The 222,672-nt window shown below is 44.4% G+C and overlaps 6 protein-coding genes and 4 pseudogenes across 14 annotated transcripts; 6 read left to right on the top strand and 4 right to left on the bottom strand.

Moving 5' to 3' along the window:
* The first annotated feature begins 5,507 nt into the window (after positions 1-5,507).
* LOC106609727 (target of rapamycin complex subunit lst8) lies at positions 5,508-12,440 on the top strand (annotated as a pseudogene). Its single transcript, XR_001329749.2, has 9 exons — positions 5,508-5,890; positions 6,368-6,517; positions 6,826-6,871; positions 6,962-7,107; positions 7,324-7,399; positions 7,564-7,716; positions 9,210-9,332; positions 9,465-9,626; positions 10,205-12,440. The product of XR_001329749.2 is annotated as a target of rapamycin complex subunit lst8 (transcript).
* Positions 11,816-19,838, bottom strand: LOC106609704 (uncharacterized; annotated as a pseudogene).
* Positions 17,737-18,794, bottom strand: LOC106609721 (glycerol-3-phosphate phosphatase-like). The gene has a single exon (XM_045724144.1). It carries the CDS (start codon positions 18,536-18,538, stop codon positions 18,218-18,220), a length of 321 nt encoding a protein of 106 aa, XP_045580100.1. The 5' UTR covers positions 18,539-18,794; the 3' UTR covers positions 17,737-18,217.
* A 1,530-nt stretch (positions 19,839-21,368) lies between the features above and the next one.
* On the bottom strand, positions 21,369-27,097 carry LOC106610033 (palmitoyltransferase ZDHHC4-like; annotated as a pseudogene).
* A 2,009-nt stretch (positions 27,098-29,106) lies between these two features.
* On the top strand, positions 29,107-78,194 carry LOC106609649 (delphilin). Its single transcript, XM_045724134.1, is given in 27 exon segments — positions 29,107-29,721; positions 30,427-30,563; positions 30,777-30,893; positions 31,194-31,529; positions 31,792-31,946; positions 46,979-47,260; positions 57,548-57,651; positions 63,329-63,398; positions 64,367-64,690; positions 65,549-65,700; positions 66,126-66,272; positions 67,244-67,341; positions 67,684-67,861; positions 68,084-68,213; positions 68,215-68,293; positions 68,295-68,405; positions 69,513-69,740; positions 70,158-70,391; positions 70,500-70,587; positions 71,121-71,198; positions 72,191-72,387; positions 73,107-73,262; positions 73,523-73,609; positions 73,736-73,865; positions 74,526-74,644; positions 74,928-75,092; positions 75,225-78,194. Coding segments are annotated over 27 exon segments (4,065 nt in total). The 5' UTR covers positions 29,107-29,630; the 3' UTR covers positions 75,297-78,194.
* Positions 78,195-78,298: 104 nt separating this feature from the next.
* On the top strand, positions 78,299-133,063 carry LOC106609635 (testis-expressed protein 47). Of its 2 annotated transcripts, none has more exons than XM_045724128.1 (7): positions 78,299-78,410; positions 78,585-78,660; positions 78,773-78,844; positions 78,950-79,011; positions 79,094-79,292; positions 132,383-132,530; positions 132,771-133,063. In XM_045724128.1, the coding sequence occupies exons 3-7, from the start codon at positions 78,839-78,841 to the stop codon at positions 132,806-132,808; spliced, it is 453 nt and encodes a 150-aa protein (XP_045580084.1). In that variant the 5' UTR covers positions 78,299-78,410; positions 78,585-78,660; positions 78,773-78,838; the 3' UTR covers positions 132,809-133,063. The 2 variants fall into 2 exon arrangements, with proteins under 2 accessions (XP_045580084.1, XP_014064081.1); XM_014208606.2 differs by having other exon boundaries at positions 78,741-78,844.
* Positions 132,929-186,561, bottom strand: LOC106609626 (rho GTPase-activating protein 17). 6 transcript variants are annotated; one of them, XM_045724115.1, is made up of 21 exons: positions 185,971-186,561; positions 161,563-161,602; positions 155,950-156,054; positions 155,283-155,359; positions 153,252-153,363; positions 153,009-153,085; positions 152,784-152,901; positions 152,039-152,107; positions 150,402-150,483; positions 147,014-147,141; positions 142,141-142,252; positions 141,926-142,007; positions 141,674-141,754; positions 141,455-141,568; positions 141,057-141,148; positions 140,728-140,878; positions 139,994-140,260; positions 138,968-139,140; positions 137,885-138,439; positions 136,456-136,492; positions 132,929-134,928 (listed from the first exon to the last, which is right to left on the bottom strand). In XM_045724115.1, exons 1-20 carry the CDS (start codon positions 186,021-186,023, stop codon positions 136,461-136,463), a joined length of 2,520 nt encoding a protein of 839 aa, XP_045580071.1. In that variant the 5' UTR covers positions 186,024-186,561; the 3' UTR covers positions 132,929-134,928; positions 136,456-136,460. The 6 variants fall into 6 exon arrangements, with proteins under 6 accessions (XP_045580071.1, XP_045580076.1, XP_045580067.1 ...); XM_045724120.1 differs by having other exon boundaries at positions 136,456-136,478; XM_045724111.1 differs by having other exon boundaries at positions 132,929-136,492.
* An 8,311-nt stretch (positions 186,562-194,872) lies between these two features.
* LOC123726771 (uncharacterized) lies at positions 194,873-201,808 on the top strand. The gene is made up of 6 exons (XM_045694769.1): positions 194,873-195,395; positions 199,429-199,495; positions 199,655-199,756; positions 200,624-200,715; positions 200,823-200,918; positions 201,048-201,808. Exons 1-6 carry the CDS (start codon positions 195,331-195,333, stop codon positions 201,346-201,348), a joined length of 723 nt encoding a protein of 240 aa, XP_045550725.1. The 5' UTR covers positions 194,873-195,330; the 3' UTR covers positions 201,349-201,808.
* A 4,591-nt stretch (positions 201,809-206,399) lies between these two features.
* Positions 206,400-211,541, top strand: LOC106609622 (aquaporin-8). 2 transcript variants are annotated; one of them, XM_014208576.2, is made up of 5 exons: positions 206,400-206,771; positions 207,356-207,482; positions 210,295-210,509; positions 210,803-210,934; positions 211,157-211,541. In XM_014208576.2, the coding sequence occupies exons 1-5, from the start codon at positions 206,494-206,496 to the stop codon at positions 211,197-211,199; spliced, it is 795 nt and encodes a 264-aa protein (XP_014064051.1). In that variant the 5' UTR covers positions 206,400-206,493; the 3' UTR covers positions 211,200-211,541. The 2 variants fall into 2 exon arrangements, with proteins under 2 accessions (XP_014064051.1, XP_014064050.1); XM_014208575.2 differs by having other exon boundaries at positions 206,401-206,771; positions 210,800-210,934.
* Positions 211,542-213,379: 1,838 nt separating this feature from the next.
* On the top strand, positions 213,380-218,718 carry LOC106609282 (aquaporin-8-like; annotated as a pseudogene).
* The last annotated feature ends 3,954 nt before the right edge of the window (positions 218,719-222,672 follow it).

Here is a 222,672-nt window from a genome sequence, read left to right as displayed (position 1 = left end):
GGACCACCATAATACCAAAGAAGAAGAAGGCAGAGGTCAGATGGCGCGTTGAGTAAAGTTTATGGAAATTAGTGTAAAACTGTAGCATTGAAGAATGGCTCAAAACGGGTTAAAGTTGTTAATGAAGATAGGACTCGGTTTGATAATGCCTCGTTCTTGTTGGAGTCATTTTTCATAGATAAATATGTGATTTTGGGAGATCCATTTGCGGTCAAGGAGAGGGTGGAGGGTGTACTGGGAAAGGTGGAGCCAATCAAAGTGACCAGGAGTGGTATGGTGTTGATGTATTGTATATCACAAGAACAAAAATAAACTGTTTCTCTGGGAGTTATCAGAGTATGATGTAGAAAGCTTTGATTTTCTGAACAGGGCACCGGTAAAAGGTGTCATCTCTGACGTCGTGGTGGAAATTATGGCTGGAAATCTAAAGCACCACGTTCCACGTACCAGGAGTAGTGGATGCAAGTCCATTGAACCTTATGGTGAATGGAAGATATAGTGGCGACCTGTAATTTTTTTGCCTGTTTTGCATGTTATTTTTGGCATTAATATGTGTCACATATAATTTTGCAAACAATGTAAAATACATATATTGAGTTAATAAAGCCGCATACAAGCATGGTCTCTTTTTTTGCTTTCTTAAGGCAGCTCCAAAATACAGGTGTTTCAGCCTAGCTTAGTGCTTTCTGTGGTGGAGGGGCAGCCAGCGGAAAATACAGAGTGTAGGGGTTGGTAATCTTCTCTAGTTGCGCCATGATTGGCTTAGTGTTCTGTCACTCATGGGGACACTATGTCACCGCAACATCTACAGGGAGAGCTAGAAAGTTCAAGCCCCCTTGGGTGCTGCCATATAAAATCAGCAAAAAAGAAACGTCCCTTCTTCAGGACCCTGTCTTTCAAAGATAATTTGTAAAAATCCAAATAACTAAACAGATCTTCATTGTAAAGGGTTTAAACACTGTTTCCAATGCTTGTTCAATGAACCATAAACAATTAATGAACATGCACCTGTGGAACAGTTGTTAAGACACTAACAGCTTACAGATGGTAGGCAATTCAGGTCACAGTTATGAACATTTAGGACACTAAAGAGGCCTTTCTACTGACTCTGAAAAACACCAAAAGACAGATGCCCAGGGTTCCTGTTCATCTAACATGTCTTAGGCATGCTGCAAGGAGGCATGAGGACTGCAGATGTGGCCAGGGCAATAAATTGCAATGTCCATACTGTGAGATGCCTAAGACAGTGCTACAGGGAGATAGGATGGACAGCTGATCGTACTCGCAGTGGCAGACCACGCGTAACAACACCTGCACAGGATCGGTACCTCCGAACATCTCACCTGCGGGACAGGTACAGGATGGCAACAACAACAGCCCGAGTTACACCAGGAACGCACAATCCTTTCATCAGTGCTCAGACTGTCCGCAATAGGCTGAGAGAGGCTGGACTGAGGGCTTGTAGACCTGTTGTAAGGCAGGTCCTCACCAGACATCACCGACAACAACGTCGCCTTTCTTACCAACACAATTGATTTATTGCATGCAGGTCTCAATATGTGACTGTTTTTATAAGGTTTAGAGCAAAAAAAGTATTTTCAATTTTTTTCCATGCAGTGTTAATTGCTTAACATCTAATTTATTTTATACATTTCTGAGCACAAACTCACCATCGCTGGACCAGACAGGACTGACAAAAAGTGCTCTTCACTGACGAGTCGCGGCTTTGTCTCACCACAGGTGATAGTCGGATTCACGTTTATCGTCGAAGGAATGAGCGTTACACCGAGGCCTGTACTCTGGAGCGGGATCGATTTGGAGGTGGAGGGTCCGTCATGGTCTGGGGCGGTGTGTTACAGCATCATCGGACTGAGCTTGTTATCATTGCAGGCAATCTCAACGCTGTGCGTTACAGGGAAGACATCCTCCTCCCTCATGTGGTACCCTTCCTGCAGGCTCATCCTGACATGACCCTCCAGCATGACAATGCCACCAGCCATACCGCTCGTTCTGTGCGTGATTTCCTGCAAGACAGGAATGTCAGTGTTCTGCCATGGCCAGCGAAGAGCCCAGATCTCAATCCCATTGAGCACGTCTGGGACCTGTTGGATCGGAGGGTGAGGGCTAGGGCCGGGAACTTGCAGGTGCCTTGGTGGAAGAGTGGGGTAACATCTTACAGCAAGAACTGGCAAATCTAGTGCAGTCCATAAGGAGGAGATGCACTGCAGTACTTAATGCTGCTGGTGGCCACACCAGATACTGACTGTTACTTGTTTATTTACATTAGAAGTGCCCATCCAAGAAGGCTCAAGGTCATTGGCCACAGATAAAATTACTTCAAATCACATTATATCTACCGTAGCTTTGTTTGGACTGATCATGTCAACATTATACTTTCAAAATCTTAGCTAGCAAGCTAGACAAGAGGTCATCATCATTAATCACGTTGACAATCTACTAGCAAATCCTTTTTAATCCATGTCATATGAAGAGAAATGATAGACCAAAAGTATCGGTGCTCATAGGCCATTGGATCTAAACATTACACAAGAAATTGGAAATCGCAAATTCAACAAGGAGTGGTTTGAAAGGAATCAGTAGCTAACGGCAAGCGTTGCAAAGCAATCACTATTTTGCTTCCCCTGTTATTCGGTGGAGAGGGTGTGTGGTCCAAGTCTGGGTTTAAGGGTCTCTTTTCCAAGCTTAAAAGCATAAACATTCACACTCAACACTGTGGGCCAGAAAAGGTTGAATACATCGGCCATGCTATCAATCCAGCATGACATCCGCCGCGTTCAAAACAACTGGAAACTCAGAACTGGGAAATCTCAGACTTCAGTGAGTACAAGACAACTGGGAACTCATAAAAAAAACTAGCTCCGACTGGGAAAATACATTGTGAACGGTCATCCAACTCGGAATTCCAAGTCGGGAACACGGGCCTCTTTCTAGAGCTCCGACCTGAAGATCACTGACGTCATGATTTGACCTTGTTTTTTTCAGAGTTCACAGTTGTCTTGAAAGCACCATTAATCCAGAAAATGCCAAACTTTGATGACAAATTTTCATGACAAATTTTCCCATAAGAAGGAACGCTGCGCCACCTTCCTGTTCAACTGAGCACAGCACAACGGTGAGTCCAAAAAATGTCTTGTATGCTGCTGCATAAATTATGTAATGTGCAAGGGAGATATGTATACTGTAGCTAAGAAAGTAATGCTAAGTGTATGTGTAACAGGGTTGGTTATGTTTCCACTTGCCTCTAAAGAAATGTGTATTTAATGTTCAAGCATTCTTATTGGTTGGTTCAACTCTGATAACAATAAGGCGTGTTGTGATTGGCCCCGCTTGCAGCTAGGGGGAGATCACGAACGTCAGGTCTTCCCAGTATGAAAATGTGATGCAAGGGGTAGGTCACGTTCTGAATACTGTTTTATATTTTATATTTTACAATGTGTACAAGTTTGCTTTACGTTACTAATGTGTTGGTATATGGTACCTGTTAGGGATTGAGGGGCTTTCTGGGATGTGCTTTGGCATATGATTGCTGTAAATAAGTGTGTTAGCTAGCATACACCGATGTAATGGTCACATAAGCCCACTGCTAACACAGTTGTCTTCATGCTACAGATTTTGCCATCGACAGCCATCAATATCGTTAAGCCCTGCACAACTAACGTGCTGTTTCCCATTTAACAACAGGAATTTACACATGTTATATTTTGTATTGTATTTTTGTATTTTGTTCGCGCAGTATGAAAATGTGATGCAAGGGATTTTGCCATCGACAGCCATCAATATCGTTAAGCCCTGCACAACTAACGTGCTGTTTCCAATTTAACAACAGAAATAAATTATGCTCAACTGGGACAACTGGCTGATGTGATTTATTAGGAGAAAACACAACGCAAGGAGAGTACGATACACATCTGTTACATATGTTGTGTAGTAAGCTTTTAGTAGCCCATGTGCCTCACCCTAATAATTCGGTCCCTTTCCCCCTCATAACTTAGCCTACTGTTCTGACTTGGTGGTGCACATGTAGCCTATAGCCTTTTTTAGAGAAACGTCATCATCAAATATTGTAAGAGCTTTCATTGTCTGCTTATCTGCCCCCTTTATTTATCCTATGGTTCTGACTTGGTGTACAGGGAGAATACTGTAAGAACGGCTCATGTTCTGAATTACGTCGCTGTACATTTCAAAAGTGCTGAACAAATAGTTATATTGACTACATCCGTCTTAGCTCGCTCATTAATGTCTTATTCAAAATTACGGATTGCCCCTTATCTGCTCATCGTTCCCTTATGCCATAGTTTGTACATCTCAATTGTCAGTAGAAACCAAATTTGTTTAAGCAAGTCAGCCATATTAGCTATGTTTTTTTGTTTTTTTTTAAAGGCAGTAAATGAGGCTTAATAAACTGTTTCGCTGTCAGACCAGGCACCGCTGATAGCCAGGTGTAGCGGTGGTAAGGATTCACTCCATAGTGCTGAGAAGAAAGCTCTGCTGTTGGGACAGCTTTATGTAGGCACCGTTTGTCACCGTTATAGTGCAATTAATATATTACTTTGTGTTGTGTTGTGTTGTAGCTTTGCTGGCATGCATCCCCAAAAATCTTTTGGGAGTTTGCCCCACCAAGATGTACATGCTAAAATCGCCACTGGGAAGGAAAGATGAAAGCCTATCGGTGCTATTGCTAATTTATGAAGATTCTCTTCCTAAACATGTAAAGCTGGGGTATATGAGATACGTGGTAAGAGCTTATGTGAACAGACCGTTGCAGTCTTTTAAATGTAAAAAGTGGCAACGTGGCAAGTGTGTGCAGATGGAATAAATATGTTGTGGAAAAAGTGGATACACTGTGCTGCAATTGTGGTGGGAACCACATTCCCGAGTTCCAGGAGTGCCCTGTAAGGGTGAAGGTAGTCGAAGTAGCAAGAATCCAGGCTGTCCACCAGGTCTCCTATGCATAGGCAGTGTAAATTGTGGATGCAAGTGCAAACAGTGGTGTAAAGTATTTAAGTAAAAATACTTTAAAATACTGCTTAAGTCGTTTTTTTGGATGTCTGTACTTTACTATTTATATTTTTGACAACTTTTAGTTTTAGTCCACTACATTCCTAAAGAAAATAATGTACTTTTTACTCTATACATTTTCCCTGACACCCAAAAGTACTTTCAAATGCTTAGTTGAACAGGGTAATTGGCCAATTCACACACTCATCCCTACTGCTTCTGATCTGCTGGACTCACTAAATACAAATGTTTCGTTTGTAAATTATGTCTGAGTGTTGGAGTGTGCCCTGGCTATTTGTAAAAGAAAAAAAATCAAGAAGGAATGTGAAATTTTGTATACTTTTGATACTGAAGTATATTTCAAACCAAATACTTTTAGACAGTTACTCAAGTAGTATTTTACTGGGTAATTTTCACTTTTACTTGAGTCATTTTCGATAAAGGTATCTTTTACTTTTACTCAATTATGACAATTGGGTACTTTTCAACCACTGCGTGCAAATGTATTATTATTATTATTATTTTTTCTGCCTTAAAGTTCCTCCGTTTTCACCCCACATGGAAGGTGGCGGCATGCACTTATAACGTATGTTTGCGGACTGCCATAATACCATGAAGAAGAAAAAGAAAAAGAAGAAAAAGAAGAAGAAGAAGAAAAACAGAAAAAAACGCCACCACAGTAGAACATATTTGCCACCACCAGTGGCTGCAGAACCTAGCCGGTACCAAATAAAGATTTGAATCCGGAACATATTGTTCAGTACTTGTTGTAGTGGGGATCTATTTGACGCCCTTAAGTGTTTCCGGAAATAACACATGCAAGGGTAATATTTACATAACGTTTGTCATTAAAATACTACAGATCTTGGAGGTAAGATAATATATTTTTATTGGTGCTATTTGTACACGATTTGTGTGACTCATCTGGACCATGCCACCAAATGGTTTAACAAACTAAATAGACAAGGCGACTGGCTAGCATAGCTAACTTTTCTGTGGTCCATCGCGCGATAGTAATACGAGTTGTCTCTGCGCTCTTGTACGTTAAATTGTAAATGATTTGCTTTAATATACTTTAGAAACTCGTCAAGATAAAGATGTTACTACTGTGCTGGAGAAAAACTAAATGTAGGTCTTGTTGACGCGCAATATCCAACGCGTGCGCATGGACCAGAGCTAAAAAAAAAAAAAAAAGCTAGCTAGGCTAACGTCTGGCGAGTTGTTGACATTGTAAATACCTGTTACCTGTTAGCTAACGTTAAGTAACAGTGATAGAAAGTTATTGTTCGCTAGTATTATTGCTCTTCAATGCCTCTAATATTTTATGCGTTCACCGCTCGTTTTACAGTGACAACATACCTGCACTCAAGCATGAATGTGAGCCAGGGGACAGTGGGAAGCGACCCGTTGATTCTGGCTACCGCTGGATATGACCACACAGTGCGGTTCTGGCAGGCCCACAGCGGCATCTGCACGAGGACTGTCCAGCACCGACTCTGTATCCTTACCTTCACTTGCTTCACACGAATTCATCAAGACCGTTCTTGCAGATTTAGCCTTCATTTCGTTTCTAGACCCACAGTTGTTGTTTGTTGTAACAACTTAGAAAGTGTTCCAAGTCTCCAATTCCTTCATTGGAGATATTTTTGTGAACATCCCAGTGAGCACAATACTTTTAAAATATGTATTTTGCTCATATGGATGTTGTTTCACAATGACTATAGCTAGCTACCTTTTAATATGGATGTTGTTGCACAATGATTATAGCTAGCAACCTTTAATTATATTCTTAACCAGTACTTTCAGCAAGTGAACTCCCTCGAAGTTACTCCCGACAGAAGTATGATTGCAGGTTTGTTCAGAAATAAAATATGCAAAACCATACATATAATTATCATAATTAACGTGGGCTTGACTGTGGGTCTTTTCTTCTGTTCCAAAGGTTATCAACACATCCGTATGTGTGATCTAAACTCCAATAACCCAACCCCGGTCATAAACTATGACGGTGTCAGTGGGCTTCCATGAGGACGGTTGCTGGATGTACACAGGAGGAGAGGACTGCATGGCTCGCATCTGGGACCTGAGGTACTGTTGATAATACTGCCTGCCTTCTTGCCTGCCTTCTTGCCTGCCTGCCTTCTTGCCTGCCTGCCTTCTTGCCTGCCTGCCTTCTTGCCTGCCTTCCTGCCTTCTTGCCTGCCTTCCTGCCTGCCTGCCTGCCTTCCTTCTTGCCTGCCTTCTTGCCTGCCTTCCGGGCATGTAATGGCATTCTCACCAAGCTGAATATTGCTCTGGCCCAAGGTCAAGGAACCTGCAATGCCAGAGGATCTTTCAGGTCAATGCTCCCATCAACTGTGTGTGTCAGACTGCAACCAGTGTCTCAAAAGTGATTTGATATATGCCACCACTAGAGGAGCACTGTTACTGGACTGTCAGCATTGTACTGTTAACTGTTGATAAACACCTAGGCCAATCCTAACTTTCTTTAAACTCTGTCTATTGTATCTAATTGATTCTCAATCGGGCTTGTGCATTTTCCAGGCTGACTTGATCGTGGGGGACCAGAGCGGTGTGATCGACATCTGGGATCTGAAGACCGATCACAATGAGCAGCTTATTCCTGAACCAGAAGTGTCCATCAACTCAGTTCACATCGACCCTGACGCCACCGACATGGCAGCAGTCAATAGCTCGGTCGGTATGCTTAACAAGTGAATTATGTTATACTGGACTGTACACTGTAATACATAATATACACTGAACAAAAATATATATGCATGGTGTTGGTTTCATGAGCTGAAATAAGATCCCAGAAATGTTCCATATGCACAAAAAGCTTATTTCTCTTAAATGTTGTGCCCAATTCTGTTTACATCCCTGTTGTGGCATATCAAGAAGCTGATTAAACAGCATGATCATTACACAGGTGCACCTTGTGCTGGGGACAATAAAAGGCCACTCTAAAATGTGCAGTTTCGTCACACAACACAATGCTACAAATGTCTCAAGTTGAGGGAGCATGCAATTGGCATTCTGACTGCAGGAATATCCACCAGAGCTGTTGCCAGAGAATTTAATATTCATTCCTCTACCATAAGCCGCCTCCAACATCGTTGTTGAGAATTTGGCAGTACATCCAACCAGCCTCACAACCGCAGACCACGTGTAACCACACCAGCCCAGGACCTCCACATCTGGCTTCTTCACCTGCGGGATCATCTGAGACCAGCCACCAGGACAGCTGATGAAACTGTGGGTTTGCACAAACTGTCAGAAACCGTCTCATCTGCATGCTCGTCATCCTTACCAGTGTCTTGACCTGACTGCAGTTTGGCGTCGTAACCAACTTCAGTGGGAAAATCCTCACCTTCGATGGCCACTGGCACGCTGGAGAAGTGTGCTTTTCATGGATGAATCCCGGTTTCAACAGTATCGGGCAGATGGCAGACAGCGTGTATGGCGTTGTGTGGGAAAGCGGTTTGCTGATGTCAACGTTGTGAAAAGTGCCCCATGTTGGCAGTGGGGTTATAGTATGGGCAGGCATAAACTACGGACAAGAACACAATTGCATTTTATCACAGGCAATTTGAATTCAGAGATACCGTGACGAGATCCTGAGGCCCATATTCATGATATTCATCCGCCTCCATCACCTCATGTTTCAGCATGATAATGCATGGCCCCATGTTGCAAGGATCTGTACACAATTCCTGGAAGCTGAAAATATCCCAGTTCTTCCATGGCCTGCATACTCACCAGACATGTCACCCATTGAGCATGTTTGGGATGCTCTGGATAGACATGTACGACAGCGTGTTCCAGTTCCCGCCAATATCCAGCAACTTCACACAGCCATTGAAGAGGAGTGGAACAACATTCCACAGGCCACAATCAACAGCCTGGTCAACTCTGTGAAGATGTGTCACACTGCATGAGGCAAATGGTCACACCAGATACTGACTGGTTTTCTGATCCACGCCCCTACTTTTTTTCTAAAGGTCTATCTGACCAACCGAGTCATGTCTATATTCCCAATCATGTGAAATCCATAGATTATTAGGGCCTAATGAATTTATTTCAATTGACTGATTTCCTTATATGAACTGTAAGTCAGTAAAATCTTTGAAATTGTTGCATGTTTCTATTTTTGTTCAGTGTAGTAATTGTGATCTCCCTCCACCTCACAGGGAAACTGTTACGTGTGGAACCTGGCAGGAGGGATAGGTGACACAGCTCATCCCCAAAAACAAGATCCCCGCTAATAAGCGCTACTCCGTCCGCTGCAAATTCAGCCCTGATTCTACAACACAGTACAACACACATATCTTTTAAGGAATGTGTGCCTAATGCAACCTATACTAATCTGTAGTAGTCAGATTTGATTGCATGTCTTGTATAGTAAGTTTTTTTTAAATGTGACTTAACTGTGTTTTTCCCAACAGGCTGCTGGCGACCTGCTCGGCAGACCAGACGTGTAAGATCTGGAGGATGTCTAACTACTCTCTGATTACAGAGTGGAGCATGGAGTAACAACCCTGGCTAGACGTCTCGAGGCTGGATGTGGGACTGTGCCTTCTCTGGAGACTCACAGTACTTTGTGACAGGTCAGTGCTAAGTTGTATTATGGTAATACTACGATCATTACTAAATTAGTTGTGTATTGACACTTTATCTAGCTCTGTTCCTGGAAAGCTACCATCCTGGAGGTGTTCACTCCAACCCTAATCTGATTCTAATTATTAGCTAGTTGATAAACTTAATCAGATTAGTTACAGTTGGGGTTTGAGTGAACACGTACAGGAGGGTAGCTCTCTGGGGACAGGGTTGGAGTGAAAACGTACGTGGGGGTAGCTCTCTAGGGACAGGGTTGAAGTGAAAATGTACAGGAGGGTAGCTCTCTAGGGACAGGGTTGAAGTGAAAACGTACAGCAGGGTAGCTCTCTAAGGACAGGGTTGGAGTGAAAACATACGTGGGGGTAGCTGTCTAGGGACAGGGTTGGAGTGAAAACATACGTGGGGGTAGCTGTCTAGGGACAGGGTTGGAGAGACCTGATCTAGAGTAAATGATCGTTTTTGCGGTTGGAAAGTGACTGACTTCCATCCTAGTGTGGCTAGATTGACTTAACTGACTTTGGGCAGTTCTGACGTACCGATCAATAAATGTGTGATGTATGTGTTACAGCCTCTTCTGACAACCTGGCACGGCTGTGGTGTGTGGAGACGGGAGATTTAAGAGGGAGTACAGCGGCCATCAGAAGGCTGTGGTGTGTCTGGGCTGATGAGAAGGAGCTACTCTACAGCGACGCTCTGTGGCTGTAGATAAATATCCACACAGCTGTTTGTCTCACAGCGAAGCTCTGTGGCTGTAGATAAATATCCACACAGATGTTTGTCTCACAGCGACGCTCTGTGACTGTAGATAAATATCCACACAGCTGTTTGTCTCACAGCGAAGCTCTGTGGCTGTAGATAAATATCCACACAGCTGTTTGTCTCACAGCGAAGCTCTGTGACTGTAGATAAATATCCGCCTGTCTGTGTCTGTCTCACAGCTTCAGCTTGTAAAAAAGTTTTAGATTATTTAGGAGGGGAGAGGCTGTTTTTATATTTCTCAAAGGGAATACATTCAAACAGCCTGGGGATACAGGGAGAGTGTGTCATGGCCTTGTTTGTCTTATAGCTTGGGAAAGGAGTTTCGTGGTGGGCCACAGCTAGATGAATGCATTTAAATTCACTAAGTTAATCACAGGTGAAAGGTCTCAAAAGTTAAGTCTTTAAAAAAATCTGATGGATATCTGGAAAGAGGACTGCATCCCACCAGTGACTGTTCAGGATATAAGAGGGCTGCATCCCACCAGTGACTGTTCAGGATATAAGAGGGCTGCATCCCACCAGTGACTGTTCAGGATATAAGAGGGCTGCATCCCACCAGTGACTGTTCAGATATAGAGGGCTGCATCCCACCAGTGACTGTTCAGGATATAAGAGGGCTGCATCCCACCAGTGACTGTTCAGGATATAAGAGGGCTGCATCCCACCAGTGACTGTTCAGGATATAAGAGGGCTGCATCCCACCAGTGACTGTTCAGGATATAAGAGGGCTGCATCCCACCAGTGACTGTTCAGGATATAAGAGGGCTGCATCCCACCAGTGACTGTTCAGGATATAAGAGGGCTGCATCCCACCAGTGACTGTTCAGGATATAAGAGGGCTGCATCCCATGTGTAATTGTACAGGATATGATGAATTCCAGTAACAAGACTAACTGGTGTGCAACATTTACTCTGTGGTGCTTTTGTCTTGTTTTTTTAGTGTGAAGTGTTAGTATCTTTCCATTTTCTTTCTTTTTAGTACCCTAAAAAAGAGAATCTATACACCACTGTGGTTTATTGAAGGGATCAAGTCATTTTAAGACATTCCAGCAAACAGGAATGGTTACACACAACTCATCTGTTGTGGGTTACAGTACAGGAAATAACAAGCACAAAAAAAGGACAAGTCTGCCACAAGGGAACGTATTAAGGAAAGGTGATGAGGGTAGTCTGCAGATAAACTTCACAGCTTGTTACCATCGCTTATCTCTCCGAAGGGAAAGGACTGGAGCGGAGGCATAGGAGGGACTAAGGTGGCAGGGGCTGCAGTACTGAGAGTGAAAGCCGGCTCCTGTTCCCAGGTTGTATTCAGTGTTTTTTGGAGCCGGCGACACTCCGGTTTCTTAGCAGGGATGAGAAGTAGCACTTTGTTTCCCTGATCAGCGCTGGTATGGGCTGCCTGAGACTGGATGATGGCAGGTCACTCTGGCAGGTAGTAGAAGCAGACAGACACACAGATGTTACTAGGGAAGCAGATGTCTATGCAGAAGTAGACTAGACGCTGTTTACCTGGACCTTCACAGAGCGAGAGAGAAGGTCTGTTACTGAACAAGCAGTTTGGTAGAAAAGACCAACAAAACCCGAAAGTATGCAAGTCATAACTACTGCCTGCTAATGGAACCCTATCTCCATTGAGTTTTACTCACTTGGTGATTCAGAGTAGCAAATTCATCCTCTCAAATAGTTGTCTCAGTGCTCTCTGCTATAGAGAGTTAAATACTGTATTGGTCATCTACCTGCTGTAGTTAGGTACCAGGGAGTTTAGCCTGAAGGTGGTTGTTCTTATTTACTGCTATGACTTTGTAAAGGTCACACAGTACTGTTTTTCAGGATTATGTTTCTCACGCTGTTCTGGAAACATCTGCCAGCACACAGACAGGGAGCAAGGAGCTGCTCTATTCTGGAAACATCTGCCAGCACACAGACAGGGAGACAGGAACTTGTTTAACAAAAGGGTCTTTGCTTTGTATGACTATTGACTTCTCAGAATTGAAAATAATGTTTGACACGCTTTAAAATAAACTTTTTCACAGTTTCATCTTTAATGCTTATGTCATTGTAAATGCCAAGGCAAGTGAATGTGTATTTAGCATGTAGCTAATGATGTGAAGAAGGGTAGTCCCACTCCTTGGTCTCACCGTTTTGTCTCCTGGTCCAGTGGATGGAGCTGTGTTGACACAGGGCCTGTAGAGGCTCCTCCAGGGTGGACACGTCCACCTGACTGCCCCCCATCACCCCCAGAAACTCTGTCTGTCTCTGGGTCTCATTCCCCAACAACACCAACTGGCTCTCCTGGCAGGAGATGATCACATTTGTAATTGTTGGAGCACATTATTTCAGGATTATTAGGAATGATGAGAATAAGCAACATGTACACCAGAGGAGTTATGATTGCACTCAGTGGTTTTTCAAACAACAAATAAAAATGGTGTAAATGAATATTACATATAACGACAGAATGGTTCAAAATAGCTGTTGCAGACAAACTCAAGTTGTAATTATAGTGCAGTATCTTTATTAGATCACTTCAGTGGTCTGCCAGGTTATTCGCTCAACCCTGCATCATTCTGTCTCAGCTCTGGTCTCCCATTTGGCACAAAGACCATTTAGTAATTGCACCATGTACACTATTGATGAGTCCGATAGGGACCACTTAACATGCCATTATGCCTGAGCAAACCTTCTAACAACCTGTTTCCCTCCACTCTGAAGAGCATTGTGCTGCAGAACGGAGAGATTGACCCCAGAAAAGCCCAGCATTTCTACGAGGATTAAGTCTATCCAGTAAATCAGACACTGAATGACCACAATCAGATGCAGTGGCGGTTCTAGACTATTTCAACTGGGGGGGCCAAGCTGGGGCCAGTTACATTAGACGTTATTGTTGTCATATCGTTTTCTTCACTGTATTAGCAGGCAAAAGACCATGTTCATAATCATTAGTGTTCCGCGTTGCCACTGTTTAATAAAGGATGTAAAAAAAGAATGATAGCAACAATTAGTTATGTAAAAATGATTTCATACTCCACATTTAGGGGGTCCAAAATTGTTGTCACAAGGGCACTGCCCCCCCCCCCAGAACTGCCCCTGGTCTGATGCTAAAGTCTAGTTTTATGAGATACTTAATACCATGCGAGTCACATCTCAGACGACTCAGATAGCATGAGAAAAGGATGAAACACTTAGGATTTTGGCATATTTATCTTTTGGGAGAGCTATTCTATGTAAGTAACTAAAGTCTATACAACCAATGAATGATTGAGTCCAGCTGCACAGTGGCCCTTCACTATGAGGTAATGACATGAGTAGCTTCAGAATAACAAGCTCTTGTGAATAGATGAATTAGCCTAGGCCTAAATTAGATAACCATTATTAAATTTTATATGAGCAAGTAATAATCTCATGAAGTAAAATAACTAATGAATAGGCAGCAAGGACACCGGTGGATGTCATCACGGCCCTGTAGGTTCACAGATCCACAGCAGAAAAGCAACCCATCCATTCTGTAATGACCATTGACATTGACCACGCATAACCAAAAAGCATACCTCATTAAAAGTTGTCCTCTGCCAGACTGGCCCTTCCCTCACTAACCAACCATAGTTTCTCCTCTTTCTCCAGCACAGCGAAGCCTTAACAAACCCAGTAGTCCCCAAACAGAGCGGCCATTGTGCAGGTCTGAGCCTCATTGGGAGAGTGGGGGCTACGAGGATCAGATGCCCTGAGGAATTCAGTCCTGGAGAGACTCACTACACTATAAGCATGTAAGGTCTTGTTCGGTCTATTACACCCCCCCCCAATAGGGTCTGGCTGGGTATGGAGTGGGAGGCAGAAGTGGCACTAAGCTATGAGTCCCTTCCAATGATCCACCCCTACTGCCACTTCACATATTAGCAGCAACAGTGTGACTCACCTCAGCTCCAATAAAACAAAGGTTGTTTTGGAGAGTGGCTGACACGGTAAACTGTTTCTGCATACCCTTTAGTTGTTGCCATGCCAATATAAGTCCCAAAACGGCATAGTTCCTCTGAGACTCATATGATGTGAAATCCAAAGTAGTATGTTTCATACGCTGTTATAAATTGAAAGAGTGACCATCTTTACCTGTTGCGTTGATTGCTGGAGGAGGGAGTGCACATTTTCATAATCAGATCTCTCCATCTTACGCAGGAAGCAAGTATCCCGGTTCTCAGGCTTGTAACATATCGAACCCTGCACAAACATGAGTCAGTTCAGTGAAGAAACAGCCACACCAATAGAAAGGTCGGAGCTTGTCTCAGTTCAAAATACTTTCAACTCAGAAAAGTCTTCCTACATGTTTGACATCAAAGAGCACGGTGGACGTGTGGTTGGCCTGTGAGGTCACAGAATAGGTCACCAGGTTGTTGTGCTTGTCCACCAATGCTGATCGGTTGATCAGGGTTCCAGTCTGATCCGGAACTGTGATTCTAACAACCTGTAAAGACTACAGTAGAGGGATCGGTTTACTCAGTGTAAACTCACTATCAACATTTGTGATTGTACAAGTGTGAGCGAATATTTTGTCCATCAACTACAGTCATGTGTGCTTCTATGCTTGATTGGGCTACAGCAACATAGTTTAAATGTCAGATACAACGCACTGCGTTCCGACAGGTGAATCAGATGTGAGTTGTCTCTCCTACCTCTTCGTCCAGCTGTCTGAGCCATAGATGGCCCGTGACGCTGAGGGCGATGATGACAAGGAGGAGAGTGGCACTGAGGGTCACCCAGAATGCCTTGTGTGGGAACTGGTAGGACACTGCTGGACCGTTGTCCTGAGGATGAGACCATTCACAACGACAGCTTATCACAATCTACATAGTCATTCTTGTCTGGGTGGGTGTCTGTTTATGGATTCAACAATATTGTTGACTTCAACAACACATTTTCTACAGTTGAAATGACCCACCTATACTCTGAGTACAGCACAAATAATATCACAACTTTGTGTTTCTATGAAAATGACCTTTCCAAGAGCAATATGTAATAAAAACAAACTTGAGGCTAATAAAATAAATCCTAATTTTGCCACAGATCATTTAAAGCACCACTGAGGTACAGATTAATCCCACTCCTACCACGCATTGTGAGTCCTCCAACCTGCCAGTTTCTGAGCATTTCCAGCACCTCACCATCCTGCGTCTTGTGACTTCTCTCTCACTAACTTCACCCTTCTCTCAACTATCTGCATGGAGCTGTGGTCATGACCAGCACTGAGACGCTCTGCGATACACCTGGTCAACTTCTCTCTCTCCAGACCTGTCTCCCCCTCTCCTCCCCCTCACACAGAAACACACGGGTGACAGGCCAAACCCTTCAGCCGGCGACCCTCACCCCAGACAATGGACAAAGGGGTGAGACAAACTCACCTCTGTGGACAGGCTGTCAGCCAGGGCAGGGTTATATGAGGAACGGTCCAGTCGATGAAAGGCCGAGGTGACTTTAAGAGCTGTAGTGTTAATAACACCAGGGTCCGGCACAATCCACAGGGAAAAAAGTATGTGTTTATTATTTTGTTTGACTTGGGTCAAGGTGGATACTGTTGTCAAGGACAGAGGATGATAGTTTGATTATTGTATTGGCAGTACAGACAATGTTTTTAATGTATTATAGGCACTAAGTTACTAAGACTTACATTTCAATAAACACACTTAACAAGACAATTGATTATTGTGCAAACCCATAACCTTCAGATTGAATGGGAACAAATAAAATGTAATTATATCTTAACATTACAATACATCAGGATACAATATAAGAGTATAAGCCAGTTTTTAAGTATACACCCTCAGATGAATGGGTAATGTAAACTGGAATAAACAACTCAGCATTGGTACAGGGAACATGACAGTGGACAACATTAGATATATCATTCCCGATTCATTGTCAGTGCACTCCAGAATTCTGTATTTCTGCATAGCTCTCTGCCTTAGATCAAGATTTTGTGACATGTGATTGCAAATGTTAGCACCCAGATGAGGGAGTGCGTCCACATTTCCCATGACTGCTTGAGATCATTGCTGCAAAGGATACAGGCCTTGCCCTTTTTCTTCTTCACACAGCACAGACTTTTCTCTACCATTTCCTGAACAACTCATTTGAAAAAATGTTTTATCAACACTGGAAATCAGGCTAACTTACCCTGGAGAACTAACGGATGTGCAGGGCAGGTTTTTGTTCCAGCCCTGCGATTTGTTTCCTTTTTTTTTGCTACTGATTCTATGCGGTGTAATGCAGCAGAGCTGGAACAAAGGCTTGCACACCCAGTAGCGCTCCAGGAAGAGTCAGCTACATCTGCTGTAAATCTTGAATATCTATTCAGCCATCAACCATAGCATACTGTAGTTAAAATAACTTCAATCTCTACTGAACAAAAATATAAATGTAACATGCAACAATTTCAAACATTTTACTGATTTACAGTTCATATAAGGAAATCAGTCAATTTAAATAAATAAATAAATTAGGCCCTAATCTATGGATTTCACATGACTGGGAATACAGATATGCATTTTTTACTTACCTAGGCAAGTCAGTTAAGAACAAATTCTTATTTACAATGACGGCCTTGGAACAGTGGGTTAACTGCCTTGTTCAGGGGCAGAACGACCGATTTTTACCTTGTCAGCTCATGGATTCAATCTAGCAACCTTTCGGTTACTGGCCCAACGCTCTAACCACTAGGCTACCTGCCGCCCCATCTGTTAGTCACAGATACCTTAAAAACTAACCAGTCAGTATCTGGTGTGACCACGATTTGTCTCATGCAGCAAGACACATCTCCTTCAAATAGAGTTGATGAGGCTGTTGATTGTGGCCTGTGGAATGTTGTCTCACTCCTCTAATGGTTGTGCGAAGTTGCTGGATATTAGTGGGATATGGAACACACTGTTGTACACGTCGATCCAGAGCATCCCAAACATGCTCAATGGGTGACATGTCTGGTGAGTATGTAGACCATTGAAGAACTGGGACATTTTCAGAATATTAAATTCTCTGGCAACAGCTCTGGTGTACATTCCTGAAGTCAGCATGCCTATTGCACGCACCCTCAAAGACATTTGTGGCGTTGTATGACAAATGCACATTTTAGAGTGGCCTTTTATTGTCCCCAGCACAAGGTGCACCTTTTTTTAAATTTTATTTCACCTTTATTTAACCAGGTAGGCAAGTTGAGAACAAGTTCTCATTTACAATTGCAACCTAGCCAAGATAAAGCAAAGCAGTTCGACACATACAACAACACAGAGTTACACATGGAGTAAAGCAAACATACAGTCAATAATACAGTAGAAAAATAAGTCTATATACAATGTGAGAAAATGAGGTGAGATAAGGGAGGTAAAGGCAAAAAGGCCATGGTGGCAAAGTAAATACAATATAGCAAGTAAAACACTGGAATGGTAGATTTGTAGTGGAAGAAAGTGCAAAGTAGAAATCGAAATAATGGGGTGCAAAGGAGCAAAATAAATAAATAAATACAGTAGGGGAAGAGGTAGTTGTTTGGGCTAAATTATAGATGGGCTATGTACAGGTGCAGTGATCTGTGAGCACTTGACATTTCGTTTCGATGGTTGATTAAAGTACACATTTGTATACATTAGTGTAGTTTGTTTCCTGCAGTCTTAGTATTATAGAAGCAGTTGATTGATTCTCTTACCTTCCTGAATTTTCACATTCATAACCCGGAAACACACAGGGATTTTCAGACGCACATATTCCTTAACGGTCTTTTATAATTAATCAGTCATCAATCCAGGCTCAAGTCTCACTGAGATAAAACCTATTAAGACCTGACTGGTTATCCTTGTAGAGCAGGCAGGAGCTCTGCAATACTCTCCACACAGTAGTCAGGCACCATCCCCAGCCGCTCCGGACAGCCACTCTCCTGATGGGCCTCAGCGTCAGCCACAGTGGACACCCCGGTCAGGGTCAGCAGGGTCTTCAGGCCACAGTTGGACCCCAGAAGGATGTCCGCGTCCAGCCGGTCCCCCACCATGAGAGAGCGGGCGCTGCCCAAGCCGAACTGGCTGGCCACACAGTCATACATGAAGTGGTTGGGTTTGCCCACAGTCTTGGCCTGGCGCTGGGCTGCGGTCTCCACAGCCTTCAGGATACACATTCATTGTTGTTGACATTTGAACATAGAGTAACAGAGATGAAAGATCTGACTTGGATCAGTGGAAAAACCCTCATGGCTCGCTGTACGCTGCTACAGATCATTAACACAACAGTCATGTCCCTGTATGTGAGCACTACTGTGGCAGAGATGGTGCACACACCACCAACAGTAACCACAGTCTGATTGGTTCATACTCCAGCTGTTGTCTCTGCACAGACATCCTCCTTACCTGGGACAGCTTTGCCTCCTTCCAGGGGCAGTCTGGTGTCAGTGTTGGTTCCCCCCAGTAGACAGTCAGGATTGTTGAGGTACTGCAAGGCTCTGTTCAGTTTCATGTAACTGAAGTGTTCATCAAACCCAACAACCACAGCCTTCACCTCAGGGTCCAATGGCACGTTGGCCCAATCCATCTGGACACCTGATATAGGATCAGGCCCCACACCTGTCTGCTGGATTCGAACCTTCTCTAGTTCCAGCCTCATTGCATTGCTTCCTATGAGATACACTTTGCCATGCAGTTTGGAGACCTTTTTGAGGTACATTGCTGAGCAGTACGCTGTTCCAAACACATCATCCTCTGTCACGTTGAATCCCATCAATGCCAGTTTGTCTGCATACATCTTTCTAGTTTTAGTGCTGTTGTTGGTGCCGAAAAACACTTTCTTTCCATTCTTCTTTAGCAGACGTCAGGGGCGCCAGGGATGGCCTGATCCCCTCGCCAGATGACACCATCACAGTCGAAGAGGACATTGTCCACAGAATCGAGCATTTTCTTTATCAAGGGACTGCTCAGACGGGTGCATTTTGACACATCCATTGGGAAAACGTGTGAGTGCTGTCAACTACCGGTACCTCTTGTTCCTAACTAGATCAGTCAGTGTCCAAAAATAACTGCCAACTAACGTTACTGTAGGCTACCACTTGCTTGCAGACAACCCACGACGTGTAAAGCAAAATGTACGAGAACAATCTCCCCGACAAAAAAATGACATTCAATTAAAATTAGTACTATTTCATGTGATCATGCATTTGAAAGTTAAGCAAAGCGTTTCCTGAACTTTGAGCATTACATCAAATCCATACTGTATAAAATAAAAAATTAAAAAATTAAAATCCATACTGTAACACACTTCCGCACCGGTTTAAAGTGGCAGGAACGTCCATGGCTCGTCACTAGTTAACCCAGCCACACAATCATAATTCTGGCTAACCCCAGCCCATTTCTACAATTTCACATCTGATTTTAAACCAAACCTTAACCACACTGCTAACATTATGCCTAACCTTAAATTAAGATCAAAACGCTAATTATTTTAGACAAACCTGACTTTGTGGCTGTGTTATCTAGCATCCATGCGCTCTCTTCCGGGTTCCGGTAATCTTGTCCACCAGCCGGCTCTCTTTGTCTTTTTAAAATTTGATTGAACCTTTGTTTAATTAGGCAAGTCAGTTAAGAACAAATTCTTATTTACAATGACGGCCTACCGGTAGCTATTGAGCCTGGGGACGAGGTTAGGTTCCTTGTGGGTCAACTTGTGCAAGCAGCAAGCAAAGCTCCATATGCATTTTTCTGTGTACACACTGCAATCATTGAATTGAATTACTTGTTGGCGTGATAATATGATTATGCATCCTTGCCTCCTCTAATACAATGATAGGCTTAGACCATCTGTAATGCATTCATCCCAAGGGACAGACACCAGCCTGGGAAAAAGTGTAAAGAGAAGCTTTATTGCCAGTTAGAAATTCCCCAAAACCCGTACACCAACAACAATATATTTAGAAATAATAACACTTCCATTCAGTAGTGTAGTAGACCTATATCAGCCTCTGTCAAACTCAATTGTCTTTTTTCTGCACATGACGAAGAAGAAAAAATACACTATATATACACAAAACTATGTGGACACCCCTTCAAAATAGTGGATTGGGTATTTCAGCCACACCCGTTGCTGATAGGTGTATAAAATCAAGCACACAGCCATGCAATAACCATAGACAAACATTGGCAGTAGAAGGGCCTTACTGAAGAGCTCAGTGACTTTCAACATTTAACAAGTCAGTTCGTCAAATTTCTGCCCTGCTAGAGCTGCCCGTCAACTGTAAGTGGTAGACCACACAAGCTCACAGAACGGGACCGCCAAGTGCTGAAGCGAGTATCGCATAAAAATAGTCTGTCCTCAGTTGCAACACTCACTTCCGAGTTCCAAAATGCCTCTGAAAGCTACTTCAGCACAATAACTGTTTGTCGGGAGCTTCATGAAATGGGTTTCCATGGCCGAGCAGCTACACACAAGCCTAAGATCACCATGCTGGAGTGGTGTAACACTCACCGCCATTGGACTCTGGAGCAGTGGAAACGTGTTCTCTGGAGTGATGAATCACGTTTCACCATCTGGCAGTCCGACGGATGAATCTGGGTTTGGCGGATGCCAGGAGAACGTTACTTGCCCCAATGCATAGTGCCAACTGTAAAGTTTGGTGGAGGAATAATGCTTTTCATGGTTCGGGCTAGGCCCCTTAGTTCCATTGAAGGGAAATGTTCATGCTATAGCATACAATGACATTCTAGACGATTCTGTGCTTCCAACTTTGTGGCAACAGTTTGGAGAAGGCCAGTTCCTGTTTCAGCATGACAATGCCCCCGTGTACAAAGTGAGGTCCATACAGAAATGGTTTGTCGAGATTGGTGTGGCAGAACTTGACTGGCCTGCACAGAGCCCTGACCTCAACCCCAATGAACACCTTTGGGATGAACTGGAATGCCGACTGCGAGCCAGACCTAATCGCCCAACATTAGTGACGTCACTAATGCTCTTGTGGCTGAATGGAAGCAAGTCCCGGCAGCAATGCGCCAACATCTAGTGGAAAGCCTTCCCAGAAGAGTGGAGGCTGTTATAGCAGCAAAGGGGGGACCAACTCCATATTAATTCCTATGATTTTTGAATGAGATGTTCGACGAGCATGTGTCCACATACACTACATGACCAAAAGTACCCCAGGTTTCTAAGCACCCCTCTACTATAGAACCACCTTTTGGACTGGTCAGAGGCTGGGGGACCACAGAAGTGGTCAGGTGAGGGGTGGCAGTGCTGGCAGACATTCCCTCGTCCCTTGTACCACTCGTTGGAGGTCTGGTTGACCAGAGCTAGGAAGGTGTAGAACATGGCATAGACGCCAAGAGCATGAACACGATGACCAGGAAACCCAGTATGAAGACCATCCTATGGAAAATCAGGAACAGGTGCTGGGGAGAGACAGAGGAAATATAGTGCATTCGCAAAGTATTCAGACCCCTTGACTTTTTACACATTTTGTTACGTTACAGCCTTATTGTAAAATGTATTAAATACTTTTTTCCATCATCAATCTACACACAATACCCCATAATGACAAAGCAAAAACAGGTTCAGATATTTTTGCAAATGTATAAAAAAAAAAATAATAATAATAATATCCCATTACGTAAGTATTCAGACCCTTTACTCAGTACTTTGTTGAAGCACCATTGGCAGCGATTACAGCCTCGCGTCTTCTTCGGTATGACGCTACAAGCTTGGCACGCCTGTATTTGGGGAGTTCCTCCCATTCTTCTCTGCAGATCCTCTCAAGCTATCTCAGGTTGGATGAGGAGCGAAATAGCTGGAAATAGCTGTGCAGTGAGCACAGCTATTTCCAGGTCTCTCCAGAGACGTTAGATCGGGTTCAAGTCCGAGTTCTAGCTGGGCCACTCAAGGACAGTTAGACTTGTTCCGAAACCACTCCTGCGTTGTCTTGGCTGTGTGCTTAGGGTCATTGTCCTGTTGGAGGTGAACCTTCGCCCCAGTCTGAGGTCCTGAGCGCTCTGGAGCAGGTTTTCATAAAGGATCTCTCTGTACTTTGCTCCGTTCATCTTTCCCTCTATCCTGACTAGTCTCACAGTCGCTGCCGCTGAAAAACATCCCCTGCTGCCACCACCATACTTCACCGTAGGGATGGTGCCAGGTTTCCTCCAGACACTTGACGCTTGGCATTCAGGCCAAATAACCTTGTTTCTCATGGTCTGAGAGTCCTTTAGGTGCCTTTTGGCAAACTCCAAGTGGGCTGTCATGTGCTTTTTACTGAGGAGTGGCTTCCGTCTGGCCACTTTTCCATAAAGGCCTGATTGGTGAAGTGCTGCAGAGATGGTTGTTCTTCTGGAACGTTCTCCCATCTCCACAGAGGAACTCTGGAGCTCTGTCAGAGTGACCGTCGGATTCTTGGTCACCCCCCTGACCAAGGCCCTTCTCCCCCGATTGCCCAGTTTGGCTGGGCGGCCAGCTCTATGAAGACTCTTGGTGGTTCAAAACTTCATTAAGAATGACGGAAGCCACTGTGTTCTTGGGGACCTTCTATTCCACAGACATGTTTTGGTACCCTTCCCCAGATCTGTGCCTTCGACACAATCCTGTCTCAGAGCACTACAGACAATTCCTTCAACCTCATGGCTTGGTTTTTGCTCTTACTTACACTGTCAACTGAGAAACCTTATATAGACAGGTGTGTGCTTTTCCAAATCATGTCCAAATAATTACATTTACCACAGGAGGTCTCCAATCAAGTTGTAGAAACATCAATGGAAACAGGATGCACCTGAGCTCAATTTCAAGTCTCATTGTCACGACACCGACGGATGGTGGCGCCCCTCCTCGGCCGGGCGGAGCTCGGCGGTCGTCGTCGCCGGCCTACTAGCTGCCATTGATCCTTTTTTGTTTCACTTTCTGTTGGTTAGGTCTAGGTAGGCACGCACCTGTTTTGGGTTAGTTATTAGTAGGGGGGGGGTTATTTAGTTTAGCGTAGGATGTCTGTGTTTGTGCGTGATTATGTTTCTTGTCCGTTTTGTGTGCTTGAGGAACGTGTGCTGGTTTTCCTCTGCCTGTGGTTGGTTTCTTTGTGTTCACCAGCGCAGAAGTATTTAAGGGCTGCGTCCCTATTTTTTGGCGACCATATCTACTTTCTGGAATAAAGAAGTGTGGTCAACAATTCTCTGTCTCCTGCGCCTGACTCTACCTCTCCTGCTTTCTTGAGCCAGCCCGTGACACTCATAGCAAAGGGTCTGTATACATATGTAAATAAGGTATTTCTGTTTTTATTTTTAATACATTTGCAAACATTTCTAAAAACCTTTTTTCCCTTCGTCATTAAGGGGTATTGTGTGTAAATTGATGAGGGGGGAAAAACGATTTAATCAATTTTAGAATAAGGCTGTAACGTAACAAAATGTGGAAAAAGTCAAGGGGTTTGAATACTTTCTGAATGCACTGTATATATGTGGGAAGTGCATTTAACTTAGGATATAAAACTGAATAAAAATAAATAGTATTCCATCTGTAAGCTGTGCCAAAGTGTGTGTGGGTTTCTGTGGCACGTTAATGGAACTAGAAAGGTTATCATTCATTACATTTTAAAATCAGACTTGCTGTGGAAAAACTGAGGACAGGAAAGACTAACTCCATGGAAACATCAGGCACCAACATCATTGTCTGCATGTGTATCTGTACAGTGAGGGAAAAAAGTATTTGATCCCCTGCTGACTTTGTACATTTGCCCACTGACAAAGAAATGATCAGTCTATAATTTTAATGGTAGGTTTATTTGAACAGTGAGAGACAGAATAACAACAACAAAAAATCCAGAAAAACACATTTTAATAAGGGAAATAAGTATTTGACCCCCTCTCAATGAGAAAGATTTCTGGCTCCCAGGTGTCTTTTATACAGGTAATGAGCTGAGATTAGGAGCACACTCTTAAAGGGAGTGCTCCTAATCTCAGTTTGTTACCTGTATAAAAGACACCTGTCCACAGAAGCAATCAATCAATCAGATTCCAAACTCTCCACCATGACCAAGACCAAAGAGCTCTCCAAGGATGTCAGGGACAAGATTGTAGACCTACACAAGGCTGGAATGGGCTACAAGACCATCGCCAAAGCTTGGTGAGAAGGTGACAACATTTGGTGCGATTATTCGCAAATGGAAGAAACACAAAAGAACTGTCAATCTCCCTTGGCCTGGGGCTCCATGCAAGATCTCACCTCGTGGAGTTGCAATGATCATGAGAATGGTGAGGAATCAGCCCAGAACTACACGGGAGGATCTTGTCAATGATCTCAAGGCAGCTGGGACCATAGTCACCAAGAAAACAATTGGTAACACACTACGCCATGAAGGACTGAAATCCTGCAGCGCCCGCAAGGCCCCCTGCTCAAGAAAGCACATATACATGCCCGTCTGAAGTTTGCCAATGAACATCTGAATGATTCAGAGGACAACTGGGTGAAAATGTTGTGGTCAGATGAGATCAAAATGGAGCTCTTTGGCATCAACTCAACTCGCCGTGTTTGGAGGAGGAGGAATGCTGCCTATGACCCCAAGAACCCCATCCCCACCGTCAAACATGGAGGTGGAAACATTATGCTTTGGGGGTGTTTTTCTGCTAAGGGGACAGGACAACTTCACCGCATCAAAGGGACAATGGACGGGGCCATGTACTGTCAAATCTTGGGAGAGAACCTCCTTCCCTCAGCCAAGGCATTGAAAATGGGTCGTGGATGGGTATTCCAGCATGACAATGACCCAAAACACACGGCCAAGGCAACAAAGGAGTGGCTCAAGAAGAAGCACATTAAGGTCCTGGAGTGGCCTAGCCAGTCTCCAGACCTTAATCCCATAGAAAATCTGTGGAGGGAGCTGAAGGTTCGAGTTGCCAAATGTCAGCCTCGAAACCTTAATGACTTGGGGAAGATCTGCAAAGAGGAGTGGGACAAAATCCCTCCTGAGATGTGTGCAAACCTGGTGGCCACTACAAGAAACGTCTGACCTCTGTGATTGCCAACAAGGGTTTTGCCATCAAGTACTAAGTCATGTTTTCCAGAGGGGTCAAAAACTTATTTCCCTCATTAAAATGCAAATAATTTTTTAACATTTTTGACATTCGGTTTTCTGGATTCTTTTGTTGTTATTCTGTCTCTCACTGTTCAAATAAACCTACCATTAAAATTATAGACTGATCATTTCTTTGTCAGTGGACAAACGTACAAAATCAGCAAGGGATCAAATACTTTTTTCCCCTCACTGTATATCCAGTCTTTTACCTGTATGACAAAAAGCATCCCTGCCTGCCGTTGCTGCCCATCATCATCTACATAACGGCCTCGTAGGATGCCTGACTGCACCACAGCGTGCAGTAACGTCCCCCGTCAGTAGTACCATGTCTGCTGCCATGACACTCACACTCAGCAGGTAGAGAAGGAAGTACCAGGTGTTCTGAGCTCTGATGCAGTTGTTGACCCAGACACAGTGGTGGTCACACACCTGTTGCAGACTCTTGGACAACACAAAGGGAAAACATTGGATATTCAATACAGTTTGAAGACAATAATAGTGGCAGTTACACATTATCTTGTAACAATCTTAATATGTTTTATGCTGTTCTGAGAAGTGTAGTTTAGACTGTACTATGCCTATAGTAGACATTCCGAGGTACAGTACTCTGCCTTAGATCTAATGCCTGTGACTAAAAGCTGATGGGCCAACCTGTACTACTTACTACAGTGTTTTGAGAAAGTTTGACCAGCTGACAAGGTGGACAGCAGACTCCAGGGTGGAACATCCTCTTGTCACATGGGTATGCCTGGAGCTGGCCTGCTTGTCGCTTCTTTGTTACTGTAGCTACAGAGAAAGAGAGTATTTAATTTAATTCATGGTGGGATTGTATTGCACATTACAATGTGCACATCAGCACGACCACCACATAGAAAGCAAATAGTGTGATGAAATCTATTTGTTAACCTGTCTGAGTAGGAAAATGTCAGGAACATCATGTAGGAAACTTAGCGTAGCTACCTGGCTGTCAAGCACTGACTGACTACAAATAACTAGCTAGCTATGCTAACTTATCATTTAGTCTCCTTACATTACGAGATAATAGCTAAGCTAGATGATGATGATGAATAGTATAACAATAATCATTACAATAAATCTAGGCTAATGTAATTGTAAAAGGTGCAGGTTAGCAACATCAGGATGCTTCCTTCCACATTTCACTGACATAGCTAGCTAGCCTAGCTGTGAGTAAGCTAGCTACTTATCTTAACATTACTTAATTGAGCCATGTTGTTACTTAACCTATTTGTGGGATGTACAATTCATAATTTAAATGTGTGCCTTAACTAGTGTTGCAGTAAACTCCATTCACTTCTGTGGACCATTCTCATGCACGGTGTGGGTGGCTTCACTTCTGTTGCATGTTCATCTTCTTCTTGTTCTTGTTCTTCTTTTTGTTGTTCTTGTTGTTCTTGTTGTTCTTCTTGTTCTTCTTTTTTTGGTTCTTCTTCTTCTGTGGATTTTAGCATGTTCTTGTTCTTTTTGTTGTTCTTGTTCTTGTTCTTGTTCTTCTTTTGTGTTGTTGTTCTTCTTCTGTGTGTTTTATGGCAGACTACAACCTAAAAAGGTGTATTGCCGCCACCAACTGGACGGGGTTGAAACAAACAAGGTAAAAATAAAACCCATAGGTGATAGGGAAAACTAACTTAATCCACCCAAAATAAAACAATTTTAAAAAGCACATTGACAAATCCGTAGCCTGTTGCTAAGTGTTTTTTGTTTGTTTTTGTAACACTGCTGTTGCTGGTGTGATGTCAAAAAAACTACAGCATCACTTCACTGCTCCTTTGGCGACACCATGATGGACTGTTACTGGACAAATTGTAAACATGGATAAATGCATACATTATAAGTAATTGATTATTGATGTTTTATCTCATGCATGACAAGGTTTGTTGTTAATCATTCACAGTCAAGTTAAATTAAATTCAGTCATATAGACTAAATTGCTTTAGATTTGTTTGACTTAACATTAACTTTTTGCAAAGATTGAAAATGAATGGATAAGTTGAAATGTTCACAGTTTTACCCCATTTCAATATTGTGCACCTGCTCCTCAGTTGCACACAACACAAAGGCATCATGACACAGGCTGTTGGATCTGGTTGCTGAGTTTTGCCTGCATTTTCAAACAGGCCCTGCTCTCATGTTACACATACAGTTAGTGAGAGGAGTGTTACTTAGAGGCACTTGCTCTGTATGCTATGTATTTCTTCATCTTCTCAGGGTGTTGAAAGGTAAGGCTGCATCTTATTTCTAAAATCATAATGGGAGCTCAAATGAATGCGTTTTGAAACCGTTCTGGGCAGTTACAATAAGTATCTTCATTCAATAGGATTGCATTGAAGTTTTTCCAGCATCAGCAGACTGAATATTCATGAATTTGTTGGCTGTAGATGTAAACAATTAGTAGAATTACTAGTACTTTTGGGAATCTCCACAATATATTCACTTTCACACTGAGTCCCCTGCTTCAATTCAGGCGGTTGTTACATGATGATGGGTCCTATCAGCTTTAGCAATTCTAGTAATTTGTTTCAGTATCTAAATGACTTGATTGTTTTTGGCTCTGGGAATGAATATTGCTTTCATTTTGTTCTAGTCTGTCTCTGCTTTAAACAGGTTGATGTCTTGCCAAAACAGTCAGGTACCCACCAACCAGGCTCAGTCGTCTTACCTCAGGCTCAATGACCTGTATAATGTCACTCGGTCTCTCTTGCTCTCCCATATTCCCATATACAAGTCAAGTGACCATCTTGGGTTGGGCAAGGTGTAAGATGAGAGTTTGATTGAAGGGAACAGTGTTTGTTTGGAGATACAAGCATGGCTGTTGAATAATTCATCTGGCCCAGTATGTATAACTAGGACTGAGCTGTTACTTTTACTCAACTATGAGGTACTTTTTTCACCTTTGCTGTTTTCTGTGTTGGAAAATAAGTAACTTACATAGCTGTTTTAGCTGTCTTAGCAGTCTTAGCTGTCTTAGCAGTCTTAGCAGTATTTAGGCCATTATAAACCATATGTTATTACTGTTACTATATCCATTTGATATGACTTTGTTATTACAATATTATTAATGATTTCCTTTAGAAGAAAAATGCTAAACTACTGTCACAGTAGTCCTGTTCCATGCTCCATAAAATCAATCATCTCCGATAAAAGTCTCTCTCTACAATAAATCCTTGGCAGTTCTCACTCAACTCACTGGCAGTTCTCAATTACCATTGACTGATGGCCATGTGACTAGTAACTAGCCTGCTGATTGCTTCTGTGTTGCCCAATACTCTATTTTACTGTAAATTGCCTCAGGGACAAGTTGCTGCAGCACTGTTTTAAAGTAACCCAAATCAGAGGCATTCATACGCACCACTGTGGGTGAGTCTGTGTGGATATCTCCACAACCCTAACACTAATAAAGGGGGGCATGTATCCCTGTGCCTTTGTCCCTGCCCTGATGGGGGTGGAGGGAGATTTAAAAATTCAGCCCATAATCCCACTAATCCAGAGCAAAGTCTTAAATTGCCACTGCTCCTTCTCAATGGGGCTGAGCATTGAGGAACACACACACACACACACACACACACACACACACACACACACACACACACACACACACACACACACACACACACACACACACACACACACTTATAGACTACCAGACACATAAGAGCGCCCAGGCACACGCTCCAATTAGTGTTTATCAACCCCTTTCTGAATGACACACACAGTGATTCTGGGCCAGTCTCCGTCCCTTGGAGGACGTCACCTAGCCATGAGAGAGAGCAGAAAAAAAGACAGAGGAGTATTTATAGAAGAAAATGGGGGCCCTTTTTGGAGAGCGGTTTTATTAAGGAGCGGAGTAGAGCGAGGGCGTCCCAGTTTTATCATTAACACTGTGCAAACGGGCTGCAAGACTGCAAGGGCACACTCTGGGAGGAGATTCTGGAGTAACTCTGTGACAAGTCTTCATGTACTGTCACCCTTTTCTTGTGTTGCGGTGGCAGTGTGGATGACTCTGTAGAGGACTCTGTGGATGACTCTGTGGAGGACTCTAAAGATGGAGTATTTTGAATTGACAACCCCTCTTGTTTGAATGGGGGCTGTTGGTGTGGTCCAAGGGGCTTTTTTACTGTACAGCCGGGTTGGATACTAGCTCACAGATAGGCCACCTGCAGTTTGATACAAGATGAAGAAATTTCTACAGAACAAGAAAGGCAGATACTCTTTCAGGAACCAAAACAAGCCTGCTGTTCCTCGCTATCCATCTAAAGATGACTGTAAGTCTGTCTGTTTGAATGTCATTCACTTATTGAGACACGTTACTGTTTCAAGGCTTTGAAGGTTGAACAGCAGACACTGGCTCTGTTTTAAGGTTCATGTTACATTTTCAGACAGATTAGATATTTGTATAATTCTATATTTGGCATGTGTGACCTGTCATGTCAGGGATGTTTTTGGAAGCAAACTCGTGAAGGTCAATACATGCTGATCCTGTTTAGATGCTCTGGATAAGAGCGTCTGCTAAATGACTGAAATGTTTATAGAATGTTATAAAGGTTCACAAATTAAGCATTAGGGATTGGAGTGTATTACCACAAAAAGCACGATAACCTGCACTCCTGGATTTAAATGTGTTTTCTGTGTTTGGTTATGGCAGATATTTTATGCTTGAGTCGCTCTCATGCAGGCAATAGAGTGCCCTCCGTCAGAGCCCTCCGTCAGATAGAGAGTCAGTGAATTTCGATGTACAGTAAGATGGATTAACTTTGGAAGAGAGCACTTCATGCTCCTCAAGGTCAAATACTCTGAGATGCCTTTGGAGTTGTGAACAAGGTCAGCGACCCCAAGGGTTCGACAGGAGATCAGCCCCCCACTGAGAGCACCATTCTGCTTCTCTCATTCTCATCTCAATCCAGAACATCTTTCTGTGTGTTTCTTCATCTTCCTCTCCTCTTCGTCATTCTTCTTCTTCTCTCATGTAGTCATTGCGATGCCGACATCCAATCAGGGCTGGCCAGAGGAGTTTGGCTTCCAGCTGGGAGGAAGTGGTCCTAGCTACATCCTGTCTGTGGAGGAGGGGAGCAGTGCCTACCTGGCAGGGCTGCAGCCAGGTGACCAGGTCAGAGAGATTCTCGGTCCTAAACTAAACCGAAATTATTTTTATCCTTTGTTTAACCATTATTTAACACGGCAAGTCAATTGACAAATATGCAGTTAATAGTATTATGTTAATACTTCGATAATATTATGATGATAGTGTAATAGTATGATCAGGGATTTATACTGGAAAAGCTGTTTCTGGGTGTCTTCATTAAACGGTCTTTCTGACCAGGTGCTGGAGATCGAGGGCCAGAATGTGTCCACTCTGGGAGTCCAGGCTGTCATCTCCATCGCTCAGGCGCAGAGGAACATCCCTCCCAGCATCGGAGTGGTGTCTCGCATCCAGCAGGTCTGAACTCACTCTGACTGGGACTCACCTGGCACCATCATACTGTAGTAGCACAATGTTTGATACTTCTAATTGATTTTTTGTCAATGTTTCGATATTACTGCTTGTGCCTACTGAAGATCTGACTCGCTGTATTTCTGATACCTCATGTAACCCCAGAAACTGTAGTGGCAATGCTGAATTTGCCGTGCTAATTTCATTGGCAAGGCCATACTTTTCAAGTCATTAGTCAAAATGTTTTCTCTCTATCTTGATATAATACAGTGAAAGTGAAATAAGAATTCAATCTCTGCTTCTCAGATGGACATCACCCCGGGTCCTGATGGTCGTTTTGGCTTCACCATCGTAGGAGACTGCCCCCTCCTGGTGGAGGACTGTTCCCCCTGCTCTCCGGCGGGACGGGGTGGCCTGCGGGCCGGTGACTACGTCATGGAGGTCAACGGGATCCCGGTGAGGCAGCACGAGATGGCGGCAGCGCTGATCAAGGCGTCCCTGGGGCGTACGCTGAGGCTGGGGGTGCTGTGTCTGGGGCCCAGACAGAAAGTACGCAGCAGTGGGAGTATGGATGGGCTACAGTCTGGGGGAGACGGGATGAGGAAGGACCGCAAACACAAGGCCCTGGAGTTCAACAGGAAGGTGAGGCTTTCTTTAAACTAACTGTTGTTTGAGTTATACAGGGGAACATTGATGTTATTGATTATACATGGGAACATTGATGTCCAGAGAAAACAACAGTTTGAAAAAGACACCTTGCTGTTCAAAAAGGATTATGCAAGCCTACTGAGCTTACTTCCTCAGTCAGACAATTGGAAGCTTCTTTGTAAATGTATACAATGTTTCTTTAGGGAGGCTGTGTACTATGCGCCCTTCAACAACAATTGTTATTGATATCTTTCAGATTGACCAGATTTTGGGGGAGGAGCCTGAGGTGAAGGAGAGGCTGTTTGCGGTGCTGAAGCAGTATGCTGCGGAGAAGAAGGTTGATTGGCTGGCCTCTGTCCTCCCAGACATCCTCACCACTGACGAGCAGCAGACGCTCATCGGCAACATCAGGTACCGGAGTCTCTGCTCTCTGGGTATCATCCAGACTGTGTTCAGTATATGCTCTACCACCTGTACTCCATTCTGAACATCACTCAGGCCCACGGAGATGTACATGAAATCCTTATTCCCATTTAGACACCCTAGTACAGCCCAGGTGGGATGCAGCCTTCTACAATCCCCATTTCAGAGTCCCAGTGAAAAGTTACTGTGCGATGGGTGATGAGTGTTTAAACAGGCTTTTCCTTTTGCTCATTTTGCTGGTGGAGGGATTACGGGGTCTTAATTAGTGTCAACCATTATCACACTGTGCTTTAGGTGGACGCCATCTGCTGCAGACAGGGCTCAGGGTAAACCCACAGTGACCCTCCTGTTAGGTCAAACTGGTAGGGGTTTGAGTGAAACTGCATAGCCTTAGAGCCAAAATGGAGACTAGTCTTGAGCCAAATCAAATGGGTTAGTGACAGACCTGCCAGATAGGATTTGCCGGTGTTCACAATAATCACTGGTTGAGTGCCATTGATGATCAGAAGTTAAGCTCAACCAAGGCAAAGCCAGTTTTAGTGTGGCCGTTTCAAATTCGACCTGATGTATACAAATTTTGCTAGCACTGTTTTTGTCTGAGATCAGCTCAAGGATCTGCCAATATTATAATCATTACTGTCTCTGCCTTTTTGCATGAGATTTGTTTGTTTGTGACCTCAACTGAACTCAGAGAATGAATGCTAGCAACTATGGCTGAAGACTCATATTGTCAGACATTTCAATGAAGAAATACTTGCATAATAATTTATCTTATGTCAGTGTGTGAAAATGAGCAACAAGACTCTCACTAAACCCTTAATCCAAGTACACTAAACCCTTAATCCAAGTGCACTTTTTCCTTTAGATGTGTGGAGATTACTGTTACTTCCATACCCTATGAAGGGAGTTAGTTAGAGAGGGAGATGGGCATCTGTCATGTGAGATTAAAAGTCTTTAATCTGATTGGTTGGTATGCGGAATCCATCTGAGGGATTGGTTGGTATGAGGAATCCATCTGAGGGATTGGTTGGTATGAGGAATCCATCTGAGGGAATGGTTGGTATGAGGAGTCAATCTGAGGGATTGGTTGGTATCAGGAATCCATCTGAGGGATTGGTTGGTATGAGGAATCCATCTGAGGGATTGGTTGGTATGAGGAATCCATCTGAGGTATTGGTTGGTATGAGGAGTCAATCTGAGGGATTGGTTGGTATGAGGAATCCATCTGAGGTATTGGTTGGTATGAGGAATCCATCTGAGGGATTGGTTGGTATCAGGAATCCATCTAAGGGATTGGTTGATATGAGGAATCCATTTGAGGGATTGGTTGGTATGAGGAATCCATCTGAGGGATTGGTTGGTATGAGGAATCCTTCTGAGGGATTGGTTGGTATCAGGAATCCATTTGAGGGATTGGTTGGTATGAGGAATCCATTTGAGGGATTGGTTGGTATCAGGAATCCATCTAAGGGATTGGTTGGTATGAGGAATCCATCTAAGGGATTGGTTGGTATGAGGAATCCATTTGAGGGAATGGTTGGTATGAGGAATCCATTTGAGGGAATGGTTGGTATGAGGAATCCAATTGAGGGAATGTGGACCATGTGGTCATCCGGCTGGGGTCTTACCACAGTGGGGAAACTTTACCAATGAGCTATAGCCAGACCACAGCTTTGATTATCTGACCATAACCTCTCTTTACTCGAGGGAGTCAACTACACAGAGGTAAATAAGGTGGACGTGATTGATTGTGTGATTGTAGTTCCACGTAACGCAGTTGAATCATCTCAGCGTCACCTATTGGTATATCAGGTAGGTAGTGATACCTTATGACTGGGGCCTTGAGTTTTTCTTGACCACGTGACCAGACCAGAAAAAAACTGTGTCCTAGTGATATGATTAGATACCTAGTTATAGAGATTGTTATACTGTAAGATACGGTACTATTTAAGGTTATGTGTGAATCATTTAATATTTAAACGCAAAGCTATTTTGTCCAATAAGAACATAAGGCAGTGATTCCATATCACCAGAGGACAGCGAGACTTTCCTTTGGCATCTTTCTAAATATAGACTGAGTGGCATTTAACAGACCACGGAGATGTTTCTTTTAGTCCACTGACTCTCTTCCTCTCTCTCGTGTCCCTCGCTCTCCTCCTCCTCCCTCTCTCTTTCCATCTCTCTCTTCCACCTCCATCTCTCTCCCTCTTTCTCTGTTACTCTCTCTCGTGCGCTCTCCCTCCCTCTTTCTCTCACTCTCTCTGAGGGTTTTCTGTGATGGATTTTATCCTCATTATTCTGCTTTAAGCTCTTGCTCATCTGTGGTTGGTGAGAGTTCCCTGCTGGCGATGGTTCCTGGATGCACTATGCTGATTCTACCCCATACCGTAATAATGCATTATTATTTCAAAATTCAGTTTGTGAACCTATGCACTTACGTTTATTGTTTTATAATCCTGATTCTGAATTATGACAGAGTACTAACTCTAATGAGCTGTTTTGGGTGGGTACAGTTTTTTTTATTATTGGTTGTTTTGAACTGTGGTACTTGCAGTTGTCTTGCAGTCCTGTCTTGCTGTTTCAGTACAGGTAGGGGCACCGCAGTCAGTGTAATGTCATACTTGTCATATGTGGGCAGATAATTACCCTGGTACAGTACTGTCCCTGTGCACTTTTTTTCTGAGGGGTATTGTGTGTTGGATGGCAGCTCTTTTTCAGAGACTTGTTTTAATGTTTCAACTATTTATTGTTGTGCAATGTTTTAATGCAGAGTTCTGAATCAGTGTTAACGGTATTATTCTTGCCTGTATATTGACTCTCATCACTTGAATAGATCAACATGAAATATTCTAGGATTTTGTACCAGATTATACGATACTTTTTGTCTTTGGCAATTCCTAGAATAAGCGATAAACTACAACTCCTAATAAGTGATGGGGCTTTTTTATTATCTACTGAAGGGCCCTCTTCCTGGAGAGCTACTGTCCTGTAGGTGTTCACTCTAACCCTGTTCCTGGAGAGCTACCGTCCTGTAGGTGTTCACTCTAACCCTGTTCCTGGAGAGCTACCGTCCTGTAGGTGTTCACTCTAACCCTCTTCCTGGAGAGCTACCATCCTGTAGGTGTTCACTCCAACCCTGTTCCTGGAGAGCTACCGTCCTGTAGGTGTTCACTCTAACCTTCTTCCTGGAGAGCTACCATCCTGTAGGTGTTCACTCCAACCCTGTTCCTGGAGACCTAACGTCCTGTAGGTGTTCACTCCAACCCTGTTCCTGGAGAGCTACCGTCCTGTAGGTGTTCACTCTAACCTTCTTCCTGGAGAGCTACCATCCTGTAGGTGTTCACTCCAACCCTGTTCCTGGAGACCTACCGTCCTGTAGGTGTTCACTCTAACCCTGTTCCTGGAGAGCTACCGTCCTGTAGGTGTTCACTCTAACCCTGTTCCTGGAGAGCTACCGTCCTGTAGGTGTTCACTCTAACCCTGTTCCTGGAGAGCTACCGTCCTGTAGGTGTTCACTCCAACCCTGTTCCTGGAGACCTAACGTCCTGTAGGTGTTCACTCTAACCCTGTTCCTGGAGAGCTACCGTCCTGTAGGTTTTCACTCCAACCTTTATCTAGCACACCTGATTTGAATAATTAGCTGGTTGATAAGCTGAATCAGGTAAGTTACAACTGGGGTTGGAGTGAAAACCTACAGGAGGGTAGCTCTCCAGGGAACGCCTACTCTGTGAATTGTGCAATAACTCAATTCGCCCTCGCACTCCTTCAAACAACACAATTTTGGAAACTTTGTCAAAGGGTAAAGTCTACAAAACTTAGTCCACGCTGTTCATAACAGATTCCAGTTTTGGAAACCGAAAACTGTATTGAGATCAAATGTTTCATTGATGACAAAATTAGCAGAATGGCGGACAAAATCCATCTCGCTCCATCTTCTCCCGCTGACGGCCACTGGGCTTCCTCTCATCACCATATTTGGCAGTAAGTGGAAACACCAACCGGATGCTTCACATTTGTTCATCCGGTGAAATATCTTTCTCATTGGTTTATCTGCGGTTGTAGTCTGTGAAAATGTTACCCTAAAAATGACTGAGCTGAAGGGGCTATTGATCATTTGATTGATTAATAGATTTCTGTTGGATGTTTTGGTACAGTATATGACGAATTGTTGCCATATTGATTGTGTTTTGAGGAAGCAGAGGAAGGGAATCTAAACTGTCTTCTTTAATGTGGTGGTGTAGAAGTACTGTGAGTGCAGGGATCAATCCAACAGCCTCCTCACGCAGTCAATTCTAGCATTACTCTATCTAGCAACAATCCTGGGCCAACAGCCTCCTCATACAGTGAATTCTAGCATTACTCTATCTAGCAACAATCCTGGGTCAACAGCCTCCTCATACAGTGAATTCTAGCATTACTCTATCTAGCAACAATCCTGGGCCAACAGCCTCCTCATACAGTGAATTATAGCATTACTCTATCTAGCAACAATCCTGGGCCAACAGCCTCCACATACAGTGAATTATAGCATTACTCTATCTAGATACAATACTGGGCCAACAGCCTCCTCATACGTTTACAGTAAATTATAAACTGGGTGATACAAGTCCTGGATGCTGATTGTCTGACAGCCATGGTATATTAGACCGTATATCACGGGTATGACAAAACATTTCTTATTACTGCTCTAATTATGTTGGTAACCAGTTATAATAGCAATAAAGCACCTCTGGGGTTTGACCAGCTGACAGGGTTGAATCGAGCCTAAGAACAGCCTTAGCCGTGGTAAATTGGCATACCACACCCCGTCGGGCCTTATTGCTTAATTATCGCATTACTCTATCTAGCAAATCACTTTACAATTTACATCCACTGTAGACCACTGATCTTCCCTCATAGGTCATTGTCATATTGCGCTCTCATTCCAAGGCTCCATTTCCAGTCAGTTTAAGAGTGTATTAGAGAAGACAAGGTTTCAGTTGTCTGATCACATCCATTCCAATCAGTGGTGGAAAAAGTTTCCAATAGTCATACTTGAGTAAAAGGAAATATACCTTAATAGAAAATGACTCAGGTAAAAGTGAACGTCAGCAAGTAAAATACTACTCATGTTGACTCCAATGCTTCCCACAGTTGTGTCAAGTTGGCTGGATGTCCTTTGAGTGGTCGGCCATTCTTGATATATCCGGGAAACTGTTGAGAGTGAAAAACCCAGCAGCGTTGCCATTTTTTACACAAACCGGTGCACCTGGTACCTACTACCATACCCTGTTCAAAGGCACTTAAATATTTTGTGTTGCCCATTCATCCCCCAAATGGCCAACATACACAAAGTCGAAATTGTCTCAAGGCTTAAAAATCCTTCTTTAACCTGTCTCCTCCCATTCATCTACACTGATTGAAGTGGATTTAACAGGTGACATCAATAAGGGATCATAGCTTTCACCTGTATTCACCTGGTCAGTCTATTTCATGGAAAAGTGTTCCTAATCTTTTGTACACTCAGTGTATATCTATCTAGGTAGGAGATACAGGCAGCAATGCAAAGAGTAACAAACATCAGTTTCTAGAGCTCTCCTTTCCTTTGTGATTGTTTGCATGCCGTGGGTAAGAGACTGGTCACAAGTGTTATGACAAACCAAGACTGTCTGAGCTTAGTATTGGTAGCTGACTGGAAAATTGGCAATAGAATACAATATTCTTGTGTACTGTTGGTTGCCTATGATGTTACTGTAGAGGTCTAATATAAAAATATTATACACTCTAAAATGAGGGGTTCAACAAGGGTTCTTCTAAGATCCTCAAAGTTCTTTGAAGAACCTTAGGGTTCTTGGCAATGAAAATTGCCCCCAAAAGGTTCTTCTAAGAACCCCATTGGAGGTGGGGTTCATCGAGGAACCTCTTTAGTTAGTGGTGGTTCTTGCAGGAAACTAACTGTCCAATTGAAACATTTGGATTTGAATTTGAAAGGACAGCAGGTGCAGTCACTTAACTGAAAAATGTAAAGATCTCAATTCAAGGTAAGGTTTGTCCCTTGTATGATCTAAATTGATATTGTTTTATGATGATACCGTCTATCTTTTCATATTTGTACAAATCTTTCTAAAACAGAAAATGGACACCATTCAATGTATATCAATCAATAAAGAGGTAAGAATATGTACTGTAGGCTATAAGAATATGTTGAAGGCTAGCTGTATTGGGTGCAGATGACTGAACTGCTCAATTTTGTGTCTGTGTCTGCAGGTATACAGACAAGAAGGCATACAAAGGTATGTCAATTGGTATGGTATGTTATGCAGATCATATGTACCATCCTCCTCCCTTACCTCTTCAATGAATATACCATATATTGACAAGGTATGTGTATGAAAACCATTATCAAAACAGTTTTTTTTTCATTCAAATTTGTTACAAAAACCAAGGTATGAATACGATGGTGTGCATGTTTTGTTAAACATCTGTATAATGACTATTTTTTGGATTCAAAGACTTCCCCCTCCATACACCTCTGATGAATATAACAGGAAACCTGTTCAATCACCATGCACTGAAAAATCATTCTGACTATGGATACTGTTAGGTGCCTCCTAAGAAGAGGTAGGTGCAGGAGTCAGGAGCAGGACAGCAAGGAATTTCCAGTAGCACAATTGTTTATTGAACGTCCCAAAACATGACAACAACAGGTGGGGAAACACACCCAACGAAGTCGCCACACACAGGGAAATAAACGTAACACACGGAGGAGAAACCTCTACTCCTAAATACACTACAAACGGTACATCACGACCGTGAGGAAAAAAACCCTGTGGCGCAAACACGCACCCCTAGCAGAGCAACAACAGCAAATAATCCCGCACAAAATATAGCAGGCAGCGGAGGTTAATAAACACACCGAAATTAGCTAAGACGTAAACAGGTGTAAACAAAACAGACACAAACGAAAAGGAAAAATGGATCGGTAGCAGCTAGTAGGCCGGCGACGACGACCGCCAAGCACCGCCCGAACAGGGAGAGGAGCCACCTTCGGTGGTAGTCATGACAGTACCCCCCCCCCCCCGACGCGCGCTGAAGCCGGCCTTGAGGACGACCCGGAGGACGAGGCGCAGGGCGATCCGGATGGAGGCGGTGAAACTCACTCAGCAGAGATGGGTCCAAGACGTCCTCCACCGGCACCCAGCATCTCTCCTCCGGACCGTACCCCTCCCAATCCACGAGGTACTGCAGGCCCCTCACCCAACGCCTGGAATCCAGTATGGATCGCACTGCATACGCCGGTGCCCCCTCGATGTCCAGGGGGGGCGGAGGGACCTCCCGTACCTCAGCTTCTTGAAGCAGACCAGCTACCACCGGCCTGAGGAGAGACACATGAAACGAGGGGTTAATACGGTAATAAGGGAGGAGCAGTAACCAATAACACACCTCGTTTATTCTCCGCAGAACATTAAATGGCCCCACAAACCACGGACCCAGCTTCCGGCAGGGCAGGCGGAGGGGCAGGTTTCGGGTCGAGAGCCAGACCCGGTCCCTGGTGCGAACACCGGGGCCTCACTGCGGTGGCGGTCAGCGCTTGCCTTCTTCGGCCCGTTTCAGGTGCCCGTGGACGGCCTCCCAGGTCTCCCTCGAGCACTTCACCCATTCCTCCACCACCGGAGCCTCGGTCTGGCTCTGATGCCATGGTACCAGGACTGGCTGATACCCCAACACGCACTGAAAGGGCAAAAGGTTAGTTGAGGAGTGGCGGAGTGAGTTCTGGGCCATCTCTGCCCATGGAACGTACCTTGCCCACTCCGCTGGCCGGTCCTGGCAATACGACCGCAGAAACCTACCCACATCCTGGTTTACTCTCTCCACCTGCCCATAACTCTCGGGCTGAAAACCCGAGGTCAGGCTGACCGAGGCCCCCAGATGCTCCATAAACACCTTCCAAACCCGGGATGTGAACTGGGGACCCCGATCAGAAACTATGTCCTCAGGCACACCATAGTGCCGGAAGACGTGTGTAAACAGGGCCTCCGCAGTGTGTAGGGCCGTAGGGAGACTGGGCAAAGGGAGGAGACGACAGGACTTAGAAAACCGATCCACAACAACCAAGATCGTGGTGTTGCCCTGGGACGGAGGAAGATCGGTCAGGAAGTCCACTGACAGGTGTGACCAAGGCCGCTGTGGAACGGGGAGGGGTTGTAACTTCCCTCTGGGCAGGTGTCTAGGAGCCTTGCACTGAGCGCACACCGAACAGGAGGAGACATAAACCTTCACTAAAGTGGCCCACCAGTACTTCCCCCTAAGGCATCGCACCGTCCTATCGATACCCGGATGACCAGAGGAGGGTAATGTGTGAGCCCACCGAATCAACCTGTCGCAAACACCAAGCGGGACGTACTTTTGTCCAGCTGGACACTGAGGTGGAGTAGGCTCTGACCGAGATTCCCACTCGGTGTCCGCGTCCACCTCCCACACCACCAGTGCCACCAGACACAAGGCCAGAAGTATGGTGGTGGGATCGATGAACCGCTCCTCTGTATCATACAGACGAGACAGTGCGTCTGCCTTAGCGTTCTGGGAACCTGGTCTATACGAGATCGTAAATCTGAATCGGGTAAAAAACACAGCCCACCTTGCCTGGCGAGGGCTCAGTCTCCTCGCCGCCCGGATGTACTTCAGATTACGGTGGTCAGTCCAGATGAGGAAAAGGTGTTGAGCCCCCTCAAGCCAATGTCTCCACACCTTCAGAGCTTTTACGACAGCCAGCAACTACCGGTCCCCCACGTCATAGTTACGCTCCGCCGAGCTGAGCTTCCTCAAAAAGAAAGCGCAGGGGCGGAGCTTCGGTGGCGCGCCCGAGCGCTGTGAGAGTACGGCTCCAATCCCAGCCTTGGATGCGTCCACCTCCACCATGAATGCTAAAGAGGGATCCGGATGAGCCAACACTGGAGCCTCGGTAAACAGAGTCTTCAAGTGACAAAACGCTCTGCCTGCCTCAGCCGACCACCGCAGACGCACCGGTCCCCCCTTCAGCAGTGAGGTAATGGGAGCAGCCACCTGCCCAAAACCCCGGATAAACCTCCGGTAGTAATTGGCAAACCCTAAAAACCGCTGCACCTCCTTTACCATGGTGTGAGTCGGCCAATTACGCACGGCAGCAATGCGGTCACACTCCATCACCCACCCTGATGTGGAAATGCGATACCCCAGGAAGGAGACGGCCTGTTGGGAGAACACGCATTTCTTAGCCTTGACGTACAGGTCATGCTTCAACAGTCACTCAAGCACCAGAGACACATGCATGGCGCGTGTGGTAGAATATATCAGAATGTCATCGATATAAGCCACCACACCCTGCCCGGGCAGGTCCCTGAGAATCTTGTCTACAAAGGATTGGAAGATGGCTGGAGCATTCTTCAACCCATACGGCATGACGAGGTACTCATAATGGCCGGATGTGGTACTAAACGCTGTCTTCCACTCATCTCCCTCCCGGATACACACCAAGTTATACGCGCTCCTGAGATCCAGTTTTGTGAAGAAGTGTGCTCCGTGAAATGACTCAATCGCTGTGGCGATGAGAGGTAGCGGGTAACTGTACCCGACCGTAATGGAATTTAGATCTCTATAGTCAATGCACGGACGCAGACCTCCCTCCTTCTTCACAAAAAAGAAACTCGAGGAGGCGGGTGACGTGGAGGGCCGAATGTACCCCTGCCTCAGAGATTCAGAGACATATGTTTCCATAGCCACCGTCTCCTCCTGTGACAGGGGATACATGTGACTCCGGGGAAGTGCGGCGTTTACCAGGAGGTTTATCGCACAATCCCCTCGTCTATGGGGTGGTAATTGGGTCGCCCTCTTTTTACAGAAAGCGATAGCCAAATCGGCATATTTGGGGGGAATGCGCACGGTGGAGATTTGGTCTGGATTCTCCACCGTCGTTGCACTGATGGAAACTCCCACACACCTACCTGAGCACTCCTCTGACCACCCCTTTAGAGCCCTCTGTTGCCATGAAATAGTGGGGTTGTGAAAGGCCAACCAGAGAATCCCCAGCATCACCAGAAACGCAGGAGAATCAATGAGGAAGAGACTAATTCTCTCCTCATGACCCCTCTGCGTAACCATGTCCAGCGGAGCCGTGGCCTCCCTGACCAACCCTGACCTTAATGGTCGAAGTGCACGGAGAAGGGTTTGTCCATCTGAACCAGGGGAATCCCTAACCTATGCGCGAAATCGTGGTCCATAAAATTCCCCGCTGCGCCTGAATCTACTAGCGCCTTATGCTGGGAATGGGGGGAAACTCATCTCAATGCACGGACGCAGACCTCCCTCCTTCTTCTTCACAAAAAAGAAACTTGAGGAGGTGGGTGACGTTTCCCCCCATTTCCCCCCACACCTAGTGCAGGAAGGAGCTCCTCCTTCGATCGCCCTTGCTGCAGCGGCCCCTAACTCCATGGGTGTTGTAGTGGAGGCGCTGGGGGGTGGAACCAACAGGACCCGATCTGGACGCCCCCGCGTAGCCAGCAAGTTGTCCAACCTTATGGACATGTCCACTAGCTGGTCCAGGGTGAGGGTGGCGTCTCAGCATGCTAGCTCCCTGCGTACGTCCTCACGTAAACTGCACCGATAGTGGTCAATCAGGGCCCTGTCGTTCCAGCCCGCACCGGCGGCCAAGGTCCTGAACTCCAGAGCGAAGTCCTGTGCGCTCCTCATCTCCTGTGAACTCTGGGTAGTGGTCCCTCGCCGAGTCTGGTCCATCCCAGACAGTGTTGGCCCACTCCAGACCTTTGCCTGACAGGCAGGAGACGAGGGCGTTCACGCTCTCACCTCCTGAAGGAGCCGGGTGAACGGTTGCCAGGTAAAGCTCCAGCTGGAGCAGGAAACCCTTGCACCCGGCATCCGTCCCATCGTACTCCCTCGGGAGCGTGAGCCGAATACCGCTGGGGCCGGATGCTGCCGGAGAAGGTGGTGGTGCTGGTTGGGGTGTGGCTGGTGGAGGGATAGGCAGGCCACCCCTCTCCCATCTCTCCATTGTCGCCATCACTTGATCCATGGCGGTCCCCAGACGGTGGAGAACTGTGGTGTGGTGTTGCACGCACTCCTCCATGGAAGTGGAGAGCGCGTCAGCTCCTGCTGACTCCACGATGTGGTGCGGGATTCTGTTAGGTGCCTCCTAAGAAGAGGTAGGTGCAGGAGTCAGGAGCAGGAGAGCAAGGAATTTCCAGTAGGTGGGGAAACACACCCAACGAAGTCGCCACACACAGGGAAATAAACGTAACACACGGAGGAGAAACCTCTACTCCTAAATACACTACAAACGGTACATCACGACCGTGAGGAAAAAAACCCTGTGGCGCAAACACGCACCCCTAGCAGAGCAACAACAGCAAATAATCCCGCACAAAATATAGCAGGCAGCGGAGGTTAATAAACCCACCGAAATGAACTAATAGGACACAGGTGTAAACAAAACAGACAGACACAAATGAAAAGGAAAAATGGATCGGTAGCAGCTAGTAGGCCGGCGACGACGACCGCCGAGCACCGCCCAAACAGGGAGAGGAGCCACCTTTGGCGGAAGTCGTGACAGATACGGAGAACATCAACACATTAACATCCACATGCTGGGAGTCTAACTCAGATTTTGATTTTTGTATTCTGCTTTGCCACTAAAATCATAATAAACACTGATAACTAAAATATTGTGTTATTGTTATTGTTATGCGTATTATTAAAAATAATAATAACAGGGGAGGGGGGTATTTCAAAAATGTACCCCAAAAGGTTCTTTGAGGATCCAATAAAAGGGGTTCTTCGAAGAACTTATAGGGGTTCCCCCCACAGTTTCAATTTGAAAACTCCCAAAGGATACTCCAGGTACCTTTTCTTTTTAGAGTGGAGATGTTGACGTTCCATAATGTGATATCAGAGAGACTGACCTTGTTTATTGACTTTCTGTCTAACATCTGTGTCACTGGTTTTTAAACCACATAATGATATCCTAAATCTCTCGGCTCAACCTTTCATGTTCACCGGTCGTTTAGTGTCAGGCAGAGTAAGGCAGAGTCAGGCAGGCGTGTGGCAAAGCAAAGCAAGAAATGGCAACAGTCTCTCACATCTGGAATAGAAATAAATTGAGGTCTTCCAGTTAGATTTCTGCTCGTCATTCCTCCCTTTGGAGAGATCCCTCCACCCGTCTTAGATTATTATAGAGCACCACTCTACTCTGCTGCAAATTAGGTCATATTAGTTGAAATCTCAATTAGTTCCAAAGGTAAGACAGTTTCCACAACTTTTATGATGAGGTGGCTGTTTGGAAAGAGAACCTTGCATTTCACAGTGAAATTCAGTTGTAGTGGTGGTGACGGATGAGGTTTTCTCAGAAATATCACTGAATGACACAAGGATGGCAGATGGTATGGCTAGAAACATAGAAAGTTAGCAGAGAGAGAGCAACTGTGTGGTTCGGTGAGAGACCAAGCTAAATGATGCTGCCTAAGTACAGCACAACAATAATGAACCACAGTTCAGATAAGTGTCCACAAATAACTTTCCATAGACCAGCAAGAGTTCTAAATATATCTCCTTGTGTCTGGATAACTCAGTAGCACTGTGGAGTAATCATGGCTAATTAGCAGAGCATTCCCCTGTGGTGGCTAGAATCCTTATTGTCTCTGAAGAACTTCTCTGTGTCCTATTTGCTTGATTTAGCTGCCCAGCTTGTTTTTATCTGCATAATTAGCTAGTCCATATTTTACATGTGTTTCTGCAAGTTCCTTCTCCCTCTCTCTGTGTGTGTGTGTTCTGTTCTGTTTATGTCATATTATAATTACGTGGCCAGTTAGTTTGGTTCCCTTAATTCTCCACTTCATTATAAATTATGTCTGGCCACTCGTCATCTGATTCATCTAATCATGGGAACAAAAGCTAGGAGATACTCAGAGGGGTCAACAATACCAGGGCCAGGGGTGACACACTGAAGGGCCAGGGATGACACATTGAATCACCAGCATGATTCATTTTCTCTGTGTTTATCGGCTCAATCTGATTACAGTCATAATTATTATTATCATTATATTCAATCGTTTGATTATATTAATTAATTATATTTAGATGTACGCACATGATCTGTGTTGGATTATGTTAATTTGTTTGAATTCCCATTAACAATTTAATCTGTATTGATGCAATGTTAATTTGTTTGAATTCTCATGAACAATTTAATCTGTATTGATGCAATGTTAATTTGTTTGAATTCTCATGAACAATTTAATCTGTATTTGTGCGATGTAAAAATGTTTGAATTCCCATTAGCAATCCATCTGTATTGATGCAATGTTTATTTGTTTGAATTTACATTAACAATCCATCTGTATTGATGCAATGTTAATTTGTTTGAATTCTCATGAACAATTGAATCTGTATTAATGTGATGTTCATTTGTTTGAATACCATTAACAATCTATCTGTATTGATGCGATGTTAATTTGTTTGAATTCCCATTAACAATCCGTCTGTATTGATGCGATGTTGTTCACACACGTTCCTGTTTTAACCAGCTGTCAGCTGTCTTCTGTGTGTGCGTGTCAGTGTGTTTTTGTACGTGTGTGTGTGGGTGGTGTGTGTGTGTGTGGTGTGTGCTGTGCTGCCCTCTTGGCTGTTCCTGATCACTGAATGAGTTGTTTTCATCTTCAGCTGTTGCTTTTCCATCTCAGTGTGGCTGTGATGAGCCCTATGTTTTACATCATCAATTAGCACATCATCAGTTCTAGGATGAACATGACACCGCTATTCTCTTGGTTATGTCACTAAAGACAAACAGACCAGACATGATGGCTTTTATCAGTGTTGTTGTCTACACGATGAGAAGATGATAGTCCTTCACCTCGTATCATTCTCCCTCTGAGAATCATTCTGCCCAGACAAGTCACAGCTCAGAGTGATGCTCAGAAAATATATTGTTCCGCTCTTCAGACAGACAGACAGACAGACAGACAGACAGACAGACAGACAGACAGACAGACAGACAGACAGACAGACAGACAGACAGACAGACAGACAGACAGACAGACAGACAGACAGACAGACAGACAGACAGACAGACAGACAGACAGACAGACAGATAGATAGATAGATAGATAGATAGATAGATAGATAGATAGATAGATAGATAGATAGATAGATAGATAGATAGATAGATAGATAGATAGATAGATAGATAGATAGATAGATAGATAGATAGATAGATAGATAGATAGATAGATAGATAGAGAGGGATGATAGAGAGAGTGGGAGAAAGAGAGGGAGAGAGAGGTGGTAGAGTTATATATTGCTTACTCCCACACCTTTGCTGTTGCTGTATTGGTATCTCATGCTGCAGCAGTGAGAATCCACACTGTAGCAAATGACGCCACTGCACAGAGGGCTGCCTCACAGACTGGCTCTATAGAAATCTCTCTCCCTCTCTATCCATCTAACCTCTCCTTCTCTGTATCCATGGACTACAGTGGCTAAATGGAAAGATAAAGACTTTTAAGAAGAAGTGTGTTTGTTTAGTTTTTGTCAATCTATAGATTTCTAAGTATGTTTTTATGATGAATCTACTTCACCAAGTCAACAATGATTTGTATTCAACTGCATGGATTTTCTTCTCCATCCTGGATGCCTGATTCTCAGTTCCAGCTCGGACTTTTTCCTCTGAATCTCAGACCAGGGCTTTGGTGTGAGTGGTGTGGTTTTTGGCACCAGAGTTGATGCAGACTGCTGAGGGTGTTCTCTGAGGTTTCTAGTAACATCTTCTGGTTCCCGAGGATCTCTGTAGATCTACACCATCCTTGTTCTTCTCTGATTCCTCTCTTACCTCTTGTTCCGGGCAGAGGTGACACAGACTATTGAGGGGTGACTGCTAAAGTCTACCTGGTGGTACCCTCCCTTAGATCCAGAGGGACCTCCACCTCTCCACCCCTCCACCTTTCCCCCTACTTTCCCTTCGTCTCACATGCTGGTCCCTCTCTCATCATGTTCACCAGGATCTTCATCCCCAAGAAGCACCGACAGCGGTTCGACGAGGCCGTGTCCCAGAGCCTGATCCAGAAGATCTGTCGCAGTAAGAGCATCAGCGAGCCGGGCCGGCAGGGCCGTCTGAGACGTAGCCGCAGCGAGGACCACCCTGACCGCCACCACGGCTCCAAACGGGCCAGGTCAGTACCTCGGGATCCTGGGGAGGACGGAGGAGGACAGGAGAGAGGAGAGAGGGGGTACAGGAAGTCCACGTCGGGCAAACCTGGACATCAATCAGAAGCCAATCAGAGGTTAGTATACAGTATGGCGTAGTTAGCTATGACTCCCACTCAGCTAAGAGAGAGAAGATTTATGAGATACTGTTTGTGTGGTTGGAGCTGGAGATAAAGGAGATGCATTGGGTTTAAAATACCACTGAATGATATATATATGTATATATACATTTCACATTCTGAAAATAAAGTGGTGATCTAACTGACCTAAGAAAGGGAATTGTTACTAGGATTAAATGTCAGGAACTGTGAAAAACTGAGTTTAATTGTATTTGGCTAAGGTGTATGTAGAATTCCGACTTCAACTGTATATGACTTAAATGTAAATGTAAATGTATATACACAATATACAATATAATAATACAATATATACAACAGTTAGGATCACCACTTTATTTTCAGAATGTAAAATGTCAGAATAATAGTAGAGAGAATGATTTATTTCAGCTTTTATTTCTTTCATCACATTCCCAGTTGGTCAGAGGTTTACATACACTCAATTAGTATTTGGTAACATTGCCTTTAAATTGTTTAACTTGGGTCAAACGTTTCGAGAAGCCTTCCACAAGCTTCCCACAATAAGTTGGGTGAATTTTGCCCCATTCCTCCTGACAGAGCTGGTGTGACTGAGTCAGGTTTGTAAGCCTCCTTGCTCCCACACGCTTTTTCAGTTCTACCCACAAATGTTCTATAGGACTGAGGTCAGGGCTTTGTGATGGCCACTCCAATACCTTGACTTTGTTGTCCTTAAGCCATTTTGCCACAACTTTGGAGGTATGCCCATGTGCAGTTGCAAACCGTAGTCTGGCTTTTTTAGCAGTGGCTCCAGAGTGGTTTTGGAGCAGTGGCTTCTTCATTGCTGAGTAGCCTTTCAGGTTATGTCGATATAGGACTCGTTTTACTGTGGATATAGATACTTTTGTACCTGTTTCCTCCAGCATCTTCACAAGGTCCTTTGCTGTTGTTCTGGGATTGATTTGCACTTTTCGCATCAAAGTACGTTCATCTCTAGGAGACAGAACGTGTCTCCTTCCTGAGCGGTATGACGGCTGCGTGGTCCATGGTGTTTATACTTGCGTACTATTGTTTGTACAGATGAACGTGGTACCCTCAGGCATTTGGAAATTGCTACCAAGGATGAACCAGAGTTGTGGAGGTCTACAATTTTTTTCTGAGGTCTTGGCTGATTTATTTTGATTTTCCCATGATGTCAAGCAAAGAGTCACTGAGTTTGAAGGTAGGCCTTGAAATACATCCACAGGTACACCTCCAATTGACTCAAATGATATCAATTAGCCTATCAGAAGCTTCTAAAGCCATGGCATAATTTTCTGGAATTTTCCAAGCTGTTTAAAGGCACAGTGAACATTTCTGTCCCACTGGAATTGTGATACAGTGAATTATATATGAAATAATCTGTCTGTGAACAATTGTTGGAAAAATTCTTTGTGTCATGCACAAAGTAGATGTCCTAACCGACTTGCCAAAACTATAGTTTGTTAACAAGAAATGTGGGAAGTGGTTGAAAAACAAGTTTTAATGACTCCAACCTAAATGTATGTAAACTTCTGACTTCAACTGTATATAAAGTGTTCCAAACCGCTGGGTAATATCTAGGTAATTTTCCAGACATTTAAACATATCTTGTTTGTTGATCGATAATTTGGAAACACCTGACACCGTTGATTAGGGAACGGTTTCTGTTACTCATCTAATATTATAACACAACCCAACGATTATAGCTATCACTGTCCAACTGATTTTGCGACAGAGGAATTATGATTATTACATTTTACATTTTACATTTTAGTCATTTAGCAGGCACTCTTATCCAGAGCGACTTACAGTAGTGAATGCATACATTTCATACATTTCATACATTTTTTTTTTCATACTTCATTATGACTCAGAAGTTCAGTAAACAGTCACACCAAACAGTATGCTCAGCTCTAATACATACAGTAGCCATGCTGGAAACACTCGGTTTGTTATTTTTGTTAAATATAAATACCAATCTTGTTTTTGCATTAATTCCGCAACGAGGTTAGCTTTTAACAGCTAGGACAGCTATTTCTTGCTTGACAGATCCGCTAACCTAGCTAAGCGGCTAGCCATCAAGCTAACAAAGTTAGTCCCAGATGAGTTTTGCAATGGAGCCCTCTTTGACTGGAGAAGTAAATGAATGGTTCCAGCGCTGTAGGAGCTGTATCTACTACACTTTGTTTCAGGACAAACTGGATCACACAGAGTTCAAATGCGGCTATTGTTTGCTTGCCAAGGATTATAGGCTTGAGGTGGCTTCCTTGATCGCGCAAGTCGTGAAATGTTTACCTTTTCTCCGCCAGTGGCTGGGCGGCGTTCGCACTTATTGGATGCATGTCCGCCTTGTCGTTTGTTGTTATCTGACTGGCTGGGGTTGCACAGAGTTCGTTCGCCAGGGGAGCCATCTCCTACCTCTCCTCCCCCATATGATAGAGGAGTCGAAGGAGCACAGCAAGAGGAGCATGGCAATCAAAGATGGTCGCATGTCACAAGCCGTGGAAGCTAAAGACAGCGGCCTCCCACAAAGCAATCTACAGTCCCAACGAGAGGCCCGGAGCGGATACAAACAACGAATAGTTTCGCCATCCTGGAGCCTGTTCTTCCTGCACCTTGGTCGCTGGGGGTACCTGTGTCTGGAGCCAGTTCTTCCTGCACCTTGGTCGCTGGGGGTACCTGTGTCTGGAGCCAGTTCTTCCTGCACCTTGGTCGCTGGGGGTACCTGTGTCTGGAGCCAGTTCTTCCTGCACCTTGGTCGCTGGGGGTACCTGTGTCTGGAGCCAGTTCTTCCTGCACCTTGGTCGCTGGGGGTACCTGTGTCTGGAGCCAGTTCTTCCTGCACCTTGGTCACTGGGGGTACCTGTGTCTGGAGCCAGTTCTTCCTGCACCTTGGTCGCTGGGGGTACCTGTGTCTGTGGCCGCTGTGCCTACTCCTACTCCTTCCCCTATGATTTTGAATTCGATGTTGGCAACCTTCCGTCTCTGCTCTGGATCTAGCAAGATTCGCCATCTGTCGGAGGCCTGCACCAGGCACCGGGTGTTACGTGCTGAAGTTATCCTGCCTCTCGCCTGTCCTTAAAGGGTTCCCCGAATCTTGTGAAGCGTGGGAGGGGCGGATTTCCTTGTCCTTCTCGCCAGCCGTGATTTTAGGCAGCTCCATGGTAAGAAATGTGACTGTTCCTGTTGCAAAAACAATCCCTGAGCTTGAGTAAATTACATTACTAAGCTGCTCTTGAATGTGGTATGTCAGGACATGGAAATCAATTCTATCGTAGTCCATGTGGGTTTTAATGACATTATGAAGGGCAGCTCTGAACAGTTGAAACTGGATTTTAAAGAGCTGATTGACTCTCTGCTAGACACTAATTAAAGACACATCATATCTGGCCCTGTGCCCTCTCTGAATCGTGGCATTGAACGCTTAAGCAGGATTCTTTCTATTCACAACTGGCTACATGATTATTGCAGCTCAATGGGTGTAACGTTTGTTGCCAGTTTTGATAACTTTTGAAAACAAAACACATTTTATAAGGAGGATGGGATCCACCCAAATCATTTGGGTTCCTGGATCCTCTCACAACATTATGAGGCTGCGTTGAGACAATGACTTATCAATGACCCAAGCCCAGCTCAGTTAATCCCTACCATTGTATCGCTGAGTTGTCATAAGGCTTTAGCAAATGTACATTATACCAGGGGCATTTGTAGACACAACGTAATGACCTAATTTATGTCCCTCTAACTGCCCTGAATGCCTCTGCTGACCCTACAGCTATTGTATGCAGCAATCATGTACCTATGAACCAGATTCACGCTGATAGCACTTAGGCAGTGTGCCCTAGTAGGAAGTCCACTGTGTGCAGCTCACCCTGTACTAACATAAATAACATGAGAATATCTACTTTGGCTAAGCTTCCCAGTAAAGCAATGAAAACAAGCAAGCATCCCAGAAAAGTGTTCAACATAGCCCACGTTAACACATGTTGTTTAAGAAACAAGGTTCATGACATGAATAACTTGCTAGTAAAAGATGACATTCATATTCTGACTATCTCTGAAATTCACTTAGATAATACCTTTGATGATACAGAGATAGCAATACATGGTTATAACATCTACCGAAAAGACAGAAATGTCAATGGGGGTGGTGTTGCGGTCTATATTCAGAACCACATTCCTGTAAAGCTTCTCATGTTAAATACGGTTGAAGTAATATGGCTACAGGTTCATTTGCCTAACCTAAAGCCCATTCTTGTGGGAAGCTGCTATAGACCACCAAGTGCTAACAGTCAGTATCTGGATAACGTGTGAAATGTTTGATGGTGTATGTGATTTCAACAGAGAGGCATATTTTCTGGTGGTTTAAACATTGACTGGCTTTCATCAAGCTGAGGCTTCAAACTGTAACCAGTGCCTGCAGCCTGGTTCAGGTTATCAGTCAAGCTACCACGGTAATTACAAATAGTAACTACCAGGGCAGTTACTAATGCTGCAGAAATGTGCTTGAAAGCAGTATCCAGATCCACTGGATGTAGTGATCACAATATAGTAGCCAATACTAAGAAAACTAAAGTTCCAAAGGCTGGACCTAATATAGAGTATAAGAGGTCATACAATACGTTTTCTAATGATTCCTATGTTGTTGATGTAAAGAATGTTTGTTGGCTAGTGGTGTGTAATGAGGAGCAAACAGACGCTCCACTGAAATTGCTTATCCCAGTTACTAGTAAGCATGCACCCATTAGAAAATGACTGTAAAATCCCCGTAGATTTATGAGGAATTGAAAAATTGTATTGTTGAGAGGGATGAGGCAAAAGGAATGGCAAGTACATCTGGCTGCACAACAGATTGGCAAACGTATTGCAAATTGAGAAATCATGTGACGAAACTGAATAAAAAGAAGAAGAATCTACACTATGAAACAAAGACAAATGACATAAAGAATGATAGTAAAAAGCTTTGGAGCATCTTAAATAAAATGTTGGTAAAATAGGCAAACTCAGCTTAATCATTCATTGAATCAGATAGCTCATTCATCACAAAACCAATTGATATTGCCAACTACTTTAATGATTTTTCATTGGCAAGATTAGCAAACTTAGGCATGACATGCCAGAAACAAACACTGACACTAAACATCCAAGTATACCTGACCAAATTATGAAAGACAAGCATTGTCATTTAGAGTTATGTAAAGTGAGTGTGGAAGAGGTGAAAGAATTGTTGTTGTCTGTCAACAATGCCAAGCAACTGGGGTCTGACAACTTGAATGGAAAATCACAGAGGATAATCGTGGAAGATATTGCCACTCCTATACAGCCCTATTTGGTAAAATACCAAGTCCATATTATGGCATGAAGGTCAGTCAATATAGAACATTTCAAAAACTTTGAAAGTTTCTTCAAGTGTAGTCACAAAACCCATCAAGCGCTATGATGAAACTGCCTCTCATGAGGACCGCCACAGGAAAGGAAGACCCAGAGTTACCTCTGCTGCAGAGGATAAGTTCATTATAGTCACCAGCCTCAGAAATGTAAGCGCAAATAAATGCTTTACAGAGTTCAAGTAGCAGACACATCTCTACATCAACTGTTCAGAGGAGACTGCGTGAATCAGGCCTTCATGGTCAAATTGCTGCAAAGAAACCACTACTAAAGGACACCAATAACAAGAAGAGACTTGCTTAGGCCAAGAAACATGAGCAATGGACATTAGACTGGTGGAAATGTGTCATTTTGTCACGTGTTCTCCCTCTCTGGCCTCTAGGTCACCAGGCTGCTCATTATGGCGTACACCTGTCACCATTGTTACGCACACCTGCGTATCATCAGACTCACCTGGACAGCATCACTTCCCTGATTACCTTCCCTATACATGTCACTCCCTTTGGTTCCTTCCCCAGGCATTATTGTTTCTGTTTCAGTTTCATGTCTGTGCATTGTTCGTGTCTCTTGTTTTGTATTATGTTGCATTTATTTATTAAAACACCCACTCCCTGTACTTGCTTCCCGACTCTCAGCGCACATCGTTACACCTTTGGTCTGGAGTCCAAATTGGAGATTTTTTGTTCCATCGCCGTGTCTTTGTGAGACGCGGTGTGGTTGAACGGATGATCTCTGCAAGTATATTTCCCACCGTAAAGCATGGAGGAGGAGGTGTTATGGTGTGGGGGTGCTTTGCTGGTGACACTGTCAGTGATTTATTTAGAATTCAAGGCACACTTAACTAGCATGGCTACCACAGCATTCTGCAGCGATACGCCATCCCATCTGGTTTGGGCTTAGTGGGAATATCATTTGTTTTTCAACAGGACAATGACCTAACATACCTCCAGGCGGTGTAAGGGCTATTTTACCAAGAAGGAGAGTGATGGAGTGCTGCATCAGATGACCTGGCCTCTACAATCCCCCGACCTCAACCAAATTGAGATGGTTTGGGATGAGTCAGACCGCAGAGTGAAGGAAAAGCAGCCAACAAGTGCTCAGCATATGTGGTAACTCCTTCAAGACTGTTGGGAAAGCATTCCAGGTGAAGCTGGTTGAGAGAATGCCAAGAGTATGCAAAGCTGTCATCAAGGCAAATTTGAAGAATCTCAAATATAAAATAAATGTTGATTTGTTCAACACTCTTTTGGTTACTACATGATTCCATATGTGTTATTTCATAGTTTTGATGTCTTCACTATTATTCTACAATGTAGAAAATAGTAAAAATAAACAAAAACCCTTGAATGGGGCTCCAGAATGGCACAGCAGTCTAAGGCACTGCATCTCAGTGCAAGAGGCATCACTACAGTAACCTGGTTCAAATCAAGGCTGTATCACATCTGGCCATGATTGGAAGTCCCATAGGGCGGCGCACAATTGGCCGGGTTTGGCGTCGTCTGGGTTTGGCCAGGGTAGTCTGTCATTGTAAATAAGAATTTGTTCTTAACTGACTTGCCTAGTTAAATAAAGGTTAAAAAAAAACATTAGTAGGTGTTCTAAAACGTTTGACCAGTAGTGTGTGTGTTATTGCTTTACATCCCCTGCTATATTGTGGATAAAGAGTTACCTGTCTAACAGAACACAGAGGGTGTTCTTTAATGGAAGCCTCTCCAACATAATCCAGGTAGAATCAGGAAATCCCCAGGGCAGCTGTCTAGGCCCTATACTTTTTTATATCTTTACTAACGACATGGCTTTGAGTAAAGCCAGTGTGTCTATGTATGTGGATGACTCAACACTATACACGTCAGCTACTACAGACTGAAATGACTGCAACACTTAACAAAGAGCTCCAGTTCGTTTCAGAATGGGTGGCAAGGAACTAGTTAGTCCTAAATATTTCTAAAACTACAAGCATTGTATTTGGGACAAATCATTCACTAAACCCTAAACCTCAACTAAATCTTGTAATAAATAATGTGGAAATTGAGCAAGTTGAGGTGACTAAACTGCTTGGAGTAACCCTGGATTGTAAACTGTCATGGTCAAAACATATTGCTACAACAGTAGCTAAGATGGGGAGCAGTCTGTCCACAATAAAGCACTATTCTACCTTCTTAACAACACTATCAAAAAGGCAGGTCCTACAGGCTCTTGTTTTGTTGCACCTGGACTACTGTTCAGTCGTGTTGTCAGGTCCCACAAAGAGGGATTTAGGAAAATTGCAATTGGCTCAGAACTGGGCTCTATTTCACATCAGGTGACGCAAGCAGTAAAATTTGATTTAAGAAACAGATAAAAATACACCTTATGGACAGCGGGGACTGTGAAGCAACACAAACATAGGCACAGACACATGCATACACACATGATAACATACATACACGTACACATGGATTTTGTGTTGTAGATATGTGGTAGTGGAGTAGGGACCTGAGGGCACACACTTACTGTGTTGCGAAATCTGTTATGCATGTCTTGTAATGTTTTTAAAATTGTATAACTGCCTTAATTTTGCCGGACCTCAGGAAGAATTGCTAATGGGGATCCATAATAAATACAAATACAAGTACATACAGTATGCTCAGCTCTAAGCCATACCGTAACTCAGTTTATCTGCTGTAGCAGCCTGGTCTCATTGACTAGACATTACATAGTAAATGTAAATCGTTGACACTCAAATTAGTTTGATATGTTACGTTTGGTATTGTAACATAAGACTAGCAAAAAACAAAAGTACGGTGGTTGGTCAGGGTGGATCAGTTGATGTATAACACAAACGTCTAGCGCGAGTTCAAATCTCATCACAGACAACTTTAGTATTTTAGCTAATTAGCAATTGTTCAACTTCTTACAACTTTTTAGGTACTTTGCAACTACTTAGTATGCTAGCTAACCCTTCCCCTATCCCTAACCCTTTTAGCTAACACTTCCCCTAACTCTAACCATAACCATAACCCTTTTAGCTAACCTTAACCATACCCTTTAACCTAACTCCTAAACTTAACCCTAACCCTAACCTTAACCCTAACCCCTAACCCTAACCTCTAGCCTAGCTAACATTAGCCAGCTAGCTAATGTTTTGTTACGTTTTGCAAGTTCGTAACATATAGTATGTTTTGAAAATTCGTAATTTATTGTACATTTTGAAAATTCGTAACATATAACATGAATTGTAATTCGTAACATATCATACGAAATGGGTGATGGACATCCACAAATGAATACATGCCATACGAAACGTAACATATCATACTAAATGGAGTGTCTTGGATTTACATACAGAATAATACAAAATGCTATGACAAGGTAAAAATCTGTCTTTCTGCCCCTGAACAAGGCAGTTAACCCACTGTTCCTAGGCCGTCATTGTAAATAAGAATTTGTTCTTAACTGACTTGCCTAGTTAAATAAAGGTTACTTTAAAAAAAATGTTTTTTAAATGAGACCAGGTTGGATGTAGGGTTAACATCGTCACTCCACTCCATGCCAGTTTTACAGGTAGACTTTATGGTAGACTCCAGTCCATGTTTTACCAACAGCCCTCCCTACTCCTTCCCGCTGCCCATGGCCAGTGTTATTCCAAAATGCTGCTCATTAGGATATGTCCTGTGTAATCACCTTGACAGCTCATATACAGTAACAGTAAGAGACAGCCCATGGTATTAGATAGGAGATTAGCTGTGCCTCTGATTAGCATAGCCTCCATCACATGTAGGACAGACATGAACCTGCTTTGTACAGTCGAGATCTCTCACTGACCTGCTGCCAGGCTCAAACAATTGACACCTTTGGTGTTATGTGGAACTAATTGATACACTATTGTTTATGGTAAACTGCCTTTCGAGGTATAAGGTTTCAAGTCAGTATGGAAAAGTGATATTCATTATTGAATTCTCTAGTGATAGGTTATTTGATTGATTGTTCATTGTATCATCCACATCATGTTTTCAGTATTCAGCTCCTCTTCTGTGCTGTTTCTTGGGTTATGGTATTGATGTATAGAAAGTACTAATGCTAGATGGGGAGAGAGGTTAGATATCTGTTTTCTTCACCTTTTCTAACTGTACAGTCTCTTATATCCAGTGCTTTGCAGTGCTGAGCCTACCCTCTTACTCTGTGCCTCTGTGCGTATAGAACAGTGCAGTGTTATTATTATTACCATTATTATTATTACTCTAAAACCCCATTAGAATTTTTCTCTTCTGTCCCAATATCACATAACAAGCATAAAGATGATCAAATAATGGATTTTACCGGTTTCCCCTCTGCTTCCTGTTCTGCTTTATGGACCTCTGTTTATATCTTACCATGTTGCCTTGAGTAGTTTCCATGGCAACTGTGATATCTCCATCCCAGTCGTTGATGGTTCTTTCTGGGAGCCAGAGAACAGAGACATCTCTGTCTGAGCTAGAAATTGTACCTGTTATGTGGTATTCCAACTGGACATACTAGCTACTTTTCTTTTTTACGCATTCACATTGTTTTATTGTTTTATATTTGGTTGGATTCAAGTTACATAAGACACAGGATGATGTGGGCTTAATAATATGAATTGATTGCTAGTTACTGTTGAAAACGCTATTCAAAACGCCCAGTGGTACTTCATAAATACAGTTGAAAGCTGTTGACAGCACGTTGATAAAACACCCAGTGGTACTTCATAAATCCAGTTGAAGTCTGTTGACAGCCCATTGATTAAACATCATTACACAACAGTGGTAGTAATGTAGTTCCTGAATATTACAACTACAGTGTTACAAGCATATCTTCTACTACTACAACAATTTATACAAATATCTGTCAGAAACTAATAAAGACTTTGTAATGTTTCCTCAGCCTCCGTGCTCCCCCCAGGACAGTGAGGGTTTACAGAGGGAAGAAGAGTTTTGGGTTCACCCTGAGAGGCCATGCCCCTGTCTGCATCGACTCTGTCATCCCAGGTAAGTGATGACGCATTGCTGATTACATTTCTCTATGTACTGTGTTGTATAACACTGTATTGTCCTGGGGGAAATGGGAAGAGAGCCTGTGACGCGACTTCCTCTTTTGGACGTTAACAAGGCGACACTCCATCTTAACTCCTCCTCCACATTTACTGGATTGGTTGAACAGTGCAGAAGAGACCCACCCTTTTTTTCTTCTTGTCAAGACCAGTATGTAGGGAATCTAGTTTCAGACCAGTATGTAGGGAATTGTCTTTTGCATCATTAAAACTGAATACATATTTATCAAATAACTCTCTAATTATTATTACGCGATTTAACTGATTAATCGTGTAACTGTAATTAACTAGGAAGTCGGGGCACCAAGGAAAATATTCACATTACAAAGTTATAATTTTCCTAATATAACTTTCAGATATTTTAATATCTGATCACTTAGTCTTCTGATTAATGACGTATTCTTTACCTCGTCAGTCTCATTCCAAATGTCGTAAATTGTTGGTTATTTGCACGAACCCAGTCTTCACTATGAGTCATCCATACATCAATTGAATTAAAATAATTTATTTACTAACTAAGTAATTCACAGAAATGCATAACAAACAGTAGATATGGTTACAAAGAAATCATAGGGGAATGTGCCCTAGTGGGCTAAACCGGCATGGCGGCTTGTTAGACAAAAGGGGGGTGGAGTCAGCTGAGAAGACACTACAGAGTTGATAATTATAACAATTGAAATGCTAAGCCTTTGCACATGAACACTCACTCATTCGGGAATAACTGTTATCAATATATATATTTACGCTCAGTGTGTCATCGGGATCTCTGTTGAAAAGTTTGTTTCTGTTGGAGAGTTTGTCCGCTCTCTCTCTCTTTGTCATGGTTAGAAGTGACATTCAGAGTGACATTCATTCATGTCGTTATAGAATAGATGTTTTGGCGGTTGTCGGTCTTCGCGTTCAAGGATACCAAATTCCTAGCTGCAGACTAGTAATTAATATCAAAGACTTGTTCTTATTCTGTGGGTATCGATAGTCTAAGAGTTTAACCTCTTGGTATGGTTAAAAGTTCAGCAAGAGGAAAGCTTGGTCTCCTCTCAAACCTTGGCCCTCTCGTTATCGAGGTAAACTGGTCTCCAACCTTTAGCCATCTCGTAATTGAGGTAAGCTCGGTCTGGTGATAGAAAACCCAGGTGGGGGTTTTATTCGGAAGAGCAGAAAAGGGCCTGTCCCATGACGCCAGACCATAACTGTGCTCATGGGCGGTCCTCTGATTTAGTTAAGACTCCAAAGGGAATTGGAGTTTCCTTCATTAAACAGTCCAAAATCACATTACACAATTTCACAAACAGTTCCATCCTTATTCATTCATTTTATACAACCATTTAGATGTAAGTCTCATAGCTGAGGCTATTGTATAAACATGATTATGGTAATGTGGCGGTATTGTCTATCATGAGTTTCACAAAATTGTACCAAACGGACCAGTTCGTAGCTGGAATCTTCACCTATCTTTTATACCTTCTCCAGAACATAAATGTCGTTCGGTTCTTCAGTTCTGTGGGGTGGAAGAACTCCTTTGTTCTCTATGAAACCCTCTCTGTCTCTATACTGTGGCCATGAGGAGAGAATCTCCTCATAGGAATTTACAACCTCTTCTGACCACAGCAGCCTGGGTGTAGGAGACAGAGGGAGATGGTGCAGAGGTAGGGGGATGGTGCTCGCAGTGTCCAAAGAGGGCAACGTCATGACAGAATCTAGTTTCAGACCAGTATGTAGGGGATCTAGTTTCAGATCGGTATGTAGGGGATCTAGTTTCAGACCAGTATGTAGGGGATCTAGTTTCAGACCAGTCTGTAGAGGATATAGTTTCAGGCCAGTATGTAGGGGATCTAGTTTCAGGCCAGTATGTAGGGGATCTAGTTTCAGACCAATATGTAGGGGATCTAGTTTCAGACCGGTATGTTGGGGGATCTAGTTTCAGACCAGTATGTAGGGGATCTAGTTTCAGGACAGTTTGTAGGGGATCTAGTTTCAGACCAGTATGTAGGGGGATCTAGTTTCAGACCAGTATGTAGGGGATCTAGTTTCAGGACAGTTTGTAGGGGATCTAGTTTCAGGACAGTTTGTAGGGGATCTAGTTTCAGACCAGTATGTAGGGGATCTAGTTTCAGACCAGTATGTAGGGGATCTAGTTTCAGACCAGTATGTAGGGGATCTAGTTTCAGACCAGTATGTAGGGGATCTAGTTTCAGACCAGTATGTAGGGGATCTAGTTTCAGGACAGTTTGTAGGGGATCTAGTTTCAGACCAGTATGTAGGGGGATCTAGTTTCAGACCAGTATGTAGGGGATCTAGTTTCAGACCAGTATGTAGGGGGATCTAGTTTCAGACCAGTATGTAGGGGATCTAGTTTCAGGACAGTTTGTAGGGGATCTAGTTTCAGACCAGTATGTAGGGGGATCTAGTTTCAGACCAGTATGTAGGGGATCTAGTTTCAGGACAGTTTGTAGGGGATCTAGTTTCAGACCAGTATGTAGGGGGATCTAGTTTCAGACCAGTATGTAGGGGGATCTAGTTTCAGACCAGTATGTAGGGGATCTAGTTTCAGGACAGTTTGTAGGGGATCTAGTTTCAGACCAGTATGTAGGGGGATCTAGTTTCAGACCAGTATGTAGGGGATCTAGTTTCAGGACAGTTTGTAGGGGATCTAGTTTCAGACCAGTATGTAGGGGGATCTAGTTTCAGACCAGTATGTAGGGGATCTAGTTTCAGGACAGTTTGTAGGGGATCTAGTTTCAGACCAGTATGTAGGGGATCTAGTTTCAGACCAGTATGTAGGGGATCTAGTTTCAGACCAGTATGTAGGGGATCTAGTTTCAGGACAGTTTGTAGGGGATCTAGTTTCAGACCAGTATGTAGGGGGATCTAGTTTCAGACCAGTATGTAGGGGATCTAGTTTCAGGACAGTTTGTAGGGGATCTAGTTTCAGACCAGTATGTAGGGGGATCTAGTTTCAGACCAGTATGTAGGGGATCTAGTTTCAGACCAGTATGTAGGGGATCTAGTTTCAGACCAGTATGTAGGGGATCTAGTTTCAGGACAGTTTGTAGGGGGATCTAGTTTCAGACCAGTATGTAGGGGGATCTAGTTTCAGACCAGTATGTAGGGGATCTAGTTTCAGGACAGTTTGTAGGGGATCTAGTTTCAGACCAGTATGTAGGGGGATCTAGTTTCAGACCAGTATGTAGGGGATCTAGTTTCAGACCAGTATGTAGGGGATCTAGTTTCAGACCAGTATGTAGGGGATCTAGTTTCAGACCAGTATGTAGGGGGATCTAGTTTCAGACCAGTATGTAGGGGATCTAGTTTCAGACCAGTATGTAGGGGGATCTAGTTTCAGACCAGTATGTAGGGGGATCTAGTTTCAGACCAGTATGTAGGGGATCTAGTTTCAGACCAGTATGTAGGGGATCTAGTTTCAGACCAGTATGTAGGGGGATCTAGTTTCAGACCAGTATGTAGGGGATCTAGTTTCAGGCATTTATTTTACACCTGCTACGTTAGGTTAGTCTTTTGTTGTTGTTTTTTGTTTGTTTAAGGGGCTGTCTGAGGCGATAAGGGGAGTGTTCAGGGATTCTAAAAGAGATTGAGATGAGGATGAATACATGGATTGATGTGGATGTTGCTGTGATGGAGAGATGTTCTGCTGTAGTTTTACATGCAGAGGTCAGGTTGTACCAGAGTGTTATAATAGGGGGTTTACCGGATGCTCCTCTTTGTCGGAGCTGAAGAGGGGGGAGGATTGAGTGTGTGTGTGTGGGGATGACACCGTTCTCCCACTCCAGATCTGAGCAGAGGCCAGAAGTAAGTTACTCACTGACTCAGTGGGCTAGGCCTTATGAGGACTGCTGCTGTGGGTGGATGAGATGAGATCGGGATGTACAGGCAGGCATCCACACATCCATAAGAACCCACTGTCTCATGTCAGAGAGCCTGCGTGGCCCTGTGGTACAGTACACCTACCAAACATGGATAATATTATACTTCATTGTATCCCAAAGGGATACCAGCATAACCCAATACATCAGGCAAAACATGGTACATAAAAACAACAGCAGTCAAATACCACATACTGATTTGATTAATGGTGCTAATATAAATGTTATGTTTTGCCAATCATTATGGGTTATGTGTCTTCTCTCTGACTCTCATCCCCCTGTCTCTCTGACTCTCATCCCCCTGTCTCTCTGACTCTCATCCCCCTGTCTCTCTGACTCTCATCCCCCTGTCTCTCTGACTGTCATCCCCCTGTCTCTCTGACTCTCATCCCCTGTCTCTCTGACTCTCATCCCCTGTCTCTCTGACACTCATCGCCCTGTCTCTCTGACTCTCATCCCCTGTCTCTCTGACTCTCATCCCCCTGTCTCTCTGACTCTCATCCCCCTGTCTCTCTGACTCTCATCCCCTGTCTCTCTGACTCTCATTCCCCTGTCTCTCTGACTGTCATCCCCCTGTCTCTCTGACTCTCATCCCCCTGTCTCTCTGACTCTCATCCCCCTGTCTCTCTGACTCTCATCCCCCTGTCTCTCTGACTGTCATCCCCCTGTCTCTCTGACTGTCATCCCCCTGTCTCTCTGACTCTCATCCCCTTGTCTCTCTGACACTCATCGCCCTGTCTCTCTGACTCTCATCCCCCTGTCTCTCTGACTCTCATCCCCCTGTCTCTCTGACTCTCATTCCCCTGTCTCTCTGACTGTCATCCCCCTGTCTCTCTGACTCTCATCCCCCTGTCTCTCTGACTCTCATCCCCCTGTCTCTCTGACTCTCATCCCCCTGTCTCTCTGACTGTCATCCCCCTGTCTCTCTGACTCTCCTCCCCTGTCTCTCTGACTGTCATCCCCTGTCTCTCTGACTCTCCTCCCCCTGTCTTTCTGATTCTCATTCACCTGTCTCTCTGACTCTCATCCCCCTGTCTCTCTGACTCTCATCCTCCTGTCTCTCTGACTGTCATCCCAATGTCTCTCTAACTGTCATCCCCCTGTCTTTCTGACTCTCATCCCCCTGTCTCTCTGACTCTCATCCCCCTGTCTCTCTGACTGTCATCCCCCTGTCTCTCTGACTCTCATCCTCCTGTCTCTCTGACTGTCATCCCCCTGTCTCTCTGACTCTCATCCTCCTGTCTCTCTGACTGTCATCCCCATGTCTCTCTGACTGTCATCCCCCTGTCTCTCTGACACTCATCGCCCTGTCTCTCTGACTCTCATCCCCCTGTTTCTCTGACTCTCATCCCCCTGTCTCTCTGACTCTCATCCCCCTGTCTCTCTGACTCTCATCCCCCTGTCTCTCTGACTGTCATCCCCCTGTCTCTCTGACTCTCATTCCCCTGTCTCTCTGACTCTCATCCCCCTGTCTCTCTGACTCTCATCCCCCTGTCTCTCTGACTCTCATCCCCCTGTCTCTCTGACTCTCATCCCCCTGTCTCTCTGGCTCTCATCCCCCTGTCTCTCTGACTCTCATCCCCCTGTCTCTCTGACTCTCATCCCCTGTCTCTCTGACTCTCATCCCCCTGTCTCTCTGACTCTCATCCCCCTGTCTCTCTGACTCTCATCCCCTTGTCTCTCTGACTCTCATTCCCCTGTCTCTCTGACTCTCATCCCCCTGTCTTTCTTCAGACAGCCCCGCTGAAGACTGTGGTCTCAAACCAGGCGACCGCATCCTTTTCCTCAATGGGCTGGACATGAGGTACATAAACCTGTTATAACTTTACCTTAAGATGCACACAGGACAGTGAGTCAACATGATGAGTTTCAGGTTTTAATGTCACATGCACAAGTACAGTGAAATGCCTTCCTTGCATTAACCCCAACAATGCAGTAATCAATAATAATGTAATTCTAAAAATAACAAGGTAGAACAAAAATAAACAAGATATATAAAAATATGAAATAAGAAGAACACGATAAAGTAAGTAAGTAAGTAAGTATACTATATACAGGGTCAGTTCCAGAACCATATTTACAATGTGCAGGGATACTGCAGTGATAGTGGTAGATATGTATAGGGGTAAGGTGACTAGGAATCAGGATATATGATAAGTGGACTGGTGTGTGTCTGTGCTCACACATATGCATGGATGTGTGTGTAGATGTCAATGGTGTGCGTACTGGGAGCGGCTTGTGTCAAAATTGACACATAACACAAAACAATTTCACACAAAGACATGAGGGGGAACAGAGGAATAAATACATGTAGTGTGATTGGGGAATGAAAACCAGGTGTGCAGGGAACAAGACAAAACAAATGGATACATGAAAAATGGAGCGGCGATGGCTCGAAAGCCGGTGACGTCGACCGCTGAACGCCGCCCGAACAAGGAGAGGAGCCGACTTCGGCGGAAGTCGTGACAGTAGAATGGAATTTGAGAAAATGACTGTAGGAAGTCCTTTCACTCCCTTTAATGTACTTATTATTCCATTTTATTCTGAACATGAAGTGTAGGAGTGAACACAGCAATATCACCCACAGTATCATCCCGCAAATACTTCATTATACCACCCTAGTAACCATGTAAACTAGGGTTTTCATGGTGAGTAGAAGAGCGCACTACTGAATTCTGTAGTTAGTAACTCTCTATACCTTTCTGTAGGAGCTGGTCCTATGACAACATCATTGCCGATTGTAGTAGTGACAGTGACTGTGTGTGTCTTCAGAAACTGTTCCCATGAGAAGGTGGTGTCCATGCTGCAGGGCAGTGGGGCCATGCCCACCCTGGTGGTGGAAGACGGACCCTCTGGTTACTCCCACTCTGACCAGAGTGACCAGGAAGACTCTCCCACAGGCCTTGCCCCTGCCGTGGCCCCCAGGTCCCGCTCCCGCTCCCCGGTCCCCCTCAGCTCCCTGCAGTGGGTGGCTGAGATCCTACCCCCCAGCATCAGGGTCCATGGTCGCACCTTTAGCCAGCAGCTGGATCATCTCCTGACGGTGCAGGAGAGATACACCATCTGCAAGGCCCTGGAGACCTTCTTCCAACAGAGGTGGGGGGGAAAATGTATTGGAGGATGGAAAAGGAGGGAGAGAGAGTGAGAGAGTGAGAGAGAGAGAGAGAGAGAGAGAGAGAGAGAGAGAGAGAGAGAGAGCCTTATATCTCTCCAAATGACAGGAAGGATGATATATTTGTTTGAAATGCGTCAAACATCAAGGGTAAATATTACATTAATTTGGTGTTTACCTACCCTAGAGGGGAATTACAGAAACTTCTTTACATAATCTGACATTTCCCTAACAAATAACACACCTACCCTTCAATAATATGCTTTAATCATAATATGGTTCATTACATCTCGTTACATGCACTACATGTAAATTATATAATTATAAACATTATATAAATGGTAAACTTGTCTAATCTAAAGCAATACATGTTATTTTACAGAGTACAGAATCAAAGAGTCACCAAGACAAATTCCCTATCAACATTACTGAATAGCAATAAACCTTTTCGAAAGTATGATTTTCTTTTGATACTTCTATTTTAGCATGTTTGAGAAAGTAAACTCGCACACCTTAACGTGCTACCAGGTGCATGGAGAGAAAAAGTTTTCTTAATAAGAAAAACAACTCCAGCACACTGGTAGGAGTTGAGTTGTACCTCATAGAATGACTTGTACCTCCCTGTAAAATACCCTTATGAAATGTTAGTTAAAAGATCAATTCAGTTATTGGAAGCATCAAGATTACCAGTGTGCTTCAGTTTTTCTTCTTTTTATTTTAGCATGTTTTAAAATACTTTTATTTTCGCAACAAAAAAGACAGATTTTGAGATGTTCAGAAGATATGAGATGTTCAGAAGTGTCTAAAATGGCAGCTCTGCCCTTGTATATATATATGTTCAGGAACGTGGACACCCTGATTGTTGATGTGTTCCCGGTGTTGGACACTCCAGCCAAGCAGGTGATCTGGCAGTTCATCTACCAGCTGTTGACCTACGAGGAGCAGGAACACTGTCAGAGCAAGATTTCACGCTTCCTTGGCTTTAAGACTGCAGGTGGGTCAGCTAGCCATTAGCCACATCTCTCTGCCTGCTTGGAATGGGTCTGTTGTGGGTGACTGAGAGTTGAGTTAGAGGTGGGGTCTTGGTCTGGTTATGCTCTCAGTGGTTTAGATTTGCATAATTGTTTGTCTTCGCTTTTCATCTCGAGAGACAAGGCTAAGACAGCTAGATATTACCATGACAAGAACTGACGACTAGAGTATATGTTTATTGTTCAGTGGGTGTTTGGGATATTCTGAGATGTTTCCTTTTGTTATTCTAATTGATTCTAATTCTTCTCTCTCTCTCTCTCTTTCTGTGTGTGTGTGTGTGTGTGTGTGTGTGTGTGTGTGTGTGTGTGTGTGTGTGTGTGTGTGTGTGTGTGTGTGTGTGTGTGTGTGTGTGTGTGTGTCTGTGTGTGTGTCTGTGTGTGTGTGCAGCAGCAACAGAGCCAGAGTCAGAGCCAGGTGCAGGACAGGAGCACCACAGGAGGAGCAGCTCAGTGCGTGTGTCAGGCACCTCCTACAGAGGCACCGTACGGGAGAGGAGCTCTGATGACTGCATCATCAGAACACACCTGGGAATGGGTACTAAAGTGATCAGCTCAAAAACTATTTGTCCTTATCCTTGATTGGAAGGGTTTCCTCTCAACCAATCACTCCTGGACTTAGGGTTCACCTGATGCTGTTAACAGAGAGCATACACTGACTATACAGAACATTAGGAACACCTGCTTTTTCTATGACATAGACTGGCCAGGTGAATCTAGGTGAAAGCTATGATCCCTTATTGATGTCGCAATCAGTGTAGATGACAGGGAGGAGACAGGTTAAAGAAGGATTTTTAAGCCTTGAGACATGGATTGTGTATGTGTGCCAGTCAGAGGTGAATGGGCAAGACAAAATATTTAAGTGCTTTTGAATGAGGTATGGTAGTCGGTGCAGGGTGCACCGGTTTGTGTCAAGAACTGCAACACTGCTGGGGTTTTCACGTTCAACAGTTTCCCGTGTGTATCAAGAATGGCCCACCACCCAAAGGACATCCAGTCAACTTGACACGACTGTGGGAAGCATTGGAGTCAACATGGGCCAGCATTCCTGTGGAACGCTTTCAACACTTTGTATAGTCCATACCCAAATGAATTGAGGCTGTTCTGAGGGCAAAAGGGGGGGTGCAACTCAATATTAGGAAGGTGTCCCTAATGTTTGGTATACCCAGTGTATATCCAAGCCTAGTAGTATTGCATTAAGCCCATCTATACTCTCATAAATCTTAACTTGAGAAATGTATACAGTAACTTGGAATTTAGCACAAACCACACATTGACGCCAATGGGAGATTTGTGCAGAAATTCAAGTTACGGGGTGTAGCGTACAATAGATCTCAAGTTAGGATCCAGACCACAGTTATCAGACAGGACTACAGTCTCTGTTGCTTCTCCATGCTGTTAACTACATTCTGATGCTTCCTGCTGTCTCCTGCTGTTTCCCCTCCTCTCTGGGCCTGAGAGGAGGAGGATGCTCATGACTGCTTGTCCCTGTCCTTCATGTGGACGCAGGGATTCATGTGGCTGCACCAGGGAATGGGAGTGGGACACCCGGAGAGAGACAGTGTGGAGATGGCACCTCCTTCCCAGAGTCCCCTGACCTGAATCACGTGGGTATAAAACTGCAACACAATGCTCAGCCATATAGAGCCAGCAGTGCTAATTATGTGTGTACGCCAGAGCCGGCTTTTTATAAAGATGCTTTTACCAGTGCTTTTGGAAACACTTTATCTGGACGTCTGCTCATGAACAGTCTGAAAACATTAGTATGTAGTTATGTTAACGTTTAAACCAAGACAAATATGAGGCATGTTGTTTAGGATTTTAACTCAAGGTAAATAATGATTAACAAACTATCTAGTTATGATTCATAAAGTGTTTATAAGCAGACCTTGTGATAAAGAGTTCCCAGTGCTTTGTGCTAATGGCCTGCTCACACCTACGACCCCTAGATTTCAGGAGTGTACACGGAACTGGAGAGTGTGTACACAGGGAAGAGTGCCGTGAAGGCCATGCAGCAGAATCACAATCGCTGCTCTCCACTGACCCAGCCTGACCGAGATGAGCTGGGACAGACTGACGCCTATGGCCAGTCTCCAGCTCGCTCCTCTCTCAGTCAAGGTAGCACAGGTAACACAGACACACACACACACACACAGCAACCACTTGAAGCCAATGGTCAGTCAATTGTAAAGGTTACAATAACATTGTCATAAATGTTGTCATTCATACTCACTTCAAGGATGACAAATAAGATAATTTAAGATGGAACCCATTTGGTTTAAAGAGACTTATTTAGTCACAAAGTCCTCTGTTAGACATCTTTGAAATAATGGAGCGTTTCTTTTCCAGGGAACCGTAAATCAGGTCTGTCTCTGACATGGAAGGAACCTCTGCCCGACCCTCTGTATGAGTTCTACCACGGGGGAACCATCGCCTCTCCGGGCAGCGCTGACTCCAACCCCTACGTGAGCCTGGAGAGCCCGCCTCCCTCCCCCCCAGAACTCTGACGACCCCACCAGCCCCCTGTCCAGACGCAGGAAGCTTTTCACCTTCTCCAGACCCCCCCCGGAGCAGGGACACTGACAAGTTCCTGGACGCTCTGAGTGAACAGCTGGGACACCGTGTCACTCTGGTGGAAGACTTCCTCCCTGGAGAGAATGACTATGAGGAGGTGAGAGACGGAGACAGTATATGAAGAGATAGTCACTATGAGGAGGTGAGAGATGGAGATAGTAAATTAAGAGATAGTTACTATGAGGAGGAGAGCGACGGAGACAGTACATGAAGAGATAGGCACTATGAGGAGGTGAGAGAGCCACTGTGGGCCCAAAAACTAAAACAATACATATTGGACAGAACTCACGTTAGGTTATTGTGACACAGCCAGTTGGGTCACTTAGTTGGGTTGTTGATGCTGGGTTATTGAGCTATGACCCACCAGGTCAGATCTGAAGACTAGAGGTGTGGCTTCGTTGGGGCAAGGCTTTCAAATAGTTATTTTTGGCCACCCATGAGAGTAAATATCATTCCGGTTCATGTTCTGTTGTACAGTATTGTCATCACATGTTAAGATTGAGCACTGAGACTTTTGTAGCTTTTATGAGGCTTATACAAGAGTATGATATGCCTATAAACATATCCCAATGTAGGGAGAGTTACCACTTTGTTATAATATTTAAATAATAATGTTTTTACATTATATTCAAATATCTAATTAGCAAAGTTATTGAAGGAACATTTTAATTTACAGGGTACAAACTTAACATGATGAACAGGAACAACATTTACTATCACGGGTGGCTAAGAATACCTATCTGCAAGCCACGCCACCAATAGGCCACACCTACTGAAAATAACACGATTACCCAAATATGACCCAAATATGTGTTCTGTCCACTATTTACCCAGCACTGGGTTGTTTTTAACCCAGCATTTTTTTAAAGTGTACCAGATCAAATTCATTGAGTGCAGAAACAGTCATGTCCAACAAGTTATTCAATTATCTACAGTGCAGTATAAGAAATCTGATCTTTACTAACATGATACAGACGGTACAGTAAATGTAGTTGTTATTGCGTGAACAGATATTTATGGGGATGGTTTTCATGGTTTCTGAAGAAAAGCAGTGCATATGAATAGGAAATGATTACATGCATTATCGCTGTACAAGGAAGGTTGATTTTAAGGTGTGTCTGAAGAATGGTTACAAGATGTAAATCAGATGACATGGTGTGTCTGATTAGAAGGTGTGAGACTGATGATTATCTGCTGTGTCCAGATGAGTTTCCAGGATGAGCAGGAGGTGAGCTACCTCCCCCGCCAGCTGAGCAGTGCCAGCAGTGAGGACATCAGCAGCAACGATGATGCCACCTCCCTCACCTACTCCTCTGGGTCAGAACACATCCCCATCCCCCCACCCCCGCAGAGTGCCCCACCACCCCCGCCCTTGCCCACCCCCTTACCCCCACCACCCTTCGGCTTCTCTGACCCCCTCCCCATTACCGCTGTCCTCTCCCACTTCTCCCCTGAACACATCCCCCGGGCGCGCATGTCCTTCCAGCCGCAGCACCCCATCATCCCCCCTCCCCCGCCTCCTCCACGGACCTTCACGTACAACAGGCCGACCCTACACAAAGTGCTGCCGACCAGAGATGAGCTACAGGGCTGTGTCCACCATCAGGCTCCTCAGATGACTCTCCCCCTGGGCCCTCGCTACTCTCCCCAGCCCTCTCGCCCCAGGAACCTGCCCCGCCAGGCCAGCCAGCCTCAGCCCCTGACCCAGCCCATCCTGTGTCCCCAGCCCTCCCCTCAGCCCAACAGGCAAAGCCAGCTCGTCCTCCAGAGGCACCACCAGCTTCACCACCAGCCCTACCAGCCCCAGCTGAGCCACAGCCTGCCCCCTCAAGCCCCTCACCTGTCCCAGCCCCAGAGTCACCCTCCCCAGCCCCCTCACTCACAGACCTATGAGACCCCCATCTCAGTGTCAGAACTCCAGAAACACAAGGTCCCCCCACCACCCCCTCCACCACTGCCGCCCCCCTGCGACCCGCCTCCGCTGCCCAGTTCCAGTCCCTGTGCTGGGGACACCAACCACATGAGTGTGAAGAGACTGCGCTGGGAGCAGGTGGAGAACTCTGAGGGAACCATCTGGGGACAGGCATGTGTCGAGTCTATTGTACTAACCCTGAACCTGGAAATAGTGCTGTTTGTTGTTGTTGTTGTGTTAAGAAATGTATTGACAGGTGAGATACTTTGTTTGCTTTAGCTTGGAGAGGACCCCGACTATGACAAACTGAGTGACATGGTGAAGTATCTGGATCTAGAGTTGCACTTTGGTACCCAACGGAGTTCCAGTAAGTTTTTATTCTGATCTCTTCATCAAACATCTCATCTCATAGTCATATCATGTATTCATATCACTGGTTCTGTTGATAACATTTTTAAATTTTGTCCTTCTACCCTCATAGTCAGATTGTGTATTTATTTGACCTTTATTTAACAGGGAGTCCCATTGAGACCAAGGTCTCTTTTGCCAGGGAACACTGCATATACTGTATAATGCAATATAATGATTTGGTTTCATAGCTGTGGAAGAGTACGTTGCTTTCATTAATTCTACATGACTTGTTTTGTGTTTCATGGTGTCAGTGTATTGCTGATTTCCATGTTGTTCTTATGCCTTCACAGCTCACCAAGTTGTCCCATGGAGTCTACTAAGCGCGTCTATTCACCTGCTCATCAAATGCATTCTCCATAAAGCACCACCTACCATCCCCTCTCTTCTCTCATTACCCGTCCACCTTAAGTGCCTGTTAGTGTTTCCAACCCTGGTGCCTGGAGAGCAGCATCCTTACACTGTGATTAAATGTGTCAGTCTCTCTTCCAGAGCCAGCCTTCCTGCCCGAGAGCTTTAAAAAGAAAGACGTGGTGGAGATTCTGTCTCATAAGAAAGCCTACAACGCCTGTGAGTATGACCCTGGCCTTGGTCCCCAGGGATCTGAACCATGACCCTGGCCTTGGTCCCCAGGGATCTGAACCATGACCCTGGCCTTGGTCCCCAGGGATCTGAACCATGACCCTGGCCTTGGTCCCCAGGGATCTGAACCATGACCCTGGCCTTGGTCCCCAGGGATCTGAACCATGACCCTGGCCTTGGTCCCCAGGGATCTGAACCATGACCCTGACCTTGGTCCTCAGGGATCTGAACCTTGACCCTGGCCTTGGACCCCAGGGATCTGATCCATGACCCTGGCCTTGGTCCCCAGGGATCTGAACCATGACCCTGGTCTTGGTCCCCAGGGATCTGAACCATGACCCTGGCCTTGGTCCCCAGGGATCTGAACCATGACCCTGGCCTTGGTCCCCAGGGATCTGAATCATGACCCAGGCCTTGGTCCCCAGGGATCTGAACCATGACCCTGGCCTTGGTCCTCGGGGATCTGAACCATGACCCTAGCCTTGGCCCCCAGGAACCTTTATCTCAATGATCTGAATAGACCCTCTAGGGCCAGGTGGCTCTGAGATTCAAGCACAGGTTCTCTGATTTCTACAGAAACATGTTGTTGTTTATCAATGAAGGTCTGTTTTTATTGTATATGACTGTTTTGTGTGGACCCCAGAAAGAGTATCAGTTGCTAATGTAACAGCTAATGGGGTCCAAATAAACAATTATAAACTGGGTGGTTCAAGCCCTGAATGCTGATTGTCTGACAGCCGTGGTATATCATACCCGTATACCACGGTATGACAAACATTTATTTTACTGCTCTAATTACGTTGGTAACCAGTTTATAATAGCGATTAGGCACCTCTGGGGTTTGTGGTATATGACCAATAGACCTCCACGTTGCGTTGTGTCTAAGAACAGCCCTTAGCCGTGGTATATTGGCCATATACAACACCCCCTCAGGCCTTATTGCTTAAATAAACCTCATACTCCACGCCTCCTCTCCCCAGCCATCCTGATCGCCCACCTGAAGCTGTCTCCAGGTGAGCTGCGCCAGGTGCTGATGACTATGAGCACAGACAGACTGGAGCCGGCCCACATCAAGCAGCTTCTGCTCTACGCCCCCGATGACCAGGAAGTCAAACAGTACCAATGCTTCGACCAGGACTCCGCCAAACTCAGCGACCCTGACCAGTTTGTCCTGCAGGTAACTGAGACACTATTGTGTCAATGTTTCCCAAATGGTGGGTCGGAACCACATATTGGCCCAGCCAGTCCCTCTAGGCCAGGGATCATCAACTAGATTCAGCCACAGACCGATTTGGTTGGGGGGCAGGAACATAATTACAAATAATTTGTAGACTGCAAATTAACCGCAAGAAGCCCAAACAGATATAATATTTGACTAAAACATAATCATTTCAAACCTTGCTTCCATTTATATATGATCACGCGTCCCTCTATTATGGATGGGAATACTTTGGGAACAGAGTTCCAGAAAACCAAATAAAACCAGTTGGGGATCCTGGTCTAGACCGTGGCTAGAATGTTTAAAAAAATACATTTCAGTATTTTACTGTATACTATACACTCTTAGAAAAAAGGTCTCCAAAAGGGTTCTTCGGCTATCCCCATAGGAGAACCATTTTGGTTCCATGTAGAACCATTTTCCGTTCCAGGTAGAACCCTTTTGGGTTCAATGTAGAACCCTCTGTGGAAATAATTCTACATAGAACCCAAAAGGGTTATACCTGGAACCAAAAATGGTTCTTCAAAGGGTTCTCCTATGGGGACAGCCGAACCCTTTTAGGTTCTAGATAGCACCTTTTTTTTCTAAGAGTGTAGTACTAAGTTTACTACAGTAACATGTTACTTTACTAGCAATAGTAACAGTATTTTTCGAGTTCATAATCTGTGTGTGCCCAGATGCTGATGGTCCCTGAGTATAAGACTCGTCTGCGGAGCCTCCATTTTAAGACGACCCTGCAGGAGAAGACAGAGGAGATGAAGGCTGGATATGAATGGATCTACAGGGCCTCGGTAGAACTCAGGAGCAGCAAGAAACTGGCCAAGATCCTCGAGGTAATACAAGAACTGTAATTCGCACTCCCTGAGAGTGGAATACAGGAGCTTAATGGTTGAGAAATGGCAAACAGCTCTCTTGTTTATTTCATATTATTTATGTGTCTCTGCTGTCATAATCTAAGGTTATTAAAGAAGATGCATTGTGTGTAAAATCATATAGGATAAGGTATTAAGATACAGACTCAGAGGTATGCATAATGTGGTGATTGCGTTGTGTTACCGGTAAACTGTTTCTAAACCTCTGTTTCTGTTTACAGTTTGTGCTGGCAATGGGGAATTACCTGAACAATGGTCAACCCAAGACAAACAAAACCACTGGCTTTAAGATCAACTTTCTCACTGAGGTATGAATGGATGTTCATTCTCTGATTATGCTTTAGCCTCATTTGTCTTTTTAGGATTTGTGTTGTCTTTGCCTTGGAGTTGACCTCTTTCTAATGCCAAATTCTATCTCACATTCCTTCTTACAGCTCAGCACCACTAAAACGGTGGATGGTAAATCCACCTTCCTCCACATTCTTGCCAAATCGCTATGCCAACACTTCCCAGAACTGTTGAACTTTGCCAGGGACCTCACAACCGTGCCCCTCGCAGCCAAAGGTACAGTAAGACAACACAACACAATGCTCTTTACATGGCTCTGTCCGTCAGCAGGACTCTGAGGTTCACTAGCACAATGCATTAGTTCCATTTAGTACATTACAATATGTACTACATGTCATGTCCTTATCAGTTTCCTGATAATCAGCTTCCGGATAGTTACTTTTCGAAATTCAGATATGCCTTACAGCAGCTATCTCATAAGACTGAAACACTACAGCATTTATAATGAATGGCATTGACATTAGACACTATGCATTGAATTTGTCTCATACAAATCAAATCAAACTTTATTTGCCACATGCGCCGAATACAACAAGTGTAGACTTTACCGTGAAATGCTTACTTACAAGCCCTTAACCAACAGTGCAGTTTAAGAAGAAGAAAATGTTTACCAAGTAGGCTAAAATAAAAAGTAACACAATAAGAATAACAATAACGAGGCTATATACAGGGAGCACCAGTACCGTGTCAGTGTGCAGGGGTACAGGCTAGTTGAGGTAATCTGTACATGTCGGTGGGGGCGAAGTGACTATGCATAGGTAACAAACAAACAGCGAGTAGCAGCAGTGTACAAGGGTGGGGTCATTGCAAATTGTTCGGTGTAGCTGTGTACAAATTGTACAAGTCATACTGCATGATTTTCTACTTTCTCTGCAGTGAATCAGCGTATCCTGACAGCTGAGCTGGCTGACCTCCACTCCACCATCCAGGACATCAGGACAGCCTGTCAGAAGATCCCTGCCACGGCCGAGGATCACTTCGCTGCCGTCATGAGTGTATCCTTCCATCAATAACAAAGCCCTTCACAACACAACATTTCACACGATCAGTAACACACTGTAGTAGTAATTACACTGTAATTGTCTGCATTGTTGGGAAAGTGCTCGTAACTAAGCATTTCACAGTAAAGTGTACACCTGTTGTATTCAGTGCAATGGGCAAATAAAATGTGATTTAATTTAATTACACCATTGGTCAGTATGTTACTAGTCAGAATGTGTCACTGTGCTTCGAATGGTCTGACAGTTGACAGTTTGACCCTTGACCCTGAAGATAAAGGGCTTCCTGGAGAACAGTCACCCAGCGGTTCAGTCTCTGGACTCTCTGCAGCTGAGAGCCATGGACGAGTTCACTAAGGTGGCCTCGTACTTCGGAGAGGACAGCAAGGCCACCTCCACTGAGGCCTTTTTCGCCATTTTTGCTGAGTTTACTTCCAAGTTTGAGGTGAGCCAGTAGCCATAGTGATGCCCTTGACAGATCTCTGACCGCACAATTTGACAGCATTCAAATGCGTCTGTGACTCAAGTACGATGATTGGTTCTGTTTTCATGTACGATAATTGGTCCTGTTTTCCAGAGAGCACTGAATGAGACCCAGACTACTGAGAACCCCTGCAGCCCAAGAGTGCCCTCTCCCCTGGCCTGGTAGAATAAGACCCAGGCCACTGAGAACCCCTGCAGCCCCAGAGTGCCCTCTCCCCTGGCCTGGTAGAATAAGACCCAGGCCACTGAGAACCCCTGCAGCCCCAGAGTGCCCTCTCCCCTGGCCTGGTAGAATAAGACCCAGGTCACTGAGAACCCCTGCAGCCCCAGAGTGCCCTCTCCCCTGGCCTGGTAGAATAAGATCCAGGTCACTGAGAACCCCTGCAGCCCCAGAGTGCCCTCTCCCCTGGCCTGGTAGAATAAGACCCAGGCCACTGAGAACCCCTCAGCCCCAGAGTGCCCTCTACCCTGGCCTGGTAGAATAAGACCCAGGCCACTGAGAACCCCTGCAGCCCCAGAGTGCCCTCTCCCCTGGCCTGGTAGAATAAGACCCAGGCCACTGAGAACCCCTGCAGCCCCAGAGTGCCCTCTACCCTGGCCTGGTAGAATAAGACCCAGGCCACTGAGAACCCCTCAGCCCCAGAGTGCCCTCTACCCTGGCCTGGTAGAATAAGACCCAGGCCACTGAGAACCCCTGCAGCCCCAGAGTGCCCTCTCCCCTGGCCTGGTAGAATGAGACCCAGGCCACTGAGAACCCCTCAGCCCCAGAGTGCCCTCTCCCCTGGCCTGGTAGAATAAGACCCAGGCCACTGAGAACCCCTGCAGCCCCAGAGTGCCCTCTCCCCTGGCCTGGTAGAATAAGACCCAGGCCACTGAGAACCCCTCAGCCCCAGAGTGCCCTCTCCCCTGGCCTGGTAGAATAAGACCCAGGCCACTGAGAACCCCTGCAGCCCCAGAGTGCCCTCTACCCTGGCCTGGTAGAATAAGACCCAGGCCACTGAGAACCCCTGCAGCCCCAGAGTGCCCTCTACCCTGGCCTGGTAGAATAAGACCCAGGCTACTGAGAACCCCTGCAGCCCCAGAGTGCCCTCTCCCCTGGCCTGGTAGAATAAGACCCAGGCCACTGAGAACCCCTGCAGCCCCAGAGTGCCCTCTCCCCTGGCCTGGTAGAATGAGACCCAGGCCACTGAGAACCCCTGCAGCCCCAGAGTGCCCTCTCCCCTGGCCTGGTAGAGACTGGATAGCTCCTCTGCTCTCCTCAACCAAAGTGCCAAGACAACACAAACAAACAGTCACAGCTACTGGGACACAAACAACATGATCTTCAACACTGCGGAATGCCGTAGGGCCAGGAGTTCTTCCTGACCATGTGATCTGACCAAAAGAACTCTCAGCCAAAGGGTCCAGAGTTTTTCCTGGGAAGGTCAAGTAGCTCTATATGTTCAGATAACAAGAGTATATATTTTATATTGGATTGTATTAAATACAAAATTATAATGAAATTGTAAAGATAAAGCATAGATGTACAGGTAACTGACAAAATAAAGGAAACACCAACATAAAGTGTTTTAATAGGGCGTTGGGCCACCACGAGCCAGAACAGCTTCAATTCACCTTGGCATAAATTCTACAGGTTGTTATAACTATATTTGATGGATGCTACACCATTCTTCCATGAGACATTCCATCTTTTGGTGTTTTGTTGACGGTGGTGGAAAACGCTGTCTCTGGTGCTGCTCCAGAATCTCCCATAAGTATTCAGTTGGGTTGAGATCTGGTGACTGAGAGTGACACACACGCACACTTTAGCCATGGTAGCCATAATAATGGGCAACTGGGCATTTCTATACATGACCCGAAGCATGATGGGATGTTAATTGCTTAATTAACTCAGGAACCACACCTGCTTTCAGTATACTTTGTATCCCTCATTTACTCAAGTGTTTCCTTTATTTTGGCATTTATTTTCTAAAATGACCATGACATTTTAGATGGCTGATAGTCAGACGTATATGAATTTTATCTAGAGCTGAGCGCTATTTTTACAGATGGACTTGATCTGCAAAGTGTCCTACAACAGAAACACATAATCACTGCCTCGTAGATTGTGATGATAGAATGCAGTATAAACCTACCTAAAAGCATTACATTGGCATGACAAACATACTGTGAATTATTATTACAACATTTAGAAGCTTTCTGGTGCCAATGTAATTGCAGTCATCCTAACATTTGGCATTTCAAAACTTGCTCTGGGCAGGGGAAACAAAAATAATACCACTATCCTAAGTGTTTTAAAAGTGTTTTACAGTATGAAGAGCATACATGAAATACGAGCGTTAACCCAGTGGGGCTAATATATGAATAGCTGCTAACTGAAAGTCATCCATCCATTTTAGCATTGAGTGGTCCAGGCGGCTCTTGCGGTCACTGTGGTTGTTACTGATGAACCGTCCATTCCACTGCCATAACTTTCACCTGTATCAACAGTCTTGTTTTAGAACAAATATTCACTGTTTTCTAGTGTGCATTTAAAGCTGTTTTGAATGTATTTCTTGTGTTTCTACTTTCCCTCCATAATTCATTTTCACATATACATTTAAGTCAGAGCTGCCATCATGAAAATACAAACATATTTATTTACAGACCTGTTGTACCAGGCTTGTAATTTGTCGGCATGTTAAAAAAGACAGTGCTACATGTTTAAATCTTGTCACAAGTGCAGTACAGTTTTATGACAAGCATTTGCATGTTGCTATCTATAGGTGTTGTTTTTGTGTTAAAATTATTGTACATCTGGATTTGTTTACTTTTATTGTATTCTCACAAGTTTGGTCTAAAATGTAGACCTATTATAACTCTAGATCAATTTGAGTTTGTTAATGTATTTAAATGTTCATTTTGTATAGCCTGAGTGTGTTTTTTCTATGTTTTCATTGATATTAATGGAGTACTTTGTATAGTTCAAAAAGTATTGACTTTTTATGTTGGCCATGTGGTTGCTTCTGGATCAGTTGTACTTGTTTTGGATCTGTAAAAAATACATAAATGCTTGACAAATAAACTGCCTGATACCCACGAGCTTCTTTGGAGCCAAAGACGATCATGGACTGGACCAAATTAAGGGAAGTTTGTCGCGTGGTGGTGCAATTGCCATAGTAACGGGAAAATGGCAGTAAATCCTTTGCCATCATCTCTACCTGGCAGCGTCAATCCGTATTTCAACGCCTACAAAAACTCGCTTTTTGCCGATGTCGAAAAACAGAAAACAACCTGCAAAGTAAGGCTGAAATTAAGGAAGAAATGATTATGTGATAGAAGTTTCCAAACAGGACGCGCGATGGCGCGCTAACGTACAAATTTGGGGTCATGATCAGCATTCCTTCAATGAATTAAGGTTTTTTAGCAGTGAGCGCGTCTAAAATCAGCTTGTTTCTGTCTTTTGCGTCTGTAGAAACGTTTTATCCACAGACTGGTGTATGTAGCGACGAGAAAGCTAAACGCTGACGATAAACAGAGTGCAATTGCAGGTAAAACATTTTTTTAAATCATAGCCAGAATGTATTTCGGGAGAATGAGTTACTCACTGTCGTGATTGTCTTCATTCCAGAATACTATGAGCAATTTTTGTCAAAATTCCAGAAAAACACACAGACTGAGAAAGTCACTGGCATACTGCTATTATATCCCAAAAGTATCATTCATTTGATGGAGGTATGTGTGGAGAATTAACAATTTTACCTTGCTTACAAATGTTGGTGTATCATCTATAATAGCCTATTGCTATTTGTATTATTAAAATAATTGATTTGGTTTTAGTCCTCTTCAGAAGTTCTCCACATGATTCTGGAAGATCTGAATGACATGGAGAAAAGCCCAAAGTAAGATTTCCTCTGACTCCTCCCCATCGGGACATATGGTCCTTGCTTTGCTCTGATATCTGACTGGATGTTTTTGGCCCAGCTGCCCACTGAAGGAGGTGCGTATCCTGGTGGTGTCTCATTGTGTGCTGAGACGTATGTTCCCGTTGTGGGGCTACCGCTTCGTGACGCTGCCCCTCAGCCTCCAGGACCCCAACCCACAGACCCAGCCCGTGGAGACCCTAGTCCCAGACAGCCTGGCCATGATATACAAGATGTGTGTGTGTCTACTCAAACGCAGGGTAAAGGAAATGCTTAACACTGTTGGTGGTGAATGTCCACGTCTTTGTTGCATGTCTGTACATGCCAATCTTAAGACAAATCCATCCTTTCCTTTGTAAGGTATTTTGATATGACACAAATCCCTCCACATGAGAGGAGTGTCAGGCCTGTTGGTGTGTGTGTTGTTCTATAGAGTAGCTGTTCAGTGTGTGTGTTGTTCTATAGGGTAGCTGTTCAGTGTTTGTGTTGTTCTATAGGGTAGCTGTTCAGTGTGTGTGTTGTTCTATAGGGTAGCTGTTCAGTGTTTGTGTTGTTCTATAGAGTAGCTGTTCAGTGTGTGTGTTGTTCTATAGAGTAGCTGTTCAGTGTATGTGTTGTTCTATAGAGTAGCTGTTCAGTGTGTGTGTTGTTCTATAGAGTAGCTGTTCAGTGTTTGTGTTGTTCTATAGAGTAGCTGTTCAGTGTGTGTGTTGTTCTATAGAGTAGCTGTTCAGTGTGTGTGTTGTTCTATAGAGTAGCTGTTCAGTGTGTGTGTTGTTCTATAGAGTAGCTGTTCAGTGTGTGTGTGTTGTTCTATAGAGTAGCTGTTCAGTGTGTGTGTGTTGTTCTATAGGGTAGCTGTTCAGTGTGTGTGTGTTGTTCTATAGGGTAGCTGTTCAGTGTGTGTGTTGTTCTATAGAGTAGCTGTTCAGTGTGTGTGTTGTTCTATAGGGTAGCTGTTCAGTGTTTGTGTTGTTCTATAGAGTAGCTGTTCAGTGTGTGTGTTGTTCTATAGAGTAGCTGTTCAGTGTGTGTGTTGTTCTATAGGGTAGCTGTTCAGTGTGTGTGTGTTGTTCTATAGGGTAGCTGTTCAGTGTGTGTGTGTTGTTCTATAGGGTAGCTGTTCAGTGTGTGTGTTGTTCTATAGAGTAGCTGTTCAGTGTGTGTGTTGTTCTATAGAGTAGCTGTTCAGTGTGTGTGTTGTTCTATAGAGTAGCTGTTCAGTGTTTGTGTTGTTCTATAGAGTAGCTGTTCAGTGTGTGTGTTGTTTTATAGAGTAGCTGTTCAGTGTGTGTGTTGTTCTATAGAGTAGCTGTTCAGTGTTTGTGTTGTTCTATAGAGTAGCTGTTCAGTGTGTGTGTTGTTCTATAGAGTAGCTGTTCAGTGTGTGTGTTGTTCTATAGAGTAGCTGTTCAGTGTGTGTGTGTGTTGTTCTATAGAGTAGCTGTTCAGTGTGCGTGTGTGTTGTTCTATAGAGTAGCTGTTCAGTGTGCGTGTTGTTCTATAGAGTAGCTGTTCAGTGTGTGTGTGTGTTGTTCTATAGAGTAGCTGTTCAGTGTGTTTGTGTGTTGTTCTATAGAGTAGCTGTTCAGTGTGCGTGTGTGTTGTTCTATAGAGTAGCAGTTCAGTGTGCGTGTGTGTTCTATAGAGTAGCTGTTCAGTGCGTGTTATGTTGCTCTGTAGCAGGGGTGGGCAACTCCAGTTCTCGAGGGCCTGATTGGTGTCCCACTTTTTCTCCATCCCTAACAAACACAGCTGATTAATCAAGTTGCATTCTAAACTGAAGCTCATGATTAGGTGATTATTGGAGTCAGGCGTGTTGTTGTGACACCAATCAGGCCCTCGAGGACTGGAGTTGCCCACCCCTGCTCTATAGCATAGCTGATCAGTGTGTGTTATGTTGCTCTATAGCAGGGGTATACAACTCTTACCCCATGATTTTTTGTTGTTGTTGTATTTTACCCCCTTTTTCTCCCCGATTTCGATCTTGTCTCATCACTGCAACTCCCCAACGGGGTCGAGAGAGGCGAATGTCGAGTCATGCGTCCTCCGAAACATAACCCGCCAAGCCACATTTCTTAACACCCGCCTGCTTAACCTGGAAGCCAGCTGCACCAATGTGTTGGAGGAAACACCGTTCAACTGACGACCGGAGTCAGCCTGTAGGTGCCCGGCCCGCCACAAGGAGTCGCTAGAGCGCGATGAGCCAAGTAAAGGCCCCCCGGCCAAACCCTCCCCTAACCTGAACGACGCTGGGCCAATTGTGCGCCACCCTATGGGACTCCCGGTCATGGACGGTTGTGACATAGCCTGGGATTGAACCCGGGTCTGTAGTAACGACTTAGAACGCTGCGCCACTTGGGAGGCTGGTGTCCCAGGTCTAAATTAGTCAATCAAACAATGAAAAAATGTAGTGGAACTGACTTCGAGGTCCCAAGTTGTTTAAGGGTTCTAGCTGTTCAGTGTGTGTGTTGTTCTATAGAGTAGCTGTTCAGTGTGTGTGTGCTGTTCTATAGGGTATCTGTTCAGTGTGTGTGTTGTTCTATAGAGTAGCTGTTCAGTGTGTGTGTGTTGTTCTATAGGGTAGCTGTTCAGTGTGTGTGTGTTGTTCTATAGGGTAGCTGTTCAGTGTGTGTGTGCTCTGTTCTATAGGGTAGCTGTTCAGTGTGTGTGTGCTGTTCTATAGGGTAGCTGTTCAGTGTGTGTGTGCTGTTCTATAGGGTAGCTGTTCAGTGTGTGTGTGTTGTTCTATAGGGTAGCTGTTCAGTGTGTGTGTGTTGTTCTATAGGGTAGCTGTTCAGTGTGTGTGTGCTGTTCTATAGGGTAGCTGTTCAGTGTGTGTGTGTTGTTCTATAGGGTATGCTGTTCAGTGTGTGTGTGCTGTTCTATAGGGTAGCTGTTCAGTGTGTGTGTGTTGTTCTATAGGGTATGCTGTTCAGTGTGTGTGTGCTGTTCTATAGGGTAGCTGTTCAGTGTCTGTGTGTTGTTCTATAGGGTAGCTGTTCAGTGTGTGTGTGCTCTGTTCTATAGGGTAGCTGTTCAGTGTGTGTGTGCTGTTCTATAGCGATTCAGTGTGTGTGTGTGTTACAGGGTAGCGTTTCAGTGTGTGTGTGTGTGTGTGTTACAGGGTAGCTGTTCAGTGTGTGTGTGTGTTACAGGGCAGAAGTTCACTGTGTGTGTGTGTGTGTGTGTTACAGGGTAGAGGTTCAGTGTGTGTGTGTGTGTGTGTGTGTGTGTGTGTGTGTGTGTGTGTGTGTGTGTGTGTGTGTGTGTGTGTGTGTGTGTGTGTGTGTGTGTGTGTTACAGGGTAGCTGTTCAGTGTGTGTGTGTGTGTGTTACAGGGTAGCGGTTCAGTGTGTGTGTGTGTGTTACAGGGTAGCGGTTCAGTGTGTGTGTGTGTGTTACAGGGTAGCTGTTCAGTGTGTGTGTGTGTGTGTGTGTGTTACAGGGTAGCGGTTCAGTGTGTGTGTGTGTTGCAGGGTAGCTGTTCAGTGTGTGTGTGTTACAGGGTAGTTGTTCAGTGTGTGTGTGTGTGTGCTACAGGGTAGCTGTTCAGTGTGTGTGTGTTACAGGGTAGTTGTTCAGTGTGTGTATGTGTGTGTGTGTGTTACAGGGTAGCGGTTCAGTGTGTGTGTGTTACAGGGTAGTTGTTCAGTGTGTGTGTGTGTGTGTGTTACAGGGTAGCGGTTCAGTGTGTGTGTGTTACAGGGTAGTTGTTCAGTGTGTGTGTGTGTGTGTTACAGGGTAGTTGTTCAGTGTGTGTGTGTTACAGGGTAGCTGTTCAGTGTGTGTTTTACAGGGTAGTTGTTCAGTGTGTGTGTGTGTGTGTTACAGGGTAGCTGTTCAGTGTGTGTGTGTTACAGGGTAGTTGTTCAGTGTGTGTGTGTTACAGGGTAGCGGTTCAGTGTGTGTGTGTGTGTTACAGGGTAGTTGTTCAGTGTGTGTGTGTGTGTTACAGGGTAGTTGTTCAGTGTGTGTGTGTGTGTGTGTGTGTGTGTGTGGTACAGGGTAGCTGTTCAGTGTGTGTGTGTTTGTTACAGGGTAGAAGATCAGTGTGTGTGTGTGTGTGTTACAGGGTAGCTGTTCAGTGTGTGTGTGTTACAGGGTAGCGGTTCAGTGTGTGTGTGTGTTACAGGGTAGCGGTTCAGTGTGTGTGTGTGTGTGTGTTACAGGGTAGCTGTTCAGTGTGTGTGTGTGTGTGTGTTACAGGGTAGCTGTTCAGTGTGTGTGTGTGTGTGTTACAGGGTAGCGGTTCAGTGTGTGTGTGTGTTACAGGATAGCTGTTCAGTGTGTGTTACAGGATAGCTGTTCAGTGTGTGTTACAGGATAGCTGTTCAGTGTGTGTTACAGGATAGCTGTTCAGTGTGTGTGTGTTTGTTACAGGGTAGAAGTTCAGTGTGTGTGTGTTTTACAGGGTAGCTGTTCAGTGTGTGTGTGTTACAGGGTAGCGGTTCAGTGTGTGTGTGTTACAGGGTAGTTGTTCAGTGTGTGTGTGTGTGTGCTACAGGGTAGCTGTTCAGTGTGTGTGTGTTACAGGGTAGTTGTTCAGTGTGTGTATGTGTGTGTGTGTGTTACAGGGTAGCGGTTCAGTGTGTGTGTGTTACAGGGTAGTTGTTCAGTGTGTGTGTGTGTGTGTTACAGGGTAGCGGTTCAGTGTGTGTGTGTTACAGGGTAGTTGTTCAGTGTGTGTGTGTTACAGGGTAGTTGTTCAGTGTGTGTGTGTTACAGGGTAGCTGTTCAGTGTGTGTTTGTTACAGGGTAGTTGTTCAGTGTGTGTGTGTGTGCTACAGGGTAGCTGTTCAGTGTGTGTGTGTTACAGGGTAGTTGTTCAGTGTGTGTGTGTTACAGGGTAGAGGTTCAGTGTGTGTGTGTGTGTTACAGGGTAGTTGTTCAGTGTGTGTGTGTGTGTTACAGGGTAGTTGTTCAGTGTGTGTGTGTGTGTGTGTGTGTGTTACAGGGTAGCTGTTCAGTGTGTGTGTGTTTGTTACAGGGTAGAAGATCAGTGTGTGTGTGTGTGTGTTACAGGGTAGCTGTTCAGTGTGTGTGTGTTACAGGGTAGCGGTTCAGTGTGTGTGTGTGTGTTACAGGGTAGCGGTTCAGTGTGTGTGTGTGTGTGTGTTACAGGGTAGCTGTTCAGTGTGTGTGTGTGTGTGTGTGTTACAGGGTAGCTGTTCAGTGTGTGTGTGTGTTACAGGGTAGCTGTTCAGTGTGTGTGTGTGTGTGTTACAGTGTAGCGGTTCAGTGTGTGTGTGTGCTACAGGATAGCTGTTCAGTGTGTGTTACAGGATAGCTGTTCAGTGTGTGTTACAGGATAGCTGTTCAGTGTGTGTTACAGGATAGCTGTTCAGTGTGTGTGTGTGTTTGTTACAGGGTAGAAGTTCAGTGTGTGTGTGTTTTACAGGGTAGCTGTTCAGTGTGTGTGTGTTACAGGGTAGCGGTTCAGTGTGTGTGTGTTACAGGGTAGTTGTTCACTGTGTGTGTGTGTGTGCTACAGGGTAGCTGTTCAGTGTGTGTGTGTTACAGGGTAGTTGTTCAGTGTGTGTATGTGTGTGTGTGTGTGTGTTACAGGGTAGCGGTTCAGTGTGTGTGTGTTACAGGGTAGTTGTTCAGTGTGTGTGTGTGTGTGTGTGTTACAGGGTAGCGGTTCAGTGTGTGTGTGTTACAGGGTAGTTGTTCAGTGTGTGTGTGTGTGTGTTACAGGGTAGTTGTTCAGTGTGTGTGTGCTACAGGGTAGCTGTTCAGTGTGTGTGTGTTACAGGGTAGTTGTTCAGTGTGTGTGTGTTACAGGGTAGCGGTTCAGTGTGTGTGTGTGTGTTACAGGGTAGTTGTTCAGTGTGTGTGTGTGTGTTACAGGGTAGTTGTGCAGTGTGTGTGTGTGTGTGTGTTACAGGGTAGCTGTTCAGTGTGTGTGTGTTTGTTACAGGGTAGAAGATCAGTGTGTGTGTGTGTGTGTTACAGGGTAGCTGTTCAGTGTGTGTGTGTTACAGGGTAGCGATTCAGTGTGTGTGTGTGTTACAGGGTAGCGGTTCAGTGTGTGTGTGTGTGTGTGTTACAGGGTAGCTGTTCAGTGTGTGTGTGTGTGTGTGTGTTACAGGGCAGAAGTTCACTGTGTGTGTGTGTGTGTGTGTTACAGGGTAGAGGTTCAGTGTGTGTGTGTGTGTGTGTGTGTGTGTGTGTGTGTGTGTGTGTGTGTGTGTGTGTGTGTGTGTGTGTGTGTGTTTTACAGGGTAGCTGTTCAGTGTGTGTGTGTGTGTGTGTGTGTGTGTGTGTGTGTGTGTGTGTGTGTGTGTGTGTGTGTGTGTGTGTGTTACAGGGTAGCTGTTCAGTGTGTGTGTGTGTGTGTGTGTGTGTGTGTGTGTGTGTGTGTGTGTGTGTGTGTGTGTGTGTGTGTTTTACAGGATAGCTGTTCAGTGTGTGTTACAGGATAGCTGTTCAGTGTGTGTTACAGGATAGCTGTTCAGTGTGTGTTACAGGGTAGCGGTTCAGTGTGTGTGTGTGTGTGTGTTACAGGGTAGCTGTTCAGTGTGTGTGTGTGTGTGTGTGTTACAGGGCAGAAGTTCACTGTGTGTGTGTGTGTGTGTGTTACAGGGTAGAGGTTCAGTGTGTGTGTGTGTGTGTGTGTGTGTGTGTGTGTGTGTGTGTGTGTGTGTGTGTGTGTGTGTGTGTGTGTTGTTACAGGATAGCTGTTCAGTGTGTGTTACAGGATAGCTGTTCAGTGTGTGTTACAGGATAGCTGTTCAGTGTGTGTTACAGGGTAGCTGTTCAGTGTGTGTGTGTGTTTGTTACAGGGTAGAAGTTCAGTGTGTGTGTGTTTTACAGGGTAGCTGTTCAGTGTGTGTGTGTGTTACAGGGTAGCTGTTCAGTGTGTGTGTGTTACAGGGTAGTTGTTCACTGTGTGTGTGTGTGTGCTACAGGGTAGCTGTTCAGTGTGTGTGTGTTACAGGGTAGTTGTTCAGTGTGTGTATGTGTGTGTGTGTGTGTGTTACAGGGTAGCGGTTCAGTGTGTGTGTGTTACAGGGTAGTTGTTCAGTGTGTGTGTGTGTGTGTGTGTTACAGGGTAGCGGTTCAGTGTGTGTGTGTGTTACAGGGTAGCTGTTCAGTGTGTGTGTGTGTGTGTTACAGGGTAGTTGTTCAGTGTGTGTGTGCTCCAGGGTAGCTGTTCAGTGTGTGTGTGTTACAGGGTAGTTGTTCAGTGTGTGTGTGTTACAGGGTAGCGGTTCAGTGTGTGTGTGTGTGTTACAGGGTAGTTGTTCAGTGTGTGTGTGTGTGTTACAGGGTAGTTGTGCAGTGTGTGTGTGTGTGTGTGTTACAGGGTAGCTGTTCAGTGTGTGTGTGTTTGTTACAGGGTAGAAGATCAGTGTGTGTGTGTGTGTGTTACAGGGTAGCTGTTCAGTGTGTGTGTGTTACAGGGTAGCGATTCAGTGTGTGTGTGTGTTACAGGGTAGCGGTTCAGTGTGTGTGTGTGTGTGTGTTACAGGGTAGCTGTTCAGTGTGTGTGTGTGTGTGTGTGTTACAGGGCAGAAGTTCACTGTGTGTGTGTGTGTGTGTTACAGGGTAGAGGTTCAGTGTGTGTGTGTGTGTGTGTGTGTGTGTGTGTGTGTGTGTGTGTGTGTGTGTGTGTGTGTGTGTGTGTGTGTGTGTGTGTTACAGGGTAGCTGTTCAGTGTGTGTGTGTGTGTGTTACAGGGTAGCGGTTCAGTGTGTGTGTGTGTGTTACAGGGTAGCGGTTCAGTGTGTGTGTGTGTGTTACAGGGTAGCTGTTCAGTGTGTGTGTGTGTGTGTGTGTGTTACAGGGTAGCGGTTCAGTGTGTGTGTGTGTTGCAGGGTAGCTGTTCAGTGTGTGTGTGTTACAGGGTAGTTGTTCAGTGTGTGTGTGTGTGTGCTACAGGGTAGCTGTTCAGTGTGTGTGTGTTACAGGGTAGTTGTTCAGTGTGTGTATGTGTGTGTGTGTGTTACAGGGTAGCGGTTCAGTGTGTGTGTGTTACAGGGTAGTTGTTCAGTGTGTGTGTGTGTGTGTGTGTTACAGGGTAGCGGTTCAGTGTGTGTGTGTTACAGGGTAGTTGTTCAGTGTGTGTGTGTGTGTGTTACAGGGTAGTTGTTCAGTGTGTGTGTGTTACAGGGTAGCTGTTCAGTGTGTGTTTTACAGGGTAGTTGTTCAGTGTGTGTGTGTGTGTGCTACAGGGTAGCTGTTCAGTGTGTGTGTGTTACAGGGCAGTTGTTCAGTGTGTGTGTGTTACAGGGTAGCGGTTCAGTGTGTGTGTGTGTGTTACAGGGTAGTTGTTCAGTGTGTGTGTGTGTGTTACAGGGTAGTTGTTCAGTGTGTGTGTGTGTGTGTGTGTGTGTGGTACAGGGTAGCTGTTCAGTGTGTGTGTGTTTGTTACAGGGTAGAAGATCAGTGTGTGTGTGTTACAGGGTAGCTGTTCAGTGTGTGTGTGTTACAGGGTAGCGGTTCAGTGTGTGTGTGTGTTACAGGGTAGCGGTTCAGTGTGTGTGTGTGTGTGTGTGTTACAGGGTAGCTGTTCAGTGTGTGTGTGTGTGTGTGTTACAGGGTAGCTGTTCAGTGTGTGTGTGTGTTACAGGGTAGCTGTTCAGTGTGTGTGTGTGTGTGTTACAGGGTAGCGGTTCAGTGTGTGTGTGTGTTACAGGATAGCTGTTCAGTGTGTGTTACAGGATAGCTGTTCAGTGTGTGTTACAGGATAGCTGTTCAGTGTGTGTGTGTTTGTTACAGGGTAGAAGTTCAGTGTGTGTGTGTTTTACAGGGTAGCTGTTCAGTGTGTGTGTGTTACAGGGTAGCGGTTCAGTGTGTGTGTGTTACAGGGTAGTTGTTCAGTGTGTGTGTGTGTGTGTGCTACAGGGTAGCTGTTCAGTGTGTGTGTGTTACAGGGTAGTTGTTCAGTGTGTGTATGTGTGTGTGTGTGTTACAGGGTAGCGGTTCAGTGTGTGTGTGTTACAGGGTAGTTGTTCAGTGTGTGTGTGTGTGTGTGTGTGTTACAGGGTAGCGGTTCAGTGTGTGTGTGTTACAGGGTAGTTGTTCAGTGTGTGTGTGTTACAGGGTAGTTGTTCAGTGTGTGTGTGTTACAGGGTAGCTGTTCAGTGTGTGTTTGTTACAGGGTAGTTGTTCAGTGTGTGTGTGTGTGCTACAGGGTAGCTGTTCAGTGTGTGTGTGTTACAGGGTAGTTGTTCAGTGTGTGTGTGTTACAGGGTAGAGGTTCAGTGTGTGTGTGTGTGTGTTACAGGGTAGTTGTTCAGTGTGTGTGTGTGTGTTACAGCGTAGTTGTTCAGTGTGTGTGTGTGTGTGTGTGTTACAGGGTAGCTGTTCAGTGTGTGTGTGTTTGTTACAGGGTAGAAGATCAGTGTGTGTGTGTGTGTGTTACAGGGTAGCTGTTCAGTGTGTGTGTGTTACAGGGTAGCGGTTCAGTGTGTGTGTGTGTGTTACAGGGTAGCGGTTCAGTGTGTGTGTGTGTGTGTGTTACAGGGTAGCTGTTCAGTGTGTGTGTGTGTGTGTGTGTGTGTTACAGGGTAGCTGTTCAGTGTGTGTGTGTGTGTGTTACAGGGTAGCGGTTCAGTGTGTGTGTGTGCTACAGGATAGCTGTTCAGTGTGTGTTACAGGATAGCTGTTCAGTGTGTGTTACAGGATAGCTGTTCAGTGTGTGTTACAGGATAGCTGTTCAGTGTGTGTGTGTTTGTTACAGGGTAGAAGTTCAGTGTGTGTGTGTTTTACAGGGTAGCTGTTCAGTGTGTGTGTGTTACAGGGTAGCGGTTCAGTGTGTGTGTGTTACAGGGTAGTTGTTCAGTGTGTGTGTGTGTGTGCTACAGGGTAGCTGTTCAGTGTGTGTGTGTTACAGGGTAGTTGTTCAGTGTGTGTGTGTGTTACAGGGTAGCGGTTCAGTGTGTGTGTGTTACAGGGTAGTTGTTCAGTGTGTGTGTGTGTGTGTGTGTTACAGGGTAGCGGTTCAGTGTGTGTGTGTTACAGGGTAGTTGTTCAGTGTGTGTGTGTGTGTGTTACAGGGTAGTTGTTCAGTGTGTGTGTGCTACAGGGTAGCTGTTCAGTGTGTGTGTGTTACAGGGTAGTTGTTCAGTGTGTGTGTGTTACAGGGTAGCGGTTCAGTGTGTGTGTGTGTGTTACAGGGTAGTTGTTCAGTGTGTGTGTGTGTGTTACAGGGTAGTTGTGCAGTGTGTGTGTGTGTGTGTTACAGGGTAGCTGTTCAGTGTGTGTGTGTTTGTTACAGGGTAGAAGATCAGTGTGTGTGTGTGTGTGTTACAGGGTAGCTGTTCAGTGTGTGTGTGTTACAGGGTAGCGGTTCAGTGTGTGTGTGTGTTACAGGGTAGCGGTTCAGTGTGTGTGTGTGTGTGTGTGTTACAGGGTAGCTGTTCAGTGTGTGTGTGTGTGTGTGTGTTACAGGGCAGAAGTTCACTGTGTGTGTGTGTGTGTGTGTTACAGGGTAGAGGTTCAGTGTGTGTGTGTGTGTGTGTGTGTGTGTGTGTGTGTGTGTGTGTGTGTGTGTGTGTGTGTGTGTGTGTGTGTGTGTGTGTGTGTGTGTGTGTTACAGGGTAGCTGTTCAGTGTGTGTGTGTGTGTGTTACAGGGTAGCGGTTCAGTGTGTGTGTGTGTGTTACAGGGTAGCGGTTCAGTGTGTGTGTGTGTGTTACAGGGTAGCTGTTCAGTGTGTGTGTGTGTGTGTGTGTTACAGGGTAGCGGTTCAGTGTGTGTGTGTGTTGCAGGGTAGCTGTTCAGTGTGTGTGTGTGTTACAGGGTAGTTGTTCAGTGTGTGTGTGTGTGTGTGCTACAGGGTAGCTGTTCAGTGTGTGTGTGTTACAGGGTAGTTGTTCAGTGTGTGTATGTGTGTGTGTGTGTTACAGGGTAGCGGTTCAGTGTGTGTGTGTTACAGGGTAGTTGTTCAGTGTGTGTGTGTGTGTGTGTGTGTGTTACAGGGTAGCGGTTCAGTGTGTGTGTGTTACAGGGTAGTTGTTCAGTGTGTGTGTGTGTGTGTGTTACAGGGTAGTTGTTCAGTGTGTGTGTGTTACAGGGTAGCTGTTCAGTGTGTGTTTTACAGGGTAGTTGTTCAGTGTGTGTGTGTGTGTGCTACAGGGTAGCTGTTCAGTGTGTGTGTGTTACAGGGTAGTTGTTCAGTGTGTGTGTGTTACAGGGTAGCGGTTCAGTGTGTGTGTGTGTGTTACAGGGTAGTTGTTCAGTGTGTGTGTGTGTGTTACAGGGTAGTTGTTCAGTGTGTGTGTGTGTGTGTGTGTGTGTGTGGTACAGGGTAGCTGTTCAGTGTGTGTGTGTTTGTTACAGGGTAGAAGATCAGTGTGTGTGTGTGTGTGTTACAGGGTAGCTGTTCAGTGTGTGTGTGTTACAGGGTAGCGGTTCAGTGTGTGTGTGTGTTACAGGGTAGCGGTTCAGTGTGTGTGTGTGTTACAGGGTAGCTGTTCAGTGTGTGTGTGTGTGTGTGTTACAGGGTAGCTGTTCAGTGTGTGTGTGTGTTACAGGGTAGCTGTTCAGTGTGTGTGTGTGTGTGTTACAGGGTAGCGGTTCAGTGTGTGTGTGTGTTACAGGATAGCTGTTCAGTGTGTGTTACAGGATAGCTGTTCAGTGTGTGTTACAGGATAGCTGTTCAGTGTGTGTTACAGGATAGCTGTTCAGTGTGTGTGTGTTTGTTACAGGGTAGAAGTTCAGTGTGTGTGTGTTTTACAGGGTAGCTGTTCAGTGTGTGTGTGTTACAGGGTAGCGGTTCAGTGTGTGTGTGTTACAGGGTAGTTGTTCAGTGTGTGTGTGTGTGTGCTACAGGGTAGCTGTTCAGTGTGTGTGTGTTACAGGGTAGTTGTTCAGTGTGTGTGTGTGTGTTACAGGGTAGCGGTTCAGTGTGTGTGTGTTACAGGGTAGTTGTTCAGTGTGTGTGTGTGTGTGTGTGTTACAGGGTAGCGGTTCAGTGTGTGTGTGTTACAGGGTAGTTGTTCAGTGTGTGTGTGTGTGTGTTACAGGGTAGTTGTTCAGTGTGTGTGTGCTACAGGGTAGCTGTTCAGTGTGTGTGTGTTACAGGGTAGTTGTTCAGTGTGTGTGTGTTACAGGGTAGCGGTTCAGTGTGTGTGTGTGTGTTACAGGGTAGTTGTTCAGTGTGTGTGTGTGTGTTACAGGGTAGTTGTGCAGTGTGTGTGTGTGTGTGTTACAGGGTAGCTGTTCAGTGTGTGTGTGTTTGTTACAGGGTAGAAGATCAGTGTGTGTGTGTGTGTGTTTACAGGGTAGCTGTTCAGTGTGTGTGTGTTACAGGGTAGCGGTTCAGTGTGTGTGTGTGTTACAGGGTAGCGGTTCAGTGTGTGTGTGTGTGTGTGTGTTACAGGGTAGCTGTTCAGTGTGTGTGTGTGTGTGTGTGTTACAGGGCAGAAGTTCACTGTGTGTGTGTGTGTGTGTGTTACAGGGTAGAGGTTCAGTGTGTGTGTGTGTGTGTGTGTGTGTGTGTGTGTGTGTGTGTGTGTGTGTGTGTGTGTGTGTGTGTGTGTGTGTGTGTGTGTGTGTGTGTGTGTGTTACAGGGTAGCTGTTCAGTGTGTGTGTGTGTGTGTTACAGGGTAGCGGTTCAGTGTGTGTGTGTGTGTTACAGGGTAGCGGTTCAGTGTGTGTGTGTGTGTTACAGGGTAGCTGTTCAGTGTGTGTGTGTGTGTGTGTGTTACAGGGTAGCGGTTCAGTGTGTGTGTGTGTTGCAGGGTAGCTGTTCAGTGTGTGTGTGTGTTACAGGGTAGTTGTTCAGTGTGTGTGTGTGTGTGCTACAGGGTAGCTGTTCAGTGTGTGTGTGTTACAGGGTAGTTGTTCAGTGTGTGTATGTGTGTGTGTGTGTTACAGGGTAGCGGTTCAGTGTGTGTGTGTTACAGGGTAGTTGTTCAGTGTGTGTGTGTGTGTGTGTGTGTGTTACAGGGTAGCGGTTCAGTGTGTGTGTGTTACAGGGTAGTTGTTCAGTGTGTGTGTGTGTGTGTGTTACAGGGTAGTTGTTCAGTGTGTGTGTGTTACAGGGTAGCTGTTCAGTGTGTGTTTTACAGGGTAGTTGTTCAGTGTGTGTGTGTGTGTGCTACAGGGTAGCTGTTCAGTGTGTGTGTGTTACAGGGTAGTTGTTCAGTGTGTGTGTGTTACAGGGTAGCGGTTCAGTGTGTGTGTGTGTGTTACAGGGTAGTTGTTCAGTGTGTGTGTGTGTGTTACAGGGTAGTTGTTCAGTGTGTGTGTGTGTGTGTGTGTGTGTGTGGTACAGGGTAGCTGTTCAGTGTGTGTGTGTTTGTTACAGGGTAGAAGATCAGTGTGTGTGTGTGTGTGTTACAGGGTAGCTGTTCAGTGTGTGTGTGTTACAGGGTAGCGGTTCAGTGTGTGTGTGTGTTACAGGGTAGCGGTTCAGTGTGTGTGTGTGTTACAGGGTAGCTGTTCAGTGTGTGTGTGTGTGTGTGTGTTACAGGGTAGCTGTTCAGTGTGTGTGTGTGTTACAGGGTAGCTGTTCAGTGTGTGTGTGTGTGTGTTACAGGGTAGCGGTTCAGTGTGTGTGTGTGTTACAGGATAGCTGTTCAGTGTGTGTTACAGGATAGCTGTTCAGTGTGTGTTACAGGATAGCTGTTCAGTGTGTGTTACAGGATAGCTGTTCAGTGTGTGTGTGTTTGTTACAGGGTAGAAGTTCAGTGTGTGTGTGTTTTACAGGGTAGCTGTTCAGTGTGTGTGTGTTACAGGGTAGCGGTTCAGTGTGTGTGTGTTACAGGGTAGTTGTTCAGTGTGTGTGTGTGTGTGCTACAGGGTAGCTGTTCAGTGTGTGTGTGTTACAGGGTAGTTGTTCAGTGTGTGTGTGTGTGTTACAGGGTAGCGGTTCAGTGTGTGTGTGTTACAGGGTAGTTGTTCAGTGTGTGTGTGTGTGTGTGTGTTACAGGGTAGCGGTTCAGTGTGTGTGTGTTACAGGGTAGCTGTTCAGTGTGTGTGTGTGTGTTACAGGGTAGCTGTTCAGTGTGTGTGTGCTACAGGGTAGCTGTTCAGTGTGTGTGTGTTACAGGGTAGTAGTTCAGTGTGTGTGTGTTACAGGGTAGCGGTTCAGTGTGTGTGTGTGTGTTACAGGGTAGCTGTTCAGTGTGTGTGTGTGTGTTACAGGGTAGTTGTTCAGTGTGTGTGTGTGTGTGCTACAGGGTAGCTGTTCAGTGTGTGTGTGTTTGTTACAGGGTAGAAGATCAGTGTGTGTGTGTGTGTGTTACAGGGTAGCTGTTCAGTGTGTGTGTGTTACAGGGTAGCGGTTCAGTGTGTGTGTGTGTTACAGGGTAGCGGTTCAGTGTGTGTGTGTGTGTGTGTGTTACAGGGTAGCTGTTCAGTGTGTGTGTGTGTGTGTGTGTTACAGGGCAGAAGTTCACTGTGTGTGTGTGTGTGTGTGTTACAGGGTAGAGGTTCAGTGTGTGTGTGTGTGTGTGTGTGTGTGTGTGTGTGTGTGTGTGTGTGTGTGTGTGTGTGTGTGTGTGTGTGTGTGTGTGTGTGTGTGTTACAGGGTAGCTGTTCAGTGTGTGTGTGTGTTACAGGGTAGCGGTTCAGTGTGTGTGTGTGTGTTACAGGGTAGCTGTTCAGTGTGTGTGTGTGTGTTACAGGGTAGCTGTTCAGTGTGTGTGTGTGTGTGTGCAGGGTAGCTGTTCAGTGTGTGTGTGTGTTACAGGGTAGTTGTTCAGTGTGTGTGTGTGTGTGCTACAGGGTAGCTGTTCAGTGTGTGTGTGTTACAGGGTAGTTGTTCAGTGTGTGTGTGTGTGTGTGTGTTACAGGGTAGCGGTTCAGTGTGTGTGTGTTACAGGGTAGTTGTTCAGTGTGTGTGTGTGTGTGTGTGTGTTACAGGGTAGCGGTTCAGTGTGTGTGTGTTACAGGGTAGTTGTTCAGTGTGTGTGTGTGTGTGTGTTACAGGGTAGTTGTTCAGTGTGTGTGTGTTACAGGGTAGCTGTTCAGTGTGTGTTTTACAGGGTAGTTGTTCAGTGTGTGTGTGTGTGCTACAGGGTAGCTGTTCAGTGTGTGTGTGTTACAGGGTAGTTGTTCAGTGTGTGTGTGTTACAGGGTAGCGGTTCAGTGTGTGTGTGTGTGTTACAGGGTAGTTGTTCAGTGTGTGTGTGTGTGTTACAGGGTAGTTGTTCAGTGTGTGTGTGTGTGTGTGTGTGTGTGGTACAGGGTAGCTGTTCAGTGTGTGTGTGTTTGTTACAGGGTAGAAGATCAGTGTGTGTGTGTGTGTGTTACAGGGTAGCTGTTCTGTGTGTGTGTGTTACAGGGTAGCGGTTCAGTGTGTGTGTGTGTTACAGGGTAGCGGTTCAGTGTGTGTGTGTGTTTACAGGGTAGCTGTTCAGTGTGTGTGTGTGTGTGTGTTACAGGGTAGCTGTTCAGTGTGTGTGTGTTTACAGGGTAGCTGTTCAGTGTGTGTGTGTGTGTGTTACAGGGTAGCGGTTCAGTGTGTGTGTGTGTACAGGATAGCTGTTCAGTGTGTGTTACAGGATAGCTGTTCAGTGTGTGTTTACAGGATAGCTGTTCAGTGTGTGTGTTGTTACAGGGTAGCAGTTCAGTGTGTGTGTGTGTGTTACAGGGTAGCTGTTCAGTGTGTGTGTGTTACAGGGTAGCTGTTCAGTGTGTGTGTGTGTTACAGGGTAGCTGTTCAGTGTGTGTGTGTGTGTGTTTACAGGGTAGCTGTTCAGTGTGTGTGTGTGTGTGTGTTACAGGGTAGATGTTCACTGTGTGTGTGTGTGTGTGTGTGTTACAGGGTAGCGGTTCAGTGTGTGTGTGTTTTGTGTGTGTGTGTGTGTGTGTGTGTGTGTGTGTGTGTGTGTTACAGGGTAGCTGTTCAGTGTGTGTGTGTGTTTACAGGGTAGCTGTTCAGTGTGTGTGTGTGTGTTACAGGGTAGCTGTTCAGTGTGTGTGTGTGTTACAGGGTAGCTGTTCAGTGTGTGTGTGTGTGTGTGTTACAGGGTAGCTGTTCAGTGTGTGTGTGTGCTGCAGGGTAGCTGTTCAGTGTGTGTGTGTTACAGGGTAGTTGTTCAGTGTGTGTGTGTGTGCTACAGGGTAGCTGTTCAGTGTGTGTGTGTTACAGGGTAGTTGTTCAGTGTGTGTGTGTGTGTGTGTTACAGGGTAGCGGTTCAGTGTGTGTGTGTTACAGGGTAGTTGTTCAGTGTGTGTGTGTGTGTGTGTGTTACAGGGTAGCGGTTCAGTGTGTGTGTGTTACAGGGTAGTTGTTCAGTGTGTGTGTGTGTGTGTTACAGGGTAGTTGTTCAGTGTGTGTGTGTGTTTACAGGGTAGTTGTTCAGTGTGTGTGTGTGTGTGCTACAGGGTAGCTGTTCAGTGTGTGTGTGTTACAGGGTAGTTGTTCAGTGTGTGTGTGTTACAGGGTAGCGGTTCAGTGTGTGTGTGTGTGTTACAGGGTAGTTGTTCAGTGTGTGTGTGTGTGTTTACAGGGTAGTTGTTCAGTGTGTGTGTGTGTGTGTGTGTGTGGTACAGGGTAGCTGTTCAGTGTGTGTGTGTTTGTTACAGGGTAGAAGATCAGTGTGTGTGTGTGTGTGTTACAGGGTAGCTGTTCAGTGTGTGTGTGTGTTTACAGGGTAGCGGTTCAGTGTGTGTGTGTGTTACAGGGTAGCGGTTCAGTGTGTGTGTGTGTGTGTGTTACAGGGTAGCTGTTCAGTGTGTGTGTGTGTTACAGGGTAGCTGTTCAGTGTGTGTGTGTGTGTGTTACAGGGTAGCGGTTCAGTGTGTGTGTGTGTTCGTGTGTTCAGTGTGTGTTGTGCTGTTCGTGTGTGTTACAGGATAGCTGTTCAGTGTGTGTTCAGGATAGCTGTTCAGTGTGTGTGTGTTTGTTACAGGGTAGAAGTTCAGTGTGTGTGTGTTTTACAGGGTAGCTGTTCAGTGTGTGTGTGTGGTTACAGGGTAGCGGTTCAGTGTGTGTGTGTTTACAGGGTAGCTGTTCAGTGTGTGTGTGTGTGTGCTACAGGGTAGCTGTTCAGTGTGTGTGTGTGGTACAGGGTAGTTGTTCAGTGTGTGTGTGTGTGTGTGTGTTACAGGGTAGCGGTTCAGTGTGTGTGTGTTACAGGGTAGTTGTTCAGTGTGTGTGTGTGTGTGTGTGTTACAGGGTAGCGGTTCAGTGTGTGTGTGTTACAGGGTAGTTGTTCAGTGTGTGTGTGTGTGTTACAGGGTAGTTGTTCAGTGTGTGTGTGTTTTACAGGGTAGCTGTTCAGTGTGTGTGTGTTACAGGGTAGTTGTTCAGTGTGTGTGTGTGTGCTACAGGGTAGCTGTTCAGTGTGTGTGTGTTACAGGGTAGTTGTTCTGTGTGTGTGTGTTTACAGGGTAGTTGTTCAGTGTGTGTGTGTGTGTGTGTGTTACAGGGTAGCTGTTCAGTGTGTGTGTGTTTACAGGGTAGTTGTTCAGTGTGTGTGTGTGTGTGTGTGTTACAGGGTAGCTGTTCAGTGTGTGTGTGTGTTACAGGGTAGTTGTTCAGTGTGTGTGTGTTACAGGGTAGCGGTTCATGTGTGTGTGTGTGTTACAGGGTAGCTGTTCAGTGTGTGTGTGTGTTACAGGGTAGTTGTTCAGTGTGTGTGTGTGTGTGTGTGTGTGTTACAGGGTAGCTGTTCAGTGTGTGTGTGTTACAGGGTAGCTGTTCAGTGTGTGTGTGTGTGTTACAGGGTAGCGGTTCAGTGTGTGTGTGTGTTACAGGGTAGCTGTTCAGTGTGTGTGTGTGTGTGTTACAGGGTAGCTGTTCAGTGTGTGTGTGTGTTTTACAGGGTAGCTGTTCAGTGTGTGTGTGTTTACAGGGTAGCTGTTCAGTGTGTGTGTGTGTGCTACAGGGTAGCTGTTCAGTGTGTGTGTGTGTGTGTGTGTTACAGGGTAGCGGTTCAGTGTGTGTGTTACAGGGTAGCTGTTCAGTGTGTGTGTGTGTGTGTGTTACAGGGTAGCTGTTCAGTGTGTGTGTGTTACAGGGTAGTTGTTCAGTGTGTGTGTGTTCAGTAGCTGTTCAGTGTGTGTGTGTTACAGGGTAGCTGTTCAGTGTGTGTGTGTGTGTTACAGGGTAGCTGTTCAGTGTGTGTGTGTTACAGGGTAGTTGTTCAGTGTGTGTGTGTTACAGGGTAGCTGTTCAGTGTGTGTGTGTGTGTTACAGGGTAGTTGTTCAGTGTGTGTGTGTGTGTGTACAGGGTAGCTGTTCAGTGTGTGTGTGTGTGTGTGTTCAGGGTAGCTGTTCAGTGTGTGTGTGTGTTGTTACAGGGTAGCAGTTCAGTGTGTGTGTGTGTGTGTTACAGGGTAGCTGTTCAGTGTGTGTGTGTTTTACAGGGTAGCGGTTCAGTGTGTGTGTGTGTGTTACAGGGTAGCGGTTCAGTGTGTGTGTGTGTGTGTGTACGGGTAGCTGTTCAGTGTGTGTGTGTGTGTGTGTTGTTACAGGGTAGCTGTTCAGTGTGTGTGTGTGTTTACAGGGTAGCTGTTCAGTGTGTGTGTGTGTTGTTACAGGGTAGCTGTTCAGTGTGTGTGTGTGTTACAGGGTAGCTGTTCAGTGTGTGTGTGTGTGTGTTACAGGGTAGCTGTTCAGTGTGTGTGTGTTGTTACAGGGTAGCTGTTCAGTGTGTGTGTGTTTTACAGGGTAGTTGTTCAGTGTGTGTGTGTTGTTCTACAGGGTAGCTGTTCAGTGTGTGTGTGTTACAGGGTAGTTGTTCAGTGTGTGTGGTGTGTGTGTTACAGGGTAGCTGTTCAGTGTGTGTGTGTTACAGGGTAGTTGTTCAGTGTGTGTGTGTGTGTGTGTGTTTACAGGGTAGCGGTTCAGTGTGTGTGTGTTACAGGGTAGTTGTTCAGTGTGTGTGTGTGTGTGTTTACAGGGTAGTTGTTCAGTGTGTGTGTGTTACAGGGTAGCTGTTCAGTGTGTGTTTTACAGGGTAGTTGTTCAGTGTGTGTGTGTGTGCTACAGGGTAGCTGTTCAGTGTGTGTGTGTTACAGGGTAGTTGTTCAGTGTGTGTGTGTTACAGGGTAGCGGTTCAGTGTGTGTGTGTGTGTTACAGGGTAGTTGTTCAGTGTGTGTGTGTGTGTTACAGGGTAGTTGTTCAGTGTGTGTGTGTGTGTGTGTGTGTGTTACAGGGTAGCTGTTCAGTGTGTGTGTGTTTGTTACAGGGTAGAAGATCAGTGTGTGTGTGTGTGTGTTACAGGGTAGCTGTTCAGTGTGTGTGTGTTACAGGGTAGCGGTTCAGTGTGTGTGTGTGTTACAGGGTAGCGGTTCAGTGTGTGTGTGTGTGTGTGTTACAGGGTAGCTGTTCAGTGTGTGTGTGTGTGTGTGTTACAGGTAGTGTTCGTGTTTGTGTGTTACAGGGTAGCTGTTCAGTGTGTGTGTGTGTGTGTGTGTGTTACAGGGTAGCTGTTCAGTGTGTGTGTGTTACAGGGTAGCTGTTCAGTGTGTGTGTGTGTGTTACAGGGTAGCGGTTCAGTGTGTGTGTGTGCTACAGGATAGCTGTTCAGTGTGTGTTACAGGATAGCTGTTCAGTGTGTGTTACAGGATAGCTGTTCAGTGTGTGTTACAGGATAGCTGTTCAGTGTGTGTGTGTTTGTTACAGGGTAGAAGTTCAGTGTGTGTGTGTTTTACAGGGTAGCTGTTCAGTGTGTGTGTGTTACAGGGTAGCTGTTCAGTGTGTGTGTGTTACAGGGTAGTTGTTCAGTGTGTGTGTGTGTGTGCTACAGGGTAGCTGTTCAGTGTGTGTGTGTTACAGGGTAGTTGTTCAGTGTGTGTATGTGTGTGTGTGTGTGTGTTACAGGGTAGCGGTTCAGTGTGTGTGTGTTACAGGGTAGTTGTTCAGTGTGTGTGTGTGTGTGTGTGTTACAGGGTAGCGGTTCAGTGTGTGTGTGTTACAGGGTAGTTGTTCAGTGTGTGTGTGTGTGTGTGTTACAGGGTAGTTGTTCAGTGTGTGTGTGCTACAGGGTAGATGTTCAGTGTGTGTGTGTTACAGGGTAGTTGTTCAGTGTGTGTGTGTTACAGGGTAGCGGTTCAGTGTGTGTGTGTGTGTTACAGGGTAGTTGTTCTGTGTGTGTGTGTGTGTTACAGGGTAGTTGTTCAGTGTGTGTGTGTGTGTGTGTGTGTGTGTTACAGGGTAGCTGTTCAGTGTGTGTGTGTTTGTTACAGGGTAGAAGATCAGTGTGTGTGTGTGTGTGTTACAGGGTAGCTGTTCAGTGTGTGTTACAGGGTAGCGGTTCAGTGTGTGTGTGTGTTACAGGGTAGCGGTTCAGTGTGTGTGTGTGTGTGTGTTACAGGGTAGCTGTTCAGTGTGTGTGTGTGTGTGTGTGTGTTACAGGGCAGAAGTTCACTGTGTGTGTGTGTGTGTGTGTTACAGGGTAGAGGTTCAGTGTGTGTGTGTGTGTGTGTGTGTGTGTGTGTGTGTGTGTGTGTGGGTGTGTGTGTGTGTGTGTGTTACAGGGTAGCTGTTCAGTGTGTGTGTGTGTGTTACAGGGTAGCGGTTCAGTGTGTGTGTGTGTGTTACAGGGTAGCGGTTCAGTGTGTGTGTGTGTGTTACAGGGTAGCTGTTCAGTGTGTGTGTGTGTGTGTGTGTTACAGGGTAGCGGTTCAGTGTGTGTGTGTGTTGCAGGGTAGCTGTTCAGTGTGTGTGTGTTACAGGGTAGTTGTTCAGTGTGTGTGTGTGTGTGCTACAGGGTAGCTGTTCAGTGTGTGTATGTGTGTGTGTGTGTTACAGGGTAGCGGTTCAGTGTGTGTGTGTTACAGGGTAGTTGTTCAGTGTGTGTGTGTGTGTGTGTTTACAGGGTAGCGGTTCAGTGTGTGTGTGTTACAGGGTAGTTGTTCAGTGTGTGTGTGTGTGTGTGTTACAGGGTAGTTGTTCAGTGTGTGTGTTTACAGGGTAGTTGTTCAGTGTGTGTACTTGTGTGTGTGGCTACAGGGTAGCTGTTCAGTGTGTGTGTGTTACAGGGTAGTTGTTCAGTGTGTGTGTGTTACAGGGTAGCGGTTCAGTGTGTGTGTGTGTGTTTACAGGGTAGTTGTTCAGTGTGTGTGTGTGTGTTACAGGGTAGTTGTTCAGTGTGTGTGTGTGTGTGTGTGTGGTACAGGGTAGCTGTTCAGTGTGTGTGTGTTTGTTACAGGGTAGAAGATCAGTGTGTGTGTGTGTGTTTACAGGGTAGCTGTTCAGTGTGTGTGTGTTACAGGGTAGCGGTTCAGTGTGTGTGTGTGTTACAGGGTAGCGGTTCAGTGTGTGTGTGTGTGTGTGTTACAGGGTAGCTGTTCAGTGTGTGTGTGTGTGTGTGTGTTACAGGGTAGCTGTTCAGTGTGTGTGTGTTACAGGGTAGCTGTTCAGTGTGTGTGTGTGTGTGTTACAGGGTAGCTGTTCAGTGTGTGTGTGTGTTTACAGGGTAGCTGTTCAGTGTGTGTGTGTGTTCGTGTGTGTTACAGGGTAGCTGTTCAGTGTGTGTGTGTTACAGGGTAGCTGTTCAGTGTGTGTGTGTTTGTACAGGGTAGTTGTTCAGTGTGTGTGTGTGTTGCTACAGGGTAGCTGTTCAGTGTGTGTGTGTTACAGGGTAGTTGTTCAGTGTGTGTGTGTGTGTGCGTGTTACAGGGTAGCTGTTCAGTGTGTGTGTGTTACAGGGTAGTTGTTCAGTGTGTGTGTGTGTGTGTGTGTTACAGGGTAGCGGTTCAGTGTGTGTGTGTTACAGGGTAGTTGTTCAGTGTGTGTGTGTGTGTGTGTACAGGGTGCTGTTCGTGTGTGTGTGTTACAGGGTAGCTGTTCAGTGTGTGTTTTACAGGGTAGTTGTTCAGTGTGTGTGTGTGTGTGCTACAGGGTAGCTGTTCAGTGTGTGTGTGTTACAGGGTAGTTGTTCAGTGTGTGTGTGTTACAGGGTAGCGGTTCAGTGTGTGTGTGTGTGTTACAGGGTAGTTGTTCAGTGTGTGTGTGTGTTTACAGGGTAGTTGTTCAGTGTGTGTGTGTGTGTGTGTGTGTGTTACAGGGTAGCTGTTCAGTGTGTGTGTGTTTGTTACAGGGTAGAAGATCAGTGTGTGTGTGTGTGTGTTACAGGGTAGCTGTTCAGTGTGTGTGTGTTACAGGGTAGCGGTTCAGTGTGTGTGTGTGTTACAGGGTAGCGGTTCAGTGTGTGTGTGTGTGTGTGTTACAGGGTAGCTGTTCAGTGTGTGTGTGTGTGTGTTTCAGGGTGCTGTTCAGTGTGTGTGTGTGTTACAGGGTAGCTGTTCAGTGTGTGTGTGTGTGTGTGTTTACAGGGTAGCTGTTCAGTGTGTGTGTGTGTTACAGGGTAGCGGTTCAGTGTGTGTGTGTCTACAGGATAGCTGTTCAGTGTGTGTTACAGGATAGCTGTTCAGTGTGTGTTACAGGATAGCTGTTCAGTGTGTGTTACAGGATAGCTGTTCAGTGTGTGTGTGTTTGTTACAGGGTAGAAGTTCAGTGTGTGTGTGTTTTACAGGGTAGCTGTTCAGTGTGTGTGTTACAGGGTAGCTGTTCAGTGTGTGTGTGTTACAGGGTAGTTGTTCAGTGTGTGTGTGTGTGTGCTACAGGGTAGCTGTTCAGTGTGTGTGTGTTACAGGGTAGTTGTTCAGTGTGTGTATGTGTGTGTGTGTGTGTGTGTACAGGGTAGCGGTTCAGTGTGTGTGTGTTGCAGGGTAGTTGTTCAGTGTGTGTGTGTGTGTGTGTGTTTACAGGGTAGCGGTTCAGTGTGTGTGTGTTACAGGGTAGTTGTTCAGTGTGTGTGTGTGTGTGTGTTACAGGGTAGTTGTTCAGTGTGTGTGTGCTACAGGGTAGATGTTCAGTGTGTGTGTGTTACAGGGTAGTTGTTCAGTGTGTGTGTGTTACAGGGTAGCGGTTCAGTGTGTGTGTGTGTGTTACAGGGTAGTTGTTCAGTGTGTGTGTGTGTGTTACAGGGTAGTTGTTCAGTGTGTGTGTGTGTGTGTGTGTGTGTTACAGGGTAGCTGTTCAGTGTGTGTGTGTTTGTTACAGGGTAGAAGATCAGTGTGTGTGTGTGTGTGTTACAGGGTAGCTGTTCAGTGTGTGTGTGTTACAGGGTAGCGGTTCAGTGTGTGTGTGTGTTACAGGGTAGCGGTTCAGTGTGTGTGTGTGTGTGTGTTACAGGGTAGCTGTTCAGTGTGTGTGTGTGTGTGTGTGTTTACAGGGCAGCGGTTCACTGTGTGTGTGTGTGTGTTTACAGGGTAGCGGTTCAGTGTGTGTGTGTGTGTGTGTGTTTGGGTGTGTGTGTGTGTGTGTGTGTGTGTGTGTGTGTGTGTGTGTGTGTGTTACAGGGTAGCTGTTCAGTGTGTGTGTGTGTGTTTACAGGGTAGCGGTTCAGTGTGTGTGTGTGTGTTACAGGGTAGCGGTTCAGTGTGTGTGTGTGTGTTACAGGGTAGCTGTTCAGTGTGTGTGTGTGTGTGTGTTACAGGGTAGCGGTTCAGTGTGTGTGTGTGTTACAGGGTAGCTGTTCAGTGTGTGTGTGTTACAGGGTAGTTGTTCAGTGTGTGTGTGTGTGTGCTACAGGGTAGCTGTTCGTGTGTGTGTTACAGGGTAGCTGTTCGTGTGTGTGATGCAGTGTGTGTGTGTGTGTGTGTTACAGGGTAGCGGTTCAGTGTGTGTGTGTTACAGGGTAGTTGTTCAGTGTGTGTGTGTGTGTGTTTACAGGGTAGCTGTTCAGTGTGTGTGTGTTACAGGGTAGTTGTTCAGTGTGTGTGTGTGTGTGTGTGTGTTACAGGGTAGCTGTTCAGTGTGTGTGGTGTTTACGGGTAGTTGTTCAGTGTGTGTGTGTGTGTGCTACAGGGTAGCTGTTCAGTGTGTGTGTGTTACAGGGTAGTTGTTCAGTGTGTGTGTGTTACAGGGTAGCGGTTCAGTGTGTGTGTGTGTGTTACAGGGTAGTTGTTCAGTGTGTGTGTGTGTGTTACAGGGTAGTTGTTCAGTGTGTGTGTGTGTGTGTGTTTACAGGGTAGCTGTTCAGTGTGTGTGTGTTTGTTACAGGGTAGAAGATCAGTGTGTGTGTGTGTGTGTTACAGGGTAGCTGTTCAGTGTGTGTGTGTTACAGGGTGCGGTTCAGTGTGTGTGTGTGTGTTACAGGGTAGCGGTTCCGTGTGTGTGTGTGTGTGTGTTACAGGGTAGCTGTTCAGTGTGTGTGTGTGTGTGTGTTACAGGGTAGCTGTTCAGTGTGTGTGTGTGTTTACAGGGTAGCTGTTCAGTGTGTGTGTGTGTGTGTTACAGGGTAGCTGTTCAGTGTGTGTGTGTGTTACAGGATAGCTGTTCAGTGTGTGTTCGGTCTGTTCGGTGTGTGTTACGGGTAGCTGTTCAGTGTGTGTGTTGTTACGGGTAGCTGTTCGTGTGTGTGTGTGTGTTGTTTGTGTTACAGGGTAGCTGTTCAGTGTGTGTGTGTGTGTGTGTGTTACAGGGTAGCGGTTCCAGTGTGTGTGTGTTACAGGGTAGTTGTTCAGTGTGTGTGTGTGTGCTACAGGGTAGCTGTTCAGTGTGTGTGTGTGTGTGTGTGTTACAGGGTAGATGTTCAGTGTGTGTGTGTTTACAGGGTAGTTGTTCAGTGTGTGTGTGTTTGTTACAGGGTGCTGTTCAGTGTGTGTGTGTTTACAGGGTAGTTGTTCAGTGTGTGTGTGTGTGTTTACAGGGTAGCTGTTCAGTGTGTGTGTGTGTGTTTTACAGGGTAGCTGTTCAGTGTGTGTGTGTGTTTTACAGGGTAGCTGTTCAGTGTGTGTGTGTTTTACAGGGTAGCTGTTCAGTGTGTGTGTTCAGGGTAGCGGTTCAGTGTGTGTGTTACAGGGTAGCTGTTCAGTGTGTGTGTGTGTGTTACAGGGTAGCTGTTCCAGTGTGTGTGTGTGTTACAGGGTAGCTGTTCAGTGTGTGTGTGTGTTACAGGGTAGCTGTTCAGTGTGTGTGTGTGTGTTTTACAGGGTAGCTATTCAGTGTGTGTGTGTGTGTTACAGGGTAGCTGTTCAGTGTGTGTGTGTTTGCGGGTAGCTGTTCAGTGTGTGTGTGTTACAGGGTAGTTGTTCAGTGTGTGTGTGTGTGTGCTCAGGGTAGCTGTTCAGTGTGTGTGTGTTACAGGGTAGTTGTTCAGTGTGTGTAGTGTGTGTGTGTTACAGGGTAGCGGTTCAGTGTGTGTGTGTTACAGGGTAGTTGTTCAGTGTGTGTGTGTGTGTGTGTTTTACAGGGTAGCGGTTCCAGTGTGTGTGTGTTACAGGGTAGTTGTTCAGTGTGTGTGTGTGTGTTACAGGGTAGTTGTTCAGTGTGTGTGTGTTACAGGGTAGCTGTTCAGTGTGTGTTTTACAGGGTAGTTGTTCAGTGTGTGTGTGTGTGTGCTACAGGGTAGCTGTTCAGTGTGTGTGTGTTACAGGGTAGTTGTTCAGTGTGTGTGTGTTACAGGGTAGCGGTTCAGTGTGTGTGTGTGTGTTACAGGGTAGTTGTTCAGTGTGTGTGTGTGTGTTACAGGGTAGTTGTTCAGTGTGTGTGTGTGTGTGTGTGTGTGTGGTACAGGGTAGCTGTTCAGTGTGTGTGTGTTTGTTACAGGGTAGAAGATCAGTGTGTGTGTGTGTGTGTTACAGGGTAGCTGTTCAGTGTGTGTGTGTTACAGGGTAGCGGTTCAGTGTGTGTGTGTGTTACAGGGTAGCGGTTCAGTGTGTGTGTGTGTGTGTTACAGGGTAGCTGTTCAGTGTGTGTGTGTGTGTGTGTTACAGGGTAGCTGTTCAGTGTGTGTGTGTGTTACAGGGTAGCTGTTCAGTGTGTGTGTGTGTGTGTGTGTGTGTTACAGGGTAGCTGTTCAGTGTGTGTGTTACAGGGTAGCTGTTCAGTGTGTGTGTGTGTGTGTTACAGGGTAGCGGTTCAGTGTGTGTGTGTGCTACAGGATAGCTGTTCAGTGTGTGTTACAGGATAGCTGTTCAGTGTGTGTTACAGGATAGCTGTTCAGTGTGTGTTACAGGATAGCTGTTCAGTGTGTGTGTGTTTGTTACAGGGTAGAAGTTCAGTGTGTGTGTGTTTTACAGGGTAGCTGTTCAGTGTGTGTGTGTTACAGGGTAGCTGTTCAGTGTGTGTGTGTTACAGGGTAGTTGTTCAGTGTGTGTGTGTGTGTGCTACAGGGTAGCTGTTCAGTGTGTGTGTGTTACAGGGTAGTTGTTCAGTGTGTGTATGTGTGTGTGTGTGTGTTACAGGGTAGCGGTTCAGTGTGTGTGTGTTACAGGGTAGTTGTTCAGTGTGTGTGTGTGTGTGTGTTACAGGGTAGCGGTTCAGTGTGTGTGTGTTACAGGGTAGTTGTTCAGTGTGTGTGTGTGTGTGTGTTACAGGGTAGTTGTTCAGTGTGTGTGTGCTACAGGGTAGATGTTCAGTGTGTGTGTGTTACAGGGTAGTTGTTCAGTGTGTGTGTGTTACAGGGTAGCGGTTCCAGTGTGTGTGTGTGTGTGTTACAGGGTAGTTGTTCAGTGTGTGTGTGTGTGTTACAGGGTAGTTGTTCAGTGTGTGTGTGTGTGTGTGTGTGTTACAGGGTAGCTGTTCAGTGTGTGTGTGTTTGTTACAGGGTAGAAGATCAGTGTGTGTGTGTGTGTGTTACAGGGTAGCTGTTCAGTGTGTGTGTGTTACAGGGTAGCGGTTCAGTGTGTGTGTGTGTTACAGGGTAGCGGTTCAGTGTGTGTGTGTGTGTGTTACAGGGTAGCTGTTCAGTGTGTGTGTGTGTTGGGTGTTACAGGGCAGAAGTTCATGTGTGTGTGTGTGTGTGTTACAGGGTAGAGGTTCAGTGTGTGTGTGTTGTTGTTGTGTTGTTGTGTGTGTGTGTGTTACAGGGTAGCTGTTCAGTGTGTGTGTGTGTGTTACGGGTAGCTGTTCCAGTGTGTGTGTGTGTTACAGGGTAGCTGTTCAGTGTGTGTGTGTGTGTTACAGGGTAGCTGTTCAGTTGTGTGTGTGTGTGTGTTACAGGGTAGCGGTTCAGTGTGTGTGTGTGTTACGGGTAGCTGTTCAGTGTGTGTGTGTTACGGGTAGTTGTTCAGTGTGTGTGTGTTACAGGGTAGCTGTTCAGTGTGTGTGTGTGTGTGTTTGTTACAGGGTAGCTGTTCAGTGTGTGTGTGTTACAGGGTAGTTGTTCAGTGTGTGTGTGTGTGTGTGTTACAGGGTAGCGGTTCAGTGTGTGTGTGTTACAGGGTAGTTGTTCAGTGTGTGTGTGTGTGTGTGTTACAGGGTAGTTGTTCAGTGTGTGTGTGTTACAGGGTAGCTGTTCGGTGTGTGTGTGTTTACAGGGTAGTTGTTCAGTGTGTGTGTGTTGCAGGGTAGCTGTTCAGTGTGTGTTTTACAGGGTAGTTGTTCAGTGTGTGTGTGTGTGTGCTACAGGGTAGCTGTTCAGTGTGTGTGTGTTTACAGGGTAGTTGTTCAGTGTGTGTGTGTTACAGGGTAGCGGTTCAGTGTGTGTGTGTGTGTTACAGGGTAGTTGTTCAGTGTGTGTGTGTGTGTTACAGGGTAGTTGTTCAGTGTGTGTGTGTGTGTGTGTTACAGGGTAGCTGTTCAGTGTGTGTGTGTTTGTTACGGGTAGAAGATCAGTGTGTGTGTGTGTGTGTTACAGGGTAGCTGTTCAGTGTGTGTGTGTTACAGGGTAGCGGTTCAGTGTGTGTGTGTGTGTTACAGGGTAGCGGTTCAGTGTGTGTGTGTGTCTGTTCAGTGTGTGTGTGTGTGTGTTTTACAGGGTAGCTGTTCAGTGTGTGTGTGTTACAGGGTAGCTGTTCAGTGTGTGTGTGTGTGTTTACGGGTGGCGGTTCAGTGTGTGTGTGTGCTACAGGGTAGCTGTTCAGTGTGTGTTGCAGGGTAGCTGTTCAGTGTGTGTTACAGGATAGCTGTTCAGTGTGTGTTACAGGATAGCTGTTCAGTGTGTGTGTGTTTGTTACGGGTAGATGTTCAGTGTGTGTGTGTTTTACGGGGTAGCTGTTCAGTGTGTGTGTGTTACAGGGTTCGGTTCGTGTGTGTGTGTTACAGGGTAGTTGTTCAGTGTGTGTGTGTGTGTGCTACAGGGTAGCTGTTCAGTGTGTGTGTGTTACAGGGTAGTTGTTCAGTGTGTGTGTGTGTGTTGTTTACAGGGTAGCGGTTCGAGTGTGTGTGTGTTACTGGGTAGTTGTTCAGTGTGTGTGTGTGTGTGTGTGTGTTACAGGGTAGCTGTTCAGTGTGTGTGTGTTACAGGGTAGTTGTTCAGTGTGTGTGTGTGTGTTTGAGCTGTTCAGTGTGTGTGTGCTCGGTAGCTGTTCAGTGTGTGTGTGTTACAGGGTAGTTGTTCAGTGTGTGTGTGTTACGGGTAGCTGTTCAGTGTGTGTGTGTGTGTGTTACAGGTGTTGTTCAGTGTGTGTGTGTGTTACAGGGTAGTTGTTCAGTGTGTGTGTGTGTGTGGTTGTTACAGGGTAGCTGTTCAGTGTGTGTGTGTTTGTTACAGGGTAGCTGTTCAGTGTGTGTGTGTGTGTGTTACAGGGTAGCTGTTCAGTGTGTGTGTGTTACAGGGTAGCTGTTCCAGTGTGTGTGTGTTACAGGTAGCTGTTCAGTGTGTGTGTGTGTGTGTTACAGGGTAGCTGTTCAGTGTGTGTGTGTGTGTTTTGGCAGCGGTTCAGTGTGTGTGTGTTACAGGGTAGCTGTTCAGTGTGTGTGTGTGTTGTGTGTGTTGTTGTGTGTGTTACGGGTAGCTGTTCGTGTGTGTGTGTGTGTGTTCTTTCGTGTTGTGTGTTACAGGTAGCTGTTCCAGTGTGTGTGTGTGTTTACAGGGTAGCTGTTCAGTGTGTGTGTGTTTTCAGGGTAGCTGTTCAGTGTGTGTGTGTGTTGCGGGTAGCTGTTCAGTGTGTGTGTGTTACAGGGTAGTTGTTCAGTGTGTGTGTGTGTGTTACAGGGTAGCTGTTCAGTGTGTGTGTGTTACAGGGTAGTTGTTCAGTGTGTGTGTGTGTGTGTGTGTTACAGGGTGGCGGTTCAGTGTGTGTGTGTTACAGGGTAGTTGTTCAGTGTGTGTGTGTGTGTGTGTTTACAGGGTAGCGGTTCAGTGTGTGTGTGTTACAGGGTAGTTGTTCAGTGTGTGTGTGTGTGTTTACAGGGTAGTTGTTCAGTGTGTGTGTGTTACCGGGTAGCTGTTCAGTGTGTGTGTTTTTACAGGGTAGTTGTTCAGTGTGTGTGTGTGTGTGCTACAGGGTAGCTGTTCAGTGTGTGTGTGTTACAGGGTAGTTGTTCAGTGTGTGTGTGTTTACAGGGTAGCGGTTCAGTGTGTGTGTGTGTGTTACAGGGTAGTTGTTCAGTGTGTGTGTGTGTGTGTTACAGGGTAGTTGTTCAGTGTGTGTGTGTGTGTGTGTGTGTGTGGTACAGGGTAGCTGTTCAGTGTGTGTGTGTTTGTTACAGGGTAGAAGATCCAGTGTGTGTGTGTGTGTGTTACAGGGTAGCTGTTCAGTGTGTGTGTGTTACAGGGTAGCGGTTCAGTGTGTGTGTGTGTTACAGGGTAGCGGTTCAGTGTGTGTGTGTGTGTTGTTACAGGGTAGCTGTTCAGTGTGTGTGTGTGTGTGTGTTACAGGGTAGCTGTTCAGTGTGTGTGTGTGTGTTACAGGGTAGCTGTTCGGTGTGTGTGTGTGTGTTACGGGTAGCTGTTCAGTGTGTGTTCAGGATAGCTGTTCAGTGTGTGTTACAGGATAGCTGTTCAGTGTGTGTTACAGGATAGCTGTTCGTGTGTGTTACAGGATAGCTGTTCAGTGTGTGTGTGTTTGTTACAGGGTAGATGTTCAGTGTGTGTGTGTGTGTTCACCGTGTGTGTGTGTTTACAGGGTAGCTGTTCCGTGTGTGTGTGTGTGTTACAGGAGCTTTGTGTGTTACGGGTAGCTGTTCAGTGTGTGTTTACTCGGGTCTGTGTGTGTGTGTGTTACAGGGTAGCGGTTCAGTGTGTGTGTGTTACAGGGTAGTTGTTCAGTGTGTGTGTGTGTGTGCTACAGGGTAGCTGTTCAGTGTGTGTGTGTTACAGGGTAGTTGTTCAGTGTGTGTGTGTGTGTGCGGTTACAGGGTAGCTGTTCAGTGTGTGTGTGTTACAGGGTAGTTGTTCAGTGTGTGTGTGTGTGTGTGTGTTACAGGGTAGCGGTTCAGTGTGTGTGTGTTACAGGGTAGTTGTTCAGTGTGTGTGTGTGTGTTTACAGGGTAGTTGTTCAGTGTGTGTGTGTTACAGGGTAGCTGTTCAGTGTGTGTTTTACAGGGTAGTTGTTCAGTGTGTGTGTGTGTGTGCTACAGGGTAGCTGTTCAGTGTGTGTGTGTTACAGGGTAGTTGTTCAGTGTGTGTGTGTTACAGGGTAGCGGTTCAGTGTGTGTGTGTGTGTGTTACAGGGTAGTTGTTCAGTGTGTGTGTGTGTGTTACAGGGTAGTTGTTCAGTGTGTGTGTGTGTGTGTGTGTGTGTGGTACGGGTAGCTGTTCAGTGTGTGTGTGTGTTTGTTACAGGGTAGAAGATCAGTGTGTGTGTGTGTGTGTTACAGGGTAGCTGTTCAGTGTGTGTGTGTTACAGGGTAGCGGTTCAGTGTGTGTGTGTGTTTACAGGGTAGCGGTTCAGTGTGTGTGTGTGTGTGTGTTACAGGGTAGCTGTTCAGTGTGTGTGTGTGTGTGTGTGTTACAGGGTAGCTGTTCAGTGTGTGTGTGTGTGTGTTACAGGGTAGCTGTTCAGTGTGTGTGTGTGTTTACAGGATAGCTGTTCAGTGTGTGTGTGTGTTACAGGATAGCTGTTCAGTGTGTGTTACAGGATAGCTGTTCAGTGTGTGTGTGTTGTTACAGGTAGCAGTTCAGTGTGTGTGTGTTTTACAGGGTAGCTGTTTCAGTGTGTGTGTGTTTACAGGGTAGCGGTTCAGTGTGTGTGTGTTACAGGGTAGTTGTTCAGTGTGTGTGTGTGTGTGCTACAGGGTAGCTGTTCAGTGTGTGTGTGTTACAGGGTAGTTGTTCAGTGTGTGTGTGTGTGTGTTGGTGTGTTACAGGGTAGCTGTTCAGTGTGTGTGTGTGTGTGTGTTACAGGGTAGCGGTTCAGTGTGTGTGTGTTACAGGGTAGTTGTTCAGTGTGTGTGTGTGTGTGTTACAGGGTAGCTGTTCAGTGTGTGTGTGTTACAGGGTAGTTGTTCAGTGTGTGTGTGTGTTACAGGGTAGCTGTTCAGTGTGTGTGTGTTACAGGGTAGCTGTTCAGTGTGTGTTTTACAGGGTAGTTGTTCAGTGTGTGTGTGTGCTACAGGGTAGCTGTTCAGTGTGTGTGTGTTACAGGGTAGTTGTTCAGTGTGTGTGTGTTACAGGGTAGCGGTTCAGTGTGTGTGTGTGTGTTACAGGGTAGTTGTTCAGTGTGTGTGTGTGTGTTACAGGGTAGTTGTTCAGTGTGTGTGTGTGTGTTGGTACAGGGTAGCTGTTCAGTGTGTGTGTGTTTGTTACAGGGTAGAAGATCAGTGTGTGTGTGTGTGTGTTACAGGGTAGCTGTTCAGTGTGTGTGTGTTACAGGGTAGCGGTTCAGTGTGTGTGTGTGTTGCAGGGTAGCTGTTCAGTGTGTGTGTGTGTGTGTGTTACAGGGTAGCTGTTCAGTGTGTGTGTGTTGTACAGGGTAGCTGTTCAGTGTGTGTGTGTGTGTGTTACAGGGTAGCTGTTCAGTGTGTGTGTGTGTTACAGGATAGCTGTTCAGTGTGTGTTACAGGATAGCTGTTCAGTGTGTGTTACAGGATAGCTGTTCAGTGTGTGTTACAGGATAGCTGTTCAGTGTGTGTGTGTTTGTTACAGGGTAGCTGTTCAGTGTGTGTGTGTTACGGGTGCGTTCAGTGTGTGTGTGTGTACAGGGTAGCTGTTCAGTGTGTGTGTGTTACAGGGTAGTGTTCAGTGTGTGTGTGTGTTACAGGGTAGCTGTTCAGTGTGTGTGTGTTACAGGGTAGTTGTTCAGTGTGTGTGTGTGTGTGTGTTTACAGGGTAGCTGTTCAGTGTGTGTGTGTTACAGGGTAGTTGTTCAGTGTGTGTGTGTGTTGTGTGTGTGTTCACAGGGTAGCTGTTCAGTGTGTGTGTGTTACAGGGTAGTTGTTCAGTGTGTGTGTGTGGTGTTACAGGGTAGCTGTTCAGTGTGTGTGTGTTACAGGGTAGTTGTTCAGTGTGTGTGTGTGTGTGTGTTACAGGGTAGCTGTTCAGTGTGTGTGTGTTTACAGGGTAGTTGTTCAGTGTGTGTGTGTGTGTGTACAGGGTAGTTGTTCAGTGTGTGTGTGTTACAGGGTAGTTGTTCAGTGTGTGTGTGTGTGTGTTACAGGGTAGTTGTTCAGTGTGTGTGTGTTACGGGGTAGCTGTTCAGTGTGTGTTTTACAGGGTAGTTGTTCGGTGTGTGTGTGTGTGTTGCTACAGGGTAGCTGTTCAGTGTGTGTGTGTTACAGGGTAGTTGTTCAGTGTGTGTGTGTTACGGGTAGCGGTTCAGTGTGTGTGTGTGTTACAGGGTAGTTGTTCAGTGTGTGTGTGTGTGTTACAGGGTAGTTGTTCAGTGTGTGTGTGTGTGTGTTACAGGGTAGCTGTTCAGTGTGTGTGTGTTTTTACAGGGTAGTTGTTCAGTGTGTGTGTGTGTGTGCTACAGGGTAGCTGTTCAGTGTGTGTGTGTTACAGGGTAGCTGTTCAGTGTGTGTGTGTGTTACAGGGTAGCGGTTCAGTGTGTGTGTGTGTGTGTTACAGGGTAGTTGTTCAGTGTGTGTGTGTGTGTTTACAGGGTAGCTGTTCAGTGTGTGTGTGTTACAGGGTAGCTGTTCAGTGTGTGTGTGTGTGTGTTACAGGGTAGCTGTTCAGTGTGTGTGTGTTTTACAGGATAGCTGTTCAGTGTGTGTTGTGTGTGTTACGGATAGCTGTTCAGTGTGTGTGTGTTACGGGTAGCGGTTCAGTGTGTGTGTGTGTTACAGGGTAGCGGTTCAGTGTGTGTGTGTGTGTGTTCAGGGTAGCTGTTCTTGTGTGTACAGGGTAGCTGTTCAGTGTGTGTGTGTGTTACAGGGTAGCTGTTCAGTGTGTGTGTGTGTGTGTTACAGGGTAGCTGTTCAGTGTGTGTGTGTGTTACAGGATAGCTGTTCAGTGTGTGTTGCAGGATAGCTGTTCAGTGTGTGTTACAGGTAGCTGTTCAGTGTGTGTTACAGGGTAGCTGTTCAGTGTGTGTGTGTTTGTTACAGGGTAGAAGTTCAGTGTGTGTGTGTGTGTTACAGGGTAGCTGTTCAGTGTGTGTGTGTTACAGGGTAGTTGTTCAGTGTGTGTGTGTGTGATGTGTGTGTTACAGGGTAGCGTGTTCAGTGTGTGTGTGTTACAGGGTAGCGGTTCAGTGTGTGTGTGTTACAGGGTAGTTGTTCAGTGTGTGTGTGTGTGTGTGTACAGGGTAGCGGTTCAGTGTGTGTGTGTTACAGGGTAGTTGTTCAGTGTGTGTTTGTGTGTGTGTGTTACAGGGTAGCTGTTCAGTGTGTGTGTGTTACAGGGTAGCTGTTCAGTGTGTGTACGCTGTGTTACAGGGTAGCTGTTCAGTGTGTGTGTGTGCGCTACAGGGTAGCTGTTCAGTGTGTGTGTGTTACAGGGTAGTTGTTCAGTGTGTGTGTGTTCGGTAGCGGTTCAGTGTGTGTGTGTGTGGTACAGGGTAGCTGTTCAGTGTGTGTGTGTTTTACAGGGTAGTTGTTCAGTGTGTGTGTGTGTGTTGTGTGTACAGGGTAGCTGTTCAGTGTGTGTGTGTTTGTTACAGGTAGAGTCAGTTGTGTGTGTGTGTGTTACAGGGTAGCTGTTCAGTGTGTGTGTGTTACAGGGTAGCTGTTCGTGTGTGTGTGTGTTACAGGGTAGCGGTTCAGTGTGTGTGTGTGTGTGTACAGGGTAGCTGTTCAGTGTGTGTGTGTGTGTTACAGGGTAGCTGTTCAGTGTGTGTGTGTGTTACAGGGTAGCTGTTCAGTGTGTGTGTGTGTGTGTTACAGGGTAGCGGTTCAGTGTGTGTGTGTGTTACAGGATAGCTGTTCAGTGTGTGTTACAGGATAGCTGTTCAGTGTGTGTTACAGGATAGCTGTTCAGTGTGTGTTACAGGATAGCTGTTCAGTGTGTGTGTGTTTGTTACAGGGTAGAAGTTCAGTGTGTGTGTGTGTTTGTGTGTTACAGGGTAGCTGTTCAGTGTGTGTGTGTGTGTGTGTTACAGGGTAGCTGTTCAGTGTGTGTGTGTTACAGGGTAGTTGTTCAGTGTGTGTATGTGTGTGTGTGTTACAGGGTAGCGGTTCAGTGTGTGTGTGTTACAGGGTAGTTGTTCAGTGTGTGTGTGTGTGTGTTGCAGGGTAGCTGTTCAGTGTGTGTGTGTTACAGGGTAGTTGTTCAGTGTGTGTGTGTGTGTGCTACAGGGTAGCTGTTCAGTGTGTGTGTGTTACAGGGTAGTTGTTCAGTGTGTGTGTGTGTGTGTGTTACAGGGTAGCGGTTCAGTGTGTGTGTGTTACAGGGTAGTTGTTCAGTGTGTGTGTGTGTGTGTTACAGGGTAGTTGTTCAGTGTGTGTGTGTGTGTTACAGGGTAGCTGTTCAGTGTGTGTTTTACAGGGTAGTTGTTCAGTGTGTGTGTGTGTGTGCTACAGGGTAGCTGTTCAGTGTGTGTGTGTTACAGGGTAGTTGTTCAGTGTGTGTGTGTTACAGGGTAGCGGTTCAGTGTGTGTGTGTGTGTGTTACAGGGTAGTTGTTCAGTGTATGTGTGTGTGTTACAGGGTAGTTGTTCAGTGTGTGTGTGTGTGTGTGTGTGTGTGTGTGTGGTACAGGGTAGCTGTTCAGTGTGTGTGTGTTTGTTACAGGGTAGAAGATCAGTGTGTGTGTGTGTGTGTTACAGGGTAGCTGTTCAGTGTGTGTGTGTTACAGGGTAGCTGTTCAGTGTGTGTGTGTGTTACAGGGTAGCGGTTCAGTGTGTGTGTGTGTGTGTGTTACAGGGTAGCTGTTCAGTGTGTGTGTGTGTGTGTGTGTTACAGGGTAGCTGTTCAGTGTGTGTGTGTGTTACAGGGTAGCTGTTCAGTGTGTGTGTGTGTGTGTTACAGGGTAGCTGTTCAGTGTGTGTGTGTGTTACAGGATAGCTGTTCAGTGTGTGTTACAGGATAGCTGTTCAGTGTGTGTTACAGGATAGCTGTTCAGTGTGTGTTACAGGATAGCTGTTCAGTGTGTGTGTGTTTGTTACAGGGTAGAAGTTCAGTGTGTGTGTGTTTTACAGGGTAGCTGTTCAGTGTGTGTGTGTTACAGGGTAGTTGTTCAGTGTGTGTATGTGTGTGTGTGTGTTACAGGGTAGCGGTTCAGTGTGTGTGTGTTACAGGGTAGCGGTTCAGTGTGTGTGTGTTACAGGGTAGTTGTTCAGTGTGTGTGTGTGTGTGCTACAGGGTAGCTGTTCAGTGTGTGTGTGTTACAGGGTAGTTGTTCAGTGTGTGTTGTGTGTGTGTGTGTGTGTTACAGGGTAGCGGTTCAGTGTGTGTGTGTTACAGGGTAGTTGTTCAGTGTGTGTGTGTGTGTGTGTGTGTTACAGGGTAGCGGTTCAGTGTGTGTCTGTTACAGGGTAGTTGTTCAGTGTGTGTGTGTGTGTGTTACAGGGTAGTTGTTCAGTGTGTGTGTGCTACAGGGTAGCTGTTCAGTGTGTGTGTTGTTACAGGGTAGTTGTTCAGTGTGTGTGTGTTACAGGGTAGCGGTTCAGTGTGTGTGTGTGTGTGTTACAGGGTAGTTGTTCAGTGTGTGTGTGTGTGTTACAGGGTAGCTGTTCAGTGTGTGTGTGTGTTACAGGGTAGCTGTTCAGTGTGTGTGTGTGTGTGTTACAGGGTAGCGGTTCAGTGTGTGTGTGTGTTACAGGATAGCTGTTCAGTGTGTGTTACAGGTAGCTGTTCAGTGTGTGTTACAGGATAGCTGTTCAGTGTGTGTTACAGGATAGCTGTTCAGTGTGTGTGTGTTTGTTACAGGGTAGAAGTTCAGTGTGTGTGTGTGTTTTGTGTGTTACAGGGTAGCTGTTCAGTGTGTGTGTGTGTGTGTGTTACAGGGTAGCTGTTCAGTGTGTGTGTGTTACAGGGTAGTTGTTCAGTGTGTGTATGTGTGTGTGTGTACAGGGTAGCGGTTCAGTGTGTGTGTGTTACAGGGTAGTTGTTCGTGTGTGTGTGTGTGTGTGTTGCAGGGTAGCTGTTCAGTGTGTGTGTGTTACAGGGTAGTTGTTCAGTGTGTGTGTGTGTGTGCTACAGGGTAGCTGTTCAGTGTGTGTGTGTTACAGGGTAGTTGTTCAGTGTGTGTGTGTGTGTGTGTTACAGGGTAGCGGTTCAGTGTGTGTGTGTTACAGGGTAGTTGTTCAGTGTGTGTGTGTGTGTGTTACAGGGTAGTTGTTCAGTGTGTGTGTGTTACAGGGTAGCTGTTCAGTGTGTGTTTTACAGGGTAGTTGTTCAGTGTGTGTGTGTGTGTGCTACAGGGTAGCTGTTCAGTGTGTGTGTGTTACAGGGTAGTTGTTCAGTGTGTGTGTGTTACAGGGTAGCGGTTCAGTGTGTGTGTGTGTGTGTTACAGGGTAGTTGTTCAGTGTGTGTGTGTGTGTTACAGGGTAGTTGTTCAGTGTGTGTGTGTGTGTGTGTGTGTGTGGTACAGGGTAGCTGTTCAGTGTGTGTGTGTTTGTTACAGGGTAGAAGATCAGTGTGTGTGTGTGTGTTTACAGGGTAGCTGTTCAGTGTGTGTGTGTTACAGGGTAGCGGTTCAGTGTGTGTGTGTGTTACAGGGTAGCGGTTCAGTGTGTGTGTGTGTGTGTGTTTACAGGGTAGCTGTTCAGTGTGTGTGTGTGTTACAGGGTAGCTGTTCAGTGTGTGTGTGTGTGTGTTACAGGGTAGCTGTTCAGTGTGTGTGTGTGTTACAGGATAGCTGTTCAGTGTGTGTTACGGATAGCTGTTCAGTGTGTGTTACAGGATAGCTGTTCAGTGTGTGTTACAGGATAGCTGTTCAGTGTGTGTGTGTTTGTTACAGGGTAGAAGTTCAGTGTGTGTGTGTTTTACAGGGTAGCTGTTCAGTGTGTGTGTGTTACAGGGTAGTTGTTCAGTGTGTGTATGTGTGTGTGTGTGTTACAGGGTAGCGGTTCAGTGTGTGTGTGTTACAGGGTAGCGGTTCAGTGTGTGTGTGTGTACAGGGTAGTTGTTCAGTGTGTGTGTGTGTGTGCTACAGGGTAGCTGTTCAGTGTGTGTGTGTTACAGGGTAGTTGTTCAGTGTGTGTATGTGTGTGTGTGTGTGTGTTACAGGGTAGCGGTTCAGTGTGTGTGTGTTACAGGGTAGTTGTTCAGTGTGTGTGTGTGTGTGTGTGTGTTACAGGGTAGCGGTTCAGTGTGTGTCTGTTACAGGGTAGTTGTTCAGTGTGTGTGTGTGTGTGTTACAGGGTAGTTGTTCAGTGTGTGTGTGCTACAGGGTAGCTGTTCAGTGTGTGTGTGTTACAGGGTAGTTGTTCAGTGTGTGTGTGTTACAGGGTAGCGGTTCAGTGTGTGTGTGTGTGTTACAGGGTAGTTGTTCAGTGTGTGTGTGTGTGTTACAGGGTAGCTGTTCAGTGTGTGTGTGTGTTACAGGGTAGCTGTTCAGTGTGTGTGTGTGTGTGTTACAGGGTAGCGGTTCAGTGTGTGTGTGTGTTACAGGATAGCTGTTCAGTGTGTGTTACAGGATAGCTGTTCAGTGTGTGTTACAGGATAGCTGTTCAGTGTGTGTTACAGGATAGCTGTTCAGTGTGTGTGTGTTTGTTACAGGGTAGAAGTTCAGTGTGTGTGTGTGTGTTTGTGTGTTACAGGGTAGCTGTTCAGTGTGTGTGTGTGTGTGTGTGTTACAGGGTAGCTGTTCAGTGTGTGTGTGTTACAGGGTAGTTGTTCAGTGTGTGTATGTGTGTGTGTGTTACAGGGTAGCGGTTCAGTGTGTGTGTGTTACAGGGTAGTTGTTCAGTGTGTGTGTGTGTGTGTTGCAGGGTAGCTGTTCAGTGTGTGTGTGTTACAGGGTAGTTGTTCAGTGTGTGTGTGTGTGTGCTACAGGGTAGCTGTTCAGTGTGTGTGTGTTACAGGGTAGTTGTTCAGTGTGTGTGTGTGTGTGTGTTACAGGGTAGCGGTTCAGTGTGTGTGTGTTACAGGGTAGTTGTTCAGTGTGTGTGTGTGTGTGTTACAGGGTAGTTGTTCAGTGTGTGTGTGTTACAGGGTAGCTGTTCAGTGTGTGTTTTACAGGGTAGTTGTTCAGTGTGTGTGTGTGTGTGCTACAGGGTAGCTGTTCAGTGTGTGTGTGTGTACAGGGTAGTTGTTCAGTGTGTGTGTGTTACAGGGTAGCGGTTCAGTGTGTGTGTGTGTGTGTTACAGGGTAGTTGTTCAGTGTGTGTGTGTGTGTTACAGGGTAGTTGTTCAGTGTGTGTGTGTGTGTGTGTGTGTGTGGGTACAGGGTAGCTGTTCAGTGTGTGTGTGTTTGTTACAGGGTAGAAGATCAGTGTGTGTGTGTGTGTGTTACAGGGTAGCTGTTCAGTGTGTGTGTGTTACAGGGTAGTTGTTCAGTGTGTGTATGTGTGTGTGTGTGTTACAGGGTAGCGGTTCAGTGTGTGTGTGTTACAGGGTAGTTGTTCAGTGTGTGTGTGTGTGTGTTGCAGGGTAGCTGTTCAGTGTGTGTGTGTTACAGGGTAGTTGTTCAGTGTGTGTGTGTGTGTGCTACAGGGTAGCTGTTCAGTGTGTGTGTGTTACAGGGTAGTTGTTCAGTGTGTGTGTGTGTGTGTGTTACAGGGTAGCGGTTCAGTGTGTGTGTGTTACAGGGTAGTTGTTCAGTGTGTGTGTGTGTGTTACAGGGTAGTTGTTCAGTGTGTGTGTGTTACAGGGTAGCTGTTCAGTGTGTGTTTTACAGGGTAGTTGTTCAGTGTGTGTGTGTGTGTGCTGCGGGTAGCTGTTCAGTGTGTGTGTGTTACAGGGTAGTTGTTCAGTGTGTGTGTGTTACAGGGTAGCGGTTCAGTGTGTGTGTGTGTGTGTTACAGGGTAGTTGTTCAGTGTGTGTGTGTGTGTTACAGGGTAGTTGTTCAGTGTGTGTGTGTGTGTGTGTGTGTGTGGTACAGGGTAGCTGTTCAGTGTGTGTGTGTTTGTTACAGGGTAGAAGATCAGTGTGTGTGTGTGTGTGTTACAGGGTAGCTGTTCAGTGTGTGTGTGTTACAGGGTAGCGGTTCAGTGTGTGTGTGTGTTACAGGGTAGCGGTTCAGTGTGTGTGTGTGTGTGTGTGTTACAGGGTAGCTGTTCAGTGTGTGTGTGTGTGTGTGTGTGTTACAGGGTAGCTGTTCAGTGTGTGTGTGTGTTACAGGGTAGCTGTTCAGTGTGTGTGTGTGTGTGTTACAGGGTAGCGGTTCAGTGTGTGTGTGTGTTACAGGATAGCTGTTCAGTGTGTGTTACAGGATAGCTGTTCAGTGTGTGTGTGTTTGTTACAGGGTAGAAGTTCAGTGTGTGTGTGTTTTACAGGGTAGCTGTTCAGTGTGTGTGTGTTACAGGGTAGCGGTTCAGTGTGTGTGTGTTACAGGGTAGTTGTTCAGTGTGCGTGTGTGTGTGCTACAGGGTAGCTGTTCAGTGTGTGTGTGTTACAGTGTAGTTGTTCAGTGTGTGTATGTGTGTGTGTGTGTTACAGGGTAGCGGTTCAGTGTGTGTGTGTTACAGGGTAGTTGTTCAGTGTGTGTGTGTGTGTGTGTGTTACAGGGTAGCGGTTCAGTGTGTGTGTGTTACAGGGTAGTTGTTCAGTGTGTGTGTGTTACAGGGTAGTTGTTCAGTGTGTGTGTGCTACAGGGTAGCTGTTCAGTGTGTGTGTGTTACAGGGTAGTTGTTCAGTGTGTGTGTGTTACAGGGTAGCGGTTCAGTGTGTGTGTGTGTGTTACAGGGTAGTTGTTCAGTGTGTGTGTGTGTGTTACAGGGTAGTTGTTCAGTGTGTGTGTGTGTGTGTGTGTTACAGGGTAGCTGTTCAGTGTGTGTGTGTTTGTTACAGGGTAGAAGATCAGTGTGTGTGTGTGTGTGTTACAGGGTAGCTGTTCAGTGTGTGTGTGTTACAGGTTAGCGGTTCAGTGTGTGTGTGTGTGTTACAGGGTAGCGGTTCAGTGTGTGTGTGTGTGTGTGTGTTACAGGGTAGCTGTTCAGTGTGTGTGTGTGTGTGTGTGTGTGTTACAGGGTAGCTGTTCAGTGTGTGTGTGTTACAGGGTAGCTGTTCAGTGTGTGTGTGTGTGTGTGTTACAGGGTAGCGTTTCAGTGTGTGTGTGTGCTACAGGATAGCTGTTCAGTGTGTGTTACAGGATAGCTGTTCAGTGTGTGTTACAGGATAGCTGTTCAGTGTGTGTTACAGGATAGCTGTTCAGTGTGTGTGTGTTTGTTACAGGGTAGAAGTTCAGTGTGTGTGTGTTTTACAGGGTAGCTGTTCAGTGTGTGTGTGTTACAGGGTAGCGGTTCAGTGTGTGTGTGTTACAGGGTAGTTGTTCAGTGTGTGTGTGTGTGCTACAGGGTAGCTGTTCAGTGTGTGTGAGTTACAGGGTAGTTGTTCAGTGTGTGTATGTGTGTGTGTGTGTGTGTGTGTGTGTTACAGGGTAGCGGTTCAGTGTGTGTGTGTTACAGGGTAGTTGTTCAGTGTGTGTATGTGTGTGTGTGTGTGTGTTACAGGGTAGCGGTTCAGTGTGTGTGTGTTACAGGGTAGTTGTTCAGTGTGTGTGTGTGTGTGTGTGTGTGTTACAGGGTAGCGGTTCAGTGTGTGTCTGTTACAGGGTAGTTGTTCAGTGTGTGTGTGTGTGTGTTACAGGGTAGTTGTTCAGTGTGTGTGTGCTACAGGGTAGCTGTTCAGTGTGTGTGTGTTACAGGGTAGTTGTTCAGTGTGTGTGTGTTACAGGGTAGCGGTTCAGTGTGTGTGTGTGTGTGTTACAGGGTAGTTGTTCAGTGTGTGTGTGTGTGTTACAGGGTAGCTGTTCAGTGTGTGTGTGTGTTACAGGGTAGCTGTTCAGTGTGTGTGTGTGTGTTTACAGGGTAGCGGTTCAGTGTGTGTGTGTGTTACAGGATAGCTGTTCAGTGTGTGTTACAGGATAGCTGTTCAGTGTGTGTTACAGGATAGCTGTTCAGTGTGTGTTACAGGATAGCTGTTCAGTGTGTGTGTGTTTGTTACAGGGTAGAAGTTCAGTGTGTGTGTGTGTGTTTGTGTGTTACAGGGTAGCTGTTCAGTGTGTGTGTGTGTGTGTGTGTTACAGGGTAGCTGTTCAGTGTGTGTGTGTTACAGGGTAGTTGTTCAGTGTGTGTATGTGTGTGTGTGTTACAGGGTAGCGGTTCAGTGTGTGTGTGTTACAGGGTAGTTGTTCAGTGTGTGTGTGTGTGTGTTGCAGGGTAGCTGTTCAGTGTGTGTGTGTTACAGGGTAGTTGTTCAGTGTGTGTGTGTGTGTGCTACAGGGTAGCTGTTCAGTGTGTGTGTGTTACAGGGTAGTTGTTCAGTGTGTGTGTGTGTGTGTGTTACAGGGTAGCGGTTCAGTGTGTGTGTGTTACAGGGTAGTTGTTCAGTGTGTGTGTGTGTGTGTTACAGGGTAGTTGTTCAGTGTGTGTGTGTTACAGGGTAGCTGTTCAGTGTGTGTTTTACAGGGTAGTTGTTCAGTGTGTGTGTGTGTGTGCTACAGGGTAGCTGTTCAGTGTGTGTGTGTTACAGGGTAGTTGTTCAGTGTGTGTGTGTTACAGGGTAGCGGTTCAGTGTGTGTGTGTGTGTGTTACAGGGTAGTTGTTCAGTGTGTGTGTGTGTGTTACAGGGTAGTTGTTCAGTGTGTGTGTGTGTGTGTGTGTGTGTGTGGTACAGGGTAGCTGTTCAGTGTGTGTGTGTTTGTTACAGGGTAGAAGATCAGTGTGTGTGTGTGTGTGTTACAGGGTAGCTGTTCAGTGTGTGTGTGTTACAGGGTAGCGGTTCAGTGTGTGTGTGTGTTACAGGGTAGCGGTTCAGTGTGTGTGTGTGTGTGTGTTACAGGGTAGCTGTTCAGTGTGTGTGTGTGTTACAGGGTAGCTGTTCAGTGTGTGTGTGTGTGTGTTACAGGGTAGCTGTTCAGTGTGTGTGTGTGTTACAGGATAGCTGTTCAGTGTGTGTTACAGGATAGCTGTTCAGTGTGTGTTACAGGATAGCTGTTCAGTGTGTGTTACAGGATAGCTGTTCAGTGTGTGTGTGTTTGTTACAGGGTAGAAGTTCAGTGTGTGTGTGTTTTACAGGGTAGCTGTTCAGTGTGTGTGTGTTACAGGGTAGTTGTTCAGTGTGTGTATGTGTGTGTGTGTGTTACAGGGTAGCGGTTCAGTGTGTGTGTGTTACAGGGTAGCGGTTCAGTGTGTGTGTGTTACAGGGTAGTTGTTCAGTGTGTGTGTGTGTGTGCTACAGGGTAGCTGTTCAGTGTGTGTGTGTTACAGGGTAGTTGTTCAGTGTGTGTATGTGTGTGTGTGTGTGTGTTACAGGGTAGCGGTTCAGTGTGTGTGTGTTACAGGGTAGTTGTTCAGTGTGTGTGTGTGTGTGTGTGTGTGTTACAGGGTAGCGGTTCAGTGTGTGTCTGTTACAGGGTAGTTGTTCAGTGTGTGTGTGTGTGTGTTACAGGGTAGTTGTTCAGTGTGTGTGTGCTACAGGGTAGCTGTTCAGTGTGTGTGTGTTACAGGGTAGTTGTTCAGTGTGTGTGTGTTACAGGGTAGCGGTTCAGTGTGTGTGTGTGTGTTACAGGGTAGTTGTTCAGTGTGTGTGTGTGTGTTACAGGGTAGCTGTTCAGTGTGTGTGTGTGTTACAGGGTAGCTGTTCAGTGTGTGTGTGTGTGTGTTACAGGGTAGCGGTTCAGTGTGTGTGTGTGTTACAGGATAGCTGTTCAGTGTGTGTTACAGGATAGCTGTTCAGTGTGTGTTACAGGATAGCTGTTCAGTGTGTGTTACAGGATAGCTGTTCAGTGTGTGTGTGTTTGTTACAGGGTAGAAGTTCAGTGTGTGTGTGTGTGTTTGTGTGTTACAGGGTAGCTGTTCAGTGTGTGTGTGTGTGTGTGTGTTACAGGGTAGCTGTTCAGTGTGTGTGTGTTACAGGGTAGTTGTTCAGTGTGTGTATGTGTGTGTGTGTTACAGGGTAGCGGTTCAGTGTGTGTGTGTTACAGGGTAGTTGTTCAGTGTGTGTGTGTGTGTGTTGCAGGGTAGCTGTTCAGTGTGTGTGTGTTACAGGGTAGTTGTTCAGTGTGTGTGTGTGTGTGCTACAGGGTAGCTGTTCAGTGTGTGTGTGTTACAGGGTAGTTGTTCAGTGTGTGTGTGTGTGTGTGTTACAGGGTAGCGGTTCAGTGTGTGTGTGTTACAGGGTAGTTGTTCAGTGTGTGTGTGTGTGTGTTACAGGGTAGTTGTTCAGTGTGTGTGTGTTACAGGGTAGCTGTTCAGTGTGTGTTTTACAGGGTAGTTGTTCAGTGTGTGTGTGTGTGTGCTACAGGGTAGCTGTTCAGTGTGTGTGTGTTACAGGGTAGTTGTTCAGTGTGTGTGTGTTACAGGGTAGCGGTTCAGTGTGTGTGTGTGTGTGTTACAGGGTAGTTGTTCAGTGTGTGTGTGTGTGTTACAGGGTAGTTGTTCAGTGTGTGTGTGTGTGTGTGTGTGTGTGTGGTACAGGGTAGCTGTTCAGTGTGTGTGTGTTTGTTACAGGGTAGAAGATCAGTGTGTGTGTGTGTGTGTTACAGGGTAGCTGTTCAGTGTGTGTGTGTTACAGGGTAGTTGTTCAGTGTGTGTATGTGTGTGTGTGTGTTACAGGGTAGCGGTTCAGTGTGTGTGTGTTACAGGGTAGTTGTTCAGTGTGTGTGTGTGTGTGTTGCAGGGTAGCTGTTCAGTGTGTGTGTGTTACAGGGTAGTTGTTCAGTGTGTGTGTGTGTGTGCTACAGGGTAGCTGTTCAGTGTGTGTGTGTTACAGGGTAGTTGTTCAGTGTGTGTGTGTGTGTGTGTGTTTACAGGGTAGCGGTTCAGTGTGTGTGTGTTACAGGGTAGTTGTTCAGTGTGTGTGTGTGTGTGTTACAGGGTAGTTGTTCAGTGTGTGTGTGTTACAGGGTAGCTGTTCAGTGTGTGTTTTACAGGGTAGTTGTTCAGTGTGTGTGTGTGTGTGCTACAGGGTAGCTGTTCAGTGTGTGTGTGTTACAGGGTAGTTGTTCAGTGTGTGTGTGTTACAGGGTAGCGGTTCAGTGTGTGTGTGTGTGTGTTTACAGGGTAGTTGTTCAGTGTGTGTGTGTGTGTTACAGGGTAGTTGTTCAGTGTGTGTGTGTGTGTGTGTGTGTGTGGTACAGGGTAGCTGTTCAGTGTGTGTGTGTTTGTTACAGGGTAGAAGATCAGTGTGTGTGTGTGTGTGTTACAGGGTAGCTGTTCAGTGTGTGTGTGTTACAGGGTAGCGGTTCAGTGTGTGTGTGTGTTACAGGGTAGCGGTTCAGTGTGTGTGTGTGTGTGTGTGTTACAGGGTAGCTGTTCAGTGTGTGTGTGTGTGTGTGTGTGTTACAGGGTAGCTGTTCAGTGTGTGTGTGTGTTACAGGGTAGCTGTTCAGTGTGTGTGTGTGTGTGTTACAGGGTAGCGGTTCAGTGTGTGTGTGTGTTACAGGATAGCTGTTCAGTGTGTGTTACAGGATAGCTGTTCAGTGTGTGTGTGTTTGTTACAGGGTAGAAGTTCAGTGTGTGTGTGTTTTACAGGGTAGCTGTTCAGTGTGTGTGTGTTACAGGGTAGCGGTTCAGTGTGTGTGTGTTACAGGGTAGTTGTTCAGTGTGCGTGTGTGTGTGCTACAGGGTAGCTGTTCAGTGTGTGTGTGTTACAGTGTAGTTGTTCAGTGTGTGTATGTGTGTGTGTGTGTTACAGGGTAGCGGTTCAGTGTGTGTGTGTTACAGGGTAGTTGTTCAGTGTGTGTGTGTGTGTGTGTGTGTTACAGGGTAGCGGTTCAGTGTGTGTGTGTTACAGGGTAGTTGTTCAGTGTGTGTGTGTTACAGGGTAGTTGTTCAGTGTGTGTGTGCTACAGGGTAGCTGTTCAGTGTGTGTGTGTTACAGGGTAGTTGTTCAGTGTGTGTGTGTTACAGGGTAGCGGTTCAGTGTGTGTGTGTGTGTTACAGGGTAGTTGTTCAGTGTGTGTGTGTGTGTTACAGGGTAGTTGTTCAGTGTGTGTGTGTGTGTGTGTGTTACAGGGTAGCTGTTCAGTGTGTGTGTGTTTGTTACAGGGTAGAAGATCAGTGTGTGTGTGTGTGTGTTACAGGGTAGCTGTTCAGTGTGTGTGTGTTACAGGTTAGCGGTTCAGTGTGTGTGTGTGTGTTACAGGGTAGCGGTTCAGTGTGTGTGTGTGTGTGTGTGTTACAGGGTAGCTGTTCAGTGTGTGTGTGTGTGTGTGTGTGTGTTACAGGGTAGCTGTTCAGTGTGTGTGTGTTACAGGGTAGCTGTTCAGTGTGTGTGTGTGTGTGTGTTACAGGGTAGCGTTTCAGTGTGTGTGTGTGCTACAGGATAGCTGTTCAGTGTGTGTTACAGGATAGCTGTTCAGTGTGTGTTACAGGATAGCTGTTCAGTGTGTGTTACAGGATAGCTGTTCAGTGTGTGTGTGTTTGTTACAGGGTAGAAGTTCAGTGTGTGTGTGTTTTACAGGGTAGCTGTTCAGTGTGTGTGTGTTACAGGGTAGCGGTTCAGTGTGTGTGTGTTACAGGGTAGTTGTTCAGTGTGTGTGTGTGTGCTACAGGGTAGCTGTTCAGTGTGTGTGAGTTACAGGGTAGTTGTTCAGTGTGTGTATGTGTGTGTGTGTGTGTGTGTGTGTTACAGGGTAGCGGTTCAGTGTGTGTGTGTTACAGGGTAGTTGTTCAGTGTGTGTGTGTGTGTGTGTGTGTGTTACAGGGTAGCGGTTCAGTGTGTGTGTGTTACAGGGTAGTTGTTCAGTGTGTGTGTGTGTGTGTTACAGGGTAGTTGTTCAGTGTGTGTGTGCTACAGGGTAGCTGTTCAGTGTGTGTGTGTTACAGGGTAGTTGTTCAGTGTGTGTGTGTTACAGGGTAGCGGTTCAGTGTGTGTGTGTGTGTTACAGGGTAGTTGTTCAGTGTGTGTGTGTGTGTTACAGGGTAGTTGTTCAGTGTGTGTGTGTGTGTTACAGGTAGTTGTTCAGTGTGTGTGTGTGTGTGTGTGTGTGTGTGGTACAGGGTAGCTGTTCAGTGTGTGTGTGTTTGTTACCGGGTAGATGTTCAGTGTGTGTGTGTGTGTGTTACAGGCGTAGCTGTTCAGTGTGTGTGTGTTACAGGGTAGCTGTTCAGTGTGTGTATGTGTGTGTGTGTGTTACAGGGTAGCGGTTCAGTGTGTGTGTGTTACAGGGTAGTTGTTCAGTGTGTGTGTGTGTGTGTTGCAGGGTAGCTGTTCAGTGTGTGTGTGTTACAGGGTAGTTGTTCCAGTGTGTGTGTGTGTGTGCTACAGGGTAGCTGTTCAGTGTGTGTGTGTTACGGGTAGTTGTTCAGTGTGTGTGTGTGTGTGTGTGTGTTACAGGGTAGCGGTTCAGTGTGTGTGTGTTACAGGGTAGTTGTTCAGTGTGTGTGTGTGTGTGTTTCACAGGGTAGCTGTTCAGTGTGTGTGTGTTACAGGGTAGTTGTTCAGTGTGTGTGTGTGTGTTACAGGGTAGTTGTTCAGTGTGTGTGTGTGTCTACAGGGTAGCTGTTCAGTGTGTGTGTGTTACAGGGTAGTTGTTCAGTGTGTGTGTGTTACAGGGTAGCGGTTCAGTGTGTGTGTGTGTGTTACAGGGTAGTTGTTCAGTGTGTGTGTGTGTGTTACAGGGTAGTTGTTTAGTGTGTGTGTGTGTGTGTTACAGGGTAGCTGTTCAGTGTGTGTGTGTTTGTTACAGGGTAGAAGATCAGTGTGTGTTTGTGTGTGTGTGTGTTACAGGGTAGCTGTTCAGTGTGTGTGTGTTACAGGGTAGCGGTTCAGTGTGTGTGTGTTTTACAGGGTAGCGGTTCAGTGTGTGTGTGTGTGTGTGTGTTACAGGGTAGCTGTTCAGTGTATGTGTGTGTGTGTGTTACAGGGTAGCTGTTCAGTGTGTGTGTGTGTTACAGGGTAGCTGTTCAGTGTGTGTGTGTGTGTGTTACAGGGTAGCGGTTCAGTGTGTGTGTGTGTTACAGGATAGCTGTTCAGTGTGTGTTACAGGATAGCTGTTCAGTGTGTGTTACAGGATAGCTGTTCAGTGTGTGTTACAGGATAGCTGTTCAGTGTGTGTGTGTTTGTTACAGGGTAGAAGTTCAGTGTGTGTGTGTGTGTGTGTGTGTGTTACAGGGTAGCTGTTCAGTGTGTGTGTGTGTGTGTTACAGGGTAGCTGTTCAGTGTGTGTGTGTTACATGGTAGCGGTTCAGTGTGTGTGTGTGCTACAGGATAGCTGTTCAGTGTGTTACAGGATAGCTGTTCAGTGTGTGTTACAGGATAGCTGTTCAGTGTGTGTTACAGGATAGCTGTTCAGTGTGTGTGTGTTTGTTACAGGGTAGAAGTTCAGTGTGTGTGTGTTTTACAGGGTAGCTGTTCAGTGTGTGTGTGTTACAGGGTAGCGGTTCAGTGTGTGTGTGTTACAGGGTAGTTGTTCAGTGTGTGTGTGTGTGTGCTACAGGGTAGCTGTTCAGTGTGTGTGTGTTACAGGGTAGTTGTTCAGTGTGTGTGTGTGTGTGTGTGTGTGTGTTACAGGGTAGTGGTTCAGTGTGTGTGTGTTACAGGGTAGTTGTTCAGTGTGTGTGTGTGTGTGTGTGTGTGTTACAGGGTAGCGGTTCAGTGTGTGTGTGTTACAGGGTAGTTGTTCAGTGTGTGTGTGTGTGTGTTACAGGGTAGTTATTCAGTGTGTGTGTGCTACAGGGTAGCTGTTCAGTGTGTGTGTGTTACAGGGTAGTTGTTCAGTGTGTGTGTGTTACAGGGTAGCGGTTCAGTGTGTGTGTGTGTGTTACAGGGTAGTTGTTCAGTGTGTGTGTGTGTGTTACAGGGTAGTTGTTCAGTGTGTGTGTGTGTGTGTGTGTTACAGGGTAGCTGTTCAGTGTGTGTGTGTTACAGGGTAGCGGTTCAGTGTGTGTGTGTTACAGGGTAGCGGTTCAGTGTGTGTGTGTGTGTTACAGGGTAGCTGTTCAGTGTCTGTGTGTGTGTGTTACAGGGTAGCTGTTCAGTGGGTGTGTGTGTTACAGGGTAGCTGTTCAGTGTGTGTGTGTGTGTGTTACAGGGTAGCGGTTCAGTGTGTGTGTGTGTTACAGGATAGCTGTTCAGTGTGTGTTACAGGATAGCTGTTCAGTGTGTGTTACAGGATAGCTGTTCAGTGTGTGTGTGTTTGTTACAGGGTAGAAGTTCAGTGTGTGTGTGTTTGTTACAGGGTAGCTGTTCAGTGTGTGTGTGTTACAGGGTAGCTGTTCAGTGTGTGTGTGTTACAGGGTAGCGGTTCAGTGTGTGTGTGTGTGTTACAGGATAGCTGTTCAGTGTGTGTGTGTGTGTGTGTTACAGGGTAGCTGTTCAGTGTCTGTGTGTGTGTGTGTTACAGGGTAGCTGTTCAGTGTGTGTGTGTGTTACAGGGTAGCTGTTCAGTGTGTGTGTGTGTGTGTTACAGGGTAGCGGTTCAGTGTGTGTGTGTGTTACAGGATAGCTGTTCAGTGTGTGTTACAGGATAGCTGTTCAGTGTGTGTTACAGGATAGCTGTTCAGTGTGTGTGTGTTTGTTACAGGGTAGAAGTTCAGTGTGTGTGTGTTTGTTACAGGGTAGCTGTTCAGTGTGTGTGTGTTACAGGGTAGCTGTTCAGTGTGTGTGTGTTACAGGGTAGCGGTTCAGTGTGTGTGTGTGTGTTACAGGATAGCTGTTCAGTGTGTGTGTGTGTGTGTGTTACAGGGTAGCTGTTCAGTGTCTGTGTGTGTGTGTGTTACAGGGTAGCTGTTCAGTGTGTGTGTGTGTTACAGGGTAGCTGTTCAGTGTGTGTGTGTGTGTGTGTTACAGGGTAGCGGTTCAGTGTGTGTGTGTGTTACAGGATAGCTGTTCAGTGTGTGTTACAGGATAGCTGTTCAGTGTGTGTTACAGGATAGCTGTTCAGTGTGTGTTACAGGATAGCTGTTCAGTGTGTGTGTGTTTGTTACAGGGTAGAAGTTCAGTGTGTGTGTGTGTGTGTGTGTTACAGGGTAGCTGTTCAGTGTGTGTGTGTGTGTGTTACAGGGTAGCTGTTCAGTGTGTGTGTGTTACAGGGTAGCTGTTCAGTGTGTGTGTGTGTGTTACATGGTAGCGGTTCAGTGTGTGTGTGTGCTACAGGATAGCTGTTCAGTGTGTGTTACAGGATAGCTGTTCAGTGTGTGTTACAGGATAGCTGTTCAGTGTGTGTGTGTTTGTTACAGGGTAGAAGTTCAGTGTGTGTGTGTTTTACAGGGTAGCTGTTCAGTGTGTGTGTGTTACAGGGTAGCGGTTCAGTGTGTGTGTGTTACAGGGTAGTTGTTCAGTGTGTGTGTGTGTGTGCTACAGGGTAGCTGTTCAGTGTGTGTGTGTTACAGGGTAGTTGTTCAGTGTGTGTATGTGTGTGTGTGTGTGTGTGTTACAGGGTAGTGGTTCAGTGTGTGTGTGTTACAGGGTAGTTGTTCAGTGTGTGTGTGTGTGTGTGTGTGTTACAGGGTAGCGGTTCAGTGTGTGTGTGTTACAGGGTAGTTGTTCAGTGTGTGTGTGTGTGTGTTACAGGGTAGTTATTCAGTGTGTGTGTGCTACAGGGTAGCTGTTCAGTGTGTGTGTGTTACAGGGTAGTTGTTCAGTGTGTGTGTGTGTTACAGGGTAGCGGTTCAGTGTGTGTGTGTGTGTTACAGGGTAGTTGTTCAGTGTGTGTGTGTGTGTTACAGGGTAGTTGTTCAGTGTGTGTGTGTGTGTGTGATACAGGGTAGCTGTTCAGTGTGTGTGTGTTTGTTGAAGGGTAGGAGATCAGTGTGTGTGTGTGTGTGTTACAGGGTAGCTGTTCAGTGTGTGTGTGTTACAGGGTAGCTGTTCAGTGTGTGTGTGTTACAGGGTAGCGGTTCAGTGTGTGTGTGTGTGTTACAGGGTAGCTGTTCAGTGTCTGTGTGTGTGTGTTACAGGGTAGCTGTTCAGTGGGTGTGTGTGTTACAGGGTAGCTGTTCAGTGTGTGTGTGTGTGTGTGTTACAGGGTAGCGGTTCAGTGTGTGTGTGTGTGTTACAGGATAGCTGTTCAGTGTGTGTTACAGGATAGCTGTTCAGTGTGTGTTACAGGATAGCTGTTCAGTGTGTGTTACAGGATAGCTGTTCAGTGTGTGTGTGTTTGTTACAGGGTAGAAGTTCAGTGTGTGTGTGTTTTACAGGGTAGCTGTTCAGTGTGTGTGTGTTACAGGGTAGCGGTTCAGTGTGTGTGTGTTACAGGGTAGCGGTTCAGTGTGTGTGTGTGTTACAGGATAGCTGTTCAGTGTGTGTGTGTGGGTTACAGGATAGCTGTTCAGTGTGTGTGTGTGTGTGTGTTACAGGGTAGCGGTTCAGTGTGTGTGTGTTACAGGGTAGCGATTCAGTGTGTGTGTTACAGGGTAGCGGTTCAGTGTGTGTGTGTGTGTTACAGGGTAGCGGTTCAGTGTGTGTGTGTGTGTGTGTGTGTGTGTGTGTGTTACACGGTAGCGGTTCAGTGTGTGTGTGTTACAGGGTAGCGGTTCAGTGTGTGTGTGTGTGTGTTACAGGGTAGCTGTTCAGTGTGTGTGTGTGTGTTACAGGGTAGCGGTTCAGTGTGTGTGTGTTACAGGGTAGCGGTTCAGTGTGTGTGTGTGTGTTACAGGGTAGCGGTTCAGTGTGTGTGTGTGTGTGTGTTACAGGGTAGCGGTTCAGTGTGTGTGTGTGTGTTACAGGGTAGCGGTTCAGTGTGTGTGTGTGTGTTACAGGGTAGCGGTGTTGTGTGTGTGTGTTACAGGGTAGCGGTTCAGTGTGTGTGTGTTACAGGGTAGCGGTTCAGTGTGTGTGTGTTACAGGGTAGCGGTTCAGTGTGTGTGTTTGTGTGTGTGTTACAGGGTAGCGGTTCAGTGTGTGTGTGTGTGTGTGTTACAGGGTAGCGGTTCAGTGTGTGTGTGTTACAGGGTAGCGGTTCAGTGTGTGTGTGTGTGTTACAGGATAGCTGTTCAGTGTGTGTGTGTGTGTGTGTTACAGGGTAGCTGTTCAGTGTCTGTGTGTGTGTTACAGGGTAGCTGTTCAGTGTGTGTGTGTGTTACAGGGTAGCTGTTCAGTGTGTGTGTGTGTGTGTGTTACAGGGTAGCGGTTCAGTGTGTGTGTGTGTTACAGGATAGCTGTTCAGTGTGTGTTACAGGATAGCTGTTCAGTGTGTGTTACAGGATAGCTGTTCAGTGTGTGTTACAGGATAGCTGTTCAGTGTGTGTGTGTTTGTTACAGGGTAGAAGTTCAGTGTGTGTGTGTGTGTGTGTGTGTTACAGGGTAGCTGTTCAGTGTGTGTGTGTGTGTGTTACAGGGTAGCTGTTCAGTGTGTGTGTGTTACAGGGTAGCTGTTCAGTGTGTGTGTGTGTGTGTGTGTTACATGGTAGCGGTTCAGTGTGTGTGTGTGCTACAGGATAGCTGTTCAGTGTGTGTTACAGGATAGCTGTTCAGTGTGTGTTACAGGATAGCTGTTCAGTGTGTGTTACAGGATAGCTGTTCAGTGTGTGTGTGTTTGTTACAGGGTAGAAGTTCAGTGTGTGTGTGTTTTACAGGGTAGCTGTTCAGTGTGTGTGTGTTACAGGGTAGCGGTTCAGTGTGTGTGTGTTACAGGGTAGTTGTTCAGTGTGTGTGTGTGTGTGCTACAGGGTAGCTGTTCAGTGTGTGTGTGTTACAGGGTAGTTGTTCAGTGTGTGTATGTGTGTGTGTGTGTGTGTGTTACAGGGTAGTGGTTCAGTGTGTGTGTGTTACAGGGTAGTTGTTCAGTGTGTGTGTGTGTGTGTGTGTGTTACAGGGTAGCGGTTCAGTGTGTGTGTGTTACAGGGTAGTTGTTCAGTGTGTGTGTGTGTGTGTTACAGGGTAGTTATTCAGTGTGTGTGTGCTACAGGGTAGCTGTTCAGTGTGTGTGTGTTACAGGGTAGTTGTTCAGTGTGTGTGTGTTACAGGGTAGCGGTTCAGTGTGTGTGTGTGTGTTACAGGGTAGTTGTTCAGTGTGTGTGTGTGTGTTACAGGGTAGTTGTTCAGTGTGTGTGTGTGTGTGTGTTACAGGGTAGCTGTTCAGTGTGTGTGTGTTTGTTGAAGGGTAGGAGATCAGTGTGTGTGTGTGTGTGTTACAGGGTAGCTGTTCAGTGTGTGTGTGTTACAGGGTAGCTGTTCAGTGTGTGTGTGTTACAGGGTAGTGGTTCAGTGTGTGTGTGTGTGTTACAGGGTAGCTGTTCAGTGTCTGTGTGTGTGTGTTACAGGGTAGCTGTTCAGTGGGTGTGTGTGTTACAGGGTAGCTGTTCAGTGTGTGTGTGTGTGTGTTACAGGGTAGCGGTTCAGTGTGTGTGTGTGTTACAGGATAGCTGTTCAGTGTGTGTTACAGGATAGCTGTTCAGTGTGTGTTACAGGATAGCTGTTCAGTGTGTGTTACAGGATAGCTGTTCAGTGTGTGTGTGTTTGTTACAGGGTAGAAGTTCAGTGTGTGTGTGTTTTACAGGGTAGCTGTTCAGTGTGTGTGTGTTACAGGGTAGCGGTTCAGTGTGTGTGTGTTACAGGGTAGCGGTTCAGTGTGTGTGTGTGTGTTACAGGATAGCTGTTCAGTGTGTGTGTGTGGGTTACAGGATAGCTGTTCAGTGTGTGTGTGTGTGTGTGTTACAGGGTAGCGGTTCAGTGTGTGTGTGTTACAGGGTAGCGATTCAGTGTGTGTGTTACAGGGTAGCGGTTCAGTGTGTGTGTGTGTGTTACAGGGTAGCGGTTCAGTGTGTGTGTGTGTGTGTGTGTGTGTGTTACACGGTAGCGGTTCAGTGTGTGTGTGTTACAGGGTAGCGGTTCAGTGTGTGTGTGTGTGTGTTACAGGGTAGCTGTTCAGTGTGTGTGTGTGTGTTACAGGGTAGCGGTTCAGTGTGTGTGTGTTACAGGGTAGCGGTTCAGTGTGTGTGTGTGTGTTACAGGGTAGCGGTTCAGTGTGTGTGTGTGTGTGTGTTACAGGGTAGCGGTTCAGTGTGTGTGTGTGTGTTACAGGGTAGCGGTTCAGTGTGTGTGTGTGTGTTACAGGGTAGCGGTTCAGTGTGTGTGTGTGTGTTACAGGGTAGCGGTGTTGTGTGTGTGTGTTACAGGGTAGCGGTTCAGTGTGTGTGTGTTACAGGGTAGCGGTTCAGTGTGTGTGTGTTACAGGGTAGCGGTTCAGTGTGTGTGTTTGTGTGTGTGTTACAGGGTAGCGGTTCAGTGTGTGTGTGTGTGTGTGTTACAGGGTAGCGGTTCAGTGTGTGTGTGTTACAGGGTAGCGGTTCAGTGTGTGTGTTTGTGTGTGTGTTACAGGGTAGCGGTTCAGTGTGTGTGTGTGTGTGTGTTACAGGGTAGCGGTTCAGTGTGTGTGTGTTACAGGGTAGCGGTTCAGGCCAGGATGATCAGGAGCAGGCTCTTCGGTTAGAGGAGGATACAGTCATCTACCTCTGTCAGAGTGCAGTGCTGCACTCCCCATCCACCTTCCTACAAACCTACACCAAGGCTACCAACATCCTCATGGATTCCGGTAATTGCTTTGTGTGCGTTTTACTAGGGCTAGATCCGCATTATAGCGCGATTGAAATTTAAAGGTAATTGCCGATTGAGCTGACATATGCAGTATTTACCGTAAATGCAGTCTCCTCGAATGCAGGAACATTGCCTTTAAATGTAAATCACACTATAGCACAGATCTTCTGCGATCCAGATTGAATGTAGACCTCAGTCTGGAATCAAAATCATCAAAATAAATGTTATATTATTTTAGAAATCGTGTGGCCGACACACCGCAGACTTTACTGGTAGCAGGAGAATGAAGAAATGACTACTAGACAATCGTCCTCCCATCAGTAACACTAAATAAAGCATTTTCTTACTGTGTATCTGCATGTGTGAGTATGTGATCAAGCAGTGACTTAACAACCATTTCAACTTTTTCTTCATATACTTTATTTTATTCAGACAGGGAGTATAACCAAGCATTCATTTCATTTATTTTACTCAGACAGGGAGTATAACCAAGCATTCATTTCATTTATTTTACTCAGACAGGGAGTATAACCAAGCATTCATTTCATTTATTTTACTCAGACAGGGAGTATAACCAAGCATTCATTTCATTTATTTTACTCAGACAGGGAGTATAACCAAGCATTCATTTCATTTATTTGATACAGACAGGGAGTATAACCAAGCATTCATTTGCCATTTGATGCATTTCTTGTTTAAGCTCAACAGTCTGCATACAAAACTGAGCTTAAAATGCAGCTTTAACATTTTTAGTTTAATGGCTTGTTAGTCTTTCAGAGCCTCCAAACAAGGTGCTTTTTCTGCTGAAGGATAAGGCAGCAAGTTAAAGGAGCAAGAGAGAAGGGGGGGAATCTCAGTAAGACTATATGGATGATGATCGTCTCTCAGTAAGACTATATGGATGATGATCGTCTCTCAGTAAGACTATATGGATGATGATCGTCTCTCAGTAAGACTATATGGATGATGATCGTCTCTCAGTAAGACTATATGGATGATGATCGTCTCTGAAAAGCAGTACAATTACTGAACATGTGTTCAGGGAAACTGAAGCATCCAGAAATGTGCCCTTTAGTTGGTACCATTCAGGTTCTCTAGGAGCACAACCCTGCATTATATTAAAGGAAAAGCAACAGAAAAAAGTCTAGTGAATCTACCACCACCTCACTACTAGGTTGTTACATCAGTTTGTGTGTAAAACCCAGCTCCGTGGGAAAGATAGCAGAATGACCTTCCATATAGAAACCTGTTCACTGGAAAGCAAGCGCCTGTGGGGTTTAGACTTGGTTCAATATCAACTGTTGAAGTGATTCACTAGACAGATGACAAAGTAGCTATAGTAGAAGCGCTTAAAACCGTCCTTTCCAACATTCACTTATACTGGAACTGTCACTTTAATGCCCCAACAACTTCAGAGTAAACACAGAAGGTTAGGAAAGCCCCTACAATCCAAGAGGCTCAGCATATACACAGTCTATTGACCTAACACTGCTACAACAAGTTATGGAACCAGTAAGGCATGATTCAGAAAACTACATGATTTTTAACTTAAGCCACAGGGAATGCGTTTTAAATAAATACAGAGCAAAGGATAGGTTTCATACAAAACAGGGATAAAAAGGTCAAAGTGTTTGAGACGACTGGAAACCTGCAGTCACGAGCTACACTTTCAGCAACAATTCTTTTTTGGGGGGGGATTCTACTTTTACCCACATTTCCTGTGCTTTACATTTACAAATAGTATTCTTTAGTTCTAAGGCCATCATCATAATCAACAACAAAACACCTCACACCAATATCAAAGTCTGTCAGTCCACTGTTAACAACCCACTTACCAGTCCCTTCAGGTGCAACATCCCATGCAAAAACATACCGTTTTCATTGCAAAAATGTTATTTATTCAGCTTTATTCTGTAGTCCCCCTAAGGTGGTTGAGTTGATTGTATATAGTAGTAGTTGTAACAAGGCTGAGGTGGAGCGGACCAAGGTGGTAATGATGGTGGGTAAGTTAGTGTGTGGTGGACATGGAGGTGGAGTTGGCAGAGAGCAGCAGAGGTGTGGTGATCTGAGGGGAGCCTGCGGTAGAAGTTACCACTAACCACAGATCTAGAACCAAATCTCCCTATACCTAGTCGTGTAGTTATCCATTAGGGGATGAAACTACTATCTGACCCTGGACCTGTGGTTAGGTTCAACTTCTACCCACACCTGGAGGGGAGAGAGAGCCAAGCCCAGTCCTCTTCATTATAGGATGGTACTCTCTGTGTCCAGGTCTGAGTCTTTGGGCTGGGGCACGGATGTCATGGGGGCCATGGAGGGGGCGGTCACTGGCTGCTGGTCCACAGCAAACTCGGGGACGAAGGCTCGGGTCAACCCTTTGAGAGACAGCGCTGGGTCTGGACAGGACAGAGAGAGTGAAATGTTACTGCTCCAGCTGACTGAGGAGTTAAGTCTGTTAAGCTGTAGTAGTTGAGTGATTGTAGAAAATCAGACACTGAATCTGACTTCAGCTAAATATTGTGTATTAACAAAGTCAAAGTACTAAGAAGTCAATGAATAGAAATTCCTGAAGGGGAAAACTAAATAGCTGATATTAAAATCATCAAAAAGTCACTTGAAAATATATGTGTTCAATGTTAGTACGTTTTGGCAAGCATGGTTGACGTGCATAAAGAGAGACAAGCAAAATGCAATTTTACCTCCAGTACAGACTGTCACATCCTCAATCTGAAGGACCTTACATCCAAACAGTGACGTCAACCTTTGAAATCTACTACCATTGTTTACCATTTTCCATTGGCTTCAAGATCAAAAAAGGGAAATAGCAGTGAATCATCAAGTAGCATTAAGTGGCAGCATATCAGAGAGGATGCCGAACCACAGATTTCTTTTGAAACAGTCACGCGAATGCTATCCACATTCCATCAAAGGAATATAAAGCAGACATTTCTCTTTTGAAAACCACATTGCTGCTGTCATCACTATTCTGCTCAGAACTGTTGAGTTGAAGAGAGCCTCATGCTTCAAATGCATCCAAGGCATGCAACTTCTAAAACACAATCCTGTCCCATGCATACCGGAACACTAAAACCTGATGCGGTCGGGTTGCCACATTAAAACACCAAGACAAGACAGGTTATAGTAGAGCTGCGAAGATAAACCGAAAACTAAATCAACACCGACCATACAGATCAGTTTTCACAAGCCTTTGTTTTACTGATATCATTAATTGCGATAAGTGGCCTATAAAAGAGAAATTCAGTTTGAAATGAAATAAGTAGATAATAATACAAAAATGGTGGAGCACAATAGTTATAAAAGTATCGTTCTATTTATCGCATCAATTCAGGCAATTTATGGCGATATGTATTTTTGTCCATATGGCCCAGCTCTCGGCCATAGAACTTTCATCCTAAATGGTCTGATCATGCTAGAATGATATTTTGATGTTTATTTATGTACAATAGTACAGGCCAAAACAAGGAGGGAGTCAACTTCAGAGTCTTCTAATCAAGATGACAATGACTTATATTCATTGAAAAAAAGATATCCAGAGGGAGAACAAATGCAATTGAAGGGTTTGCAAAAGACATACCGACAGAATCAATCAAATAAAAAAAAAGGTAATATTCTGCCAATTCCATGAATCAAAACAGTTTTCCGTTTCTGGTCTCCTCTCATCATTTAGAGACAAACCATTAGAGATGTCCTTTGAAAACCCCACATCAAAATGTTACTGACATTTAAATGATTTAATAATGAAGGTTGAATGTCATGATGGTTCATGGTCAATGGGATCGATGATAAAACATCTATTAGAAAAGCAGGCACAAAAGTGGTAGGTTTCTATAAGTATGTTGTGGTAATGGAATAATCAGAAATGGATGGCGTGCAGCAGCTGCAAAATACAAGTCCTGACAAACCTCTTTCATAAATGCTCCTTAACCTGTGGACACAGGACTTTTAGATAAAACATTGTCAATGTACTGTCAACACGAGTAAAATACACAAGTGAGAAGGAAGTACTGAACCAACACTATAAACTGAAAGAAGGGATTGTTGTGATATGACCAAAAGTACATAGACACCTGCTCGTCGAACATCTCATTCCAAAATCATGGGCATTAATATGGAGTTGGTCCCCCCTGCTATACTCTTCTGGGAAGGCTTTCCACTAGATGTTGGAACATTTCTCCAGGGACTTACTTCCATTCAGCCACAAGAGCATTAATGAGGTCGGGCACCGATGTTGGGAGATTAGGCCTGGCTCGCAGTCTGCCTTCCAATTTATCCCAAAGGTATTCGAAGGGGTTGAGGTCAGGGTTCTGTGCAGGCCAGTCAAGTTCTTCCACAAACCATTTCTGTAAGGACCTCACTTTGTGCACGGGGGCATTGTCATGATGAAACCAGAAAGGGCCTTCCCCAAACTGTTGCCACAAAGTTGGAAGCACAGAATTGTCTAGAATGTCATTGCATGCTGTAGCGTTAACATTTCCCTTCACTGGAACGAAGGAGCCTTCCCCAAACCATGAAAACAGCCCCAGATCATTATTCCTCCTCCACCAAACTTTACAGTTGGCACTATGCATTGGGGCAGGTAGCGTTCTCCTGGCAACCGCCAAACCCAGATATGTCAGTCAGACTACCAGATGGTGAAGCGTGATTCATCACTCTAGAGAACGCGCTTCCACTGCTCCAGAGTCCAAAGGCGGCAAACTTTACATCACTCCAGCCGACATTTAGCACTGCGCATGGTGAACTTAGGCTTGTGTACGGCTGTTCGGCCATGGAAACCTATTTCATGAAACTTCCAACTAACAGTTACTGTGCTGACGTTGCTTCCAGAGGCAGTTTGGAACTTCTTACTGAGTGTTGCAACCGAGGACAGACGATTTTTAAGCGCTATGGTCCCCTCTGTGAGCTTGTGTGGTCTACCACTTCGCGGCTGAGCCGTTGTTGGTCCTAGACGTTTCCACGTCACATTAACACCACTTACAGTTGTTCGGGGAAGCTCTAGCAGGGCAGAACTTTGACTTGTTGGAAAGGTGGCATCCTATGACGGTGCCACGTTGAAAGTCACTGAGCTCTTCAGAGCAGGCAATTCTACTGTCAGTGTTTGTCTATGGAGATTGCATGGCTGTGAGCTCGATTTTACGCACCTGTCAGCAACGGGTGTGGTTGAAATAGCCAAATCCACTAATTTGAAGGGGTGTCCACATACTTTATATATATAGTGTGTCAGTTCTGTGTCGGTTTTTAGAATTTGTTGTTAATGTCCTTCTGTGGCGTGTTACCAACAACCAAATTAATCTCCTTTCATGGGAAAATAAAGCATCACTTGACCGGACTCACCCATGATTTTGTAGGCTGTGCTGCAGATCCCGTTGGTATCATTTCCCTGTGTGGGGGGCTGAGGTGGTGGAGGAATGTTGGGCCTGTTTCTGGGTTTGGGGACAGGGCGTGGTCGGGGGAGGGAGCCTGACTGGAAGGGCAAGGTGGAGGCTGGATGGGCACTGGGTATGTCCTGGGGGACGGTGGAGGGTGGAGGTGTGTCAGGCGGGGTGGGAGTGTCTGTTGGAGAATATTCTGCCCCCGGGTTGTCTCCTGTGGGATGGCTGAGGGCCCTGGGTTGGGACGGGGGGCTGACCTGTGAGGGTGTGGGGGGCTGTGGGGGTGGGTGGCTGGGGGCCTGGATGGAGGGCTGGTTGTTGGAGTGGCGGCGGGGGGTGGTGGAGGGCTGGGATGTGGGCAGGGTGGGGGAGGTAGGGGAGTGGCTTGAGGAAGAGAGGGGTCTGGGGGAGGGGCTGAGGGACTGGCCCGAGGAGGGGTTGTGGTTGGTGAGGTTACTGGGCTGGCCTGAAGGGGGGTTGAGCAGCTTGGGAGGGGCAGGGGCTGGCTTCTTTGTACCTGGATAGTAGAGAGAGGTTGACTTCAGAAAATATCTTGTGTCTACATATATTTGAGGCTACCTGAAATTGCATGTCTATGTCTAACAGGGGAGCTACACTGGGGCGTCACAAAAACTGTGGGTTTCTAGCTGCTACACTGGACCCGTAACGATAGCCGGCCTGAGCAGAGCCCAAGACACTTTTATGTAGTGTTCTCGGGCATGAGGCACGCGTTAAATTCTTAATAAATAGAACCAGAGCGGGCCTCTCCAGGAACCGCGTTGCTTACACCCAGGTTTCATTCAAATGAATAGGTGCATCTCACACTCTGCAAAGGTGACGCATCCAGTGTAGCATGCTTTTAAAGCTGTCAAAATGTAACAATATAACTACTAGTGCAAATTACCTTGTAATAAGACTTACTAATGAAAAAGAACAGAATAGGTTCATTATTCAAATTTCCTCATGATACCATATGCATATAGCTACAAATAAATGTCTAACAACCTAATAAAGGTGAGCTGAATTGCTTTAAGGAGTGAGTAACCTCTGCTCATCATGTGTGGACTGGGCCCCATGGGTCCGGTCCCAGGGCCTCCCACTCCCAGCTGTCCCCCTGCTCCACCTCCTCCTGCTGGGCCGGCTGTGCCCGGGTGGCCCCCTCCTGAACCGTTCCTCTGATGAAGGGTCTGGGTGGAGGTGGGGTCACGCTTTGGGTTGCTTAACAGACAGAGGTCACCATTGTAAGTACAGCACCCAGATATTAGTGTCGAGCTCTGAAGATGTTCACCATGAAATGTAAAAAATGTTGAGTGAGCTTTTTCTCTTTAAGTTCACTGGGCTGTTTCTTTGGTTAACCTTCTATATTCTGACCAATAGAACAGCCTGCAACTGACATTGAATAGAATCCTTTCATAAATGGATTCAAAAACATCCTTCAAAAAGTTACATAAGCTCAATGAGAGGACAGAACTAATGGCCAAACAACATTTCCGAAGACAGAGCTTTGTCCAACAGTTTTCTGCTGATTCATGTGTTCTAGTGTGAGAGCAGAGGCATGAGGGACCTCAGAGGATGGCTGGCTCACAGCAGCCATTGTTGTACAGAGCCAGTGGTCTGAACTGAGATGTACCCACAGTGTTATTATAATGATTATTTGTTAGTAGTTTGAGGAAAATGCAGTTAGACAGTGAGAGGAAAACTTGAGTCAGAAAGGCGTGAGCGAGTGAGATTTTCTAGTATGGGTACCAGTCTGTTTAGCTAGCATTCCACTCCTGTCATGCTAAACTTTGGCATATGACACAGTACAAGAAGTGGAATGTTAGCTAAACAAACTGGTACCCATACCAGTCATTTTCCACTCAAATAAATGTTTGCAATAGATTTTCTGAATTAGAATGAACATAAAATGTATATATTTGTACAAGCGCAGTGACATCACCATAAATAGCGCACACACGCCTTATCAACAAATCATCATCAAAGATTGCAGTCAAAAGTGTGTTTTCTTATCATGCAGTGGAGTGGCATGCGTGTCTGTGCTCCCCAGTGCACTACACACCCATGCCCTTACCTGAGACCCTCCACAGTAGTAGCTAGAAGCTGCTGCGCTGCCACCAGGGCAGCCATACCCAGTGCCAGGCTAGGCTGGCAGCCCTCCATAGCCATGCCCTCCGTCGGGGCCTGGAGCTCAGCCACACACCCTGTGACCTGCCCAGGCCCTGGGGACTCCACCGGGGGTAAGGGGGACAGGAAGGCGGGTGAAACATGCTGCTTTCTACCTAACATGTTGCTGCCTCTACGGGGGGTGGTGTTATGGTCCGACAGTTTGTTAGCAGAACTAGAGAGAGGGGAGAGGACAGAGACAGACGGCAGAGCCATGTTGAGAAAGACACCCACAGGACAGAATCACCAAGTCCCAGAGTAGGTAGAGAGAGAGCGAGCGAAAATAAGAGCGAGAGAGAACAAGAGAGTGAGAGGTAGTCCACACCAAACAGAGAAAAAGGGATGTTAAGTAGATTTGTTGTCTAAAGTTACAAAGACGCCTATAGTACTAAACATCCAGAAATAGGCTTCAAAAAGCCCCCCATGTAAGTAGTGATAATCAGCAGAGCTACCAATCAAACCAAACATTCAAAGTGTAAATTAATTATTATTGAGTTCTAAAAGTGAAAATCCTTTCGATTTAAGTAGCATGATATCCTCAGCTCAGAGCACTGGCAGGTACAGGACCAGTCTTTGACCTTTCACCCCACGGCAGTCCAAAGTAGAGGGAATGAGCTACTAGTGATGGGGTGCTGCGGTTACCTGTCCTTGCGAAGGGTATCGTTCTCTGGCCCCACCATGCTACCAGGCCTCTTCCTCTCGATGGTGGAACAGTCGTACTCCATAGAGTGGTTGATGTGGTTGGAAGGAGGAGTGGGCATGGCGAACATCCCTGATACATTAAACTCCACATCTGTGCACATGGGGACAAAAGGCAAGTAGAATTCCTTTAGGGGCCATTTAAAAAAACAAATCCATTTATTTCAGTAGCCTAGGAATCAGATTTATACCGCTGACAGAGAAAGGAGACCAAGGACCTCCCTTTTGAGGACCCAGTCAAAGTGGAAGGGTTAAAGGTCATATGTACATACCCTCAGGGAAGAACCAGTCAGCGTGTTGTATGATGGGTTCTATGATGGTCACCACGTGAACAGAGGTAGCAGCAGCCATCTCAGCTAGAGTGCTGCAGGCACACAGAGGAGAGCAGACATGGTGTCAACTCATTTCACGGAGGGCCGAGTGTCTGCAGGTTGTCGTTCCTCACTAATTAGTAAGGAACTCCTCACACCTGGTTGTCGAGGTCTTAATCGAAAGGAAAACCCAGTGGACACTAGGCCCACCAGGGAATCAGTTTGACACCCCTATTACAGACAAACACTACATGATTTTGACACCAACTTGTGAACACAAACTTTAGTTTCTCAGTTTGAATAGTGAGTACTCCCCATCTCTCCTCCCCTCTCTCCCCTTTTCTCTCCTTCTTTCTCACCCCTCTGTTTTGGCCCACAGCAGGTTTGGTCCCAGTACAATGGCGATGTTGCTAGGGGTCATCTTGTTGACCTCACTGTCCTGAGCCAGCTTGGACAGGAACTTCACCAGATACCTACAACACAGGACACAGAGACAGACACAGGTAAGGCAAACGTTAGCTGTTAAGAAAAAGGGTAACATCACACAAGTTGTGTGAACCAGTCCATCTGTTACCCACCTTAGGTTGGCTTTGTTGTTCTTTGGTAATTGATCACACACAACCCAGAGGGCCTGCAGACGCTTGTCTGGCTCTGGAACACTGGGGAGAGACAGAGGGACAATCTGTTTCATGGTTGCCATCATTTCACTCCTTTTTGACTTTTCATTTCTACTACTTCTCCTTTACTTTCCTTGGTTCCTTCTACAGCTACAGTATGTCTGCTATTGAATGGATGTCTGCTATTGAATGCAGTGTGTGGTGGTGGCTTACCTAGACGCCTGAATCCACTCGTCGTAAAGCTGGAAGCTCATCAGAGGTTCAGGCAGTTCTCTCAGGTAAGACTTCAGGGCTCCTGGAATGAAAGGACTGTTATGTGAGCAATGGTCTGACAATAATTTCAGTTACATTACTTGAAAACACTTCCTGAAACATGTATGAAACATGTAGAAACATGTATAATATGTGAGTGGGGGTTTGGATCGTACCAGCGACAGCGTGGGGGTCCGAGTAGAACTCCTCCAGCTGTGAGGTGGAACAGTCCAGAGCAGCCTTGAGCTTCTTCAGTTTTGAGGTCCCTGCTGCGATCCTGAAGAGGCCCTGGTACAACACACAGACAGGATGGATGAGACAGACAGTGCTTAATCAGTACAGACACGCTGCACTCACTCTCATACAAACACACTGACCTCTCTCATGCAATCACACACACAAAGCTTCTCCTCACACACAAAACATAAACCTCAATTCACACACAAACAAAACTTCTACTCTCTCCCACCCAAACAGTCCCTCCTCTCACCACAGGCTGTGTTCTGTGTTCACACATAGAATGAATGGGAAGACAATATGGTGAGAACTAAACACAGTTGATTTAGAACTGTGCCAGCAAACAACACGCATAGCATAATTCGGAATTACAGTATAATTGCTGACATTTCTTTTTGTTATAATATATAGCTTTCTTTTTTTACTCCAGATACAGTGCACACAATCCTGTCTCAGAGCTCTACAGACATTTCCTTTGACCTCCAGGCTTGATTTTTGCTCTGAAATGCACTGTCAACTGTGGAACCTTGTATAGACAGGCGTGTGCCTTTCCAAATCATGTCCAATCAATTGAATTTTTACCACAGGTCGACTCCAATCAAGTTGTAGAAAAATCTCAAGGATGATCAATGGAAACATGATGCGCCTGAGCTCAATTTTGAGTCTCATGGCAAAGGGTCTGAATACTTATGTAAATAAGGTATTTTTTATTATTTGGAGAAAAAAAAAATATATATAAAAAAAAATTGTTTCCACTTTGTCATTATGGGGTATTGTGATGTCATTATGGGGTATTGTGATGTCATTATGGGGTATTGTGATGTCATTATGGGGTATTGCGATGTCATTATGGGGTATTGTGATGTCATTATGGGGTATTGTGATGTCATTATGGGGTATTGTGTGTAGATTGATGAGGAACAAAAATTATTTCATCAATTTTAGAATGAGGCTGTAACGTAACAAAATGTGGAAAAAGTCCAGGGGTCTGGAAACTTTCTGAATGCACTGTACAAACTTAGAATAACAACAACTTACAGACAAACAATGACTACATCTCTTCTGCCCAGACCAGCATGCTCACACCCCCATCCCTAGTGCCTGCATTATTGTTGGCCACTTGGCCTTAAATTGTACCAATGTGTTTCTCAGTCGCCCATGCTATTTCAATAATAAATCATTAGATTTTCCCATTGTGTTAATGAGGGCAGATTGATTGAATTCCAAGTTTAGTATACGTTTTTTCAAGATGAGTGATGAGAAGAGAATTATCCAGTCCATTGGTATCTCACTACACCCCCATATGCCATGTCTTGAAATATGCAGACAGGCGGATTAAAAGTACATTTACATTGTAATACTTCTGACAGGGAACTTTCCAGCTCCCCCCACAACTTCTGGACTTTATAGCATTTCTTACAAGTGGAAAGAACTCAGAACGTCGCAGCAGATTTTAATGTTTTCGGCCTGTGTCTCTTCATGTTTGTAAACATTTCAAAACGTATGGGATCAAATATGTTTATGGCCAGTTCTTAAACCTTTTAGATTTAACAATCTAAGTTAGATGCCCTCAATCTTACACAAATGATCAAGGAACCCACCAGGTACAACCCTAAATCCGTAAACATGGGCACCCTCATAGATATTATCCTGACCAACTTGCCCTCTAAATACACCTCTGCTGTCTTCAACCAGGATCTCAGCGATCACTGCCTCATTGCATGCGTGCGTAATGGGTCCGTGGTTAAACGACCACCCCCTCATCACTGTCAAACGCTCCCTAAAAGAGCAGGCCTTTCTAATCGACCTGGCCCGTGTACCCTGGAAGGATATTGACCTCATCCCGTCAGTAGAGGATGCCTGGTCGTTCATTAAAAGTAATTTCCTCACCATCTTAAATAAGCATGCCCCTTTCAAAAAATGTAGAACTAAGAACAGATAAAGTCCTTGGTTCACTCCAGACCTGATTGCCCTCTACCAGCACAAAAACTTCCTGTGGCGGTCTGCAGTAGCATCGAAAAGTCCCCACGATATGCAACTTTTCAGGGAAGTCAGGAACCAATACACGCAGTCAGTTTGAAAAAGCTAGCCTTTGCTTTCCTAACAGAAATCTGCATCCTGTAGCTCTAACTCCAAAAGGTTTTGGGACACTGTAAAGTCCATGGAGAATAAGAGCACCTCCTCCCAGCTGCCCACTGCACTGAGGCTAGGAAACACTGTCACCATCGATAAATCCACAATAATCGAGAATTTCAATAAGCATTTCTCTACGGCTGGCCATGCTTTCCTCCTGACTACCCCAACCCCGGCCAACAGCTCCGCACCCCCCACAGCTACTTGACCAAGCCTCCCCAACTTCTCCTTCACCCAAATCCAGATAGCAGATGTTTTGAAAAAGCTGCTTAACCTGGACCTGTACAAAACAGCTGGGCTAGACAATCTGGACCCTCTTTCTAAAATGTTCTCTGTATATATCAACAATGTTGCTCTTGCTGCGGGTGTTTCCCTGATCCACCTCTACGCAGATGACACCATTCTGTATACATCTGGCCCTTCTTTGGACACTGTGTTATCAAACCTCCAAACGAGCTTCAATGCCATACAACACTCCTTCCGTGGCCTCCAACTGCTCTTAAAACACTAGTAAAACTAAATGCATGCTCTTCAACCGATTGCTGCCCGCACCTGCCCGCCCGACTAGCATCACTACTCTGGATGGGTCTGACTTAGAATATGTGGACAACTACAAATACCTAGGTGTCTGGCTAGACTGTAAATTCTCCTTCCAGACTCATATTAAACATCTCTAATCCAAAATGAAATCTAGAATCGGCTTCCTATTCGCAACGAAGCCTCCTTCACTCATGCTGCCAAACATACTCTCGTAAAACTGACAATCCTACCGATCCTCGACTTCGGCGATGTCATATACAAAATAGCCTCCCAACACTCTACTCAGCAAACTGGATGCAGTCTATCACAGTACCATCCGTTTTGTCACCAAAGCCCCATATACCACCCACCACTGCGACCTGTATGCTCTCGTCGGCTGGCCCTCGCTACAAATTCATCGCCAGACCCACTGGCTCCAGGTCATCTATAAGTCTATGCTAGGTAAAGCTCTGCCTTATCTCAGCTCACTGGTCACGATAACAACACCCACCCGTAGCACGCACTCCAGCAGGTATATCTCACTGGTCATCCCCAAAGCCAACACCTCCTTTGGCCGCCTTTCCTTCCAGTTCTCTGCTGCCAATGACTGGAACGAATTACAAAAATCGCTGAAGTTGGAGACTTATATCTCCCTCACTAACTTTAAATATCAGCTATGTGAGCAGCTAACCGATCACTGCAGCAGTACACAGCCCTTCTGTAAATAGCCCATCCAGTCTACCTACCTCATCCCCCTATATTGTTTTTATTCACTTTTTTGCTCTTTTGCACACCAGTATTTCTACTTGCACATCATCATCTGCACATCTATCACTCCAGTGTTAATTTGCTAAATTGTAATTACTTCGCTACTATGGCCTATTTATTGCCTTACCTCCTCACGCCATTTGCACACACTGTATATATACTTTTTTTTCTCTATTGTGTTATTGACTGTACATTTGTTTATTCCATGTGTAACTCTGTGTTGTTGTTTGTGCCACACTGCTTTGCTTTATCTTGGCCAGCTCGTAGTTGTAAATGAAAACTTTTTCTCAACTGGCTTACCTGGTTAAATAAAGGTGAAATAAAACAATTTAAAAAAAGATGTAGAGTCCCCTGTTTTGGGGCCCTGTGTGGTTCTGGCACTGGTTCAGACTAACATCTTGGCTTACCAATCGATATGTGGACACCATAGATGGAAATGGCTTGCATTGAGCGGTAGCCCTGATTCTTACAGACACAGGACTATGTCTCTTCTGCATGTGTGAAGCAGGATGTGAAATCTGACACCACTTGAAGATGGGATGTCCCTCCTACCATTTAATTCGCTATTCTGACTGTCCAGCTCCTGGCTGAACCCTACGTCACAGCCACTAACAACACATATGCCTGGAATCCTTACATCGTACTGCAGTAGGAGAGAGTGGTTTTGTAGATGTAGCATATTCAGGGATAGATTTATAGCCAGTAGATTTTTTAACAAAAAAACACAAGATTAATATGGCATGAAATGCGAGTTCCTAACGAGCCAAGTTAGACCTCTGTGAGACTTTCAAAGTGATTTTATTTAACTAATGGAGGTAAATGTTGGGGGCAGACGTTTTGATGAAGAGACCCCTTTACAAAATATGCACATTTTCTCTAACACTAAATATATAATGTATTTTACAGTAATAAGGTGACATTTTATACTTAGTCGTTTTATACATTTATTATACTATATTTAGAAAAGCCTTATTCATACATTTTTGTTGAATAGGAAATACAAATATAATGAAAATTAAATATTTGATGATGTACTGTGTACTTGAGCCTGTGACGACACCTCAGCAATTTATACACATTTTTCCAGAAAGGTGATATTTTAAACTTTCTTGGAGTATGCAGCATTACTAGTTATTGTTTATGGCCCTCATGATAAATAATTACTTCTGGGGATTATGTAGATTACATCTAAGAGGTTAAGTGTATTTTACGTTTCATGTTTGGGCCCTTTCCACAAAAAGTTTCTGCATGGGTTCATTCATCCTTGTATTATTTAATTCACACATCCATATTTAAATGTCTTTGTCCTCAACTATGATCCCTCTTCACTTTCTCCCCCTCTACCTCGCTCCCACAATGCTACAATTCATCCATCCATCCCTCTCTCCCTACCTCCTCCTTCATGCCAGTCTCCAGCAGCATCATGATGCAGGCCTCTAAGGGCAGAGCGATCTCTCTGCTGCTTCTCTTCAGATGCTCCTCCAGCCCCGTCCCAAACGCTGGCTTCTCTGTCCACGAGTCTGACGGGGGAGAGAGAGACAGTGTAGCACTGTTGGCATGGTGGTAACAAAACTAAAGTTGTTACAGGTCTGCAGAAAGAGAGGGCGGTAGGATGACTGTGGATGAGGGGTTAGGAGGCCAGGGGATGGTAGATTTCTAGGTCAACAACGTCCCCTCTGGCCAACCATCAGTCACTCACTCCTCCAATAGATATATCTGAAAACAATAACCACACTGTCTCCATCCATGGCATGTGTTGGTGAGTTTCTGTGCACTCAGTGGAAAGGAAAGCCCAGGTAGATCTGATGTGTGGAATGTTTGAGTCATCATAAACCACATGCTGGGAGAGAAGGGTTGATTTAGACCACACTCTGTTTACTGGAGAAAAACCAGCCCGCAGAACACAGAGGGAAAGGGAGAGAAAGAGGGAGAGAGAGCCCACACTAAAAAGAGTGGAAACAGCTAAATTAATTCCTTCCCTGCAATCAGTTCTACAGGAACAATAAGTAATAACCTACATGACACAGCCTGCCAGATGCCTTCAGACATCATTTAGAAAAATAAGCAAATACTTCAACCGAGAGATGGTTGATGTGCCACTTTAATATAGTTTGTTATAAGTGATTGAAGTGGTCTAACAAAAAACAAGATGCAAGCAGCTGTAGCCTATGCAGGCAGGGTGACAATGCATAGCCTAGACCAGTGGTTTCCAAACTTTTTATAGGCCTGTACCCTTTCAAACGTTCAACCTCCAGCTGCGTACCCCCTCTAGCACCAGAGTCAGCGCACTCTCAAATGTTTTTTTTTGCCATCATTGTAAGCCTGACACGCACACACTACATTTATTGGTGGGAATAGCGGCAGCAGCCCCAGCTTAGATATTCAACATACTTCCTCTTATTATTATTATTATTATTATTATTCCGCCGCCTACTCCTCCTACAGCCTTTATGCTAGAACCGCCGTTCCAACTTCAGAACGTGCAGAATGGTCTGGATCGAGTTGCTTGTATACAACTTCTGCCTAGAAGGCCAGCATGGCGGAGTCGCCTCTTCACTGTTGACGTTGAGACAGGTGTTTTGCGGGTACTATTTAATGAAGCTGCCAGTTGAGGACTTGAGGCATCTGTTTCTCAAACTAGACACTCTAATGTACTTGTCCTCTTGCTCAGTTGTGCACTGGGGCCTCCCACTCCTCTTTCTATTCTGGTTAGAGCCAGTTTGCACTGTTCTGTGAAGGGAGTAGTACACAGCGTTGCACGAGATCTTCAGTTTCTTGGCAATTTCTCACATGGAATAGCCTTCATTTCTCAGAACAAGAATAGACTGACGAGTTTCAGAAGAAAGGTCTTTGTTTCTGGCCATTTTGAACCCACAAATGCTGATGCTCCAGATACTCAACTAGTCTAAAGAAGGCCAGCTTTAATTGCTTCTTTAAATCAGAACAACCGTTTTCAGCTGTGCTGACAAAATTGCAATTAGCCTTTTAAAAATGATAAACTTGGATTAGCTAACACAACGTGCCGTTGGAACACAGGAGTGATGGTTGCTGATAATGGGCCTCTGTACGCCTATATAGATATGCCATCAAAAATCTGCCGTTTCCAGCTTCAATAGTCATTTGCAACATTAACAATGTCTACACTGTATTTCTGATCAATTTGATGTTATTTTAAAATGGACAAAAAAAAAAAGTTTTTCTTTCAAAAACAATGACATTTTTAAGTGACCCCAAACTTTTGAACGGTAGTGCAGGTACGTGGTTGCAATGGGCATCAGTGTCTTAACAGCGCGATTTGCCAAGGCAGGATACTCTGAGCGCAGCCCAATCCAGAAATCTGGCAGTGGCTTCTGATTAAATTCAATTTTCACAGAACCGCTTGTTGCAATTTCGATGAGGCTCTCTTGTTCAGATATCGGTAAGTGGACTGGAGGCAGGGCATGAAAGGGTTAACGAATCCAGTTGTTTGTGTCATTTGTTTCGGGAAAGTACCTGCGTAATTGCGCACCCAACTCACTTAGGTGCTTGCTATCACATTTGACATTGTCCGTAAGCTTGAGTTCATTTGCACACAAAAAAATCATACAGTGATGGAAAGACCTGTGTGTTGTCCTTGTTAATGCAGACAGAGAAGAACTCCAACATCTTAATTATTGCCTCAATATGTCCCTCACATTGAATATAGTTGTGGAGAGTCCCTGTAATCCTAGATTCAGATCATTCAGGCGAGAAAAAACATCACCCAGGTAGTCCAGTCGTGTGAGAAACTGAAAATTATGGTCAGTAAAGAAAACATTAAGCTCGTCTCTCAATTAAAAAAAACGTGTCAATACTTTGCCCCTTGATAACCAGAGCACTTATGTATGTTGTAAAAGCGTTACATGGTTGCTGCCCATATCATTGCATAATGCAGAAAATACACGACAGTTCAGGGGTCTTGCTTTAACAAAGTTAACCATTTTCACTGTAGTGTCCAAAACGTCTTTCAAGCTGTCGGGCATTGCCTTGACAGCAAGAGCCTCCCGGTGGATGCTGCACCGGGAGCAACTGCTTGCACCCTCATACCATTCCACTATGTCTCCCTGTCATGGCTTTTACGCCATCAGTACAGATACCAACATCAGCAGCAGCTACGTTTGGCTACATATGGATCATTAGTGGAATTCCCGCGAGAGAGTAACGGTTAATGTGATTGGATGTTAATTATTTGACTAGGCTACCTGTAATTGACATTGTGTTGTTATTACGCAGAACACTTGATGGTTTAACTTTATTTTTGGCAGTGAAACGAGGCTACTTAGGCGAGAAAAAAATCTCACCCAAATGCATTGGGAAATATAAATGGACTGTTTGAAAATGTGAAGAACATTTTTTTTTTATGTGAATCACATTTTTTTGGGGCGTACATCCGACAGCATTGCGCGTACCCCAGTTTGGGAATGCCTGGCCTAGACCTAGATGGTAACTTAAGACTTTAGCCTGACCCAACAATATCATCATGGTACTAATGGACAGAGTTCCTGTGTCACGCTCAGTTAAACCTTTATGGTCTGAAGGAAAAACGAGCCTGTGACGAGAAATAGAAAGAGGGGTTTTTAGAAGGAGGAGGTGAGGACTGGTCTGTATCTCGCTAAGAGGGATTTTAGAGGGGAGTAGGACAGGATTGGAGGAGGATAACTTCTGGGCAACTTCAACCAGCACAGGGAGAGGGGAACTGGGCTGTACTGCACCTGGCTACGAGAGGGGTTTTGGGGGGGGGGAGGGCAGGAGTATAGTGTACCTTGCTGTGCTTGTATGGTTGGTAGGACACTCTCGAGGACAGTCAGAGATTTTCTATGGTAATCAGCTTGGGCCTCTAAAAGCTGGGAACACAACAGAACAGTGTGGAGGAGGGAGAGAGAGAAAAGGAGAGCAAGCAAGCGAAAAGGAGAGTGAGCGAGCGAGCGAGAGAAAAGGAGAGCAAGCAAGCGAAAAGGAGAGCGAGCGAGCGAGAGAAAAGGAGAGCGAGCGAGCGAGCGAGGGAAAAGGAGAGCGAGCGAGCGAAAAGGAGAGCGAGCGAGGGAAAAGGAGAGCGAGCGAGGGAAAAGGAGAGCGAGCGAGCCAGCGAGAGAAAAGGAGAGCGAGCGAGCCAGCGAGAGAAAAGGAGAGCGAGCGAGCCAGCGAGGGAAAAGGAGAGCGAGCGAGCGAGGGAAAAGGAGAGCGAGCGAGCGAGGGAAAAGGAGAGCGAGCGAGCGAGGGAAAAGGAGAGCGAGCGAGCGAGGGAAAAGGAGAGCGAGCGAGCGAGGGAAAAGGAGAGCGAGCGAGCGAGGGAAAAGGAGAGCGAGCGAGCGAGGGAAAAGGAGAGCGAGCGAGCGAAAAGGAGAGCGAGCGAGCGAAAAGGAGAGCGAGCGAGCGAGGAAAAGGAGAGCGAGCGAGCGAGCGAAAAGGAGAAAGCGAGCGAGCGAGGGAAAAGGAGAGCGAGCGGCGAGGGAAAAGGAGAGCGAGCGAGCGAGAAGAAGCGAGCGAAGCGAGCGAGGAAAAGGAGAAGCGAGCGGCGAAAAGGAGAGCGAGCGAGCGAAAAGGAGAGCGAGCGAGCGAAAAGGAGAGCGAGCGAGCGAAAAGGAGAGCGAGCGAGCGAAAAGGAGAGCGAGCGAGCGAGCGAAAAGGAGAGCGAGCGAGCGAAAAGGAGAGCGAGCGAGCGAGGGAAAAGGAGAGCGAGCGAGCGAAAAGGAGAGCGAGCGAGGAAAAGGAGAGCGAGCGAGGGAAAAGGAGAGCGAGCGAGGGAAAAGGAGAGCGAGCGAGGGAAACGGAGAGCGAGCGAGGGAAAAGGAGAGCGAGCGAGGGAAAAGGAGAGCGAGCGAGCGAGGGAAAAGGAGAGCGAGCGAGAAGCGAGGGAAAGAGGAGAGGAGCGAGCGAGGGAAAAGGAGAGCGAGCGAGGGAAAAGGAGAGCGAGCGAGGGAAACGGAGAGCGAGCGAGCGAGGGAAAAGGAGAGCGAGCGAGCGAGGGAAAAGGAGAGCGAGCGAGCGAGGGAAAAGGAGAGCGAGCCAGCGAGGGAAAAGGAGAGCGAGCCAGCGAGAGAAAAGGAGAGCGAGCGAGCCAGCGAGAGAAAAGGAGAGCGAGTGAGCCAGCGAGCGAAAAGGAGAGCGAGCGAGCCAGCGAGAGAAAAGGAGAGCGAGTGAGCGAGCCAGCGAGAGAAAAGGAGAGCGAGCGAGAGAAAAGGAGAGCGAGTGAGCGAGCGAGCGAGAGAAAAGGAGAGCGAGCGAGAGAAAAGGAGAGCGAGCGAGAGAAAAGGAGAGCGAGCGAGCGAGCGAGAGAAAAGGAGAGCGAAAGAGAGGAGAGAAAAAGAGTCAGTCAACAATGAGAGGAACAACAAACCAAACAAACTGTTCACCAGTCACCCAACAGCTATGAACATTCCCACACACACTCTGATTCACCATTACGTAGTAGCGGGCATAGTCCCCTTCCTTTGAGAAGAAATTGTACATGTCTGCAGCCAGTTGATCCTGAGAGAGAGGAGCAGACAAGAGATCATTAGAAGCAGATGACAGAGAAGGACCAACTCTCAGGGCTTAAAACATGTGATCCATCAACAGTAATTTCACTATAAAAGGCAAATTCCTGCCCGTTTTATATCGACCTAAACCCATCCACCTCTCTGGTCTCCTTTATATCAAAACCCAGTCAATGTATTTCAGGTGGCAGCTCTGTTAGTGTTAGCGCTAGGTAGGGTCATTAGGCCTTCCACAGTGACTCATAAATCTGTCTGCTGTTGACAGGGCCAGGGTATAGTAGCAGTGTAGAGCACGGCTGAACAGGCCTGGAGCGCAGAGGAAGGAAAACACTGAATCATGTAGCTTCCTAGACAGAAGACCTGACACACACCACTAACTCAATACACACAATACTCTCAGTCCGCAGCACTTCACAGGGAGAGGCACACACACACAGCTGACTGGGCATTCCTTCTTCCTAAATCAAACAGCCATAACGGTACTGGGCATGGAATATCCATCCGTCCTTACCTTCTTCTGTCAAAACTTTCCATAGTGTCACTTCCTCTTCTCCTCATGTGAGCAACTACCATTCATCTGGGATTGAGGCCTGTGATTTATCCTAATTCATATAGCAGAACGTCAGACAAACTTAACTGTGGGGTGATTTATCCATTTAAGGCCTTACCTTGCACAGTTCCATTTTATTCATAGCTTCATCCACCTCCTCTTTGAGCAGGTCTGCCTTGGCCGTCAGTGCTTGAGTGTTTGTTCCTGAGATTATCGACTTGGTTGCCTGCAACCACCTGGAAGGGGTAGACCGCAGAACAGGTTAGAACGTTGTTATAAACTTTAAAACATGTTATAGCACAATCTAAATGTTAATACAGGTGATACATGTACACAGGCTCACCTCGCTCTGGCAGAATCATAGTCAAGAACTAGCCTGGCTAGCTGCTTCCTCTGTTTCAGGATGTTGGGAATGTCCACCTGAGAATATGGATGTTCGCGTCTGTTAAGAACGTATGGCACTTTTCCAAATACACATTGAATATTGACTCAATTATTTATGATGGAGTTAAATGGTTTTGACTAAATATTGGATACTCTTTATACAGGTTTGGATGGAATAAGGCACTCAATAGCTCCTCCTCACCTCTGCTAGCTGGTTGAGGGGGTCTAGCACGTCTTTCTCTATCTGAACCTCATGCTGCAGCAGCTCTGACGCCAGCCTGTTCTCTGCCTCCCCACACACCTCCATCATTTTCCTGTCAGGAGGAGACACACACATACACACACAGGTCAAAGGTTATTCAGCTGTCACAGGAAGAGCCATCGGGGTCAGAAGTCACCATTACTGTCCTTCAAAATAATGACGAATAACTGCTGAGGGTCATCTACAGTACCAGTCAAAAGTTTGGATACACCTACTTTCTTTATTTCTTTATTTTATACTTTCTTTATTGTTTCTTTATTTTTACTCTTTTTTATATTGTAATAATAAAGACATCAACACATATGGGATCATGTAGTAACCAAAAGAAAAGTTTCGAAACAAATCAAAATATATTTTTGATTCTTCAAAGTAGCCGCCCTTTGCATTAATGACAGCTCTGCACACTCTTGGTATTCTCTCAACCAGCTTCACCAGGAATGCTTTTCCAACAGTCTTGAAGGAATTCCCACGTATGCGGAACACTTGTTGGCTGCTTTTCCTTCACTCTGCTGTCCAATTCATCCCAAACCATCTCAATTGAGTTGACGTCAGGTGATTGGAGGCCATGACATCTGGTGCAGCACTCACTCTCAGTCTTGGTCAAATAGCCTTTACACAGCCTGGAGGTGTGTTGGGTCATTGTTCTATTGAAAAACAAATGATAGTCCCACTAATTGCAAACCAGATGGGAAGGCGTATCACTGCAGAAAGTGTGTCTTGAATTCTAAATAAATCACAGACAGCGTCACCAGAAAAGCACCCCCACACCATCACAACTCCTCCTCCTTGCTTCACAGTGGGAACTACACATGCGGAGATCATCCGTTTACCTACTCTGCATCTCACAAAGACACAGCGGTTGGAAACAAAAATCGTAAATTTTGACTCATCAGACCAAAGGACAGATGTCCACCAGTCTAATGTCCATTGCTCGTGTTTCTTGGCTCAAGCAAGTCACTTCTTATTGGTGTCCTTTGGTAGTGGTTTCTTTGCAGCAATTCGACCATGAAGGCCTGATTCACGCAGTCTCCTCTGAACATTTGATGTTGAGATACATCTGTTACTTGAACTCTGTGAAGCAATTATTTGTGCTGCATTTTCTGAGGCTGGTAACTAATGAACTTATCCTCTGCAGCTCTGGGTCTTCCTTTCCTGTGGCGGTCCTCATGAGACCCAGTTTTATCGTAGCGCTTGTGTATACCACCCCTACCTTGTCACAACACAACTGATTGGCTCAAACGCATTAAGGAAAGAAATTCCACAAATTAACTTTCAAAGAAGGCAAACCAGTTAATTGAAATGCATTCCAGGTGACTGCCTCATGAAGCTGGTTGAGAGAATGCCAAGAGTGTGCAAAGCTGTCATCAAGGTGTGGCTATTTTGAAGAATCTCAAATATAAAATATATTTTGATTTGTTTAACACTTTTTTGGTTACTACCATTATTCGACAATGTAGAAAATAGTAAAAATAGTGTCTGTCCAAACTTTTGACTGGTACTGTACATGTCGCATTCATCACCAGTCGCCTTTGACAATACCTTCCAAATCCATCATTCCACATCCACAAATACATCATATTAATAAACATTGGCAAGTTGTCAAATGAGATAGATTCACTTCCTCCTAAAAGCAGACAGTAACAGTAAATCTCTGGGTAGTTTCTACATCCTCTAGTCTGAGTGCCTGTCTGTTTCTGTCACTGTCTTACTATGCGAACAAGGCAACAATGTAGCTCGTTCTGTTAAATGGAGAATCAGTCTGGCAAACATCCTCATTATGTGGATAGACATCCACACTAGACACTTTCTGATCCTCCACAAAAACAAGAAATGACTGAAAAGACCACTGATAATAATTGGGTCAGTTTGTTAGCCACATGTTCTCCATCTCTCTTGGGTTCATCTGTTCCATATAACCACAGTGTCAGACAGACGATTGGTTGTCTAACCTGTCAATTCACACTCACTCACCCAATCAGAGACTCCTCTCCCAGCTGACTGCCTCCGTCCACCATGGCTTGAGACAGTGCTGTCAGAGGAAGCTTTTTCTGTGAGGTGTGTTTGTAGAGAGAGAAAGGGAAAAGAGATATGTATACATTTATTTGATACCAACGTGAGGCACCAACAAGACGTTTCTAGTGCTTTCCTTTTGAGGGTTTATCAATGGAAAGCCCATTTTCATTAATTTGGACAATATAGAACGGTAGAAGGAATGTGGATGTTACGGTTATTGTGATGTTAAGAGCTAATTTGACATACCGTAACAACTAGACACCGTATGATGTCTCGTTATTCCTTTCTATTCCCATAAAGCTCTAATGAAATACATGGAAGGAGGGTTGAGCAGAGCTAGAGATGTAGCTATGAGAAAGTAAAAATGTGTCTTTTTACCTGACCATTTCCTGTGTATAGGCGTGGTACGGACTGGCATTGACACAATTGTACATGTTGGATCATGAGGTAAAAAATAAATAAAAAATTGCTGATATAGAATATTATTTTCAAGGGGGCAGGGTAATCTAGTGTTAATCAGGTAGGTGAAAAGTTAATGGGAAATAAATAATAAATATATGCTTATCTTTGATCTAGTGATTCAGACAATTTGGTCAGGAATAATGTTAATGATACCTGTACTTACATGTCTCTTCTCTGCGTCGGTGCCAATGTGGCCCTGCAGACACGTGACCATCCTCTTGTGTGTGTTGTGGGAGACCACACGTACCATCTCCATGCGCCGCTCAATCTGTGCACGACAAACGACCACTTACATACAGACAGATCTTTACTGTGATGTAGTATACAACTCGCTGGTAAAGCAGCTACAGGCTATAGACGTGGGAAACGATTTTCATAAAAAAACAGTATGTTGAATGATTAAATGCATCGTCTTGTTTTATAGTGTAACAAGGTTAGCAATCCAATATGTTCCACACTGCTTTGTCACAGTAAGAAAGGGAACTCAACTCTGTTTATAAAAACAAATGTTGGTGGAGGAACTTTGTAGCGCAGAAGATGTAGACAGTTCCTGGAGTTAGGGACACCGAGTTGAAAGGTTATGCCTGTAGTTTAGAACTGCACTGATCCATCTTTCTCAGCCCTTTTGGTCCTCTGACAACTCTGTCCAGTAGAATGAATGGTGTTGACATGTAACTATATTCCTCTAATCTCCCTCGTCCCTGCCTGTTGACGGCCGCTTCATTGAAGTCCAGTCAGCTACATGGAGGTCAAAAGGTCAGGCATGAAAGATACCGGCTGCTCCCAGTTGGAAACGGATGACTCATCGGAAGCGTCTTCATGGAGACTGTTGCTGGGCTGTTACTGTTGTTTGGAGCATTAAAAGGGCAGATGAATGCGCTGAAATTGTAATTTCACAGCACTCTGAAGCCAGGGCAGAAAACTACTTCATACTGCAGAGGAACTTGGCCAACCTTGTCCAGCTGTCAGATGGTGAAACTGTATGGCAACTTCCACAGTGTTGTCTGCAATCTGTCTTACAAACTACATAGAAATGTATTTTTACTCTTCTTTGGAGCATTGTTATGCTATTTGTTGCCAGTCTGGAACATGGAGTGTCTGTTGTACAGAACATGCCCAGTCTGGAACATGGAGTGTCTGTTGTACAGAACATGCCCAGTCTGGAACATGGAGTGTCTGTTGTACAGAACATGCCCAGTCTGGAACATGGAGTGTCTGTTGTACAGAACATGCCCAGTCTGGAACATGGAGTGTCTGTTGTACAGAACATGCCCAGTCTGGAACATGGAGTGTCTGTTGTACAGAATATGCCCAGTCTGGAACATGGAGTGTCTGTTGTACAGAACATGCCCAGTCTGGAACATGGAGTGTCTGTTGTACAGAACATGCCCAGTCTGGAACATGGAGTGTCTGTTGTACAGAACATGCCCAGTCTGGAACATGGAGTGTCTGTTGTACAGAACATGCCCAGTCTGGAACATGGAGTGTCTGTTGTACAGAACATGCCCAGTCTGGAACATGGAGTGTCTTTTTTTTAAATAAGCAAGAATGTAATACTAAATGCACCTGCACAGAAAACTACAGGGGGAGGGAGGGAGGGTGGGGAGGGAGGGAGGGAGGGGAAATTGACAGCTCAGAACAATGCCTTTGGGAATAGAGCAGCCAGGGGACAGACGGACAGACTGTCAGAACAGATCAACAGAAACCATGACAATTGTGTTACAAAAACAGAACTCGAACTCAGGAATTCCAACGGCAGATTCCTCCACACCTCTCTCTCTCTCCACCGCTCTCTCTGGGGTCAGACAGTGTGGAAGAGGTCTCCTGCCTCCTGCACAGGAACGGGGAACGCTGTGTGTTCGGGCTGGGCCCTGTTAGCACATGGCACAGGAACAGGGGATTCCTCTGACTGGAGTTCCACCTCATTCTTCTTTACAGGGGGAGATCCTGGGGATGTGTGTGTTTTTGATTACATGGCGCCAGGGGTGCCACTGTCGTTTTCTCTTTTCCATCACATTCTTACATGCTGACATAACACACTCACCCCAACATCATACACAGAGACTGACCTCCCAGACAGAGGCAGACTTCCAGACAGAGGCAGACTTCCCAGACAGAGGCAGACTTCCCAGACAGAGACATCAACAGACACTGAAGACAAAGGACTAAACAGACAAACAAACAGACCAGAAGGATCTGAAAGAGTACAACAACTTCTGTCTGGCTAACTGATCAGCTCAGAGCCTAGTTTGGTCTATGACACATCCACTGAGCAGGGAATCCCCACTGTAATGTGACTGACCAGTGTGTTTGTGCCAGGACTGATAAGATGTCCAGACAAGCACACGGCACGGCTAGCCAGAGAAAGGGTGTGAGAGCGTGCCTGTGTGTCTAAACACACGCAGCAGTAAACAACATAGAAGAGGGTTGGATTCCTAAACAACACTCAGAGTACCCATAATTCCGCTGTTGTGAATATCATTTGTTTTTTGAAGTCAGTCTAAGCTTGCTTGGTAACCAGGTTGGCTTCTCGTTCCTGACAGAGTAAAAGAGACAGCCATTATTGGCTAAAGCAGAATCCGGACTGTCAAGAGCTCAGGAAGCCTCCCCATTATAGAACACAAAATGCCAGAGCCATCATCACACAGCCATTGAGCAAATTACAGTAAGCTTTCTCTGGAGTGAGTGAGAACTACACTATATATACACCGGGTATGTGGACATCCTTTCAAATTAGTGGATTTGGCTATTTCAGCCACACCCGTTGCTGACAGGTGTATAAAATCGAGCACACAGCCATACAATCTCCATAGACAAACATTGGCATTAGAATGGCCCGTACTGAAGAGCTCAGTGGCTTTCAACGTGACACCGCCATAGGATGCCACCTTTCCAACAAGTCAAATTTCTGCCCTGCTAGATCTGTCCCGGTCAACTGTAAGTGCTGTTACTGTGAAGTGGAAACGTCTAGGAGCATCAACAGCACAGTGGTAGGCCACACAAGCTGACAGAACGGGACCGCCCACTACCGAGTTACAAACTGCCTCTGGAAGCAACGTCAGCACAATAACAGTTCGCCAGGAGCTTCATGAAATGGGTTTCCGTGACCGAGCAGCCGCACACAAGCCTAAGATCACCATGCGCAATGCCAAGCGTTGGCTGGAGGGGTGTAAAGCTCGCTGCCATTGAACCCTGGAGCAGTGGAAACGCGTTCTCTGGAGTGATGAATCGCGCTTCACCATCTGGCAGCCCAACGGATGAATCTGAATCTGGGTTTGGGGGATACCAGGAGAACACTACCTGCCCCAATGCATAGCACCAACTGTAAAGTTTGGTGGAGGAGGAATAATGGTCTGGGGCTGTTTTTCATGGTTTGGGGAAGGCTCCTTAGTTCCAGTGAAGGGAAATGTTAACGCTACAGCATACAATGACATTCTAGAAGATTCTGTGCTTTCAACTTTGTGGCAACAGTTTAAGGAAGGCCCTTTCCTGTTTCATCATGACAATGCCCCTGTGCACAAAGCGAGGTCCATATAGAAATGGTTTGTCGAGATCGGTGTGGAAGAACTTGACTGGCCTGCAGAGCCCTGACCTCTACCCTATAGAACACCTTTGGGATGAATTGGAATGCAGACTGCGAGCCAGGCCTAATTGCCCGTACTCACTAATGCTTGTGGTTGAATGGAGCAAGTCTCTGCAGCAATGCTCCAACATCTAGTGGAAAGCCTTCCCAGAAGAGTGGAGGCTGTTGTAGCAGCAAAGGGGGTACCAACTCCATATTAATGCCCATGATTTTGGAATGAGATGTATGACAAGGTGTCCACATACTTTTGGTCATGTAGTGTATGCAGGGTTTTGTGGCCTCAGGCAGCCTGGGATATAAATGGTGCTCCTGTGGAAGCTGAGCTATGTGGCTATATGGACAGCTGGGCTAGCAGAGGAATTCTGGGATGCCATGGATCCACCATGGAGGACCAGGTGTTGTGATGGCAGGCAGAGGGGACTAAGAATAAGACACTGGCCTGGATGCTTCATCTGTTTGCGCTGTTGACCACTTTAAAAGGCCTCTTATGCATGCCATTCATTCACAGCAGGCACACATGGATGGCATGACAAGCACTACAGAGACAGGAGTTGGCTGAAGCAGAAAACTGATCCGTGGTGATAAAGCACCAGCCTCCAGTGCTTCCATGGACAGGAGAGTGATCCAACAGTGTGTTCTCAGACTGACATGGTAGCATGAGAGATGTGATATTTGGAAGACAGAGGAGTCTAAATCACAGCGGGCCATGGAAGGTTGATAAAGGAAAGTCACCTCTGTAGCAGCTATTCCTAAGCTGTGTTGGACAGACACTCCCTCCTATGACAACGCCTCATAACACGGTCATGCAAAGTGCTGTGTGTGGGTCCCATGACTGTTTCCTTCCAGTATACTTTTCTCTTCAGTCAACCACATGCTATTTATCTAATGTGACTAAGAGAAAAAGGTCTTGAAGCAACAGCAGGAGACCGTCTCTTCAGTAGCGTCGTTTGTGTACACACACGCCCTCTGACTTCAAGTGGGGCGGAGGAAAACAAAATAACATTCCGGAATGACAGAAATGAAGGGTTTTGAGTGTATAGAATGTCTTCCCTGAGCAACCGGATTTCTGAGGAACTCCACCTGCTGTCTCTAAACTCAACGGGTAGCCTATTTCCCTGGGAACCAGACTGAGAATAGCACTGCAGGAACCCAGAGTATCAAACTGAATTGAATATACACTCACAGTCATCATATTTTCACCACTAGTACCAAGGATTATCAGAATTCCTGGCAGAACGTGGTTACAATTTGTTCTGTTACCAATATATGGAAGAAGCTGACAATATCTGTGGCTCTGCTTAGCCTGTTGTATTTACAATGCTGAGTCTGCAGTTCCATTGATTATGGTACGGTATGTAATGAGTTGGTAGAGCAGGGATCAACAACTAGATTTAGCTGATGGACGATTTTTTTACTCGAGCGGATGGTCAGGGGGATGGAACATAATTACAAATCATTTATAGACTGCAAATTGAACGCAAGAAGCCCAAACAGAAACAATATTTGAATAAAACAATTTCAAACTTTGAGTGAACAAAACATTAGGAACACCTGCTCTATGGATGACAGTTTTCATCTGGTCAGTCTATGATCCATTATTGATGTAAATTGTTCAATCCACTTCAATCAGAGTAGATGAAGGGGAGGAAACAGGTTAAAGAAGGATTTTTAAGCCTTGAGACATGGATTGTGTATGTGTGCCATTCAAAGGGTGAATGGGCAAGACAACAGATTGAAGTGCCTTTGAACAGGGTATGGTAGTAGGTGCCAGGCGCACCGGTTTGTGTCAAGAACTGCAACGCTGCTGGGGCTTTCACTCTCAATAGTTTCCTGTGTGTATCAAGAATGGTTTACCACCCAAAAGGACATCCAGCCAACTTGACAACTGAGGGAAGCATTGGAGTCAACATGGGCCAGCATCCCTTTGGAACACATTCGACACTTTGTTGAGTCGATGCCCCGACGAATTGAGGCTGTTCTGAGGGCAAAAGGGGTGCAACTCAATATTAGGAAGGTGTTCCTAATGTTTTGTCCACTCAGTGTATACTGTGTCCCTTTATTATGCGTGGGAATACTTTGGAACAGATTTCCAGAAAATTTAGTGCGCCAAATAAAAGCACCCACAGGCCACCAGTTGGGGAACCCTGTGGTAAAGTAAATGATAAAATGTAGCCTAGGTAATGATTTATTTACCTGTAGAAGGTCATCGCTAAGAACTTCTGTTTTCTCTGCTCTGTGGATGAGAAAACACAACATACGATAGATTAGGTTTGACAGCTCCTGATTAAGCCTATAGTGATGGATAGCATGAATGTAAATACTGTCAATGCAATGAGGCCATTCAGACATACTAGATTCCACAGTGCAGTACAACAGGGCCAGGGTCACCACTGCACTAGCCTGGGTACCAACCACACGGCTTGAACAGCATTCAACACCATCACTAAGGTACATTGTTGCCTTGGTGAGACAACAAGGAGTTGGTTGGAACACAAATAGAATGTCACCCAGTTCAGGAAACTACAAACCACATGAGTGAAAGCCTGAGCACCACCTATTCTGATGTCACTTTACCCTGCATTCATGTACATATCTACCTCAAATACCTCATCTATCCTGATGCCTAGTCACTTTACACTGCCTTCATGTATGCAGTTGAAGTCGGAAGTTTACATACAAATTCAGTTTCACAATTCCTGACATTTAATCCTAGTAAAAATGCTCTGTCTTTGGTCAGTTAGGATCACCACTTTATTTAAGAATGTGAAATGTCAAAATAATAGTAGAGAGAATGATTTATTTCAGCTTTTATTTCTTTCATCACATTCCCAGTGGGTCAGAAGTTTACAAACACTCAACTAGTATTTGGTAGCATTGCCTTTAAATTGTTTAACTTGGGTTAAACATTTTGGGTAGCCTTCCACAAGCTTCCCACAATAAGTTGGGTGAATTTTGGCCCATTCCTCCTGACAGAGCTGGTGTAACTGAGTCAGGTTTGTAGGCCTCCTTGCTCGCACACGCTTTTTCAGTTCTGCCCACAAATGTTTGATGGGATTGAGGTCACAGGCTTTGTGATGGCCACTCCAATACCTTGACTTTGTTGTCCTTAAGCCATTTTGAAACAACTTTGGAAATATGCTTGCAGTCATTGTCCATTTGGAAAACCCATTTGCGACCAAGCTTTAACTTCCTGACTGATGTCTTGAGATGTTGCTTCAATATATCCACATAATTGTCCTTCCTCATGAGGCCATCTATTTTGTGAAGTGCACCAGTCCCTTATGCAGCAAAGCACCTCCACCAGTGCTTCACGGTTGGGATGGTGTTCTTCGGCTTGCAAGCCTCCCCCCTTTTCCTCCAAACATAATGATGGTCAGTACGGCCAAACAGTTCTATTTTTGTTTCATCAGACCAAAGGACATTTCTCCAAAAAGTACAACCTTTGTCCCCATGTGCAGTTGCAAACCGTAGTCTGGCTTTTTTATGGCGATTTTGGAGCAGTGGCTTCTTCCTTGCTGAGCGGCCTTTCAGGTTATGTCGATATAGGGCTTATTTTACTGTGGATATAGATACTTTTGTACCTGTTTCCTCCAGCATCTTCCCAAGGTCCTTTGCTGTTGTTCTGGGATTGATTTTCACTTTTCGCATCAAAGTACGTTCGTCTCTAGGAGACAGAACGCGTCTCCTTCCTGAGCGGTATGACGGCTGCGTGGTCCCATGGTGTTTATACTTGCGTACTATTGTTTGTACAGATGAACGTGGTACCTTCAAGCATTTGGAAATTGCTCCCAAGGATGAATCAGACCTGAGGTATACAATATTCTTCCCAGGTCTTGGCTGATTTCTTTAGATTTTCCCATGATGTCAAGCAAAGAGGCACGGAGTTTGAAGGTAGGCTTTGAAATACATCCACAGGTACACCTCCAATTGACTCAAATTATGTCAATAAGCTTCTGAAGCCATGGCATCATCATCTGGCATTTTCCAAGCTGTTTAAAGGCACAGTCAACTTCGTGTATGTAAACAACTGATCCACTGGAATTGTGATACAGCGAAGTGAAGTGAAGTAATCTGTCTGTAAACAATTGTTGATAAAAGTACTTGTGTCATGCACAAAGTAGATGTCCTAACCGACTTGCCAAAACTATAGTTTGCTAACAAGACATTTGTGGAGTGGTTGAAAAACGAGTTTTAATGACTCTAACCTAAGTGTATGTAAACCTCCGACTTCAACTGTATATACCTCAAATACCTCAACTATACTGATGCCTAGTCACTTTACACTGCCTTCATGTACATATTTACCTCAAATACCTCACATCTCTGCACATTTATCTGGTATTGGTACTCCTTGTATATAGCGCCATTGTGTATTTTATTTGATTCCTCGTGTTACTATTTTATTTTTTAATTTGCATCATTGGGAAGAGCTTGTGAGTAAGCATTTCACGGTAAAGTCTACACCTGTTGTATTCGGCGCATGTGACAAATAACATTTGTTTTGGTGCGGGTGCTATGAGGAAACCACAAAAACAAAATCACATTTTTTTCACCTAACTGATATGACCACCTTGATAAGAGACCCATAGATTGAAATGAGGCAACCGCAGGGCAGAACTATTGATATTTTGCTGATAGCCTTCTCAGCCAGGTATGCTTAAAATCAATATTGATCGTCATTATTCATCTCTGATTTCATCAGTCTTTTACAAGACACATTGTAAAATGTGGATTGCTGCTTTTTGCAGCTTGCATATAATCTCAGCTGGGTAGGCCTAACCTCAGTTCTGAAATTAAAAAGAAAATGTTTAAAATTGTAAAAATACAGCACACTGTACTAAATCACCTTTTATTGGTCGCATACACATATTTAGAAGATGTTATTGAATGTCCCAAGAACACATGGTCTCCATCATTCTTAAATGGAAGAAGTTTGGAACCACCAAGACTCTTCCTAGAGCTGGCCACCTGGCCAAACTGAGCAATTGAGGGAGAAGGGCCTTGGTCAGGGAGGTGACCAAGAACCCAATAGTCACTGACAGAGCTCTAGAGTTCTTTGTGGAGATGGGAAAACCTTCCAGAAGGACAACCATCTATGCAGCACTCCAGCAATCAGGCCTTTATGGTAGAGTGCCCAGACGGAATCCACTCCTCAGTAAAAGGGACATGACAGCCCGCTTGGAGTTTGCCAAAAGGCACCTAAAGACTCTCAGACCATGAGATAAAAATATTCTCTGGTCTGATAAAAGCAATATTCAACTCTTTGGCCTGAATGGCAAGCGTCACGTCTGGAGGAAGCCTTGCACTATCCCTACAGTGAAGCATGGTGGCAGCATCATGCTGTGGGGATGTTTTTCAGCGGGAGAGACTGGGAGACTAGTCAGGATTGAGGAAAAGATAAACATAGCAAAGTACAGAGAGATTCATGATAAAACCCTGCTCCAGAGCGATCAGGACAATGACCCTACGCAGGAGTGGCTTCAGAAAACAAGTCTCAGAATGTCCCTGAGTGGCCCAGCCAGAGCCCAGACTTGAACCCGAACATCTCTGGAGAGACCTGCAAATAGCTGTGCAGCAATGCTCCCCATCCAACCTGACAAAGCTTGAAAGTATCTGTAGATAATGGGAGAAACTCCCAAAATACAGGCGTGCCAAGCTTGTAGCGTCATACCCAAGAAGACTCGAGGTTGTAATCGCTGCCAAAGGTGCTTCAAAGTACTGAGTAAAGAGTCTGAATACTTATGTAAATATGATTGAAGTATTTTTGGGGGAAAAAGTGTGGAAAAAGTCAAGGGGTTTGAATACTTCCCGAATGCACTGTACATATGAAGTGGGTAAAACAGTATGTAAACATTATTAAAGTGACCAGTGTTCCATGATTTATTTATTTATTTATATTTATTTATACATACACACACACACACACACACAGAGAGAGAGAAAAAAAATATAAACCCAACATGTAAAGTGCTGAAATAAAAGATCACAGAAATGTTCCATACACACAAAAAGCTTAATTCTCTCACATTCTGTGCACACATTTGTTTACATCCCTGCTAGTAAGCATTTCTCCTTTGAAAAGATAATCCATCCACCTGACAGGTGTGGCATATCAAGAAGCTGATTAAACAAGCTCATTACACAGGTGCACCTTGTGCTGGGGACAATAAAAGGCCAATCTAAAATGTACAGTTTTGTCACAACGTCAAGATGTCTCAAGTTAAGGGAGCTTGCAATTGAAATGCTGTCTGCAGGAATATCCACCAGAGCTGTTGCCAGAGAATGTAATGTTCATTTCTCTACGCTAGAGGTCCACCGAATATGATTTTTCAACACCGATACTGATTATTGGAGGACCAAAAAAAGCAGATACCGATTAAAATCGGCTGATTTTTATATATTTGTAATAATGACAATTACAACAATACTGAATGAACAATGAACCCTTTTATTTTAACTTAATATAATACATGAATAAAATCCATTTAGTCTCAAATAAATAATGAAGCATGTTCAATTTGGTTTAAATAATGCAAAAACAAAGTGTTGGAGAAGAAAGTAAAAGTGCAATATGTGCCATGTAAAAAAGCTAACGTTAATGTTCCTTGCTCAGAACATGAGAACATATGAAAGCTGGTGGTTCAATATTCCCAGTTCTTCAATATTCCCAGATAAGAAGTTTTAGGTTGTAGTTATTATAGGAATTGTGACGCGTCGACTCTCTCTCTCTATAACATTTGTATTTCATATACCTTTGACTATTGGATGTTCTTAGAGGCACTTTAGTATTGCCAGCCTAATCTCGGGAGTTGATAGGCTTGAAGTCATAAACAGCGCTGTGCCTCAAGCATTGCTAAGAGCTGCTCGCAAACGCAGTAAAGTGCTGTTTGAATGAATGCTTATGAGTCTGCTGCTGCCTACCACCGCTCAGTCAGACTGCTCTATCAAATCATAGACTTAATTATAATAAACACACAGAAATACGAGCCTTTGGTCATTAATAAGGTCAAATTCGGGAAACTAATTTCGAAAACAAAACGTTTATTCTTTCAGTGAAATACGTAACCATTACGTATTTTGGCAAACGGGTGGCATCCCTAAGTCTAAATATTGCTGTTACATTGCACAACCTTCAATGTTATGTCATATATATGTACAATTCTGGCAAATTAATTACGGTCTTTGTTAGGAAGAAACATAGTTCGCAACGAGCCAGGTGGCCAAAACTGTTGCATATGCCCCGACTCTGCTTACACTGAACGCAAGAGAAGTGACCCAATTTCCCTAGTTAATATTGCCTGCTAACATGCATTTATTTAAACTAAATATGCAGGTTTAAAACAATATACTTCTGTGAATTGATTTTAAGAAAGGCATTGATGTTTATGGTTAGGTACATTTGTGCAACAAATGTGCTTTTTTCGCAAATGCGCTTTTGTTAAATTACCACCTATTTGGCAAAGTTGAAGTAGGCTGTGATTCGATGACAAATTAACAGGCATCGCATTGATTATATTCAACGCAGGACAAGCTAGTTAACCTAGTAATATCATCAACCATGTGTAGTTAACTTGTGATTATGTGAAGATTGATTGTTTTTATAAGGTAAGTTTAATGCTAGCTAGCAACTTACCATGGCTCCTTGCCGCCACAAGGTCCTTTTGACGCTGCACTCGCGTAACAGGTCGTCAGCCTGTCACGCAGTTTCCTTATGGATTGCAATGTAATCGGCCATAATCGGAGTCCAAAAAGGCTGATTACCGATTGTTATGTAAACTTGAAAATCGTCCCTTATTAAAATCGCCCATGACGATTAATTGGTCGACCTCTACGCGACCTACAACGTTGTTTTAGAGAATACGGCAGTACGTCCAACCGGCCTCACAACCGCAGACTAGAGGTCGACAGATTAATTGGAATGGACGATTAATTAGGGCCGATTTCAAGTTTTCATAACAATCGGAAATCGGTATTTTTGGACGCCGATTTAGCCGATTTTTTTATTTTTTACACCTTTATTTAACTAGGCAAGTCAGTTAAGAACACATTCTTATTTTCAATGACGGCCTAGGAACGGTGGGTTAACTGCCTTGTTCAGGGGCAGAACGACAGATTTTTACCTTGTCAGCAAAGGGATTCAATCTTGCAACCTTACGGTTAACTAGTCCAACGCTCTAACCACCTGCTTTACATTGCACTCCACGAGGAGCCTGCCTGTTACGCGAATGCCAAGGTAAGTTGCTAGCTAGCATTAAACTTATCTTATAAAAAACAATCAATCATAATCACTAGTTAACTACACATGGTTGATGATATTACTAGTTTATCTAGCCTGTCCTGCGTTGCATATAATCGCTTAGGTACACGTTGCTCCAACGTGTACCTAACTATAAACATCAATGCCTTTCTTAAAATCAATACACAAGTATATATATTTAAACCTGCATATTTAGTTAATATTGCCTGCTAACATGAATTTATTTTAACTAGGGAAAATGTGTCACTTCTCTTGCAACAGAGTCAGGGTATATGTCCCCCCTTATCTCCGCTCACTGGTCACCATAGCAGCACCCACCTGTAGCACGCGCTCCAGCAGGTATATCTCTCTGGTCACCCCTAAAGCCAACTCCTCCTTTGGTCGTCTCTCCTTCCAGTTCTCTGCTGCCAATGACTGGAACGAACTACAAAAATCTCTGAAACTGGAAACACTTATCTCCCTCACTAGCTTTAAGCACCAGCTGTCAGAGCAGCTCACAGATCACTGCACATAGCCCATCTATAATTTAGCCCAAAATACTACCTCTTCCCCTACTGTATTTATTTATTTTATTTATTTTGCTCCTTTGCATCATATTATTTATATTTTATCTCTGAACTTTCTTCAAACTACAAATCTACCATTCCAGTGTTTTTCTTGCTATACTTTATTTACTTTGCCACCATGGCATTTTTTTTGCCTTTACCTCCCTTATCTCACATCATTTGCTCACATTGTATATAGTCTTATTTTTTTTGAATTTTTTTTTTTTTGAATTTTTTTCTACTGCATCATTGATTGTATGTTGTTTTACTCCATGTGTAACTCTGTGTTTTTGTATGTTGTCGAACTGCTTTGCTTTATCTTGGCCAGGTCGCAATTGTAAATGAGAACTTGTTCTCAACTTGCCTACCTGGTTAAATAAAGGTGAAATAAAATAAATAAATAAAAAAATATGCAGCAGTTTGGGCCGCCTGGCTCGTTGCGAACTGTGAAGACTATTTATTCTTAACAGACACAGCCGACTTCGCCAAACAGGGGATGATTTAATAAAAGCGCATTTGCGAAAAAAGCACAATCGTTGCACGACTCTACCTAACCATAAACATCAATGCCTTTCTTAAAATCAATACAGAAGTATATATTTTTAAACCTGCATATTTAGCTAAAAGAAATCCAGGTTAGCAGGCAATATTAACCAGGTGAAACTGTGTCACTTCTCTTGCGTTCATTGCACGCAGAGTCAGGGTATATGCAAAAGTCTGGGCCGCCTGGCTCGTTGCGAACTAATTTGCCAGAATTTTACGTAATTATGACATAACATTGAAGCTTGTGCAATGCAACAGGAATATTTAGACTTAGGGATGCCACCCGTTAGATAAAATCCGGAACGGTTCCGTATTTCACTGAAAGGAAAAACGTTTTGTTTTCGAGATGATAGTTTCCGGATTCGACCATATTAAGGCTCGTATTTCTGTGTGTTTATTATATTATAATAAAGTCTATGATTTGATAGAGCAGTATGACTGAGCGGTGGTAGGCAGCAGCAGGCTCGTAAGCATTCATTCAAACAGCACTTTTGTGCGTTTTGCTAGCAGCTCTTCGCTGTGCTTCAAGCATTGCGCTGTTTATGACTTCAAGCCTATCAACTCCCAAGATTAGGCTGGTGTAACCGATGTGAAATGGCTAGCTAGTTAGCGGGGTGCGCGCTAATATCGTTTCAAACGTCACTCGCTCTGAAACTTGGAGTAGTTGTTCCCCTTGCTCTGCATGGGTAACGCTGCTACGAGGGTGGCTGTTGTCGATGTGTTCCTGGTTCGAGCCCAGGTAGGAGCGAGGAGAGGGACGGAAGCTATACTGTTACACTGGCAATACTAAAGTGCCTATAAGAACATCCAATAGTCAAAGGTATATGAAATACAAATCGTAGAGAGAGAAATAGTCCTATAATAACTACAACCTAAAACTTCTTACCTGGGAATATTGAAGACTCATGTTAAAAAGGAACCACCGGCTTTCATATGTTCTCATGTTCTGAGCAAGGAACTTAAACGTTAGCTTTCTTACATGGCACATATTGCACTTTTACTTTCTTCTCCAACACTTTGTTTTTGCATTATTTAAACCAAATTGAACATGTTTCATTATTTATTTGAGGCTAAATTGATTTTATTGATGTATTATATTAAGTTAAAATAAGTGTTCATTCAGTATTGTTGTAATTGTCATTATTACAAATAAATAAAGATTTAAATATTTTTTTAAATTTCTTTAAAAAAAAAATGTAAATTTTTTTGTTATTATTATTATATATATTTTTTTTAATTTATTTTTAAATCGACCGATTAATCGGTATCGGCTTTTTTTATGGTCCTCCAATAAATCGGTATCGGCGCTGAAAAATCATAAATCGGTCGACCTCTACCGCAGACCACGAGTAACCACACCCGCCCAGGACCTGTACATCCGGCTGCTTCGCCTGCGGAATCGTCTGAGACCAGGCACCCGGACAGCTGATGAAACTGGGGAGTATTTCTGTCTGTAATAAATCCCTTTTGTGGGGAGCCAGATGGGCCTGGCTCCCTAGTGGGTGTCCCTGGCTCCCCAGTGTGTGGGCCTATGCCCTCCCAGGTCCAGCCATGGCTGCGCCCCTACCCATTCATGTGAAATCCATATTTATTCAGTAATTGTCTGATTTCCTTACATGAACTGTAACTCAGTAAAATCTTAGAAATTGTTGCATGTTTCTGTTCAGTATACATAGGGCAGCAGCCTCTTAGGTGCATGGTAGAGTAACCGGGTGGTAGCCGGCTAGTGACTAACGTTCAGGGAAGGGTACTGGGCAGAGGCCGGCTAGTATGCTAGCCTAACCCAAACACTAGAACATACCAAACATTTATCAGTCACACAGAGACCAACAGCTGACCCCCCCAGTCTTGTCTGAGTCTAGCCTTCAGTAGCAGGTGGTTAAGACAGACAGGGGTAAGTGTCTTCAGGCCCACTTACTCAAGACCAGACCAGTCCTACATACCACCACCAGGCCTTGTTAAAAAACATTTTTTATTTCAACAGGTAGGCTAGTTGAGAACAAGTTCTCATCTACAACTGCGACCTGGCCAAGATAAAGCAAAGCAGTGCCACACAAACAACAACACAGAGTTACTCATGGAATAAACAAACATACAGTCAATAATCCAGTAAAAAAAAAAGTCTATATACATTGTGTGCTAATGAGGTAAGATAAGGGAGGTAAGGCAATAAATAGGCCATAGTGGCGAAATAATTACAATTTAGCAATTAAACACTGGAGTGATAGAGACTGGAGTGTCAGATTTGCAGAAGATGAATGTGCAAGTAGAGATAAATAAATAAACAACGGTATGGGGATGAAGTAGTTGGATAGGCAATTTACAGATGGGCTATGTACAGGTGCAGTGATCTGTGAGCTGCTCTGACAGCTGGTGCTTAAAGTTAGTGAGGGAGATATGAGTCTCCAGCTTCAGTGATTTTTGCAATTTGTTCCAGTCATTGGCAGCAGAGAACTGGAAGGAAAGGCAGCCAAAGAAGGAATTGGCTTTGGTGGTGACCTGTGAAATATACCTGCTGGAGCGCGTGCTACGGGTGGGTTCTGCTATGGTAAACAGTGAGCTGAGATAAGGCAGGGCTTTACCTAGCAAAGACTTATAGATGACCTGGAGCCAGTGGGTTTGGCGACGAATATGAAGCGAGGGGCAGCCAACGAGAGCATACAGGTCACAGTGATGGGTAGTATATGGGGCTTTGGTGACGAAACAGATGGCACTGTGATAGACTGCATCCAATTTGATGAGTAGAGTGTTGGAGGCTATTTTGTAAATGATATTGCCGAAGTCAAGGATCGGTAGGATAGTCAGTTTTAAGAGAGTATGTTTGGCAGCATGAGTGAAGGATGCTTTGATGCGAAATAGGAAGCCGATTCTAGATTGAATTTTGGATTGGAGATGCTTGACCTCTATGGGCTAGGTGGGACGCTTGCGTAACAGCCACTGGCAGCCTGTGGCGCGATTTTCAAAACGTTAAAAATCCTATTACTTCAATTTCTCAAACATATGACTATTTTACAGCTATTTAAAGACAAGACTCTCGTTAATCTAACCACACTGTCCGATTTCAAAAAGGCTTTACAACGAAAGCAAAACATTAGATTATGTCAGCAGAGTACCAAGCCAGAAATAATCAGACACCCATTTTTCAAGCCAGCATATAATGTCACCAAAACCCAGAAGACAGCTAAATGCAGCACTCACCTTTGATGATCTTCATCAGATGACAACCCTAGGACATTATGTTATACAATACATGCATGTTTTGTTCAATCAAGTTCATATTTATATCAAAAACCAGCTTTTTACATTAGCATGTGACGTTCAGAACTAGCATACCCCCGCAAACTTCCGGGAATTCGCTAACATTTTACTAAATTACTCACGATAAACGTTCACAAAAAGCATAACAATTATTTTAAGAATTATAGATACAGACCTCCTCTATGCACTCGATATGTCCGATTTTAAAATAGCTTTTTGGTGAAAGCACATTTTGCAATATTCTAAGTACATAGCCCAGGCATCACGGGCTCGCTATTTAGACACCCGGCAAGTTTAGCACTCACCATAATCATATTTACTATTATAAAAGTTTGATTACCTTTTGTTGTCTTCGTCAGAATGCACACCCAGGACTGCTACTTCAATAACAAATGTTGGTTTGGTCCAAAATAATCCATCGTTATATCCGAATAGCGGCGTTTTGTTCGTATGCGTTCCAGACACTATCCGAAATAGTAAAGAAGTGTCGCGCGCATGGCGCAATTCGTGACAATAAAATTCTAAATATTCCATTACCGTACTTCGAAGCATGTCAACCGCTGTTTAAAATCAATTTTTACGACATTTTTCTCGTAGAAAAGCGATAATATTCCGACAGGAAATCTCCTTTTCGGCAAACAGAGGAAAAAAATCCCAAAGGCGGGGGCGGTCGGGTCACGCGCCTAAGCCCAGTGTCCCTTGATCGGCCACTTGAGAAAGGCGATAATGTGTTTCAGCCTGGGGCTGGAATGACGACATTCTGTTTTTTCCCGGGCTCTGAGCGCCTATGGACGACGTGGGAAGTGTCACGTTAGAGCAGAGATCCTTAGTAAATGATAGAGATGGAAAAGAAGTTCAAGAAATGGTCAGACAGGCCACTTCCTGTAAAGGAATCTCTCAGGTTTTGACCTGCCATTTGAGTTCTGTTATACTCACAGACACCATTCAAACAGTTTTAGAAAATTTAGGGTGTTTTCTATCCATATGTAATAAGTATATGCATATTCTAGTTACTGGGTAGGAGTGGTAACCAGATTAAATCGGGTATGTTTTTTATCCAGCCGTGTCAATACTGCCCCCTAGCCCTAACAGGTTAATGGAAGTCTGGAAGGAGAGTTTACAGTCTAACTAGACACAGAATATGTGGACATCTACAAATACCTAAGTCAGAACTGTCCAGAGTAGTGATGCTGGACGGCCAGGCAGGTGCTTGTAACGATCAGTTGAAGAGCATGCATTTAGTTTTATTTGCATTTAAGAGCAGTTGGAGGCCACGGAAGGAGAGTTGTATGGCACTGAAGCTCGTCTGGAGGTTAGTTAACACAGTGTCCAAAAAAGGGCCAGAAGTATACAGAATGGTATCGTCTGCGTAGAGGTGGATCAGAGAGTCACCAGCAGCAAGAGCAACATCACTGATGTATACAGAGAAAAGGGTCAGCCTGAGAACTGAACCCTGTGGCACCCTCATAGAGACTGCCAGAGGTCTGGACAACAGGCCCTCCAATTTGACACACTGAACTCTGTCAGAGAAGTAGTTGGTGAACCAGGCGAGGCAGTCATTTGAGAAACCAAGGCTGTTGAGTCTGCCGATAAGAATGTGGTGATTGACAGAGTCGAAAGCCTTGGCCAGGTCGATGAATACAGCTGCACAGTATTGTCTCTTATCGATGGAGGTTATGATATCGTTTAGGACGTTGAGCGTGGCTGAGATGCACCCATGACCAGCTCGGAAACCAGATTGCATAGCGGAGAAGGTACGGTGGGATTCGAAATGGTCGGTGATCTGTTTGTTAACTTGGCTTTCGAAGACCTTAGAAAGGCAAGGTAGGATAGATATAGGTCTGCAGCAGTTTGGGTCTAGAGTGTCTCCCCCTTTGAAGTGGGGGATGACCGCGGTAGCTTTCCAATCTTTGGGAATCTGAGACGATACGAAAGAGAGGTTGAACAGGCTAGTAACAGGGGTTGCAACAATTTTGGCTAATCATTTTAGAAAGAGAGGGTCCAGATTGTCTAGTCCTGCTGATTTGTAGGGGTCCAGATTTTGCCGCTCTTTCAGAACATCAGCTATCTGGATTTGGGTGAAGGAGAAATGGGGGAGGCTTGGGCAAGTTTCTGTGGGGGGGTGCAGGGCTGTTGACCAGGGTAGGGGTGGCCAGCCGTAGAAAAACGCTTATTGAAATTCTCAATTAAAGTGGATTTATCGGTGGTGACAGTGTTTCCTAGCCTCAGTGCAGTGGGCAGCTGGGAGGAGGTGCTCTTATTCTCCATGGACTTTACAGTGTCTCAGAACTTTTCCGAGTTTGTGCTGCAGGATTCAAATTTCTGTTTGAAAAAGCTAGCCTTTGCTTTCCTAACTGCCTGTGTATATTGGTTCCTAACTTCCCCGAAAAGTTGCATATCACGGGGGCTATTCGATGCTAATACAGTACGCCACAGGATGTTTTTGTGCTGATGAAGGGCAGTCAGGTCTGGAGAGAACCAAGGGCTATATCTGTTCTTAGTTCTACATTTTTTGAATGGGGCATGCTTATTTAAGATGGTGAGGAAAGCACTTTTAAAGAATAACCGGCATCTTCAACTGACGGAATGAGGTCAATATCCTTTTAGGATACCCGGGCCAGGTCAATTAGAAAGGCCTGCTCGCTGATGTGGTTTAAGGAGCGTTTGACAGTGATGAGGGGTGGTCGTTTGACCGCAGATCCATTACGGACGCAAGCAATGAGGCAGTGATCGCTGAGATCCTGGTTGAAGACAGCAGAGGTGTATTTGGAGGGCAGGTTGGTCAGGATGATATGAGGGTGCCTGTGTTTACGGATTTGGGGTTGTACCTGGTAGGTCCCATGATAATTTGGGTGAGATTGAGGGCATCAAGCTTAGATTGTAGGACGGCCGGGGTGTTAACCATATCCCAGTTTTGATCACCTTAAAGCACGAGCTCTGAAGATAGATGGGGGGCAATCAATTCATATATGCTGTCCAGGGCACAGCTGGGGGCAGAAGGTGGTCTATAGCAAGTGGCAATGGTGAGAGACTTGTTTCTGGAAAGGTGTATTTTTAAAAGTAGAAGCATGAATTCTTTGGGCACAGACCTGGATAGTAAGACAGAACTCTGCAGGCTCTCTCTGCAGCAGATTGCAACTCCGCCACCTTTGGCAGTTCTATCTTGTTGGAAAATGTTATAGTTAAGGAAGGAAATGTCAGGGTTTTTGGTGGCCTTCCTAAGCCAGCATTCAGACATGAAAAAAAGACATCCGGGTTGGCAGAGTGTGCTAAAGCAGTGAATAAAACAAACTTAGGGAGGAGGCTTCTAATGTTAACATGCATGAAACCAAGGCTTTTATGGTTACAGAAGTCAACAAATGAGAGCACCTGGGGAATGGGAGTGGAGCTAGGCACTGCAAGGCCTGGATTAACCTCTACATCACCAGAAGAGGAGTAGGATAAGGGTACGGCTAAAGGCTATAAAAACTAGTCATCTAGTGCGTTCGGAACAGAGTTAAAGGAGAAGATTTCTGGGCGCGGTAGAATAGATTCAATGCATAAATTTACAGACAAAGGTATGGTACGATGTGAGTACAGTGGAGGTAAACCTAGGCGTTGAGTGACGATGAGAGAGGTATTGTCTCTAAAGGTTAGCTGATGACCGCTAGCAGTGGCTAGCTGACTACTAGCTAGTTAGCTAGTAGCTAGTTAGCTAGTAGCTAGTTAGCTAGTAGCTAGTTAGCAGGCTAGCTTCTGTTGGGGGTTCCGGTTATAAAGTAAAGAAATTAGCAGATCCATACCACATTGGGTGAGGCGGGTTGCAGGATAGTATGTTGAAGTTGGGGTTGAGAAAAATATATTTTTTAAATATGCGAAGAAAAAAATATATATACACGGGACACGACAAAAGACGCCGACTGCTACGCCATCTTTGATAGCCTTAGCGTGTCTTTACCCATGGGCCCAGGGCTATTAATAGTCAACTAATAGTGTGGCTCTGAGGGTCAGAGAGATTAGATTTACTTAAAGGGAGAGGAGAAAATCCTGGCTCAGCTTAAATGGTTTATCAATACCCTCAACATGGAGCTCGAGCTCAGAATACAGGAGAGGAGCTGATAGTTACTGTTGCCATGGGGGACCCTGATACTACTGTAGGATCAGAGTCACTGACAGCCTGACACAGCGTACTGTGTGGAGTTAGGCCTAGTTGAAAATGTTCAACTGTCAATTTACATTCAACTTCCAGAAAACTCAAAATAGCATTGTGTTAGCGTGTGTGGGATACTTACAGTAGATAAACTATGATCATTTTTTAGATGTGTGTGTTTGTGCCAAGTTGTCAACTCCAAATAGCATTATGTTACATAACATTGACTGTGGAACACCTAGAGTAGGGAAAACTTTAAGATTTTTTTTTTTTAATCCACATCCTTTGTTACCATTGGGCATTTCCATCAAAAAGGACCCATGAGCACCAGCATATCAAATTGGCTGTCAAATGGGGAAATTAAGGCAAAGATACATTTTTCAACCATTGTCAATCTTAAAAATTAGGCATAAGTTAAGGCTTTAATTTCTGGATAAACAGATGGAAAAGGGTTCTTAGAAAACAACTACCAGTCTTAAAAGTTATCAGAAATATAACAAAACACAATGTGGAAATAAAGACCCCTGTCAACTAATATCAACACATTTCGTTGGAGAAAATGTTTACCTTAAGTTTAAGAATTATTGCCTTGTAATTCCATTACCAAAAAATGGTTAAGATATTTTCTAATTTCTCTACCCTAATGGAGGGAGGTGAATAAAAGTTCACACAAGTAGCAAGTAATGGTAGACCAACCAATTAGTTGGTGCTTTTACTGATATTTTTTTTTTAATGAATTAAGTGATTAAAACTCATAATACTTTTTGCTAACAGAATTACCAAACAAATCTGTAAAAAGGAATTATTGCAACTGAATTGGCTACAATGTCAATTTATAGTAGTCACAAACCACAGTTGTGACTGCTACTAGCATTAGCACAATGACTGGAAGTCTATGGTATCTACTAGATGGACCGGAGTGGACCACGTTTGGATAGCACAGTGAGTATGGCTCAGTAGAGTACACAACAGTAAAGAAAAGTAGAGTATATTGAACTGTACTCTACTCTGCTGTATTGTAAAGCACTGAACTCTACAATGCGCACTGTGATGTCCAAATTTGTGAAACATCAGGAGAATGACATTCATAATTATCCATTAATGTGTAGTACATAGCAGGGAGCCATCAGGGCTGTGACAGTAGTTGAATAACTGACTTATGGATGAAGATCATCATGAAAATAAAATAACCATCAAAACTGTTTCAATTATATATATATATATATATATATATATATATATATATATATATATATATATACACACACAGATTATTATTACTACTTTCTTTCCCCCCCATGTAGATTTTGCTAACAGTCTATTAAACGTTCTACATCTCCTATTTCCAACTGTCCTTTGGATGCTGGAGCAGCTGATCTTCTAGATGGGCCTGAGTGTAGAGAGTTACAGGCCATGGCACTTCAGTAAAAACATTTTTTGATGGGTGGGCATTCTTTTATACAATGTACGTTTTCATTACTTGTTAGTAAAAAAATTAACCGGTCTTCTTTAAAAAAAAAAAAAAAAAAAGTTGGTTGTGTTTGACTATTCATTAATCATTGAACAGCAGTCAACAAGGTTGTTCTGGCTCTGAGGCCTATAATGCGCTAACGTTGTTTCAAATAGACAATCCTCTCCAACCTGGCATGGTTTCATTTGATACAGAATATTTTCTTAATTTCTAGACTAACCAACGCTGATCAGGCCCGGTCCTGGCGAATATGCCGTCCTAGGCGAGACAAAAAAAAAAAAGTGCCGACCTCATATCCCGGCAAACTAAAATACTAGTATAGGCTTTAGAGTGTTGGCCCACAATGCACTTTTATGAATGCCCATATGGCAGCCTACCGTTTGTAAAACAGCCAATTCACCGTAAATCCCTGTCATTTGGTTACATTCATTTCTATTAACACATGTATTCATTACAGTAATATACCATTGTCATTCTCGGAGTGGAACACTTGTTTGCAGAGTTCACAACCTGTTACACTTGTGAGAAACAAGTTTTGGTTGATTTCATACCATCATTTATGCGCTCCATGTGAGCAATGTCACGAACCTGCTCGAAGTCCGCAACAAAAAGGGACACAACGTGGAGATAAGGAATAACAAAATATATTTATTAACTAAAGTAAACTAAATACAATTAACAATGGTGTATGAAGTCAGTAATCAGTAGTGTAAGTGAGTGGTTGCGTGCATGAATGTGATAATGAGAGGTGTTGAAAGGTGCCAACGCAAACAAACAAAACAGCCACAAAAATGCCACAACCAAAATCTATCAGTGTGTCTGCATGGAGAGTCTCCTCAATGAATGGGGAAGAGGTGCATTTATCCTCGGACACACTGTCGTGGGTGATGTTGGCTTTTGCGGACTGATCGAGCACTGGTACACTACCAAGTGTACTATTTTTCAGATGTTGCCCTACCGGAGTTACACAATAATAGCGTCACCGCAAATGTTTTTTTTTTACAAAAATAAATCAAATAGCGTCACTGCTATTAGCTTCACGACTGACATTTGGACCAGCGATATCAGCCCCATGAGCATCCTGGGTCTGACAGCACAGTGGGTCGTCGAGGATTTCGTACTGAGGAAAGTCGTATTGCACGCTCATGAATGTGCTGGATGTCAAACCGCTGCTGCCATTTCAATGGCATTTGAGAACATGTTTGAAACATGAACACACTTTCTGGTCAGTGTGTGTGTAACCTTTATTTAACTAGGCAAGTCAGTTAAGAACAAATTCTTATTTACAAATGACGGCCTAGCCCGCCCAAACCTGGACGACGCTGGGCCAATTGTGCGCCGCCCTATGTGACTCCCAATCAAGGTCGGATGTGATACAGCCTGGATTCGAACCAGGGACTGTAGTGATGCCTCTTGCACTGAGATGCAGTGCCTTAACACACACATGGACGCAGCGGTCTAACTATTAACTGTACTCGAATGTTTAAAAAGGCCACAATTTATTTTATAAATCGGTATCATTTTTTCCCCCAAGGAAAATATCGGATATTGGTATCGGCCAAAAATGTCATATCGGTGCATCACTACGTCATACTATAGAATAGCAGTCCCCTTCATACTTTGTCAAATCATTATCTTAAAGCCTACTTTCGGAAAGCCTAAGGTAGGCCTAGCTTTGTAAATACGTTTTAAGGGAGGGAGAATCATTTGCTCGCGTCCGACATACGCTGGCGGCTTTGATTGACGGGTGCCTTTACAGCGGTGTGTGTGTGAGTTCGCTGATTCTCTCTTTAGGCCTATGTGTCCATTCAGAAAGTTTCTTAAAGTAGTCTGTCTGGACTCCATCTCTTTAATAAGAATCAAACGCTCCTGTCATAATGTAATCTTGTAAAAGGCCTATTGTCAGTAGCTTACGCTACATTCTTTCTCTCATTATGGCGTTCTCTCTTTGAAGAACATTTGCCAATGCCATCGAATGACCGCAGCAGCAGGGTTTGTGACGACATGCAAATATTTCAGGAAATGTGGGAGAAAACCATTCAAACGGAGACTGATGGGTTTTGTACATCGAAATAGGATGTGTATTTCAAAAAATGATGTGCTTGTCTGTTGGCTTTTCTGCATAAGGTAGGCATTTCTTTATTTTGACTCCATTTTTATTTGTATTTTATTTAACCTTTATATAGCTAGTTAAGCAAGTCAGTCAAGAACAAATTCTTATTTACAACGACGGCCTACCATTTTGTCTCCGTTAATAATGTGTGTTAATACAACAACGCAACAGATCCTCCCAAACCTGGAATTTCGTAATTTGTTGATTAATAAGTAATAACCTGAATAAAAATAATAATAAAGACGTTAGAGATGTTAGATCGGGTTCAAGTCCAGGCTCTGCCTGAGCCACTCAAGGACATTCAGAGACTTGTTCTGAAACCACTCCTGCGTTGTCTTGGCTGTGTGCTTAGGGTTGTTGTCCTGTTTGAAGGTGAACCGTCACCCCCAGTCTGAGGTCCTGAGCAGGTTTTCATCAAGGATCTCTCTGTACTTTGCTCCGTTCATCTTTCCTTCGATCCTGTCTTGTCTCCCAGTCGCTGCCGCTGATAAAACATCCCCACAGCATGATGCTGCCAATACTATGCTTCACTGTAGGGATGGTGCCTGGTTTCCTCCAGACGCGAGGCTTGGCATTCAGGCCAAAGAGTTCAATCTTCGTTTCATCAGACCAGAGAATCTTGTTTCTCAGAGTCTTCAGGTGCCTTTTGGCAAACTCCAGCTGTGGCAAATCACACAGTCTACCATTAATATGACAAAACATTTATTTTTACTGCTCTAATTACATTTGTAACCTGTTTATAATAGCAATAAGGCACCTCGGGGGTCAGCGGTATATGGCTGTATCCAGGCACTCCGCATTGTGTCGTGCGTAATAGCACTTAGCTATGGTATATTGGCCATATACCACACCCCCTTGGGCCTTATTGCTTAAATAGAACCCATTGCTCTGCATGGTTGTGAGGGCTGGGGTCCACTCACCAACCAAGAATTCACAAAATGGGACAAACACCCGATTGGGACTCTGCATGCAGAATTCTGAAAAAATATCCTTCAGGTACAATGCAAAATCCTAAACAATACATGCAGAGCAAAATTAGGAAATACCTGCTAATTATCAAAATCCAGAAAAGAGCTCTTATATTCTACAACCACCTAAAAGGCAGTGATGCTCACACATTCCACCATAAAATCCCTCACCTACAAATAGATAAACCTAGAGATAGTGTTGTCATGATACCAGTATCGCGATACTACGACACCAGATTTTCCTTGGCAAACAAAGAAAACACGAAGCAGACTAAACTCTATGGTCCTTAAAAGCTACTTTGGTAAAATAGTGTGTGCTATAGCATGCAACAAAGAAATGTGAGTCTGGGTGAAAACGTAATTCTGTTTATCATCCTTAGGACTGTTTTCCTCAAGACATTGAGTCCGCTTCATATTTTGTTTCCTTTGCTTCTTTATTTCCTAATATCGCGATACTGATATCATGACAACACTACCTAGAGAAGAGTCCCCTCACCAGCTGGTTCTGGGGCTCGGTTCACAAACACACTCCACCAAGCCCCTGGCAGCAACACAATTAGACTCAAACAAACAACTATTTGACACTGGAAATAATCAACAACAATAAAACGGAGCAAACCAGAATGTTATTTGGCCCTAAACAGAGAATACACAGTAGCACAATACCTGACCACTCTGACTGACCCAAAATGAAGAAAATCCTTCACTATGTACAGACCGAGTGAGGATAGCCTTGCTATTAAGAGAGGCCGCCATAGGCAGACCTGGCTCGAGAGAAGACTGTGCCCACTGCCCACAAAATGAGGTGGAAACTGAGCTGCCCTTCCTTACCTCCTGCCAAAGGTATGACCATATTAGAGACATTTTTCACACAGGTTACACAGACCCACAAAGAATTTGAAAACAAATCAAACATTGATAAACTCCCATATCTGTTAGGCGAAATACCACGATGTGCACAACAGCAAGATTTGTGACCCGTAGCCATGAAAACAGGGCAACCTATATTTATCTGTTTCCTTATCTTCCCCTACTATTCATACTACAACTATTTGCACATTGTTAAAAACACTGTATTGCTGATAATAACATTTGAAATATTTGTATCCTTTTGAAAATGTAATGTTTTTGTTTTTTTCTCAATTTTGTTTATTTCACTTGCTTTGGCAGAGTAAACATATGTTTACCAATAACAACCCTTTAAATTGTATTAGATAGAGAGGGAGGCAGAGCGAGAGAACGAGAGAGAGAGAGGCTGCGAGCCAGGCCCCAAAACCAAATCCAGGGAGGATTAGAGTCAAGAGACGTTTTCTGGAGCCTGAAGCCTAGCTTACTGGTATTCAACCTCCAAAACCAGAAGACTTGGTCTACGTTCCAAATAGCAAAAGTAGTGCACTATAAAGGGAGTAGGGTGCCATTTGGGACAGACATGGTCCCAGCGGCAGCCAGGGCCTGGAGGGGACATATGAGACATTACTCACCACATCTACAGGACTACAGAGAGAAACACACTTTAAAACATATTACTAAACCACAGGACAGTTATTTGGTGTATAAACAAAGATGAGTTGCCCATTTTCAATAACAAACGCCACATTCACTCGCTCAACCATAGTCAAACTAAACTGCATCACTAAAAATAGACCTCTCATGTCCCAGCCCAGGAGCAACAAAACAACAATTGTTTAGCCTCTGTCAGCTGACCTGGGCTAGCAGAGTGAATGGAGCTGACTGACAACACTAGGCTCTGTAGAACTGTGTCACTGACTAACCACGAGGTAGATTTGTGACCTAGCTAGTTGGCTACAACAGAACAGGGTTACTTGGATCACTGAACAACATAAGTTAGGCTACACCCTGCCACCAGCCAGAGAATGATCCCCATGGCAACGTGCTATGGAGTGGGTAAATTAATACTTTATAGGGGCTGTTGCTGGCCTTTTCAACACTCAATCAGCTTGGAGAGGAGGTTGAGTTTGTTATGTTAGCAACAGTTGGCTGCTCAGGGCTGACAAGATAATGGATATCGAATAGAGATGAAAGGATAGGACTTGTGCACAACTGAATAGCTATAATGCCTATTGGTGTGAAGTAGCCTACTGTTGCTGTCTGGTTTTACAAGGAGATGTTGTGCAAAGATGAGCTGAGCCCACTTCTGATCCGTCAATTTCAGTGTAAAATGGATCTACCACAGAGTTCAACAAAGCAAATTATTACAAGAACAGACAAACGCATACTTCACTGTCACCCAACCCTTTGGGAAACTAAGGAACTGAAGAATGTCTTGTGGTTTTAAACAATTCTGCTGAGATGTGCAACCTGTCTGTGACAAGCTGTGGCTAGACTCCTTCCTCAATCATCTCACCACTCTGCTTGAAAAGGCCCCATCTTATCATCACCAATGTACAGATCTAATCCCACCATCACCAGAGGTACCTCACCAGCTTCTATCTGTCTGAGGCGTTCAAGAAGTAATCCTTCTAACCCCCCCCACAAAAAAAGATATAGATGTACTATTGTAAAGTGGTTGTTCCACTGGATATCATAAGATGAATGCACCAATTTGTAAGTCGCTCTGGATAAGAGCGTCTGCTAAATGACGTAAATGTAAATGTAAGAACATGGGAGCTCAAATCAAGAAACGAGAGCAGGTAAGGATTCACATCGTCTTCGACACAGTTACTTCCCTAGCATTGGTCACGCCAGTGTTTTTTCGCCCATTCTCTCTTTTTAGAAACAGCACTTCTCTGGGAGGCCATTTCCTGTTTGGTGAAGAATGAGAGATTTCCTCAGAGTGGCTGACTGCTGAACACAGTGTTCTGCTCCGGCACAATCACAGGAACAGGCTAAGGGCCCTCGTCTATCACACACATTCACATGCACGCTTGTAGCTTGCACACAGATCCTCACACACACACAAGTCTGCTTTCCGCATCACACACACACACACTCTCCTGATTTACTGTTAGTCAAATACAGTGAAGAAATGTTGAGTATTCCAGCGGTCCTGTCTGTTGACCCTGAGCCAGTGGCACAGCGCTGAAGGAACATTAAGGGGATACTCTGTGAGCGCACTCTGGATACGGTTACACTCAAATAAACATGCCAGGATTAGTCCTAATTGGGGATGGCAGCTTGGATGTTTCTCAGTGCTAAATTGCCAATCAAATGATGCCAGTGGGACAAAAAGTACAGAGTAGCTTAGCTTTGCAGATCTTTTATAGAATTAGAGCTAGATCCTTTGAACATTGTTTCTCCCCATAGAATTATAAATTGTAGAATGGACATTCAGATTCAAATCTATGTTCCATTCCACAATCCACATATTTGTGGCATTCCCACAGATGATTTCTAGGTGACTTTTTTTTTATACTTTGACGAGAGCAGAGCAAAATGTCCCAGTCTGAGATGTTATCTTGGCTGTTTTTCAAAACTCTTCAATTGCTTTCTTTCCTAGTCACCTTTCCTCCATCACCCAGGTGGGGCAGGGCAACGCAGGGCAGGCCTCTCCTTTTCAAGGGTACCGTTACAGGGAGGTTCTATATCTCTCTCCATGGGGGAAAAAAAACTATGGAATTAGAGATCCGATGCCAAGATATTCCCAAAGATTGCACTTCTTCAAAGGGCTGTTCTCTCAAGGATGGTTCCATACTGGCAATTGGGCCAGGGTGCCTAGGCTATGGTTGAGTGAGGTAATCGTGCCTGGTCTGATTAATAAGGCTCTAATACACAATTAATTGGTACCTGCTACATTTTGTAATTGTTCCTTACAAGCCAGAATGTAGAAATGTAGAAAAAAATATTAAACTTACTCTACCAGTTGTCTGTGTGGTCTGTCCTTCAGCTGCTCGAAATGAGACAAAATATTGTTCTTTTTTTAAATCTTAAAAATACATATCTACAATTCAAAACAACAAAAATGTATGAATTCTTCTCCATCCTCCCCTGATTGAGAATATAAATGTTTTATTGTCATGTCATGCTTAGTTCAGTAGTTATTTACGAGAGAAAACGGAATACAAAAAACGAACTTTACCTCGTGACAAACCGAACCAAATGCTACCGGCTCTCTAAGTCAGGTAAACAATACTTTCCTGTGGATATTTTTGCCTCAAATTTCGAGCAGCTGAAGGACAAACCACACAGACAACTGGTAGAGTAGGCCTTCAACATTCTGGGTTGTACGATACATTTACACGATTTACAGGCATTAATTGCAGATGGTATATACCAATTAATTGTGTATTACATCGTGCCATACTTATCTCAAGCATTATGTAGCTTGTTTAATGAGTTATGCGTTAAATCTAGCTGACTGTAATTTTGTGTGCAAAATGCAACTCCAGAGGGTTTGAATCGGCAGTTTTATGTTTAGCCTGAGTGAAAGTGGAATGGAAGAGCATGGCATGACTCAATAATTTGATCTTGTGAAGTATCCCCTACATAAATACTAGAGGTAGAACTGTTCTGGGGGCCTTTAACACGCCTGTGCTGTCTTGAGCCACACAAGTGTAAATAAGGATGTTAGTTCCTGGTCGTCAGCATCAGTTGATGTGAACTTGATCACTCATCCTGGCTGCCTCAGCAGATTAGACTGACATGGCATTGAAGTGAAGTGACATGGCCTGGCAACAGAGTTGGAGGACTGGTGACTCACTGATCTACTGGAATCTGTGCACACACACAAACACCAGGAAAAATTGCCTGAATCTCTTCTTTAATGTCAGTTAGATTGGGGACAATAAGTTGAATAACAGTTGTTGCAGGGCATGCACTTTCCTGTACCATGCATCTCCAGCATCTGCCATTTGTTGCTAGGTCACGTGAAGTAGTGCAACGCCACAGTCCTTAGATAAGAGCTGTCAAATATCTTTAGCTTGCTCAGCAGTAAGAGGTGCATATCTGGCTGTTACCGATGTAAATGTGCGGACTGCATCCTGGCGAATAGATGTGATGCTAAATTCACCATGAAACTAACTGGAAACGTTTAGACTTACAGCCATGTAACAAAACCGTTATACAGAAACGTGTGAACTGTTTAGGAAACCTCAGCACTCTTTCCTTGATGAATAATACTCCAGATAAAAATGGGCCAATAATATTAGAACTAGGATAAAAGCCTTGACGTTACCAGCTGTTGGTACACTTTTTTTTATTCATCCAAATGAACTGACAATATGGCATTACAACGATAAAGAAAATCAGGGAAAACTCCCTACCCCCAACGCTGCACTTAACACTAAAAAACAGAACTTGCTAGCTAACAAATTGCTAGCTAGTTAACAATTTAGCAACAGCTAACGTTAACGTTACTTGCCTGCCAACTGTTTGGTTGGCGAGTTGTTTCATCCGATTGAACTGTTTCTTCATTTTGCGTCCTTCTCCAGTGGAGTCGTGCTACTTTTTAGAGCTGGAAAAGTAAATCCTGTGATGTGCTTCATCAGACAAGAGTCCTTTTGTTGGCCATGAAGTTCACAATATAACCAACTAACAGTCAGTAGCTTTGTGTCGAAGATTAGCTTGCAGCTAGCTAAAGCTATGAATCAATTAAAATAGCTAGTCACTTTTTATCTAGCTAGTTTAGGTTAGTCTTCAAGTGGTTGTTTCAGAAAAAAATTATTCCGTCGCGTGCTGACGACATCGTTAAAGCCATGTATTTTATCAAAAAGCTAGCGAGCTATCCAGAGTTCCACTGACTGCTTGCAGCCTTTATGCTGAATATCTGGCTAACCAACGTCGAGCGCTTTTCCCAACCAGCTAGCTAGCAGCACACCTCTCTCTTTGCCAGCACAAGCTGATGATGGCGTTGAATGGGTGGCAGGAAGAATACGTAGCAAAAGCATCCATCTACCGCCATCCCCAGCACTGTTAAATGTGCTGCTGACTGTGGGGCTTGGGATAGTTTACGAAAGTCATCTTGCTCGCTCCAGTGACACAATTCAGTACTGCAGAACTTGCACTGACCTCTGGATGAGTTTTTATTATGAAGATGTTGAATTTGCCAACATTACGCAGCAAAATGTACACATAGCTATTAAAACAATCAGTTTAGTTGAAATATCAAACTGTTGTTCAATGACATACATAATCAGTTGTTGTCAGCAGGCCTCGTTTTCATCAACAACAATTTATCATCAACTTTCACTCCCTAATCGCCCATGGAGCGCATAGCCGCACCACCATTGACGTCTCAACACACGTCTACTTACGTTGAACCTTATAATGGGCTGTATTGCAGATAGATGGACATGTGTTGTCATCTGATTCCTCATGATTCATTAAAACAATTTAATGAATTTAAATAATCTTAAAGTAGATAAAAGAAGACAAGAAAAACAGAAGAGAGAAAGGTTTTACTGATAAAGTTGCCATGGCCAGGTCGAGTATGGGTCTGCCATATTTTATTTCTCCAATTCCACTTGGATTGGCTACACTAGCCTAGCCTGGCTGACGCGATTCACGAGTTAGGAGTCAACCAGACTAACATTTGCATTCCTGAGCCCACAAAGTCTGGCATTAAAATAAATGTAATTATTTCATACACTAAACTAGATGTCTCAATTGAAGTCTACATAATCAAAATCACTGTCAAATTGAATTTCTGTAACTGCCCCATACTTGATACCATAGACAGTAGCGATTTTAGCATGTAAACCTTGGTGGGGGAAAAAAAGTGGGATGCATGCTGGCAAAGCCACTACACAACACAACACAATACAATACATGAATTGCGCTATAACGGTGCCAAACGGCCCGAGGTAAAGACAGTTTAAAGTAGGATATTCGACGGATATTCGCGCTTTCAAACCTCAATAGCATTCAAACCACTTGAGCCACAGACTCCAAATAAGTGTCATGATGTTGGAAAAATTGCGCACAACATTGCACAGGTCTTATTTTCACGATTTGGACATTAATTCGCTTTCCAAAGCTAATCAACATGTGGAAATGTGAGCAGCATATTGTATTCCAAGTTGAATTATTTAGGGAGCTTAAACAAAGTACTAACTTTTTTACATTGAAATCTCAATAGCTCCTTGGTCATGTCACCTAGTGACTTCAAACAAGGTTCAGAATGTCCACTCAGTGGGCCTACACATTGCACACCCTTTAGTTTGTCAATTGTCATCTCATATGGTTTTACATGAATTTTTCAAAATTTTGAATTTCAATAGCTCCTTGGTCATGTGACCTGGTGACTTCAAACAAGGTTCAGAATGTCCACTGACTATACCTTCATATCGCACACTCTGATGTTTGTCTACTTTCATCTCATGCTATTAGACTTAACTCTGCAAGCTTTGCAGGCCTTCATTTTACATGGGTGTTCAAAAAAAATGTTTTAAGTCAAAAAATGTTCCATCCTCGCAATAACTATCTTTCACATGGACACTGAAACGATCCGCAAATGGCTGTATGTGGTATGGATCAAGGACAGGAGAGGTGTTCAAACAGAGGTGCTTAAAGGAAGGCCCACAGGTAGGCCTCATGAAAAACAATGTTTCATATGCTCTTTTTAATCACATTAATAGACAGTGATTTGTCAGTCACAGTGAGCTTGATAACGTGAAAGAATCATTTTCATGGCATCACTTTCATATACTGTACATTATGACAAATCCTTCTACGTTGAGTATTAGAATGCAGTTTCCATAACCTGATAATGACTTGATATTTGAGTGCATTCACAACAAGCCACCTGCAGACAACTTACAAAATGCAATATTGCATTTGAGGGTTCGTTTTTCTGATGAAAATAGTTATTTGATGCATGGCCTACTATTTCTAACCAGGAAAATAAATTCCTTGGTCTTTTGTGAGTAAAATCCTTTTTCCAAATTGATTTAGGTACATTTTTGTGAAGAGGTATGAGGGTTGTAATATGGGTCATTTAATAGTAAAATTATTTAAGGGATCAATACATTTCTATATTGCTTCCCCAGTATCTGCATGAACCGTCAGGCCAAGTGTTTTTGGTTGATCCTGCTGGACAGAAAGAGATGGAGGAATCGGAACACGCTGCATTCAAATTCAGGTCTTAGTTATTCCATTGTACTGGATCTAATACATATTAGCATTTTACATACATTCATAAGTGTAATACTTTTTTATGACACTGTGAAAAACTCACTTGGCTGCTGGCTCTGTCACTTTCAGACATGCGCAGAGCAGACTTGAACCACAGGGGTTCTCTGTAAAGAGAGAGTAATCCAAAAGGCACAGACACACCCCTTGACTTTCAATTGGCACCGTTGACCTGTATGTACTCTCTCCTGATTGGCTCTGTGGTGCACAGTCTGGCAGTCTGACTAAAGTGCCAGAGGTATGAGGAGAGACATCCTCCTTTGTATTTACGGGAACAAATATTTCCTAACACTTTGGATCCTATTCTTGGACAGTTAGAAGACACAATGCATCAATGCAAAACAAATATATATTACTAATTACTGTCCATGAGTAACCTCAACCTTGTGGGTCTATGGGTGTTTGGGCCAATAAAATGCCAACGCAATTCTACCACTGACTAGTCTCTCATGCCCCTATGATCGTGGACACAGGGCAATAGTTTTTAATCTAAACCAGCCCTTTTTTACTGGAGTACACTAACCCCTAATTGGGGCTCCTTTCTTGACACACAGTAGCAGTTTACCAGATAAGAAGTCAAGAACATTAAAAAGTAGATTGTTTTAAGGGTGTATTACATCCTGTGCTGGCCCCATTGTCATATCCATTCTGGATTCTGAATGGTAAAATCATAGCTGAAAAATGCCTCTATGTATGTGTATACATTTTCCGCCAAGACAGAACTGCCAAAGGGGGTGGAGTTGCAATCTACTGCAGAGACAGCCTGCAGAGTTCTGTCATGCTATCCAGGTCTGTGCCCAAACAGTTCAAGCTTCTACTTTTAAAAATCCACCTTTCCAGAAATAAGTCTCTCACTGTTGCCGCTTGTTACAGACCCCCCTCAGCCCCAGCAGCGCCCTGGACACACATATGTGAATTAATTGCCCCCCATTTATCTTCAAAAGTTTGTACTGTTAGGTGACCTAAACTGGGATATGTTTAACACCCCGGCCGTCCTACAATCTAAGCTAGATGCCCTCAATCTCACCCAAATTATCATGGAACCTACCAGGTACAACCCCAAATCCGTAAACTCGGGCACCCTCATAGATATCATCCTGACCAACCTGTCCTCTAAATACAACTCTGCTGTCTTCAACCAGGATCTCAGCGATCACTGCCTTATTGCCTGCGTCCGTAATGTGTCCGCTAGATGCCCTCAATCTCACCCAAATTATCATGGAACCTACCAGGTACAACCCCAAATCCGTAAACTCGGGCACCCTCATAGATATCATCCTGACCAACCTGTCCTCTAAATACAACTCTGCTGTCTTCAACCAGGATCTCAGCGATCACTGCCTTATTGCCTGCGTCCGTAATGTGTCCGCGGTCAAACGACCACCCCTCATCACAGTCAAACGCTCCCTAAAACACTTCAGTGAGCAGGCCTTTCTAATCGACCTGGCCCGGGTATCCTGGAAAGATATTGACCTCATTCCGTCAGTAGAGGATGCCTGGTTATTCTTAAAAGTGCTTTCCTCACCATCTTAAATAAGCATGCCCCATTCAAAAAATGTTGAACCAGGAACAGATATAGCCCTTGGTTCACTCCAGACCTGACTGCCCTTGACCAGCACAAAAACATCCTGTGGCGTACTGTATTAGCATCGAATAGGGGGAGACACTCTAGACCCAAACTGTTACATACCTATATCTATCCTACCCTGCCTTTCTAAGGTCTTCGAAAGCCAAGTTAACAACAGATCACCGACCATTTCGAATCCCACCGTACCTTCTCCGCTATGCAATCTGGTTTCCGAGCTGGTCATGGGTGCACCTCAGCCACGCTCGAGGTCCTAAACGATATCATAATCGCCATCAACAAAAGACAATACTGTGCAGCCGTATCCATCGACCTGGCCAAGGCTTTCGACTCTGTCAATCACAGCATTCTTATTGGCAGCCTCAACAGCCTTGGTTTCTCAAATGACTGCCTCGCCTGGTTCACCAACTACTTCTCAGATAGAGTTCAGTGTGTCAAATGGGAGGGCCTGTTGTCCGGACCTCTGCCAGTCTCTATGGGGGTGCCACAAGGTTCAATTCTCGGGCCGACTCTTTTCTCTGTATACATCAATGATGTCGCTCTTGCTGCTTGCTGGTGATTCTCTGATCCACCTCTACGCAGACGACACCATTCTGAAAACTTCTGGCCCTTTGGACACTGAGTTAACTAACCTCCAGACGAACTTCAATGCCATACAACTCTCCTTCCGTGGCCTCCAACTGCTCTTAAATGCAAGTAAAACTAAATGCATGCTCTTCAACCGATCGCTGCCCGCATCTGCCCATGTAACACTATAGAACAACTACTTCAAGATCTCAGAGCGAGTGACGTCACCGATTGAAACGCTATTAGCGCGCACCACCGCTAACTAGCTAGCCATTTCACATCGGTTACACCCTCCTAGCATCACTACTCTGGACGGCTCTGACTTAGAATATGTGGACAACTACAAATACCTAGGTGTCTGGTTAGACTGTAAACTCTCCTTCTAGACTCATATTAAGCATCTCCAATCCAAAATGAAATCTAGAATCAGCTTCCTATTTCGCAACAAAGCATCCTTCACTCATGCTGCCAAACATACCCTCCTAAAACTGACTATCCTACCGATTCTTGACTTCGGCGATGTCATTTACAAAATAGCTTCCAACACTCTACTCAGCAAATTGGATGCAGCCTATCACAGTGCCATTCGTTTCGTCACCAAAGCCCCATATACTACCCACCACTGCAACCTGTATGCTCTCATTGGCTGGCCCTCGCTTCATATTCGTCGCCAAACCCACTGGCTCCAGGTCATCTATAAGTCCTTGGTAGGTAAAGCCCCGCCTTATCTCAGCTCACTGGTCACCATAGCAGCACCCACTTGTAGCACACGCTCCAGCAGGTATATTTCACTGGTCACCCCCAAAGCCAATTCCTCCTTTGGCCGCCTTTCCTGCCAGTCTCTGCTGCCAATGACTGGAACAAATTGCAAAAATCACTGAAGCTGGAGACTTATATCTCCCTCACTATCTTTAAGTATCAGCTATCAGAGCAGCTTACAGATCATTGCACATGTACTTAGCCCATCTGTAAATAGCCCATCCAACTACCTCATCCCCATATTTTTATTTATTTTTATATATATATATATATATATATATATATATATATATATATATGTGTGTGTTTTTGCTCCTTTGCACCACAGTATCTCTACTTGCACATTCATCTTCTGCACATCTCACTCCAGTGTTTATTTGCGAAATTGTAATTATTTCGCCACTACGGCCTATTTATTGCCTTATACCTCCCTAATCTTACTTCATTTGCACACACTGTATATATACTTTTGTATTGTGTTATTGACTGTACGTTTTTTTGTTCCATGTGTAACTCTGTGTTGTTGTTTGTGTCACACTGCTTTGCTTTATCTTGGCCAGGTCGCAGTTGTAAATGAGAACTTGTTCTCAACTGGTTTACCTGGTTGAATAAAGGTGAAATAAAAAAATACAAAAATACTGTATGTGGGAATGTCTTATGTCCGTCCTACATGTAGTGTTGGTACATGGAATATTCCTCAACTGCATATCATAAATTGCTATTGCAAATAGGAGTATTATGTTCAACAACTGACATTTTCAGATATTATTTTGACAAACACACTTTGGTGCTTACAATTCATTCTCTACTGTCATAGATTTGGTGGGCACTGTCATCTGTGATCTTTGTGATATGACTATCTTTAAGCACGTGCTGATGAAACTGTCACTTAATATTTTTTTCTTAAAGTCTACAAACGCTCTACATTTATTCACTCTGTGATAGGGTTGGATCCTATATGCTACTTTTATTATTGTCCTGTAAATGGTTCAGTGCCTATAATTTAGGCTGTGTGTAGAATGGGGCATAAAGGAAATTACCTCTACTAATAAATTACTACTAGATTATAGTGATAAGGAAAACAGCATACAAATTTGGCTTGTGTATTCATTTGCCTATAACTAATCAGAATTCCATTATGTTTACATAAAAAAGAGAATACTTCAAAATGAGAAGCTCCTGCCATGGAAAAGACGACTGGGCGGACATAAAGTGGAAAGGAGGGGAAATAACTCACAACATGCAGCAGGACACCTATGGGGTCTTTGTAATGCAGATTTGATAGTTATATTTTCAATAATGAATGGTTAGCTGTTATGTGACAATTCGGTCAAAAACTCTATTTTATTTTTTGGTGTAGATGGCCAAAGAAGTTGCACAGAACTTCCCCAACATCCCCTCCCAAATTGATATGGAACCTTCAAAAACACATGGAGCAACTGCGAAAAGAAATGGCTGAGGATATACTAAAAATGTCTGGTATGTAATGACATTTAATTCAAAGTAAATGTAAACTCTTTATTTTTATGTAGTTGTGTCGGACAGCTATATGTTCAGTTCATGCCCATGATTTCAGAGTTCAACAAAGCCAACAACTGCTTCATGTGTGCCACTGATAAAGAACCTGGATGCGGCCCAAAGACTGACTGGGTTAGTAACTTTATTTAACATGTTTATAATCTTTTGATAACAGTGACGGTATGTAAGACAATATAACACAATGGATGGCTAATTCGTCATTCGTCATACTGCATTGATATTTGATATTATTTATAACGTGTTACACTTTGTTTTGTTTTGATTGAATGTTTTGCATGCCAACGGTGGTTCCATATGCTGTGCCTAGGAATGAAGACAAAAGAGTTCAACAGAGTGAAGAACACTAACTGGAAGTGCTGTCTTTGTTGTTGAAAATGTATGCTATACCCCATCCACACTGAAGAGTCTCTGAAATGTACATCAACCAGGGATATAGAGAAAGTTAACACTGTGAAATGTTTTGTACTTAATTGAAGTAAAGTGTCTGTTGACATGTTGGAAAAGATTAAAGGTCTACAATTTCTGTTTAATTTGTCAATATTACATTTTTATTCATTGATTTACTGGCCACCATTACTGTGGTTACATGTTCTGTATATGTATTGACCAGCAAACCCACTGCAGCCTACCTCACTAGCTCACTCTCCATCCCTGCTTTGGACAATTAATAGCATGACTCTCGTACTTTACCCTTTTCCTTTATGGTTGATTATTAACGATGAAAGGAGATATTATCTGTCTCTCTCCTGTCTATCTCTCACTGTTAAATACTGTGAAAAAAACAGGGAAAATAAGTACTTAGAACTACCAATTATTGTAGAATAATATTAAAGAAAAGGATAAACACAACACTGGACTGAACCCCCTAATTGTCAAACTAATAATAAGGTTATGCAATATGGGTGTAAATCCACTGCATGCTTCTTAGGTGTGTAATTGACATGACCAAGGAGTTATTGCAAATTTGAAACTATGAAAAATGTACGTTACACCACGTGATTTTACAGTACACAAACAAGAGTGTGCAATATAGAAGGGTAGTCAGTGGATATTAAGTCACATGACCACGGAGCTATTGAAATTCTACATTTAGAAAAATTCATGTAAAACCATATGAGATGAAAATGGACAAACTAAAGGGTGTGCAATGTGTAGGCCCACTGAGTGGACATTCTGAACCTTGTTTGAAGTCACTAGGTGACATGACCAAGGAGCTATTGAAATTCTACATTTCAAAAAATTAATTTAAAAACGTGTGAGTTGAAAATGGACAAACTAAAGGGTGTGCAATGTGTCGGCCCACTGAGTGGACATTCTGAACCTTGTTTGAAGTCACTAGGTCACCGCCAAGTCTAAGGGTAGAGCTCGAAAAAATTCAAGCTCCTTGGGTGCTGCCATAGAGTTACATTAGAAGTGCCCATCCAAGTAGGCTCAAGGTCATTGGCCACAGATAAAATGACATCAAATCACGTTATATCTACAGTAGCTTTAATTGGAATGATCATGTCAACATCATACTTTCAAAATCTTAGCTAGCAGTCATCATCATGAATGAAGTTGACAATCTACTGGCAAATCCTTTTTAATCCTTGTCATATGAAGAGAAATAACGAAAATAAATTATAGATGAAATGTATCGGTGCTCATTGGACATAAATATTACACAACAAGTTTGAAATCGCAAATTCATCAATGAGTGGTTTGGAAGGAATCAGTGGCTAACTGCAAGCATTGCAAATCAATCATTAGCCTGCTATTCGGTGGAGTGGCTGTGTGGTCCCAAGTCTAAGATTAAGGTTCTCTTTTCCTAGTTTCAAGTTATAAACATTTAACATTGGCCATGCTGTCAATGAAGCATGATTTGTGCTGCGCTCAAAACAACTGTTAACTCAGAACTGCAAAATCTGACTTTAGTGAGTTCAAGACAACTGGGAACTCAGGAAAAACGAGCTACGACTGGGAAAATACATTTTGAACTTTCATCCAACTTGAAATTGTAAATCGGGAACTCTGGCCTCTTTCTAGAGCTACAACCTGAAGATCACTGACGTCATCATGATTGGACCTTTTTTTTCCTCAGTTCCCGGTTGTGTTGAAAGCACAATAAATCCAGAGAATGCCAGACTTTGATGACAAAGTTTGATGACAAAATTTGCCCACGAAGGACCGCCGCGCCACCTTCCTGTTCAACTGAGCACAGCACAACTGTGAGTCCAAACATGTCTTGTATGCTGCTGCATAAATTATGTAATATGCCAGGAAGATATGTATACTGTAGCTAAGAAAGTAATACTAAATGCAGTAGTGTAAAGTACTTAAGTAAAAATACTTTAAAGTACTACTTAAGTCGTTTTTTAGGGTATCTGTACTTTACTTTACTATTTATATTTTTGACAACTTTAACTTTTACTTCACTACATTCCTAAAGAAAAATTGACTTTTTACTCCATACATTTTCCCTGACACCCAAAAGTACTCGTTTCATTTTGAATGATTAGCAGGAAAGGAAAATTGTCTAATTCACGCACTTATCAAGAGAACATCCCTGGTCATCCCTACTGCCTCTGATCTGGTGGACTCACTAAACACACACTTTGTCTATAAATTATGTCTGAGTGTTGGATAATGTGTTAAATAATGAATAAACAAAGTGTTGGAGAAAAAAGTAAAAGTGCAATATGTGCCATGTAAAAAAGCTAACATTTAAGTTCCTTGTTCAGAACATGAGAACATATGAAAGCTGGTGGTTCCTTTTAACATGAGTCTTCAATATTCCCAGGTAAGAAGTTTCAGGTTGTAGTTATTATAGGAATATTTCTCTCTTTAGTATTGCCAATGTAACAGTATAGCTTCCGTCCCTCTCCTCGCCCCTACCTGGGCTCGAACCAGGGACACATCGACAACAGCCACCCTCGAAGCATCGTTACCCATCGCTCCACAAAAGCCGCGGCCCTTGCAGAACAAGGGGAACAACTACTTCAAGGTCTCAGAGCGAGTGACGTCACAGATTGAAACGCTATTAGCGCGCACCCCGCTAACTAGCTAGCCATTTCACATCGGTTACAACAGCCTAATCTCGGGAGTTGATAGGCTTGAAGTCATAAACAGCTAAATGCTTGAAGCACAGCGAAGAGCAGCTGGCAAATGCACGAAAGTGCTGTTTGAATGAATGTTTATGAGCCTGCTGCTGCCTACCATCGCTCAGTCAGACTGCTTTATCAAATATCAAATCATAGACTTAATTATAACATAATAACACACAGAAATATGAGCCTTTGGTCATTAATATGGTCAAATCCGGAAACTATCATTTCAAAATCAAAACGTTTATTCTTTCAGTGAAATACGGAACCGTTCCGTATTTTATCTAACGGGTGGCATCCCTAAGTCTAAATATTCCTGTTACATTGCACAACCTTCAATGTTATGTCATAATTATGTTCAATTCTGGCAAATTAATTACGCTATTTGTTAGGAAGAAATGGTCTTCACACAGTTCGCAACGAGCCTGGCGGCCCAAACTGCTGCATATACCCTGACTCTGCTTGCACGGAACACAAGAGAAGTGACACAATTTTCCTAGTTAAAAGAAATTCATGTTAGAAGGCAATATTAACTAAATATGCAGATTTAAAAATATATACTTGTGTATTGATTTTAAAGAAAGGCATTGATGTTTATGGTTAGGTACACATTGGTGCAACGACAGTGCTTTTTTTGCGAATGCGTTTGTTAAATCATCACCCGTTTGGCGAAGTAGGCTGTGATTCGATGAGAAATTAACAGGCACCGCATCGATTATATGCAACGCAGGACAAGCTAGTTAAACTAGTAATATCATCAACCATGTGTGACTATGTTAAGATTGATAGCTAGCAACTTACCTTGGCTTCTTGCTGCACTCGCGAAACAGGTAGTCAGCCTGCCACGCAGTCTCCTCGCGGAGCGCAATGTAATTGGCCACAATCAAGTGTCCAAAAATGCCGATTGTCTAGTCAGAAGTTTACATACACCTTAGCCAAATACATTTAAACTCCGTTTTTCACAATTCCTGACATTTAATCCAAGTAAAAATTCCCTGTTTTCGGTCAGTTAGGATCACCACTTTATGTTATGAATGTGAAATGTCAGAATAATAGTAGAGAGAATGATTTATTTCAGCTTTTATTTCTTTCAGTACATTCCCAGTGGGTCAGAAGTTTACATGCACTCAATTAGTATTTGGTAGCATTGCATTTAAATTGTTTAACTTGGGTCAAATGTTTCGGGTAGCCTTCCACAAGCTTCCCACAATAAGTTGGGTGAATTTTGGCCCATTCCTCCTGGCAGAGCTGGTGTAACTGAGTCAGGTTTGTAGGCCTCCTTGCTCGCGCACACTTTTTAAGTTCTGCCCACAAATGTTCTATTGCATTGAGGTCAGGGCTTTGTGATGGCCACTCCAATACCTTAACTTTGTTGTCCTTAAGCCATTTTGCCACAACTTTGCTTGGGGTCATTGTCCATTTGGAAGACCCATTTGCGACCAAGCTTTAACTTCCTGACTGATGTCTTGAGATGTTGCTTCAATATATCCACATAGTTTAATTTTCCTACTTCATGATGCCATCTGTTTTGTGAAGTGCACCATTCCCTCCTGCAGCAAAGCACCCCCACAACATGATGCTGCCACCCCTGTGCTTCACGTTTGGGATGGTGTTCTTTGGCTTGCAAGCCTCCCCCTTTTTCCTCCAAACATAATAATGGTCATTATGGCCAAACAGTTCTATTTTTGTTTCATCAGACCGTAGGACATTTCTCCAAAAAGTCCCCATGTGCAGTTGCAAACCGTAGTCTGGCTTTTTTATGGCGGTTTTGGAGCAGTGGCTTCTTCCTTGCTGAGGAGCCTTTCAGGTTATGTCAATATAGGACTTGTTTTACTGTGGATATAGATACTTTTGTACCTGTTTCCTCCAGCATCTTCACAAGGTCCTTTGCTGGTGTTCTGGGATTGATTTGCACTTTTCGCACCAAAGTGCATTTATCTCTAGGAGACAGAACACACCTCCTTCCTGAGTGGTAGACAGCTGCATGGTCCCATGGTGTTTATACTTGCATACTATTGTTTGTAGAGATGAGTGTGGTACCTTCAGGTGTTTTGAAATTGCTCCCAAGGATGAACCAGACTAAATCAGCCAAGACCTCAAGAAAAAAATTGTAGACCTCCACAAGTCTGGAGGTCTACAATTTTTTTCTTGAGGTCTTGGCTGATTTATTTTGATTTTCCCATGATGTCAAGCAAAGAGGCACTGAGTTTGAAGGTAGGCCTTGAAATACATCCACAGGTACACATTACATTTTAGTCATTTAGCAGACACTCTTATCCAGAGCGATTTACAGTAGTGAATGCTTACATTTCATACATTTTTCATTCATACATTCTCCGTACTGGCCCCCCGTGGGAATCAAACCCACAACCCTGGCGTTGCAAACACCATGCTCTACCAACTGAGCCACACGGTACACCTCCAATTTACTCAAATGATGTCAATTAGCCTATCAGAATTTTCTAAAGCCATGACATCATTTTCTGGAATTTTCCAAGCTGTTTAAAGGCACAGTCAACTTAGTGTATGTAAACTTCTGACCCACTGGAATTGTGATACAGTGAATTATAAGTGAAATAATCTGTCTGTAAACAATTGTTGGAAAATTACTTGTGTCATGCGCAAAGTAGATGTCCTAACCGACTTGCCAAAACTATAGTTTGTTAACAAGAAATTTGTGGAGTGGTTGAAAAACAAGTTTTAATGACTCCAACCTAAGTGTAAGTAAACTTCCGACTTCAACTGTACTTGGGTGCACTTTGATTTTCCATTGTTTTTCATCTGTGTGTCGAAGAACCCCATTTCCTTTGATCTCAGCCTATGAGACTTGGAAAGCCCCGTTCCGTTTACAAAAATTGTATTCATACTGTTTAAGTGCATTATTCACGGCTTCCTGTGAGGTCTGGTCCACCACCCAAGCCTCGACGACGTTAGAATGAGTTCTCTGTGGATTCAAGTGTCTTCTGAAATGTCCTCTACTTGTGGTGTTATGTCAGAGATTCTGGGGAAATTAAGAAGAAGATAAATTAATGTTGTCTATTTTTACATGTTGGATGCATCCATGACGCAAAACATATACCTTTTTTTACATGCAAACCTGATTTGGGAATCACAAGGCTTTTTATAACGTGGGGATGTTTTGTTCTCATTCTTCCAGGTTGCCTATGTTGTTCCTGTCAGAGTGTGTGCTCGTCTACGTGACTCCAGATCAGTCATCCAAGCAGGTGAACTGGGCCTCAGACACTTTCCACACAGCCATGTTCATCAACTATGAGCAAGTAAATGAGCAAGATCAGACTCTGAATTATGGCTAGATGGAATCAGCAGAGGCAGTCTGTCTGAATTGCTGCACGTCTAGGCTAATGGTTTCCATCTCTGTCTAGGTGAGCATGATGGATCGTTTTGGCCAGGTGATGATTGAGAATCTGCAGCGTCGTCAGTGTAACCTGGCAGGAGTGGGGGGGTGTCAGTCACTGGAGTCCCAGGTACAGTACCCTCAGCCCTCTAGCAACTATACAACAACCTTACAACAACACATCAAAACACCTTTTTGTTAGATCTGAAGGGAAGTTACAGATAAATATAAGGGAAGCGCTGATAATGGGGCATGGTTAGATAAGGTACACATTGTGACGCAAATGCTGTCTATACGTGCTGAGTGGGTGCCTTCCAGGCCTGTATAGAGGAACACTTGTGATTAGGAGATCCCAAATCTGTGTTTACCGCAGCTGTGTCAGTCTCCTGATCTCTCTGTCTGAAACCAAACCACGGTCTCAGGGCCAAAGACTTAGGAAGTCACTAGGTCAAAAGTTTTGCTTGCTTTAGAAAGTTTACATTTTAGTCATTTAGCAGACGCGCTTATCCAGAACAACTTACAGGAGTATTTAGGGTTAGGTGCCTTGATCAAGGGCACATCGCCAGATTTTTCACGTAGGCGATTCGAACCAGCGACCTTTCGGTTACTGGCCCAATGCTCTTAACCGCTCAGCTACCTGACTCTCTAGTTTTTCACTCATTATGATCCGTTGCTTGGAAATATTAAATATTGAAACTTGATCAAATGTCACCCCAAACACTGAACCAGAATCTGGTCCTTACAGGAGACGTTGATATGGCAAATCTCCTTTAAGCCCAGGAAGCAGCCATTGAATCTGCCATTCACCAGCTTTTCAAGCTAAATAATGTCAAAACATGTTCATTACTCACCAAATATGGAGTTTTGATTAGCAACTATCGTCATTTACTGCCGTCACAGCCGGTATGAGTACTAAATCATGACAATTAAATGACAAATCCCAAGTGTTGATTTTGTGCAAGACATTCCCTGAAGTGGAACATGTTTGCATTAGTAGAAAGAGCACTTCCTAAAGACGGGCTGGGAGAATGTAGATGATCTGGATATGATGACTGTGTACAGTGTTATACCTCAGGATGACGTGGCAAGGTAAGACACAGTCTGTTACATACAGTAGGCAAATGGTACATCTCATGTTATTCCTCCGTTTTCACGTTCTTTAGCTCTGATAAGTTTCTCCACCCTTGTTTATACAGAATAGAGCATCTGGAGTTTCTGGATGAAAAGGAACTTCTGCAGCAGCTTCTCCAACACTCAGTATCTGCTGCGCCACCAAGGACAAGTTCAAGCAGGTACATATGGGTTAGATTAGTCACATACACATTATTTGTAAGTCTGTACATTTGGATACAGCACATTGTTTTATTTCTATCGCTGTTCATGACAAGATGACCAATGACACTATTGTCTGCTTGTTCCAGGACTCTCACAAGTTGCTTTCTGAACCTGGACTGTCTTGTCTTAAGCCTGTTTCTCTGTGCCATGATCAACACTATCAAGAGAGGAGAGAAAAAACCCATCAACACCTTCACATCAGACTCAAGTCTTGTCTGTCTGTCTGCTCTGTGGGAAATGCATGGCATCAGCAGAATTCTACTGAATGTGTTTCCGTTGCATCCCATAAGAGCAACCACTGTCTCCCAACATGCTTTTGTGAAAGAGAAGGGATGTTTCCGCTGGAAGTGTGATACAGTGCATTCGGAAAGTATTCAGACCACTTGACTTTTTCCACATTTTGTTACTGTCACGACTTCCGCCGAAGTCGGTTCCTCTCCTTGTTCGGGCGGCGTTCGGCGGTCGACATTACCGGTCTTCTAGCCATCGCCGATCCACCTTCCATTTTCCATTTGTTTTGTCTTGTTTTCCCACACACCCGGTTTACATTTCCCTCATTACTTGTCGTGTATTTAACCCTCTGTTCCCCCCATGTCTGTGTGTGAAATTGTTTATTGTTGAGGTTGGCACGCTTCCGGCTGGTTTGCGCCGGGTTTTGTTTTATACCCGTACTTTGTACTTGGGTTTTTGTACTTTGTGCTGCCTCACTTGTTCGTTGGGCATTTTTTTTGCGACGCGGTTGCGTTCTGTGCAAATTATTGTCTAAGTAAAGTGCTTTGTCCACTCATCTCTGCTCTCCTGCGCCTGACTTCTATGCACCAGCTACACTCACCCCTCGACAGTTACGTTATAACCTTATTCTAAAATTGATTACATTCATTTTTTTCCTCATCAATCTACACACAATACCCCATAATGAAAAAGAAAAAAATGGTTTTTAGAAATGTTTTCAAATTTATTATTATTACTTATTTACATAAGTATTCAGACCCTTTGCTATGGACTTGAAATTGAGCTCAGGTGCATCCCATTGATCATCCTTGAGATGTTTTACAACTTGTGAGTCCACCTGTGGTAAATTCAATTGATTGGACATGATTTGGAAATGAACACACCTGTCTATTTAAGGTCCCACAGTTGACACCGCATGTCAGAGAAAAAAAACAAGTCATGAGGTCGAGCTCTGAGACCTCATGACTGGGTACCATTCCCCAGGCAAAGATCTGGGGAAGGGTACCAAAATAATTATACCGCATTGAAAGTCCCCTAGAACAATGGCCTCCGTCATTCTTAAATGTAAGTTTGGAACCACCAAGACTCTTCCTAGAGCCAAACTGAGCAATCGAGGGAGAAGGGCCTTGGTCAGGGAGGTGACCAAGAACATGATGGTCACTGACAGAGCTCCAGAGTTCCTTTGTGAAGATGGGAGAACCTTCCAGAAGGACATCCATTTCTGCGGCACTCCACCAATCAGGCCTTTATGGTAGAGTGGCCAGACTGAAGCCACTCCCCAGTAAAAAGCACTTGACAGCCCGCTTGGAGTTTGCCAAAAGGCACCTAAAGGACTCTGACCATGAGAAAGAAGATTCTCTGATCTGATGAAACCAAGATTGAACTCTTTGGCCAGAATGCCAAGTGTCACGTCTGGAGGAAACCGGGCACCATCCCTATGGTGAAGCATGGTGGTGGCAGCATCATGCTGTGGGGATGTTTTTCAGCGGCAGGGACTGGGAGACTAGTCAGGGTCGAGGGAAAGATAAGCATAGCAAAGTACAGAGAGATCATTGATGAAAACCTGCTCAAGACCTCAGACTTGGGAGAAGGTTCATCTTCCAACAAGACAACGCAATAGTGGCTTCGGGACAAGTGTCTGAATATCCTTGAGTGGCCCGGTCTTGAACCCGATCAAACATCTCTGAAGAAACCTGAAAATAGCTGTGCCTAACCTAACAGGGCTTGAGAGGATCTGCAGAGAAGAATGGGAGAAACTCCCCAAATACAGGTGTGCCAAGCTTGCAGCGTCATACCCAAGAAGACTCGAGGCTGTAATTGCTGCCAAAAGTGCTTCAACAAAGTACTGAGTAAAGGGTCTGGATACTTATGTAAATGTGATGTTTCAGTTTGGGGGGGGGGGGGAATAAATTAGCATATTTAAAAAAAACTGTTTTTGCTTTGTCATTATGTGGTATTGTGTGTAGATTGATGAGGGGGGAAAAACAATTAATACAATTTAGAATAAGGCTCTAATGTAACAAAATGTGGAAAAAGTCCAAGGGGTGTGAATACTTTCCGAATGCACAGTATGAATGACAAGACACTGATAGCTTAAGGACATAAGCCCTAGCCTTCATTTCATTTCATCCATCTGTCTGCTCTGCACTGTCTGTTTCTAATGTTCATTCAGACAACATAAAGCAGGTTTGCTGGATGTTGGAGAAAAGTCAAAGGAAGATTTATTTTTATTTGTCAAGTTTTTAATGTGCCATTGTGTTGTGAACTAAAATGTTTTGTTTATTTAGAAATGTATTGCTAAGACAGATATTTTCTTATGTATAGAAATTAGGAATGAATACTTTGGATGCACTTTAACGGATCTGTTTGATTCAATTGCTGGATTTGCAGTAGCAATAGATACATTTGCATGTAACTAGGATTCTTGTCTGGAAGAAATAAGCAGGGCATTTTCACTCAGCAGAGCGATTTCAAGTCCTCGGAAGTGATACAACAGTACCAATGACATGACAATGCAGGTCTATGGCGGTTGAATAAAGCTGTTTAATATTTGTGTATGGAAACCTGACCACCATCATGTGGTCAACAAACTGTACATTTGATACCCTGAAAGTCTAATGTCATTTCCACATGGATGACACATGGTAGTTAGAGGGCACAGAAAGGAAATGTTTGAGTTTCGCCTGTCGCCCTCTGTGAACTGTGTCCTGATGGTCAGACCTGTGTTTTTCCAGAGAAACATTAACCCAATATGACCTTGTGTACACTGAGGTAGAGATAGAGATAGCAGCACTAGAGCACTGAAGACATGGTAAGGCTAGAGAGATGTTTATAACACTGAATTACAGTGCCTAGTAAAAATCCACACCACTTGCACAGTCTTTGCATTATTTGGCTTATTTGAGCTGTTCTTGCCATAATATGGACTTGGTCTTTTACCAAATCAGGCTATCTTCTGTATACCACCCCTACCTTGTCACAACTGATTGGCTCAAACGCATTAAGAAGGAAAGAAATTCCACAAATTAACTTTTACCAAGGCACACCTGATAATAGAATTCCAGGTGACTTCATGAAGCTGGTTGAGAGAATGCCAAGAGTGTGCAAAGCTGTCATCAAGGCAACTTTGGCTACTTTGAATTATATAAAGTATATTTTGATTTGTTTAACACTTTTTTGGTTTCTACATGATTCCATATGTGTTATTTCATAGTTGTGATGTCTTCACTATTATTCTACAATGTAGAAAATAGTAAAAATAAAGAAAAACCCTTGAATTACTAGGTGTGTCCAAACTTTTGACTGGTACTGTATATTAATAAAAAAAGATATTCCGTTTTATTTTTTACAAGATTTCCCAAAAGTAGTGCACTGGGCCTTTACTAGTCCTGTATTAGCGGACCAATATAGCCATCTGTAGCACAGACAAACATTTTATAGGCACATCAGGTGCAGGAAATTAGGTGATCATTAGTCAGTGTCCCAGCTTACAGAGCTGTGAGGCTGCTGGTTTTGTTTGGTGGCCATGAGGCCTTTCGTTATGTTTTGAGTCTTTAGTTTGGGCATGCCTGTTTCTAGTTTTATTTTTTGTATATTTATTTTAGTCACCATCTGAACAAATAATAATCCTCTTGGCTGGCCGACCAAGAGGTCAAGAAGGAGCTGGCCCTGGACCCTGGTAAATTGGCTGTTTCCTGGGCACATGTGCATTCAACACAGTCCTCATACGCTGATATTTCACATTGATGCACACCTTAAATCAGGTTACAGACCAGTTAACTAAGCATAAGACCCCTAGACATAAAGTGCATCAACGTTAGGAGGATAGGTTTCATAACATGTCTAAACATCTGTGTTCCTCAAGGTTCTGTTTTAGGACCACTATTGTTTTCACTATACACTGTATATTCTACCTCTTGGTGATGTCATCCGGAAACACAATGTCTACTTTCAATGCTATGTGGACGACACACATCTGTACATTTCGATGAAACATGGTGAAGGCCCAAAATTCCTACCCTGGAAGCCTGTGTTTCACACATAAGGAAGTGGATGGTGGCAAATGTTTACGTTTAAACCCGGACAAAACATAGTTGCTAGTTCTAGGTACCAAGAAACAAAGGGATCTGCTTTTTGATCTGGCAATTCATCTTGATGGTTGTACAGTCGTCCTAAAGTGCATTCTGTGTGGTGCATATGTTGGATTTATCGAACGAATGGGTCAAACTGTATACGTAGATGGCCTGACAGAAATGGCAGCAGAATGTGAATGTTGAACTTTTGTTGCACACATATCCAGATGATGCAGCGTACTCTTTTGTGCAATGACGCTATTGGTGAAATCCTGTATCCTGAAAATAATTTTTACCAACCCACTGGTTTACCTATTTCCGATTAAACTTTTCCCATCACTGAAAGCTGGAATGGCCTTACCAGTAGGCTCGGGCAGTATACCGTATACATGGGTATTTGGAAATGTTTTTCAATAAATATTAATATTTGTAGATACTTTTTAAGTAAATACCTGCAGTCAACTTGTGCAATACCTTAGGAGATAAAGCAGATTGTGTTCTTAATTTCACCTGTCACATTGTCACAGCTGGTTTGCCTGACCTTGCAATTAGTTAATTTTCATTTGCGCTCGTTAGCATATTTAGCTAGCAGCCTCTATGGCAATTCAATATTACTTGTGCTAATTTTGTTAGTATTCTGGTAATAGACGCCCAATAGGATTTTTGCGTTTTTAGCGCCCCCTTGTGTACTAAAATGATAATACCATTAATCCCGGGATGAGTAAAGACGGTATGACGATATGAAAATATGGATACCATCCAACCCTACTTACCAGTTGGTACGGCTATACAATGTGTGAAAATAAAGATTTATATCCAACTTTTCCTGAGTTCACACCATATCTCCCTAAAGGTGCCCTGCCATCTGGGATCACGAGGTAATCTGGTGTGGCAACTACTATGGAGTATGGGTACAAGGGAGGACCAAAAAATGTATTTCACACATTGTATAGCCCGTACGACTGGTAAGGCATTCCATCATCAGTCTGTCATGCACTACAATAGCCACTTCCGCTACAGCTAAATACTATGGACATATGGGGATGTGTGCCAAAACATGCCATCATAGCAAAGGGAGGTGGCGTTGTGGCGATACTCCCACGCATATCCTGAGACCACCCTAATGTGACGGTCCTGTCTGCACTCTTATCAGTGCATGTGTCACACTCTGGCTGACCAGTTGACAGAGCAGGTGTAAGTGACACAGAGAGCAGCAGTAGTCAGCAATATGTCTGTGATAGAGTCAAAGACGGAGCTCTTCACCGTGGCTGGGGCTGACACTGGGGACTCAGGGCCAGGTTCAGGGGTAGTCAACCCCAGGAAAATAGTCACCACCTTTGAGAGATATATCCAGCCGTGCTTGGCTGAGGTGTTAGGATGCACTCTCTTCATCTTCGTGGGATGTGGGTCTGTTATTGAGAATGCTGGCGTTCCAGGGAGCATCCAGCCCGCTCTGGCTCATGGGCTGGCGCTAGCAATTGTTATCGCTGTATTGGGAGAGATCAGGTAAGGACATGCTGGCACCTGGTAACATCTCACTCTGAGGTCAGAAAGTTTTACTATGTTTTTGTGAATTATTTGAATATAATTTTGTTCTCATGACTTGAGATTTACTGTAACTAGAGTCTGACCAATATATCAGTATTATCGGCTGATATTGGCCCTTTTACTGCTTTATCAGTATCAGCAATAAGTCAACCAATAACCGATATTCAATAAACAGGATGAAAAGGGAATCTTATGCTGATCTGAACACTTGTGGCCATTCTTATGATGTGTCATTATTGTTACAATGTATGAAATCAACATTTGAAGCATATTTATTGGACAATCACTCTTTTGGATGCCAATTTATGATAATTCAGTGTGGAAAATTACACTTTTTAATTTCCACGCTGTAAAACAGTATATCGGCACATATATCGGTATTAGTAAGTTTTGTCCCCCCCCAAAAATCGGAATCAGTATCGGACCCCAAGAAACATATCGGTAGGGCTCTAGTTATAACAAGTATATTAATCTCTTTTATCAGTGTGATTTTCCTAATGCATGAGTATCAGTGCTAAACATGTTATTCTGTCTGAATCCAGTGGTGGCCACTTCAACCCAGCTGTGTCTGTGAGTGTGTGCGTCAGTGGAGGACTGGACGTCATCCTACTGGGGCCGTATATACTCTCACAGATAGTGGGGGGGATGACCGGGGCTGGCTTGGCAAAGGTAAGGGGGCTTTCACATCAAGTTTGTTTAGAGCGGGGGATTTTTTTTACTCTGGAGTGATTACCCCCTAACATTTTTTTGGACAGGTGTAAATATGAACCGCAATCAGTGCGCACCAAACAACGCGCTGTGGTTCACTCAAAGTACAGTCTGTCTGATTCCATTTGTATGTGGTGTGCTTCACTGCAGGTGAGAATGCAGTATGGACCAAACAGAGGAAAATAACCAGAGACCCGCAGTATTGTTTGTTTGACGCAATGTCAAAACTTGATAGCTCTGAAACATTTTGTGAGTAGCAGTGCATTTATGAGCACATCCAGTGGAGCTGCAGGGGAGACTGAGACTGGTTGTCACACTTCTTACTGTGTATATTTCTCAATAACGGTAGATCTATATCATAAGAGACTCTTTTAAACAAGAGAGCAGGGTCTTGGGTAGCTGACTAAACTCCACTCCATGGTGAAGGAAGTTTATGATGAACTCCACCAATGGAATGGAGCAGAGACCAGGCTTTGTGGAATTCAGCTCTTACTACATCGTTTCGCCCAAGGTCAATACTTAAAAAATGTTTACTTATGAAACGTTTACCTTGTACCTATGTTTGTCCTCTGTAGTTGCGTTTCTTTGTTTGCTGAAATTAATACTTTTTCTAAAAACAGTAATCAAATACAACCACCGACTGTTTTCTCATTGCTGTTGCTCTACAATGGCAACTCAGCGTAAATGAGCATGTGGCAATTGAATCTCAACAAGTCGGTGGTATTTCCTTAACATTTATTGAAAAAGTATGGATTTCAGCAAACAAAGAAAGGTGGAGTTCATCAGAAACGTCCTTCACCATGGAGTGAAAATTAGGCAGCTAGGTCTTGGGGTTGAAATGGGCACCCTTTTGGAGTTATTATTCATTGGAAATGAAGACATTTAGCCTACAGTCTTAGAAATAGTCATATTGATTTTGATAAAACAATATTCAAAACACATTTCAACAGCTTAAACTTTGTAAGTAGAATTTGTTATATAATCACTCCCAATTTAGCATAAAGGCTACTTTCACTTTGGACAGGAAGAGGTCATGTCCCCCTACATTCTGAAATTGCACTTTTGTGCTCCTCTTCCAGTTTTATCATTGCAATGTGATACCAAAAAAAGGCAATTCTTTAGGACCTATGTGGACGCCTCAGAGTGGTCGGGTAGGCTGTTTGGAGTTTTCAGTCAGTTGGATTTAGGACCATGCAGACACCACAAAGCGGGCAGACAGGATCTGTGAAAGGCAAAGCTTGAGGAAGGCTGGCTGGACTAGCACAGGAGTTGAACAGAGGCAGCTGCTGTCAGTGTGTTGCGCTTTTTCTCCGAGTTGTTAAAGCAAGCAGAGCAGAAACGGTCTACTCTTTAGTTGACTGATGTAACTGCTGTTTAACTTAATCGAAACAAAGTTAACTGGTGTTTATTCCCAGTGTTGAGCTATTAACTAGTGTAACTGACATGTAACGTTAGATAATGTTTCATCCCCTCTCGACTGAAGTGAATTAATTAGCTAGCTAGTAGCTAACTTACCACAGCCAGGTCAGCTCTAGACTCTAGTTATCTGGCAGATAGCGATATGAGGTGGCTACTATTATTATCTAACAGCTGTTGTTTGTATGGAAATGTTTTGTAGCCTTTGTTTCGTCCTGTTTCAACTGAAGTAAATTAACTTGGCTAGCTTTCGCCAGTTGATGTATCGTTAGAGAGAGAGCTGGCCAAATGTTGGCTAACGTTAGCTATTATTTTTGCCTCAATCACACTAGACCTGAATCAAACGATAAAACCAGCGGCCAAACGATTGAAGACCGATATTCTGATGTTTTTTCAGTGCAATGTGAGTTTTTATTAGTCAGTATAGCAATGTAACGTTATTGATCTGTCAGTTTCCCTAGCTAATCCCCTACTTTTCACATAAACACAGTAATAAACCGCTCTACATGCTTCACAGTCATGGTGCACAGTCAGTACACAACACTATTCTCATCATGTCTTAGCAGGATCATGTCTTAGCAGGATCTTAGCAGGATCAGATGGTGACAGGTGTCCGAGCAGGTCCAGTCTCCCGTATTCAACCAACCCATGATGAGAACCAGCCCCAGTCTCCCGTATTCAACCAACCCATGATGAGAACCAGCCCCAGTCTCCCGTATTCAACCAACCCATGATGAGAGAACCAGCCCCAGTCTGCCCTTTTAACAGCACCTTGCAGTTATTATAGAGCGGCTATTGTGCTATTTCCTACCGCATGTTACAAAGCAAGTCCAATATGACAATAGGTACACACAAGTGATGCTCCATATGATCATAGATGTATTTAACGTGAGAATGTTTGTTCATTAAACAAATGTCTTGCATCACACATAGTTTTGCGTAGTCTACGCATTTGAAAAAAAAAATTCACAAGCATTTGGATCCAAACAAAAAACATTCATAAATGGCAATATAATCCCAATGTAATCCCAATATAATCCCAATAAAACCCCAATAAAATCCCCCAAAACAATAAAACCCCAATATAATCCACAATAAAACCCCAATATAATCTCAATAAAACTCCAGTCGAATCCCAATATAATCCCAATAAAACCCCAATATAATCCCAATACAACCCCAATTTAATCCCAATAAACCCCCAATATAATCTCAATTAAACCCCAGTCTAATCCAAATAGAATCCCAATCTAATCCCAATATAATCCCAATAAAATCTCAATCTAATCCTAATAAAAAACTATAAAAACCCAATCTAATCCCAATCTAATCGTACAGATGTTGTGATATTCCACAGGCAGTTTACTCCATCATCAGCTATGACAGTGCAGCAGGGGGAGCGTTCAACGTGGTTAAAACCAGCGGCAACATCGGCAGTGCCACTGTAGCAGAGATGGTCATGACCCTCTTCCTGTCCCTTGTGGTCTGTATGGGGGCCGTCAACAGCAGGACCCGAACCCCACTGGCCCCACTTTGCATTGGGCTCACTGTGACTGCTAACATACTGGCTGGGTAAGGGCTGAGAAAATCAATGGAGACCTGTCATGGTAGATGGTGTATTGAAATGACAAGGGTTCACAGCAGAACAGGTTCAATACTATTCCTGCTTTGCCATTATCGACAATAACAAGAAATGACACAGCAGGAATAAAGAGGACATTGCCATTGACATCACTGCCTGCCTGATGATATTACTGCCTGACTGATAACGATTAATTCTACTAACTACGTGTATTGATCTGATGTAATGCATTGTTCGATCAATATAGAAACCAGATGTGTTTGTCCCATTGGTCTTTTAGCAGGTCAGTATCTGGAGGGTGTATGAACCCAGCTCGGGCGTTTGGCCCTGCAGTGATGGCTAACTACTGGGAGTACCACTGGATCTACTGGGTGGGACCGGTTGCAGGGGCCCTTATCACTGGCAGCTTGGTCAGGTAGGATACAGCACACCCAGCCTTCATTACTCACCTATTTATAGATAGTATTACCCTTCTACCATAGATTGTGACCTTAGAGGCAATAAAATGGCACTGCATTTCCATACTGTTTCAGCCTGTCATACATCATACTCTATACAGTCAGTAGGAGAGTATTGCTTCATCGCATTGTAATTCATGTATTGTTTACTATCATTGAATTCCTATTTTTGTACACAGGTTGTTGTTTGGCGACCAGAAGACACGTCTTGTTCTGAAGTAAAAGTGTTATCTTGGAGACATGGGGGCATTGTCTTCCAAAATATTGTATTTCCCTTCATAGCTTGAAGAACTTTTGTATTTCACATCTTGTCGTACACATCATATTGTTTTGAACTGTACTGTATAACAAAAACTATTTGCATAAGTACAGTACATTCAAACCTATGGTCACGTCTGGCCATTCAATCCGTCAATCATTGTTTATGTTTGGTTCAAAGTTCTTTAATGGAAAACATGAATCGTTTTTACTATTTTATTACACTATAGGTGGTGTAATAACTTTTTGAACTCAACAGACGCATTGAACTCACTGACTGATAAAATAAATTCAAAACACAATTCATCTGGCATGCATATATGATTTATTGACAATATCTAAAAATGTTTTTAATGTTTTCACATTTGTCATGCATCCCTGACATTAACAGTGTCTCAAACATAAAATACACTATATACACAGGACCAGTCAAAGGTTTGGACACATCTACTCATTCAAGGGTTTTTCTTTATTTTGACTATTTTATACGTTGTAGAATAGTAGTGAAGACATAAACTATGAAATAACACATATGGAATCATGTAGTAACCAAAAAAGTGTTAACCTCTCTAGGGTATGTGGGACGAAATCGTCCCACCTACTCAACAGCCAGTGGAATCCCGTGGCACGATATTCAAATACCTTACAAATGCTATTACTTCAATTTCTCAAACATATGACTATTTTACACCATTTTAAAGACAAGACTCTCGTTAATCTAACCACACTGTCCGATTTCAAAAAGGCTTTACAACGAAAGCAAAACATTAGATTATGTCAGCAGAGTACCCAGCCAGAAATAATCAGACACCCATTTTTCAAGCTAGCATATAATGTCACATAAACCCAAACCACAGCTAAATGCAGCACTAACCTTTGATGATCTTCATCAGATGACACACCTAGGACATTATGTTATACAATACATGCATGTTTTGTTCAATCAAGTTCATATTTATATCAAAAACCAGCTTTTTACATTAGCATGTGACTAGCATGTGACTTGCATTCCCACCGAACACTGCCGGTGAATTTACTAAATTACTCACGATAAACGTTCACAAAAAGCATAACAATTATTTTAAGAATTATAGATACAGAACTCCTCTATGCACTCGATACGTCCGATTTTAAAATAGCTTTTCGGTGAAAGCACATTTTGCAATATTCTCAGTAGATAGCCTCACAGGGCTAGCTATTTAGACACCCAGCAAGTTTAGCACTCACCAAAGTCAGATTTACTATAAGAAAAATGTTATTACCTTTGCTGTTCTTCGTCAGAATGCACTCCCAGGACTTCTACTTCAATAACAAATGTTGGTTTGGTTCAAAATAATCCATAGTTATATCCAAACAGCGGCGTTTTGTTCGTGCGTTCAAGACACTATCCGAAGTGTAAATAAGGGTGACGAGCATGGCGCAATTCGTGACAAAAAAATTCTAAATATTCCATTACCGTACTTCGAAGCATGTCAACCGCTGTTTAAAATCAATTTTTATGCCATTTTTCTCATAAAAAAGCGATAATATTCCGACCGGGAATCTGCGTTTAGGTAAACAGACGAAAGAAAATAAAGCATTCGGTCGACTCGGGCACGTGCCTAAGCCCATAGTACTCTGATCGGCCACTTGCCAAAAGCGATAATGTGTTTCAGCCAGAGGCTGCCTCGATATCGTTCAGCTTTTTCCCGGGCTCTGAGAACCTATGGGAGCCGTAGGAAGTGTCACGTTAGAGCAAAGATCCTCAGTCTTCAATAAAAAGAGCCAAGATAAAACACAACTTGTCAGACAGGCCACTTCCTGCATGGAATCTTCTCAGGTTTTGGCCTGCCATTTGAGTTCTGTTATACTCACAGACACCATTCAAACAGTTTTAGAAACTTTAGGGTGTTTGCTATCCAAAGACAATAATTATATGCATATTCTAGTTACTGGGCAGGAGTAGTAACCAGTTTAAATCGGGTACGTTTTTTATCCGGCCGTGTCAATACTGCCCCCTAGCCCTAACAGGTTAAATATCAGTGCTTGTGAAAATGTTTATGTCTGAATGCAGCTGTATTGACCCTCTGGGCAGATTAAACTTGGTTAAGCTTTCATAATGTTCGTTGAGTTTTTTACTCTGAGAATTATAACCTAATATTTTCATGCAATTTAATGGATCCCACTTCAACCCTCCCTTCACCATCTAACTGTGTGGCGGCATGCATCTGTTCATGGTCATCCCATACCTTATCAGCCAGGTTAATAGGAGGGGTGCTGGGAGCTGCCATGTCAAAGGTCAGTTGAGTTATTAATGTTCACGTGCGGTAACCTCTAATGAGAAGTTACAGTGGTACAAATGGAGAACAAATTATAATTCTAGAGCGGAAAGGACATTCTCTTCCACCAGCTGGCTCTCTTTGAGCCGGGGTACAAGGTTAGGGAAAGGCATGCTTATAAAGTTATGAAAATCAATCAATGAATCAATTCATTATATGTGTAGGCCTAGCACTTTTTATGAATAGATTTGTCACTAATGTGAAGTGGTATCCTGCTGTGCTTAGCACCTGAAACATGTAGGTCAGCAGTTGACAGTTGTATACTGTCCTTCAGATGATATCAAAGAAGAACTACACCAACGCCACCGGAGCGTCGTTTAACATCCTTCAATCAGAGGACCAGCTTGCGGGGGCAAATCTTTGGAGAGATTGCCATTACGTTACTGGTTTCCATGGTAGTGTTGCTAGGGGCAGTCAACTCAAAGAGCAAAAGTTCCATGGTACCTTTCCTGGTAGGCTGTACTGTCATCATCAACATTCTAGAAGGGTGAGCTGAGAGAATATATTAATTTAATTTTACAATATTTAAGAATATAACATCACATTTTTAAATGTGCCCTATTAAATCTAGGGCTGGTTTCACAAACAAGGCTTAAGCCTAGTCCCAGACTAAAATGCCTGTTTCAGCTGTCTTAACTCAAAGCGACTTGCACAGTCTTATCTTAAAGTAGTCGTAGATTTAGCCTGTTCTGGATTAAATAAAGCAGATTGCAAGAGGGAGGATTAGAGCTACTCCAGGACTAAATTGAAGCGGAAATTAATCCTTCAAAGAGGCAGGTTTAACTTCTGCTTAGTACTGTTTGTGAGGGAGCATGGATGATTTGGAATACCTAAATGAAGACCAACATGCACTACAGAGGCCAGCCAGACGAGTACTTGTGGATAGGAGTAATCCATTAAATGACTTTGATGAAATAGCTTTTCGAGACCGCTTTCGTATGTACAAAGAAAATGCATTGGAAATAATACAGTTGAAGTCGTAGGTTTACATACACTTAGGTGGGAGTCATTAAAACTCGTTTTCAACAACTCCACAAATTTATTGTTAACAAACTATAGTTTTGGCAAGTCGGTTAGGACATCTACTTTGTGTATGACACAAGTAATTTTTCTAACAATTGTTTACAGACAGATTATTTCACTTATAATTCACTGTATCACAATTCAAGTGTGTCAGAAGTTTACACTAAGTTGACTGTGCCTTTAAACAGCTTGGAAAATTCCAGAAATGTCATGGCTTTAGAAGCTTCTGATAGGCTAATTGACATAATTTGAGTCAATTGGAGGTGTACCTGTGGATGTATTTCAAGGCCTACCTTCAAACTCAGTGCCTCTTTGCTTGACATCATGGGAAAATCAAAAGAAATTAGCCAAGATTGTAGCCCTCTACAAGTCTGATTCATCCTTGGGAGCAATTTCCAAATACCTGAAGGTACCATGTTCATCTGTACAAACAATAGTACGCAAGTATAAACACCATGGGACCACACAGCCGTCATACCGCTCAGGAAGAAGATGCGTTCTGTCTCCTAGAGATGAACGTACTTTGGTGCGAAAAGTGCAAATCAATCCCAGAACAACAGCAAAGGACCTTGTGAAGATGCTGGAGGAAACAGGTACAAAAGTATCTATATCCACAGTAAAACGAGTCCTATATCGACATAACCTGAAAGGCCGCTCAGCAAGGAAGAAACCACTGCTCCAAAACCGCCATAAAAAAGCCAGACTACGGTTTGCAACTGCACATGGGGACAAAGATCATACTTTTTGGAGAAATGTCCTCTGGTCTGATGAAACAAAAATCGAAATGTTTGGCCATAATGACCATCATTATGTTTGGAGAAAAAAGGGGGAGGCTTGCAAGGCGAAGAACACCATCACAACCTTGAAGCACAGGGGTGGCAGCATCATGTTGTGGGGGTGCTTTGCTGCAGGAGGGACTGGTGCACTTCACAAAATAGATGGCATCATGAGGCAGGAAAATGATGTGGATATATTGAAGCAACATCTCAAGACATCAGTAAGGAAGTTAAAGCTTGGTCGCAAATGGGTCTTCCAAATGGACAATGACCCCAAGCATACCTCTAAAGTTGTGGCAAAATGGCTTCAGGACAACAAAGTTAAGGTTTTGGAGTGGCCATCACAAAGCCCTGACCTCAACCCTATAGAACATTTGTGGGCAGAACTGAAAAAGCGAGCAAGGAGGCCTACAAACCTGACTCAGTTAAACCAGCTCTGTCAGGAGGAATGGGCCAACATTCATCCAACTTATTGTGGGAAGCTTGTGGAAGGCTACCCGAAACGTTTGACCCAAGTTGAACAATTTAAATGCAAAGCTACCAAATACTAATTCAGTGTATGTAAACTTCTTACCCACAGGGAATGTGATGACAGAAATAAAAGCTGAAATAAATCATTCTCTACATATTATTCTGACATAATAACATTCTTAAAATAAAGTGGTGATCCTAACTGACCTAAGACAGGGAATTTGTACATGGATTAAATGTCAGGAATTGTGAAAAACTGAGTTTAAATGTATTTGGCTAAGGTGTATAAGCTTCCGACTTCAACTGTATCTTTGCTTGACCCTAGACTTTCCTCTCTGTCTCAAAGAGGAAGGTCTTCACCCAAGTTCTGGAATCTTTCATCATGAAACTGGTGATTTGTGTGGTGCCAGTGAAGCAACTGTGTGTAGAATGGTAAAGACTCCTGAACTGAGGAGTCTTTACATCAAGTTTCCTGATGCTGCTGGCCAAGCCAACTATAAAGTGCAATTCTATAAATAAGGTCACTTCCCAGGAGTGATTGGCTGTATAGATTGATGTCATGTTCCCATCAAGTGTCCATCAACTCCTGATGCTGAGGAGTATAGGAACTGTAAGAACTGGTTTTCCATCAATGTTCAGGGTGTATGCACTCCTAATTTAGAGTTTTCAGACATTGTTGCCCAGTTTCAGAGAGGACAACGTAGTGGACCACTACTTGGTGACAGTGGATATGGTCAGAGTAACTTTTTATTCTCTCCACACATAAATCCCACAACAGCTGAGCAGCAAAGATACAACAGAGCTCATATCTGCACGAGAGCGATGGTGAAGCATATGTTTGGAGTATGGAAAAATCGATTCCAGTGTTTACGCAATACACTTCGTTGCAAGCCAAGAAGATGCTGCAAGGTGATCATTGCTACAGCTGTGCGGCACAACTACCTGAAGTAGCATTGCTGTCCTGATCCTCCAATGGAAGATCAGGGTACACACTCACTGTGCACTGGCTCTTCCAACCTGTTCAGATTCCTTTCCTCTGGAAAAAGAACACCGTTAGAAGCGCAAATAATCTCATGGTCCTTAGAATGAAAAAAGAATAAAGATTGACACAGACAGTGGAATATATTTACCAAAGTAAGTAACCAATTTACTTTCTTTGGTATATGTACCATTTGTGCTCAGTTCTTCATCTGAACTGTCCAAATGGTCATCGTCTGGTATACCATCCAGAGGTTGGTCATCGTCTGGTATACCATTCAGAGGTTGGTCATCGTCTGGTAAACCATCCAGAGGTTGGTCATCGTCTGGGATACCATCCAGAGGTTGGTCATCGTCTGGTATACCATCCAGAGGTTGGTCATCGTCTGGTATACCATCCAGAGGTTGGTCATCGTCTGGTATACCATCCAGAGGTTGGTCATCGTCTGGGATACCATCCAGAGGTTGGTCATCGTCTGGGATACCATCCAGAGGTTGGTCATCGTCTGGTATACCATCCAGAGGTTGGTCATCGTCTGGTATATCATCCAGAGGTTGGTCATCGTCTGGGATACCATCCAGAGGTTGGTCATCGTCTGGTATACCATCCAGAGGTTGGTCATCGTCTGGTATACCATCCAGAGGTTGGTCATCGTCTGGGATACCATCCAGAGGTTGGTCATCGTCTGGTATACCATCCAGAGGTTGGTCATCGTCTGGTATATCATCCAGAGGTTGGTCATCGTCTGGGATACCATCCAGAGGTTGGTCATCGTCTGGTATACCATCCAGAGGTTGGTCATCGTCTGGTATACCATCCAGAGGTTGGCCATCGTCTGGTATACCATCCAGAGGTTGCTGGTGCTCTATTATTCCAGACAGCAAGTCACTCAATTCATCAGTCTTGTCTTTTTTTGGTGGTCCACCACCAGTAGTAAATCGCTCTCTTCTGATCTCTGCGTTCTCTCTTTTTAAAGCCAGTTTAATGTCATTCCACAGAGTATTTAAAGGCAGATATCATTCAATATAAGTGATGTCACAAAAATATGAATATGAGAAATGTGAAATACTGATAATAATGAAGATATCTCACCTGACGTTGTTGTACTCTTCTTGTGGTTACATTTTCATTTGCATTGAATTCACTGCAAATTGCAGCCCAACCACTCTTTTTATTTTGCCCAGAAGCAGCAGTATGGTTTTTACCTTCAATAACTGGATGGATTGACAAAATTAGTTTTAGTATAGTTTTTTCATACTCACTAAGGTTTTTGAACTAATTATTTTTACCTCTGCCATTGTGTTGTCTCAAGATTCACACCAGTAATAGTGTTTTCTATTCCATTCCGGGTTTTTATGAGCACCATTAGACCAACAGCATGTGCTCATACTTAACCTAATCAGGCTTAACCTAGGTGTTCTCATTTAGGCTTACTAACCTTATTACTCCATGACTCCATAGTCTCCAACTAACTAAGCCAAATTTAAGCCACGTTCATGAAAGATACTTAAATGTCCTAGTTTAACTAGTACACATTAAGGCCTACTCTTGGCTTAATCTAAGCCCTGTCTCTGAAACTGGCCCTAACTAGACTATTACAACACCCACATGCTCAGAAATCACCAATAGTCTGTTTCATTAACATTGTCAAGTTTGTATCATGTGCCTGATAATGTCCCCTTTACCAAACAGCATGTCTGTGTAGACTCTTATCCTAGATTTTTGTGTGTGCAGCAGTTAACCAGTTTGTGTGCTGGTGCAGAAGGGATGTGTTTGGGACCTCTCTGAAGCCAGCCAGGGCTCTGGGGCCAGCAGTGATGGCCAACTACTGGACCTACCATTGGGTTTACTGGGCTGGTCCTATCGCAGGAGGTCTACTGGCATGTTTTCTTTTCTTGACTCAAATTCCATTTTGAAGGTAACGAGTTCAAATGTATTACAAACATCTATAGATCCTTCTACAGTGTGGTTGATATACTGTATACTGAAGACCGAATTTAGCAAGTTGACTATGTAAAGGTAAATGTGGAGATGTAAAAGGCTTAATACAGAGCTTTCTGGATACAGGTGGTGTAAAAATGCAAAGGCTAATAGCACCAAGGACTAAAAGTCCAAGGCCAATAGCATGGTGGCTAAAGAGCATTGCTAAAAGGCAAATGTTCAAAAATGGCAATTATGTTGTGCCCTGGACACCATATGCGAATTGATTGCCCCCCATTTATCTTCAGAGCTCGTGCTGTTAGGTGACCTAAACTGGGACATGCTTAACACCCCGGCCATCCTACAATCTAAGCTTGATGCCCTCAATCTCACACAAACGATCAATGAACCCACAAGGTACAACCCCAAATCCGTAAACACAGGCATCCTCATAGATATCATCCTAACCAACCTGCCCTCCAAATACACCTCTGCTGTCTTCAACCAGGATCTCAGCGATCACTGCCTCATTGCCTGCGTCCGTAATGGGTCTGCGGTCAAGCGACCACCCCTCATTACTGTCAAACGACATCACTACAGGCTCCGGGGCATGGATCATCACTGGAGGCTTCGTGCCATGGATCATCACTGGAGGCTTCGTGCCATGGATCATCACTGGAGGCTTCGTACCATGGATCATCACTACAGGCTCCAGGGCATGGATCATCACTGGAGGCTTCGTGCCATGGATCATCCCTAGAGGCTTCGTACGTGGAGCCGGAACAGGTCTCACCGGACTGAGGAGACGAACTGGCAGCCTGGTGCGTGTAGCTGCCACGGGGCTTACCAGGCTGGGGAGACACACTGGAAACCTGGTGCGTGGAGCAGGCACAGGGCATACCAGGCTGGAGAGACGCACTGGAGGCCGGGTGCGTGGAGCAGGCACAGGATATACTGGGCCGTGGAGGTGCACTGGAGGTCTGGAGCGTAGGGCTGGTACAGCCCGTCCTGGCTAGATGCTCACTTTAGCCCTGCAAGTGCGGGGCACAGGCACATGACGCACTGGGCTGTGAAGGCGCACTGGCGACACAGCGCGTAGAGCCGGAGCAGGATATCCTGGACCGAGGAGGCGTACTGGAGGCCAGGAGCGCTGAGCCGGCACAACCCGTCCTAGCTGAATGCCCACTCTTGCTTGGCAAATGCGGGGCGCAGGCACAGAGCGCACCGGGCTATGAATGCGCACTGGAGATACAATGCGCGTTACTGCATAACACGGTGCCTGACTGGTCACACGCTCCCCACGGTAAGCACGGGGAGTTGGCTCAGGTCTAAACCCTGACTCCTCCAATCTCCCCGTGTGCCCCCCCCAAAAAAAAAAAATTGGGGGAGCTGCCTCTCGGACTTCTGTTGTTGTTCTAATTCTTCATATCGTCGCGGTTCCTCTCTTGCTGCCTCCATCTGCTCCCTTGAACGGCGATACTCTCCAATCCGCATCCAGGGCCCTTCTCCATTCATAATTTCCTCCCAATTCCACTCATCTTGGCCACGCTGCTTGGTCCGTTTTTGGTGGGATCTTCTGTCACGTCCGTCGTAAGAAGGCGACCAAGGTGAAGCGTGGTAGGCGAACATTTTTTCTTTATTAAAAACAAACACTGTGAAAACAACAAAAACAATAAAGCCTATTTATTGCCTCACCCCCCTTATCCTACCTCATTTGCACACACTGTATAGACTTTCTCTATTGTATTATTGACTGTATGTTTTTGTTCATTCCATGTGTAATTCTGTGTTGTTGTTTGTGTCGCACTGCTTTGCTTTATCTTGGCCAGGTCGCAGTTGTCAATGAGAATTTGCTCTCAACTAGCCTACCTGGTTAAATAAAGGTGAAATAAAAAAAATAAAAAAATAAAATGCTTCTGGGCCTCAAGACTATATAGTCATTCTGATTTATGTAAACATCATTACAGACTTTGGTAGATATGAAACTGATAGAACTTGCAGATGAACAATGACAACAGTTAAACTTCTGCTACTTTGTCATGTTATCTGGAACAGAGTGGTGTTCAGCATTTTAGCAAGTTCAAGGTTGTATTGTTAGTTCCTGAGGCCTAGAATTATGTCCTGGTCTTCACTAGTTACCACAGCCACAAAGTCATAATTATGGCTAAACCCCGCCTATTTCTACAGTTTCTTAAAATCAGATTTTAACCCTAACTTTAACCCTAACCACACAGCACATTTTTGTTTTCTTGAATTTTTATTATATAGCCAATTTTGACTTTGTGGTAACTAGTGACAACATCTGAGTCAAAGAGATTTATGGAAAACCACTTTTATACGTTAGACCGTTTGAAGTTAAGTTTAATCAATTAGACAGTCAGGCATGCAGGCTAACCATATTAGGCAGGCAGGCTAATTACACTGAACAAAAATGTAAACGCAACATGTAAAGTGTTGGTCTCTTGTTTCATGAGCTGAAATAAAAGATCCCAGAAATGTTCCCTACCGCATGAAGCTTATTTCTCTCACATTCTGTGCACAAATTTGTTTACATCTCTGTTTGTGAGCATTTCTCCATTGCCAAGATATCCATCAACCTGACAGGTGTGGCATATCAAACAGCACGATCATTACACAGGTGCACCTTCTGCTGGGGACTGAAGCGTGCATGAGAGCAACAGCTGTTAACGCTCTCCGTAGTTGATGTGAGCAAGACCTTAAAACAGGTCAACATTCACAAGGCTGCGGGGCCAGACAGATTGACGTGTACCAAGAACATGCGCGGACCCACTGGCAAGTGTCTTCATTGACATTTTCAAACTTTCCCTGACCGGGTCTGTAATACCTGCGTTTCAAGCAGACCACCATAATCCCTGTGCCCAAGAAAGCAAAGGTAACCTGCCTAAATGACTACCGCCCCGTAGCATTCACATCGGTAGCCATGAAGTGCTTTAAAAGGCTGGTAATGGCTCACATCAACACCATCATCCCGGAAACCCTTGGCCCACTCCAATTCGCATTATCGCCCTAACAGATTCACAGATGATACAATCTCAATCGTACTCCTCACTGCCCTTTCCCACCTTGACAAAAGGAACACCTATATATGAGAATGCTGTTCATTGACTACAACTGGTGTGGCTGAAATAGACAAATCCACATATTTGAAGGGGAGTCCACATACTTTTGTATATATAGTGTAGTTCCTACATGATAGAACACTTGCTTTGTTATCTAACTGATCTTGTGTCCTTTCTGTCATCCTTTGAACCCATTCTCGCCACTATATTAATTTGTACTTTTAAAGTGTTTTACATGTTGCCGAAGTCCAGGGACAGCATTATCACCACAGTTCAAGAATTACCCACGTGAGCCAAATTACACAGTAAACAAGAATCACCTGCCTCCAACCAAATTCTGAATAATTTGGTCCAGGACATTTTTTTACCTCGAAGTGAAGAATATAAATGATTATTTGTACTATTTTGGACAGGCATGTAATACAGGCTACAAAGTATAAATAACCCTGATATCCTTTCGTGTCACCGTGTTTTATTTCATTTTTTATTCACCGCTGATTTAAATGTTGATTCTTGGCACATTCAATGAATTAATGTCCTATCAATTTAAAAAATGAACACGCAGGCATGTTTATCACTGCACGAATGACGCTCGAGAAGTTTCCAGATATAAAGGAGCTTAATTTGGAGTCAGTAATGGGTGGAGAGTCTTGTTGTAGGAGATTACACAGATGCGTGTTTGTTGCAGATAACACGTCCGAGGGTGGGAAAACATGGTACCGATTTTTATGATTGTAACTAAAAGTTTATTTCTCACGCTTTTAATTAGGCCTAAGGAAATCTCAAACGATGGCATCAAATTGATCTGAAATTACAGCCCATCAACTACGGCACAGGTGCACTCTCAGGAGGCAGGGTTGGAATGAACTA

The sequence above is a fragment of the Salmo salar genome, chromosome ssa01, assembly GCF_905237065.1.
Source record: "Salmo salar chromosome ssa01, Ssal_v3.1, whole genome shotgun sequence".
Taxonomy (NCBI): Eukaryota; Metazoa; Chordata; class Actinopteri; order Salmoniformes; family Salmonidae; genus Salmo; species Salmo salar.
This window is presented reverse-complemented; position numbering and strand designations above follow the sequence as displayed.

Coding starts and splice junctions, on each gene's coding strand:
- LOC106609721 (XM_045724144.1), bottom strand. CDS start 18,538: ATGTGTATCCTGAAGGCTGTGGAGACCGCAGCCCAGCGCCAGGCCAAG.
- LOC106609635 (XM_014208606.2), top strand. CDS start 78,300: ATGGCAGTAAATCCTTTGCCATCATCTCTACCTGGCAGCGTCAATCCG. Junction 78,661..78,740: donor TAAACAGAGTGCAATTGCAG/GTAAAACATTTT, acceptor TCTTCATTCCAG/AATACTATGAGCAATTTTTG. Junction 132,531..132,770: donor CAACATCCTCATGGATTCCG/GTAATTGCTTTG, acceptor ATATTATTTTAG/AAATCGTGTGGCCGACACAC.
- LOC106609626 (XM_045724108.1), bottom strand. CDS start 186,023: ATGAAGAAACAGTTCAATCGGATGAAACAACTCGCCAACCAAACAGTT. Junction 153,364..155,282: donor GGAGAGGAGTCTCTGATTGG/GTGAGTGAGTGT, acceptor TCCTCCTGACAG/GAAAATGATGGAGGTGTGTG. Junction 141,755..141,925: donor GAGTGGATTCAGGCGTCTAG/GTAAGCCACCAC, acceptor GTCTCTCCCCAG/TGTTCCAGAGCCAGACAAGC.
- LOC123726771 (XM_045694769.1), top strand. CDS start 195,331: ATGACAAAATTTGCCCACGAAGGACCGCCGCGCCACCTTCCTGTTCAA. Junction 195,396..199,428: donor CAACTGAGCACAGCACAACT/GTGAGTCCAAAC, acceptor TCATTCTTCCAG/GTTGCCTATGTTGTTCCTGT. Junction 199,757..200,623: donor GTCAGTCACTGGAGTCCCAG/GTACAGTACCCT, acceptor TTGCATTAGTAG/AAAGAGCACTTCCTAAAGAC.
- LOC106609622 (XM_014208575.2), top strand. CDS start 206,494: ATGTCTGTGATAGAGTCAAAGACGGAGCTCTTCACCGTGGCTGGGGCT. Junction 210,510..210,799: donor ACTGCTAACATACTGGCTGG/GTAAGGGCTGAG, acceptor TTGGTCTTTTAG/CAGGTCAGTATCTGGAGGGT. Junction 210,935..211,156: donor ATCACTGGCAGCTTGGTCAG/GTAGGATACAGC, acceptor TTTTGTACACAG/GTTGTTGTTTGGCGACCAGA.